At 39.7% G+C, this 271,866-nt stretch overlaps 5 protein-coding genes across 8 annotated transcripts; 2 read left to right on the top strand and 3 right to left on the bottom strand.

Annotated features, from left to right (window-relative positions):
* Positions 1-2,532: 2,532 nt before the first annotated feature.
* Positions 2,533-16,445, bottom strand: PM20D2 (peptidase M20 domain containing 2). The gene is made up of 7 exons (XM_048937824.1): positions 15,919-16,445; positions 15,696-15,844; positions 11,969-12,111; positions 8,982-9,136; positions 7,274-7,409; positions 4,148-4,255; positions 2,533-3,326 (listed from the first exon to the last, which is right to left on the bottom strand). Exons 1-7 carry the CDS (start codon positions 16,342-16,344, stop codon positions 3,124-3,126), a joined length of 1,320 nt encoding a protein of 439 aa, XP_048793781.1. The 5' UTR covers positions 16,345-16,445; the 3' UTR covers positions 2,533-3,123.
* Positions 16,446-35,206: 18,761 nt separating this feature from the next.
* Positions 35,207-37,328, bottom strand: PNRC1 (proline rich nuclear receptor coactivator 1). The gene is made up of 2 exons (XM_048937829.1): positions 36,900-37,328; positions 35,207-36,358 (listed from the first exon to the last, which is right to left on the bottom strand). The coding sequence occupies exons 1-2, from the start codon at positions 37,326-37,328 to the stop codon at positions 35,918-35,920; spliced, it is 870 nt and encodes a 289-aa protein (XP_048793786.1). The 3' UTR covers positions 35,207-35,917.
* Positions 37,329-37,436: 108 nt separating this feature from the next.
* On the top strand, positions 37,437-39,068 carry BORCS6 (BLOC-1 related complex subunit 6). The gene is given in 3 exon segments (XM_048937825.1): positions 37,437-37,767; positions 37,770-37,894; positions 37,896-39,068. Coding segments are annotated over 3 exon segments (1,125 nt in total). The 3' UTR covers positions 38,565-39,068.
* A 10,050-nt stretch (positions 39,069-49,118) lies between these two features.
* On the bottom strand, positions 49,119-57,067 carry LOC125689977 (uncharacterized). 2 transcript variants are annotated; one of them, XR_007375463.1, is made up of 2 exons: positions 56,704-57,067; positions 49,119-52,410 (listed from the first exon to the last, which is right to left on the bottom strand). XR_007375463.1 is itself a non-coding variant. In XM_048937826.1 (2 exons), exon 2 carries the CDS (start codon positions 55,874-55,876, stop codon positions 54,872-54,874), a length of 1,005 nt encoding a protein of 334 aa, XP_048793783.1. In that variant the 5' UTR covers positions 55,877-55,957; positions 56,704-57,067; the 3' UTR covers positions 52,440-54,871. The 2 variants fall into 2 exon arrangements, 1 of the variants encoding a protein (XP_048793783.1); XM_048937826.1 differs by lacking the exon at positions 49,119-52,410 and adding an exon at positions 52,440-55,957.
* Positions 57,068-61,051: 3,984 nt separating this feature from the next.
* Positions 61,052-257,817, top strand: RNGTT (RNA guanylyltransferase and 5'-phosphatase). 3 transcript variants are annotated; one of them, XM_048937806.1, is made up of 17 exons: positions 61,052-61,245; positions 65,157-65,266; positions 72,616-72,719; positions 72,842-72,930; positions 78,102-78,177; positions 81,044-81,293; positions 87,996-88,105; positions 88,720-88,821; positions 111,330-111,465; positions 126,534-126,605; positions 142,865-143,029; positions 165,004-165,072; positions 165,696-165,788; positions 194,840-194,940; positions 223,061-223,127; positions 252,789-252,912; positions 255,054-257,817. In XM_048937806.1, the coding sequence occupies exons 1-17, from the start codon at positions 61,182-61,184 to the stop codon at positions 255,215-255,217; spliced, it is 1,896 nt and encodes a 631-aa protein (XP_048793763.1). In that variant the 5' UTR covers positions 61,052-61,181; the 3' UTR covers positions 255,218-257,817. The 3 variants fall into 3 exon arrangements, with proteins under 3 accessions (XP_048793763.1, XP_048793766.1, XP_048793767.1); XM_048937809.1 differs by lacking the exon at positions 165,696-165,788; XM_048937810.1 differs by lacking the exons at positions 165,004-165,072; positions 165,696-165,788.
* Positions 257,818-271,866: the final 14,049 nt, after the last annotated feature.

Below are 271,866 nucleotides of genomic sequence, written 5' to 3'. Positions count from 1 at the left end.
ACCATCTGACTTTAAAACCCCCCAGCACCAGAGAGCCCCAGGATTTTACAGTCACAGCTCTGTGACTGTGCACAAGCCTTAAATCTCAGAATCAGAGTAGACAGCATTTAGATTCCTCCCCGAGAATGTTTGGATTTAATAGTTCTCACTTTCTTGCCTAGGGTGTTTCTTTACGATACGAATAAGACCATTTTTCAGAGGCAAACCCAAAACCCCCTCTGGGATGGTGCTGTTTTTAGAAGTTGAAGTCTACCACTGGTCTGGGTGGTTCTGGTTAGACAAATTCTGCTTAGGAGAGCGTCCAGTTTAAAAGCTTTGGAGACTGAAGCCTTTAATAGTCTTTAAGGATGTTGCTAAGTTCTGAAAAGGTGAAGGAGCAAAAAGGAAAATTTCAGTCAGAAACAGCTAGAAAAACAAATAGGCATAAAGAAAAACATTCTCTTTTCTAGTAAAAGGATATTCACATAACAATCAAATAACTAGGTTTCAGTTTCCTGTCTCTCATGCCTGGCCAAATCATCCTCGATACAGAACAGAGCTCAACTCCCTGCAATCCCTGCAGGATACAGAGAGAGCTCCGGAATCACCTTAACAGGCTTCAGAAACTGCTTACAATACTTCATCTATATTCATCTATTATTTCTTGAAGCAAAGAATTATATAAAGATTATATCCCTCAGCAAAGGTAATTTTCAAGTGAGTTTTACCTCCATCCCATCTTCTCTCAAACCCAAAGCCTTGGTTTACATAAACACTACTTGGTGTTGAATGTACGTAGCACCACTCTAAGTCATAAAACAACCACATACCAAAACCAATCAGTCATACATAGAGCCCATGCAAAGAGTAACTTCCAGAGCTATTTGTTAGCAAAATCTTTGCAAAAAATCTAGACAGTCACACAGCTACTCGCCTCCAATTAGAAGGATTTGCAATACTTGATTCTTGTAAGAACAGTGCCTCCTCCAAACTAGTTTTATGAGCTTTGAAATATTTTTGCTGAAAACAAAACACACAGATCAGTGTAACAGTAAATTTCTTACCTTAAATCTCAAACTACTTTTGTTCTGAACCTTTACAACAAACGTTTTGAGATAAACCAGGATCAATTTGCCTGAGGAAACTGAGACTTCCAGGATGCAGATGAAGCCAAACTAACTTGACCCAGCAGTGATGACTGCCCCACTTCAAGCTGATGGCTGGACAGGGACTGCCTGAGTTCCTTCTGGAATACCCTGCCAATTCTACAGGTCTAATAAGTTTTAACAGTTGAAGCAGCCTGAAGATGATAAAAACTACTATTAAATATTGTATTTGAAAAGCACTATGCCCTGCAAAAGAACTGCTCACTGGCAGACCAAAATGGAAACGGAGAGTTCAAAACCTCTTGCTCTTGCATAATTATATCAAACTAGGAAAAAAAAGCACAGTTTACAAATGAACTCACACAGCATCCCAATATAAATCAGTAGACAAAAAATTCAGTCACAATTGTGATCGATATAAATTCATCTTTAATCAGTACTTTGAGCAGTTTTATTCTCACTCCAGTGATGATTACAACAGAACTAAGATGTGCTTTTATTACTGAGAAGTATAAATGATCTCGGACATGATGCAATGAACAGCCAGCTAGTTGGACAAGTACTGAGAAGACAATAACTCACATCAGCTTGCACAACAATGCAGTACATTCTTTCCATTGGGATTTTGCCACTCCATCTCAAAAACAGCAATGAAAAACAAGAAATGCAGAGGGAGTAAAAAATTTAACCAATTACTCTGTGTTTTTTTAATTATTTTGGTTTTCTTTTAAAGCAGAAAATTAATTTGGAAATTAATAACAATAAAATTCTGATTAGCCTTCTAGAATTTAAGATTTAAGAGACTCGTGCTGTTAAAAGCAATGTTTCCAAAATTGTTTTAGGTATACAGACTTCCTGATTTCTCAGAAGCTTACTACTATGCTTAAGAAAACGTTAGCTAATAAGCTGCTTTTTGCTCAGCCTATCCATCAGCTCAGTATCTTGCATCTGACAAAAAATTAGTTCCTCTCCTGTGTATTCACATGATAGTTTAAGGAATCAACTGAAAAATCATAGTGGGTCTTCGCACAGATTATCCCTCAAATAAAATCTGTCACAAATGCCTGCAGGAAGTCAAATAAGGATAAAAGAAACCAAATGCTTCACAGAAATGACAACTGACAAGATTTAACAGATCTGATGCTTGGGATACAGGACAAAACAGGTTTGAGAAATCAGCTCCTTCACAAGAAATTGTCAGTGCAAGCTTCTCAAAACTTACAATCAGAGTCGGCACTCAGCAAGTTTAAAGTTACCTTCACTTGATGTTCCACAGTATCACACTTGCATTCTCCTAAAAAACAGTTTCACTGCTTTTGCTGTATACATTCATTAGATCAGGCTAATGCAATGTTTCATAAGCATTTGTTTTGTCTGGAGTAGAACTTTAACAATACAAACTAGTGCTAGACAGAAACACTCAGCTGCTTATTGTTGATTGTTCATGTTTTTGGGTTTTTTTTTTTTGGAGGACTAAATAACACCTCTAAAATTTATCAGAAGGATGGTCAGTACATTTCAGAACAGTCAAACTTAACAGGTCTTGTCTCTACATAAACAGTTCTCTTCCACTGCTAGAAGCTGCTACCATCAAAAACAGGCCTGTTTCCAAATATTCCTTCCCTCCAGTGAAATCATCTCAGGTTTTAAGTTTGCCTTGTTCCAAGACAAGGGAACTGGCCTTGTAGGTCAGAATCAGCCTGTGATCAGAGTGAATAATGCTTATTTCAGAAGTTTCCATGTAAGTGCTGTATGCTCCATAAGGGATACCTCAATAGCAAAAGAGAATCTCTTAAGAGATCTAAATGCTACCATTTACTCAACTTGCACACAACGTATCTGAGGTCTCTCCGAAATTCACCACCATACTGAGTACAGCAAATATTACAGCTACAGGAAAGTGTGCATTTTTAAAAGCAATGTTATTATTTGATTCTCCTCAAGTCAGTGTTTCTTCAGCTACTTGTCTACCCCAGGCCTGACTGACATTCAAAGTGTCCCCATTGAATCAACCCTACTGAGAGAGGTTTAATAAGGTTTAGCGTGAGGCACATGCTCCTATACCAGCACCAGGCTTTCTGTCAGTTTCTGCTTGATTTAGATGTCCCTCTTCTTTCAGCTTCATTTGTCTGAAGTCTTCTCTAACTTGTTCAAGTAGATCTGGATTGAAAATGACATCCAATGCTGTCATAGCCAAAGCTTTTGCTGTGCGCAAAGCATAGAACTGGGCATTCTGTGAGCCTGTGGAAAAAAGGTAAGAAAAATTTCATGTTAGATAACTAATATTAGATTTCATCTACTAGATCATTGTGTAAAACATTTGATAAAGGAAGATCCTAGAGTTTCAAGTACAGAAAGTTTCCCAAAAATCTAACCATGTGAAGCACAACTGATGCCACAAAACAATTTCTGATACGGAAGTGCTTAACTTTCTGCTTCTTACATAAAGAAGATGGAAAGTAGGAAAGCAAATGTTCACACTTCCATTTTTAGAAAAGGCAGAGTTTTACATTGTCACCTCTATTTGCAGAACACTGTGCTTTAGGAATAAAAATTACTACTTTCATCTCTTGACTCATATTTAGAAACTCTTAGAACATGCCACCAGTGCTGGCTAATTCTTCTAACTTCTTAGTAGGCAGTATTCTGAAGAGAAGTCCAGCTTTCACTATAAGGAAAGGGTCATCTTTCCATATATATTTAATTTTAAATACAAAAGTAGAAATGCTAGACATTTTCAGCTTTTCCTTTGTAGCTCTGCAATTAAGTTGTTTCAAGATCCATATTCAGCTCATACCTCATCATGCTTGAAGAAAGCAACTCCATTTCTACACAGCCAGTCACATGCAGTCTCTTTTAGATCCAGTACTTGCACTTCAGTGCATCTACACATTTACTATACAGTAGCTCTGAACACTTCAGAAGCACAAAAAAGCTTTAATCTTGTGCAATTCAACATATTTAGTTCCTTAATTGTACTGTAGCAAAGAGTCAGCAACCACACCATACAGTGCTTCAGGGTTCTAGATGTAAGCTTCTGACCAATTTCCACTTTCACTCACCTGCAGCTTCTGTGTATTGCTCAGTGTGATTCAAGGCATCAGAACCAATATAAAAATAAGGATGAAGCCCAGGGACTACAAAGGTAACATTTCCAAAATCTGTGGAACCTAGAAGTAGCATGAAAATTCTCAGTCAATGTATTGAAGAGTTGAAAATGACGTAGGAAAATCTATGACAGATACCAACTCCATCCCACATTTAAAACAGGATATCCTTTGTCCCAAATACTAACATGTAAGCATTTCCAATGAGTCATTATCTACACAAAAATCTCCCATCAGAGAACCAAGATTTTCTTAACTATCTTCAGATGCTCTGCAGCGTGCTTCTGGTCACTAATTTGTTACTGGACTGCAACAAAAATACATAAATCTGCTCCTATCCCATTTACTGAGATTCTCATCAAGCACCTCCTGAGTAAGCTGTTCATTCAGAAAAGAGGTAAGCTCCAAGCCTCTGAGTTTGGCACAGCCCAGCTATTGCAAATCCTGCTCCAGCACCTATCAGCAGCTCCAACAGTTACCTCTTTTCACCACTATGCAAGTGTTTCACAGCAAGTACAAACTCTGAAGTACAAGCTATTCTTAAACAAAAACAGACTGAGGACAAATACATTTTCTGGCACTTTTTCATCATTCTCAGTTATGGAAACATTAACTGCACAAACACTCCTGAAGAAAACAAGACCCAAACTGAACTCCAAACAGAATGCTACTGCTTTGTAGATATAAAGAATTCTTGATAGCCATCCCTGACTAGCTGGCACCACTGGTTTATGAGCTAGCAACAGCAACCATCTCAAGGACTACATCATCTATTTAAAGACACCATCCCAAAGTGGTAGATCCTTAATAATAAATCATCTAAGAGTTCATAACTACGTCCTGAGAGGTTTTTTGAAATTATTACTAAAGCCAGATAGGCAATCCACTCAGTTCTTCCATATTTGTTAAAGAGATGTTCCTTTCTGTGGCTTCTAAACGCACCAGTTACTGTGAAATTCAGGTAGCAGGGAAAGCATAAAATGACCTTGTTTCAGAGTGGGGGTGGGTAAAGAGGGATGACCAACTAAGGGATTCTCACGAGCTTTTTTCAGGTCAGAGCTGCAAGAGTTTCTTCAGAGGTGACTTTTGAAGGGACTTATCCAACTATTTAAATTCTTTCTAACACATCAGGTAGACTCCATATCATTACACTGTTGGTGAGAATACATCAGCAATGCTTTGAGACTTGGTAGTGAACTGATTGAAGAACACAGATCCTTATGTTGAAACGTAGTTAATAAAAGTGAGTCCACAGAGACTACAGTCTGTGATAAAAGAGGACAGGACTAGTTTGGTATCTTCTATGCCTGCACATAAACTGAATGAGAAAGGCTTCTCCAAAAAAAAAAAAAAAGTGTCATTTTCCATAAAAATTTCAGTTTGAATTTGAAGAGAATTCAACTCTTGGCACAGCACTAAATTGTTTTCATTTGCAGGACTCTGTACTATTCATACATTCTTTAGTAAATCTGGAAAGACAAATCAGGAGTCTAAAAGGTCTGCCTCCTCCAGACTAAACCAAGAGTTCTAGACTTGCCCTAACACACAACCAGCTGAAAAGATTGTGCTGGCTTTTTTCCTGCTTTCAATCAGCAAATGAATCAAATTTCCAGCACATCCCAGTTCATTATCATGTAATTCGCGTGAAACCATGTTCATCTCCAGTCACATCCACTAATATCAGTTCTGAATTATTTTTGCTGAATGTAAGGTATTTAAACCAGGCATTGATAGTTTAAAAGATGAGAGTTTAATGGATAAAAATTCATTTATTAAGTACAAACATGGCAGTCAAATCTTCCCACTGCCAGAAAACTGTTAACTCCTTAGTGATAAGAACCTATCAGTATGTTTAAAGCAACAGCTGCCCCAATAGCTTCCAGTCAAACACCTGAAACTGTAAGCTTGCCAGAGAAGCACAGGAAATATGAAGAACAGCAGTTATGAATGCAATATACATTCGTGCATTACCTTCAACAGAAATGTACTGGAACTCCAGCTCCTCAGAAAAATACCCTGAAGCAAATACTGAAGCCTATTTACGTCATTGAGCAAGTCTGGAAGTCTGTTATTACCACAAAGCATGAATGGAAAAGAAAAATGCAACTGACACCAGGAGGCCTTTTTATTCAGCCCCAAAACTTCAAAAGGAGTATTTTCAAAACATACTGTTTGCTTAACTTCATCTACACCAATCCTGTGCACAGGGTACCAGCAAAATCTATGAACCCTAAAGATACCAGAATAAGTTATCATAAGGGTGGGTGCTTCGGGAGGTCACCAACATCCTGCAATAAAGTGATCCTATCAGCAGGAGGAACAGGTCACGGCACCTCCTCAGTCTAACTCAACTCTTTTACATCTTTCCAATTTGAGTGCAAAAGAGTGGTGCATGCCACAATGCAGTGTGATCTGATATACTAAAGACAGACTTCATGATGCTTAGCTGCCTAGATAGCTGTAAGGACTAATACACGTGTAGAGGTGGCAGTGAGTATGCTCATCTGTTAATGACTTTGCTGCTGCACAGACATGGAGAAGCAACTGAGCTTTCCTTCCCTTTCAACAGAAGAAACTGATACCCTAAAAGAAAACATTGAAAACCATATGAAAAGTAAACACAAGGAGCCTCAATTCATCCCAAATTTGAGCGTTCCTTACTTGAAATATTTTCAGAAATATTACCACAAAGCAATTATTGCTTTCAATATGTGTCGGGAAATTTCTCTGCTTCTATAGCAAACGAGCAGAGGCCAGAGATATGACCCTTTTACACTGTTTCAGTTTTAGAATCATAGAATCATAGAATCACTAAGGTTGGAAAAGACCTTCAAGATCATCCAGTCCAACCGTTCACCTATTCCCAATAGCTCCCACTAAACCATGTCCCTCAACACAACATCCAGCCTTTCCTTGAACATCCCCAGGCTCGGTGACTCCACCACCTCCCTGGGCAGTCCAGGGAGTCCAGTTTTCTAATCTGACCTTCTCTTCTGACCAAACTGTTTTGTTTAACCTACCTCTATCTCATCCTTTTACACACTTAAGACTTGTCATAACAAAAGAAATAGATTGAGTTACCTGACAAACCATTCAAAACGCAGTCTTCTGATATAAATTCTATTCCAAGCTTCTTTCCATTCTCCTTGTAAATCTTCTGCAGACTTTTATTTGGAAGCACATTGTAGTAATCATTTTTACCCCCTTTTATTTCCACCTAGTCAAGAGAAACAAGCTGTTAGACACCTTTCTCCAACCCAAGGCAGTTTAATGTAAACAAAGACTGAAAAAGCACACGTCCATACTTCAGAACCATATCAAAGCAGACAAAAGCACAAAGTCTCTTTCAGAAATATAACATTCAGCCAAACATTAGCTTTATTTTCTGTCAAGCTTCCAAGAGCCAGTCAAATACCGTACGCGTTTCACTGACTACATCTCTAAAAAGAGCAGGAAAATCTTCCTGTAATAGCCTCTAATGATTTTCACTGCAGGTACTATCAACCTATGTCAAAATCAATTTAAGTCTGTTTCACTGTTTTGTTATTTTAAAGCAGTTCCAATAATTACAGCCTCAATAATGTTTACAGAATGAATTCACACAATATATATTTTTTACACTTGTTTTCAAACATTTATATACCAACATCAAGTTCCAAAAGAGATTTCAGCTTTTATTCATAATGAAGCAGACTGCATTAAGCCCTTCTCCAGCTGCAGTGGAGAAGCCAAAACAGGCAAACAGCACCTAAAACGCTCCTCACAATTCACTGCTTCACAATTACATACCTGATACCTCTTTGTTCTGATGAGCTCATTAGCACCATGTAGCAAGAGCAACCAGAACCTCCTATCTTATAAACAGATTCCAAGGCAATCTTTGTTTGAACCAGCCACAAGAGAGGAATGGGAGGCATTCAGGGCGCTCAGTGAGAAAGGAACACCACTGCATATCATGAGCTATCACTTTTTAAATGTCACTGAAGTAGAGGGATGTTCCAAGTGACTGAAAAAATGCTGTCATATTTATCTTGAAGGGTCACGAGAACCTTGGAATTTACTATCCTATCCTCAAGCTCCTGGGAAAACTATGGAGTTAATTCTTCCTAAAACCAAGGTAGAAGAGTTATAAGGTGAGAAAATTTACTGAAGACTGACAGTACATGACCGAGTTCAGCTTTTCATGATGACATTTCGTTCAGTGGACATGGATGACATTCAGCCTCAAAGGGTTATGAACCGTGACACAAAAATCCATATGTTGTTGCATGTTACTTCTAGCATCCCTCTGGAGTCAGCATGGGTGCCATTCCTGTTTTGGTATCCTTATTACCATTACAGACAACAGGAGCACATCCAAGTTTGCCAACTACACCTAATTGGTGTGGAGCAGGCAATAATGTAACAGGTAAGCAAGTGAAAGCTGAAGGCTGAGCTACATACTATGCAGAAGGATGTCAGCATGACAAGAATAGAAACAGGCTGGCAGGGACCTCATGAACTTCAACAAATCCAATGTCCTACATCTAGGAGGGAAGTATCCCATGCAGCAGTGCTGTCTGGAAGCCAAATGGTGAGGAAACACAATATACTGAACAGGATTCAGTATGGCGTCCTTGAGGTAATGGGACCAAATGTAAACTGAGCTCAGTTACTCAGTATCCTGAATAACCAGCAGGATAAGGAAAAAGATTATTTCCCTCTCCAAGATCCTATTTAGTGTGCTGTGTTCAATTCCATGCTCCTCAACTCAAGATCAAAACACAGGGCCATGAAAATATATTCATACTTTGCATCCTGTGGCCAGTGCTGCAGCTTTGAAGCAGTCCTCAACCTTCTCTGTCAGAACAGAAAGATCTTTAATTGAAGGGGCGCGCAAGTAAAACTCCATTTCAGTGTAAGAAGGAATGATATTAGGTTTCACACCACCATTTTTTATAACACCTGTAGAAAGAGGAAAATCAAGTTAAACCATCAGTGTTAAATCCTACTGCTTCATCTTCATCTTTGTCGTGAAACTCTTCACTCAAGAACTAAATACATACAAAACCCAAGCATCAGTTGAGTATGAAATACAAAATGCCAAAAAACAGTGCGTAAGCAAAATTTCTTTATCACATCAGATCAGATTAAGTGGAACGTGTACATGCTTTCCAGCATGATTTCACCTTATTCTTTGGTTAGACATCTGCTACAAGCCTAATGACAAACCAAGCTAGCATTTGTAATTAATCCCCTGGAATCTAGTGCATTATAGTTGCAAAGTAATCTGATTGTCAGTGACAAAGAATATAGCCTGTTATAAAGGCTACCTTCATTTCCAGCTTTTAAAGGTTTCCTCAACTAGGATGTTTCCAGCTTCAACCAGCTTGAAGAGAAAAATGTAATGACCACATCACATTACTGTGCAATGCTGATACGATGTGTGTTCTACATGGGACAGAAAGTTTATTAGATTTCTTATACTAATTCTTCAGAAATCTTACAGTGTATACTATACATACATACAGTTTTATTGGAGTTAAGTTTGAGTTTCAAGAATTCCTTCAAGGAAACACCCAATAGCTACATCCTTTCTGATCATGGCATCAGAGGCATTATCAGAAAAACACAATACTTAGCAATTTCAACAATAAAATACTGTAGTCATCAATACTACGTGACAGCTAGCAGCTTCCAACAGGCTGCCTTTTTTCCAGGCCTCCTGCTCTCAATTTATATATGTGGAATATGATTTGATCTCCACTGAACCTCAGAACCACTTATCTACTTTAAATGGAAATAGTGCACGAAAGGACTGATGTGTGTAACTGAAGCCTGAAAAGGCCGTGCTGTCAGGATGGAAAGGGGCAACAAATCCTTACCTTTGATGCAAAAAGTTTATAAATACTAGGAACTCCAAAGTCAACATTTTTAATCTGGAATACAGTCCAAGCAAAGTGCTGAATCAAGCAACAATCAGCTCTAGCCCACCATAAAGGGAATAGCTCAGATGAGACACAGACATCATAAACAAAGAACCAGAAAATCAGCAAGCAATCATGCAGATTCGCATGACATATCAAAACATGGCTGCTCAAAACAAGTAGCTTAATGAGCAAACAGCTCTCCTTTTCTTCAATGCAGCACTTTGTAAGCATAACTGGATAGAGCCTAAGAGTATGCATTTACTTAAATATGAATATACAATAATAAATGGAGAGCAGATCTTAAAAGCAGTCTGCTCTGCAGACAGAACCCTGCTTCTACATAGAACTTCACTTTAGCACACTGTTTAATATAACTTGTTGAACAGAAAGAAAAATAATCTGCTTTTCAAGTTGCAACATTTACTCATAAGTGGAGAAGGAAGAAAATACCAGACCAACTCAATATAACATGTTCAATTACATAAAACACTGCTCAGAGATTCTTGACTTAAAACAATGGAAAAGTATTTTAGTGCTTGTTAGTGGGTTAAGTCTAAGATTCACAGGATCACTTAGGGCAGTTAGTTAATGCAAGCCTGCAACACAACACATCTAATACACAGATGTAAGCAAAGCATTCCTAGAATAAAATCTCATTCTGGTTGCTTACACCTTCCCAACAGACATTTTAAATTTTATTCAGCTTGACAACCAATGGCAGTAAATTTATCAACACAATTTAAGTATTACTGTAGCTGTGGGAGTGTTACTTCAACAAGGTTTGTTTAGACTTTTTTTTTTTGCTAATGAGGCTTGCAGAAACCAAGAGAAAAATAGAAGAGTTTGTCACCTCCAAGTCCCTTCTTAAACCTGCAACATGAGTTTCATATACCCAAATTCAAATGTCTTTTCTCCTATGGAGAAACAGGTTAGAGAGGCAAGGCTACACCCACTGAAACTCATTCGGTAAGCTCAGCAGCAGAACTGCAAATGTTATCTTCATCTACAGATTAGGGCTTCCAGACTCCATTTAGATCTCCTGGAGAGAAATATGCACAGGTGTTAGAGAGCACAAGCTGCCACGATATATAATGGTCATGAGCTCAGGAATTCTGTAAGAGTCATAGCTCACAAGTTTTCCAAATAAACAACTCTACATTCATAAGTCCTTTAGCAATGGACATGTCCTTAATTTAAGCTTTGAGAAAGCTGTACTGGGTATAGGAGGGAAAATCTGGGTTTACAGCTAACGGGCAGCTCAACTTCTGCAACTTTCTCACCATGCAAAAAGAAATGCAAGATTTTTGAGGTAAATGAAGCTTAACAGTTAGCATATCTTATTGGAAAAGAAAGGTGTATTTCTACTTCAAGGTCTACTACATATTAAATAATAGCATCCAGCACATCTGACTGGACCACTATTCAGAACCACAGACTCCTGCCATCACTTTTCTTAGCACTTCTGAAAATAAATTTAAGTCACTGAAACACTACATGTCAACATGAGGGACTACAAAAATGAAGCAGAAAGTAATACTTCTTTACACAGAAGCATTTGATCTTAAGCCTCTGCAAAAACACACACAAATTTTAAGGAATTCTACTGAAGCACACTTAGCTCCTTTCTGAACTGCAACTTCAGGTGCAAAGACTTGAAATTAAGCTTATTTTCAACAGTTCACTGTGACACAAATGACTGTAAATATTGCATACTATTTAAGTGAAACAGTGACATTCCACAGTATTTGAAGTGACACTACTAATTTAATGCAACAGTGCAGTATCTCAAATTGTAGGATTTTGCAAGTTAGTATTTGAACAGCCTAAAGTCTTACGTGCTGGACATCAGATTTAATGAAGATCTCACCATGAACTCTCCAGGTGGGTTTCATTTGCTGTCTTAAAACAGACAGATTGTTGTATGCAAGAACAGCAGCATCTAATGCATTAACTCCTTCCCAAGGATAAGCAGCAGCATGAGAAGCTTTTCCATAGTATTTCACAGTCACGCTAGGAAATAAAAGGCATTGCTTATTTGCTATTCATTCACTTAAAAAAAAAAAAGCCTCTAAAACAAAAAGTCCCTTTTGTTCACACAATCACATTTAAGCCTTGTGCAGCAGAACACCAAACAACAATTTACCTAACATGACACCATTGCAAAGTTAAACTACCTTTGAGAGAAGGAAGGTGTTGAAAGATTTCTAGAAAGTTGATGATATCAGATATCAAGAGCCAATCAGGCAAAACAGTTCCCATAATGCACAGTCTGCAGATTAAAGGCTTCCTGTAATACTTAAATTCCCCCAGTACCTTTCTATACCATCCTGATTGTTCTGAGATACTTACTAATATTCTTCTCAGAGGATAACTGATTCAACATTAGAAGTTTACTGCCCTAGTTCTTGCCAAACTTTTAAATTTGCACTGTAAGCTATACATAATGGACAGTACATTAGTAAGATCACACAATCCATGTCTAAACAAAAAGTCAAGTTTTAAGTGCAGTAAAAGCACAGCGTAGTATTAAGATGTACATTACACTGCACTAATGCCCTTTCCCTTCACACACCAAAAAATGCTGTGAGAAGAGCTTGCAGTGAGGAGGAAACCCACTGCAAAAGGTGCCCTCCAGGTTCAGTCATAATACCACACCTCAGCATAACAGATAGGATGAAGGCAAGTGTGAAATCTTCTGCTGAGTGCCATTTATTAGCCTTACAAAGAAATTTAGCATCTTCAGTTACATGAAAACTCTCCACACATAAGGCAGATATTAAATGTTGACATCTCCATTTATTACCATTTCTCAAATATGCAAATACCAGCTTTTATCAATACCAGAGGTTTTAACTGAACTGCCTGGAACTCAAATCCCAGACCTTTACATATGATGTTCTATTCTCAGGCTCACAGAGTTTCCCAAAACACACACTTGTCACTCACCCAGCTAGGGAAAGCCTACCACGGCCATCCCTGCCCTACACAAACACCAACTCAGCCACTTGTCCTCAATGACCTCTCAGGCCTGGAACCACGCCACAGCTCTAGGCCAATACTGGCACTCAGACACCAGACAGCAATAAGGGACACAGTGGAGTCCCCTGCTGCAGCACAAAATGACTCCTTCAGTGTGTGCAATCTAAACTAAGCAAGCTTTTGTAATGCCCTTTTTTCTTCCTCTCTCTTCCTCCACAAGGATCACACATTCCACTCTGGAGAGTATGAGTTTAACATCCCAAGCATTAGATTGCAGCCTTCAAATCAGCTCATAAAGATGACGGGACAAATCCCTAACATTCTCCAAGTTAGAGAGAAGACAAAGTAAAAATGAAAGCCATGTTGCAATCATTTTTGTCCACAAGAAACACGAAGCTGCTTATTAAAGAAGTTCTGCACTCCTTCTCTTAGGGCCTCTATTGCAACACAAACATCACATCCAGAATAAAAACAGATTTTGGTGGATGATGCAGTTTCCCAACTTTCTGTTCTACCAACAACAAAAACCCCAGGCTAATCTGGTGAAAAGTAAGTATCACCACATTATGGCATGCATTCACAACACTTATCCCAGGATGTTGATTTTATCTGAGGCAGAGGTCAGCCTGAGTATGCAAATAGATGCACTAATAATTTAGTGATTGTTAATTCTAAAATTCCTTAGAAACAACCAAAAGACCAAATGCAAAGCATGAAAGCAGTCTTTGTAAGTTTGAAATCTCATTATTTCAATCATGACATAAGCTGAGTACTTCCAGCTGTTGGAGGTAGCAAGTTGTTTCCACTTAGTACTTCAATTCCACGTCTCCTCTGCCTTCAAGCTTTAAAGGCTAACTGGGATGTGTACCCTGCAAGAGGGTATCAACTCACAAAGGGGATTCCCAAATCTTATTGTATCAATCTCAAGGGGCCATTACAAAAGATGAAATGGAGAAAGAACTGCCAATAAAGACTACAAACAGTCTTAAACAGCAACTGAAAGTCTAGCTGAGCTAAGCGTCAAAGAAAAAAAAAATATCAAACACTTCAGATTAAACAGTTCAGATTCTTCACATGATGAAGGAATCTAACAGAGGACTAGATACAGAATGAGAACTAGGTCTTCTTGCCAATCTTGTCAATTTGAACCGTAAAGCTAAACAGCACCTGGATAAATTATTCTCCAGGAGAAACACTGCAAAGAAATAAAAAAGGCCAATAAAATCAAGCACACACAGGGATGGGAGGTAACACAGCCAAGATGAAAACAGCACTCAGTACTCAAGTCAGACGGCTGGACAATTGTTACAGAATTTATGAGTGCTGATTTAAATACATGTGGAAAAAAAATGATTGGAAAGAGGTTACTAGAAAAGATCCTGCAGGGCAAGTCCGTAGGATCAAGTACCATTGGTAACTATGGCATAAAAGGTACTTGCTATTAACAAGCTGCTGACAGAATACTGCTAAGACACTAAAACACTGAAAAAGGTTTATAACACTAAAAGACAAATGGCATAATCCTAACAGAGCAGAAAAAGAATTCAACTAAAAAATACTTAAAATCAGACTAAGCATTCCTCTGTAGAAGCGCTTGCTTGAAAATAACTGAAGGTGAAAGCCCCATTGATGCTAGCTGCCTACAAAGGAAAGTATCAGTTCACTGAAAGCCAAATCACTCTAAGATTGCCTATGTGTAGAAGTTCCTGGGAAATGACACTCTGTGGCCCTGGCATTAGCTCAGCAATGCAATTCCATCCGAAGTGTACAGCTCTAGTTACACATCCAGCAAGGAACAAGACAAGAAGTCCCTGCAAGTACAAGTACAGAACAAGTGCAGAAAATGAACATGTGAGCTAATCAAGAGATGACAAGGCAGTATTGCCAAAGAACTGCGCTGCCACCAGAATGGAAAAAGGTGGAATGAGGGCATGACTGCTGTTTGTACATATAGTGATGGTACGCATGAGAGAATGTCAGGAAATAATTTGAATCTGAAGACAAAGCTGATATTAGAGTTAATAGATACAGAATAGCCATAATTAAATTTAGACCAGAAATTACTAAGGACCCAAACAGCACTCAGACTCAGCTGGTTGCCAGCTGTTTCCAGAGGCAAGAGGTAAAAACAAGCACTTTCAAAACTGATTAAAACAAGATGTATTGAGAATTCTTTGATTTGGTGCCCAGAAATGCAAGAAATTACAATTAATGAGATGTCCCCCCCATGTATGTTCTCAAATAGAAAAAAAAGGTGCTTTTTAAATGAAATTTTTTTTTTTTTTTTTTTTTTTTTTTTTTAAGAGAGAGAAGAGCAGTAGATGCACATATAGAAAGAAACACCTAGAGATATTGGAATTAAAAAATGGATTCTGAGGACACACAAGATCAGGGTTCTTTAAGTGCTTTAAGTAGATACGGAAGAGCTCTTCCCCTTGGAAGAGCGGAGTGCCCAACAGCGACCTGCTGACTACCGTCCGCTGACTGCAAATTCCTCCTCTGGAGGGCACCTGCAAGGTCCCGGCCTAACCTCAACGTCCTCCAAGCAGCAGCTCGGGGAGGGGAACGAAGGACAACAGCGAGGCGAGCCCTTCCACGTGAGCCCGTTCACTCACTCGTGCTCAGCCACATCGGGCAGATAAGCCGCGTTTTCCTGCGAGGGGTGAGCCATGAAGACCACGTCCAAGCCGTCAAACGCCCCGGCGTTGATCAGGTCGATCTTGCCTCCTCCCTGCTCCTCGGCGGGGGTGCCCAGCACCGTGACCTGCGGCACAAGAACACACGCTCAGGACCCGAGCGGCCACGGGGCCGGCCCCCCGCCCAGGGGAGAGCTCCCACCTGCACGGCGACGGGCGCGGGCTGCGGCAGGCTCTCCAGGGCGGCCTTGAGACCCAGCGCGGCGGCCGCCCCCACCTCGGCGATGAGGTTGTGGCCGCACGCGTGGCCGATGCCGGGCAGCGCGTCGTACTCGCACAGGAAGGCGACGTGGAGCGGACGGGGACCCCGCGGGGGGTCGGCCGTGCCCCACTCGGCTCGGAAGGCCGTGTCCAGCTTGTAGCGGGGCCGCACGGCCCAGGCGGCGCCCGGCAGCTCCCCGCCAGAGAAAAAACCGGTCATGGCGTCGTGCGCGTGGTGCTCCTGGTAGGCCAGCTCGGGCCGCCGCCAGATGCTGCGGCTCAGCTCGCCCAGCCGCGCCGCGTTCAGCTCCACGCTCTCGCACGCCCGCCGCTTCAGCTCCTCCAACACCGAGTCCTGCGGTCCCATGGCGGGGCGCCCCGAGAGTCACCTGCCGACCGGCGCGCTCACCGACCCTCGCGGTTCCTCAGCCCGCACCTGACAGCCGGCGTGTAAAGCGAGCAGTGCCGCGCCGCCGCCTTTTATCGCCTCCGCCGTGCCGCAGGGCGCGCTGGGCAATGTAGTTCCGAGTCCGGGCATTGCCTGCGCGCGGCGCCCCGCCTAAACTAATGGTGCAACAGTGGTTCTTGGACCCCAACAGCGGCGGTGACTCCACCGCCTCCATGGGCAGCCGGTGCAGCTGCCTCACCGCTCCTTCTGAGAAGAAATTCTTCCTAACGTGCCATCTGAACCTCCTCTGGTACAACTTCAGGACATTTCCCCTCTTCCTAAAGATCTCCACCATTTCTCCGTTTGCAGAAATCCAAAGGATAAATTCAAACAACATTCCGCTTTTGCATCTGACTTGTGCTAGTCAATAGTACGTAATGCAGTTGTATAACAGGAGAGCGTGTGGAGGGATGCTAACACTCAGTTACCACATCTGTCTCTCTACGTTATCATTATTGGAGTGTTTAGATGCAATTTATCTCCGTTTCCATGCAAAAGACTCCTTTATGTTTCCTCCTATGAGTTGGGCACCAGCCCCACCATGGAGTGTTTTGTCCATGGGGGAATGCCTGCACTTTGACACCTGCTATTAGCCATCATCAGCCCAGCAAGTTCTATTTTGATCACTTATGTGTTTGCAGTCTTCAGCCAAGCAGGGAAGGAAACAAAGAGTGTTTTTCTGATGTGGAAATAGGCGAAGGAACTGGAGTGAGATTCCATAGCCTTTGGGCAGTCTGTGCCAGTGCTCAGTGACCACAGCACGGAACTGCTTCCCAACATTCAGGGAGAACCTCCTCTGCTCAGTCTGTGCCCACTGCCTCTGACCCTGGCAATGGGAAACACTGAAAAGAGCCCTCTTTTCACCCGCTCTTTGGGTATTTATGAACACTGCTGACATCCCAGTGTCTCAGCTTCTTCCTTGCCATGTGAATTTCCTACTCCTTTGGGCCAAAGGCAACGTGCAGCTGCACACCTGAACCTACGGCAACAGCCAGCATAGAATGGCCTTGAGTTGGAAAAGAGCTTAAAGACCAACCAGTTTCAACCCTCATTTGCTTTCAGCTATTTTATCAATAAATAGATATTCACTTGCACTCTCCTTGTAAACCCGCTGCAGCCCAGGTATGTGGGTAAAGCATCTGCAAAGCCTGAACACAAAAAGTACGATGATTTTGAGAAGCACTGGCCTTGCTGGCAGTATGCTGTGCAGCCTGCCTGCACCATGCTGTTGCCACAACAACCTGTGACAGCATGTGGCCTTGCTGACACAGAATCACAGAATGGCCAGGGTTGGAAGGGACCTCAAGGATCACGAATCTCCAACCCCCCTGCCACATGCAGGGCCACCAGCCTCCCCATTTAATACTAGACCAGGCTGCCCAGGGCCTCATCCAACCTGGCCTTGAACACCTTCAGGACTGGGCATTCACAACCTCTCTGGGCAGCCTGTTCCAGCACCTCACCATTCTCATAGTAAAGAACTTACTTACTGACTTTTGTAATGAAATCTTGATGATCAGGTGCACAGAGTCTGTTTGTTTTCTTTTCCTGGAGCTGTTTTGCAACATGCCAATTGTTTAAAGTTCTTTATGCATGTATTACTTATGAGGACTTATCAGTAGTTGGAATGGGTTTGAAGTTCCCATCATGGATTAATATTTGATACTAGCTGGGCAGCAGGGACCTTGCCTATCTAACCAATCTGTGACTGACAAGGGTGAAGTCAACAGAAACAAAAATTATGTTTTCCCCCCTGTATTTATTGAATTACTTCATTCAAACTGAACAAAACTCTTCTCGGGCTGCTTATCAACTGTTTATCAACTGTACCCTATCTCCACAATGTTTCCGTCACCTGCAGGAATGTGCTGCCTTGCTGAACACCAGATTTCCCTTTCCCTGGTGCCACCCAAGCCCTGCATGACCCTTGGTCACTCCAAGCAGAGCTCATGCTCCTGTGCCCATGACACAAATATTTGTCACGAGCTATTTTTACTCTTGTAATACAGTCCAGCAAATACTGTGGTCTGTTCTTTCCTCTAAATGCTTCCAGGCAGAACAAATCTCTCCACCCAGAAATATGCACTGGACTTCCAACTGTGTCATCTGTGCATGTAGTCAGTAGCAGAGGGTGCCCGTACACAGCAGAAGAGTGACATAAGTTCTGCTTTCCCAGTGATTTCAAGGGCTGGGAACCGTTTGAAGCAGGCAGCCTGTTGCCAGCATGCTTTAGAAACAACGAGACTGAGAAGTGCCTCTTTTCTCTACAAGAAGGAAGTAGATGAAGCCACCAAGCAGATCATGCCTGAGGGTGCCGTTCCTTTAGAGGCCTTTGCTGGGCTCCATGCCTCCCCATGCCCAGAAGCCTGCTCCTGCTGCTTCTCTTGTCTGGGCCTGGCAACCTTTGCATCTAATTAAGCCAGTGAGAAGCAACTCAGAATATGTCTTCAGCTGAGTACTGTTTCACAAGCACATAATGGCCCTCTGATGCCTGTGGGTCTTCCTAATTCCACCACGATTTTCCCTCTCCTAGTAAAAAATTCATGCCACATGCCATGCTGTGTTTGGCATTTGTTGAACCTTTACTTGAATGAGTGCAAATCACCAAAATAACAGGAAAAAAATATATATCAAAAAGTTACGTAATTTCCTGCTCTTTCTTTGTGTTAAACTGGCTTGAGCAAAGGTCCAAGAAGAGCCGGAGCTGGGAGTGGGGTGGAAAAACAAAGGATGTGTTTTTATTTGTAAGCAATGTATGTATGCTAAGTGAGGCCTCTATTCCTTTTATACAAAACTCTTGCTTTCCTAATGTTGTTCCTGTCATGTCTTTTCCTCAGCATGTATTAATTGTTTGTGTGGAAGAACTTTTGCATATTCACACCAGAGATGTGATACCGATCAAATCAAGCAATGTTTTAGCCCACTCATGAAAGAAAACTTCAGATTACAGTTGTTACGCTATCACAATTGTTACACTATCACTATTTTTTTCCTATTTTTGGAGAAGGCACCATATCTTCAATGTTTCATGCAAATTTGAAAGTTCACTGAATAACAACAGTAGGAAGAAAACATTTCCATTTACTGATTTCACTTTTCATGGGTTGTACCTTGGCTCATGATCATAAGAATGTTACATTGTGGTTGATCTAAATAATAAATCTACAAAAAGCAAAATGTATACCCAAAACATGTTGTAGTTTACTGGATGTACATGCATGCATTTTTAAAAAACAAGGTCAATAATATTACGCTGATATTTCTGTTGTGCTAAGCTAATTATAATGCAATATTAGCTTGCTAAAAATATCATTACTATACAGGTGAAATACAATCCAGACATCGTCACTGTTTGGAAAAAGCAAGAACTGTGTATATATTTATTTTCAAGTAAACAAGAAGAAACTTTGCAGCTGATCAGCCAACTCATATTCCTGGAAGCAAGCTGTAAATAAATGCTTGTATTTTTGTTTTAGAGGGTGGATGAGGTTCTGGACCTTTCCATTGGTCTAAAAGAAGGAACATCTGTTGTGGCCATAAAAAAAACTTGATGATCAAGTTTACCTCATCCCACATTAGCAACATTGGGCATTTAGGTCGAAATCCAGTTCTGACTGAACTCAATGGAAGTGCTGTTATTAAATTCAGGGTGGCCTGGATTTCAAGCCAAAAACCAAAGCTATAAAAACAATAGGACAGTATGTAGTAAAAACGAAAGTATGTTGATTCTGGGAGTAGGATCTATATGCTGACTTACCTAAAATAACATTCCGTTCTTGTTTACAAATAGCTTTCTATTAGTAAGTACTTGTCAAAACATACAATGCTATGAAAGTGGACTGTGTGTTTACAAAGTAAGTGTGATGCAGGAGGGTCTTTGGTCAGATTGAGATATCGTTATCACAATAGAGCAGACCTTTAAAGATCTGAAAGAGATATTTAAAGATGATTTTTTAAGATATTAAGACATTCTGAAAAGAAAGGTCTTAAGTCACTGAAGCACATTGTTAATGAATCTAAAATGCTGCTACATTTTCTGCATTGTTTACGAAGGGAAAACAAATGCAGGATAGGTTGGATTCAGAAAAACAAAGCCCTCTCCCTTTAGAGATCTCATGTCCACCACTTAAGGGGGACCTCACCATAGTGAGGTCAATATTTCATTAGCTAGAGCAGACTGTGTCAGAAAATACAAATCTAATATTTCCCTTAATGGTCGGATTTGGTTACATCATGTACTTGGAACTAAATGTGAAATTCCTCACATAGCACTTTTATTCCTCTAGACTTTTTTATCATATTCCTTTCCCAGTCCCCCATGTGTTAGCTATTTGACTGAACAGTTACAACCTCACCCATTGCCCAAATGCCACAAACCTCTACTCAAAAGAATAACGCAAAAACTGTGCTTTGAGCTTGGATACATTCACTCAGAAGAAAGCAGTGGCTATTTGGGCTGTCAGTGCCCCCAAGCTCTTTGTAACTGCCAGGGATGCCTGCCTCAGCTCTGGTGGCACAGTGAAAGACGCAAATGTCTGGGAGCAGTTTCAAAGTCCAGGAGCTTAACTCCAGCTATTCCTAGGCCCCTTGGCATTGTATACTTTAAACACTGGAAAGCAGCTTAGAATTATCTGCATTTTCAATCTGCTGACTCTGCTGTGTGGGTGGTATCCATTGGGACAGAGGCAGTAATATTGTAAGTGGACACAGTTATTTTCATAACAATCGCTTTCATGCACCATTAACCACAGAGACTGGTGTAAGCTTTGCTGGCTTCGGACTGGTATAACGAAACAATGCTCTTGTATCTAGTGAAGATTTTCATCCGCACTCAGAAAGTTGTGTGACTGCAGAGTGGATTTAACTGTATTCTGTATTTTTGCTGCTTTTCTTTCCCGTCTGGACTGTGATTTTTTAACAAGAAAACATTAGCTAACCTAAGGAACAGTTCAAAAACCACCCAAGTTAAGTATTGCCAGCTAGGGAAGGTATCTGTTTGAAAGACAGGGCTGGGTAAATTCATTTCTTTCTTTGGTTACATAAAGCTTACCAGCTGCTGTGGCACTCCTTGAAGTCTGTACAGTAGAATATAAACAGAATTAAATCCCTAGATTTCCTGATGGTCAATTCTCATAATGCACAGAACATGCTGACTGCTTGTTCTCTATTCCATATTCAACTTTCCTTAGTTCTGTAGCTGCAAGGAAAGTGGTAAGTGGTTTAGAGGCTTGTGGTAGCAATGGTAGTGGGAGGACGGTTGGACTAGGTGATCTTGCAGGTCGTTTCCAACCTTGCAATTCTATGATTCTATAAAATATCAAGGATTTCACCTTGAAGAAAAATGTCTTGAAACCTTCCCACTGCTCCAGTAGAAAATCCTGCTTTAAATATCCCCTTTTATTTCTTACACTGTTAAATTTGCTGATCCATTTTAAGATATATGACGGCATATTTCACATAGGTCAGATGTTACTTTTGTATCATTCTTTGTACCATTTCTATAGCAGCAGCATAGCTATGGTCACAATGCTACCAAAATTTGCAAAGATCTGTGATGAAAATTACCTGATCCCACAGATGTTCCACCAAGATGCTTAACAGCTCCATTGTTGACTTTGTTGCTATTTGATTGCATCTTAGTTGTTTAACTCCTTTCTACCTCTGAAAGGCAGGTTTTGTTCGTTTGAAGTCAGATAAATTCAGAGGTTGATTGAGTAGCATGACCTGTTAACTGGGCTGTAAACACCAACACTCAAGAGGGGAAGGAAAATTGGCCATAAGATACAAATGGCTTAAGACCGCATTGCTGCAAAAACATCTTTAGAGTTTGAGAAACAAGCCATCTTACCCCAACAAAGAGCTTGAGCATCAACCATTACTTGACAGTTTTCCTACCATCAGTTCACTGCCTTTTTCAAAGACCACTTATGTTGTGATAGCACCTGATAAGCAGCTGTGCAGAAAACATGCAGATGTAGAATGGCCAAGGATTGCATGGATTCACGAGGCCAAGTGTTTTCTCTCTTAAATCTTCATGCAGCTAAAAAGAAACTACTAAATGTTACACCAGACTCCACAATATAATTGCTTCTCTCCTCTACCAAATTTTAAAATGATTGGTATTGTTATTAATATTGATAACATCGCAAATGTAAGTGCAAAAATGAGATATAAACTGTGCTAATTTTTTCAAAGCAATGCAAAAAATTCTGATCTTTCTTGATGTTAAACAACCTGTTTACTAACATATCTATGCCTCCAATTACTTAGTGGAGTTAGCCTCATTCTGTTAGAAGTGAAGAGTAACTGCTATTGATTCAAACACAGCTGCAGGCAGGCCCCAGCTCTTTCAGCCCCTTGGAGAAAAAACATTTTGCATCTCTGACAGATCTCCATGTTTAATCCATTCACTCTTCAAAGTACCACAGCTGTTTGTTCCTAGGCAATCTCTTTTTGTGGGTTAAGCAGACGGAAGACGAATAACCCAAACAATTCAATATTCAGTTTTCTATTTTTTAATTCCAATTTAAATGTAGAGTTTTGTATCTCACACTTGTGTGAAAGCTTTATGTGGTTTCATATTAGCATACTGTTTTGCAGTTAACAAAAATACGATATATTTACAATCCTCAAAATTTTTAAATGGATTACCTCTGTTAGGCCCCACAATAGTACTGCTAAGGACTTCGTTGTGGATTTAATGATACTGAGGGGTTATTGAGACAGCGAGAAGGCGGCTTACTGTGTCTAATTGCAAATCCCTCTTATCCCTGAAGCTTTGGTTTCTTTTGCTATTAGAGTTGTGGGGTTTTTGTTTGTTTGTTTTGTTTTATTATTTTTTTTTAACTAAGGTACAACAGATTGCATAAATACAGTTGTATTATTTTCCACAATACCCTGGGAAATTACATTTAAAAGAGTCATTATTTTTGCTCCCATTACTGAGCGGTTTTGTACCAATCATTCACATGCAAACAAAAGAAGTTTTATGTGCGTTTATTTAACAATAATTATTTGCTTTAGTTATTCATTTAAAAATAAATGTTTCCATAATCAGACTTTATCTATGCACAGTGGGAATTAACAAAGCAATAAAGCTCTGGTAATAGCCATTGTAACATACAGCAGTCTTTCAGTCTTTATTTAATTTATGTGGTATCTCAAAGTTAAAAAACACTTATATGATATGTTTGCACTCACTGTGTGTACTCCTGGGCTTACTGCGGCAGGAACGAGGTTTCCAGATATAACACATTCATAGATTTGTTCAATTTTACATTGTTTATCTTCATAAAACAAGCAGGTAAGTAAAAAAAGAAATACACGTTTGCCTGCAGGAGTCTTCAAAGAATCATGCTTTCTAATTTTCTGTGCTGTGAGTTGCTAGGAAGTTTGCTGATCGTGTGTACAGGAATAACTCCTGAGAACACAGTTGGATTTGCTCAGGTCAGTGTAACACACATGCAGAACTCTGTGAGAGCTTTAGTGCCATTTGAAGACATGCAGCTGTAAACATCACAGTGAAATGAAACATGTATGATTTTGTATTTTTTAAATCTGGGAAAACTAAGGCACCCAGTATGTTCAGAGATGTAAAAAAGTATGGAAGATTGTAAGCAATTGTGATCAAGCTGTATGGCTGGACAAGCTAGTCCAATCCACGTTGGTCTCAACTAATGGTTAAAATAATTTTCAGCTGAAGTCATGCATTGCTCAATGACATCAGGCAAATTTTGTTCATATGTTCTAGTTGTTTCTGATCCAATAGAGCAGAATGAACCCTACCCTGTTTATCATTCCCTGGAGTGAACATATTTCTTCAGTTTTTGAACACATCACTGAGACACTGAATTGCAATTTGTCCAGGTACTTCATCATCATATTACTTTTCACAGTTTGTTATTAATATAAAATCTGGTCAGCGAATTTGTACCAGATAGGGATGAGGGACTCTCCTACTGTCCCTAATCCTTTCACAAAATGGGGAACAAAGGTGGCTCAATGTCAGCAGATGGGATACAGGTATCATAGAATCATAGAATCATAGAATCATAGAATCATAGAATCATAGAATCATAGAATCATAGAATCATAGAATCATAGAATGGCCTGGGTAGAAAAGGACCACAATGATCATCTAGTTTCGACCCCCCTGCTATCTGCAGGGTCGCCAACCAGCAGACCAGGCTGCCCAGAGCCACATCCAGCCTGGCCTTGAATGCCTCCAGGGATGGGGCATCCACAACCTCCTTGGGCAACCTGTTCCAGTGCGTCACCACCCTCTGGGTGAAAAACTTCCTCCTAATATCTAACCTAAACCTCCACTGTCTCAGTTTAAAACCATTCCCCCTTGTCCTATCAGCATCTAGTTAGTGGCAAGATGGCCAGGGCTGGTTACAGTAATTAAATTTTCACCATCCCCTGCGTTCTTATGCACAGTGTTTGTGCACTGACAGGTATCTGTGTGCTCTGTGGCATGTTTTTGTATGCTTTATATCCAATGCATGTGACCTCCCCATTCCTTGTTAATGCTGCTTACTCTATCACATGCCAAAGTTGTCCTCTGATAAGGACTTGTGTGTGGTGCCAGTGAGGTACCCTGTATTTTACTGATATGGAGAAGAGCCCTTCTAGAGTCTGCATGGAGATAACAAGCATCTTTTTGGGCCAATGGAAGATGAACTGCACGGGCAGTATTTTCTTAGCAACAACGCCATCATAGCAGCTGTGCAACAGTGAGTCATCTGTGTGATGCAGATATTTACAGGCACAGTATGCAGGCTCCTGTTCATTGCTGGTGAAAATGCAAAGCTAATGCTGGGGACTGTGCTGAAAAATAGCGTTCTGTAGCGGAGAAATTGTTCTATCAAATAGTGCTATTGTACTCTTTGTATCAGTTGCCATGGAAATAAATAGGAGGCATTAGTTTCAGAGCAACCTACGTATGAAATTATAGAATAGGGGATTTTCAGCGGCTCTCAAGTGTCCACAGATGGCACAAAGTGATCTTATTTGGTATAAATAAATAAGAAAAGGGCTGAAGTTGCCCTGGCAGCAAGTGCCTGTACCAGTACTGGAAAGCAGTGGGCGACAGTGGGTGTGGGGAGTGACAACGGGTGTCTGGTGGCTGCCAGCTGCCCTGTGGCTTGGGCATTGCCACAACATGCCAACTGCTCGGCACCCTGCACGGTGGTATTAATCTGGGCCCCCAGCAGCAGGTGCCTCTAACATCAGGGTCTGTAGCAGCATTGCTTTTCAGGTTGGCAGAAAGTACAGGGTTTGAGTGAGTCATAGCCTTCCTTATGACATACAGGTTGTTTGTATATGATGCAGCTGCTAACGTTTCTCAAAATAAATCTGTCACTTAATGGGCATCTAGTCTATGGAATCTACTGCTATAAATTATCACCAAATGTAAAATCCAGCAGGCCTGAGTACTGCAATTTATTTATACTACTTTTTTTTTTTTTTTTTAATGAATACCAGAATTAACAAAATTTATTACAAACACAAGAAATAAAGAGTTTGAGGGAGGTAAGAGAAAGCAGTGGATTTTTTTATACTATTCTCTAGGAGCTTAGAGATTTTTTTGGAAGCAAATGACCTGATGACTATCTCTTCTTTCCCGTGATTAGGTTAGTGGGGTAATGACAAGTACCAGCCTCGATAATCTAGCGTGGAATTTTGAGACACTGTAAAACTTGTTGCCATAATTGAAAGTGTCCCTTTCTGTTGGCTGACAGCTGAGGGTGAGGTTAGACATAGGTGTCTACCTTCTAGGCACTTGAGCGATGGCATGTACTAGCCTGCATATCCTCCAATAGAAATACAGGCTTGCAACACAGGATAGAAAGAACACACGATTTTATAACTAGTTATGGCCATTTTTTTTCTAAGTTCATAAGTTCACTGAAGGAAATCTGTTCTTCTATATTTTTGAAGCACCAGGGACACAGTAATTAATATGTTGTAAGTTCATGTTTTACAAAAACACCATCTGCCAAAAGTGCACAGGATGTTTTCTTTAAGAAATGGAGGCCTCCTGCCTAATTCATTTTGCCTTAATCTTCCAGCTGCCTTTTTGTAAAATATTAGCTGAAGAAAACAAAAAACATTAACTTCATTTTTTGCACACTTTAACTTTTTCTTGCTTGCCTTTTTTTTTTTTTTTTTTTTTTTTTTTTTTTTTTTTTTTTTTTTTTTTTTTTTCCCCCCCCCGGTGTGCTAACAGTCTTCATTTGTGCTAACAGTCTTCATTGGCCTTCTGAATGATGATTAGACAGGGTATCTATACATGAGATTTATGTACTATAGGCTATGTTTTTATGCTTGAAACTGCTGCTGCAGGATGACATCACCTGGGGGTGTACCAGAGGAGAAGTGCCAGTTGGCACTGCAGCGTTATACCCAGGGGAATGCACTGCTACAGGCAATGGCAGCAGAACACAGCCCTCACTGCCCACCTGGAACTATACAGACACTGGAGGTAATGTTTTTTGTTTGTTTGTTTTTCTTAGAACAAAATTTTGTCCAAAAAATCACTGCCCAGTGCCCATTTAACTCCAAAACCACCTGAGGACACCCCTCAGCATATTCTGGCTTACTGTGGCATCACCAAGTTTCTCCCTAGAACCATAGGATATCCCAGGTTGGAAGGGGACCCACACGGATGGCTGAGTCAACTCCCAGCTCCACACAGCAGCACCCAAAACTCAAATCCTATGTCTGAGAGTTCCTTGAACCCTGGCAACTTGGGGTGGTGCCCCCTGCCCTGGGCAGCCTGTTCGAGGACCTGACCATCCTCTGCTGAAGAATGGTTTCCCCAGCCTGACCCTGCCCTGACACTGTTCCATACCATTTCCTCATGTGACCAGAGAGCAGAGCTCAGTGCTGCCCCTCCACTCACAGAATCACAGAATGGCCAGGGTTGGAAGGGACCTCAGGGATCATGAATCTCCAACCCCCCTGCCACATGCAGGGCCACCAACCTCCCCATTTAATACTAAACCAGGCTGCCCAGGGCCCCAACCAATCTGGCCACTCCTAACACGTGGGACTGCAGGTTCCAAATCCTGGGCCTTTCCCCTTCTTACCAGTAGGCTGTTCTCCAAACGGGTGGTGTAAAAGGTCAAAATGAAGCATTACACTGCCTAACCGCAGAGCACAAGTATGGGCTCAGAGCATTGCGGTGGTGGGTCTTTATGCCTGCTGCTGTCAGCTGCTCCCATCGGGGTACCCCAGTGAAATGTCCCCACGAGCCACCAGAGGGAGCTCCGCTGCTCCTCACCAGGTCCCACAACACTCAATGGCCAGGACATGAAGCTTTATGCATAAACACATCTAAAACAGTATGCATATGCTACTAGGACAACTGCTTTCTAGTCCTTCAGTTCTTACTCTGCACTGCTCTTTGCCTTCCTCAGGCTCAGTGCCCATGTAACCATCTCAGTCATGTCAGAAGTAAGCAAAGTCCTTCCTGAGGAAAACCATGACTAAACTGGCATTCGGGTCAAGATGGCAAGACAGGATCAAAATGACTTTTCACTACACATGCCATGTCCCCACAGCATTTGAAAACTAGGACATGTCTGTATTAAAAATTATATTGAAATGCAGCTGCATGGAGGAGTGCAAGTAATCAGTAACTGTGTTAGTATAGATTGGCTCTTTAGCATTACTAGAGAGGGAAGAAATAAAACCAGGCTCTCTCTTCCACACAGAAGTTTCGATTTCATTTCAGCAGTATGACAGCAGGATGTTCTGCCACGTGGTGCTTCTGAGGGCCTTCCTGGCTCTGCAGGATGGGAAAACCCCTTTGTGCAGGAAAGCTGCCTTCTCCAGGCACTCTTAAACACTGAGTTGCCAAACAATTGGGAATGATTAACAGGATTGCACAGCATGGTGATTGATTCAGAACTGACCCTCCCTGCACTCCAGCACTTCCTTAGGGTGGAAATCTCAGTGATTGAGCTGCTTGTTCATTCCTGTGTACCCAGCTGTGTCCCTCCAAAGCTTCGACCTTTGTCCCAAATGACGTGGTAGTCACCAGCTACACCTTTGAAAAACAGTGAAAATAAGAAGTCATGAAGCTAGTAATTTAGCTCTGCACAGTCAAAGATAGTTGATCACTCTTAATTGTGCAGACAGAATGAAGTGTTGCTGTTTACTTTCTGGAAGTTCGTTTTATATAGTAAGAAATCATACAAAAGCTATTGAATTTGATCTCCACTACTATCAGTTTGAAATTCTTCCCTGGACTAAGCTGGGGGAAAAAATCTGCAGGTTCCATATTAAAGCCTTTGGGATATTTATTCTCATTTGTGCAGAGAAAACATTGTTTTAGTACAGCAGTGATGTTGGAAACATTTCTGAAATGAATTCAATGCATATGGATGGATGTGTGGTAAAAAAGCAGCAGAACACATTACAAGAGAACAATTTCCTTCAGTGAGGGAAGAAAGGCTATTGCAGGCGTGAACGAAGGCTGTGGATGGGGCCTACAGTATCTGCGTGGACTGGCTTGTTAGAATGTTTCTAGCCCTCCAGAGTATCAAATGGAGCATGTTACAGTTACTGAGATTGTGCTACATGCTTGCCTGCTCAAGTCGTACCTCTTTGATGGGACAAATCTCAAGAGGATTACCGCATCTTGTAAAGACTTTTCTTTAGAAATACACACTTTGCTGGAGGAAACGTAGCCTGGACATAACAGGCAAATGTGGTGCCCCCTCGATTGTCTGATTTATCAGGCAAATAAGTTATACATATAAACATCTGTTGCAAAGTGAGGGAAACTGAAAACGTTGGAATATGGGAAACAGAAGAAAATACAAGAAACTACCAGAAGACCAAAGAAAACAGTCAGAGAAAGTAATGGGAAGGCTGAAGGTCCGGCATTAGAAACTGGGTGCCTCAATCTTCACCCTGTACTCCTCTGTTAAGATCCTCTCTCTTGGGAAAACGTAGGTCTCCTTCAGTTTCCTGGGACCAGCAGATGTAAAGTCAAGAGATGATGAGGATGTTGTGCATGTAAAGGCAACGGAAGGGCAGCAGCCAACATGCAGAAACTGGTGGCTGTGGGAAGAGAAAAAGAGGATAAGCTGGAAATGAAAATGGAGTGTATGAATTAGATATTGTATCAAAGCATCAAAAATAGGAGTGGAGAAAATAAAAGTAATCTTCCAAGTGCAGATTAATAAAACTGTCATCATGTAACGTAACTCCACCACGCAAACCATAAACACAGCCCATTTTATCTCACCAGCCCTACCAACGGCTACTTGCCAAACATTTCAAAGCAGAGCATTACATTCACTGCATTGTAACATACTACACAGCGGGGAAAGAGACTTGCATATCACACAGCAACGAAGCATCCTAGCAAAGAAAAACCTTGAGTTGACCGTCAGACATGGCTTCTACTTCTGGCTTAGTGAACTGAGGATCTTCAGCAAAATATTCATTTCTTTACAACTGTTTTTCCATCTGTAAAACAGGAAGGCTGCTGTCACCCACATATGTGCTTCAACTGTAAACTCACATGATAGTGCAGCAGTCTAAATATCTGACTCATCTCTTTCTGCTAAAATAACTGGAAAATCAAAACTGCAATATAAACCAAAAAATGTCACATTCTTTCCCTTAAATCATCACAAAAAAAAAAAAAAAAAAAAAAAAAAAAAAAAAAAAAAAAAAGAAAAAGAAAAAAAAGAGAGTAAAGTCTGTATGTGAAGTCTTGCAATGTTCTAGACTTCTTAGTCAAGTGATCCTACACTGAACAGTGGAGTCCTTGTGTCTTGAAACCATGAGCCAAAATACCACAAACACGTGCTGCTTTTCCAGGTAGCATGCCTCCTTTTACAAAGAATATGGCATGAAATGGCTGCCAAAGAACACAGCATCTGAAGTCAACGGCTTCTCTGACCACTTCTAAAATTAATCTAAAAAACCATGGAAACCTGAGAGCAGTACGTTTTATTGCAGAGCATCCTGCGATACTTAAACTGGTTGCTAGCCATTAAGAACACCTCACTTAGATGCAGTTAATAGTCATGAATAAGAGGTACTGATCAGACAGTCATAAGACCTGTCAGCTGATGCTGCCTTCCAAAGAACTGGTAGCAAATTGCATTCCGCTTCAGTCAAATGCCCTAGAACTGCAGTAATATAAGATATCTTTGGAGGTAATCTTTTTTTCTCTATATATCTTTCATTTCCATGCAGTTCAATGCCAACATCTATGTAGCTTCTTTCTTATCTCCTGGTTGACCTTGTTTTTCAGGGTGTTTTTTTTTCACTTCTCATCAGATATTTTTTTTATCACTTCTAGCACGGGGGGAAAAAAAAGTATCAGCATTTTCCTTACTGCTTACATTGAAAGAACGACCAGAGTTTGGATGCAGCCTGTTGATTTGCTATTGCATCAATTCCTAAAATCATCAGTTGGGATTCATAATATGCTAACATGCAATTTCTGAATAATCCGATGCTAGAAATGCAACTTGCATAAGCTTCATGCTATAGGAATGTGAATCACATAGATCAAGCTATCTACTATTTTAGACCATAGCACACCTTTTTCTTTCTCTTGTCAGCAGGCAATAAAGAATACAAGATTCAAGTGATGAGAAAAAGGCAGAAGGCAGCTCGTCTGTCTCTCTATATAAAGTCCTTTTACTGAATATAGCTCTAGGTCCTGTTTCAGAGAATAAAAGATTATGTGATTTATATTTTGATGGCCATTACTATCACTTGTAAATCATGCATGAAAATTTAGGTTTGTAGACTCAGCTGATGAAGGCACAGCACTTTGTTACACAGGAGCAAATGACAGGTTTCATAGAACTAGCATCTCCTCAGTACTTCATGCTTCATGATCTTAAGAATGACAAAATGGCAATGATCTTTACACTACTGTTTGAAATATATACAACCATATACTGAACTACAACCCTGTAAGTACTTAGAATAAGTCCTATAAATACAAGAAAAGCCTGTGAATCCAAAATAGTAACTCTTTCTGGTATAAACTACAGAATTCACATGAGTTCACCCAGCAGTGGCAACATATTCTGTAAGTACATATAACCAGTGTAATTCTCAAATGGAAGAAAAGTGTTTATGAACCACTCAAAATAAAAGACTGTGCCTGTGGCACTTAAGCCTCATATGCGTCGCACGTAGCTAACTTTAAGCAGAAGTGTCCATGCAGCTTTTTTAGTACAGTTACAGCTTAGCAAAATCTAAAGACCTGTTTTCTGGGAGTTAAATAAATGTGATTTTATCATCTCACAGGAAAGTAGATATAGAAGAATGCTGACTTCAGAAATGCTACCTCTGCTAGGATGAATTCATTCTGCACATTAATACCTGAGCAGGACTTTTCTTTTGTTTCAAATTTAGCTGAATTCCTGACCTTCCTGTCCTACCTCCAATCACATTCTTCTGCACTCTAAATGCAAAGCAAAAAGTTAACAGCTTCTACATAGCTGATAACTTCAGTTAAGGTCTTCTAATTATGTCATATATTTCTTCTTAATTGATAGATGTGCCTTTCATTAATATTTTCTATCAAATCAGCAAGCTTATTAAAAATAGAGTACGATTCCTATTCAACAAAGTAGTATCCCTTTTTTTTCCCCCCACAGGAAGTGTTAACATTCATTAACTCCTAGACCTTTTAAGATAAGGATCAGCCACAACATAAAACCTTAGAGATCACAACAGAAAATAATTCCCCTTAAATAGTTAGACATACACAATGAGAATGACATTAAAGAATGCTTTGTGAAACCAAAATTCTAAGAGAACCAGAAGTTGCATGAAAAAACAGAAGGAATGAAGTTGTAAATGAAAGTAAAGGAACTGCTTGTTGGAAGAGTGCCAAGACACTCTGTGCAGAAATAAACCCTAATTCATCTCCAAAATTACAAAGAAAATCAATCTATAATGTAGCCTTTATGTATGACTTCAAAACTGGGTAAAGCAGAAGAAAAAAAACAAACCAGGAAGTGCTGCATGCATCAAATGCTTTGTAAAGCAAAAGCTCTGACTGTAGTTACAAGAACTGCTGCAAAAGGCAGTACGTAGAGAAAACACAGCTGGACTAGAAGACAATTTATGGAAACAGTTGCAGTTTCTTATATAGGCTACCTAAGGATTTAGCAGCCTCTTTGAAGGGGTACTAGTGTAAGGGAGCCAGTCATGGGGGATTTACAGCTCCTGTTGCATTAGGAGATAGAAGCATTTTAGCTGTAGTAGAGCACCAAGTCAGCCATTATTAATGAAGCTGTGTCTGCTGGTTTGAAACTTAGCCATGCATGCAAATCCTGCAACAAATACATCCCATGAAAGCTAATTTTCAGGACCACCACCACATGACAAGTATTCAGCTTGCAGTTGATTCCCCTATGGTTTTGCATGGCATTGCACAAAAGATTTTAGATATAAAAATTTTATCTATTTAAAATGCAGTAAGTTTGGATTCCCTACTCTGTCTGAATTCAGAAGATTTAATAAGTATTTTGTTTAGTTTGCACACAGCAGCCACATGACCGATCACAACACACACACTGGGGCTGACTGCTTTCTTCTTTAAAGGCTACACACTTCAAGAAGACTTCAGGCTACGTTACTACGAAGTCTTACAGAAACCAGTCATATTTTTCTTCATGAAGTCTGAAAACAAATAGCAGCGCGTTCATCTAACACAATGCCTGGCTTTCAGGGAATCAGGGTGAGAAATCCATCAGATCTGAGTGAATGCTGAAATTGAAAATCCCTGTTAAGAATATCATAAAGTGAGAAATAAAGAATATGCAACATGCAGCCCTATGCAATGACTATGACCTGATTTTCCAGGGAATCTTGGGAAGCGTTATATTGCATGTAAACTGAGTTTTATATTTCAGCCCACTGACCAGGATTCAATCCAAAGCCCTGAAGAACCAGATTTCAACATTAAGCATCAGATCGTAACAGGACCATCAGTATCACTGCAGTAGGCAACTCAGGAAGTTACGCACTGTGTAATGAGTAAATGATGAGGTAAAAGAGTAAAGAACAGCACATTATCTTACCCTTGTAATCTTAATGACCCAACAAAGTGTGAAACATTTTCTAGAGTTCAGAAGTCTCATTCAACAGCTCTGAAGAACTTTCTGAGGAGCTGAGAACTAATGTTACTTGCTTTCAAATGAATTCTGTAATCCCCGGATGTGTGACACCAAATCAAGGCAGAAACAGAGGTGAGTTATGGTGGCAAATTCCATGTAGGATCAGAATTATCATTTAGACTAAATATTTTGACGTCAGTTCCAAAGGGCAGGGAGGAAAAGAGACTGACAGTAGCACAGGTAATAAGCAGGGAAAAAAGGTTGCTGTATTTTAATTAACGCCCACCCACATCTTCTGGAACTGGATCTTGTCAAGCTAGTTACCAAGATTCAGTAAGATCACGAGTTCAGCTGTAAAATTAAGTACTAGCAAAAACTATGGGGAGTTCCTAAAGGCATTTTCTTTCACACCTCACGGGCATTAGGCAAAAAGAACAAACAAACAAACCCTTAATGCACCAAAAGTGGTAAACTTTGGACTTAATGCCTGCTAGACACATTTTCAGTGAGATTCTACTGGCATTTCTCTTGGTCTTAATACTGTTTAATGACAATTTAAAACTGGAGATTTTTATTGCCAGAAGACCTGCTAAATTATGGAGCCCATACATTTTCCTCAAGAATGTAACACTATTAATTAATGCAGGTATATTTTAAAAGTTAGTGAAACGGAAATATCTGGTGTATTCCCAAGTTTTTGTGTGAACTTCTGGTTCAGAGCAAGTACTTATGTAACTTAATGGCATTATAATGATTTTTTTTTTTCAAATATATAATGCAAAGATGATCTCCATTACATTTTAAGCAATGGAGTTTGGAACTTGTGGTTAATCAGTATCACCAATTCATACAAGCACTACAAGGTGAGCACACCGTCAGAACTAGCAGCACTTGATACAAACTAGCAGCAACGCTTGATACAAATCTAGCTAAAGTTGGTCCCTGAATCTCTGCTGCGCATGCTAAGAAAAGGAATGCTCTACCTAGGACCAGACTGGATGTTTTCCTCTCACGTAAACTTCCTCATAAACTAATGCCCAAGATTCTTTTTTTTTTTTTCCTCCTTTTTCCAGTGGATGTGAAAATTCAAGAAAGCTTTTTCATCTCATGATTTACTCATCTAATTTAAATACTGAAAGTAGTCATAAATCTTCATGATGTCAACACCCTTGTCGTACTAATCTGCAGCCCAGTTTCTTAAGAATTTTAGATCAGAGGAAAGCAATTTCCAGCACAGCCACCAACAGGAGACAATATCAGTGCAGAACAGGAAGCTCCATTTGCCCTCTTTCAGCCACTGCTGCCTTTCAGTATCAACGAATTCAGTGACTGCTTACCATGGAAATTGTTAAGGAGCATTGCAGCATGAATTCGAATGTAATTCTCCAACCGTCTCAAAATCCCAGTTTTAAAGAAACAAAAGGATAAGGAATCTCAACAAGGATATGGAACCTCTTCTGATGTATTACAGAGGAAACGTTCTATAAGCTACTGGACCTCTTTGTTACTTGGATAACTAAAGGCTGACAAGGACAAAAAAAAATGTATCAGTTACGCACACAAAAAAGCAGCAACACAGCAATTTAAGTTCAAATGCTTGAAGACACACACACACACACACACACACACACACAGAGAGAGAGAGAGAAGAAAAACAGAGACATGACTTAGGGGAGGCCAAATTGTTTTATTTAATTTTTTTTTAGTGACCAATTAAATTTATGGTAGAAAGCTCTGCTCTTTTCCTTTTTGTTCTCTTAAAAGAAATCAGCAGTGCTCAACGCGATGAGTTGGAATTCTACTCAAATTCCAGTTAATTTTGTTACAAACAGATAAACAGGAATTCCAGATACTGTTTCCAAGCAGAAATTCACATTTGTATGAAAATTCCATGTTTGTACTTGATTGGGACACAGAACATAGAACTATTGTCAGCAGTGCATGAATAAACCATTCACATTTGATCTGGAACCTTAACATCAGAAAGCTGTACTCTCCGTTCAGAATTTTCTTTACCTTGTGCAAATCAAGTCAAGTCTTCATGTGTCAAGCGCACACTTAAAACTGTCCATGTTGTATATACAAGACATCTACCAATCAGGCAGTGCAAAATACATCCTTTCATAACAAAACTAAAATGTACCTCTCAAAGTATGAACAAGAATATACACATAATACATGATGTACACTATTTACACAACCATAAAAAATATAATACAAGGAATTTTGTATGCGAGTATAAGACTTGACAGTCTTTCGTTTGTGGGTTTTTTTTTTTAATTTTTTTTTTTTTTTTTAATTTTTTTTTTGTTTGCAACAAGGCATGTGTAAGTTTCCTGGATGGAGTTTGCTTTGCAGCTATTCAGAGAGCTTGGAAACTACACCTGAACTTTGAGGAGAGTTTTCAGATGGACTGCCATCAACTCCCTGTTTTGGTCAGACAGCTCAGCTGTGCCCCCCACCCAGTGGCTGGGGGGCTTTGGGAGAACACTGGGAGATGGCGGGTCACTGAATTTTGCCCCAGCATAGTTTTCTTTTTGGTTCACATCTGTGAGGGTGATGGGTTTCTTGGACTTGGCATTTCTGAAGTTCTCTGTGTTTTTAAGTGGCTTTTTCTCCTGCTTCTGAATGATTTCTGGCGGAACCGAATCTTGCCAAAAGTTCTCAATCTTTTTTGCTGAGGCGATCTTTGTCAGCGGCACATTACATTTACTCTTCTGCCTGTTAATCTTTGGTTGTTCACACAGATGTAAACCGTGAACGGGCTGGCCGTGGGGAGTGGCAGCCTTCTCAGTCTTTCCCATCTTGTTCTTCAAGAACTGAAGAGACAAAGAATTCGCGTCAGCACACGATCCCTCTCTGGATTCCAGAGGCGCCCGTGGCAACGGACGCGACGGCAACGAGCCGTCACCCTCCAGGCTATCCCACGTCTTTACAACTCGTCCGTTACTAAGCGCGCTCCGGGACGCGGAGCCGCCACAGCCCCCGAGGACCCCTCACCGTCCTGGCTCGGCCGCCATGGGGCGCTGCGCCCCCCGCACGTCCCGCCTGCGCGCGCAGGGGCGGCTGGCGCGCAGCCAGCAGGCTAAATCCGGCTGTTGCTGGGTGCAGCGGCGGCCGCCCATTGGTGGAGACCGGCAGCCAATCGCCGACCGCGATTTCACTCGTTTCCCCTCCCCCCCGCCCCCCCCCCCCCCCCCCAACGAACGTAACGGAAACTCTCCTCCCCCCGCCCCTCACACGCACACAAGGCGAGGGGAGGGGGTAAGCCGCCCGCTGCCCTCCCCCCCCCCAATCTGGGGGGGGAACGGAGCTCCGTGAAAGGGAAAAAAGTCATTAAATCTCGGAGCCCCTTCTTACCTCCTTTCTGAGGGGTCTGCTGGGCGCGGGTCTGGAGGGGATGGGTGCGAGGGACTCTTCGGCGGGGGTCGCCGCGAAGCCGGGAGCGGCAGAGACAGTTGAAGCAACGGGATCGCCGAGTTCGGCCGGGCCGTGCGCTCCCAGCGGCGTCCTTCTGCCCAGGCCGGCGCGGTGCTGCTGGAACTGCTGGTAACGGCTCGGCAGGAGCCCTGCGGGGCCCGGCCGGATCTTGCCCTTCCTCCGCCTCACTCTCTTCAGCGCGGGCCGCGCGCTGCCCCCCGGACCTGCCAGGCAGCAGCTGGGCTGGTTCTCACAGTTGTTGTCCCCTCGCCTGAGGTGCTGGAGGAGCGTCGAGGGCAGCCGCCGGGGATCTTCGGTGCCCGCCGAGATTCGAGTCAGGAAGGGCGGCGGCGCCGTGGTGGTGACCATGGTGGGACGTGGGTACCCAGAGCTGTAAAGGGAAGAAGGGGTCGAGCCCCGGCAGGGATGAGCGGCTCGGGTCGCTAGGGACTGTTTACCCGGGCTTTATAGGCTCAGATGGTGGTACGGTCGGATCGGCTGCTAGGAGAACATGGCGGGGGAGTGAGAGGAGCAGCCAGCAGCGCCCTGTGTTGTTACACGGGATGGGCACGCCCCCTTCCGCCCTCCCGCCAATCGCCGTGCGAGAACGGAGAGAGCGGCGTGCCTCTCCGCAGGGCACCACCAATCCCAGCGAACCGGTGGCCGCTCTGGCCCCACCCTGACCAATCGGAAGCGACACAAACACTTGTGGCTCCGCCCGCTTCCGCAGGCCGCCCAATCCGGGCAGACACAAACAACGGGCACGCCCCAGTCTCCGAGTCACGGGCTCGAAATGCGAAGCGAGCGGAGGGACGAGAGCTTCCCCCGTTGAGCACCACCGGCCAATCTCGCGCAGCGCAAGCGGCATCGGCCGCGCCCCCTCGCGCCGCTCAGCCAATCGGAGGAGACGTAAACAGGCGGCGAAGCGCCCCCCTCCGAGGTGGAGGCGCGTACCCGGCCGGGCCTGCCATGGAGGAGCCGGCGTCGCGGCCTGCTGCCGCTGCCGGTCCTCCAGCCGAGGAGGGAGCGAGCCGGGACGACCGCAGCTTGGAGGCCTTGAGCCTGGCCGCCGGCGGTGGAGCGGCGGCAGGACGTTCGCCGCCGGAGGGGCGGCAGCTGCCGGAGGGGCGGCGGGCGACTCTGGCGAGCGCCTTGGAGCTGGAGGGAACGGTGCTGCGCGAGGGGCAGCTCACGCAGTTCGTGGCCAACAACCTGGAGCGGCGGATCCGGCTGAGCGGCGTGCCGCGGGGCGAGCCGGCAGCGGCGGCAGCGGCCGGCGGCAGCTCCATCCCCGCCATCGATCCGGGGGCGCTGCAGGACGTGGTGGCGCTTGCCGGGCAGGTGGCGGCGCAGGTGGACGAGCTGCTGCGCAACGTGCACTGCGGGCTGCAGGCGCTGACGGCACTCAGCGTCGGCTGCATCCAGACCTACCGCGACGGTGTGGAGAGCCTGGGCGAGGCGGCCGACCTCAGCATCCGCGCCATGTACGCCCTGGTGGCGCGTTGCGAGGAGCTGGACCGCGCCATGCAGCCCGTGCCCGCCCTGGCCAAGCGCATCCGCGACATGAAGGGCACGCTGGAGCGCCTCGAGGGGCTGTGCAAGTAGCTCTCGGCGCCAAATGGCGGCCTGCGCGTCGCTCGGCGCCGCGGAGCTGTCCGCGGGCCGGGCCGGGCCGGGCTGGGCGGCCCGAGCTGCGGTCGGAGGGAGAGCGCTGAGCTGAAGCGCGGCATATCGCTCGCGGCGCTTCCCGGCTTAACTCCATTAAAGAATTTGGACTCCTCACGCCTTACGCTTTCTATTTATTGAGGGCTAGGAAAACTGACCGAGCTCCATTAAAAGCGACCGTTGGTGATTCTGCCTGACCAACTTTGAAGTCGTTGTGAATACTTTTTTGATGTTTACAGGCATACGTGCTGCTTTGCGGCTGACTTGGTGCCTGATAGGTGGAACTGTCTCTTACTGCTAGCTTTGTGTCGCAGCACACAACTATAAGTGATGGAAATGGGAGAATTCAAGTATGTAGCCAAACACCAAATCCATGGAGCAGAACTGAGATTCAGCTAAGAAAAGCCAAATTGCAAAGTTCTAAATAAAGGCCTTCAGGTAATACATGCTTTGCGTCTGTTAGTGTCTGCGGTTTTCACAGCATGGAAGTTCAAATGGTATCACTGTGAAATGTCTCTTTAATTGGAATCACAGAATCGTAGGGGCTGGGGGAGACCTCTGGAGGTCATTGCATCAAACCTCCTACTAAAGCAGGTTTCCTACAGCAGATCGCATGAGAAGATGTCCAGGTGGGTCTTGAATATCTGTGGAGTAGAGGACCCCACCACCTCTCTGGGCAGCCTGTTCCTGTGCTCCTTCACCCTCACAGTAAGGAAAGTTTTTCCTCAAGTTCAGATGGAACTTCATATTTTCCAATTTGGGCCCACTGCCCCTTGTCCTGTCTCTGCACACCACTGAAAAATGATGAGAAATACAATTACATCACTGTGTTACACAAGTGTATGATTGACCTAAGTCCTTAAGTAGAATTTGTGCACTCAAAGCTGTTGTTCATGCATTGCTGTGTGCAGAAGTTACTTTGTTGTGCTGCCAGTATTTTCACTGAGGCCTAAGAGAAGTTCTCTGCTGGCTGTGGTTCTGATGCAGGTAGACTTCAGCAGTCCGTTTAGGTTCAGATGTGCTTGGAACAAGATTCAAGATTTCATATAGAAATGATCACTGCATTTTGTAGTTTGTGTAGTGGTGTCGCTGGTGTGAGCAGTGTCCTCCAAAGGTCTTGGGGGAAAGGTATCCAAAAATACCACGAGTCCTGTACCTAAGTTTGTAGTGGTAAGGTTTGTAGTGGGTACAGCTCTCACCCCACTGCAAGCTCATCCAAAACTCTGATGATACACAGTGCTTCTAAATACGCACAATACTAAATTGTAACAAAACAGTGAGCTTTTTTCACTGCCCTGGTTTGCAGTCTGTGACCAACTTTGTGCCTCTCAGTGCGGCCTCCCCCTTGGCGCAGGGAATGTGTTTTGTATGCAGCCTTCCTGCCTGCACAGTGGGAGGATGCTGGAAATGGGCCAGGCCCTGCTCACTCTGTGATGTCAGCTAGGGAGTAGTTGTGGCTCCAGAAAAAGACTTATCAGTTAAAGAGTAGAGGTTAGTTGGGAGAGAAAGGAGAATGTGGGGCCTAGCAGATATCAGAGGTCACATCACACCAGAGGAACAGCAGTAATCTGGATAGTTTTGGGGTGTTATTCTTGGGAAAGTTGGTATTGTTTATCATGAGGTGCAGTCATTTTGTTGTGTTTTTTGTTTGTTTGTTTGTTTTTGTATATCAGGATTTAAGACCAAATTTTGATCTTGTTCTACAAGTATTGATGAGAGGTACCTGACTTGTCTGTATAGTCACATGTACAGCTACATTCTGTTCATTCAAATGTTAAGCTTTTAAAGTAAACACATTTTTGTATACTATTGGTTTTCAATAGCTTTTCGTTTAAAGTCATTTATGTTAAATGCTAATTCTCTGCTGAAGTTGTTATGTCTGTGAAATAAAATAATTACTTTTTATGTTTGAAATTGTTACTGATTAGTTGTTGTTGAAGTGTTTCACATCTTAATTATTCCTTTTCTTATTTGGTAAAATAATTTGAAGCTAATTTAAACTCCGTTCTTGTACCTGCATGGAGACCCATTACTGTGATTGCAGGGCCAGTTTCAGTCTGGGTCCCCAGGCAGTAATTTCTAACATGATGTCATTCATGGGATGAAAAAGAGCTGACTAGTGAATCACAGCCATGAAGGCAGTGGTAATTAGCCTGCATATTTTGCTTCTTTCATGTCAGTGTGAAGGCTTCAACTTGTGCAAGCATCAGACTCAGCTGAGCAAAGTGGTTCTCATTCCCAGGTGCCTGTGTTATCCATGCACCACACATTCACTGTCTCTGTGGCAAGCGTGGCTAAATGAAACCAGCCTGTTCTGTGCCACCACAGTGAGAACCAAGGCATTTGTTCTGAGCCATACGAGTCAGAACTGGGATGTTAATGCAGAGCTGCTGTGGTTTTGCAGCCCTTCTCTCAATCCTGGCTTCCTTTTCTGCAGAACTGTGTCACTTGGCAGCATTCATATCAGTGCTGCTCTGATGCCAGCCCTGCCCTTGAAATCATATTTGGACTGCTCGTGAGCTACGTGCAGCTTGGAAGCCATCAGTGAACCTGATGGTGCTGCAGCTGGAGATTGTTACAGTGCCTTTTTGATCCTAGGCCAGGCTTTTGTGTGCCTCTTCTGTGTTAATCCTGGCACTCTCCAGCTTTTGGATGTTGAGCTTAGCTTTCAGGTTATTAGAGCCTTTTTTCTTAACCTGTCACTAAGCAGATAGAGTCATGTTTGGATTTACCAAGATCTAACACACATTTGCATATATTTTCTTGCTTAATCAAGTCAGCTTTACAGTTGACCTTACGTTCCTTATCAGCTGCCAAATGAACTGCTGTTCTGACAAGATGGACAAGGTCAGAGAAGAAAAACAACAAAATGACGTGCCAAACACTGAGCAAAGCCAGGTACAGAATTGGCTATTCCAGAATTTACTTCCCTGTTCCGATAACTGCCACTGACTCCACTAGAAATCAGGTTAGTTTGTTAATTTCTTTTCATTCAGGACAACTCAGAGTTGACTAAGGAAATCCTTTTTTTTTTTTTTTTTTTTCCTAAGAAAAGTGTGCTTGTTTCTCCTTTATTCAGATCTTTTTGTTCTTTCATTGTGATTCTTGACTGATCCCAAATCCATGCTTTTCAGAGAAGTTTTACCAGATAAAGCCTCACTACATCAGAACCCCCCAACTCCTCTGAAGCAGAAATGAATATCACAGACATTTCACTTTTGAGGCTGATTTCCAATGTTACTTAATTGTACCATGTGTTCAGTAAGTAAATATATGTAAATATTTTGTGTATCTTGCTGCCAACTGTATACTGAAGTACAAAGTACTTTTTCCAGCCCTAAAGTCTTCTGCCTGGATTTTTTTGATTGACAGTTGTGCTTACTCTTATTCCTGACTGAGGTACAAAGCTGGTGAGGGGTGTGGAGCACAGGGCTTATGAGGAGCGGCTGAAGGAGCTGGAATTGTTCAGTCTGCAGAAGAGGAGGCTCAGGGGAGACCTCATTGCTCTCTATAACTTCCTGAAGGGAGGCTGTAGGGAGCTGAGGGTCAGCTTCTTCTCTCATGTAACTGGTGGTGGAACTAGAGGGAATGGCTTCAAGTTGTGCCAGGGGAGATTTAGGCTGGACATCAGGAAATACTACTTTTCTGAAAGAGTGGTCAGGCACTGGAATGGGCTGCCCAGGGAGGTGGTGGAGTCACCGATCCTGGAGGTGTGCAAGGAACGTTTGGATTTTGTGTTGAGGGATATGGTTTAGTGAGAACTATTGGTGATAAGTAGATGGTTGGACTGGGTCATCTTGTAGGTCTTTTCCAACCTTGGTGTTTCTGTGATTCTGTGATTCTGTATGTGGAACTGAAATTGGGAGCAGCATATTAGTTAAATTGAAGAAAATATGTCTCAGTATTAAAGACGCATCTATTTTGAAATGATTTTGGATAGCGTGGCTCTGCTACCAGAAGACAGAAAAAATAATTTGAATGCTTAAAAATTATCAACATTTTTACAGAAGAGTCCTAGATTAGCTATTGTAGCAAACTGTGTTATCTGAAACTGTGAAAACAAGTCTTCAATACAAAGGCTTTTGCAATAGGTATTATCGATCGTAAGGCAAGACTTACTGTCAGACTGCACAGTATGTCATCTTGGTCAACATTGGCATGTTCATCGTGTTCCTGCCACAGCTTACTTTTAATGTTAGGAAATTGCTTTGAGAGACATTCCTACAATCTGTGCAGAGCCAGGTGCTGAACTTGTTGATCTTTGCGGGTCCCTTCTGACTTGGTACGTTCTGTGAGTCTATGAAAAAGAATCAAATTAGAATGATTTCTGTGAAGATTGTCCCTACTTCTGTCCCAACCCTCACCTCTTCCAGGAAGGATATCATCAATTATCCTTTCTGCAATGTATGTAAAAGCACACATGAGAGGGAGTTTCTTTCCATTTCTCCTTTAGAAAGCTAAGACTGTTATTGCATCAGCTACAGGAACTGAAACTCCCTGGGTTTCGCATTGCTGCTCCAGCTTGGTGGCTGATGAAAACTGTCAAGATCATTGCTCTGTGTTGTTCAAAGGTCAAGTAGCAGAAGTGGGCCTGGCTCTGGGCTTCCACCTTGGAAATCCTCCTACCCCCTGCCATGACAGTGATAGAATTATGTCCTTACCTGATAACAGCAAGAATGGTAAAGAATCAACATCTCACACCTTCCTGCAGTTGTTTCTCTCCTACTGTTTACACACACTAGAAGCAATGAAAAGAAAAAACAAAAGCTAACAACAAAAACCAAACACAACCCTCTGACCCAAAGGTTGATAACCGACCTTCTTTCCCTGTCTGTGAGGATATCACTAGGTTGGCAACTTCATAAAGAATCGTAGTTTTGGCTACCAAGGATAATGCATGAGAGCTGGTTCTCTGCAGTTGTGTTAAATCCTGGTGAGAAAAGTGTAAAGAAAATAAAATCCTACATTTTTAGTTTAATATTGATAAGGTTGGGTGTATGACAGTCTGTGCAACACTTTCATAACTGCTATCTGATTTTTGCTAGCAGGGTTCTGCTGTCGTGCACACTGGCTCAGAATGCATCAATGCTAATTAACTGGGAAAGCAGAAAAGCAGTATTGAGACAATCCCAAAATTTTGTTCAACAATTTCTTCTTTAAGTAGAAGAAAAGGCCATGTCTTTTCCTTATTTCCTTATTATCTTGATGGACAATGCTGGAAAAGTTCCCATCATTAAACTTGCTTATAATGCAAACAGCCGTGCCCAGTGAGTTAGGAAATACATTGTTAAGGAAAGCTTCCTTGTCTGGAAATACATATAAGCCCAGGAGAAAAAAAAAAATCCACAAAGTTGTCAGATAATTATTTATAACTTTGCAGTGATCTAATAATAATGTCTGGTTTGTCACAGGGGTTGTTGGACTGTACACTGTAGCAGAAAATAAAAAAGATCCGAAGTTGAAGCCTTACATATTTAATAAATGACTTAGCCTCATACCATTAGTGAAGCTTCTGGCCAGATTCACTGTAATGAGATTTTTCTTGTCTGAATTTGAACCGCTGCCATCAAGGAAATGCTAACTTGAAAATAAGCTCCTTTAAAGTCAAAGTATCATCTGACTTTGTTCCTCTTTCTGTTTTCACCGCCTAGACAATTTGTTTACTTGCTGGATTTTTTTTTTCAGGCTGGGACTTTCCAGTGACGTCTCCTCAGCTGGAAAGAAAGCAGAGTTCTTCACTGCTGAACAAAATTGGGATTTTCCATTTTCCCAGCTTCTTCCCCTATGCAATTTACAGTTGGTGATAGGGATCTAGTTTGGTTTTATTTCCTTCTTCAGAGAAAGGGATTTGCAACTACAAGCCTTTCATCTCTCCTGCTCCAGTGTCATCAGCTTTCGAGAAAGTTTTTTGAAACTTATTATGGTTTCCACTTTCTTTACCATTTTCCACAGCACACCAGTTGTTTATCATTTCCCCTGAAAAATCCTTGCTTTGGGCCTTATTAGTTCTCGGCGTTAATATTTCATCCCATTCATCTTCTGGCTTCAGCTGTGTAGCTTACTACTTTAGTCTTGCTACCATACAACATGGTAACAACCTTCTTTCTTACTCTTCACTTATGTTCTCTTCCAGCTACCCTTGTTGTCTTTCATTCACTTTCTGCCTTAAGTTTACAACATTCATCTGCACATATTGGCATAGGCTAGCTTTTGCTGCCTACCTGATATGCTGCCTTTTGACATCATTTGTTCCTTTGTTCTTGGCAATGTCTCACTAAGTTCCTTCTTACCTTCTTTTGCTGTTACTTCCTTGCTCTGCTTTCTGCAGTGCTCCTTGTATCTAGAATGATATTTGCTCTTGAGAACTGGATTATAGAATACCAAAGGCCGTGTGGCATGGTGAAGTGATGCAATATTTATGAAACACATTCAACTCCTGAAAGCAAACTGTGTTGTTTTTCCTTTTAACCATAGAAAGATTAACTAAATACTAGAGTAAGAGTACTGCTCGATGGAATGCTGGTCTCCCTGTTTTTTTTTTTTGTTTGTTTGTTTGTTTTTTGTTTTTTTTGGCATGTACATATTTAAGGCTCTCACTGATATTAATAAGAACCTCACAAATGGGCAGTGGTAAAAAAGAACGGGCTTGCATATTATGAATACAGGATATGCCAAGTCAGAACCTGACATCTGTTCACCGAGATTCAACTCATACGTGCTTTAGTAAAACAAATAAACTTCTCTAGCACAAAGCTGTTCTTCCCTTAGTGTGGTGATCCATGGTCAGCTGTCAAATGCAATTCATAACCAAAGGACTAATTCTCAGTAAGTGTTAGAATGTCTGTTTTAAAACAAACAAGATGTTGAGCTCTACTGAGCTGAATAGCTCATGTGAAAAGTCATGCTTAGGGTGCAAAAATTCAAGTTTTACTAATGCTCCTTTAGGCCATTCTTCATATGTACAATCTTTTTTGTTAAAATACATATCACCAACAATTACAAAAACCTCAGTCCAATTGAAAGCCAGGGTCTGTCTCTTACACTCTGACCAAACCGTAAGTGAGGTAACTGAATTGGACGTTGTGTAGAATGGGAGCCATGGAACATATTTCCTGTATGTGTTAATATAAACCAGAGAAATTGTGTAACATGTTGATGACTGCTGGGATTTACACAGAGCTGTAGAAACTTCAGGTTGCAGTGTTCATTCATCATCATTCGTGGTTGTGAAATCAAAGGTACTTAGTGTCTGTCCTTGACTATTTATGAGCCATGTTTTGAGATAGAGACTAATGTTCTGTCTCAGAACTAGACCTTGTTAGCAGACAAAACAACCGCTGGGACAAAACTGCACGTTTCACTACAGATGTATGAGCCAATCTGTTACAAATATCTTTCTGCTAGTAATTTGCTTCCCCTTTGTTAGGGAACAAAAGTTTCCTGGTCCGACACAGATGATCAACTTCTTGTTACTGAGTGTATCCTCAGTGGCACGACTTGTTACCTCTGCCTGCTAGGTAGCCTATCTTTAACAAAATGTAAAATGGCAGCTGGCTGCTGCAAACATGAGTAAGTCTTACCAAAAGGCTTATCTGTTTCATCTTTTCACTTAGGACTTTTCCTTATGTTCCTGTTTCGTTTCTGTCTGGTTCTCCTTTCTTCTCAGCCACGGCTGAGCCCTAGGCAGCACTCCTGTTTTAAACTACCTCTAACAAAGTAAATCAATAAATAGACTTTGTGCACACGTTATGTTGGCACAGCTGACGCGGCAGAGGCCTGCAATCTTTTGGAGACCTGTTCCACACTTGACACCGGTGAATTGTCAGCGCAGGAGAGCAGCACTGTGGTGAGTCAGTGCTCATGTGGTGTGCCCCTGGGGCAGAAAAACACCACAGATGCCATGGGGATCTGCAGGGCAGCTCCAGGTTGCTTCATTAGGAGAAACAAGAAGAAGAAGAAGTAGGTCAGTGAGGTGTGGGAGTGCCTGGCTGCTCCTCCGTCTGCCAGCTCAGGCCTGTGGGACTGGCACTACTTCCTCAGCGTCAGGAATTACTGTAGCACTGGAGTGATTAATACCCTTAGAACTGGATACGCATGTATTTATCGTGTGTTTGGATGCCATAGTTCATATAGAAGAGAACACTATTTCATGGTAAAAAGATGTGGGCTTTGTAGCCCACAGCCCCTAAAAAAGAGAAAACAAGTTCAATTCTTGTGGTTTTATCATCCATAGATAACAAAATTAAACAAAAAAGACTGTTATGGTGCCAGTGGGTGTCAGGTGTTAAAGAACATGGCTGGATGGGGAACAACGGCAGATGTGACCTAATTCACTGACTGTGATTATCCCACATTCAACTCTTGGTTTCCTCCATATCAGAATTCTTAGAAGATATAGCAATAAAATTCCTTTGCAGTTATTCTATTAAAGTATGAGTAAAGTTTGTTCCAAGAATTTTTATACATTAGAGTAATGATTTCATTTTTGTACTTCTGTTAGTTCTGCTTCATGCATTAAAAAGACCCAAGATTCCTTAGGATGCTTGGTAGCTCACAAAGCTGAGATAAAGGGAGACCATGTTTTTGTCCAGCCCCGAGATATAACGAAAAGAGGAGCTTGACCCAACGGCACCCAGCAGTGAGGGAGGGAGATCTGCTCACTCTGAGCTCCATCAGCTCCTGGCTTTGTTGACCCTGTGAGCACAGACCACGCTCAGCACAAGAGGGTTAAAGGGATATATGAGCCCGATGTTCACTGCAGAGTTCAGCAAAGTGCCCAGGAAGGGCTTGTAGCGACTCATGTCCTGCTGACCCATGGCCTGCAGAGCTGTGCTGCTCAGCCTGGAGCTACATTACTCCTGAAAAGGAACCTTTAACTAGGAGCATTTAGAACTAATGCTTTAGGTTTGAATGATGTACAGTTTGATACATAAAAACTCCTTTCTGTCCAGCTGGAACTTCAGCTGCCAAGCTGGAAAAGATTACCTAGCAACAGCTGCCCTTTTTGACACTGCTACAAACTGCAGTGTAGGGAAGAATGGAGAATAATTAAAAGGGTTGTGATTCAGAACAAAATGCCTTGTCTTTTCATTCTGACCATTCCCTTTGTGATAAGCAAAATTCACATCTAAGATACAAACAATTCAAACAGGCTTCTCAGTCTAAATTAACATACCCTTATGTACAATCAGGATTATGTCCATATTGTTCATACTCTTTTGAGACCCTCTATCTCTGCGTTATGGTTCACTAATCCATTAATTATGTGTTTCAGTTCTGCTCATGACTCTCCACTGTTGTGTACAAATATTTTCTGACACATTTTTTTTAATTCTCCATGTTAGAGAATACAGATAGGCAGGGTTTGATTCACAATCCACTGAAACTCATAGAAGTCTTCAGAAAGCTTAGAATGTGCTCCACAGTGAGTCTCTGAAAAAAAATCATCATCCAATTATAGCAAAAAATAAAATAGTGAACTCATTTCAGCACATCTAACTCTGTGTGTGGAAGGATATGTGGAGATTTTTCTCCCCAAAAGGGATTTTTGAAGAACAGTTTCTGAACAGCAGAAGTAGATAAGGGAATTCACAAAATGACTTTTCACAGAACAGTTAAGATTTCATAGGAAAAGCCTACACCCTTTCAGTGCGTAAAGACTACTTAGCCAAACTCCAAAACTTCCTACTGCTGGAACACAGTGTGAACCTCAAAGGCCAGGAAACTCATCTCAGGAAAGAGCAGTCATCTTTACACCTCCTTCCCTTTCTCTTTGTAATTTCCTTGAAGTCCATGTGGAGAAAGACAGCTTTATACCCATACCAAGTGAAGGTTTGAGTATGAAGACAGTAGGCTTATTTGTGTTCCTCTTCACATAACTACAGAAGGCAAAATCAGCAGTAGAAAGAAATGGCGTTGACTTTATGTGACTTTGTGACCAGCAATAGACCTTGGTTATCACACTGCCTGAGGAAAAGCCCATTCTGTAATGTCTGCCCCAGGTTGTTACTGTGTGATTTAGCCTAAAGTGGAGTGAATGTGAGAAAGAATACTTCTAGGGAATTCCAGACATGTGCCTAATGAAAACGAATTTCTGTTTCTTTCTTTAAGGATTGCTTGGAAGAGGCAGATTTACAGCCTATATAATTTCATTGTCTAAAATGACACTTGCCAACTTATTCCTAAGGTTTGCAAGATCAGTGATACTGCAGACACACGTGCTAAGACATTCCTCTTGCTCTGTTATTGGTTTTGAGGGAAGCTTTTGCATAAAAGAGTAGGATGTGTTCTTGTAAAGCTTGTTCCACAATGAATACAGGCAGAAAGCAAAACTAACTCACAAGGACAATGTTTGAGCATCTTATTTTCTATATATAATTCCATATACATATATATATATGTAAGTTGTATGCAATTAAAAAAAAAAAAAAGTTTTTTAAAAAAAGCCATTATGGCTCTCAGGCTGATCACTTTGCCTCGTTATGTATTCTTTTCCTTTAACCAGTTCCTTCAGGCATTTTTAGGACTGAAATACCTCAAGACAGAGACTATGGTTTTCGTTTATATTTGTACAGTATACTGTATATTTTGAATCTTACAGACATATCAATAAAAATAAGTCTCTGTATTTTCTCATCTACTGTATTATATAGCTCATACGCGTGTTATTCTTCACAGGCTTTATAAACACCTATAACCATCTTATGTGTGCCTATATCCATAGGCTCAAACTTAAGATGTAGAAAGTCAGAGAGTCTCTGTGGATAATAATCTTTACTTTGTGTGACTGATCACATGAGAAAAATATTTCTACCTGTACAGCAACCCAGAACTCAATCATCACGTACACAGGTTTACAGGCATAAATGCTGAGCCCCTCTGGCTATTTCAGGCAGTAAAGAAGTGATCACACCCAGTAGCAACAGACTCTCTGCTCTGCTTCCCACATGGTCCAAGGCCTCAGTTACACAGTGTGGGGAAGTCTCTGTACTCTCAGGACGTGCTGGAGACACAACAGCACACCAACGTGGTTAAAAGCTGTTAGTCTACTTTATTGTTAAGCACTGTTCTATTTATGCATGTTAACAAAGCATTCTACAAAACACTCTTTAACTGTTCGCACAGGCGCTTATCCAGTCAGAGCCGTGAGATGTCCTTTCTTCTTCTAAAGGTGTCCTTGGTTCTCATGATGCTTATCTTGCTCCACAGCTGCTGCTTTAACAGTTTTTCCAGCTGCTGCTCTGAACACTTTTTCTTGTATTCCCACAATTCCCCCTTTTTTGTTTATTTGCAAAACTACTAGCATACTATAACACAGTAACACTAAAGTAATTAGAACTCAATCAAGGCCTCGATTGACAGTACTCTAAATGTGAGAAAGGAGACAAGGCAAATGTAGCATAATGACAAGAAATACTGTTAACCTACCAAAAAAAACCAAATACACGTTTGGCCTGCAGCCCAACTTTCTGCAACTTGGAAATAAATCCTTGAGGATTTATTAGAGTTCTGTGTTAATCTCTAACTGCTTTGAAAGAGGTCTTCAACTTTAGTATATTCTGATATATTGATTTTGAAAGATCACTAAGATTTATACAACAGACGCTTTTAGAGTGCTCATGATTATGCCTTGGGCTAATAGAGAATTAATAGTCGGACAACTTTTGCATGCCAGATAGAACTGGGGGCATTGTTACTTACTGACCCTCGAGAACCAACAAAAAAAGAGAGAGAAAGTACATGGTGGTGGTGAATGCGATAGGCAGTGCCAGCAGGGCGTCCCCTGCTTCAAGGTGCACTTTTCCTCTCCCACCCATCACAGATTCTTTCTTGCTTTCATTCTTCTTGGGGTCTGAAGAGTGTTTTCCATTTGTATACTGTATCTGCATGGCCAGTGCGCGATACAGAGCCCAAGCGGAACAGTTAGCTGCGAACATAATAAACTATCAAGCTTAGCTCTCTGAGCATTCATCTTTGCCTCAGGTGATGTGTTGTCATATTTTAAAAATTCCTGACAAGTGGGATGAAAGAAGGTTAATCATTCTATAATACAGGGTCATCCCTTTGCCTGGGATTCCTTTCCAGGTTTTATCGTTGCAAATCAAGAAATGCTATTTGATAGGCTGATAGTATCATAACTGAATGTTACTAATACATTAAAATAGCTATTGCCGTAGATTCCAGCACTGGTAACATTAAATCCTGTTTAATTCACATTCAATCTACTTCTAAAATAAAGGAAGTACTCAATCACATTAACAATACAGGAAAATCACCCCCTATATTATACCACTGCAATGCAACAAGCTACAAGTCAATACCAAACAATAAGAAGCACAAGACAGTCATTTCAAGTCTGGTATCAGTCCTTCTCAAGGTCGTTTCACATCCTGGTGCTGTCCCTTTCGTGGGCTGCTTGCTCTCAATGTTCCAAAGAGGAGTAAACATGGCCGAGCTGCATCAACCACTCCTCCACAATTCCCCCTTTTTCCTTTTGCGCAAGCAAGACAGCAGCAGACATTTTGTTGAGCAAGTGTTTTACAATTCTGATAGCTACAATAATAATTATAACACCTAAAACAATCATTAGAAGACCGCGAAAGCCTTCCTTTACCAAACCTTGCAGCCATCTGGTAATACCCCATCCCTCTAGCCATTTGTCCAGCAGACTGACATCTTGCTGTATCTTATGTGCATGTGATGGCCTCGTGAATTGACTCACTATGGTCACTGAAATTGAAGCAGCACCTACCATCAAAATCCTCTCATCCATGTCCCTGCGCTAATAGCAAAAAGTCAATGGCAGCTCTATTTTGCAGCAAGGCATGGCGTAAGCCACTTTGATCTAATAATAATTGCTCTAAAATACCAGTGGTTACGTTCGCTTGTTTTTTCTGCCCAGCATGCTAAGCAAGCTATAGTTTTTTGCGCATTCCCAGCAACAGCCCTCGGTGTAAAGACTGCTAAAGCCACCCATGCAGCCACAGATAATAATTCCACATTGTTGCTGCAATCTGGCAGTAATCCTATGCTACATTTAGAGCGGATGACACGCATTTCCTGGAAAGTGAGAGAAAACATAGTGAGTTTACCAATGTAACATGGACCCCCAAAAGCATTTCCTGGTATACCCTGCCAGGCATGCTCCCCGCATATTAGAAAATACCCAGGGGGTAGCGTTTTTGCTTCTGTGGGCCGATCAAAATTTGTGTGGTGTTCCATCCAAACCCAACTGCTCCTAGTGTGGTTGGTACCGTAGTATTGGACTGATAAACCGGTTGACCATACCCGCACCATGCCTGTACTGAATAGTCTACTTGCTTAGGAGAAACTATCATCCATATTTGGTTTCCTTGTGGTTTTCCAGGGAAAGGGATTCAAAGCGAGTAACTCCTAATAGCCTGTTGCCATACTGAGCGTGTATAATTGCCAAACATGAAACATATTTTCTTGTGTTACCGATCTGTTGAACTCCAAAAAGATTCAACTCCCAGGGTATAGTGGTATTGAGACCCTTAGGAAGCTTGAAAGAACAATCACCTGGAGTGTCTAATACATTGCAACTACCTGTGGAGTAAGCAGAAAAGTCAGAATCGTTTAGAAACTGCATTCCTATTAAACAAGTTTGGAAAGGATCAGTGGCAGAAGCAAGCGCTAAGCAGAAGTTGGTCTGTCCTGTTGATTGAGCCCAGGTGACCCACATGTTTTGCCGTGGGTTGATTTGGTGCAGTTCAGGTAGCGCTTCTGCAGCAAGGGCAAACATGGCGAGCAGGAATAGGGCCGTCATCTGTGGAAAGACAAAAATAACCTCTTCCTGCAAATATAATAGTACTTGGGCCCTTCCAATCTCCAGGATCTCTGTAAGGTACTTTTGCAGACTCAGATAGTACTCTCATACTAGTGCTTGAATGATGCAAGGTTATAGCAGGTACCAGTGAGCCTCCTCATACAGGAAAGAAGTTAAGGGAGAAAAGAGCGCTCATGAGGCAATCTGGCACAGCACCTACATCACCCATTCGGTTTTGTTGCGCTTTTAGCATAGCATGCACGTGTTCTATAACAGCCTGACCTGTAGGAGTATGTGGGATCCCAAACTTATGTTGAATTCTCCACTTTTGCAAAAAAGACTCTACTGACTGTGACTGATAGGCCGGCCCATTACCCATTCTAATTTGTTTTGGAACTCCTAGGATAGCAAAAGATGCAATCCAATGTTTAATGACATGCTTAACAGATTCACCTGCTAAAGGAGAGGCCCATGTAAACCCACAGTAAGTGTCAGTAGTGACATGAACAAACCACAGTCGACCTCTGCAATATGGGTGATATCTGTTTGCCACACTTCCAATGCTCGTAAGCCTTGGGGATTGGTCCCCAGCCCAAGGCCACTGTTATGGTGACTGCACTGTGGACATGTTTGTACTATTAACCTTGCACCATTCAATATTAAACTGTCTATGTAAACCACAGGCATTTTGATGAAACATCTCATAAGAGCTATGAGCAGCATCAAACAGATTAACAGGAGTTACCATAGCCAATTTATCAGCTAAAGCATTATCCTCCCCTAAACCAAGTGTATTTAGGTGGCTGCAAATATGGATGACACAATATGGTTCCTTTCTTTGCCACACGTGTGTTTAAGATGTAAAAACATAGAGATAAGCCACATATTCTTGTTGTCTCTAATGTGGGCATTCTCAGTTCTTTGACATATGCCAGCTGTGTAGAGGGAATCGGTTACAATATTTAGAGGTTCATTTGGCCACACAGTAAAGGCCAACAAAATCACTTTTATTTCCGTAGTTTGTAAGCCATCTTGTGGCTCTGTGGCACAAACTGAAGCTTCCAGCTATTGTCCCACCACATACAGACAGCTATGTGGCTCCGGCATCCAGCATTAGTATACTGTGAGACCATTCACTGGTCGTCTTGAATAGCGAGGTATTTCAACCCAGTCAGTATTTTCCAGGAGCTGCGCTACTCGCTGATCTGGGTGTTCTGTATGCAAACGACCAGGGTACCCTTCTAAAGCCAACTGCAAGGAGAGGGAGTGACAGCGCACCCACACTGCCCACAGCGAGGTGAAGAATAAACTAATATCGTCAGGTTCACGCCCCACTATGCAGAGAACTCTGTCTCTGCCCACATGAATGAGTTCAGCTACTGTATCAATACGAGTCATCAAAGATGACCGAGGCTGAGCAGGGGGAAACAGCCATTCCAGCAAAAAAAAACACAATACCACAGAAGGAGAAGTAGGAGATTATTTAGTAGGCCTGTTTTGAGGAGAAGTGAGTGTTTTTTTCCATTGACAGATGACTGCGAACGCATGCCTCTCCTGGACATACACAAGAGAAATGTTGTGAAGTAAGGATTGATGATGGCTAGCTGCCGATTGAATTTGGGCCGTAATCTGAACTAAAGCCTGCTTAGCCTCAGGTGTGAGCACAATCGCAACATTAGCACGTCTCTCCCTTAACAATTGTAAGAACTGTTCTAGCTGAGCGTTAGAAATGCCAACCGATGGCCGTAGCCATTATGAGTGACCTAAAAGAGTTTGTAAGTCAGTGAGTGTAGAAATGTCAATTTTCAATTCTGCAGTTTGAGGGTATATCATAGCATCTGACAATTTCCAACTCAGATATAACATAGGAAAGATGCGTTGCACTTTCTCCGGTGCCACCGTAAGACCAAATTGAGAGAGATGGGAGATTAATTGCACTTCCCAGCTATTGGAAGGCACCCATTGTTTCCATTTGATCACTGATTTTCCGGAGGTTGTGCAGCAGGTGCCATTTGCCAGATTTCTTTGGAATAACAAAGATTGGTGTATTCCAAGGGCTAGTGGAAGGTCAAATATGACCTGCTCAAAGTTGTTCCTGTACTAACGCTTGTGCAATTTCTAGATGTCCCTTCGACAATGGCCACTGCTCCACCCATATTGCTTCATCCGTTTTCCAGCTGATAGGAATAGGTAGCGGTGCTGCAGTGACCATTAGACTAAATCCTGATTAGTGAGCCTACTTCCAATTTGGGACAGAATATCACGACCAACTAGCATTTGCAAACCATTGGGCAACGCAGCAACATGTAATAGGAGAGAGATTACTCTTTCTTCCTTAAGCTGAAATTGCACTAGGTGCTTAGAGCGTTTTGTAGCAGAAAAATCGCCAACACCACTAATGTTTGTGACAGGGGAGGCCGCCCATTGCACAGGCCAAACAGAAGTAGATACAATAGAGACATCAGTGCCTGAGTCTAATAAAGCTTTTACTGATGTCTCGAGAAGTCAACGTTACTTGTATCATTGGCTGATCCCCTGTTAGACAGGCTAGAGGGCCAGTTGGCCCCAAACCCCCTATCCTAGGACCATCCCTTGCAGGAGTTTGGGCTGGTATGGGAATTAACTGGGCTGTTGACAATGATGACACCATACTTTTTTTAGTGCAATTGTGCCGCATATGACCAGTAAGACCAAAACGATAGCATGTAAACTTCTCATTCCCGCCCCTTCTTGGTGACGGTGTAGCCATAGCCACTTGCACAGCGGTGGCAATTTGCTCAACTTGAGCTACATGTTGCAACACGCTTTTGACTGTGGCTCCCTGTGGAAGCGTAGCTAATATACCCTTAGTATGGTTATTGGCATTATCATGCACCATAACCCAAAATAGCTGCTCTTTAGTTTCTTCAGGCAATTCACTATCCTGAATTGCTACCCACATTCGACCCACATAACCAGTAAATGGTTCTGTAACCCCCTGGCACACAGTGGCAAAAGTCAGTTCCTTTTTCCCAGCAGGAATGGCAAAAATTGCCTCCAATGCCAGTCTAGGCAACAAGTGGTGAAAAGCTGCTGCAAAAGAAAACTGTGTGTCAGAGGAGGCATAAGGACCTATCCCTGTCAGCATTTCTGCTGTAATGCCATACAGTGAATCAGCAGGCTGCCAAGCTATTCCAGCCTCACAGTGTGCTCTCTCAGACCACTCTTGGAGAAACAACAAATTTTCTGATGGTGTTAATAGCAATCTACCCAAATTTTTTATGTTGTTTGGCATATTCACATCAGCAGTAAAAATCCATTGAATAATTTGTTCAGATACCTTGGGCTTTAAGGCTGTACTCCGTAACTGTTTTCCACACTTGTAACCGTTTCCAAGCACGGGATTCTTGTTGCACACCCTGCTGATCATATACCACTGGGCACACGATTCGAGAAGCCGTTTCCCATTTCCCCTCCAATAAAGCATCACGGATTACCCCTGACCACCGTGAGGGAGAAGCTGCCAGGTGAGTCAGTGGAGCAACAGGCGCTATCAGTAGGATGGGACCTGTAGAAGGCACTGGTTGAGAACCTCGGTCAGGCCCTGTATCCCTTTTTTGCTGCATACAGATTTCCAGGCTACGTAATCGCTCTGTTAATATTTTAACCTTGCAATCCAGTTTTTCCAGCCCCTCACCCCCATTGTCACTCTCTGATTCTGCAGGACACTGCTTTTTGCAGTGCCCATCAGGCGTGAAGTCAGGTATAGCCCCTTTTCCTTGCTGCAATACTGCAGATGACTCAGTAGCAGTGCAGTAGCAGTGTCATTTGAGAGATCAGGGGCTGCTGCCTCTACCAATGCTTTTATCTGACTTGCCGAGGAACACACAGGCTGTGTGATACCCTGAACAGGCATGTCAAACTCCAAAGCCAAATTAGTTGCTGTACCGACCAGTGCCTGTATAGCTGCAGCAGTTACCTGTCACTTGGCTTGCACAGCTTTTAAAGTATTAATAATAGACCTCCACAAGGGGCCAAGGGTCTGCAACAACTTTTCTTCCTTTCCACCATTGATGACTGAGTCCTACATGTGGTCCCCGATATCCCGCCATTCGTCAATGCTGAATATCAGCACAACTTTCAACAAATGTCCCTTCTTCTGAGCCCAGTGCACCAGCTCAGTCATGCCTTTAAGAGATGACTGCTCCCTTCTCTTAGAGAATAAACTTAACAGCAGTTTCTCCGCAGCTTCCCATTCCATCGTGGATACAGAGGGCAGGTCATGACCCTGCTTCCAGCTATCGCAACACTTACGTCCGTGCCAGCTTCCAGCTGCGGAAACACTTGTGTTGGTGCCAACTCTCTGTGGCAACTGTCCTGCCGTTGTCCACTTCCCTGAATCGTCCCACGCCATCCCTGTTCGGGCACCAAATGTGGGGAAGTCTCTGTACTCTCAGGACGTGCTGGAGACACAACAGCACACCAACGTGGTTAAAAGCTGTTAGTCTACTTTATTGTTAAGCACTGTTCTATTTATACATGTTAACAAAGCATTCTACAAAACACTCTTTAACTGTTCACACAGGCGCTTATCCAATCAGAGCCGCCAGACGTTCTTTCTTCTTCTAAAGGTGTCCTTGGTTCTCATGCTGCTTATCTTGCTCCACAGCTGCTGCTCTGAACAGCAGTTCAGTTTTTCTTGTATTCCCACACTGCAGTTTCAACTACAGCCTCTGTTCAGGGCAGGATTTTGTGAAGGTACCCATCCTCAGCACAGAAACTAGAAAGCGTAGCATCAGATGTGCTGTTTTACTGTGTGATCTCACCAGATCAGCTCCAAAGATTATGAGTCACGCTTTCCACTTACTTTAATTAGAGTTTGTTTCTCTGTATTGTGTCACACTTCTCCCTACCGCTACTCATCATGGAATTCCAGTTGATTGACTAAAATTCCATGGCTATCCATACTGAAAGCACACCGTTGTGTGATTTCACTTTATGCAACAGATAGCATGTTCTTGAATGTTACATCTGGATACTTTTCAAGGTTTAGGATTTCACTGAAAATTGTTCCTCACATCTGATGCAAGGCCACCAGTGTTGAGGTCAAACTGCAAGAACACTGAGGAGGAGGGTGTCAGCCCACTGGGAATTTGTGTTGTTTTGCTCATGATCCTGCTGCCCAGCTGCTTACCTCCATCGCATCAAGCCCGTTATCAGTTCAGTTGCAGAGGAATTCAGTTGCAGAGGAACAAGAGGAAGGCAAGTTGGTGTGTGCAGTCACACCCGTTGTCCTTCAATAACAGCAGCCAGATACTTTCCTCGCTCTCTAGGTGTGAGGAAGGTTTGCAGACACACAGCTTTCTGATTCCTTTATAGCACGATACCCAGTTCAGGGACTGGGATTTAAAGCAGCTCCATCTGAAACTCACTGCCTGCTTCCTGCCTATACAAAGCTTTATTCCACAACAACTGTAATACCTTAGAGGCTTGTGCTAAAAACACATTTTCCCAGAATGAAACCCTGACAGGAAATTTAAGATTCATGTGAAGACTTGAAAGCAAGTTGCTTTTATTGCATCCATTAATCCGTGGGTTTTATTACTGCTATGAAAAGGAGGGTGTACTAGATATCTGGCTTGTCTTCTGCTGGAACTTGTGTTAGGAACTGTATCATAGTCTTGCATTATGGAACAATTCCAGGAGCTGATTTGGCTGGCTTCATGCTGTTTCCTGTTTACTTTGGATAGGAAAAATAACTGTACTTTAGCTTACATCATGTTAAGTCTGTGAGGCTATGGTGCCCCCTAATGTTTGGAAGATTACAGATCGGTATTTTGTTGATGAACTCTCAAAGCTCTCTGCTGGAAGAACATTGTAAATGACATTTTCTCCAATATATTGGAGAACGTGGAACATAGTTTGAACATCCCTTTTTGTTATTTTATATGCACAAGCATTAAAATAGTTCCTTCAAAGTCTTATTTTCATTGTCAAACATAGAAGAATAATTGATTTATCTAAGAAGTCAGTTTCTTAGTTATTTCCTGACACCAAACAGGTGGACATGGTTTAAAAACTGTTAAGCCATTAGCACTTTCTTTTTGCTTATGGAAAAGCTGGTGAATGCTCAGCATGTTTAAATGTCTGCATGTTTAGGTTCTCTAATTAGCATAAGTGACCATAATGTTAAATATGTTTTCAAGGTACTGGATTATATTATTATTATTATTACTATTATTATTGTTGTTTCTGATGCTGTTAGAATCTAAGCACTATTGGAATAAGGTACAACTACAGTATCAAAGAAGTTGTAGTACTTATTCAGATTTAAACAGCATTCCCTTCCTCTTTCTCCTGCAAAAGCTTCATGCCTCCTGAGCATAGGGTTGTTGACACATCAGTATAGAACCTCATAATCTTTATTAAGGCATAACAGCTGGTTGGTTTCCTTTGCCTTGAACATATGTCACTGCTAGCATACCTAAATGAGCTAGTTAGTTACAATAGTAATAAAAGTCATTATTAGTATACTATATGCAACTAATAAAAGTTAATAAAATGAAAAGTGTGAGGTTTTTCACCAGCAGTAGTTTGAATAAATGTTCAGTCTGCAATGAGGAAAAAAGGTATAAATTGTGTTTTTCTCATTTTTTTTCATGTTCATATGTTGTTTTTTTTCTTTTTTCGAGTCAAAGTAGAACACAAATACAGCTCTCTGCTACCAGAAACATTGCAGATGGACTGAAATCAGAAAAGCCAACAAATCTGTGATAGAAGGAATGAACCTTATCCTGGGAAAATAACTTACTGATTGTCGTGTTTCCTCTGAGAGAAGGATTATAATTGGCAAACAGAAACCAGGGTTCAGGAGTTTGAATGCATGGAAGTAAAAGAGAAGCAGCATACAGGGAAGAGAAGAGGGAATTCTATACCATGGACTATGAAAACATTTGCTGTTGTTTTCTCAAAGCACTGCACAACCACTACACCGTGCACCTGTGTTTTTCTTGTTCAAACAGCAAATGCACACTTCTAAAAGGCATGTGAAGAATACGGGAAGTGGGTGCTCTCTGCTGGTACAACAGGAGAAGTAATCTTAAGCATAAAGCCAAACAGAAAAGTGCTTGTTCGCTAAGATGTAACACAAGAACTGTCATCCTACGCCTGTAAATTCGTTTGGAGTGTCTAACATGGCAAAGCTCAGTGTGAACTACATATGCAGAACATGCAGATAGGTCCATCCATGAGGTGTAAGCTGCCAGCTGTTCCAGACCTGAAAGCAACACAGGCAGAACCACAGCAAATGCAAGAGGAAGCACTTGACATGTGGGCTGTTTCTGGGAGGGGTCAATGCTGTAGACTGGCAGTGCAGAGGAGTGACTGAAGGTACTGTGGCTGTTTAGTCTGGGGAAAAGGAGGGTGAGGGGAGACCTTATTGTTCTTTTCAAATATCTGAAAGGTGCTTACAGTGAGGGTGGTGTTGATCTACTCACAGTGGTGACAGAATGCAGGAAAATGGCCTCAAGTTGCACCAGGGTAAGTTTAAGTTGGATATCAGGAAACACTTCTTTACAGAAAGGCTTATTAAGGCTCCCCAGGGAGGTGGTTGGTTCCCCATCCCTGGATGTGCTTAAAAACTGTTTGGATGTGGTGCTCAGGGACGTGATTTAGCTGAGGGTTGTTAGAGTTAGGGTAGTATGGTTAGGTTGTGGGTGGACTCGATGATCTTGAAGGTCTTTTCCAACCTGAGCAATTCTATGATTCTCCAAAGTGTGAATACTCTTTGCTAGACAATACTGTGCGCTTCAATTTTTTCCATGTAAAATTCCCAATGGAATACACTGAACACTGATAAGAGCAAAAAGGTTTATTCTCTGTTTCCATATTCCTTTTTTTATGTACCATCTCTTAATGTCATGTTTACAGCATGTTCACTTTTAAAACCCGGGTGACGCTTGCTGAACGATTATGGAGACCAAAGGCTGGGTGTGAGCGCAGTGAGGCAGTGTGTGCCGCCTTTCAGCAGTGACAGCAGTGACACAGGGCCATCCCTGCTGGTGCAGTTGTTTACGAACACAGCGTGCAGAATCTTGTTCATTGCTTGCAAAACTGCGGTGACTATGTTGAAAAAGTGTTTTGTAGCTGCGAATTTGGTCTATCGAACAGTATTATTATGCTCTTCGTAGCTGTTGCAATCCCTGTGGAAATAAACGGGAGGCATTACTTTCGGAGCAGCCCACGGACGCCTCTCACACCGCCCGCGCCCCTCTCCGCCTGCAGGCGCCAGCCGGGACCCCCGCTGCCTGCGCCGCGGTTTCACTTTCTGTTCGGCAGCCTCTGGCGCCCCCTGGCGGCCGGCTGCTGCCAGACCCGCGCCCGGAGCGCCGCGTTCTATGGCGCTGCTCCGAGCAGCTGGGGAAAATAACAGACGAGGCGTCCGTAGAACCGCAAGACCACGAGACGGCTTGGGGAGGAGAGCACTTCACACCCCCTCAGTCTCATGGCTGCCGCGGACTGGCCGTCATTAACCGCCTTGGGCCCCATTCGGGCCGGCCCCGCTCGCAGCCCCAGCTCCCTACCGCCCGGCGGACCCGGCATGGCGGCGCCGGCAGCGCGCACCCGGAAGCGGAAGCGGCCGCGGAGCACTGCGGGCCGGCGGCCGAGGCGGAGCTGGGTCTGAATGAAGGCGCCGCGGGCCCGGGGCCGCGGGCGCCTCTGAGCGCCGAGGGGCCGCTCCCGTTTGCCCCTTCCTCCCTCCCTCCCCCTACGCCCTCGCCCCGGGCCCGGCCATGTCTTACAACAAGATCCCGCCGCGCTGGCTCCACTGCCCCAGGAGGGGACAGCCCGTGGCAGGTGAGCGCCCGGCCCGGCCCCGGCGCGGCTTCGTGGCGGCGGCGGCCCCCGCCGTGCCCGGTCCCTTCCGTCCCCCCCGGCCCACCCGCCCTCCGTTCTCCGGCTCCGCCGGGTGCTTTGTCCCGGGACCGCGGCACCGCGTGGGCCGCGAAGAGTCCCGGGCGGAGACCCGGCGTCGGCGGAGAAGGGAGCAGCGGGGCCCGGTGACGCCCGCTCCCTGCCGGGCCTCCCGGAGCACTCAGTGCTGCGCTTCCTCTCCTCGACGAAGTTCGGGGCTGGAACTTCTGCCTCGCGTCACGGCTGGAGGGAACGGGGCGGCTCGGGGCGCCGACGGCCCGTCCCGGGTCCGGCGGGGCCCGCGTGCCTCCCGTCTCCTCCCGGGCAGCGCTCCCGAGCTGGGCGCCGCGCACGGCCGCAGCTCCGCGTGCGACCCGAGGCGCTGCCGGCAGTGCTGGTCCGATTTATGCGCACCCGTGGGGCGCGGGGTGGGTGTCACGGAAACGCTTTCGGGTTGGGAACTCACTGCCACAGTGCTTTGAGATGAATGCCCCCCTAGCATGAAATAGAGCAAACAAGCTGTTTGCTCACGCTTGCTACCTTTATCAGGTAAGCAATCAGAAAACCCTTATTTTTTTTCCACGATACCTTCCAGTTTTCACTCATCCATCTCCCTATCTGTGACAATTTCAAGATACTTGTCTGCATCATGATGTTCGCTGCTCTGTGTGAGCCAGGCAGTAGATAGGTGCCTGCCTTCTCTGTGCCACATTTCTTCCTCATCTCCTTACGCTTCTGTGCCTGCCATTGATTGTGGGGCTGCAGACGTAGACGGTTTCTTACAAACTTATTTAGAGCTTCCTCAGACATCTCAGGAGCCTCAGTTTTCCCAGCAGTATGCGTTTCAGTGCATCGTTTCAGCTACTCATCATGTGGGTTACTGTTTTCCCTCAAAGTTCTTTGTACTTCCGTGAGCTTAACTTAATTAAGCAGTTAATTATCATATTGCTTATCTCCCTTATCTCTTTTCTGATCAGTGCCAAATATTTTGCTTTGTATCTATTAGAAATTTGATAGCGTAGGTTGTCAGCCTTTGGCCACAACAAAAATAGCCCCATGAATTTTTATTCTTTGTTTTTTTTTCTCAGCAAGTTCTTAATCTCTGGAAATCGTTGATTTTTTTTTTTTTTAAGCCAGGGCTGCCAAAAAAAATGAACAGAGTAAGCACGAATGTAGTTCATCAGCTTGTCATCTGCTGAGCACTGAATGCATGGTCTGTGCTTGTTCAGGAACTGCAAGGTGGCTGTTTTGCTCTGTGTGCTCAGACACAAGAAGATAATGCATAAAAAAAAGAAGAAAGTGCTTGGTTCATTTCTTTGGCTGCATTATCACAATGCTTTATTGTGTCAGTTCACTGAATTTTTAGGGATTTTATACATGTGTACAGTTACCAGAAATCATGAGGAACCATCAGTCTTACCTTCTTATTTGTTTTTCTGCATTCAAACCATCTAACTATTTTAGTGAGATGTAATGTTTAGACTTCCCTGTTGTTGCTGCTGTCTCCCAGATGCTTTATATTCCATTTTGGATCAGCTTTTCAAACAAATTTGTATGCTTCTGTGCGTGGCTTCATTCCCTTGTAATAGTGTGTCAGTCATACTGTCACTCAGCAAGGTTTGCATGGTTTCTGTGAGCTAACAGGCATCACGTGTTTGGTTGTGTCCCTCTTATGCTAGTAGCATTTCTAAGTGACCTCAAATACAAGAACCAGGGAAGTCTGGAGCTCCTTGTGAGGTTGAGTTCATTCAGGCCAACAGGACTGTCATTCTTTAAGTTGTAGTGTGCTGCCACTGGTTTTATGCAGTGTTTTCATGTTGTACTGCATTGTGGTAGCAGCTCAGTGACACGTTTAACAAAAAGAGCTTTCTCTGAACGCTTCGAACTGAAGTTACCAGATTGCTTCAGCCTTGCTGCCTTGGCATTTCTGTCTCTGCAAGTACCTACCCTTTATAACTCCCTGAAATCACATCTATTTGTTTTTGCTATAGAGATTCTTAGCAAGATACTGAGGAAAAGGCATGAGAAGTGTTTCAGCAATGTCCTTCAGTCTGCTGTTGGTTCATATTAGTTAATCTTCTTCTAGTCTTGCACATTGCATGCAGAGTTGTCAGATATTATTAAAAACATCTGTTTAAAAAAACCCCAAAAACGAAAACACAAACAACCCTACACTTCTAAAGCCATTGCTTTCATATCCTGATAGGAAAATTTCCCCGACTTGGAATGCACTTACTTGAATTCCCTGCTGTCTTCTAATGCTGGCAGACAACTTGATTGCTGCCATGCAAGTTCTGTTTCTGCACAGTGATGGCAAACTTCAGTTTGTAGAAGTTGGTCATCTAAATGGTTCCAAGGATCAGGGTTTCAGTATGTTCCCAAATAGTATTAAATGGAGCCTGTTAAAATACTCAGCATTTCCACAGAGTGAATGTGTGTGTTTGGATGGCAGTGAGGAGTAGTGAAGTGAATTAGAACAGTTCCAAGCATGCTTGATGTTTTGTTGGATTCACAGCAAAGATTTCTGCATTAAGATCATCAACAGTCAGGATGTGGAGAGTCAGTCTGAACAATATAAGCGATGAGTTCATGTGCAAGGAAGGGTTAACAGTGTGAGAAGCTGAATAGGAATGCTGAAAGTGACAGGAGACGCAACAAACCAACAGAATTAAGGCAGGTAGGTCAAACCATGAGGAAATGAAGCCAACCCTCACACTGTGGCTAAGAGGGATGGAATGGAAAGGCAGAAGGAAGTAGGTTAATGTGAAGAGTGTTTCTGCCAGCCAAGTGAGTTGAAGTGGCTAGGGACTTAATGCCATGTGAGGTGTATTATGCTCACTGTGTGACTGAATGACTTTTCTCAGACAAGTTAACAGTAGGATACTCCTCACGTTGCCAGTTCTTGCACAATTCTGACCAGCAAATCACACAAAGCTTCTCTCAGTTTCCTCTCCACCTTTGCTTTTTTTTCAGTGGCTCTTTCCTAAAAGTTAAATGCTTATTTGAAACTACGCAGGATGTTTTGTTACAATTTGAGGCTACAGAGAACGGTATGAATTTTATTGTTTAAAGAGCTCTCAGCGATCACTTGCATGTTCTTTTAGTGAGATTGGTATGCATTTTTACAATTTGATGAAGATTAATGAACTTCTGTCCCAGAAGCTGATTTCCATCTGAATGCAATGACTCTATCACTGTTTTCATTCCACGTACTTTTGTTTGGGGAAGGGGTCTGTCTGCAGCTCTCTGGAGCTGGCAGGAAGCACCAGGCATCCCAGCAGGTTATTTCAGCTGTTCTGTGATAGGTAGGATGGATGGAAAGATAAAAGCAATACTGAAAAACCTTGGGTTCTTAGTATCTGATAGACTAAGAGCTAATTCCCCTCAAGTTTTTGTCACAGTTCTGTCACAAACACGTCTGAGCTGCATGCAGACCTTGTGCTTTGGAGGGATAACTGCATTCCTCCTCAGGGCCCCAACAGCTCCTCTGGGCCAGGCATGTTGGGTGGCAAATTGACCTTTCAGATTGGCTTTTTGTGTTTTCTACTGTACTGAATGTAAATGTTGTGTGCTGTAGCTCTGCAGCCTGGCCCACGCTAAAAAGTAGCTGAAACATGGGGAGTACTGCTTCTTGATGATCTGGTCTGTTTCCCTCGTGACTTACGTGTGGGGCATTCTGCAAACTCAGAGCTAAGAAGAGTTTCCAGTTACTTGTTGTTGATACTTTACCTGCAGTTACTTTTCTTTGTAGAAGAACCTACAAAACTGGTTGGTGTATTGCTTTGAAATCACTAAGTTGCAAGTGCACGTATACATCAGTATGCATACAATACTGCCAAATTTGTGTTTCATAGGGAAGTTTTTACCTTTGAAGACAATGTTAGGACCAAGATACGATGATCAGGTTGCTGAAGAAAATCGTTTTCACCCAAGCATGTTGTCCAACTATTTGAAGAGTCTCAAGGTAAAGTTAAATTTTCTAATTATTGAAATGTTACTTTTGTTACTAACACTTATTCAAATACTGCTTTTCAGATTTAAGAAAAATGTTGTTGATGGCTTTTTTTGGGGTCCACTGGTACAGAAAAATTTAATATATATGTGTAGCAGAAATGCTAAATCACAGCTTGAATCAGTGATTGAGCACCTGGTGGGAAGGCAGGGCCAACCCAAGGGAGCTCAGGTGCAAGCAATGCACCTGAGTGATCAGAAGGGGGGGAAGGCAGGATCCACCCCTTCCCAGACCTCATTGAGGGGTTGGCAGGGGAGGCAAGGTTATCTCGTTGGAGAGCCCTGCCTACCTGAGGCCTTACAAGGGTAAGCAGCTTCTTTTTCCTTTGTTTCTGTGTCCGTGGCTGCTGCACTGAGCATATCCTCGTTTGCTGCAGCTTTGGCTTTTGCTGCTATTGCTGTGCTTTCAATTGCATTATAGCATTATGCTATGTATATATTTTATTTACATTTTCATTTTTTTTTTCTGTGATTCCTTTGTTTCTAAAGTACTTGATTATTGGCAAGACTTGTTCAGAATTCTCCAGCTTATTCACTGTGTTATCATCAAGAACCTCACGTTTTTGTTAGTACTGTCACAACCTAATAAGTTGCTGTTATCAAAGTTCAGGTCCTTTGAGTTTGTAGTTTTACAGCTGATCCTTGTACAGCTATGCTAAGCTGCATTTTCACTTATAGGGATGAAAGCATTTAAAAATGATAGGCATATTTCACAGAACTCCTGTTCATTGTCTCTGTTTACCCCATTTCAGTCTGTCTCATTCATCCAGGATGTAACTGTGCACTACTGCACGGTTCTGACGAGAGAAGGCCTTTCCAGCCTTCTGTGCTGTGCAGAGGTCTGTGTAGGGTTGGGTGCATTCACAGATGTAGGAGAGGAGATTTTGAACCTCCCAGACAGAGAAAGGCACACAACCTAATTCTTTTAATCTGTTTATTGGACTATTATATAGAAGATGGGCACCGCTTGTTTTGATTGTGTTGTTTGTAAAACTAATGGTAGAATTTCTTTTTTTTTTTTAATTTTTGCTGTTGATCTAAGTTAAACAAGTTCAGAACTAGTCTAACAATATCATAGCTTAAGCACCAGAGGAGTCATGTGGCTAAAATACGAGAACCTCTATTTTGTGGATCTTATTTGAGCTTTGGTATGGTGGTGAGCTACTCGATGCAGCAGTGATAGAACTGTTAGTGGGCAAACGTGAAGCATATGTGCTGAAAGTGGTAGGGTTTACCTCACTTCAGTGCTATAATCTATACAACTACGTTCTACTTGGGCTCCTCTTTTACGTAATGTGGTGTTTTACTGGATGCCTAGATGCCTACCTGTGCGACCTGCTGTAGGGAACCTGCTTTGGCAGGGGGGTTGGACTCGATGATCTCTGGAGGTCCCTTCCAACCCCTACAGTTCTGTGATTCTGTGATACTCCCATCAGCTTTAATGGGCATGCTTAGAAATTTTCTAAAAGTTAGCCTATTCGTGGTTTAAAGTAATATAAAATTGTGCAAGTGTTTTAAAGTTGTTGAGAACCTAAAAGACTTCCTCAGAACTTGAGTTGTTGCTTGCTACTGATTTATCACTTAAAAAAGAAGTTTCATCAGAAACTTCATCAGGATTTTGGTCATGATTAGTTACTTCTGTTAACACATACTTGAAGGTACAGGTTGAGCATTTAAGATAAGATGGAACTTTCCTTAACAAGCTTCCTCTGTGTTTTCCTTTTCTCTTTTAGAGCTGGTTGCTGAAAACCTCAGTGTTAAACATTCTTTTAATAAGGGACAGCAATTCCTTTCTTCTTCTTTTTTTTTCTTTTTTTTTTTTTTTTAAACAAATGCCAGTACTGAAGCAGTAACTTAATGTTCTCATTTAAAAAAAAAAAAAAAAAAAAAAATTGCACAAGCAATTGGTGACACTGTTAATAATTTTTCTTGAATAGGTAAATTAGTAATATTTATGCTTCATAAAAGTTTTATTTCTGCTATGAAAAGCTAGGACTTACAAGAACTATTGTGCAGTTAATAAATTCAAGCCACAGTATTCCTTTTAGGAAAACTGGTTATCAGTTCTTAGCCATGTTGTTGGTTTCACAGATCAATTAATCACTCATTTTTAAACTGCTTTCCTCAAATGAAAAATGCAAGAAAGATGTCTGGGAACCAAAGAGAATTCAATGTATTGTGGTGTGTTTTCACCCTCCTGAGGATGATGATGTTTGATGAGAGACTTCTGGGGTCATATAAAGGGAATCTAGAGGAGCCTATTTATTTGCATAGCAACAAAAGAGTGAATGCATAAGGTGTTTTATGTGTGAGATAGCTGGAATGAGGAACAGTGAGAGGAAGAAGGCTTTTGTAAGCACAGGAAATCATGGGCTCACCAGCCAAAGTATGGCTGAGTGGAGATGGTATGAAGATTGTAGTTTTATTGTATGTAGAGGGGACAATTTCAAACTAGAGATCAGCTTTATTTCATCTCTTCAGTCATCTTTTACAATTGCGAAAAAAAAAAAAAAAAGAAAAAAGAAAAAAACCAGTTTCATTGTGTTGCAATGCAATAAAATTTTAGTGTTGCAACAGTTCCTGTGAGAAAAATATACGTGCCTTAGTGAGAAGTTGCTCAACAATTTAGTCTCTTTCAAAGCCATGTCATTTAATGATGGTGGGGTGTGGAAGACTGAAAAATGAGATTTATGTAAAATGTTGGATGGCAATGTAGTTTTTTTTCTAATGGGTTGCTAGTTTAGTTTGGTAGTTCTTCAAAAATCAGCTTCTGCTAAGAATTTTCCAGGAGCAAACCTATGAGAGCATGGCTGACAGAATGACTGTGGTAGTTTCTGTGATGTCAGTGTTTGGGAGCACAGCAAAGCAGGTGTGATGAGCATACAGGTATCAGAATATTTCCTATGTGTAGGAATTGTGATTGATCAGACCATACGCAGGCGCAGTCCAACCTCAGCTTGGTGACTGAATTGCTTCAGTTTCTGTGGTACCAATATTTCCTTGAGTGGATTTTGGAATATTGTAACTGGATACTTTGATTTCAGGCCGTATGCTCTATATGCCACGCGAACACTTATGTATATGTACATGCCATACATGCTTCATAGCTGTGGCTGAGTTATTCCAGATACCTGTATGATGTACTGCTCCATGAACTGTGTGAGAAACACTCACTTCACAGGATCTTCATTTATGTGTGAATGATTTGTAAGAACTATAAAGCATCAGCTGGACAGAAGTTCTCTAGTTCTGAGTTTCCTCTTAAATACTTTGCTGTATTTCATCCTCCTGTTGAAATTAAATGCAATATCTCCAGATGATTACTGATAATTTAGGTCTGAATTATGTTGTAGTGTTCTCCTCATCCTCTGTATCAATCAGGAGACTGGAATCTATAAATGAATATGTTCAGAAGAGTAATCTCTAAAAGTTAAAGGAAAAATGTGCGAGTATTCTTTGAGCTTAAATGTTTTGATATGAAATTAATTTTTGTGCTTTTCTACATCTCAGTGGTAACTCTTCACTACAGGAGAGGTTTGGGGAAGATTGGAAGCTTCTGGTGCAAGCCTTTGAAGCTGCTGCTATTTGAGAATAGTGGAGTTGGGAGTTGGCTTTGAGTTTTCAGTACTGAAGTGGAATTGTATCCCCTACTTTGAAAGGGGAGAATGTTAATCTGTGCTTTACAAATTAACTGCACTTTTTTAGCTCTCTGTTAACTTGTGATATGAAATGGTGTTACACTTTAACTTCTAGCTTTCATTAAACGGCTCATTTTCCTACCAACTCTTTTTCCTTCTGTTGAGCCTTCTGGATGATGCAGCGTCTTCTTCAGTACTAATTCTCATTTTGGAATATCTTTCTTACCATGCTGCAACTGGATGAAAAATTCTCTGCTTTAAAATCATTTTCATTAAATCTTAATCTTATTTCAAAAATAACTTTTTCTCCTTAGCTGAGGATATCTTGTAAGCACTATACCTAGCTTCATATTTTAAATAAGAGAACAATTAATCCAACTGAGCTGTGCAGAATCCAAGGAGGAAGGTAGTTGTGGGGCCACTTCTGTTGCTTTGTAGTGTAGAGCTCTTCAGGGAACGTACAGCTGGTTCTTGTATCAGTCTTTTTGCCTGCTCTAACCACATTATTGATAGGATGCAGAACATGGAGGAAGGTTATTGTGCTTTTTTTTAATTTTTTTTTATTTTTTTGATCAGGCCATGCTATTAGAAAATTCTGGACAGGACAGAACCCACACAGTACCTTTACTGATGACCTGGATGAGGGCATTGAGTGCACCCTCAGTAAGTTTGCAGATGACACCAACTTGGCTGGAAGTGTTGATCTGCCAGGAGGTAGCGAGGCCATACAGAAGGATTTGGACAGGCTGGATGGCTGGGCTGAAGCCAATGGCATGAGGTTCAACAAGGCCAAATGCTGGGTCCTGCACTTTGGCCGCAACGACCCCAGGTGACACTACAGGCTTCTTGGAGCAGAGTGTCTGGAAGACTGCGTAGAGGAAATGGACCTGGGGGTATTGATTGATGCTTGGCTGAACATGAGCCAACAGCGTGCCCAGGTGGCCAAGAAGGCCAATGGCATCCTGGCTTGCATCAGAAACAGTGCTGCCAGCAGGAACAGGGAAGGGATTGTCCCCCTGTACTCAGCTCTGGTGAGGCCGCACCTCAAGTACTGTGTTCAGTTTTGGGCCCCTCACTGCAAGAAAGACACTGAGGCCCTGGAGCGGGTTCAAAAGAGGGCAACAAAGCTGTGAGGAGTCTGGAGCACAAGTGTTATGGGAAGCAGCTGAGGGAACTGGAATTATTTAGTCTGGAGAAGGGGAGGCTCAGGGGTGACCTTATTGCTCTCTGCACCTTCCTGAAGGGAGGTTGTGGCAAAGTGGAGGCCCGCTTCTTCTTTCTCCTGCGTAACTAGTGACAAGATGAGAGGGAATGGCCTTGAGTTGTGCCAGAGGTGATTCCGGTTGGATATTAGGAAATATTTCTTCTCTAAAAGAGAAAGAGTGGTCAGGCACTGGAACGAGCTGTCCAGGGGGATGGTGGAGACGCCATCTCTGGAGGTGTTCAGGTAATGTTTAGATGTTGCACTGAGGGACATGGTTCGGAGGAAAATATTGGTGGTAGGTGGCTGATTGGGCTGGGTGATCTGGGAGGTCTTTTCTGACCTTGCTGATTCTATGACTCCTTCATCTTTCACCATTTTACCTTTATTTTTCTTAGTTTGCTGTCCAGTACGTGCACCTAAAGATACTGATGTGAGAACATGTTATTCTACTCTGAACAGTTGTTTTTAGTTGGCTTAGGTCAGGGTTAGGGACCTACAGTGTAGCACCAGGGAATTTTGTGTGGCCTCACTTGTGAATTAAGTAATCCTTGAGATGTTTGCTAAATGTTGTTGAAAGTAGAGGGAAAGTAATTTATTGCCTTTTGTGTGCTCCCTGAAAAATTGATCACCAGGTAATATGCTGCTGTCTGTCCATATGTCTAGCAGCTCAGCTGACAGAAAATATTTGAGATTTCAGATGATGTGACATTGTTTTCAGGTGGGTTGCTATCAAAGTGCTTGTATTTTTTTTTTTTTTGCAGTATGCTCACAGTAAACGATTCAGAATAAAATATACAGTGCTGGTAAACCACGAAGGAGAGGAGAAATTTAGAACCAATTAGGATATTGGAGTACTTAGTGCTGCTGACACAACGTTATGACACTTTTTAATATCTGATAAATAAAAATATAAGTGTATCACAAGAACTTTGAATGTCATGCATGACAAGCTCTGTAGATAATTGGAAATTTGCCTTTGGAGTCTACAGATTAATGTATCTGTGCAAAACTACTGTGTCTGAACTGTATTCTAGTTGATGGGAATTTATTTTCTGTGAATTGTCTGGAAGCAGTGTTTTAAGTTGTAATTTTTCCTACTGCAGTTCTAAACTATTGCCAGTCTGACTGCAAGGTAAATAAAAACTGATCAAAATCGTGTTAAGGATATGTGCTGGAGTTTTAAATATATTGAAGATGTGCTGTTCTTTTATGTTTTTGCACATGTAACGTGCTGCAGTGGTAATGTACTTTTAAGTGCACTATTGATGTCTTTTTAAAAAGACAACGGAATGAGGATTTTGTTAAATCTCCTTGTAAACATTCTTTAAATAGGCGTCTGATTTCATGGTGAGGATCCTAAGTGAAAGCATGATGTTCTGCAAATAGGAAGCCAGGAATGCTTTCAGCAAACAGGTGTATCAGTGAGCTGTTTTTTGTGTAGTTATAAGGGAGGTTTATGGTTGGAAGAAGTTTTGCTGAACCAAGGATGAAATTCTACAGAATGAAGAAGGCTAGCATCGAGTCAACGGGTTGCCATGCAACTTTGTTTTCCTGCTCTGTTTTTCTGCAGTTTCCTTTATCTGTGACCTAAAGGAATGCGTTTCCCCAGAGCTTGGAGTGAAGTGTTTTCCACCACTGTTGCAAAATTTTAATGAAATCTGAAGGGTTTCATTTCTCTTGTTAACTTAAATGGGGTGTCAGTAGAATGCATGTTGCTGGTGAGCTGTGTGTAAGGTGTCACCCAGAGGAACTCCTGTTTTCTGTCTTGAATTTTGAAATGGTAACTTCCGTACAGCTCAAAGGACACATTAGGATAATGGATAAAGCAACCTTAATTCAGGTACACCTAACAGCTGTGTGGTAAGAACTGTGCCAGCTCAGTCACCTGCAGCACCTTGCAAGATTTCAAATTGTTTCATGTTTCACCTCTGAATAGAAAACTCCTAGGAAATAAAGGGAATTTTTATTTTAAACTTGAAAACGTGTTCATTTGTTTTGCGCTCTACTAAATAGGGAAACTGAGGTGAAGGTTTTTTTCTTATGAGTGGATACTTACAAGTTTCAGTAGGTAGTTTTTCTTATTGTGCTCTCACTGTGTTATTTTATGTAAAGTTGATGTGACTTTAGGTAATAAAGTTATGTCTTTTAACATGTTTAGATAGTTCTTTAGCAGATATTTTTTTGCTATTAGCAAATTTTTCTTACTTAGAAATGTTGTAAGAAACAAACTGAGGTTTTTGAATTGGTGGCTGAAGCTGATTCAGGCACAAGCTTTCCTGAAGAACAGGTAGTAGAGCGGTAGTAGAATGAAGCTTATATGGATGTTTTCTCAACACAGTATTTGAAAGATTTCAAACTTGCAACAGTGGTTTGCTATCACTTTAAATTTGGTTGTTATTAACAAATTAATATTTATGTACAAATACCTGAACTGAATATATACTTATGTTTATTTTTTAGGTTAAAATGGGTTTGCTGGTAGACTTGACCAACACCAATAGATTCTATGATAGGAACGATATACAGAAAGAGGGGATTAAATATATAAAGCTTCAGTGTAAGGGGTAAGTGGTCTGTATTCTTTTTAGTTGTTTAACTTGAAAGATCACTCTGAAGTAATTGCTGTTTTTTCACTTCGATTTTTTTCTTCTCTTGCCACTGATTCCTATCTTTTTTTTTTAATCAGACATGGTGAGTGCCCTACACCTGAGAATACAGAAACATTTATCCGTGTTTGTGAACATTTCAGTGAAAAGAATCCCACAGAACTCATAGGTATGTCTAATCTATTTTCATTAGTTTTTGCTGTTAATTTATTTTTTTTCCTATATAGTCTGTTATTCTTGACAGTGACAAAAGAATTTCTGCAGAACAGTGTTTATGCATGTATAGATCAATTATTTTTTTAACTCAAGTAGCATTTTGTTTTTATAGAAACCTGTATGTTTCTGTATGCATCAATTTGAATACAGCTGTTTACTTTATGCAGAAGAAATGTACAAGAACTGTCTGCAAGCTGTCTGCATTATATTTTTGAAGCTTCTGCTGATAGAAAAGAAGATCGTGCATTGCCTAAGTGTTGTTTTGACACTCAGTGGTGTGGCTTACTTGCTGTCCTTTTCAATATTTTCAATAGCTGACTGATCAGAGACTCTTCAGCAGATTTCACAAAGCAGCTGATTAATTGGTAGAAACTGGTAGTAGATATTTGGCTAAGTTTTTCTTCAGTGATGTATTGTCTCATAGTAAATATTTGAATGTTCATAAGACTTTTTTCCTCAGAACAACAACAAAAAAAAGATTGGCTTTCAGTTTTAGTTAAGACTGTTTTATTCTGATTTCTGTTAAGCACTTCTATGCTTAACTCTGTCTGCAGACTGTCAGAGATGAGAGATTACTGTGCAGCTGAGTTTCCAGAGGCAGGAGGAATTTTGTCACTTGTTTGATGATAATTCTATGCCTTTGCTGAATAGGAATATCTGTCTGACTTAGTACTTAGAACAGTTGTTTGCATAGGTGCCATTGATAAGAGCTTGGTAAACTAAGCTTGTATGTTCACACAGCTTAGGATTTGTATAGAGTCTTAGAACAGAAGAAGTTGAAAGGGACCTCTGGAAATCATCTAGCTTATCACCCCTCTGCAGAGCAGTCAGCTGAAGCAGGTTGCTTAGGATGGTGCCCACTTTTGACATTCTCCAAGGATAGGAACTCCACAACATCTTCTGGCAACTTTAATCAAGCGTTGGACTTCTACAGTGAAAAGTGCTTTTTCCTGGTGTTTAAACAGCATTTCTTGTATTTCAGTTTGTGCCTATTTCTTCTTGTCACTGGATACCATTGAGAATCTTATTTTGTTAATGCCTGAGAGATACACTTGGGCACGTAATTAACTTTTTCACACAATTTAGTTTTAGATGCTTTCTTTGTTTCACATAGAAATTTCAATTGTATAAAGACTTGTATTTTTTTTTCCTTGAACAAGCAGAAGTATGTGATACAAAAACTGAGAGTAAGTGGGATCAGCCATCAGACAATATTTCAGAAATAGGGATTTCTAAGAAATAGGGGTAGTATTGTGACATGTATTAAGTAGCAAACCCATTTTACTTCTAAAACACCATTTTTAGTGTTGAGCCATTTACTTTCTGACTTGCATGAGTTTTGGAATGTTCTATTATTGGAAGGACCGTGTCTTGACTCTAACTGAATCATAGAATCACCAAGGTTGGAAAAGACCTACAAGATCACCCAGTCCAACCATCCACCTATCACCAATAGTTCTCACTAAACCATATCCCTCAACACAACGTCCAAACGTTCCTTGCACAGCTCCAGGGTCGGGGACTCCACCACCTCCCTGGGCAGTCCATTCCAGTGCCTGACCACTCTTTCAGAAAAGTAGTATTTCCTGACGTCCAGCCTAAATCTCCCCTGGAGCAGCTTGAAGCCATTCCCTCTAGTTCTACCACCAGTTACATGAGAGAAGAGGCCGACCCCCAGCTCCCTACAGCCTCCCTTCAGGTAGTTATGGAGAGCAATGAGGTCTCCCCTGAGCCTCCCCTTCTCCAGACTAAATAATTCCAGTTCCCTCAGCTGCTTCCTGTAACACTTGTGCTCCAGACTCCTCACATCTTTGTTGCCCTTCTCTGGACACGCTCCAGGGCCTCAATGTCTTTCTTGCAGTGAGGGGCCCAAAACTGGACACAGTACTCGAGGTGTGGCCTCACCAGAGCTGAGTACAGGGGGACAATCCCTTCCTTGTTCCTGCTGGCAGCACTGTTTCTGATGCAAGCCAGGATGCCATTGGCTTTCTTGGCCACCTGGGCACACTGCTGACTCATGTTCAGCCAAGCATCAATCAATACCCCCAGGTCCATTTCCTCTACGCAGTCTTCCAGACACTCTGCTCCAAGAAGCCTGTAGCGCCGCCTGGGGTTGTTGTGGCCGAAGTGCAGGACCCGGCATTTGGCCTTGTTGAACCTCATGCCATTGGCTTCTGCCCAGCCATCCAGCCTGTCCAAATCCCTCTGTAGGGCCTCGCTACCCCCAGGCAGATCGACACTTCCAGCCAACTTGGTGTCATCTGCAAACTTACTGAGGGTGCACTCAGTGCCCTCATCCAGGTCATCAGCAAAGATACTGAAGAGGACAGGCCCCATCACAGACCCCTGGGGAACACCGCTAGTGACCGGTCACCAGTTTGGTTTAGTTCCATTCACCAGCACTTTCTGAGCCTGGCCTTCCAGCCAGTTCCTTATCCAGTTAAGAGTGAACCTGTCCAAGCCACAGGCTGCCAGCTTCTGCAGGAGAATGCTGTGGGTGGCAGTGTCAAAGGCCTTGCTGAAGTCTAGGTAAACTACATCAACAGTCTTTTCCTTGTCCACCAGACGGGTCACTAGATCATAGAAGGAGCAGGTTGGTCAAGCAGGACCTGCCTTTCATGAACCCATGCTGGCTAGGACTGATTCCCGCAGTTGTCCTGCACATGCTGTGTGATCTCCTTCAAGACAGTCTGCTCCGTAACCTTCGTTGGCACCAAACTCAGGACTTTAGAACCGTGAAATCACCGAGGTTGGAAAAGATCTCTAAGATCATCCAGTGCAGCTGTACCCCCTATCACCAATATTTCTCTACTGAACCATGGTTCTCAGTGCAACAATGAAAGGTTTTTTGAGCACTTCTGGGGTTGATGACTCAAGCACCTCTCTGGGCAGCCTGTTCCAGTGCCTGACCCCTCTCTCAGAGGAGTATTTCCTAATGTTCAACCTGAATCTCTCCTGGTGCATCTTAAGGCTGTTCCCTCTAGTCCTATTGCTAGTTAAATGGGAGAAGAGACTGTCCCCCCAGCTCAGTATGATCTCCCCTTGGGAAGTTCTAGAGAGCAATAAGCTCACCCCTGAGCCTCCTCTTCCCTGAACTGAACAATCCCAGCTCCCTCAGCCACTATCCTTAAGACTTATGCTCCAAAGCCCTCACAGCTTCACTGCTCTCTCTGGACATGCTCCAGAGCCTCAATGTCTGTCTTGCAGTGAGGGGCCCAAAACTGAACACAGTCCTTGAGGTGCAGCCTCACCAGTGCTGAATACAGAGGGATGATCACTTCCCTTTGGTTCACTTCTGTGAGGCAGAAAAAAAAATAAATCTCTTAAATAACCTGTGGTTTTGGTTTTTGTGTTATAAATGAAACATTGGGATTTTCCATTTTCCTTCCATGAGTTACAGAAAAGTTGTTTGTGGGTCTGAATGCTTTGTTTCCTCTTTTGAAAGAGCTCCAGAGGACTTAGAGTGGAGGATGTTTTTATCAGAAGTGAAAGCAATCTGCAGCAGTGATAGGACTCTGCACCCTCTGCAATCATTCCTTTCCAAGCCATTGGTCTCATTGCTGAAATGCTACTTATCTTTGTTGTGTGTGTAAAATTATTGACTTAACCTTCTTGGTAGAAGTAACAGCTGCAGGGCTTATTGATAGCAATTGTGTGCCTGATACGAAAAAGGCTCAAATGCGGATGATAAGTGAACAAAATTTTCTATTCAACTCGAACACTATAGGATGGAAGCTATATTTTTGCAACTTGAAGGACTGCAGCATGCCTGCCAACTTCAAAGAAACAAAATGCAAAGATTTTGCTTAAGCCAGAAACAAAAGAGAAATGATTACTGGGAACAAATTCTATAAGGAAGCTAAAATTAATTTCATTTGATGCAAGTTATGATTTTTATGGCTATTAATGGTTAGAAAGTGTGAATCCAAGAAATTCCTAGCAGATTTTGCATTGCTTTTTTAAGAAAGGGATGTTGGAGCGAAAGGGGAGTGAGTCATAAAACCAGCTCTGATGCAGTCGAGGTCTGTGTACTTATGTAAAGTTGCTGCTCTTCATAGGTATTTGGTCTTGGATCTCCAGTTTAGAATAAATAAATTGCTGCAGTGTGGATGTAGATTGTAGGAAGAGAAGGTAGATGCTGAAAATTGATCTGGATAAGCATCCAGTGAATTATTGTTGACTTATTTCTCTGCCACAGTTAGGAGACCAAGTGAATTAATAAAACCTTGTTTTGTAGTCACAGCTGAAAAAACATATTATTGACCAATTAATAATTGCACTTGGTTTTCGTGGAAGCTTTAATACTGCGGTGTTTGCTGTTTAAAAAAGATGCAGTGGGAGGAAGAGTCGTCTTGCTTGAATTCCTCATAGCCTTTTAGTAGCACAAATTTCAAGCTTGGTTTGTTTGTCACTAGATGGTGCTGTTGCCTTGACATAGGAGAAAAGAATAGGAAAAAGGAATTTCGATGCCTTTGACTCTCCCTTCCTTTCACTGGAAAATAGAGGAAAAATTTGTGTTTTTCTTAAAATGTAATAAGTATTTCAAAGTTATTGTAGTGGTCTGTAGTTTTCTTCCTCCCCCTCCTCCTCCCCCCCCCCCCCCCCCCCAATTTAATGCCCAGCCTTAGTATGGTAATTATAAATCTGACTTAGAATTTTAGACTGACACTGCATTCAAGTTTGAAACAGGAAAATCTGGGTATGATTTTTATGCCTGATGGTGTGAAATAATGTAGAGCTTGTTGAATCCATTAAAAACACAGCTATCAACTTTGACTGCATTGTCTCCTAGTAAGCATTTGTGCAGTCATTTAAAAAAAAAGAACAAAATCCAAATCAAACAACTTTGGATCTCATCTGCCTTAGCCATATTTGAGTTGGATTAAGTTAGTGGTCTTGATCTGAAGTAAACTGAAGTGTTCTATGTTCTTGATGCTGGTAATTTGCAGGAAGGATATAATAAATTGTTCTTAGGCTTTTGTGCATTAAGTAATCTGTGCTGTTTTGATAGGAAGGGAGGTAACTTGTTATTGATGAGAGTAGAATGATTAGAAAACTCACTTGTGAAACTCAACTATGTATGTTGGAAATACTTTCAAATGATTATGTTCTTGTTTCTTCTAGGTGTCCATTGCACACATGGTTTCAATAGAACTGGATTTCTCATCTGTGCCTTCTTGGTTGAGAAGCTGGACTGGAGGTAACTTTGAAATTTAATTCTTAGGGATTTGTGGACTAAAGAATCTTCACTATGTTTCACTTGTTGTCCTGGCAGCTATCCTCGTGTATTCACTGTTTAAATTGAAACTTCCTACTAATTTTGAGCAAACAACCTATGTTAGCATTATTCATATCATACCTTGGTAGCTAAGCCTTGGTCAGTTAAGCTTTTCAGTTCTGGTAAGTGAAAGTCAGCTGTACCTGCTGTGTGAAGGCTTCTAGAAACGTATGGATTGTGCTGGGTCCCTCCCCAGTGGCATGCCCCATGATTTGAGTGAAAACACAGAGTTCAGGGAAGCCTGAAGTATTATTTCTTCTATTTCACATAGGTTTGGTTGTAGGCTTTTTCAATTTCTTGACTTCCAGGAAGATGCCATTAGCTGGAGAAACAACAGAGGGACAAGTTCCCTTCTGAAGGGGTGGTGGGGAAGGCAAAGCTGTTTCCAACTTGCTGTTTGAAGTCTGCAGCACGTTTCTACAAAAGCACCTGCTTGAGTGATTTTAAACTTTGGTGCCTTCATACACACCAGAGATCTTTGCCAAATATTACTAGTTTAAAAGGAAAAAAAAAAAAAATAGGCTGTACCATGCTGATAAGCTTGATTTTTGCATGTTTGGTAGTGTTCATGAAATGCTGTTTCTGTGATGGCTGGGTCACTTGCAGAGTGTTTTGCTGACCAAAGTCCCTTCAGCATTTTGATGGTATTTCTTGTATGGTCTTTTAAATGAAGAGAAATACACTCCTGTTCTTTTGATATATCTCTGGACATAGAATTTATTTGGTGATTAATGTGTATATGCAAGCAGTTTGCAAAGAAGTAGGTTGTTGTCTTCTGTTGGTAAACTTGGAGTAAAGACACTGGAGTAGTGGAGACAGAATGCCATTAACGGTGGGTGGCTGAGTCTTGGCAGAATCTTAGCTGACTGCAGGAAGATACAAAGATTGTTATAGTGTGATTATAGTTACTCTTACAAAGTAGAAAATTGCTTTCCTTTTCATCTAACAACTTAAAAGCAGCATGCAGTAATCAGATTCGATATTGGTCATTTGTTCTGAGGAGGAAATGCACTTAAATCTATTTGAAACTGCTTTTAGGCAGCTTTTTACTTCTATACCTCTGTGGGAAAGGCCTTAAAACTTAGCAGCCATGTATTTTTGTTTGTTCGCTTTGTTCGAATAGCTGATTGTGTAAATTTGCTCTTCTCTGTCAAATTATTTTAACAGAGTGTCCTGATGTCACTTAATAAAAATGTCCACTGCAAAAGATTTCTGCAAGGTGGAAGTTAGTGCTAAGCATTGTATTAAGATAAAGTCAGTTTGCTGTATCATCCTTTAAAATAAGTCACTGCTGTTTGTGAAGAAATAAGGCTTTCCTGATGGAAAAATCCATCCATATTCATTTCTGAAGTGTATGGTACCAGAGTACTGCTGATGCATTGTGAATTCTGAGATGTATTTTATAGTTAGTTTAAAGAAAGGTCATCTAGAATGAAAGCCCTCCAGCTAGTTACCAGAAACCTTAGTTTCCTTTTCTATAACTTTTTCCCCAAAGTCTACTCTCTTTCTGGAACTTGCAGAGCATGTTTTCCTTCAGCAGATTTCAAGCTCAGAAAGCTAGCCCTGGATCTTTTGACTTTTGTTACCATATGCTCCACAATAGTGTAGAGTTCTTGTGATACAATGGAGGACGAATCTGAACATGTTTCAGGCCCCGCCTCTTTTGGTTGTTTTGGATTTGCAATGGCGTTGATTTTGGAAGGTGCAAAACAATTTAAGAATGTTACCAAAATGAAAATTGTCTTGTATGTGAGAAATTAGAAGTCATAAGAAACAGAATGAGGAAGATAGATATACATATATTTTTTTCTAAATAACTCAGGTTATTAAGCTGTTGTTTCTGAGGTTTGATGACCATCTGGTAGCCTGACTTCTGAAAATGCTTTGTTCTGCGCTCTTGATCAAAGAGAGAACTAAACTTACCTGGTCCTCGGGAAGTGGCTTTCTCTATACCAGGATACTTGTCTCAGAGTTCTCAGGCACTGTCTCATACTGGACAGATGAGGCAAAAAAATGCCTTCTATATTTTTTTCCAATTTTACCTATATGATTTCCTTGTTTCAGTGATAGGCTATTTTCATATTTAAGAAGAAAGTAAAAAATTTGCAGCAAGTAGCATGTGCTTTTATTCCAGCTTAAACATTCGTGCTTGTCTAGAAGCCTAACTAAGGGATTTACCTTTTGTGGTATCTCTCTACTCTTTTACATAGAATCACCAAGGTTGGAAAAGACCATCAAGATGATCCAGTCCAACCATCCACCTACCACCAATATTTCCCACTAAACCACTTCCCTCAGTAAAACATCTAAATGTTTCTTGAACACCTCCAGGGACAGTGACTCCAACTGCCTCCCTGGGCAGCCTATTGCAGCACCTGACCACTCTTTCAGAGAAGAGATTTTTCCCAGTATCCAACCTATATAGCAAGATTTCTAAATTTAGATTTGTGGTCTGTAATTTGGTCTGTAAGTACTTACCTATGTGCCACTCATTCATTTTTCTATAGCAATAATAACAATTATAATAATGAAGGTTTTACCTAAATGACCAGCAGACTGGTCTTCGCTGCAGCTAGAGATAAAACAGACCAAGCTGCAGATTTTGTGTACATGATCAACACAATTGAAGCATGATGCTTTGAATATCATGAATGTTTTTGGAATTGTCACTTTAGGATTTTTTCTGAATTCTTGGTACTTGATAACTTGGTAAGTTTTAAGTATGTTTTAGTCATGCTATGCCTTAACAAATAAAGTTACAGAGTAATTTCCATTTTTTATTTGCCAGTATTGAGGCAGCTGTGGCTACCTTTGCTCAGGCCAGACCACCAGGTATTTACAAAGGTGACTATTTGAAGGAATTATTTCGTCGTTACGGAGATGAAGATGATGCACCATCACCACCTGAGCTACCAGAATGGTGCTTTGAGGATGACGAAGAGGAAGATGATGACAACGGTAAAACAGGAGGCCAAGAATCAGAACCTGGATCATCAAGCACTTCCTTTGGCAAGAGGAGAAAAGAACACCTAAAACTGGTATTTTTGATTAAGAACTTAATATTCTAATTGCTAACTGTACTTGCATAAACTCACGATCATGGGTTACTACACTGTAAGTGCTAGACAATTGCTCTTGCAAGTTGGGAACTAGTAGTATTGTCTCTAACCAGGGGAAACATTTTTTTTGATGTTTCCTATGTGAACACTGAACTTTGAAATTCAAAACCTTAACTATTTCAGTGGTAACAATGACTTAAATTTTTCAAATACTACCTTTTTTTAAGCTTGAGTTGAGATACACAATTTTTTCATACTTATCTGATCTGTTGTTAGAGGTGAAATGTTCTGCGGGTGTATGGGGTTGTAAAACAATTTCTGGTTATTTTTTCGTAGCCATGTGGATCAAAGTTCAGTCTTTTAAATTCAGTGCTCATTTTGGTAAATATAATTAATTTTGAAAACCTGAGAGGATTGAGACTAGGATTAGCAAGAAGCAATGTGATTTTTAGAAAGCCAAGGCAATTCTAGAATCACTTTTTTTTTCCAAAGCTTTTAACTACAGAATGAGAAGAACTTTTCTTTAGGTTGGAGCTGCCAAACTGATTTTTTTTTTTGACTCGTGTTTTGATGCATTAACAACTGAGGTGTGATGGTGAGGCTGAAGGCAGCCATTTTTCCACAGGTATAAAACTAAATTGATATGTTTAGCAGGAATCACCATACTGTTGTCATAGGCTTTTTCTTATCTGCCAGCATAGATTTTTTTTTTTTTGAAAGCTGAAAGCTAAATTATACGAATAAGCATATTAATAACTAAAACTTAATTAAGAGTTAGAGAATTTGTGAAAGACAGAATCATTTAGTTAATATGCATATTCGTATAATTCAGTTTTGCAGCTCTGGAGGAACAGTCTTTGGCATGAAGAGGAGGAACGGGGAGAATTCTTTACCATGATATTTGGCTGGCAGATTGGACTGCATCTTAACTGAGTAGAGATGGATAGAGTCTATTTGTGATTCCTTATAAATGTGCAATCTACAGGGAGAATTATTATCAGGTAAATACCTCTTGCTTAGATTTTCTCTTACAGAATCATAGAATGTTCTGAGTTGGAAGAGACCCACAAGGATGATGAAGTCCAGCTCCTTACTCCACACAGCACCACTCAAAAATCAGAGCATATGACTGAGAATGTTGTCCAGATGTATCTTGAACTCTGACAAGCTCAATGCCACAACCACTGCCCTGGGCAGCCTGTTCCATGCCCACTGCCCTCTGATGCAGAACCTGTCCCTGACCCCCACCTGCCTCTCCCCTGACACAGCTCCATGCTGTTCCTTTAGGTCCTGTTGCTGTCAGCAGAGAGCAGAGCTCAGTGCTGCCCCTCCACTCCCCTCATGAGGAGCTGTAGACTGCCATGAGGCCTCTTCTCTGGGCTGAACAGAGCAGGGGACCTCAGCCTCTCTTCATATGTCTTCTCTACACCCTTTACCATCTTTGTAGCCCTCTTTTGGGCACTCTGATAGTTCTACATTTTTATATTACGGCACACAAACCATGCACAGTGCACAGGGTGAGCACAGCACAGAGCAGAGTAGGACAACCCCTTCCCTTGCCCACTGGCAATGCTGTGCCTGATGCACTCCAGGGTATGGTTTGTCTTCCTGGCTGCCTGGGCACACTGTTGACTCATGTTCAATTTACTGTTGACCAAGACCCCCCAAATCTCTTTTGATGGTGCTGTTCTCCACTCTGTATGTACAGCCAGTTATTTTTATGCTATCTGAAGGGCTAAATGTTCATTGTTACTGTTGATTTCTCACAGCAGATGTTTTCAGGTTTCTAATCTGACTCCTCGAAAGACCAGAGGATATGTAATGTCAAACTAAATGGGACTGTTATGATGGTGATGTTCTGAAATGTTTTCATTTGACCCAGATCTTTGAGGAAATAGAGGGAAAGTTCTGGGGGTAGAGGAGATACCTCCCAGGCATCTTCTAGAACAGTGAGTAGTCCAAAGCAACTGACCAGATAGCTCATGGAGAGATGTAAGCACACTGCCCATTTCACAAATTCTGCCTTGCACTGGAGAAACTTTACTGTTGACGTCAAAAAGTCTTCACAGTCTCCCTTCCACTCCCCCCCAACCCTCCCATGATTTATAAGCTGTTATAACAGTTAGAACATTAGTTTCCTTCACCAACATCTGAATGTAGCTGACAGGTAACAGTGGGTCTGTTAGCTGATACTTACAATCTCACTTTGGGTAAAAAATCTCCCAAGTATTTTGCAGATAGGACAGTGAGTTATACTTCTGAGCCAAAACTTTCAAACTTTTCATGGGTCAAACAGATCTTTTAATCTTTATTAAGAACTACCATCTGTTCTATTCCTGTGTAAGTCGTGCATTTCACAGGAAGTACAGGGTGTAACATGCAGCGCTTCTAAAATGGGTGGTTATGTCTCAACCAGCCTGGAAGGGGTGGTTACTACTAGTGATTTCCTTTGTGATTTTGAGGGGAGCTGTCTTGTGATCATCTGTGAGACTGAGGGAAACCATTAACTTTCCTGGCTGATATAGTTAGCCACAGTAATATTTAAGTATCAAAGTATATTGATTGTAAATGTTAGTGATTTTCTGATCTAGCTTTTTGTTTTTTTTTAGCCAACATGTAATCCCTATACTATACCTGGGAACATACTGTCGATACAGAAAAAATATTATGTTGTCTTTTTTTTTTTTTTTTTTTTCTTTTGCAGTGTTTTCTTATGTAGTTTACCCCTATAGTCTGTTTAGTACTGAATATTCTTGACGTTCTTTATTTTCTGAGGCTTTAGTGCCTGTAAATGAACACAAGCCACTAGCTGAAGCCACCTCAGTGCTTAACAGGAGGGAATTTCGTGTGTCTTAAGGCTAATGTTTCTGCTCACATATCTCAATATAATTGCCTTTTAGAAGATGGACTAATGCTAATTCAGCACATGGTCTGTGCCTCCTTTTTCTCTTATTTTCTATGTGTGTGTATATGCATAGTTTCTTATTCCTTATTAAATGTGGAAGGTATTTTCCCCCCCTCCTCATTTCTAAGGATTGCTTGCTTCCTCTCTTTCAGAAGGTTCTTTTTCTGTTATGTTTCTTCTCTGGAGAGCTTTCTGTGAACATTTTGCACTTGATCAAGTCTCTGAGTAGCTGAAGATGGCCATCACCCAGGCCTGGTGATAGCTGTTGGGACTGGGGAGGTATGGGAGGGCATGGCTCCAATTCTATACCCTCCTCCAGCTGTTCTAAATCTGACCCAAGACATGATGATGCACTGCTACTTTTCCTTCAGCTGATGCAATGGATGTAGGGATGCAGTGGCAAGGATGAAGAATTTCAGGACTACAGATGATATGAAGGGCTGTGCAGAGTGTAGCTGCTAAAAGGACTTAGTTACCTGGGATCTTGAGGTACTGCCTCTGAGCTGACTACTCTTGCATCTCTGTACCATGTTCAGCCCATTTCCATGAGATTGTTGTTAGCTCAACAACAGTGCAGGAAGTAGATGGGTCTGGCTCAGTTCTGACACCTTGTTGCAGGAACTATTCATGTGAAACCCGGAGCACTGAGCTTACCAACTATCAATATGCAGATGGATCACCTGTTTTTCTACTGCAGTGGCGTAGCCACGGAGTATATCTGAGACCTGACTTTATTCTGTAGAAGCATCATCTTGTCTGTCTGCTGCTATGGCTCTCTTTACATTAGCATCCTGGATGGAGTGTCTGGCTACCTGAGTTGATTATATTCTTAGGGTGCAGTAATTGAGTGAAATAGTCTCTGTGTTATCTGTCCAACTGTTGTACAACCTTGTCTTCTCCCTATCATGTCAGCACTTTGCTCCTCACTCCCCCCAGTCCTCTTCTTGTTTCAGAATGACAGCATTACAGTGAGGGGTTACAGTGTACCTATCAGGTGAATGGAGAAGCCAGTGTGGAAAAGCAAAAGCTTGGCTTCTTTGTCCAAATATAAGCTGTACTTTTTTCCTTAATTCTTTCATACTTGCACCTCTCCACCCTGAAATCTTAACTATGTGTTTCTGTGTATGTATATACATATGCACTTGTATGTAATCATGTAAATAAGCACATGCTGCTTATGCAAGAGGACCTGTTGTCAGGTATTTACAGTTAAAAGCTCTTACAGTAAACAAACAGACCAAACAAAGTGACTGGAACTAAATTAGGGTGCATACTTCCTATGTGCTAGATAGCTGATGCATTTTTAATTTTGAATAATTCACTCCAACTCCATGCTTTTCTTACCATGCAGAGAATTTTTGAAACTGTTCAGAATTGTAGTAATGCAGAATCATGCTTGTGATGTCAAGTGTGAAAGCATGTGCAGCTGTTTTTAGTTCATGGCATGACTTGATAGTGCTATGCACTCTGATGTTAGCAGCTCCAAAATCAGTTGTGTAAGTGCATAATTCTCTTACTCAGTCTGCAAGAGACAATTTGAAGTGGTGAGCACCAGCACCGGTTTCTTGTTTATGACTTTATTTTTTGGAAGATATTTGCTTTTGCCTGCTTTTTGCTTTCATCTTAGCAGCCCCTAATGCTGCTGCGCTCTGATGTTATTCAGAGTAGGAGGTCACAATCCTTTATTTCCTGGTGCTGTTAACCCTTTATTGAGAACCCAGACAGCATGGTAGCCAGGCTTATGAAGCTCTGCCTCCCTTACTGAATCACCTGTGTGCTGCTGCACCTACTGGGGCAAGCAGAAATAACATGGGATAAGCGAATCTCTGAAAGTCTGTGGAGCTTAAGATAATTAAGGTTGTGAACTAGCTCATTGCTTCAGGATGTACTGCTCTCAGAATATGGATTTGGTGGCACAGCTGAGCCTATCTTAACTGAAAACTTGGGTTCTGCTTTCCTTTCACTCGTTGTGTTTTTCTGCTTCCGCTGTGCAGGCACCAGCACTGACTCATCCAATGGTGAGCTAATTCAGGATAGCAATTTGGAAGAATATTACTAATTCACGTTGTTATTTTTGCCATCTTAGTTCTTCGACTTGCTCAAGAGTGGAACAGATGAGTGCAATGGTATGTGGAAGGGGAAGAGAGCATAAAGGCTCCTTTCACAAGCAGTATGTAGCTAGATTTGTTAAAGCAAGTTTTAGGCTTTTTAGAGAGCAGGTAGAAAGTACTTCTGTAATCATATGCAGGAGATGCAGTTCAACAGGTGAAGCTTCGTGCTTTGATCTTTTTAGTCCACATTGAGATTTTGTGATGCTGCTAAAAAAAAGTCTGATAGATTTGGAATCTCCATAGAAACATTCAGTTCTGTAGCTTTCTCAACCTGATGGCCTTATTGGATTCTGTTGTGCAGAATTTTATTCTACTCGGCATCAAATCTTTTCTAGAATACAAAGATTATTTGAGTTTTATTTTCCATATTCTTTATTGATACCTGCTTAGGCTTATCTGGGGCATTCAGAACAGCTTTAAGTTTTGGTAACCTGGTTTAGATTGGTAACGAAATCATATAAGTGTACTTTCATACATGTTTTTGTTACAAACCAGCTGTATGTTTTCTCTTTATTTAAGGCGTTTGTTCTAGATCAACCAAGAACCCTCTAAGTTTGGTGCTGCATAAGTACACTTTTTTCCCCTACAGTGTAAGTTTAAGTTTTGAAATGCAATATATACTGCATCACCTAAGTGGAGGTTGAAAACATGGATTTTAACTTCTTGTACTGGAATTACCATTGAGGTCTGAATGCAGTTAATGTAGTCAACTGAAAACATGCATGTCAGAGATTTGGAGGGAGAGAAAAGGGACTTAACTGCTTCATCCATTTAGGTGCTTTTGTATTAAAAAAAAAAACAAAAACAAATTATTCAAAGATGTTTTGGTGACTTCATTAATTCCTGTGCTGCTGAACTTTGTCTCTGCTGCCAGTAAGAAGCTCTTACTTTCCATGAATGGAGGAAAGCACTGAATTTTTGGTAGAAGAATGCAATTTATGTATTTTTTTAAACATTTCCTAGTTTAATTTTGTCACTAGTTTACAGTTTACTTGTTTTGAGGCTGTATTTTTTGACACTTTTTTTATTCCCAGAAATAACTCATTTCAGTTCTTGGGTTCATTATCACAGAATCGCAAGGTTGGAAACGACCTGCAAGATCATCTAGTCCAACCACCCTCCCATTCCTATCAGTACCACAAGCAATGTGGCCTACATATTTGACTTTACTGACAAAGCTGAACTGATCATGGTGTTTGGGGGACAAATAGAGTCATAGTATCGTAGAATTGCTCAGGTTGGAAAAGACCTTCAAGATCATCAAGTCCAACCACAACCTAACCATATGACCCTAACTCTAACAACCCTCTGCTAAATCATGGCCCTGAGCACCACATCCAAACGGTTTTTTAAGCACATCCAGGGCTTGTGACTCAACCACCTTCCTGGGGAGCCTATGCCAGTGCTTAATAAGCCTTTCTGTAAAGAAGTGTCTCCTGATGTCCAACTTAAACTTACCCTGGTGCAACTTGAGGCATTTTCCCTCATCCTGTCTCCAGTGAGAAGAGAAATAGTGCTGGACTGGAAGAAGTCTCTAAACCAGTACTGCTTGTTAAGATCATATGTTGCTATAACAGCCTGAATCTTGTATTGTTGTTCTGATCTGCTTTTATGAAAGCTTATGTACTGATTTTTTTTTTTTTTGTTAATTTTATTTCTATTTAGGGTGCAGTTTTCTTGGAAGGTGTAACAGTGAAATACGTGAACCAGGTGACAACACAACCAAAGTTGGGAGGAATACAGCAAAAGTGTCAGCAATTCTGTGGATGGGAAGGGTATGAGAGTATTTAGAACTCTTTGATTTATACTGTCTAGAAATGTTGCATTTCTAGTTTTGTAGGAGAAAGTAGTCAAAAAGAGTGTCTATTTTTAGATAGACTTAAAGAAAAAAAAACCCTCCAAAACCCCTCAAAACTGAAACAAGTGAGGATTTATACTCTGATTGTACAATATAATACTCATTTTTGGGGGCTGACTTGGTTTCACGTCCAGCATTAAAATGGGTGTTGGTTTCAATGTCTCAGATTCTGAACTTCTCCTTTGTAAAGCTGGAGCTCAAGGGAGTTGCTTGCAGTGGTTCCAAACAGTCTGAAGCTTACAGTTTTTCCAGTGCTTTTTGGTTTTAAATGCAAATGTCTCTTCTTCTAAAATTAACATTCTGAAGTTCTGCATAATTCATTATTTTGTCATGGACAAGTACCCTTATTACTATCAGAAAAACATTTAATTCCTCTTGCAAAATGCCTTGTTGGGAAGGTGTTCTAACTCAAGGTTAACCTTGCAGCAAGTCTAGAACAAGATGCGATTTCAGTCACGTGATGTTAAAAAAATGCATTACCTTGTGTGACTGCTCACTGCAGAACATTAATAAACATATTTCTCTTTTTAGGTCTGGATTCCCCGGAGCACAGCCTGTTTCCATGGACAAGCAAAATATTAAATTTCTGGAACAGAAACCATACAAAGTTAGCTGGAAAGCAGACGGCACACGGTAAGCTCATTTTAAATGAAAAAGAAACACCCTGTAAACTGGGTGGAAGGTTGTATTTTCTCAGGAAAGTGAACTAACATCTGCAATAGACAAAGCACATTCTAACAGCAAAACCGACTCCAAAGTTTTATTCATTTATTTTTTCTTGATCCCCAACATTTGTTGATGTTTGTGGCTGAATTTCATTTTAGCAGCTGCTCTGCAGACTGGCTGTGTGTACTTTTATTCTTCTCTGTGATCCTCGTCTGTCTGTCAGCTAGGATTTGCCAGTAAGGTCTTAGAATAATCTCAGGTAACAGTAAGAGTTTGTTAAGCAAAAGAATTTGTTTATAAAAGCGAAATTAAAATTTATATTTGAGCCTTCAGAAGTAGATTAATGTTAGAAATGTCATGGTTTCTGTTTTTCTTCACACTGTGATTCTTTATTCAGATTTGTGGTTCAATAGTTTTGTCTTCCCTTATCACTTCTCTTGCTTTCATTGTAGGGGGGACGCTTTTTTCCTCCCTTTGGAAACAGGCTACCACTTGATTACATTGATCTTTTGAACCTATTCAGTGTTATGATTGCTAGTTTGAAAAGCATCCTTACGTGCAATTTCTCTTTTTTTGTGTGTTTTTTTTTTTTCATTTGTCTAGGCACTTCCTATGATTTTTAGATGCGGTACAATGCTGCGTCTTGTCTACAATTGCCAATGCAGAATAGTGTGGGTTTCATACAAGCTTTGCTGTATTTTGCCTTATTTTGAGTATCTGAGCTATTGTGTGGTATCTCAGATTGTGCTATAGGTCTGTATTTTGGTAGTCAAGCATTCCCTGTTGTGACTGATTGTTACACACACACACATAGATGAGAGAAATATGTGTCTATAAAATACATACAATGGAATTCCAAGCACCAATTTGTTTGACTTATTTTTCCACAATATATCTTGCAAAATAGAAATATTTTGCCCTTAAGGCAAAAATTTTGAGGCATTGTGTAAAAAAATTAAATTCTGTTGGTAAGAACTTCTGCTGTTATTTCACTTGAAGCAGGATTATTGCCAATGCTTCAGAAATTTAATTTGGCTTCATCTTGTCAAATCTTGAGAACTCCCAGGAAGGGGTTTACGTAGCCTTTGAGTAGTCTGTTCTGGAGCTGCAGTGCCCATCCAGTGGAGGAAGCTTGGTTTTTCTTCTTGATGTTCAAAGGGAACCTCCCAGGTAGCGATTCATAGCTGTGACTTCTCGTGTCGTTTGTCACTACCAAGAGAAATTTGGACGGTGTCTTTAATTGCCATTCATATACTGCTAGGTTGCTGCCTGGTCACCCTTTGGCTTTGTTTCCTCTCATAAAATCATAGGGCATTTTGGGTTGGAAAGGATCTTTAAGACCATCCAGTTCCACTGCCTCTGCTGTGGACAGGGACACTTTCTGCTGGACCAGGCTGCCCAGGGTCCCATCCACCCCAGCCTTGAGCACATCCAGGGATGAGGCATCCACAGTTTCTTTGGGCAGCCTGTGGCAGCGCTTCACCACCATCTGAATAAAGATTTCTTCCTGATACCTGATGTAAATCTCTCCTCTTTTAGTTTAAAGCTGTTACCACTAGTCCCTTTGCTATGCTGCCTGGCAAAGAGTCTCTTTCCCTTCTTTCTTCTTTCTTGTAGACCTCTCTGTGTGCTAGAAGTCTGTGCTGAGGTCTCCTCAGAGCCTTCTCTTCTCCAGGCTAGACAACCCTAACTCCCTCAGCCTTTCTTTACGTGTCAGGTGCTTCAGCCTTCTGATCGTCCTTGTGACCCTTCTCTGAACCTCCCTGTCATCCTTATGCTGAGCACCCAGAGCTGAGCACAGTAGTCTAGGTGGAATTTCACAAGAGCAAGGCAGAGAATCACCTCCCCCACCCTGCTGGTCGCAATTCTTTTGATGCAGCATGCAGTTGGTTTTCTGGGCCACAAGCTCCTGCTGATTGCATATGCTCAGCTTTTAGTCCTCCTCAACCCCCAAGTCCTTTTCTGTAGGGCTGCTCTCAGTCCATTCTCTGCCCAGCCTGTATTTCTGTTTGGGTTTGTCCTGATGCAGGTTCAAGACTTTGCATTATGGCCTTGTTGGACTTCATGAGGTTCATACAGGCTCACCTGAGTGTGTCAAAGTTCCTCTGGATGGCAGTGTCTCTCTCCAGCAAGTCAGCTGCGCCACTCAGCTTGGTATTGTCCATAAATTTGAAGAGGGTGCATTCATCCTGCTGTCTGTGTCACTAACAGCTGCAGTTGCCTTTTTTTTGCAAATTTATTATGGAAGTACTTAGTTTAATTTTTGATATTAACAAAACCTAATGGTCTTGATCGAAATCACTTTACAGCTTTGTGAGAAGTGTGAAGAAATATGCTCTGCCAGTTGTTTGTTCATTGAATGCTGTTGCTAGCACAGGTCGGTTGATGGTTACAAGTGCAGCAAATGCATCCAGCATTAGCATGCTCCAGCATGATGAGAACATCATTTGCGATGCGTTCCCTAGGAAGGTTCTCAAGGTGACCAGATTGGTGAGATTCTGATTTAACATCATCTGCAAGATATCCTTTTGTTCCTTTCTGATGTGTATGAAAAACCTGTGTCACAGAATATTTTCCCTCTACTCCCAGCAGCTAAGAGGAGGTACATAGAGTATTTACTAATCATGTTGAAATAAAACCCCAAGTGTTAGGTGCCCCATTGTCTTTGTGCTCTTGCAAACAGGTATTGTGGTTCTTCATACATGCAAATCTTTCTTAATTTGAATTCTGAAATTCCAAAATGATATTGTATGAAAATAAGAGAGTATTTTTAAATTTGGAACACTTGTGAAATTACAACAGTTTTCTTGAGTGTTGGAATCTTCTTTGGGGATTGATACTGTAACCTTCTGTGTTTCTTCAGTGTTTCTGGTTTCAAAACTGAAGTCAGGAATACCAGATACTAATGAAAATAATCTTAGTCTCTGCCACTGATAGCATTCAGATCACAGTCTTCCACGTCATTGTGAGCACTCTAGGTAGATAGTAATGACATTTCTTGCATTTTATTCAAGTGTGTCTCACTAATAGGAACTTATAGGCTATCTTCTAAAGGTTTTTCTCACTTTCATTGCTTTGTTAGGTTTGTTATCTTCAGTTTTAGAATGGAATGTTCTAGATAATGAAAAGCCTTGAAAATACGTGGAATTCAGTGTCTTATGAGAATTACCAAGATGTTCCACTTGGACTCCATGAGGATTCAGCACAGTTCAGCCAGAACTAAGCTGTCTTCCATACAAAAGGTCTCCCAAATGTTTTTCATCTTTGTTGTTTGTACTTCAGGGTTTTATTAGGTTGGGCAGAGCATGATGTGAAAATACAAAGCTCGCACTCCATATGACATCCAAGCATTAAGAAGTGTGTGAGAACGTCGGCCTTATCACCTCAGGGCTTGAGCACAGTTGGCCAGTATTAATGTGATGCAGGCATTCTGAGAACGCGAGGTTACAGAAACATTGTCTTGGGAGATCCAGGCTTATTCTCAGAGCAGTACTGTGCATTCAAGTGCTGCTGAGCCTGAGCAAATAAACTCAGCCAACAAAACTGACCGTGCGAAGAACTAGATGGGATTCTTTGCATTAATTGTGCTTTTAATCCACATTCCAGTTATACTATCTATGAAGTTGACTGCTAAAACCATGAAAACATTTGTGAAGTATTAACACACACAGGTCAGGTATTGTTATTGGTAGTTCTTGCCTTTTCTGACATCTTGATCCTTAAGCAAGTCTTTGTTTCCAGGATTGATTTACACTAATATTTAAATATGCATTAAAGACATTTCATGGATATGTTTTTGAATAATCTAGGCCTATTGCTTCTAGAAATAGTGATAACAGAAAATGTTACTTTGAAATAATTTCTTTACTGAAATCTATTTTACATTAAAGAAAAAAGAAATAGCTTTGCCTGCAGTATCTCCTGTATGCTTTGCCAGTGAACAATAATCCCTTCAAAGCTGTGGATCATTGACCAGTGCAGATTGATTTAGAACAAGCAGTAAGATGCAGTATTAAAATTAAAATTAGTGCTACTCTGTAGGGTTGTAAGCTATTTTTCACATTTTGTTTGTGTTTTCAATATGAAAAGCTTTTCTTTGTCACACTGTATTCATTTGGAAAATTGAAGTCTTAGGGAATATTCTTATGCAACCATACAGGACATATTCTGCATTTGGAGTAGTTACATATGAAATAGCAGTGCACGTTGAAGACTGCCTTTTGTGAAAGAAATTAGAGTGCATATAGTTCCTTAAGAGGAATTTAAAGTATGTGGGGTATTTTATCCCGTGTTTTTAAAATTCAGAATGAATAAAGAAGAATAGGAAACTGAATAGCTCTGTTGAATTTTCTCAGAACGTATTAACTTACGCTGGTTGTGGAGATGCACAAACTGATAGCTGTACTCAGAGAAGAAAATGGTGTCACGCAGGCCTAGCGTTAATGAAATTCAGCTGAGGGAATGCTGTGAAAGAGATAAAAGACAGAAACCTGAGCTATTATTTGGACATTTAGACAGCGTATAATAATAGCTACTCTAATCAACAATGAAAAATGTCTGGCAATTTTTATATTGGACACGCTTATTATTTTGCTGTTCTCCAATGATCCAGACTCCACATGTAATTGAACACATTTTCATTAATTGTTCTGAATGCTTGTGTTGACAAGCATGACCTTCCTGAATTTACTATTAAGACATTTGTTACTGGAGATGTATTTACAGATACCTGGTTCACTTTATCTGGAAATGAAACCCCTGTTGTTACATCTCTGAACCTATTCTGTCAAATGTATTGTAGATGCAGCAGTCTATGGAATGTTTATTTCAGGGGTGTTTTTTTTTTTTTTTGCTTGCACAGTTTTGTTCTAGTTGTTTTCCTGCCTTTTTGATTAAAGGAGTGCTACTGTTTCATCAGACTGGCTAGGCTTATAAAGAAGTAGATGCTTAACTAATAATTTTATTTTACACTTTCTCACTTGAATATAACTTGCTCATATGGGTCAATGGCAGTATTTTCTCAGCTTAGGCAAACTTATATTTCACCACTGTTAAATATTTGCATTTTATTCCTTCAGTGGTTGTTCTCTCTGGAGGTTTTCATAGTTGAAGCCCTTATTTTTAGGTTGCCTTAACTGACGTAGAGTATTGGTAATTTCATGAGGACATTTACTTTTCTCTAAATACATCTCTTCTTCCTACTGATTTTAACTGGAGCTGAGGGTTCTTGCTTTCTAAGTACTGCTATATTTTTCTAACCATAGTGAAATGAAAAAAAAATTAAAGTATTTCTTAAAAGTTAATTAACACCTGTCAATGACTAAATAATGTGATTTAATTAGCTAAATTGGTTGACAGTGATTCTGTAAAGCATTTTTGGAAAACTACTGGAGTAGCATCTTATACACTTTCATAAACTTCTGGGTTCTGAGTTTCTTTTCTTGGTCAGAACTCCCCTGTTACAACAGATCCTGGAATTCAAAATCTCCTGATTTACCCTTGCTTGCTTCATCCTGCTTCTCAGAGGTTGTGCCTGAACCAGTGGCCTTGCTTGCTCACTGCCTCACTTTGAATCCTTCTGTGAGCATCACAAAGTGCACATCTTGTCCTTGCTCCATGTTACCTTCTGGAGCAAACCAGTGTGCTTGCTCCAAAGGGGAATGCAGTGTGTGAATCACTTCTAAAGTCATATTGCATTATTATTGACAGAATTACTCGAGTTTGCAGTTATCTTGCCTGGTTTGACATGAACTCCATTCTGTATGCTTATTGAAGCAGTTGTTAAACCTCTGGTGTCTTAATTTTTGTGGTAATCTATTCATAAGACACCAAAATCCAAAGGACAAATTTTCCACTGTTGAAGTCCCACCTTCTGGCCTTTTAAGTAGCAAATACACATTGCAGCTTAGCAGTAGCTACAAGGTACACATGGCTTTGTAAACACATCCAGTTTTGTAGGGCTGGGATTGCTGAAATAGTAGATGCTATCTGAATAAGATAATTGTTATAGTGTGTGCAAGGCATGCTGGATGACTCGGTGTTACCAACTTTGTACTGTAAAGTCATTAGCCCAGGTGGTGAGCGGCACACTGTATCCCATGGTACAGGTCTCATTAATAATGTTTGTAGCAGATGTTTGTTCTAATGAGTGGAGCTGGATGTTCAGACAGAAGTAGGGTCCGTGAAGTAATGAGATGCCAGTTCTGGAAAAAAAAAAAAAAAAAAAAAAGACTCTTTCCACTAAGAATAATTAAAAGCTTTAAAATGTCCATAGAATAATTCATATTAATCCAATCAAAGAGGACGTGAGTTTTATAATGGTAAAATGTGACTTGAACAAAATACAAGCCATTAATGGATATGAGTTACTGTCTTACATTTGTGTGAGTACCTTTTTATTTTTCATGTCTGTATGCATGTACTTTTAGGATTGATTTTATTATTTTTTACTAATGCAGTGGCAGTTTAATTATAGTAAATCAGCTATTTAGAAGAAATACAGAACAGATAGTTCTTGCCAAAGGCTGTTATAGTTGAAAAATATCCATATAAACTTGGTGGCTCACAGATACCTAACTGTGAACAACTAGGTACAGCATGTTAAGCCTCTATGAGGATCACTACTAATTGTTTAAAAGGCATTCATAATAAAATATTTAGTAATATCTATGAAGCTAGTAATTTTTACATAATTAGAAAACTGCATGCTTGAAAAAGGCCTGCTGCCTACGTAACTCTCATTTTAATAGTGTCAGTAGAAAATAAACGTAGCGAGGCTGCACTTAAGTGTATGGTAAAATTGGTGCCCAAAGTTTTTAAATTGTTTATTAACCAAATAATAGTAACTTCTGTGCTTTGGATAACTCAGAATAGTGCTTAAGACCTGTAATGGCATCCTAGGTGTCTCCAGTTCAGCTTTATACAAAGTGAAGAATTTTTCTATTTTTGTGAAGTTCAAAGTTATTGCCAGCTATAGTTTTTTCAAAACCACACTTAAGACTGTTACTTGAAGGATGAAGGATACCTACTGGGAGTACTTCTCATGCTTGCTTTTAAAAGGTAATGGATATAGGGGCAAAAAATTTTTCCCCTGAATTTGCCTCAATAATGTCTTGTTTTGCTGTCCTATGATCCTTTGGGTAGTGAGATGAAGCTTATGCTTCAACTGAGAAATATCAGTTTCCTAATGTGAAAAATTGTCCAGAAGTCTTTTGAGTTGAGAGTAACATGTGGAAAGGTGATCATTGCTGAAGGTCAACTTGACAAAAATGAAGAAAACTGAGGAACAGATCTTCTGTTTTAGAAATAACAAGATAAAAGGAGGTAATGCAAAATAATGTGGCAGGGAAGAAAAAAGATCACCTGTTTGTATAAGACTGAAGAAGAGAGAGTTTTCCATGAATGTGTCTGTAGCAATTGGACAGATCAATACGATGGGAAAGGCATTACAACAAAGGTGTGATAACAGAAGGACCAGCAGAATAGAAAGATGCTATAAAGGAAGGGAACAAGATTACTCACCTATATCAGAAGATCCTAGGTTTACAGGGGAAACCACCAAGGAGAAATCTCCAAAAAGAGAACCTTCCCCCATGGCAGTCAGCCTTTAAATGAGGTCTAAGAGGTACAGCCATGCTCCACCCCTTCAGGTCACACTGCTGAGTTGCCTTCACCTGTGCTCCCAGGGCTGATGGTCCTTTCCCCAGGTGCTCAGTCAGTGGTTGTGACTCAACAGTTACCATACAGCATCCAACTGTCATCTCGGAGAGGCAGGAAAATGTTATAGACAAAGATGAGATAACAAAGCTGAATGGGGAAGGACAGGGAAGATTGGGGAGTTATACTAATCCAATTGAAAGGACAAATAATGGAATTGAGAACTCATTATTTAGAATGAGAGACCAACTTATCTTGAAAGCAGATTTAAAGTACGGAAAGATTGTCTACTGAGAGTGAAAATATTAAGATGGGATTGAACTTGAAGGAGGGTCTATTGGGAATGAGAAAGAGGACAGATTAATTTTCAGATTGGTAAAAAATGATGGGCAGGTTCTTGTAGACATGGAGGTTTATGCCAGCAGTGGAAAATAACTGAAGTGGAGCATTACACAAATGTTAGTATATTCTTTCCTGGTGTGGAGGAGGACAGTAAGGTTGACTGCTGAGGTTAGCCAGCTGGCATCAGAAGTAATTCTAACAGGGAGATTTAGGGCCATTCATTGCTGAAAGGCATTTATGAGCGTAGAGGTTTTCTCTAGGTATGGATACCCTATTTCTTGGTGGACTTATTTTCTGGCCCTAGATAGCTAACAAATAAATCAATTAATGTTGTATTTTGGGCGTCTAATTATTTCCTTGTATTTAGTGTTGATAAACATAAGACTGTTGATTATTGTTTGATTAATTACCATTCTTGGAGTCAGGAAGGGACATTTTCTTGTTAATATTGTGATGGGATACAGACCAGAATTTTCGGGGCATTTTTAAACTGCACCTTCCTCTTCTTCCTTTCCTTGGTTATCATAACAACAACAACAAAAATATATGCATATATATACACACACACTTAAAATATTTATCGATTTTGCACAATTGATTGGTAATGCTGTGTATCCATCCATTCCTTTGTTGAGGCACTGAGATTTTGAAGACCAGAAGTGCTCAGGATTTTGGGTTTGGCCACTATTGAGCAGGCTTTTCAGGAATTAATGAATTCATGAAAGGAGTGACAGGTTTTGTGAACAAGTGGGCTTAACTCAAGTGGTTTGATTCAAAGTTAAATAAGCTCTGTTCATAGCGTGTGCTTTTGTGACAGTCAGCAGCAGGCAAAGCCTCAGCTCTTGAATGCTAATTGTATGAATGCTGGCATAGTTCATGTGTGTGTAGGAAAGTTTCTGATCAGACTCTTGTGGTTATTTTTAATAACCACAAGAAAATAGGAGCAGTAAGGGTTTTTCTGTTACTGCTGTGAAGCTGCATCAAAACAGGATGATATTTAAAGAGACGTGTAGTAAAACCTTACTGAAAAGGGAAGAGTGACTGTTGCTGTTCCCTTATTCCTACCTGCGCTGTTTGGTTGCATGCTATGCTTTTAAGATCCTTAGAAGGGAAGTGCAGTTCTTATTTATGCTGATATAGATCCCAGTGTGCCTGCTTTGTAATCACTTTAACTGGCTCTTTAAGAGAGGACAAACCTGCTTATTTTTAAACTAATTATGTAAGTAGAAGGCTCTTCCTTCTACTTTTGGAAGAGCCTTGATTGACGATGGATCTGGGATCCACATAGGATTTCTATTTCTGACTTTATTTTGAAGAAGATATTTAGTTGGAAACAGTATGTATTTTGGCTGGAAAACTGAAGTTGTGAAGTTCATACAAATAGTTGCACTAAAGCATTCTCCTCCCCACCTCCCCCCTTTGAAACAGTATTAAAAGATAAGAATAGCTTTTATAAACTTCAGTACTAATCAGCTGTTGAGCACCTGCAGTTGAGCTCTGAAGTGTGCAGTAGTAATGTAGTGTCAGGCTGCTCCAACAGTACATAAAGGCACATGCATGATTAAGGATTATAGAGTGAGGTGTTTTGTTTTTTTTTTTTAAGGTTGATTTATGACATTATTATATAAAATGTCTTTTTAGTGGTCGCTTAGGAGAACAACTCGTACATGTTTTATAGCACCATAAACAGCATTCCTTTTAATTTTCTGAAAAAACAAATGCTTAACTCATAGTTTTATTTTGTGTATTTAGGTAGGTGGGTGAGAGAAAATGAGACAGGGAAGCAGAAAAGATGTTTTGGATTACAAAGATGGAGAGAGTGTCTTTACTCTCTACAACTTAATAGTTAGTGTGTTTGCACTGGACGCTAACCTTAGGATTACAAGACTGATATCAGCCTGTTTACCAAAGCATTAGAAAGAGTGAAAATTGCATTCCTATTTGAGTTTTTATCTGAGAGTGCAGGAAGCCCCTTTGCGCACTGAGTTAAAGGCACATTACACGTGTAGTGTGTCCTGTAGATCATGATGAAGAAGCACTAGCACAAGATTGCCTTCATCATTTCCATCATCTTCACCAGTTGATGTGTTCTCAAAGGACAAACATTTTCTCACTTTTTACCCATTGTCCATGGAATGAGAGCACACTTACATTTTCCAGAGGTTGATTTTTGTTAGCTGCTCTCAGGTGACACGATAACTCATTAGTTCTGTTTAACTATATTGGTAAGTCTCCCTTTACCGAGGGATGTAGATCAAATGGAGCAGCACAGAGTATCCTAAGGTGTTAGGCTGGTAGCTGGAAATGTTGTGTATAAATATTGTTACTCTTAAGAAGTTTGCTCAAGGCAGTATTATTTTAAATGGCAATAAATGTTACAGACCAGGTCTAGCAATTTCACGGCTCTTGGGCTAGGTTGCAATTGGTGGTTGTTTTTTAAATCTTCATGCTGTATTTGGAGTGGGGTGTGACTGTGTGTGTGTATTTATTTACTTACTGCTAAAGCACACTGATTCCATTTTGCTTCTTATCACTCTCCTGAAGGTCTGTCTTTTAAATCACTGAGTCGGTATAGAGAAATGAATAAATGGGTATGACAGGTCACACTGTCTCCAGTCTGGATCCAAATTGGCATAATGTCCGAAGAATACTTTCTTATTCTTTATTGTGGTCTCATTTATACGTGTCTGAAACAGTCACAACTCTGAAATGATATCACAGAAGGAAGCTGTTGCTTCTTTGTTTCTTTCTTAGGGGTTATAAAGTCCTAGCAGTGTATTACCTTGCCATAGGAAGGTACATTTTGCAAAATACCAGGCTTGATGTTTCACAGATCTGGAGCATTCTGATAGCATACAAGTTTAAATGCTTAAAATTCAGAGCCCTTTGAAAAGTGCTGCTTAGCAATTATTCATATGAAACTATTTGAATATTTGGACAGACTGTCTTCGAAGCAAGCTCTTTTGTTTATTTATAAAGAGTTAATGTATTAAAATGCTTATTAGGTAGCTTGTGCTGCGAATACTAATTTTAGAGTATTCAACTGTAGTCCTAGAATGTTCTAATTAGACCAAGATAAATGGTATGCTTGTGTGTGTACCTAATGTTCAAGCCATGAGCATCAGAGAAAAAATAATAAATAAATCATTAATCATTCTTGTAGACCACTTCTGATAGTGAAACAGTGTGTCCTCTGCTGTTGATTCTCTTGGGAGCAGCATGGGCACATTTCATGAAATGTAATGGATTAAGTTTATTCGGGGAAGAATGATATTGAGGCTATAGAGTGCAACTGTACAAATATCTAGGGCATGTTTTCCTTTCAAACTAGCCCTCTAATCTGTGGACACAAATGACAGTTGTAGCTTCTGAAGCTGCTGCCTGCAAAGTAGACAGAATTGACCCAGCGTGTGTTCTGGCATAAATCATGTCAAAGTCAGGGGAACTTTCTTTTTCAAAGCTGTAAATACTCTTTTCTTTAGTTGTGGAGCTCCATGGGAAACATGGGACTTCTCTTTCTTGGGAAAGGAGGAAAATAATTACTTGTCATCTGACATTAAGGTGGTGGGGTTTTGTTTGTTTGTCATCTAAATATATTTACGTCATTGCTTCTTTGCATTTTTTTTGAGCCTGTTACTTCAGGCACAGATTTCCCCCTAAACAAGGCCTGCTCCAAAAATAATGCCTCCTATTTTGTTATGTTGGTGCATGACATCAGAGGCACATGTTGGTGGGATGGCAGTAGAGGCTGAATCTTCCCTCCAGTTTTCCATTACGTTTTGTTGCTGTGTGACAGATGGCAGCAGAGGGGCTGTCTGACAAAGTGTTGTCTGACATGGAAGTGCAGATGAAGGAAAGGTGTGTCACTGAATTCCTCCTCACAGAAAAAATGGCACCCAGTGATGTTCATTGACACTTGCTGAACGTTTATGCAGACCAAGCAGTGGATGTGAGCACACTGAAGGCTGGGCTGCACGGGCAACATCTTCCTAAAATGTATGGAGGAAGATTGCAATCTAACAAGTTCAAACTAGCTTGAAGCTGAGTATTTGCCATAAGTAATAAAATGGATGTTTAATGTAAGAATTTGCTAGTTCAGTCAAGCTTTTGACATGAGATTTTTCAAATAAATGTACATTTTTAAAAAAGTAGTCAGAGCATTATACTGTACAGTTATTTTCCAATAGTGTTCTTCCATCTAATATAGAAATGTACTTTAATGTACTTTAATGCATACCTGACCACTTACCAGCACTGAAGTTTCAGCAAAGCAAAGAGTATTTACTATTTAAAATAAATCTGCTAGTATACAAATTCTGTTACTGGTTCACATATCTTCAAGCTCATTAACCATCTTTTCTTCTGAACATCATATACTGCATAACAACCTATAAGTATTCTTCAGTATTTATTAGTTGTAGGTAAATTTACTCTTTGCAATAGGTCAAATCGCCATAACAAGATGACTGCAAATTTAACCCATAAGGTTTAGTATCCTTTAAGAAATAGAATGCTGTGGATATATATATATATATATTTTGTTTCTTTAACTTAATTAAAACTCTGGAAGGCTGTCAAGAAAATGCTGTAACTGGATAGTCTTTTTTTTTTTTTTTTCTTTTTCCAACCTTGTTAAATTCTTGGTTTACCAGCCCTGCTGCAGTTTCACAATCTAATAATACTTTAGATAGAAAATATATAGTTTTACATCGTTTTTTAATTTGCCATCTGTTAAATTAACTAAAGGCATTTTTATTCTTAATTTATAAAACGGGAAAAGCTAAAGTTTGAACTCAGTCTTAGCTGTGATACTTAATTAGTAGAAGTGATACCAGCTTCCATGCTTCTGCATTTTTCCATGCTCTATAGTTATCATTACCCTTCCCTGTATTCAAAAATGAACTTCCCTATTAATGCTGGTGCACAATGTTTTCCAGTTGAGAGTATTCCAGTGAATTGTATGATGATGCAACACTTTGTGTTACGCACATCTTAATAGTTGTGTGACCTAAAGGTTTGTTAGCTGTTTGTTTTTTTAATGCAAGTGTGTTTTTGTGCTCTTGCTGACCTTTGAAAAGTAGCTGCTATATTGGCTTTCTCAGTTGGAGTTAATTCAAAAGGTTTTAAGGGGGAGTGTATTGTTGCATCTGCCTCTTCCTGCCTGAGTTTTGGTACCTTCTGGATATTGAAATTTGCATATTTCATGATTGTGGTTTGGGATATAAAGGTTTCTGTTGCAAGTGGTGTAATCTGCAGATTGTCTACTTCCTATTTCATGATTTTCTGGGTCACAGTAGTTACAATGTTCTCTGGACGTTAAGTTGTCAAAGGGAGCAAATGAGAAGGGAGACTTGAATTCAGAGTTGAAAGGGGAGCGGTGACGGGCAAGAATAAGAAAAAGAATGTGGTGCTGAGTGAGGTAACAGTCGAATACTGATGATTTGTAAAGTCTCTGAAGACTGATAGCCTGTACAAGCTCTGGGATTTCTGTTGTCTTACAGTGGTTATTTGTGTGTGTATACAAAGAAGAACATCTTGGAGGGTTCTGCATAAAGGAAGTTTGTAGTCTCGAGTAAGCAGGTAGAAGAATACATTATCAAAATCAGGCATAGAACTGTCATCTTAATACCAGGGGGTCAATAAGACAATTATTTTTTCCCCTATCAAATCAGAGCAGCAAGATGGAGGAGTCTGAGTGATTCAGAACATGAAGCTGGATATTGGGAATCTGAGCATTTAGATAGGCTAGGATAGCTTTCTTGACTAACATGAATATTGGAAACGTCATTTTTTGGGAAAGATGCAAAATAAAGTTTGAGTGATAACATTTTGTTTTCATAACAGCTGAAGGATGGAGAATATTGTGGAATTGTGTTTTTATAATGTCACTATACAATGATTAAGGTAAAATTCTGAGTTGCTGCTGAATCTGCTGAAGACATGTAGTTAGAATTGCCACTGTGAACATACTTCAGTGCAAGTTGGTGTCCAGATCTTCTCTGGTGTAATAAGAGTTTAGGCAATGCAATTATTGAAGTCTATGGAGCTGTTTATTTCACCCCGAAGATGCTTCACAAATAAGCTTGATCCGAAGTTGAATTCCACCTTCTCTTTCCAGGTATTCGTTAGTGGAGAGTGCTGACCATTGACACATCAAGGTGTTTCTGATTGTAAATGAGATGCATTTATTTTACTAATTAGCAACTTAGTAAAGTGGTACTTAAATATTTGAATTTAAAGTGTTGTTTTGTTTTGCTTTTTTTTAATCCTGATTGTCGAAGGTAAATTTGGTTCACTGATGGAGAGGCTTTGCTTTCAATTTAAAGCAGTGTGATTGCAGTGAAGTAACAATAGATCAGTAGTGTGGATTCTCCTTCTAGATGGACAGATTTGGATAAACTAAGGAGTGGAGAAGGAATGAGGAATTCAGTCTCCAGTACTGATAAGGAATGACATTTCTTCAACCATTTTGGTCGCAGTTTGTTTACTGTTTAAAGGGAAAAATAATATATTTGAAAAAGGAAGGAGTAGTGATAAATCTCATGCCTGTGGACTTCTATCAGAATTTTGATTTATTATAAATACTGAATCTAATAAAGATTCTTAGAACTGTAAGACAGATAAAGAAAGGATTGGAAAAAAAAATGGTAATGGGTAGTTTTAGAAGAATGGGTATAGAAAGCGACAAGGGGAACTCCTGAATATTGGATGTTAGGACCAGTTGTATACTGCCATTAAGAATTTTGAAATGGAAACCAAACACTTTCTGACAAACAGATAAGGGAGACATGTTGGTGCACTTGAATGCAGTGTCATGAATATGGAATAGTGGAGCTGAGGCTGTTAATTGGAAGTGAGAGTCAGAATATAGTTATTTTTTTCTGTATGAAATATTGGTTGATGGTAGAATTTAATGTAGAAAAATGGTACAGATATGAAGTGTAAATGTATTTAGATTGGGCTGACTTCCAGTGGGCATGTGTGTGGTTTTCTTTTTTTTTCCCTTCAGAATTTGAATGATACCTGCAAGTATGTAATTTCACAGCTGTTCATGTGTAGCTGCTTCATGCTGTCTGATACTCTGTTTGCTTGTGCAGATGAAAAATGTGAGTATGGCGTGCAAGTTGTATTTGTGACAGTGCTGTTAGTGTGCTGATTAAATAGTTACTGTTTTCCTTTTGTTTATACCATGAAAATAATGCTGTGCGTGTGTCCAGGTTTTCTTATCCTTCAGGAGATAGTTTGAAGCAGTGACCATTGCCAGGAGCAATTAATGTAAGAGAAGAAAGCAAGCTGAGCCTTGCCTGTTTACTGGGACTTGAGGACGTATTGCTCCATCTGCCACAGGCCAACTGCAAACTCATCTCATTTAAACTGCTACTCTGGATCCAGCACTATCTGGATTGAGGCCAGGATGTGGAACCAAAATGCTTCAATGACACAGATAGAGGCTCTCCTACTGTCAGCGGATAAAGGGCAGTGATTAATTTTTATTCCCCTGGCCCTTTCTACAGCGTTTGATGGTCTGGCCAGAAATTGATGCTGTCTTGTCAGAAAAGAGAGGCAGGGGCCTAAGTAAAGTGCTGGAGGGATGAGCCTCGTTCTAGGTGATGAACCTAAAGAGTGGCAGCATGCTTCTGATTTTAAAGTGCTGTCAGTCATACAAGGACTTTAAGAGACTAAAAATGATATCTACAACAAGATTTTGTTTTTGCCTGTGCATCAGCAAACATTTTAGAAATACTAATTGCTTTATCGAATTAAGGCTTGTTTGTGTGGGAAGGCAAAGCTTTCACAAGGCTGAGTTCTATCCTGTGTAATGAACTCCTGTGGGAATGAGGAACTGTCATGCTTTTGCCCTTAGAGTTGATGATGGAATTCCTTACATTTTGCATTCTTTAATGTGACAATGTAGACAGAAGCATATGCAAAAAGAAAAAGAAAAAAGGCAACATCAACAATGCTCTGTCAAAATAATTAGTATGGATTGATAAAGTCCATCTGAGTAAATAATGCAGAACAAAGAAAGCTGCAGTATGAGCTGAATTTTTTAAGCCTCCTTTAAAAATTAGTACTACTCCACTTGCTAGCCGTTGTGTGTTCTGAGAAAATTCATTTTGTGTTGAAACCAAAAACACAGGAGGTCATCTCAAAAGTCTGAGAGAGTCGTGCAGTATTATTTCTAATTCTTCATTGAAGACTTTGACTGGAGAAAGACGTTGACTGTAGGTAAAGCACAGTCTAAGATGATGTCTGTGGCAAAGCTCCTTTGAACTTCTAGGAGACCAGTTTCACAATGAATAAGACACATTGGCAAATGCTGTGCTCAGTGTTGGGAACTGTGTCCAAGAGTATTAGTGTTAATGAAAATATGACTTGGAGAATAAACTAGGGGAGAGGAATGAGGCTGCGTGCTCTGGTCAGTGCAGTGCATTGGATCTGGAGTTGGGGAGATCAGTTTTGCTCGTTCTTGACTGACTGACTGTAGATTGAGGGGAAATGAAGTAATTTGCCTTGTTTTATTTAAATAATAATTTTCTGAAAGGTATTTTAAAATTTAATGATGAGAATTATTTAACATTCGTATAAAGTAGAAACCTGAGGTGTTTTTTTTTTTTAACTGATCATTTTCAATATAGCCCCAGTCAGCAGTGAAATTGTAAAACCCACAAAAACAAAAAAATGAATTTTAATAAAATCATTCTTGAAATGTGTTTTATGCCAGCTGCACTGCCTTCTGCGTGAAGGCAAACCTGAACCTTTGAAACAATTGCCTTTATTTGGATGTGTTAGTTGATGTCTGCAGAGAACTTTCAAGGTGATTCTCTAGTTTTATGTATTGTTACAAAAGGTAAATTACTGACACTTACATTGCTGCTCCACTCCTGCTATTTTATTCACTTGTCTTGTTTTAAATTCAGATTGGGCTGTCTGATACAGACCGTGTCATCTTGTGTACTTGCAGGGGATCTAACACAATGGGGCCTGGCTAATTGGAGCTTTTTGGGTGTTAACACAATAGAGATAATTAGTAATAATGTACAGCTGTAATAGCAAGTAGTGTTCACAGGAAGCAATACAATGCACGACAGTTAAGCTCCTATATGTTGTGTTAGTTCCTACTGAATGCATTTGAGAAATCGGCATTATTCTTTCTTTGCCAATGTGGTGTTGCCCAGAGGCTTGCTCTGTGTTCTAGTGTAAGTGCTTGTGATGCTAATGCCTTAATTAACTTCTTTAAATATGAGCTGTCAGGGCATATCCAGATAGTATTGAGAAATGCACTGATCAGTAGTCTACAAGACTTCCTTAAGAAGGCTTATGGTGTGGTGTGGAGAGAAGTCTGACGTTAAGCATGTAAGCTAAGCTTTTGCACTTAGAAAATAAAGAACAGAAAAAACTCATTCATAAATTCAGTTTAACCGAACCTGTGACATGGTTCTTAACTCCTTTTCTTCTTGCATGCTTCCAGCTGTCAGCTGCTCATAGAACACATCTGAGTTGCCAGTCCCTCCTTAAGCGTGTTTCTTCTATCTAATGTTGGTAATTCATAATTTGACAAGTTTGTCTTTCATTTGTGTCGAGTTATTCACACTCCTCTCAAGTCATGCTTTCTGTAAACACAGTGAAACTGAACTTTGTGCTCTGGGTATTTGAAGTACCCAAGTTCTTGTAAGTCTTAATGGGAGGCCCAAGGAACTATCTAGCTTTGTTTTGGTTATTGTTTGAATAAAATACTGATGTTTACCAGCCAAATTACCTATGGGTATGAAAGCATATGTGGGCCGCATAAATGCTGTAGGCTTAATGTGTTTGCACATGCTGGATGTGTATAATGCATCTTGAAGAGCCTGTCTCCTTAACCTGGTTTTGCTTTAGGATTACTTTGTCCTTAATAATGTCTTGTTTAGGAACCCTCCTGCCATGCCAACCACTGAATCCTTTACAGTTTTTAGGTACTGGGTTAGGCTGCTTGTTTTCATGAAAACTTGCAGTCAGATTGGATGGATTTGAGGCTGAAGAGAGACTTAAATTGATAATTTCACAGCTTGGTTCTAATCTGAAAAATATGATGTCTTGTTGCAAATATGAATTCTAATTTTGGACTTGCATTTGGATAATTGCTGTCAGCATTGCTGCAGGTTGTCTGAATGTGGCAATTTCCTAAAAGCACAGGTATGTTTTATATCTGCCTTTTCTCTTGGCGGCCTTGTTGCTCATTTTCGCATGTGTTGTACATGGGGTGGTGGATGGTCTGTATAATTACTAAGGTCTCTTAGTGAGACATCTAAAGAAGGGGCTGCATTATTGACATTGAGGTAGAATTAAAATCAGGTTTGAAATCATAGTTTTGGGGGGGAAATACACAAGCATGCATGCCCTCTTTGTGTGCTAAGAGTGCTTGAAATTGTTCTCTTAGCTTCAGCTTAAACTGAAGGACACTGATGTTTGTTGTAAGGGATGGGAGCGTGCCTGGGCTTGGGGCAGAGCCACTGCTGTGATTGCACAGAGCAGGCTGTGGGGTCAGGTGCTTGAATTAGGCTGCTCCATACCAGGTGACACCACGTGGAAGGCCATTCAGCTGTGGACAGTTGGCCAACCCCTCCGCTCGGGGGTTGTGAGAGGTCAGTTGGCAGGGGGCCGTGTTGGAGCTGGTTGCTGGTTGACAAGTGATTGCGCTGCAGCTATATGTATTGTTATTATTGCACTGTTGTTTCCATTTTCCTCTTCTGTCTTAGTTTTTATCTCAACCCACAAGTTCTATTTTGTTTCCAGTTCTCTCTCCCATCCCACATGGAGGGTAGTGAGCAAAAGGTTGTGTGGTGCTGAGCTACTGCTGCGTTGAACCACACAGCAGTGTGAGTGTGAATGGTACAGCTTGCCCTCAGAACTACAAGCTGATTTGCTAGCATTGCTAATTTCCTTACTGTTTGAAATAACTGCTGCTTTTTCTGTTTTGAGAAAGTTCTGATAGTCAAAATAAATACATGGTGATAAATATTATATGCTGTACAGAGGAAATGCAAGTTCAATGACTGTTTATGTACTCCTTGTTCTGAAAGAAAGTGAGTGGCTGTGCTTAGCTGTTGTCACTAAGAGAAATTCAGTGGGAGAATATGGATGTTTGATATACGTTTGAAACAAGGTTTCCAAAGGCAGTTGTGGGAAACTGTTTGAAGATATAGTACAACACAGATGTGTAATTTGGAGATGTTCTTTGTCAAGGTGATGGATTAGATAATGCAATCGATTTCTTTTAGTTCCTTAATTTGCTTTCAGTTTACAGTAAGTAAAACACTTCTGTGTAGCATATGCCTGTGTTTCCTTGCTACAACTGCGTATATATTAAGTCTGTAAATGAAATACTTTGTTAAACTGGGAGGGGAATGTCTTCAACCTTCAACAGAATCACTGGGGTTGGAGGGGACCTCTAGAGGTCATGGAGTCCAACCCTCTGCTAAAGCGGCTTCCCTACAGTGAGTGGGTTTTGAATATCTCCGGAGGAGGAGACTCCACGGCTTCTCTGGGCAGCCTGTTCCGGTGTTCCGTCACTCTCAAAGTAAAGAAGTTTTTCCTCATGATCAGATCGAACTTCCTGTATTCCAGTCTGTGCCCAGTGCCCCTGGTCCAGTAGCTGTGCATCGCCAAAAAAGCCTGGCCCCATCCTGCTTACTCCCACACTTTAGATATTTACAAGCTTTGAAATCCCTTCTCGGTCTTCTCCAGGCTGAACAGTCCCAGGTCTCTCAGCCTTTCCTCACTCAGGAGATGCTCTAGGCCCCTCAATCATCTTTGCAGCATTCTACTGGACTCTTTAGAAGTTCCAGCCTTCTTATCTGAGAAGCCCAGAAGTGGTCACAGTACTCCAGATGTATCCTCACCGTGGCAGAGTAGAAGGGGGAGGATCACCTCCCTCGACCTGCTGGCCATGCTCTTTTTTTAATGCACCTCAGGATACTATTTGCCTTCTTGGCCACCAGGGCCACACTGTTGAATCATGGGTCAACCTGTTGTCCACCAGAACGCTTAGGTCTTTCCCTGCAGAGCTCCTTCCTAGGAGGTCAGCTCCTAACCTGTACTGATGCACACAGTTATTCCTCCCCAGGTGCAGGACTTTGCACTTGCTCTTGTTAGTAAACAAACAAACAAACAAAAAAAAGCAACCAGCAACAAAACAAAAAAATCCCTACAAACAAAAACTTTTCAGAACTGATACATGAGTCAGTCAGATGCTTTGCTCATGCAGATGACTTTTGTATATGAAGTATAATAAGCAAGAACGTTATCATTAAGATAGTGGGTCTGCATTGTCATGAGACCAAAATTTTTTGATATGTGATTCCTGGTAATCATTAGTTAGAAATCCCATGTATGCAATCCTTAAGACCTGGATTTTTTCCTGAGGTTTAGAGTATGCAATATAAAAACCTAACAATGAAACACTGGGAAAAGAGGGAGAAAGAAATCATGAGAGGGACAGGAATCTCACTGCAGTGGCTGGGGAATTATCCAGCTACCAATTTTTAAGTAAATTCCAGAGATTTTAAGCAAATGACTTAGAAAAAGTGGTGTTGATCTATCTTCTGATGTTCAAATAAAAGATTTTGAAACCTTCTGTAAGTCTTCTTAATTTGTAAGTATTTTAGGCAGCTGAAAACAAAGATTTTGGATGTTTTGGTTTTGTTTTTCGAAGCTTTTAGAAGCCCTCATATTGCATTGCATTTGTAGTGGTAACACATGTATTGTTTTTTTTTTTAAGTCCTAGATCTTTTGAAGCATTAGAGATTGTTTCTGGTGCTATTTTGTGATTGAGGCAAATTGCAAAGAAAGCAAGGACTTAAAAACAGTGAAGAGTATGTGAGTGTGTAGAAAGTTAAGGTTGCTTGAAATAGGAAGTGTACAATACTTTTTCTTTCTCCTTCGGGTGATTTCCTTAATTTTTGAGAAAAACCCAATGTACTCTTTGTAATTGGTTTCAGTTTTGAGCAAATGTGTGCGATTTGAAGAACTAATTTTGTGTGCAGGTTATTTTATCTCCTAAAGAACTGACGTGAAGTCATCCAGTTCAACGTAGGTTGAATTATTATTATTTCTTTTCATAAAGCACCTCATGTGACTTTCAGCTCTCCTGATGTTGCATTAACTTGATCTACTCCCAGCCTTCCTGAAGACTTCAGTTCTTCTGCTCCTACTTGTCTTCGCTTTTGTGTGATTCGTACACGGCACCTTGAAGTACTCATACAAATTAGTTAATATGATATGTGGTGTGTACTGTGATTGGAATTACAATACTGGAAGAAAGTATTTATTTAAGCTACATGTGTGATGCTATGCCCTTGTAAGCAGCCTGGTTTCTGATTTTGTAAGCTTACTGATTTCTGGAGGTGTGGGATCTGTAAAGGGAGCAGTTGAGCTGCCTGTATAGACCAAATGCCTGCAGGGGTTCTGGGGGCTGGTTTGCTTTTGACAGCAGGGATTCTATGGGCATTGCTTTTAAGAGCAGTGGTGAATTTTAGAAAAGGCTACTGGTAACTCATTATTTCTTCAGAACCAGGACTTCCCAAGGAGAACTGGATGAATTATGGAAAGATCTGTTTTTTCCACCAGTGTATCTATTGTATTTAAGGACTTCTACAAGTATGAAAAGTTCTTTTCTGAGAGACTCCTCAAAATATGCTTTCTCTGTTTCAGAGTATTCTGGTGTGAAGGGTGAAATTCCAATCATTTACTTTTAATTCACTGTTTTTCATTATGTATGGGATGTAAACTCTGTAGGGTTAGAACAGTCATCTTTGGGTTTAGCACAAAGAAGCTCAAATTTTTGATTTGGGCTCTTAGTGCTGCCTTACTGTAAATAATTTATTTATTTATTTATTTTAGAAAAATCAGTTGTTTGCACCTGAACCAAGCTCACAAATTATTTAGTGTTAGTGTTAGGTTAGTGTTGAAGTTTTCTTTACACGTACCGTGGCAGAAGAATGTTTCTTGTCTAAATTTCCTAGTGTTTTAATGGAAAGAGGCTCAGTCTCTTGCTGAGATTCGCAATATTGCAGGGTTGGATAACTTCTGATCGAAGAAGTGTTTCTTGTGAATTAAACTCTGCAGATTTATATCAGGTAAAGTTCTTTCCCACTTAAAGAAATATTGGAGTCAAAGATTTTTTAGCAAAGTCTAAATGAATTAGCCTCATGTATCCCTTTCAGTGTTGAGATCTCCATTCTTTTTATCATTTTGTCTGTACATAGTGATGTTCTTCTAGATATATTCTGATCCTGTAATTTTGAAATATTTCCTTGGTTACAGTTACATCAAACTAAACTGCTTTTTTGAAACAGGAGGCTTCAGTTTTTCAACTATAAAAAGTTCCTTTTAAAATGCTCTTTTATAACACGTCAGGATTACTTTTTTAACACAAGACAAATAAAGTGTTTTGATTTAGAGGATGCATCTTTAACTTCTTAGCATTGCCTTTGCAGGTACATGATGCTGATTGATGGCAAGAATGAAGTATATATGATTGATAGAGACAACTCCATATTTCATGTATCTAATCTGGAATTTCCATTTCGTAAAGATCTTCGCATGCATCTAACAAACACTCTCCTAGATGGGGTAAGAAGCATATTACATAATAATTGTAACAGTGTCAACAACTTATTTTTGTTCAGAAACAAGACCAAGTTTTTTAGGCTTGAATCATGGGATTCAGGAATAATTGATGCAGTCAGTGGCTGAACGTGGGAATCACACTGTTCATAAGTCACTTCTTATCTACAGAAAAGTAATGATAACTGCTCTGGGGGGAGCTGTTTACTTGTCTTCGAAATAAATCAAGGTGTTGAGATGACATTCTCTAAGCATGAGAAAAAGTTTGAAGAGAATGTAGAGAAATAAATGCAGAATCTCATCTCTTAGTATAGCTTTTGTGTTTTGATACAGTAGACATAGTAAATATTACACAGTTGATTTAAGTGCTTGTAAAATTTGATAGAATTTTGATATTTTGGTGTTTGACTTCTGTGACTTGATGTCTTTTGCTTCTGTCATCTTTATTTTCAGCAAATTTGAATTACTAACTGATTTAGAAATGGTTTAGTTCGATTTTTTTGATTGAAACATGTGTAAGTATTCATGCTAATTTAAATTATGTAAATCTTCCTTTGTGAACCAATTGCAAAACAAGCTCTATAACATCTGTATTTGTGGTTTCAAAGCTGGCCTCTAGTAATGTTACTTGCTAAGCTTTTCTGAACAGTAGTCATGAGAAGAGAGAATGCATTTCTTGACCTTTCTATTTTAGCTGAATAACTTCATTAGCTCTCATACTAAAAACCTGTCAGTGTAAATGAATGCATTTCCCTGTCATGTTTTGGAAGCAGTGAAGTTGTTCTACCTTATTATCACTTTTGCTTGGTAAAAACCTACCTGAGATAGATTGAAGTCCTTGGACTGAGGTTAGGCAAGTCATCTATCTCTGGGTGAAATTGTACGTTGTCTTTGCTTTCATTGTCACCAGAAAATTGCGAAGGAGCAGACACCTTGCTGTCATACCTTTGTAGCAATGGTTTTATAGGGAAGTCTTTGGAAAGCATTACTTAAACAGTTCTTCAGAGAGACTGCTTCTCTTTTCTGTGTTTCAAAACAGGGGATTTACTAAGGTTGGCTAATATGCATATGTGGAGCACAGGGAAGCACATTGATATATGTGTGTGAATGTGGCAGCGGCTGTTGGGCGTGGGAGAGGGACTCTCCTGGTTTTTTGACACTTAAAAATAAATTAAATTGGAAGAATTAATGTCACGGAGTTGACTAGATCAATCTATGCCTGTGACAGGGGGAGGCAGTAGGCTCTCCTTTTGTGAAGACTTCTGCTGTATCGCCCCACACAATGATGTCATCAATGTACTGCAGGTGCTCAGGAGCGCTGCCTTGTTCCAATACAGTTTGGATCAGCCCATGGCAAATGGTCGGGCTGTGTTTCCACCCCTGGGGCAAACGGTTCCAGGTATACTGAATGCCCCTCCATGTGAAAGCAAACTGTGGCTTACATTCTTTGGCCAAAGGGATGGAAAAGAAGGCATTAGCAATGTCAATGGTGGCATACCATTTGGCCGCTTTTGACTCCAGTTCATACTGGAGTTCTAACATGTCCGGCACAGCAGCACTCAGTGGGGGTGTGACTTCATTCAGGCCACGGTAGTCCACCGTCAGCCTCCATTCTCCACTGGCTTTACGCACTGGCCATATGGGGCTGTTAAAAGGCGAGTGAGTTTTGCTGATCACTCCCTGATTCTCTAGTTGACGAATTAACTTATGAATGGGGAGCACGATAAAGAGTGGGTTAATTGCTGGTGCCTGCTAAAAAGGGGTTAATGAATTGAAGCTAACAAGAGGAGGGAAAGAAAAAAACACTACCCAGACTAAGCAGTGCTCAAAGTTTACAAATATCCCAGAAAACTGGCAGTACGCGTAGTCTTTCAAGGTCAGGTTTTCCAGCACAGAAACCTGCTCTACTGATAATGCTCCCTAACAAAGCTCTCTAAGAGCAGAGAGAGAGATTCGTTCTAAAAGCTAAAGAGCAGCTATGCCTCCATCCTCCACCAAAAATCTGTCATGGAGTTGACTAGATCAATCTATGCCCATGACAGGGGGGCAGTAGGCCCCTGCCCTCCCCCCTCACCCCAGCCGTACAAAATGGGAAGGTAGGAAGTGTGGGAATCAAGTGTTGTTTCTGCATTAGAATTGTATAATATTATTTTTATTTTATGATCTCCGCTATCATAGTTCCCAGGAACACACTGTATATATGTGTATATATGTACATTTTGTCATACACACTGCAAGAATATCCTGCACGAGAGCAAACCAGAGAACAAGCCATGGCAGCCCGAGGAAGCGCCTGACATTGGGAAGGCCTGACATCATCCCCCAGTGCTCTTTGTTTAACGATGATGACTTTAAAGAAAATCACCATATCAATAGGACAAGGAGAGCACCGAGACATCTTGGAGACAACAGGATGACTGCTGACTGGCACCAGATAACAAGTAAATAACAAATGTAAACCTTCTGATAAGATTGTGAACCTGGAGTACCCAGCCAGTGGGGAAACAGGGGAGGGGGAAGGCAAGGGGGAGAAAACAGGGTATAAAGGCTGTCATGTTGTGTCCATAGGCGCGCTCCTACTTGTGGGACGCCCGCCATTGCAATCGCGAATAAATTCTGCTTTTATCAGAGATACCGTCCTGACAAAAATTACTTGGATTATTTCCAACAATTTGGGGGCTCGTCCGGGATTATTATCGCCTCTTTGAGAGTTTCCCTACTGCCCTGCACAGGATAGGTGCACCCCGCTGATTTCAGCGGTCCTGTCTGGGTGGTGAGGTGACTCCTTGGTACGGCCGATAAAAAACCGAGACTGTTTCATAGAGGACGGACTCTGTAAAAGCCAAGGGGCAGGCAGGCACGGGTGTTGGCCATTGCGACCCGGTAACTTCGTGCACGGACCAAGGTAAGGGGATTTAACTCTTTCCTTGGGGGTCGGTTGAGACTCTTTGAGTGTGTGTGACTGAGACGCGCTGTCAGTGCGAAGCGAGTGCTGAGTCCCGACCTGCGGTTCCGCTGTCCCGCGAGGGGCACGGCCAGGGACGGACGAAGCGGCTGTGTTGGTGAAAGGAAGAGTCTCGGGAGGGAACTGTTGGTGTGCGGTACCCTGTGCGCTTGACGAAGTGCCAGCAGTACACCCCTATTAATCCGAGATAGGAGTCTAGTACTCCTGAGGGATTGGGCCCAAAATCCGAGAATCAGAGTGTGGTAACCTGTGAGCTGGGGAGTTCACAGTAGCATTCTGGAGGGATGGGTAATAGGAGTTCCCGAGAGCAGGGGAAAAAGGTCCCCGGAATGGTGCCTAGAGAGAGCCAGCCCCTTGGGAGAAGTGTTTCAAAATTGGAAAATAATCCCAAAACTAGGAAAAGAACAGGGAAAAGATGTTTAAATACTGTATACAGTAGGGAGCCACTACAGGGAAAATCATTTTTTTTTGACCAAAATAGGAGTCTGACGAAAATTGGGCCTATCAGACTTTGTATTTATATGTCAACAGTAAGACTCCTTTTTCTGAAACAGAATTGGCTTAGGTCGCTTAATGAGTGCAAGGAGTAAAGAAATGTGCCTCGCGAGGAGTCCAAGTTCAAAGGAAATGGGAAAGAGAAGCAGAAAGATCATAAATGGGATCCCTTAGGTAACTTCCCCCCCCTTTTAATTTCTAAAGCAGTGCAATTTTTAAAGCAGCGGTGACCTCTCCAGAGGAGGAGAGTGGGTGCTGCTGATCTGTGCAGGGTCCTGGAGAGAGGATGCGCTCTCAATTACTGAGGGAGTTGGAGTAATGCGAATGGGACCTGGAGAGTTTTCCTTTCTCTAATACTAACCTTACTAATACTTCACTTTGTCCTCTTAAGGCAGTCTTAGGTCAAAGGGAAAAAAGGTGCGGTAATGCCTGCTGTTTTTACTAGAAGAGAAGTTAGGAGTTGCAAGAAAAATTCCTTAACTGAGGATCCTATAAGTGTAGCAGAACAATTAGATCAATTTCTAGGGCCTAATTTGTACTTACGGATGGAAATGATGTTTATCGTTGATATGTTGTTTATTGGAGAAGGAGGTTGGCAGCTATGCAAGTGTGGGAAATGAATACAGAGGGAAGGTTGAGCTCTGGAGGAAGGCAGAGAGAGAGGAAGGATCCTGAGGATAAATTGTCCTGATTATTGTCACTGTCTTTATGATTGTTAAATGTTTATGTCCTGAAGGTGTTATGTTATGTTGTGTACGAGGCTGTTATGGAACAAGGGGTGTCTAAAGTGATATGAGAAGACCCCTTGGGTTGTATTTTGGCTCACTGGAGAAACATTGTTGGTGAGCCAGGGGGAATATTGAATAAGAAACCAGGAACGTAAATGGAGTAATGGGACCAGTTGTATAATTGAGTATCCTAATCATGAGACCAAGTGCTGGGTGTTTGTGGAAGTTGAGGAATTGTGTTGTTTGATTTGTGGATTTTGAAGGCACTGGGAGAAACTGTCTTAATGGTATGTGGAAATTATGTGGAAATACCGCTTTTAATGATATGTGGAAATGCAGTTTTAATGGTATATGAAAATGCAGAAATGCAGTTTTTAATGGGATGTGGAAATTGTGTGGAAATGCAGTTTTAATAGTATGTGGAAACGCAGTTTTAATGGTATATGGAAATGCAGAAATGCAACTTGTAATGGAATGTGGAAATTATGTGGAAATACCGCTTTTAATGATATGTGGAAATGCAGTTTTTAATGGTATATGAAAATGAAGAAATGCAATTTTAATGGTATGTGGAAATTGTGTGGAAATGCAGTTTTAATAGTATGTGGAAACGCAGTTTTAATGGTATATGGAAATGCAGAAATGCAACTTGTAATGGTATGTGGAAATTATGTGGAAATGCAATTTTTAATGGTATGTGGAAATTGTGTGGAAGTGCAATTTTAATAGTATGTAGAAATGCAGTTGTTAACGGTATATGGAAATTATGTGGCAATGCAGTTTTTAATGGTATGCGGAATTGCAATTGTTAATGGTATGTGGAATTGCAGTTGAGGGTACAAATAGTGGAATTGTGGAAAAACAAACAAACAAAAAAAAAAAAAATGGCAAAAAGGTTAAGGAAAACAGTGAGTTTGGGATATTAGAGTTGGGCCGGCACAAGAACACATCCCCGTACACCCCCCCACTGCGGCTTGTAAGAACAACTTGGAGTGGGAGAAAGAACTGGGGGCTGGAGCCTCCCGCTGTGATGTGAAGGGGTGCAGTGCTTGTGAATGGGGATGGGACGGACATTGGAAGTGAGAATAGCCGGCATCTGCAGAGCTGGGGAAACCCGATATCCAGTGTGAGCACTGGAAGCCTGGGGAGAGAAGGGAGTGAAACTGAAATACAATGTTAGTAATGGCTGTGATGATGAGAGTTTGGGAAGTGAAAAGGGCTTGGGAAAAACAAACTGAGGAAGGCAAAGTTGAGCAAGGTTAACAGGGATGTCCTTACCTAGAAGAAGAGGTAAGGGGAGCCTGGAAGGACTCAGGGAGAGTTCCACCCTGCCAGGACTGAAAGCAGCAGGGGAAGCAGGCTGAAGAGGTTTGTTTTCTGGTACCTCTGGGTGCGTCTTACTGTTACCCGTAGATGATTTTTGTAATAGTTGTAGCAGCTACTGGCAAGAGAAGTTTACTTTTTTTTTTGGACCAATTAAATACAGGCTAGGAGAACAAGTAGGAATATATAAATTCTTGTACATGCCAGGTTCTCCAAAACGATTATTTGGGCATGACATGTTAGAATAGTTGAATGTGGAGATTAAATTCAGTAGAGACGATTGGACCTACTTGTCAAGCAAGAGCAATGGACTGAAAATTTTAAGTCTGGCTTTAACACAAACTGGGAAAAGCAATGTTGTACTCCCAGAAGTTACGTAAATCCTACATTGGGTATACACGGGATTGCAGGCATCAGGGATGCCTGGCAGAGCCAAAAATGCAGCCCAATGAAAGTTAAGTTAAAGATGGGAGCCAGCCCAACCAGGGTAAAGCAATGCCCTTTGAGGATACAAGATTGTAGGAGGATAAAAGAAATAAAAATAACTTTTTGGATTTTGGATTACTAATTGGATAGAAATCCAAATACAACACCCAATCTTGCAAATGAAAAATTGGATGGCAAGAGCTATAGTTTGGTACAAGGTTTGAGGGCAATTAATAGAAAAGTTGAATATATACAACACATGGTGTATATCTTTATTAACCAAGTTAAGGGATAAGTAGGTGGGTTTTACCGTTCTGGACTTGAAGTACACCTTTTTCTGCCTGGTTTTGCAAAAGAAAGTCTAAAATTACTTGCCTTTGAATAGAAAAACTCAAATATGGAGAGAAGAAAAAAATAATAATAATTAAAAGTAATAATAATAATAATAATTCAGTTAACCTGCACAGTGTTACCCAGGGTTGTGAGAACAGCCCAATGATTTTTGAGAACTGGTCAACTCGTGAGCCTGAGATTTGGATTCACCATCTCACAGTGGAACTTTACTGCAGTACGTGGATGCTACAGTAACAAAGGACTGTGCAATGGACTGTGAGCTTGCTGAATTTCTTGATTTAAATGGCTATCAAGTTTCTCAACAGAAAGAACAACTGATCAAAGAGAAGGAAGCAACTTGCTGAACACCCAGAACACCAACGCAGAGCTGCCTCCAAGCCAGCAGTGTGCGACTGCATGGAGGCTGTCTGTACAAGTTGGTCAGAGCTACAGGAGGAACCGTTGGACGATGCTGAGGAGTCCTGGACGATGCTGAGGAGTCCTGGATTCATCGACGGAAGCAGTTTTGTGAAGACAAGGAAACCGTAAGGCAGGACATGCAGTAACTGCTACTGACAGGGTAATTGAAGCACAACCATTACCTGTGGGGACTTCCACTCAGAAGGCTGAAATAATTGCCTTGACAAGAACCTTAAATATATGGATGGATGCTAAATATGCTTTTGGGGTGGTACCCACTCGTGGTACCATCTGGAAAGAGCAAGGATTGTTTACACACAAGGAAAACAAATTCAGCATGATGTAAATCTACCAAAGAACATCATGGCTGTTATACATTGTAAAGGACATCAGAAGAGTGACTCTGTACAGGAAACTGGAAATATGATGATGGATCAGGTGGCAAAACAGGCAGCTGAAGGAAAAGAAATTGGTGAACAGCTTTAATTCCAGACGGTACACTTGAAATACCTGAACCTTAGTCAGAACCTATAAGGTACTCTAGAAAGGATAGGAATCTAATGAATGAAGGGAAGAGAGCAAGCTGACAGATGGGTGCATACCCAGATGGACACACTGTTGTGCCCGTTAGTATTTTATAGAATTTGGTTCTAAGGGAACATAATAAAACATGGGGGGGTTCAGACACCAGAAAGTAACTGTACAATCCTAGTACCAGGAACAGGGTACGAGTGGGGCTTGTTGGAAAGGGAACCTTCCAGGACAACAATTGCAAATTGATTTTTTTTTAACTGCCAGGAAAAATGAGGGTTTTGATATATGCTAGTTCTAACCAATACCCTTTCAGGGTGACCAGAAGCATTCCCTTGCAGGACCAATAGTGCCAAGAAAGTAACCAAGGTACTTTTGCAGGAGATTATTCCAAGGTTTGAGTGTCCTGCAACAATACCCTTCAACCAGGGAACTCGTTTTATTGCAGAGATTGTCCAAGAGGTCAGCAAGCATTGGGAATAAATTGGCAATTGCACACAGCACACAGGCAAGTGGTCAGGAGGAAAAGATGAACTATGTAATTAAATCACAGGGTGTAAAACTGGGCCAGGAAGCTGGACTATCCTGACCACAGTTGTTGCCTTTGGCTCTCCTTAGTACCAGAACAAAACCTAGAGCCAAAGATGGGTTAAGTCCTTTCACAATACCGTACAAAAGGCCTTATGTTGTACAAACGGGGATCTCTACCCAAGTAGGGAGCAAAATACTAACTGAGCATGTGATTAGTCTGCAGGAATAGCTCTGAGAAAAGGAGAAACTGGTTCTAGGAACTAGAGCCCAAGGCCTTGATATGGCTCGATAATATGTATGTAACAAATCTCTTTTAAGATTCGCCCCTGGGACCAAGGTGGGTAGGTCTGTTCCAGGCACTGCTAACATCCCACACAACAGTGAAAGCATTGTGAATACATCATACTAGAGATAAGAAGGTCCCTCGAACACAATGAGAACTGAAATCAGCTGGACCCTTAAAACTGTGAATCTAAGGACAGAAATGTGGGCTCTTGTAACTGTTAGAAATGTTAATTTGATGAGTGCAGCATTTAATGTAAATACTTATGTATCTCTTGTGACGAACATTATTACATATCAATATTGTTTGGTATGTGGGCAAGCTAAGGATTTAAACTTTTATCTTCTTGTTGTTCCTGATGATTTTAAGGCAAGAAATCAAACTGTTGCAGGGTTTGAGTCACTGTCCTGGTGGGTGATGATCAACAAGAATGTAGATTGGGTTAACTACATCTGTTATAATCAATGGAGATTTACAAATTATACAAAGAGTGCAATAAAGAGAATTGCAGGACAGTTATATGCCACAAGTAGGGTGGCCTGAGAAAATAGGATCTCCTAAGATATGATAAAGGAATGTATATGTAACACTGGGTACTCGTTGTTGCACCTTTATCCCAATAACACAGCTCTGGATGACATAATAATGAAGGCAGTGCAAGGACTTGGTGCCACCCTTGGCAATGAAGTGGCAGAAAAGAAATCAGGAATAGATACTTCTGTCACTGGATGGTTGGAGTTCTGGTTTGGTAAATGGAAAGGGGTGACTGCATCCACATTTACTTCTTTGATAGTAGCAGCAGGAGCCTTGATGGCCACTGGTTGCTGTGTTACCCCCTTTGTGAGGGGACTAGTAGAGTGAGCACTAATAGATAGTAATATAGATATAATAATTACTATAATAATGTAGATAATAATGATAGAGAGAGCACTGTTGAAGCAAGCACTAAGGGAGCCATTACATTTGGAAAAAATTTTGGTATTAGAGGAGATGGGAGATAAAGAAAGTGAAGATGAGGGCGATGTCTATAAAAGTGAACCTTAAAGAATTGCAGAAATCAACAATGTATAAAAAAGAAAAAGGGGGGAATTGTGGGAATCAAGTGTTGTTTCTGCATTAGAATTGTATAATATTATTTTTATTTTATGATCTCCGCTATCATAGTTCCCAGGAACACACTGTATATATGTGTATATATGTACATTTTGTCATACACACTGCAAGAATATCCTGCACGAGAGCAAACCAGAGAACAAGCCATGGCAGCCCGAGGAAGCGCCTGACATTGGGAAGGCCTGACATCATCCCCCAGTGCTCTTTGTTTAACGATGATGACTTTAAAGAAAATCACCATATCAATAGGACAAGGAGAGCACCGAGACATCTTGGAGACAACAGGATGACTGCTGACTGGCACCAGATAACAAGTAAATAACAAATGTAAACCTTCTGATAAGATTGTGAACCTGGAGTACCCAGCCAGTGGGGAAACAGGGGAGGGGGAAGGCAAGGGGGAGAAAACAGGGTATAAAGGCTGTCATGTTGTGTCCATAGGCGCGCTCCTACTTGTGGGACGCCCGCCATTGCAATCGCGAATAAATTCTGCTTTTATCAGAGATACCGTCCTGACAAAAATTACTTGGATTATTTCCAACAGGAAGGGAGGAAAAAACAGCGGCAACAGTCTATGGAGGAAAACTTATTTTACTATGGTACCGGAATATAAGATAACACAATAGATACAATTTAATTGAAATTGAGAATAATAAATCAAACAAGATAGGAGAGAGAGTTCCCAAGACCGAGTCAAACCTAAGGAGCTTGGAACGGCTAGGAAAGCACCCTCCAGCACCCACTGCCAGGCAGCAAGAGAGCGCCCCCTACCTGGAAGGGCCAGATCCCGTGACTTCTGTAATGTACAGGGATAGGTACCTGGGATTGGAGCATTAACACTTCAATGCCCCGTACACTACATGATGTTTTGATGTGGAATGCTGAAAAGCAAAAAAAAAAAACCAACATAAAACCATGACAATTAACAATCAAGTCACTGATTGTATCACGTAGTAGCACACAGTAAGATGTAACTTTACCTAATTTGTTGTTCTGTAGAAGTATGGTTGTTATAGTACGTTTCAGTATTTCACTGTATGGCATAATAATTTCTTTTTTTCCTTGTGGTTTTTTCATGAAGTAGAAAGCAAAATATAAAAACTTGATTGAGTAATATACCTTGGGATAAAACTGAAATCTTCTGATGGATAATAAATACCTCTATAGCTCAGGTTTCAAAATAAATTTGTTTAATCTGTTTAAAAAGAAAAACAAAAACATTTTGATTGTATTTCATTGCAATTCCTTTCAGGAGATTTGACTTGCCTATTGCTTGAAGCATCAAAACAGCTTAACTTTGTAATTTGCTGTTTCTTTAATGTTCGTGTCAAATGATAATTTCCATAACTGTTCCCTCACTCAGAATATATGCATGATTTCATTTTTTTTCTAATCTACACGAAGGAAAGTTTGGCGCTTTTTTTTTTTTTTTTTTTTTTTTTGCATTAATGTATTTTGCCAATTAGTGCGGAAAAGCTCTTGAAGTTAATTCATTAATTACAGATTGAAGTATTTCACACTACTGCCCTTGAAGTAGCTTTTTTGCTTTCAGAGAATGAAGTTAGAGAAGGAAGGGGCCCAACTGGCCTTACTTTACATTGATCTTAAAAGCACAAGAAAGAAAACAGATGAATTCTGTCAGTTCCATGTGATGAAACAGTTGCATGTGATCAGAATACAAAAGATTAAGTAGTCCCTGCAAGTTTATTTAGAATGGGAATGTATAAAACTTTAATAAGGTAATTGCCATGAATTCAGTGATTTCTTAACATGCTTCAAGGCCTCTGATGTAAGCCTTTCATGTAGTGTTCTTTAAGAATCTCAAATGCATTTAGGGTTTGCTTCAGGCTGAAATTGCTTGCAAACAGTTCTCACCACGATCAATTGCATCTGCATGGTAAGAAGTTTTCAGTAATACTCATCTTCATCTCGAGCTTTTTGGTTGTGTTTGTTCTTCTGGCATGGAAGAAAGTTTTCTGCGAATCTCATTAAAGCTAATTTGAACACTACCTACAGGTGACCAGCATAACATTAAGCATTCCTTTGGAAGCCTCGTGTTTTGCCTATATAGCAGTGTCTGAGGGAATGCATAAATCTTTTTTCGAGTGTTTTGGCTGTTGTTCAAAGAAACTAGTTAGTTATTTTCAGGAAGTTTCTGCTTAGCTTTGGAACAAGTGAGTAGAAAATGCAGAAATATACTGTGTTTGATTTGCTGCTTAATATTTGTGTAAACAAAGACTCTTATTGTAAATATACAGTATCTAAATTTATTTTAAAAAGGTGTTTTTTTTTTTTAAACTAATGGGATAGACTGCAACTAAAACGAATTGTTGGTCATCTGTGTTTGTGAGCAAAATATATCTAGTGTTCAGAACTTCTCACAAAAACATCCTCTAAAATTCAGCTACGTGAGGGCTTCCTTAGTAACTCAGTGCTAAAATAAAACAGATGCACTTCTTATTTTTTTTCCAAGCCTTTAAGACTGTCATGATTTTTAACTTAAATTTTAAAAAAAGCTTGAGTGACATGTTGTCATGTATTATAAACATTCATTCATTTCAGTCCCCAGTTTTGGCATCCTTGGCCAGCTTTGTCTTCAAGCTGGATGGAAGGTTGCAGTCGCTCTGCCCTTTATGCTGCTTTGGTGAACTACCTGACATGGGAGGTCCTAGGTGGAGGCAGCCTTCCTACAGCTTGAATTTAGAATTTGCTGGGTACCTGAATGCAGAGAGACATTCACACTGGCGAAGACATCCCACAGAATTGTGATCAGTGGAGAGAGAGAACCAATTGCACTCTCGTGTCAGTACAGATCTCACATATTTGTAAGCTCTGTCAGAAACGGTACAGCTTACGACTGTTATAGTTTGTGAAGACTGACACTTTGTGCACGTAGCTGGGTGCTGTTTTTTTGGGTTTTTTTAAGCTCTTTGCATTCCTGAAATACAACACTGGCTGGAATTGTTTTGAAAATAAAGGGATAAAGGAAAGACTACAGGTAGGAGGAAAAAGAATGATGAACAGATGTATGATTAGATCAAATTCCATGCTCTGGTTCAACTAGGAGTGCATTCTACAAGTTACTGGGAAAATGAGATTCTGTGAATTGCAATTAAATTCTGGGTTATTTTATATGCAGCAACAATGTAGACCTGTGATTCAAGGTGGGAAAACAAGTCTCTGAGCTGTCAGGCCAGCATCTTTCCTTTTGCTGCTTGTCCAGCTTAAGGCTCGTAGCACAGTTGCTGTTTCTAATATGCTGTAAGCATATGCTCTGCAGCACCAGCAAAGATGAACACCAGCAGTTTGCCGGATTATGTTAAAGAAACCGACAAGTGGACCTTGTTCTGCAAACCTGCAGTTTAAGTCACTATTAAAGTGGTGGGTAATGGACAAGGGATAAAAACCGTATTTCCTAGCAATGGCAATATTAAAACGTGTTATAGCAGCTGTAAGCCTACATGGGATAGATGAAAGGTAATACGTGGCTGCAGGTATTACTTGTGCATACTGCTGTGTTCTGTTATATAGCCATGCAATATCTAGAAATTGTCTTAAATACAGCCTTACAGTATCAGGTTATTAATTAGAATAAGTGAGTTTGAGTTCCTCAAGTAGTACATTTTTCCAACTGTCTACAGTATGAACCTGGCTTTGAGATCTAATTCTGGAGGTATTTTTCAATTCTTCTTATTTCAAGAAAGACTGAGATCAGAATCTTAAATAATGATGTCTTAGATTAATTGAATCATTCTTATGATTGCTTTACACCTGTTGCCTTATGACAGCTGTATTGGCATAGCTAATGGAGCAGTGAATGCCAATGTCATGATGGTGATGAGCAGCACAGGAATGTGTCTTTTCTACTCTGAAGCATATTGTATTACTGTCTGTTTGCCCTGGTAGCTGGGATTTGAGTCAGGATCTGGAAAAGAACAAGAGGCAGGAGGGAAGGAGAAAAGAAAAGAAGAGGAGACAAAAGAGGCTACCTGTACCTGTAATAGGGTTGAAAAGGTTTATATGTGTCTGAAGTAGAGAAAAAGTTTTGATATACAATTTAATTCTGGGTTAAATCTAAGCATTCCAGAGAAAATGTCAAGAATGTACAGGACTTTCTTGTCTGTATCTTACAATAGTCGTAAACAGAATATCAGAGATACAGATTTTGAAAGTTAGGTTTAAAATCTTGTTAGACTGGGAATCGTAGTTTTTTCAAGGTTTGGCATATAAATGCTAGCTTTGCATCAGAGCTGGGTCTCTGGATATTCATGTTGATGAAATGAGTCCTTCAACTTTAAATCTGTGTTCAATGAAATGTGTTTTGGTTTTGCTTGTTGATGCAGTTGAAACTTTGAAACAGTGTGGTAGCATTCCAGTGTTGCATCTCCATTCATAGTCTTACCTAAATACTGGAAGGTGATAGAAGAGCATTTCATTACACCAATTCTACATAGACTTTTGTAAATGTTATTTGACAGTAGCTATGGATAAGTGATTTCTAGACTTAAGAATAAGGTATTGTAGTATTATGAAGGAGTATTTTTGGCTCAGTCTTTTTTTTTTTTTTTTTTCCCTTAATGGAAAGATGTGTATGATGATTCACTCTTAGCTGTGAAAATATGATCTCCATCTCTGTATTCAATTTATAGAAGATGAGATTGCAAAATGTGAAGTAGGAAATTTCTGGTTCCCATTGTTATTTGAAACAATAGGCTTACGTAGCAAATGCCTCCAACTTCGTATTTACTTGAAAGTAAATCTGTATTTAAAACTACTTTCTTATTTTTTAAAAGCCTAATATGATTAATTACTGAGTATAATTCAAGAAGTTTGGCATGTATGCAGACTGAAAATCTTTGAAAATCGTGTTGGGGTTTACTTTGTGAAAGTTACAGATTCTAGGAGATGTTGAAAGATTGTATAACAAAAATGCTAGTGACTCATCAAGAATTAATTTGAGTTGATGTAAAATGCTATTTTGGATTAATTCTTGAGCACATAGTTATGTTTTCATCATGTTACAGTGAACTATTTTTTTACCCTTTCCCATTGTTTCATCTCCTGTGTATGGCCTTGGAGTTGTCATTTGCTATTGGCAGCAAAAAACCCTTTCCTGGTAGAACTATCTTACTAGCTGAGAATTGGGTGGTGGAGAGCAGGATGGAAAAATTTGCATGTGATTAAATATTTTTTTAATTAATTTACCAAATTGATGAACTGGTCTGCTTCATATCACAAATCTGAGCTACAGATATAGGTACCAGCATGTAAGGTGTGTGTGTGTTCATGTTTGTTCATCGTTAACAGATTTTCTCCTTGCTGACATTTTCAAGATAGATTACCAATATATATTGAATTGAAACCAATTTCATGTGATACAGACATTGCATTTCCATTTGAAAGAGTCCTAGTGCTTAATCACAGTGCATTCAAACAAATTGCATTTGTCACTGCTGCTTAGAGCACAGCTAACATGAAAGTGACCAAAGCAAACATAGAAAATGGATAAAAAAGCTTGCTCTTTACTTTTCTGCTGTTGAAGTTCTTGTTGTAGGTGGGATTTCCAGAGGTGGCTAGTTAGGGTTGCTAACAGGTTATTACAGTTCTGACTATGTTTTTTAAGGCCTCGTTCTTGCAAGAAAGGTAATGATTTTAAAAGCTGTGGAGAACCTAACATAGAAATGTTCCAGATAAGAATGTGGAGCATTAGGACAGCTTTCTGCCTTCTTACTGAACGCTTCATGAGACATTTAGGACCATTATATTTTTATAATGCTGACATATTGTAAAAATTTTTGGGGGCAGTAAGAATGTGCCAGTTATTTGATTACATCACACTCCCAAGCTTATTCACTAATTAGAATGTGTTGACTTTTTTTTCTTGTAGTCATGAAGTAAATGTAAATGTCATCTCTTTTCTTTTAAGGAAATGATCGTCGACAAGGTCAATGGACAGGTTGTTCCTCGGTACTTGATATATGACATTATTAAGTTTAATGTAAGTACTTCTGGTTTTATCATTAGTTATTGATTCTCATTTCTAATTTAATCCTATTTGTATAATTAAGAGTTTGAGTATAAACTTCAGCACCGAAAGTATCAGGTTATTTTGTAGCTCAATAAAAAGCACTGCATCAGAGTTAAGATGGAAAGCAGCCTTCTAATAGACATTGATTAATTTCCACATAGTGGTGGTTTGAAATGGTCTAGTAAACGCTGTGGAAAATTTCCCATTTCTAAAGCGCTCCTAAACTTAGAGAGAGTGAAAATGGATAAGGGATGAAGAAGTTGGCCTATGAGAGGCTTATATTTTATGAGAGCATCACAGCGCTCCATGCTAAGCTATTCTAACATCTCTTTCTCATATTTATCTTTGCAATCAGATATGTAGGTTCTGATAGGTGCTCAGTAGACCGACTCTCCTGTTTATACTGGCTGTAGGGCAAATATGTGAGAAATAAATATGCTGTGGAAAAAGAGAAGGCTTTTTTGACAGCTAGAAGCAGTTTCTGTGGTCACAGGAGGGACTTATTAAAAATACAGAGTACATGAAACTTGTTTCTGTTTTTATTTTAGATATTGTAATTGCTTGAAAGTCACCATAGGACTTCTGCTCGTTACCTTTGAAGATTTTCTTTTTTTTATTTTGAATATTTTTCACCTGAAAGAGATGATATACATGAAATATGACGTTAGTTTTATGAAAGGATCTCCTATTGAAGCTTATTTTAAGAGCTAACCTGACCATATGTTTCATATGAAATTTTCTATTATTTCTCCATTATGTGTAAGGAATAGAATATGTTCTTTGAGAAGGATCGATGTAACCAGATATATGTTTACGAATCAGCATTTAAAATAATGCAGTGAATGCAGAATATGTCTGCTCTCTTTGGCTGGAATAGAGTTGTTTTTTGTTTTTTTTTTGTAGTGTCTTAATGTGCTGCACTTTGAATTTGTGACCAAAACAGCACTGATAATCCACCAATGTTTCAGCTGGCCTTGACTGACTGAAGGGATATCCTAGCCAACAATAAGCTTTGTACTCAGTAATAAGAGATGAGAAAAAAAGAGGAGGCTGGGAGGGCATTCATAGTTATGGCATTTATCTTCCCAAGGAACCATTATGTGTGAAGGAGCCTGCTTTCCTGGATGTGGTTGAACATGTGCCTGATGATGGGAAGTAGTGAATGAATGAATGCCTTAATGCTGCTTTGCTTGTGCAAACATCTTTTGGTCTCCCTGTAAACTATCTTTCTCTCAACTCAGAGTTTCATCACTTTTGCTCTTTTGATCCTCTCAGCCCATGAAAAAAAACAGTCTAGTACCTGTTAATGCTTCTGAAAGTACAAAATCCTTTTAGTTTTCCCAACAGGGCAAACAGTATTACTAAAACACAAGACATTTCAGACTACTTAAACTGCTGTTGACTCTTTGAGGCTTGCATAAGATGCTATTCAGCCTGAACGGGTCACCTGGCACGTAGGGGAATTGCAAGTTGAGCCATGTACTGGTCACAGAAAAAGTTGTCGGTATGCTGAGAAGTGTAGTCACTGTGATAGATGTTAGTTTTCTGGATCTTTCCTGTGGTTAGGATTTTTTGGTACATAAAGATTCCTTGCACGCCTCTGAAAAACATCATCTTCTCATTTTTCCTGTTTGCTCACTTGTTCTTCCACCTGTGATTCAATGTTTGTTTTCTTGTTGCAGTTGTCTCTGCTCTTGCTCTGTCCCACCTGTCACTCACTGCTGTTAGTTTCCCTTTAAAAATGAATCGTAAGGTACAAAATGAACAGTCTCCCCTCAGTTTGGGCTATGCATATGCTGTCTTATCAAAATAAGGCTTTCTAAAAGCCCCGGTGAAATGTTTGGAGCAAAGTGTCCAAACTTAATCTGAAGGATCCCACCTGGCAAACAGCAAAAATGATAAGAGGGCTTTCAGAGGATTGTTAAGGTTTGAGGAAAGTCTGCTTCTGAGCAGAGTTGTAAATGCTTAAATGTGTTTTGGTGGTTGTTTTTTTTTTTTTTATTTAAACATTGGGAATAAGAGTGGAGTTTGTTTTTCTGTAACACAGTTTTAATGTCAAGGGCAAATTAAGACAGTGTTATCAGTATGGGTACAAGCAGGGCTTCAGCTGCTAGAATTGATTAGCAGTGATCCTACCACAAAGATTAAAAAGCACAGCAGTTTTTAGGTTAATTTTAGAAGCTTAATTACAAAACTGGGCACCTGAACATGTTTGTTTTGGCAAGAAGTGGTCAACAGAGTTTTATCACCAAGAGAGGTAAAAGCATTGAAAACTTCTAATGGAAGTTTTCTAAAGGAAGGACAAGTGCTTTTCTTTCTTTCTTTTCTTTTTTTTTTGTAAAGTTGTGTAAGTTAGATTGTGTAATTTTCTTAGTAGTTTCAAATCTAATAACTATGCAAAGCAACCAACTCTCATTCCAAAAGCCCTATCCCCAGTAGAGGGCTGCTGGGATTGCTCGAGAATACACAAAAAATGCATCATTCTTTGATCATAAACCTACATTCATGATCTGCTCTAAAAATCAGTACTGTAATAGAAGTACTGTACTCCTTGGCCATTGTGTGTAGTACAGCATTTCCAACACATCCCCTATCTGATCTTCTTCGTGCTTTGCTGTTAGAGATGCTGCACTGTAGTGGAGGAAATGTGAATTCAAACTCTGCTGATGAACACCTTTGTCTGATCAGGCGAACTTCATTTTAAGTCAGGCCTTCAAATTTGGGATACTTTTGGCTGACCTTATTCTCAAATGCTCAACCTATTTTGCACATATACCATCCTAAACTAGGTTAACATTTCAGAGTTTTCTGGCTTTGTCAGAAGATTCTTTCTGAAGTACAAAATTCATAAATTCTGCAGTCGGTCCCAAAGGCTGATGTATACTATTAATGATGCTGAGTATTTGTGTGTTAGGATGACCAGTGCCAACGCAAAAATGCAGAGGTTAGTGCTGAAGTAAGGTGACATATAGTTCTGCAGAATGCACAATACATTAATTAATTTGCATTAATAGCAAAAATTCTATTGAGTTGTGCCTCTCAGAATGGCTATAAATAGTATAGAGGAAGGCTGTTAACGTGTACAGAAAAACCATGGAGTTTGAATTCCAGGTTATGGCAAAATAGTGTCATATAATTGATAATTTCCAAATGTCTCTTACTGTAATATCACTTTGAACACTTCTCAGTATTTTCACCCAGAACTGTTGTTGTGCTTCAAAATTAAACTGTATTTCATTCTTGTATTTATTTTAATTGTGTTCTCTTGTTTTCAGGGGACTAATTATTCTTAAAACTAGTGTTGGCAAATGTAATGTAGCAGCTGAGACAAGGCAACCTGTCTGAGATGGAATTTAGAAAAGTTACCTGCTTGACAGACAAGTATCAGTTTGAGATCTAAGAGCAGCAGTGCTCTGCTAGTTGCTAGATGGGAATAAAAGGAATGTATTTAACTTTATCTGCAATACTGTGATTTGGGAGAAAGTCATGGAATTACAGAGTGCTGTGTCTTAGTACATCACAGAATCTTTCTTCAGACTTAGCATTTCATCTATGCTTGACACAGAGAAGGTGAGGAAATCACTAAAAGCAGGATGATGTGATTATCGGGAGAGAAGGGTAACAGAAACTTAGCGGTGAGCAGGGAGAATATGAAATGAAAGAGAATGGCAAAGGAGAAGAATGAGAAAAAAGACCACCTACCTCTTAAGAATTTTAATCAATTTTTTATCAGTGTGGCTGTTTGTTATTTAGGTTTTCAATTTTACTGGGATAGATCAGAAACAAACTTCAGTGGCCTTATAGAAAGAGGTGAAAGAAACTGAGAAAATAGATTGTGATTGAAATACATACTAAGCATTTGAGTCTAGATATGTAGACAAGAAAAGTCTTAGGAAGAAATTGGGAGAGATGTATATTTGAGTTCTTAGAGAAAGCATAGAAATAATTTCTGTTCAAGTTAATTTTTTTTTAATGAACCCTGATGCTTATCACCTGCAGTTGCTGAAAAAGTCACTTTTCAGAGTTTGTGATAGAATGCTTTGATTTCATTTCATTTTCCTCATTTCTGTGGCATGTACGTGGGCTGCTTTGAAATTAATGCCTCCTATTTTGTGTTGGCCCACGACATCAGAGGCACATGTTGGTGGTGTGGCAGTAGAAGTTGAACCTTCCCCCCAGTATTCTGTTACATTTTGATTTAATGTGAGAAATGGCAGCAGAGGGGCAGTCTGACAAAATGGCGTCTGACACAGAAGTGTGTATGGAGGTAAAGTATGGCATTGAATTCCTCCTCTTAGGAAATGGCACCCACTGGCATTTGTTGACACTTGCTGAATGTTTACGAAGACCAGTTGGTGGATGTGAACACAGTAGGGTGGTGAGTGCTGTTTTGGCAGTGGTGACATTGACGGTGGGTGACCTCTGCTGGTGCGGATTGTTACAAGCATGACATGCAGGCTCTTGTTCATTGCTGACAAAAGTGGGTAATGGTGGTGACTATGTTGAAAAGTAGTGTTTTGTAGCTGAGAATTTGCTCTATGGTATTATTTTACTCTCTGTAGCTGTTGTAGTTTCTGTGGAAATAAATAGGAGGCATTACTTTTGGAGCAACCTTTGTAGTTTCCGTAAGCTTCTGGTAATGCTTGTTTTGTTTCAAAGCATGTCAATGCCAGGAAAAGCAAATGATTATTCAGGAAATTTCAAAAGATTATTTTGTTGTCGTTTTCTTCAGTCTGAAACATAATATTAATTATTATTAATAGAAACAGAAAATGTGACATTGCTGTATTACTGCTTTCATCCCACGTGCTGAGAGCAAGCTCATACAAAGGAAGATGTATGCAAGTGAAACAAACCAACTTCTCAGCCACAATTCTTTGAGGAAGCAGTGATCCCTGCATATTTTTTTTTTCCTGCTTTGCTTGGTTCCAAACCAAATAAAACCCCAGTATATACATAAAATCATCTCTCAAAACCCCCTTTTCTTAGAGGCTACATACCTATATAATAATAAATGAAACAGCATGTGGCTTTCTGGGTACTGAAACTTCATCTTCTCTGTAAGTACTTAAAATGGCCCGCAGCAGAGTTTCGTCCCTGGTTGGCTACAGTGCTACTAGAGTGTTTCTCAGGAATAGTCTAAGATTTAACGTTGTTAAAGGATGTTCTTAGCAGCTGTCTGCAGATACTGTCATCCTCTTTTGGAAAACAAAAATGGACGAGCATGGTGAGCCAGTCAGTGGCTTCAGGATTAGGGATAAGGCTTTGCAGCATTTGTTTTTCAATGCAGGTGTTCCCAGTCTGTCTTCTAGTTAGCAAATGTTGGTGTTGCCTCACTGAATTTCAGAAAGTGCTGCTTTGGAAATGTCAGGTGTTCTGCTGTTAATTTAGGAGCCTACAATAGAGGATGAGAGGAAGTAAGGTGGAGTAAAATATAATAGTATATCATAGAGTCCTGTTACAGGGGATAAAGAAAGATTGAAGAGGCATCAAAATTAATATGTCACTTCTTGTCTGTGGCACCAGTGTGGGAAAGGTGGTGTTACCAAGTCAAGTTGTGTTGGCATGTGAAGAGTTTTTACAACTAGCAATCAATTACCATTTAGGTTGCCTGGAAAAGTATTTTTTTTCCAAGAATCATAATGCACTTTCTTTAAAACGCGTATGTTTATTTGGCTTCTCAAATTCTGAGATATTTTTTTCTCTACATTTATGTCACAGGTTATGTGTGGACTCTGTATAAATGAAATCAGGATTCTTTTTTCATGATCCTCTGAACATAAGAGGCTAATGGAATCATAGAATCATCTGGGTTGGAAGGGACCGTTAAAGGTCATCTAGTCCTACTCCCCTGTAGGTAGGGGGACACCCACAGGGACACCCACAGCTACATCAGCTCAGAGCCCTGTCCAGCCTGACCTTGAATGTCTCCAATGATGGGGCACTCACCACCTCTGTGCATCCTGTTCCAGTGCCTCACTACCCTTATTGTAAAAAAAAAAAAAAAAAAAAAGAAAATTTTCTTATATCCAATCTAATGGGACCTAACAATCCCTGCAGTGTACAGTGCATTGTACTGTACAGTATTCTCTCTTCCTGAATACCTGGTTAGTAAAAACCAAAACAAAAAAACAAGTTCAAATTGGATGGGTAGCTCCAGTGTACTGAAGGATGGTGACAACAGAAAAATTAGCAGTCCCAGACTAAATCCAAATAAATCCACATTTCTGTTCATCAGAACTATTTATAATAGAAAATGTCTTCATTCTCCAGTCATCTTTGAGACAGCTCTTCCTGAGAGACCTTGTTTTGACAGGCTTTTTCTTACATGATACTCAATAGCTACGTTTAGATGTACAAACACTAAACCCAAGCAACTATTTTATTTCCTAACTTAGTTCAGTAATAAAAAGTAACGCTGGCATAATGTAGGGTTCTAATTAATGAATTTTTAGCAAAGATACTGAAAATGAGTAGTACTTCTTCTTTCCAGCCCTGGCCTTTAATTTTTAAAATTCTAGCCAAGTTTTCTTGAGACCAGATTGCAGTGGTAAGAATAGATCAAGTGCTTGAAAAAGAATAATTATTTTAATGTTTAAAAAGGAGATAGAGAATTTGAATACATTTTTGAAAATTTTATGCATTAAATCAAGTCAAGATCAAAACTTTGCTGTCATTATGCATAATAATGTTGTAGCTGTTAGATTAAACGTATCATTGTAAACAGATACTGTGACCATAAATCATTCTTCATTGAACTCATGCATGAATTTTTTTTCTTTTAAATCCTTGTAAAACATTACCATGTCTTGAGTTTTCCATTATAAACCTAATTTTAAACTGATGTAAAGCTCACAGTACAGGCTGTCTGTCCTTTATTAGTCAAGTAACCTTATCTGAAAAATACAAAGTGAAAATTCTGAGAGCGTAATTCAGAGATGCAAGCATTTACTTGCATTATCTTTTCTGTTTACAAAAACACCTGACAGACAATGATTTTCCCACTATTAATTTTAATTCCTTGGTTATATCTGAAATTGTTTAAGTTGAAAATACAGGTTTGAAATACTTACGTTGCTATTGGTACCCTAGAAAGTAGGAAAATGTACTTACTCTTGCCCAGGCCCCTGCAACGGTGGTCTTTACATTATGTTCTAAAAATCTGTGTGTGCATCCTCATTCAATCCCAGCTAAGAGGTTTTGTGGTAAATGGAGAGCAGAGCATCTGCTTGGTCTTACCTCATGTTGCAGTCTGGTGTAATACAAGACAGATGCATTAAGACTGCCTTGTAACTTGCAATGTTCTGGTACCTCTAGAGCTTCTCTCTGATTCCCAGGTCTCCTGCTTGATTTGCAAAGTCGTACGGCTGGTAATGCAACTACTTTCTACTCCTCTGTCTTTTGAAACATAGTTTATTGGATGATGAGACTGTAGTGTATTGAATGATGAGCAGGGACAGCTTGGCCAGATGAAGCCACAAGTTGTTATATGCTTGAGTATTTCTTAGGATGTATGAGTAGGATGATGTTACAGAATGGGGAGAGCAACTAGTGGTGGCTTAGGAGGCCTTGGAAAGTGAAACATCAATCCAATAAGGCAATGCTGGGACAGAAGCTTTTGTGTCTGTGGAGATGGATGAACAGGAATGTATATAACTAGTTGTCTTTTTCATAGTCTTTCCTATCTCAGCCCTGTTCCTTGTTCATCCTTTTCATTATTAAATGTTGATATCTATATCTCAGCAGCAGAAAGTGAAAGTCTTTTTACTTATTTTGTAAATATCTCATAGTTTGCGCTTTTTTTCCTATTCTTCTTTGTGTTTGACAAAGGTAGATGTGCAACTGAGAAGTAGCATTGCTACATGTTTTTACATCCCTCTTTAGAACTTTTTTGCTGTATTACATATGAGAAGTAAATTATTGCTGAAGAGTTCTGACTGGGATATTTTTGGTGTTTTTCTGTTCCTCATTTTGTACTTTTTATCTGATAAGCTGCTTACTATAAGGGAGCATGTGGTTTTTTTTTTTTGTTTTGTTTTTTTTTCTCCATTGTGGTTAGTTTGACAGGTGACTGTTTTACATTCTAGCACTAGTTTTCTACTATTCTAGTATTTTTTCCTTTCCCCTGTGTCTCTGAGTTAGATGCTCCTTTTCCCAACCCTAGGGGCACTACAAATTGCAGGTAAGGTAGTTTGTTTTCTACGATTGCCAGAACAGAGAATGCTCGGCGGAATACTATACAGAAGCAAAGAGACTGTATTAAATTTTGTCATGTCTTGTTTTTTTTCCCGAAGGTACTTGTTTCCATACTTTCCTGTGAAGCATGTCTCATGAGAACCCTTTGAATAGCAGATTACCACTGCTATAATTGTCAGTAGAAGAGGCATGAAGTGTTGCTCCTGCGAGAGATGGGGACAAGTAGTTCTCCAAAAGCAGCTGTAGAAGTTGCTGTGGTATTGAATCCTTTATATTTTTCAGGTGTTTGGGTTGTGTAGGTTTTATTCCTATTTACCCAGATGTGACAGCTCTTGAGCAAGGTGTAATACTTGCTAAGGCAATTACAGCGTGAGACCTGAATGTTAGAGTTGCATTGTAAATGAAAGTGTATCTGAAATACTTCAAACCTTCTTTACAGGGAATAAAATCCACGGACAGGTTTTTTTCTTGTTTGTTTGAAGGTCTCTTTAAAGAGCTTTACTTAGTATTTTTTTTCTGAACTGTTTTGTCTGTCACATTTTCACCTTTAAAAAACCCTCACTTTTTATTTGCAATATTTTTTTTAACTTCTTGTGTTAGAAACTGTAACACTAAATAGATAAATTGTCTGCCTCACCTTGCAGTTTGTAATAGCTATTGCAGTGAGAACTGGCAAGTGGACTTGGACCCAACTTCTGGCTTAAGCAAATATTCACATCTCTCAGGAACCTGAGAATGATTACAACTGAAGTGTAAAGTGCTGAAAAACTTTACAGTTGAGCAAGTCTTCCAATTGCATCATTATTGCTAGTGAAGATTAATTATTTTCTTTCAAAAAAGGAAATGTTTTTCCTTTTGTGCCCATACTGTGTGGAATCAGTGGGATTGTATTCAAACTTCTTATTTCCTTAATTTAGTTAACTTTAATTCCTCCTTCTCTGTACTTTATCTGGTACTCGTACTTGATGTAGAAGATTTGGCTTCTTCCATGCCTCCTGCCTTCCCCTCTTCCTGCTTTTATGTAAAAGAAACTGAAGAGGAGAAAAAGTTGTTAATCAGAAGGGTGTACCAGATCTAAAAGAGATAAGTAAATAATACAAAATAGGGTTTCTGAGGATGAAAGCAAGTTCTCTCAAATGTCTTCTGTTCCATTTTCAGTATGTTTGAATAACCTGTAGGCTGTATTTCATCCTGGTTAGTATATTTCTTTTGTTTAAAACAAATACGAAGAATAGCAGTTAATCAGTATTCCTATTTGTAAGCATAACTATTCATGTAATGGACTAGGTATCTTACAAAGATTGGAATCATAGAATCATAGAATTCTTTGAGTTGGAAGGGACCCTTAATAATCATCTAGTCCAACTCCTCTTCAGTGAACAGGGACACCTACAGCTAGGTCAGGTTGCTCAGAGCCCCATCCAACCTGACCATGAGCGTTTCCAAGGATGAGGCATCTGCCACCTCTCTGGGCAACCTGTTCCAGTGCCTCACTACCTTTGCCATAAAAAAAACTTCTTCCTCATATCCAATCGAAATCTCTCATCTTTTAGTTTGAAACCATTTTCCCTTATTCTATCACAACAGATCTGTTGAAGATTCTGTCCCCTTCCTTCTCATGTACTTAAGTTATCTTTTGAAGTCTTCAGGAGTATAAAATCTATTATAAGCAGATGCTTACATTTTAGTTCAATCATGATTTAGGAAAAGCAGGTGGTTCCCTTTAAACACTTGTGAACCAGTGATAATTGTAGGTTGAATTTTTTTTAATACAAATTAATTTTAGGGGAATTATGCTTACTGTAATGAGTAATCTTATTTTTGAGTGATTTTTGTTATAAAAAATGATTTTTACATTTTTTTCAAGTATGAAACACTCTGAACAATATCTCTAAGATTTAGAAATTTTCCCATGGTTCTGTAACTCATAGGAATGGTGCTTCTTCATAAAGACGTCAGTGTAAAAGCCATCAATAATTAACCCTAAGAAGAGTCATGTGAATTGCTGGTGAAAAGGAAGGGGGAGTGTAAGGAGAGCAGAGGCAAAACCAGAAAAGGATGTCTGTGCCATGTAGTAGCTGTCACAGTTAAGATGCCTACATATTACATGCATCAACAGCACTAGCAAAAGTCATAGGAAAAAAATAGAAGCAGTAAAGCCTTGTGTTCAATATTTTATTTTGCAGATAGCCTACATTCAATGCTAAATAAATTATTCAAAATTTAGATTCCCGAGGGAGGCCAGTGTGAGATCTTTTTGTGTGTAAATATCCCTATGATGATGATGGAGAATCTATTTTATAGCTGTGGGTTATTAGAATTCTGTAATTAAAAATTGGAAGTTCATCAACTCCTTGAAATACTTGAGGGAGGCAGCCAGTCTAGACTAGAACATAATTCCTGCAGATTTTAGTCATTTACATCCCAGTAAAATCTGCTGATTTGAGTTTTGTTTTTGAAGGCTCAGAAGGATTTATAAGGATTATAAAGATGCTGAATGAAACCACTGTACATGCAGTCAAACAATGATTTGGACTGAGTTGTCTGTGTTCCCCAAATAGCTGCTCCTAAGCTTTCAGTGCCTATCTTACAGCTGTGTTCTCAAAAGAGGTGGGTTAGGTGCTTGTCCTTGTTTTGACGGTCCTGCTGTTTTGTTCAAGTTGTGTATGCTGACAATAACAAGTGTGAACTGTTAGGCCTTGACGTTTACTCGTGGAATATGAACTTCCTTCGATTCATTCCAAATGTTTTTCTGAAGAAGGAATACAAATAGTTGAATACATGTCTTAAGTAATCCTTTTAATAGATCTCTTTCCCAAGCCATTTTTGTTCTGTGGTAAATCAAAGCATTTTTTCATTGTCTAAGGTGGCAACATATAAATAGTAATTACGTTTGTGCAGCACATTGCTTGAGTTGTTAAAATTGAAACAGTGCTTCACATACTGTACCTCATTGCCAATATAAATTTTAGAAACCATTTTGAAGCGGCTTTATTCCTTGCCGTTAATGTAGCTGTTCTTAATATTTGGTGGATAAATTTAGAAAAAACACATTTCAAATTCAATTTTCAGACTATAATAGTTGTCTCTCGTTCTGTGTTAGAGAAGAAAAACAGAAACATTGTGATTCTTCAGTACGTTTTAGTTCTCTAATACTTTTTTTTGTCCTGTTTTGAAAAGAAAACTTCAAAAATGAAAAAAAAAAAAAAAAGTTAGATGATTGAATACAGTAATAATCTTATTTGGAGAATGAAACAGCGTGCTCAGATTTGTTTCTATGTATAAGCTATGCGTAGATATCTATCTGTATATAAAAAAAGGCCACATCTATGAAAGCACAATCAGAAGCAATCCATGCCAGACCATTAGTACAAGTATTAAATGCAAGATATTTGTCTGTGAGGTCTTCAGAAAATGGGAGAACTAATAATGGGCTTTAGTTGGAAATGCAGATGTCAGCTGTGAGTGCCTTGAATTGTCAACAGTAATGCTAAACACAGGGTAGGATTTCAGCCCGCTTGTTCTTTATTCTTCTCTCAAAATCATTAAAGCTAAGACAGTTGTGACATGTGTTCTGCTATGGCTCGATAAGTGAAGATGTGTGTGGAACGTGTATGCACGCATGTGCTGAATTATTCATCTCCAAGGTGTTTCTTTGGGGAGGCAAATGGAACAGACTGTGCAGGCAGGTAGGCTTTGAACCATATCTCATAGGCAAAGAGAGTAAATATTCTCAGTTTATCTTGGACCAAGCTGCTTATCAACAGTATTCACGTTATTTTTCCTTCTACTACAGTTGTGTTGCAGAAGCCAGATAAACATCAAATTCTAATAGAAAGTATTTTTGTGGGATTTATCATCTGTGCACCTGTTCTTGTTATCTGTACTCCATCCAGCTAGGTGAAGGACTTTCACCGTGCAGCTCACCAAATTTACGAAGTTTTAGTTGCCACAAGGTCAGCCTTAAAGGCGGAATGGAGACTTGTCTCCTGTCTGCTTCATCAGCTGCTCAGGGATGCTGTGCTTCTTCCTGAGGGAGAGGTTCCCCAGTGGGACATACAGCAGAAGACCTGTTATCCTGTTGGACCCCTCTCAGTGCTACCTTCCATCCTCCTGTCTGTGCTGACCTGGAATCTAAGTAACTCACCAACTCATGGCCATAAAGCCAGCAGGTTGTAACTTCAACATGACAGTCTCTGTGATCCTGATGGGCACAGGAGCTACAGTTTGTCTTCTTCTGATGCATCAGACAGAACCTGACATATGACCAAATTCATTCTCTCAGTATCCATAGAGAGGGATCCTGTTGGAACTGTAATTTTTTTCTTTTAGCTCCTTTCAGCAAATAGATCACCTTTCCCCATCCCCCTAAGACAAGAGATATTAAATGAGCTGCACGCTCCGTTTTTATTCATATATTTTGACATATTGCTCTTGTGGTACACTAGGTTCTTGTGTGATTAATGGGTGTGGATTCAGTTGATAAGTTTGTCTGAAATACTGTAAATTTAAATTGAAAAGTTCAATCTTATGTAGTTTTCAAAGGTCATTAGAGATGTTTTACATTTTGAGATTATGTGGAGGATTGTATTTAAAGTTGAGACAGTCTTTTTATGTGTCACATCTACTGCAAGCCCACTTTACACCATGAGTGACCTTGTAGTGTTATGTGCAAAGTTACAACAGGTGGAAAAAAAAATCTCAGGAGAGAGATTGGGTCAACAGATAACTCTTTCCTGATGCTCTTCTAAATGATATTTTGCTTTGGAATGCATTTTAATCTCTGTGAGGGGGAAGTGTAACTTTCTTGCATAGATGGGAAACACATGCTACTTGTTAATTGTGCTTTACTCTATGCTGGCAAACTTACTTTAGGATGAAAATATGTAGAACAGGAATTGCCATCTCATGCTTCAGTAACTGTGCTGTTAGGCACTGCTGACCCTCATCCTTCTCAAAAAAACCCAACAACCAAATAGAAACTTGCACACTGAAATTCAATCTCAAATGCTCAGAGTAATAAAACATCTATGTATTGCTTAAACTCAGGGTCAGGCGCAGGAACGGGCTGCTCAGGGAAGTGCTCAAGAAACAGTGAGATGTTGTACTGAGGGACATTGTTTAGGGGGAAATATTGGTGATAGATGGAGGGTTGGACTGGATGATCTGAGAGGTCTTTTCTAGCCTTGGGATTCTATGATTCTATGAAAAATTATGAAAGCATTGATGTTTTGTTTTTGGAGAACTTCTAAATGCGTGCCTTATACACTAAACATTCTCATCATCTTTTGTCAGGCTCCAGAAATTATTTATTGTGGTTTGCATTGCTTTCCCACTTACTTGCTTATAGATAGATTTTACCACTTGAAGGTTTTGGATGTGACTGTAATGCATCCATTACATATTAACGTTTCTTGTGATTATGAGAATCGTGAATAACAGTAAAAGCCTTCCTCTCCCAGTCTTCTTTTTATTCAGCATGTCCTTGATTTAAATTCAACATTACGTTAATTTTCTTACCCCTAATATGCTATACTTAGCTGGGAATGAAATATTCCTTAACTTTTTAATTCTTAATTTACTTGACTGATGAAGCAATTGCTTGGTAGCATTACTTGTGTTTTCCCATCTCATGTAATCTTGTGTCAGCCTAGCTCTGACCTTTATGTGATAGACCTTCTACTTAACAAGCTTTGGAATAAAAATACATGATTGACAGAGCTGCAGGAAATAATTAGTTTCAAATAGCTGTGAGAAGTGAAAGGATTATTTAAGGGAAAAGAAAGTGATACAGCTCTTCCGTAGAGCATATGAAATCGTCTTGGTTTTTAATTTAACTATGAAGGGGTTGAAATGAAGTCACTGTGCTAAAACATTTCTGAATGAATCATTGTAAAGAAACTCTTAAGAAACTCATCAAAGCTCAAATATTTGGAGTTAATTAGCTTGTTTGCTCTTTCAGACCTCATGAAACATGGCTGTGTGGGAAAGCTGCCTTAGGGAAGGGAGCGTGTCTGTTAGATTTTGCTAAAACTTAGGGAACAGTTAATAAATAATAATAATGAAATTGAAAAAAAGTGATAATAAGTTATGTAAAATAAATCACATATTTTGCAGGAAAAAGAGGTGCATTCTTCAACTGGTTGTTACAAAGATCAGGGTGGTGGTGTTTCCTTTTGAGTTTGGAAAGGGCTTGATTAAACTCACCTGAATCTAACACGGGTGATCACTTCTTCTCTGACTCGAGAGACTTGCCCAGAACATAATCATTCTCTCTCTTACCTTTGCATACTCCTTCAGGATGTCATAGAATGGCTTGGGTTGGAAGGGACTGCAGAGACCATCCAATTGCTGTGCTGTGGGCAGGGTTGGCCGCTGCTAAATCAGACACTAGATCAGGTTGCCTGGTTGGTTTTTTACATTTACCTGCTTGCTATTCTTTCAGAATATTGTCACGTGTTCTAGTGGAGCTTTCTGTCTTGTAGATTCTCCTTCCCTTTCTCTTCTCATTGTGTTTTATGTGGCTTGGTTTCTGGTTTTCTGCTCATCCGTCTGGTGGCTGTGATCTCCTCCTATGCTCAGGGTGACACACATGCCTCTCTGTGCTCATTGCCTTCAGCTTTTTGAAAAATTCTGGTATTGAAGCTGAAGCTCTTTGGGCTTATTCTCTGCAGACAGTGGAAGAGATGGTTTTCCCAAGTTTTTTGTGTGTGTGAATGAGGTGGCAAAATGAGGGATGATTTCATATAAATAATTTCCTGTGCTGGGTATCCTTTGCACTAATGCTGGCGTATGAATTATATGCCTTAGTTCTTTGAAAGGGACTCATTGCATTGAGACAGACTTTAGAATTTTTGCTCATTTTCACGAAATGAAATCCACAGTGTGTTCTTGTCACCATCTAATGTTCAAAACACATTAAATTCCATTATAAGCAACTATTATTGCAACATTGTAGTTAACAAAATACGCAAGTTGGAGATGTAGTCAATGAAATAGGTAAAGCAGGGGCTGTCAAGGTCACCAGGCATAACAGGATCTGTGTGGGCCCCTTGCATGGTTAACGAATACATGAAAGGGGGGCTGTGGAAGTCATCAGGCTCTGCGGGGGCTCCTTGACTCATGACAAACCATGATGAGACATGGCAAGACAAGACATGCCACACGTCTATTGGGCACAGATAACCGTAGCAGGGGTGATTGGTAGCACTGTGATATAAGAGACAACTATAAGAAGAGTGTGTTGCTTGCAATAAACGCCATTTGCCACTCACCACATTGGTGTCATGAAAAGCGTGTGATTTGGCCGGGGCTGTCTGAGCACTTCACGACGGGACATTAATCAGAGGTTGCCGAAGCAAAGGCAACACAACGTGCATATTTAGAATGGTTGTACCGACTGGTTCACTGCATCAGTGTGCAAAGAGTGATGTGAAATTGCTGCTTTGTATCAGTAGGACTGAACTATCACGTATTCTGTGTGTTTCTGCAGCCAGTATTTATTGGCATATTTTCCAACGGCAGCTATAGTTTTCTCTTTCCTATGACAGAAAAGCTAACATATATGTAATTCCTCTTCTTTCTAAATAACACTGTGGTACATTTAAGGAGGGTTTTGATTAACTATGTGAAATGCACTGTTGTTTTGACTTTAAAAATACTAGGAATAAAACATGCTGAATGGTTTCAGAAGAAAACTGTGTAGAAAAGTGTGGAATTGCTATATAACCAATATAACTAAGGCTATTCAATTATTTAAGATTTTTTAGCTGAATTTGCAAGTGTTTAGTTTAATTCATATATGCTTGAATGCATATTGTGGGTTTTTATCTTTCTGTGAACTTTGATTTCATTAAGTCTCTCACAACCTGAGACAAAGGCTTGGAAACCAAATACATGGCAAAAAATGTGTGGTAGTGATTTGATTTGAATGTTTTTTGTCTGTATGATTCTAAATGTGGTGTAAGGAATACTTACTCTTCCAATAATTTGCTAAGTGTCTGGTTTTAATACTGATTTTGTTAATTTGACAGGGGCAGCCAGTTGGAGACTGTGATTTTAATGTTCGACTTTCATGTATAGAGAAAGAGATTATATTTCCACGGCATGAAAAAATGAAGACTGGTCACATTGACAAAGCACAGGAACCATTCAGTGTTCGAAACAAACCATTTTTTGACATCTACGCTTCAAGAAAGGTAAACTCAATTTTAGGTTTTTATGTTAAGGTGCAGAGGGCAAAAATGGCAGTGTTCAGTGTAGGTTTTCCCTACACTTTTTTCCTTTTATTTTATTTTTTTCTAGTTCTCTGCAAGTTCCTCTACTAACCAAGTGTTGAACTTTTTTTTTTTTTTTTTTTGGTCCTAAAGGGCAATTTTGGTTCTACCTATTGCTTCCCAATTCCTCTTTTCCTATATTTAAAACCTGTGTGGGTAACACCAGTTCTTTTATTTGGTAGTATCAAATGAAGATACAGAATCATCAGTCTGAAATGGCTCCTAGCTTATGGGAAGGCTAGAGAGTTATATTGTTCATACTATCCTCTTTTGTATGTAAGAATATAGCTTTCTTTTCTGCTTCCAGTCCTCGTTTGGGGCTGGTATAGGAATCATGAGTTGTGCTTGAACTCCCACGTGCTCTTCAGCAGTGATTACTGAGCCCATGTTGGTTAGCACCTCCACATCTTGCTTATTAAAATGCTGCCCCACATCTTCCAAAGTAGAGCATGTGACTTGCAAATATATATGTGAATTTCTGTATTTCATTGTATACTCTGTTCTTCAGTAAAGTAGTAGTGTAATATTCTGTAAAACAGTTCTATTCTGTGAATTAACTGAATAATACTTTTGTCTAGAGTAACTCTTTTTTGTCAGTGCTGCTGTTAGAAGGGGTCCCATATCTAACCAACACAGTGAATATCCAATTGTTAGCTTCCATTTGCTTTTGTCATTACCTAGAGCTTTTAGCAGGCAATAAGTCTTCCCCCAGCAGGAGCAGTAGTGGAGTTTTGGCTAGCCAGGAGGTGGCTGAAAACTCAATAGAGTGATGAACATAAGTTGGACTTTCAAGAAGCCTGACACAGTGACAGTCTCGGGGAAGTTTGAATCATAAACAATTCTGTCAGAAGGTTGTATGCATAAAGCACTGTGTTTTGATCACTTCTCTGATGAGTAGTGTTGTTTTTTGTATAATTTATGTAACATAATATTGTCACCATTATTAATTTAATGTAAACTTTTCTAGGAGGTAAAAGGCTGTTTGACTGAGGCATGGAATTTTGAGCTTGCAATTGAAAGGAACTTGTAAGAAAGGAAAACGTGATTAAAAATTGGTTTCTTCTATTAATGGTTTCTTGAACCTGTTTCTTAAACTGGAGTTCGAGATTATTTAAAAATCACAGGGAAAACATGCATGGAAGCATTCCTAGGAAACTCTCTGGGTACAACGCATCTGTAAACAAATCTCTGTCAAGTTATATCTAATCATTATTTGACACATGAAGTTGTTGACTGCTGGCAGCCTATCTGCTAAGAGCCGATTGCTGTCAGGAGGTAAATTTCAAAAATCATCAAAATATACTTTGTACTGTAGCTTTGTGCAGTACAGCTTAGAACCAGCCAGAAGATGACTATTGAAAATGTCACCTCCTTCCCAAAAACTAGGAAAAGAAAATTAGGTTCAACTGCTTTATTTTCCTGTCTAAACGAGGTTTCTGAATCGGCCATGTATTGGATTTTAACAGTTCTGACTACAGCATTTTTTCAGTCAGTTTTGGGGCGATTGTGTTTACTGGCCTTTCTCTTCTTAGGCAAATTTTCCATATTTGTTCTTTAAGATAGTGAAGGCCTTATAGTTGATGCTTTATTGTTGGACAGTACTGATGAGGAAAATAAAATACACGGGACTAGAATTTGCTTCATGGTAGATTTATAATTTCGTTTGACATCAGTGTTTGGACATTATCGCAGTGCTTATTTTTTTCTTGTGTCTGTGTCTTTGACACAAGGTTTGATGAACTTGTGAATTATGGGGTGAAGAAGTTTCCTGGCTATTTTTAAAATATTTTTTAAAATGTTGCTACATACAACAGTTAGCCATAAACAGAGAGAGCAGCAGGGGTAGAGTTACCCAGTGCTGCAGAGTGTCAGTTATTTTTCTAGTATTTTAATTATTTCAAACAGTTATGATTTACCTACTCTATGCATATTATAGATCAAGATGGTAAGAAAATAAGGCAACTAATATCCTGGGTTAAAAAATAAATCTTTTCTTTTGTGTCACTTAATAATCCCCCCTCCTATTAGTCTGTATAAAATTCAGTAACTGCTTTACACACCTAGGGCTATGAGGTGTTTCTTTATTTTCTCTGGTGCTTCCTTTTTTCTCTAGCAGTTCTGATGCTTTTTGAATATACCTTGAAACCTTGAAAGAGATGGTGGTGACTGGGCAGTCGGAGAGCAGGGCATCTGAAAGTGCAAGGCACGGATACCTCGTTAGTTTTTATGACTTAATTGAAACATTCAAAATGTGTTACCTGAACATAGCAGTAAGTCTGTGGTACGAGGTAAAACTGTAAGGACGTTGTAACGTGCGTTTGAGGTTCCTGTGCAGCTCAGTGAGCAAATTATAATCAACTTTAAAGTCATCTTTAAAGACGACGATGGAGCACTGCTTTGCTTTCTGCATTTTGGGTTTGAAATAACCACAGACATTTGTATCTTATTTTTTGTACAATATACTTAATATGTTTTAAACAGTCTCTGCCCTGATTTAAAGTGACTGCTGGATAGTGAAATACATTAACTGTCCTACTGACATAACTGAAAACTGCTAAAAGGCTTTAAATACTATCGTTGTTTTTAGTAAGAAAGAAGTTTTTTGTCATTATCTATGTATTGTTTATATGCCCTGTGAAAACTGTAGGCAATCTGAGGTAGCACTACCAGCATTGGTGTGGGGTTGAAATGTTTAAGGGAAACCTTCACAGATTCAGAATTTATTTCAAATCTGTACCTGTTCAAAATAATTGCATTTATAAAAATATGTTTTCAAAATATTCAGACTAGTATTAGACTAATTACTGCTGCTCTTACTTAGATAAAAAATACAATTTTCATCTCATTTGTTCTGTGAACTTGATGAGTTATCTGACTCCTCTAATGCTCCTTGGGATAGTGATGCAAAGAGATTTTTGTACTCAAGACAGCTTTGCAAAAAGAATTTTTAATTATGGTTAGAGTAGACTATTGTTTAGAATTGTTGCCCTGTCCTGAAAAAGAAGTACTTAAAAATCGTATTGCTTTGCTGGAGACCTTTTTACTATGTTTTTTGCAGTCATCTCTGCAGCTATAGCAACAAGTGTACTCATAGCTTTGAACACCTCATTAGTGAAATGGTCAGAACAGGCTGGGTTTCTTCTGCGTCAGTGACAGATGTTTTGATAGGGTTTACCAACCCTGTGTGCAGCACAGCAAGGGCCTGGAGAGAGCCAGGGAATCCTTCCTGGCTTCTAAGTCTGCTCATGTTTGGTGAATACATCAATTCAGTTCATTGCTCAGTGAATACATCAATCCTTCTCCAGAGATGATGCCAATAAAATGAACGCTAAAGGACAGATGAATAGGACTTACTCAGGTAGATCTTTTTCTTGTACTTAATTTTCCATTTGCTTGTTCTTCTGTAAGAACAGTGGGGTCCTTTCTTTTTTTTAGAAAGGATCTAGCAGAATCCTTTCTTGATCAGAGGTCTTTAAGAGACTTCCGCTTTTGAAATATGTTCCCTGGTCTCAGTTTGAATCAGTCAAAAATAAATGCTGCGTACTTTCTTTTCAGGGGCTCACTCCCTCGGTCCTTTCTGTGAACAGAGTTAGCAGGTAGTGTTCCTAATTGAAAGCTGATGTTGACTGTTCTTAGCAGTACCGTGTATGAATAAATGGGTGTTTGTCTAGGTGTGTTGTAGGAAGAATACTGAATAAGGCCAGGAGTCTCAGCACTGTATTTGGAAGTTCTAGCTGTCTACTCTGCTATGAATTATACCAGTGTGGACTTTTGTCTGCATGGGTTTAGTTATTTTCAGTGAAGAAATCACTTGAAACAGGAGTGAATCTTCTTGTGTTATATAATTTCTCAAATAATGAAATAGTTCTTGAAGTTATGGATTTGGATCTGGTATTAACCAGATTTAAGAGTAATGGCTCATTTTTTCCAGTCTGAAAATCAATTGTCTGCTAAGTGAAAAGCACTTTTAAAGTTGCAATTATAAAGTACTATGGCAATGCTTATCCTTTTGCCTTGCCCTTTGTTGTTAGTACTACGTTTTGGAAGTAAGGGCTAGATCTCTGCGATGTTATCTTGAATGTTATTTTAAGAGGCTTTGACGGACTTTTGATTTTTAATGAGATTGAAGTTGGATAACAGTAAGAAAAGAAAGGGGCAATCACCTAGGGGTATGCTATAGGTTCTCCAAATCTCTGAAAATGTTACATTGCTGAACTTTGATATTGATGGAAGTAGTGGCACTAGATTTGTATGCTTTTATAAACAAAGAATCATTGAATGTTTTATTTTTTTAATGTTAGCTGGGAACAGATACAATCTATGGGCACTTTGGCCTTTCGTTGTACGACGAAACTTCCAGATTCTTTTAATAGGGTATTTATGAGCAATTTTGCCTATTTACTGGTTGTCCTGACACTGGCATCGTTTGTCACTTTGGTTGTCCAGCTTGTGTTCCTGGTGTATATTAGTGTGTGATATATGTCCCATTCCACCAACTCTTCCTCCAGTCATGTAAGGATGACAGCAGTTGGTGGAAGAAACTGAGTTTAAGATTTCCTTGATGTTAAAATATTGAAGAATCAAAAAGATTAATGCTTTTTTTGCTGTATATTCTTAGTCTTTGAGCCTTAGCTTAGCCTTCTGTTTGTACGAATATTTTAGGACTTTCAACAGGGAGTTTATCTTCATTTTTTGAAGAGAGGAAGTACAGTTACATAGGGAAGAAAGAATTAAGTTCTTAGAAATGACGCAAATGTTTGGTTTCCATTGGCTAAGCCAATCTGCAGTTCTTTTCCAAAGCTTTTCTGTGTGGGCAGGCAAAGTCTGGATCATTAGTGGAGCCTCATGTCTAGTGTCTGTGCTTTCTGGTGTGGCTGGAAAAAAAAGTTTCCTTTTCTGTAGTCCGATGGAGAATTGTGCTGTTCGCTCCCGATGGAACAATAGGGCTAAAGGTTAAACAATGATACAGGTCAAATGAACAACCTTTTCCAAATGCTAGCATGCTGTATATCAAGGACTTGTCAGTTCTCAGACAATTATCTGATCTTACAATGACAGCTGGTCCTAGAGGGATTGAAATGAAGGTGAGTAATCTCTGTTAGAAGATTAAATGGTCTTTCTGAAAGTTTTCAGTCAAACCTGTGAACTGACAGATCACTCACTTTGTATCCGTGATTCTTCTTGTTTTGTGCTGTTTTTTGTAGAGAGGGCTTCCTTTTTTTTTTCCTTGAACATTTGGATTTTTATTTATTTTTGTAAGCTGACATCGTTGTAGTTAGAAAAAGACTGTTTAAAAATGCTGTACGAATAAGCGTGTAACCACTGGTGTATGCTTCAGAAAACCAAGAGGTTGTATAACCTTCTTTATGAAGAAGAAAATTAAGTGCATGACTTGTTGATGTTGGTGTGAAATTTTTTACAGGCAACTGAGACAGTTATAAGCTAGCATTTGCGTGCTTAAAATTGATTGGATGCAGTACTGAAAAGGGCAGAATATGTGGGCATATCAGCTCTGCATTCAGACAGGAATAAGTTAACTCAAAACTGACTGTAAATGACCACCAAGTGGCCTGTGGACAAAAAACTGGTGAAGGTCTGCAGACCTGGGATAGAATCTGTAGGGAAACAGTGAGTGGGAATGGAGGTGGCTGAAGTGTATATTGTATCTCTGAATCCTGTATCTGGGTGGAGGGAGAATGTTTCCATCTGGAGCAGTTTTTTATGCCAAAAAGACTTATTTCCTTTGGTTTTGTTTTTGTTTTCTATGCCTTCAGGAGTAGCATATTCAGCTCAACTTTCAGTCCTGTGCTTCCTCATGCAGAGCTAGCAGTCACTCATCGATGTCTGGCCTACACCATAGTCCTTTCTCCATCTGTTCTAGCTTTCTGGCCTGGTTATCATCTCGTCTCCTTTAAATGATCTTCTATACCCTCTCACCTCTATTGCTTTGTTTGCATTTGCTTTTATTTCTTTACTCTGTAATTTCTTCATCACTTTGTCCTTTTACATCTCCTGTAGTGTTGCCTTACTCCACTCATAGTTGTTCTTGTGCTGGTGGTCATTCTCACTGAAATCATCACAGTGCTGTTCTTCCTGTAAATGCAAGTAAGGTCTGACCTGATAAACCTGGTACACAAGTAGTGAGTAAGAAGCTTGAATTATGTACCTGTGTTAGGATACAGAGTCTTCAGTTGGCAGCTGTTCCTGAATCCCAGCATGTTTTTCAAAGTGATCTGTCCTGTGAATTTTGAAGTGAAGGGCAATGAACCAGATGAAATGAAAGCTTAGTAAATTGTAAAATGAAATAAATGATTGTACAATTACTCTTGAGCATGGATGCAGATTGCTAGCACTTCTAATTTAGAGCTTGAACCTCAGTTTTCATGCAGTCAGCTGCAGCACTGGGATGATGTAGGTGCAGCTTGGTAGATGTCATTTCTGGATGTAAGAGCATGTGGTTAAGCAGGAACAATTCAGGCCAGGATTGGTGGGGTGCCCAGCTGCCTCTGAGGGTTTCTCCACTCTCTGCAGTGCAGGGAAGCTGCTGTTTTTTCTTTTTCAGATTGCATGAGCTTGCAGTTTAGGGCTTTATCACCAGTGCTTGAGAATTCGTTGACTCTGCATAGCTGATTTAGAATACCTCTGGTGATATTGAGTAAAGGCATATATTTACTGATCCTTAATTAGATGAAGGAAGTTGGTCAGGCAGACATTGTTTTATGTGATGAACTGTTTGTTTACAGAATCACAGAATAGAATCGTAGAATCATTAAAGTTGGAAAAAGAGCTCTGAGGTCATCTAAACAACCGTACACCTACCACCAATACTGCTCACTAAACCATATTCCTTAGCACCACTTCTACGTGTTTCATTTGGCACAATGAGCAAATAGCTAATTACCCAGCGCTGTCTACCTATGCCACTTTGTGTAGTTTTGGACATCAGTTCATATAGAAGCTTGTGGTTTGTATCTCCCCTAGGAAACCTGCTTAGTCCAGGCAAAACCTTCTGTGAAGGTTGAGGTGAGGGAAAGGCTTCTCTTATAGGTTTGTATACCTCCAGAAGCTTGGCTTCCCTGGTAGATGATTAACTGTGATCTCTTTGCTCAAGGAATGCCACTGTCCAGAGCCAGGCCTTCCAGCCACCAAAAGGTGCTCCAAGATCCAAGAAAAAAAAAAATTATTAATATGTGACTAACTTTTAGCCTCTTTGTTCTGATGGAGTCATTTGAGGAGACCTATTTATGAACAAGAATCTGTGTTCATTTCCTGGAGTTAACAGAAGGATTAGGCTGCTTGCTTTGGATTATTATTATTTGCGATGTTAAAGAGTAAATATAATATTTCAGCACAGAATAATGTGGGTTGGAGAAAAGGTGAAATGAGTTTTTGCCTTTGATTTAAGAAATTATTCACGCATTAGTTATATTTTTGCCAGGAAATGACCTGGTGAAGTTAAAACAAACCATCTTGAATACTTTCGTGAAGGATTATTTTCATAAAAAGTGGTCCATGCTAGTGGTACAAATTAAATTAATATAGCATAATTCAGATGTGAAATGTATAATTATGGCTTTTGAAGCTGATGTGTGGGAAAGAAAACAAAATTTACAGAAAAGTAAACATCTATGGATGAAGCATTATACTTTTTGCACATTGTGAGCTTAGACGTCAGAATAGGACGTGCTCCATTTTTGACATTTTAGCATCAACTTTAAATGGTTTAAAATTTTTATAAATGATTTTTTTTTCTGTATTTTTGGGCAATGGAAAATCATATACCTTTCTAAGTAGAAAAAAATATCTACAGGTATTTAACAGTGACTTCTATTTTCAGTTTTGTGTTTTGTTCTGAAACAGAAAAAAATGCAAACCCGTTTGGACCTAATTGCCAGTTGGTTTCCAGTATGGGCAATTGAATTGGTGCATTTGAAATCTTCTGAATTAGAGGACTCAGCTGTGGTGACTAAGTGGGTCACTCTACACATTAATTGAAGGGCAACTGTTTAATATTGCCCGTTGTACCTCTTCACAGCCTGTCACTTTCCAAACTGCCTCCTGGCAATAGCACTCCACAGGGAAGCCATCAGCCTCCTTGTATTGGAAGGATTTTCAAGGGACATGTGCTTAATTTGGATAAAATGAGTGAAAGCACAAAGAAATTTGTAAGCTAAGGGTGAAATTTAAAACAATTTCATGTGATGTAAGATTGTAAGACAACCCTGCTAGCTCTTTCATTTCTTGTGATATGCCCAGTTTCAAGGAAAAAAAATCTTGTATGAAATTTATCTTTTTTTTTTTTTTTTAAATATTAAGAACTATTAAGCATCTAAATCATAGTGTTTTATTCTTAAGGCCATAACATGGCAAGTCTTAATTCAACTTCATAGCAGACTAAGCGCTTATGTGCCATTGCATAGCAGAAAGATCAGTTGTTTTTAAATATCCAAAATACAGTAGTAGCAATATTTTGTGTTAAAATCACTGCGCTGAGGCCTGGTGGAGTATAGTATCTGGGTTTCAATCAGGCATTAATAGTAGTAATTGTACACAGACTTTGTATTCTTGAGTATCCGTTTTATATCTAATTGAATTATTGTGTGTACACACTTGCATAATTGGCATAGTTCGTGAGTCTTAGTGGAAGTGCCTAATAAAACATGATCCTTAATTATCTGATTTAATTAAAACATGCCTATCTAAGTCCTTGACAACCAGAGACCAGATTATGCTATAGCAGTTTATGCAGGGGCTAGATGACAAATAAATGCTATCAGATTTATAACGTTAGAAAATCATTTAGAGAATCAATGTACTTTGCTGTATTTGTAAGGTCTCCTATTCAGCTCAATGTCTGCTGCTTTTGACATCAGAAGAACTTTGGTTGGTGTTATGTTTGATCAAAACCAGAGAGGAGCTTCCTAGCATTAGTGGGTAGAATCTTGTTCTGTGCAGGATATAGGATTACAAAGACTTTATAGTGTCTCTGCCATCCATTCCTTAACGTATTTATAAACAGATCTAAGAATTTGCTGATGGCACCTTCTAACTCCAATGGGATTCTAGTTTCAGGCAGGTATACGTACAATTCCTGGCAGTTATCACTCATGATTGGAGGGGAAAAGGATGTGGACAAAGTCCCAACCCCTAAAAGAAGAAACATGGTACATTGCAAGTCGGAATAGAAAACTGAAAGAGCACAGTAAGTTAAACAGTTACGCTGTGCTCTGTTTCTTCATCAGGTAAAATAAACATGAAAGCTTATTGCTGTTTAGCCATAGTATTCCTTCTTAGCCTTGAAAAATCCATGTTTATCCCATTTTGAGGCTACCGCAAAAGTCAATTAAACTTTCTTGTAGCAGCCTATTTCTCTTATTTGAAAGAAGCATTTGAAAACATCTTAGGTAATTGATGTCAATTTCTCAATTGTGCTTCTGAGAAGAGATTGACAGCGAGAAATGCCTAATGCTTATTTTGAATTCAGTAATGCAGATGTGCTGTCAAATCAAGCATTAACACGCATAGCACTCTTGTTATTCTTGGGTATTGTTTTGAATATATTAGGTGCATGACCTTTGGATTTGCTCAAGCAGAAGCAGCAAACTGCTGATAGCTCAGTGGGACTCTTCTTGTGGTGTTCTCTCTACCTCTTTGCAGAATGTCCGTGTTCAAATAGTAAGGAACAAAGCATACAGCCACCATTAGTAGCATCCTTGCAGATGACATTTAATAAATTAGTTGTAAAACCAAAACCGGATTAAAAAATAGATAAAACCATCAAACTTGGTTCCCTTCCCCCACTGCAGTTTGTTTTACTGTTGTTCACTGCAGCGTTTTTTTCCCATGCGGATGGATGATGAACTCAACATAATGTGGTGGTTTCACCTTTTCACTGTCAGAGGTTGCATCCCATCGCAGACTGCAGTAACATTTAGCTAATTTTCTATCTGGAAGTGGCTTTTGCTTACATCTTTTAGTGAGCTATTAGACAAGATTAAGAAGCAGGTTTCCAGTGATATGTATGATTTCTCTTAAGTCCTCTGTGAAAGAAGCAGATAACACTCTTTTGTGAAACTAGCAGCTGTTCTAACAGGGCTGGGAATGTACTAAGCATCCAGTGGAGGGGAGGAGGGGGAGGTGGTGCTTGTTTTTGCTGGGAGTTGCCTCAGTGATGGACATACAGCAGGTTGCAGACAGGGTCTCTGACTTTCAGTCTCTGACTTTCTTCTTTGTAGGTGCTGCTCTTTCCCTGTCACATGAATATCAATGGTAATGTTTGTTTCCTTCCTACTCTTGAATGAATAGGTAGGTTCTGGTAGAGACTTTCCTGCCAGAACTGCTCTTCTAAAAGAAAATCAACGAAGAGACATGTCACTAGTTAGAATGCAAATGCACAGGCATTGTTACTTTGGGTTCCTTTAAGTTATAAGCTATGAAATTACATGTGCAAATGATGAAGTAAAAAGTTGTATAGTAGCTATGTTTTTTTTTAAATTACAATGTTATTTTTTATCTGTGGCCTACTACCACCAAATTGTCAGAGCACTTAGCTTATATGTGAAGACATCAAGGAATCTTTGCAATCTTTGCTCTAGCCAGAAAACAGAGCAAAAACTGACTTGAAGTACAGATCATGCTGATGGCAGCCTGAATCTTGTCTTTTCAGCTTCATCTACTTTGAGTACAAGAGAGCCATCAGAGGAGAACATATTTGTAATACATCTGAAATGGCTGTTGTAGCTGTGCGGTAAATAAATGTTTCTGTCAGTTCTCCTGCTAAAATTCTAACTAGATTAGAGAAGAGTACGCAGGTGCAAGAGCAAACCCAGATGGAATGAGGTCATTCTCCTTTCTCACTGTGCATGCACCTGCCCACTGCCTCTTCACGTTACTTCAGCCTTGCTGCTCCTGTCATTAGTAGTGGAGAGCTTGTGAAAGTTTCATGGAGTGACCAGGTGAGATTTATAACAGATCAGCTCCTGCCATGCTGCAGGAGTGTGAATGTTCTGTACACAAGGAAAATGACTGCTGATAAAGCTCCCTACCCATAAAGTGCTGGGAAACCCAGAAAGTGAGCCTATTGCAGATTTTTTCTTGCAGTTATTAATAACCACAACATAGGTAACTGTAAGTATTTTCTTGTGGAACATCAATTTGTTTCATTGTCTCCTAGCATGTTGTCACTACATGAGCTGTTAGTTAGGGGCATATGTACTTGAATTACACTTTCATTGATGCATAAGAAGGAGAAACGATCCTATAAATCTGGTATCTCTATTAAGTCTGAGAAGAAAGAGAGTGGGAAGAAATAATACTGTAAGATAGTTTCGTTTATTGTCTCCATCTGCGTTTGACTAAGTTTTCAGTGGTTGGTTCAAAGGAAGACATCAAAGAGTCAGTGTATGGCTAACCAGACCCAGTTCATCCAGCTGCATGCAGCTTGTGTTTCCCCATAGCCCTGCTGGAACTGAGCAGGGTTGAGTGCCTTACAGCAGATGAGGCATATGCAAGTTCTCATCCTTTTAGTCATGTCTTCTCTTTTTATGTATACTCACATGCTGTGCCCAGTGAATCCATTAGTTCCAGTGAGGTTAGCAGCTGATTACAACAAGTGGTATGAGATAGATCATCTATGCCCTTCTCTTGCCTTAAAGCAGCCTATATGAAAAGGAATCAGATGTAACTGAAGCAGAAGAATCTTCATTTGGAGGTGCCTTGAGGTCTCCTTCCTTCAGTTTCCAGGACAGTGCAGCTCTCACCCATCTTTGGCAGTTCACCCATTTGGGTTTTTCATTACATCAGGCTAACTGGGCAGCTAACTGTTGTACCTGTCTTACGACAACCTGTGCTATCCTGTTGCCTTTCCAAATTGCTAGAAGTGGAGGGGTGAAAGGCCAGTCCTGATTGCTGGTTGGTAGAGAGCCCAGCTGACTTTAAAATAGCTACTTGGTCAAAGCCAGCTGCAGTGATATGTATCACTTGTTGCAATGCAAAGGGTGCATCTGAGCAGGATGCAGAGGAGTTCTTTATAGCACATTTTTGGTAAAAACAAACAAACAAAAAAACCACCCTAAGAAGTACAACATACACAAACACTAAAAAACACAAACAAAAATCCCATCCCAATACCTTAAAGCTTGAGAGGTACAAAAATAAAAGCAATTGCTGGATGTTACCTCCTTGATGACTGCATTCAGTGTTTAATACAGCCTCTTGTAAGTGAACAGAGTGTGCAGTAGGCAGAAGTGCTACCCATACCTTAGATCACTATGTTCTCTGTAACCTCTCCATGCATGTTGGAAAACCCTGAGTCTAGGGGGCTATTGGATCTTTGGGTACTGGGTCATTGAAGCAAGCAGGAGCTGCAGATCAGTCTGTATAGATGCCAGCATATCACTCCAGGAGCTGGTTAATCCTTCAGAGGACAGGCCTGTCAGTCTTTGGTTCCTAGCAAAATTGTAGAAAAGGTTATTCTACGAGTTATTCAACAACACCTGAAAGACTATGCAATCATTGGTCACAGCTAGCACAGGTTCACAAGGTGAGTATTTAACAAACTTGATGTCTTTTTATGACAGTTATCTACTTAGTTGACCAAGGGAATGAAGCCAGTTGGTATTATCTCTTTGGAGTTCATCAAAGCTTTCAGTACTGTTTCTCACAGTATCCTTCTGGATGGTACATTCAGTGTATATAGGGTTTGAATTTTGGGTGGTCCTGTGTGGAGCCAGGAGTTGGACTCAGTGATCCTTGTGGGTCCCTTCCAACTTGCAATATTCTATGATTCTCCGAATATCATGACTGATGATTTAAAGGATAGCATACTGTGTTCCATACAAGAATGCACCCTGAGGGTGACAAATAGACTGTTGAGAGGAAGGTGCGCATGCTCTCACAACAGAATTTTTTCCACTTGCAACAGAATTGTTGCTACTGGAGATTGATCACATTGTGACATTCCTTTGGTCAAGCTTTAAAATGATCAAAGCATACTTTACAAACTAACTCTCTGGGTGATTGATGTCTTATCTTTACCAGGTGCTTTTGTGTTGGATTCTTGTCTACTGCACTACAAATTATTAGCATAGCTCCCTTATGGAATGATTAAAATGTCTTCAATGACCAGTTGTATCCACCGTGCTTTTGTTTGGACTCTTGGCTATTCCTCTATGTAACAGATGGCATTCGCTTAAACTGACAAGCTGTGGGATAGCGGAGCATTACTAATAAAACCTATCACATGTTAAACTTGACCTGACATTAATCAAGTTTTGAATGCTACAAATGATTCATGGATAATAATTAGTCTCTTGATCATATTAGTGAACATCAGTCTCACATTGCTCCTATTATCTGCTTTCATTCTTATAGGGAACAAATCAATTTCAGTAATTAGGTGTTTTTAATGTCTTTTGAGCCAAAATGTTCTGTATGATTAACTTGGCAAAGAAGTTATTATTAGTTTTTTAGTCTTGCGCAGGATTGGATTCAGAGCTACCAGTAAATTAGCAAACTGAAAGGCTCCCCAAAAACATAGTGTTTTATAAAAAGTATTTGTTAATTAATGTATTTATTGATCTTACAAAATGAGAAAGCTCCCATGTTTCTTTTCAATCATCTGGTATAATTTTCATCCTGACATGTTTGAACTATTGCCGTAGATTACAGTTCAAAATAGTTTGGCTTTTTTGAATGGATGAGCCTTTAGAGTTTACTTTTATTCTTCCTGTTCAGTACAGAGTTATTGGCTACTATAAATGGCTTTAAACACTTACACTTTTATATAGAATATATACATATATATACATATGCATACACGCATATATATATATATATATATATATGCAGCTTTTCTCCATTTAGAACTTGAATTAATATCTTGAGGGAATGCTGCTTGAGAACTAGAATTTGAGCTTTAAGCATAATTTTTTTTAAAAAGGATTTCCATGTAATTTGTGTAATATGCTGATTTTATGGCCAAGGAGCATGAAATTTCTTTGTAAGTAATGAGCAACTGAAATGTTCGTTCTTGAGGTCCTTTTGCAGTTAGGGCAAAGTAGATCGTTTTACTGGTTTAATAGAAATGAAGCAGTTATTCTACAATATTCTTTGTTTTTTGAAGTGCATATAAAATTTCTTTAGGTAATTGTTTTTTAAATTATTTTTGTTTGTTTTTAGAATATTAGTGTAAGAATGAACTGTGGTGGTGGGTGTTTTTGTTTTTTTTTTGACTACTCTTAATGAACATTCTGCATTTTCTTTCTTGCATTCCCGTTTCTGATTTCCCAGAAAATCAAAATTCAAAATTTCTAAGATAAGCAAATGCAATGAGTAATTGAGAAATTGGACTTTACCCTTCTATAAAATTACTTGTCAATTAATACATCACTGCACAGTTAATAGAATACTGTTCTTACCTTAAGTAGCATATCGTATTTTGATTAAGTAATGAGAATTATGCAGGATGAACCAGGTCATGTTAAGGTGATTGAAAACCCACCACTGAACATTTTCATATGCAATTTGGAGAAAAGCATGAAATCATACACGAGGTACTACTGGTGTTTGCATCAGTAGACTGTGTTTGGGACTTTCCCAGTTGCTTAGGAGGAACCTCTTAGAGTCAAGCAAGCCAGGTGCAGTGTGCCATCAGCTGGTGCCATGCTTCCTCTGGCAAGTGCTGACACATTCTGAAATGTGTCATTCTGAGGCTTCCAATAGGAAAATGGGGTGTGTATTTCTTTTCTTGCTAACATGGCTCTTATGGAATATTCTGCATAGTGTAGCTGAATGGGTTTAAGTTGATTGGGGGGAAAAATGTTAAGTGTGTTTAGAGGAGAAGGTATTTGAAGAGGTGCATCTGCCTCCTTGTGAAGTGTTTGGAAAGTGATGTTGGTTTCTTTGCACAAAAGATCACCTGAGCAGTGACTTGGTCACTCTCTTAAGCATCTGCGGAGGAACAAGGAAGGAAAGTTGAAGCAAGAAAAAAATTGCTGAGGAATTTTTTTAATTGTAGTAGTCAGTAGGAGCAACTTCAGTTCTCCATCTCTGCATGCTGTAACTTGAGACAGTTTTCCAAAAGGTTACTTGGGAGTGGAGCGTATCACTTGAAAAGTAAAGTTAACATGCATGAGAGGAAAGGGTTTCTCCTCCTCCTCCTCCTCCTAGCTGTCTGAAAGTTGATCTAAACTGATGATCTAGGCTATGTCTTCTTTGGGACAGGGAGGGAAGAAAGCAGTGCCAAAGGTACATCTTTGATCCTTCTTCCCCTGTCTCCTTTCTGTTAATTAATTTGCAGTGGGTTTCTTTGGGGTCAGCTGTTTCACTTGAAGTCCTAAAATGAAGTGGAGGGGAATGGTATGGCCAAATAAAGGAAATACATAGCCTGAGGTTTTTATTTGTTTGTTTCAGAAAACATGCACTCCCTTTAACTCCCAAAGCCATACATATCTCTGAGTCATTGAAGACGGATTGGAAAGCTTTGTCACGTATGTGTAGAAATTTCAGTGCCAGCAGATGTTGACTTCATCAAAGAACCAAAAGCAAAGCTTCTCTTAATGCTTCATTTTGAGTTCTAAATCTCTTAAAATGGGAAGTGGACAACTTTTTGAAATTATTTTTTAGTATGTGTAAGATTTGAAATTGAGTTAATATATATTAAATAACATACTAAGCTACCCCATCCCATTGTATAGGTACTTGCTATTATTGGGTACTTTTTCACTTTGGGACTGAAGCTGCCTGTTTAATTCTTGATACTGCCTCTAATTTTATTTTTAATAAAAAAGAAATTACTGCTGCAGAATGGGGAACTAGAAAGATTCAGGATAGAAAAGAAGAAAGTGTAGCTAAAGCTCACCTTAATGTATAGTGACAATTCTGCTAATCTGTTATGAAGCTGCAGTTGGTAATATTTTAAAGCATTGCAGCGTAGCCTTGGTATCATCTTAAAGCTTACACCTCACCACCAAGCATATTTTGTTATTATTCAGGAGGCTTCCTTTTCAAAATATAATGTTAGAAAGCTGCAGTTTATAATGTAAATAATTTAAATCATGGCTCCATTATTATTCTGTTATATTTATTAGTTTTGGGAGTGTCATCGTTGGGATGAATCTGAGCAACTGCTTTTTAAATTTTCATTTAAACTGAATTTGTTGTGTAACGTGTTCTGTAGAATTTCTGATGTTCTGTTGTACAATCCAGAAATTCAGGATTTCTGGAATGTGTGGTAGGTTATTCCTGATTCAGTTTTCTTTTGCCCCAGACAAGGAAGATTCAGATTTCCGTCCAATTTTTTTTTTAAGCTGAATTGTTTTGTGAAGCAAGTTTTCAGTATTTTTATTTTGGTTTACTTTTCAGTTAAATCCAGGAATGCTAACCAATGGGAATGTTAGTTTTTGTTTTACAAATCTTTAACTGAATTTGAGATTCAGAGATTCTTTCTTCAGCTGTAATGTAATAGACATAAAATCTGTTCATCTTGTGAGTTAGCAAAATGTATATACTTAGCAAAATGCAATATGCATTACATTAATTCACATATATTTATCTGTTTTATTGAATATTGTTAAATGAATACATTTGGAAACATTCCTCTTTGGATGTAGAACGTTCTGGGATGACTTATATTCATCAAATATCAACGTTTAAGTAATTAATTATTATTTTGAACTTGGAAAATTGAAGCCTCATTAAAGAGTATTCTAGGATTATACTTTTGAGGTCTACTCAGAAAATTGCCATTTAAAATGGAGTTGATAAATCAGAAAAATACAGAAACTGGCAAACAAATGTAATGTGTCAGTGTAAAATAAACCAGAAGTAATATCCGCATTTATAAGCAGAGTGGTCCATCTCTTCTAGAGAACAGACAAGATAATTATTTCCTTTCAGATAAGGTGCTAGTAACAATGGGATATTTTCTGAAGTCTGTATAATATGTTTGAAAAAAATCTGCAGCGTCTTTACAGAGATTTACTATTTATGAACCCATGTCTGTAAAACCTGTCAGTTCTCGGGATGTGCCAATTATTTTGTAGTCTCTTGCTGAAGGCTGTAATCATCAGATGAAGAGCTCGTCCTTTGAGTTGGGCTGAACCTTGCCTCAGTTAAGATGTTGCTGTGGGAAGCAAGGCATGACAGGATGCTCGTGCTTGAAGGCACTTTAAATTCTAGTTAACTGACAATTCAATTGGTGGTTTATTTGTGTCTAAGTCTTTGGAATAAGTTATATTCCCTTTCCTAGCTTTCCCAATGGAGTGAGCAGGTAGATGGCCAACAACTTGAAGGTGGCTGTGAAAAACTGCATCAGGGCAGCTGCGTGCTGAACTGCAGTAGCTTGACTGAAAACTAAATGAACCAAAGAGCAACTCTAAAATGGAAAAAAAAAACCATTCAAATTAGCATGTATTCTGTCTTGTATTATAAAATCCAAAGTGATTATTTTCTGCATCAAGTATTTCACTAGGTGAATAAGCTGTATCAGTTTTGAGTCAGAAACATGGACAAAATTGTTAATATTTCCATTTTGTGACGTAGTATATCCACAATAATTGTGTGCAAGGACCTGAGGCAAATTGCATTGTAGGAAGTCGATACGACTTAGCAGAAATTTTAATATCATAAAATCACAGAATGTCTTAGGTTGGAGAAGACCATAAAGTCCCCCAGTTCCAGCCCCCTGCCATGGGCAGAGCTGCCCCCCACCAGCTCAGGCTGCCCAGGGACCTTCCAAGCTGACTTTGAGCACCTACAGGGATGGGGCACCCACAGTTTTCTGAGCAGCTGTGCCAGCACCTCAGTGCTCTCTGAGTAAAACATTTCTTCCTAACATCTAGCCTAAATCTCTCCTTTTCTAGTTTAAAGCCGTTTCCCTTTGTGCTGTCATTACCAGACCATGTAAAAGTCATCCCCCCTTCTGCTTGTAAGCTCTCTTTATGTGCTGGAAGGCTGCAGTGAGGTCTCCCCAGAGTCGTCTTTTCTCCAAAGGAAACAAGCCCAACTCCCTCAACCTTTCTTCGTAAGAGAGGTGCTCCAGTCCTTTGATCATCTTCATGGCCCTCCTCTGTACCCATTCCAACAGTGTCGCACCCTTCCTGTACTGGGGGCCTCAGGCCTGGATACAGTACTGTGATTTGGAATCTGCATAACTCTCAATATGTTGAGTTGTCATGAGATTTTTTTGTAGGGGAAAGCGAAGGCACATTACTAATTGAACATATAAATAAAATTACATCTGGAAATTCCTAAGAATTGCATGGCTTGTCTCAGAATTACACCAATATTAATTAAAAAAATGCCAGGATTATGTGGAATTTATTCACACAGTTTTGTTTTTTTTTTTCTTCCTCTTCCTGCCGGGGGAGCCAAGTGATTTCTTTATTGTTATTTGCAGAGAGATCTCTAAAGCATGATTTTTCAGTTATCCACCCAATAAATTCTACTGACCGGCTCAGTGATTTAGCAAAATCAGCATCACCCGTTGTTAGCAATGCTTTTAATGACATATGGCTGCCTCTGACCTTAAAGAGCAAAGAGAAATCCTTTTACTCTTCATAAAGCTCCAGTCATTTCATGGGATTCTACCATTCTCTTTATTATATGGCTGTCATTAGATATAGCAATTATTTTTAACTAGATTCAGCTTTAAATAATACTTAAATAAAACTGTAAGATGAATAAATGGCTCATTACCAGGTTCACTGTAAGCTGCAAGTAGTGAAGAAAGAGTTTCACAGGTGGAAATGTGTATCACGAGACCACGAAGAATAGCATGCCAGAGGAATTGGCTTGCATGCATCATTTACCCATCTTTTATAAAATGCCACTGAGATGCATTGCGTTTTATCTGATCCCTGGCAGTAATCCCAGTCAGGCAGGTGTGCCATTTATCATGGTGCCGATTAAAGGCTGTTCTGTTCAACTTTAATTAGGAATTCTAATATGTGCGGAAAATTGTACATCATTTTGTGTAAGATAAACTGAGATAACTGCATTTAAAGTTCATAAATATGAAAGCCTTACACCAATTATATTTCTGGTGTCAGAAATATTTGCCTATGTGTCACGTGTTCCTTCTCTGCTCGTTATCCTGTCAGTTTAAACTTTCTGCAGTATTCAGTAGATTTGTGTCCTGCTTTTCATAGATGACCTCTGAAAAGTTTAATTCTGAGAAACAGTGTATAGGAAAAAGCTGAGATAAAATTTCTGTTCCCTTCTTCCCAATTCTTTTTAATAAAAATTTGCTTCTAGAATCCTGTAATAGAAAATACCTGTAATTGACGTAATGAGAATGGACTCAGAATAGCCAGGAGCACGAAGGGCTTTAATTATCTATTCTGGTTTTAAAATTCTTTTGTCTTTGATGCCTAATTGGCATTTCAGAAAAGATGTATTATTAAGATTACTGAGGAACTCTGAAATGAAGAGAATGAGTTCAGTTCCTGCAACAGGATGTCAAGTTGATAAAAAGCAATCGCTTGAGTTTCCTAATTCTGTTGGAGTGGTGAATAAAAAGGAATACTGGAGTGTAATTTTGAAATGTTAAATACAGATTTTTTTTTTAATTTCTTTTTTTTTTTTTTAGAATTGCACTTTTCACCTCTTTTATGAACTTGTAGTAGTGCTTTAATGTAATTCTCTAGAACTTCAGGTAGACCAGAGTGGAGAGAGCTACAGAGAAAACAGTTAATTATAGTAATTCTATACCTTAGATTGCTGCAAACTCCAAATGAGAAAGTGTTTCTATGTTCTAAAGTTGTATTTTGGGAAAGACTAAATGATACGGTTTCATGTAAGCTCCAATACCAAAGTAAACGTGTCCTAAAATTATAGTTCCTTTAAGAAATTATAAGCAAAAACAGAGGTGAAGGGGTTTGCTTTGCTGCTTTGGTTAATGTCTTTTAATGAGCTGAGTCATAGAATTGCTCAGGTTGGAAAAGACCTTAAAGATCATCAAGTCCAACCACAACCTGACCACACTACCCTAACTCTAACAACCCTCCACTAAATCAAGTCCCTGAGCACCACATCCAGACACTTTTTAAACACATCCAGGGCTGGTGACTCAACCACCTCTCTGGGAGCCTATTTCAGTGCTTAACAACTTTCTCTGTAGAGAAGTGTTTCCTGATATCCAACCTAAACTTACCCTGGTGCAACTTGAGGCCATTTCCCCTCATCCTGTCACTGGTGAGAAGAGACCAACCCCACTCTCGCTGTAAATGCCTTTCAGATATTGGAAGAGAGCAATAGCAATAAGGTCTCCCCTCAGTCTCCTTTTGCCCAGACTAAACAGCCCTAGCTCCTTCAGTGTCTCCTCGTAAGGCATATTCTCCAAGCCCTTCACAAGCCTTGGAAATGCACCTAATAAAATACAGCAATAGCTAATTTTAAATCTGTACCTTATTTTCAGTGATCTTCTTTCTAAATTACTTGGAGTGAGGATTTTTTGATGCTCGAATTTAATGAAATCTTTACCATATGTTTTTTTAAAATGTCAAGTGTATTCCTATTACAGACTTCCCATGGGCCGGTAAATTTTGGAACAGCACTGTATCACTCAGTAACATTGAAAGTTATCTCCAGAAGACTTAAAATTGTGGTTTTTAAAATGTCCCGGGAGTATTTATTGAAATATTTTCCAATGTATTGTGCTGAAGCAAAGATTAACAATGAATTTATGAAAGATCTGAGTAACATTGGATAATTTATTCAATGTGAGCCCCAGTTGTAAATTTCAAATGATAATGGATCAAGGTGTGCTACAGCTAGATTCCAAATATCTGTTCTGTACGTTGACAACCACTGTTTCATGGGCAGACTTCTTACTCAGAGTGAATATTTTTAAGTTCTTTATCACATGGAAGTACTCTCATCAAGTGTGATATTCAGTTATGCTGTATCTACAAGTTCCATAGTGAAGGCTGTACTTGTTTATGCAGTCACAGGTACAAGCATGCCAGTAACTGTGTGGATAAGGAAAAAAGTGAACACTTTTCATAACAAACAGATCACTTATTCTGTATAAATAGCTTCAGTTTTAGATGAAGTAACATGTTTTACTATTACTTTAACGACTATATGTATATTTTTTTAAATATTAAGCTTTTGATTTGTTAAGTGTTTAACTGCACTGCATTGACTTTTGCAACCCACAGTAAGATACAAATGCTGTTCCTTGACTCCTTTAATATTTTTGCCCTTTATTGAGGGCAGAGGTTGTTACTTAATTTAAATAATTCATTCAGTGGCTCTTTGACTGTACGAAGGCAATGGTACAAAGCTAACAATCAAGGCCAGAATGCTGTTTTTATAACTGCTTGTGATTGTCAGATGTCTGTATTTGCTATGTTTCATGACAGTGTGGTAACTTACATGTCAGAGTTTATCGATTGTTACTAAAAGCACTTGGAACTCAGACAAATTCTTCATCTGTACAGTAAAACATAAAGTAGTAACTACATTTTGGTAGTTGTTATTTTTGCTATTATCTACAGATTGTAGCACTCGCTAGTTACTTACTTTTGCTTAAGCAGGTCATAATTTAGCATGGAAGTATATGATCCGTTTTCTTTACTGTTAACTAGCTAGTTTCATTAGTTTGCATATGGAGATGTTTTTTTCCTATGGTAAATGCATCTCAAGGGATGCAGTCACATCCATACGGAATTCGGAATCTTTCAGAACGTAAAATGGAACATGGGAGATTCACGTTGATTCAGATGGTTGTTTTGCAGTAGTGTTGTTGTGTTGCTTTGTTATGCTACAGTTGAGCAGTCTGCAAAACAAGAATTTTTGAAAATGCCCCTAAATAATCTACTTTCGTGTGGAATACTGTAAAATGTTTCTTTCTGGAAAATTGGAAAAAAAAAAAAATCTGTTCTGTTTTGTAGCTCCTGGAAGGAAGCTTTGCTAGAGAAGTTAGCCATGAAGTGGATGGATTGATATTTCAGCCTACAGGAGTAAGTAGTGCAATAAGTGATTTTTTTTCCCCTTCACCCCAAAGGAAATTCTTACCCTCCCTCTCCTTTCATCCTCCCATCTACTGCTTAATCTTTAATTTGGTTAGGACAACTTTTCAAAGTTGGTTCTGATTTTTCCAGTTCCTCAGACAGCTTAAGTTCACCTAATTGCAATTCAAGTTATAGTATGTGTGACTGTTAATTCATAGATTAATTCATGGCAGTAATTTTCAGAAATCAGCTCACATTTTTTGTGCATTTCTAATATGATATGATATAAATGAAGATTTTTTTTCTGACTGCATGACCTGTTGGTTTGAGCTCTTGCATTATTTTTCTTAAGGATGTTTCACACATTAAAATTTTAGTAAAAGGTTTAGGCAGTATAATGATGTGTAACTGTAGTGGGGGATGTCATCAAAAGTACTGCAGATATCCAGAAACAACAGTTATAAATAGTTAGTTCTCAAGCAGGAAAATGGCTTTAAAGGAATTCAGTAGCAGGACCTCTTCCAACCTGTTCCTGCTACTGCTGATTTGAGTACAGCATCACACTGCAATGTGTACTTTATGTTGCTTTAGACTGTGACTGTAACATCATCCACACTGACATCTTTTCTTAGCTTGCAAAAGGAATAGATTTTGACTACTGGCGGTTTGACAGAGAACTCTACCCTTCATGTTACTCACAGAAAATACTTGTATTCGGTTTTCAGGTAAAACTTTTTTTTTGACAAACTTCACATATTGCTGATCTCATCAAGCAGTGCTAATGACGTGCTCATCTGGAAATAAGATTAAACTCTTTATTGCAAGTTCTACATCAACTAACCACAAAATAAATGATAACTAGACCACAAACTTACTTTCTTTTTATATGTAGCTATTTCAAATTCAAAGCAAAGCTAGTAGGAAAAAAAAATTCATACTTGCATAGGAAATCCTGATAATGTCTCAGAATACTGTCAAAACCTCAAGCAATTGTGAAGGCTTCTCAGAGCCAGTTTTCTGAGTATTAGAGGTTAAACTATGGAGATCTACAGTAGTTAATTTTGAAATGATATTTTCTACTTGAAATGAAATTACTGAAGAATGTGTGTTTTTTATCCTTGCTGCTGCAGTAAAGTAATATCTGATACGTTTTGTGTTTCTAGAACTTGTTTTCTGATTTAGCATACTGAGAAATTTATAACCCAATAAAACAACAGTTTGCTTGCATAAATGCTTGTAAAAGTTTTTCATCTTTAAAATATGGGTTATATTTGCTTAGCCCAATATAATGTTCAAATTTCAGCATTATTTCAGGTTTTATGAAACATAAGTTCATTGCATTTGTTATTAAAGTGGTTTTCCTAGATTAAGCAATGTGCAGTGTTCTCGTGGTTTCTGTAGCTGAGAAAATGCAAATAACATAGTCAGTGTAAAAGAAATTATTGTACACTTGTTGGTAGTTAATCAGCTAAAACTGATTAATTTGAAAGGTTTAAGCTGATATAGATAGCTGATACTGCTTTTTTATTTTTAATGGGAACTGGGATTATTTAGTCTGGAGATGAGAAGGATCAGGGAAGACCTTACTGCGCTCTGCAACTGCCTGAAGGGAGATGTGGTGAGATGGCTGTTGGCCTCTTTTCCCATATGACTAGCAATAGAACTAGAGGGAATGGCCTCAACATTCAGGTTATAAATTAGGAAAAACTTGTCTGAAAGAGTGGTCAGTGCTGGAATGGGCTGCACAGGGAGGTGGTGGAGTCACCATGCCTGGAGTTGTTCAGGAAGCATGTAGATGTTCTACTGAGGGACGCAGTTCAGTGGGAAATACTGGTGGTAGGTGGAAGGTTGGACTGGATGATCTTGGAGGTCTTTTCCTGCCTTGGTGATTCTGTGATTCTATGTGGTAGGAAATACAATAGGTAGTAACACAAGGGCAACAATATAATAATGCATAAATGATCCCTTGATAATAATAATTTAATATATATATATTTTGTATTATAGTTGCAGTTGTGTGAAGAGAAAGACACCTATTTTTGAGTGAGGTAGAGGCCTGAATTTTTGTTATGGCGAGGCTTACGGAACTTGATAAAAAAAACAGTTTGTCTCAATTGAAGAGACCATGGCATATCCACAGGAAGACAGGGAAGTTTAGGGAACATCATCTGAGAGCTCCTGAAGTCTCACATGCGTTTTGAAGAAGAATAATGCAAAAGTCAATGTGAATTACAAGATCACAAAAGAAGGATAAAGAAGCAGCAGAGAATGGTAGGTGGCCATTTACAGACAGGAAAAATTGAGGGGAAAAACAATAAAACACTTTCCATACCTTTAGTAGTTTAATTAGAGTACAGAAATTAACTCATTATATAATATAAAGAGTGTGGATCTTATTTGTTGTCTGCTTGAACGTCTTTTCGATGTTCAGTCAGAGAAGCTTCTCTTCATCTCTGGTCTTAGATGCTTGTTTCCAGATCAGAAAATATGGATATATTCCTCACTAGCATAGGCAACACTGGCATTAGGAGTAGAAACAGATGGAGAAAAATACTTTGTTACTTTTTGGTTTAATTATGTCTTATGATAAAAATCAGAATACCTGAAGTGATTTCTGAATAGGAGTGATTTCAGCAGCCTCTAATTGCTCTGGGTTTGAAGAGATTTTTCATCAAAGTACTTGAGAATTGGTTTGGTTTTGAGAAGCCATCATGCTTTGATGAAAAGAGATTTGCGAAAATGTTTTACTACCCAATTTATGGTTTTAGTTAGGTATAATGTAGTTTGTTATCTTTTGTTGTCTTTCTTTGTAAACTCGTTATGAATAGTGAGTTTCTTGTACTGAAGCAGAAATTTGTGTTGTGTCTGGTGATGGTAGAAACAGCATTAAGGAGAAAAGAGGTCATTTTCTGTCTGTGCAGTTTAGTTTGTTTTGCATGATCATACTATAGTGCATTATTTTTCCTACTTAATTCACCGCTTGAGTTGTTATTCATCTTGTATATTACCCAGGGTATGAGAAGGGCTTTTGTTTCACGATGACAATTAAAAGACAGTGACAGAAGCCTCCCATCTTCTTCACAGCTTTCACAGATCATGAGAAGAGTATGTTTAGTGCAAGTGATGGAGATTTTCTTTCTGGTTTATCACTTAAGAATGCTTTGTAGGTGATCTGATGCAATGTGTGCATCACAGTAAACCCCACACGCCCGTCATACCAACCATTCTCTAACAACTCCATAATGAAAGACAAATATAAGACAATGTTTTCTTACTATTGTTTCTCTTCTTCCCTTTGTATTCTTCCTTTCCTCTGTTTCCTTTCCATGCATCTTTATCCAGTAGCCTGTTTCCCACATTTCTTTTGGTTTCCCTTTCATGTCCTTGCTTCATAACACTCCTTTTCCTCGCATCATTTTCTATCCATTTAAGATGCTCCTGATACAACTCCTGTACAGTTAAGTCAGCTCCATTCCATTTGATCAGCTTTCTGATCCCTCTACATGTAACAGGTTGGCAGAGCAGGGACCGAAGCTAAGTGCTAATTAGGAGGAGTGAAACAGGCCAGCAGGAAACTTCATGGACAGGTATGTTGCCCAATGATTGTGCCCCGGACAATGAGCAGATTAGTTTGCAAGCAAAAACCAAACAACTTAGAGAACAATTAGTAAGTTGTGAATAAGATTGGAAGCTTTCAACCATTGTTTCTGAAAGATTGTTTCAAAACACATGTTTTAGAAAGCTTGTGGTTTGCTAACCTGTGTGGTTTTATTGAAAATATCAAAAATTGCCTCTTATCTTTTGATGGCAGAATCAGCTCTGACCTTTACCCACTCATCAGTGAAATTACTTCTGTAATCTGCCTTATAAATCATGCTTTCAGCCAGCAACTATCTAATTTTTCTGCTAGTAATCTCTTAATAACTGATCTTTTGCTGGCTAGAACTATTACTTTACCTTGTCTGGGAAGAGGATGTAGGAATTATTTTATTACTTCAGCAGCCTAAAAGAAGGCTAGGTGGCCGTCAGTTAGGAAGCCCTAAAGAAGCTGACTGATTGTGGGTAGTTTGTATCAGAACTTACTGTCTTTTTCACCTTTTTGCCTCCTGAGCTCACTGATTGTTCTGGCTCAGGCTGATTTCTCTTTTGTACTTCTCTGTGTTCTTATTTTGGATGAGGGGTGAAGTCCGGTTGTGTGAGTTCAGGATGACTTCAGTGAAGGAAGAATGACAGCTACTGAACTAAAAAAGATAAAGATTACTTTTAAAGAATGGCTGAATTATTTAAATCATAACTCTCAATATTGAATACTAACAGAAAGCTTAGCCTTGAGAATGAAAGGAGAATAATGAACAGATTTTTATTACTGGCTAACACTGAGTGAGTTTTCATTACATCTTCCTTCCTTTTCCTTGGTAGACTTCATGGTGGTCTAAAGTGCTTGGTTGCCTGTTAATTGTCCTGTTATGACTGTACAGTAGCTGTTATTCTTTTCTGTCCTTATAAAAGTTTACCCAGACATCTCTGAAGCTAACATTAAATGAGCTATCAGCGAGACGCCACCAAATGAAATCTCTCTTAAAGGCCATGTTTTGTTTCATTAAGCAATGCCAGTTTTTTCATAAAAAATAAAAAAAATAAAAAAATCCTGTATAATTGGTAAGCGTGTCCTTCCACAGTACATGTTTTGTTGGATCCTCTGCAAAGTTTTAAATGTATACCAAGTCAGTTGTTGACCTATGTTTGAAGATTGAACATCATGTCTACAAGTGACAGGGCATCAGTTATTAAGTATTCCTACTGCAATACAAGTAATGGCTTCAGATAGACCCGCATGTCGTCTTGGTGTATCAGTGCTGGTGTGTAAAGTTTTAGGAACAATCATAACATATGTTTTTTGCACTTTTTGTGCTGCTGCCGGTTTTCCTTTCACAGAGAGTCTGCTGTCAATCTCCTGAAATACCACTGAGCTTTACAACTCCTTTCTGCCTATGAGTAGTTGTTATACTCAATTTCCATGGCAATGTTCATAGCAGTTTGTCTCTTAAATTGCTAGTCATATTGCAAATATACCATCCTATCATATGCTTTATGAATGTACTAAAATGTATTGGCAATACACTATTTCTTTTGAGTTTATTTTTTCTGTGACTATACAAGAAATATTTTTATACCAATTCAGTTCTGCTTTGCTTTCTTGAGGTGATTCGTTTTATACCTTTCTTGAAAATCGAAAAACCAGAAAATTAGAAAAACTAGAAAATTAAGGAAAAGTAGCAGTGGAAATGTTAATGAGTAACATCTAATTAAATTAATTAAGCCTCACTTAATTGAATTGTTAGAATCCTAGATAAAAGTGCTGTGATTTCCAAACACAGTAAACTTCAGTGATTTCCTGAGGTAATTCATTCCTCAAGAAATTTGATGATTTCTTACGAACACAAACTCATAACATCCACATTTGTCAGAACACAACCAGAGAGGAGCAGACACTGAGTCATTTTTAGTTCTGAATAGAGTAAGAAAATGCCATAGTGAGGTTTTCTGTGCTTAAATCTCTTCTGTTGGTTTGCTGGTACGTTTAGAGAAGCAGTTGTATGTGCTGTTTGCCAAAATTGTTTAACCTGACTTCCTTTTTTTTTTTTTTTAAAATGGTTGAGTAGATGTCAGTGACTTAAGTCTGATTACCTAAGGGAAGTGTTAATTCTAATTGATATGTTATCTCATTTGTTTGCTTAAGACCTATGGCACCTGATACTCTCTGATTTCCCAGGTGATTAATCTAATTTTCAGTAGCTATCTAAACAGGTTCTTGAACTTCTGTTGTGCAGTTTAACTGCTGTGCCTGACAACAGCATTAGGCAGCAAAGATCTATTTCTTATACTTTATTATGTGCATTGGTCAGCCTTAGGATTGCCAAAATATCATAATATAATGACGTCTGTATGTACCATTTGAGAGATTGTCTCAAATACTCTCTTTTTAGATGCTGCTAGATGTAAGATAAGATATATGTTGTTGGGATAAGCAGAATCATTAATCGCCAAGGCTTTCAAATTTGATTTTTTGCATAGCTTCTTTGTCTCGAGGTCCTTCCGAGGACCTTGTGGAGAGCACTTCCTTCACACTCCCCACTGTGTCAGGTTGCACATTTTGTGGCTACAAGAAATAAACATCATGTGTATGTATTATAAACAAGAAGCTCAGGTGAGAATACCAAAGCAATTATTCACCCTTAACAAAACATACCTGCTTTTAATAAGCTTGTATCACACAAATTATCATGGATCAGCTTTGAAAAACAAAACTCAATTTTATCACCAGAAAGAGAAGTCTAGGAAATAGGGGTTGGACTCGATGATCTCTGGAGGTCCCTTCCAACCCCTACAATTCTGTGATTCTGTGAAATAATCTGCTTTGAATCAGTGAGAATTCTATGTTAAATCATCTTAGAAGTCAGTTCAACTCTTGATCCTTGACATAGGCAGCCATGAATGATCGGCTGTCTCCATGGCAGTGCTCCTACTCATCCTGTATCTTACAGAATCTTATCACTGCTGAGAAGTTGACAGAGTAGTAGGGACTTGCAAACTGGAATGCACAGTGGAAAGTATTTCAGCAACAGTCTGTTTTCTTCATATCCTTGAATTGCTATCAACAAATAGAATACCTCACATACAATTCATCTAACCTCTTTTACTCCAACTGAAAAGACTTTAGGAAAGTATCTGGAAAAAAGACCTCGTTGCAGTTGTTTTCTCCCATAACTTTCTTCTGTGCATGCTAGAACAAGACAGCCAACAGGTTTTATTCATTTCGATGAAGATCCTTAATGAAATGTTCTTATTTTTTCTTTGTTGGGGCATAGCAGTGTAGTAAAAACAGTGATTTGTATGAAGCTAAGGCAGAATATTTAGGTAGGTCCTAAATCCTGCTGTTTTCTGAGTGGGCAGTATCCTAATATATCAGGACGATTCTCTATAAACCTGAGATTTGAACAAGCAGGCTTGTTTTCAGAGAAATGTTGACATGTACGTTCTGGTATCTGGATGGTCAAAGTGCTGTTAATGTTAGACACAGTCTTTAAAAATTAGAATGATATATTTTGCATTGCTCTCACTCGTAATTTGAAATGTTTACTCTTCTGTTCATATACACAGTAAATTTGAAAATGGAGGATCAATATCCAAAATAAGTGAATTTTTGCAGTTATTGAAATACATCTTTTAGTTTGTAACATGTATTATCAGATAAATCTTGAAATGTAGCTGTGTGTATTTGATAACATATTTAGATTGCATACTGTGCAGTACATGCTATGCTCCTCATATCTCACAGAAAGCTGTGCAAGGCTGAGATGTCTGCTAAATTATATTCCATTAAGGAGGTACAACAGAACAGTGTTGTGATAATTTGATCTCATTTTGGCTTCTAGTATTTTTAATTTCCTTAGTAATTCCATTTGTCAGCTGTTTTAGTCTTCAACACTTCCAAAAAAATAAAAAGGCCCATAAAAGTGGAGCGTTTGAAGAGTACAAGTCTTGAGCTGAGCATGAAAGCTGTCAGTTGTTTTTCAAGAAAATTCCATTCAGTCTTCCACTGAATAATTTAGATTTGATTGTATCATGCAGGTTATGTGCTTCTGAGTATAGAGCTGAACGGCACTGCTGGGCTTCATGCCAGAACTGTAGAAGTCAGGTATACAAAGCCAATGAACACTACCACCATATTTATTCCAGATAAACATAGTCTTATTTTCTCTTAATGCTGGTAGTTATGTTTCTGAAATGAAATTATCTTCTTCATGTGGAAGCTTTCCACCAAGACAGTGTGCAGCAGGGATCTGTCTGCTGGTTCATTCTGAAAGGGTAAAAGTAAAAATCTTAGCTGGTAGCATCCTGGACTTCCGAAATGAGGATGTTCTGTGTACTTTGAATTGCCTATTAAAAGAAGCAATTAGTACACTTGCAAGCTGCTATTTGAAAGTTTTGACAAGTTTGAGCTGACAAAGTTAGTTTGTTTCCAAACAGTGATCACTGGAAATCCCAAGAAGATCCAACCACTGAAACAAAACGTATTTTATGCAAAACGGGATTCTCTGGAGAGAACTATCAACTTGTGAAAGCAATTAAAATATGCATCTTAGGGATTTGTCAGACTGTAAATTGATGTTGCCATTATTAAGTGAAAACATGGCTTCTTCTGCTAGCAATGAAGAAATAAAACAACAGGAGAATAAAAGATAATGCAAAGTAGTTTTGGAAATATTCCGTTGTTAATGGTAAATTGAGCACAGGATTCAGCAGGCGTAGGATGAACTCAGAATAGGTGAGAAAGATTTACTGTGTACAGGGTTCTTTGTACAGAATCAACAGTATCTCAGGGTTGTTCCTTTTGTGTCCTGATATATAAAATGTAAGGCTCACAGTTTCTATCTAAATATGTTTTAAATGATGTGTCTGCATTTTGTGATAAGCAAAGTAAACAAAGTTTACTTGGAGAGAAGTGGCAGATGTCAATTTTTGCTAGTTTTTAGGCAGTATGTTCCTATGCGGTAGTCTTAGCAGCGGAATTAGCTGCAAACTAGTATTTTTTTATGTCATTTTTAATATGACAGATGCAGTTACATTTTTTTCATATTTTCAGAAACTTAACTACTGCAGTCTTGATGCTTTCCTTACTGTTAGAGATTTTGATTTAAGCTTCACATTTCATTGAAATATTTGAACCTGAAAAGATATATGACTCCGCTTCTCATAACTTGTATACATGGATCAGAACAACCAGGTAGACAATTTTTGTGAATATTTGTTCAAAACTTAGGCAAGATGCACTGCATTTTTTATGCTTTAAATGTTTATGTGAGACCTAGTATTTTACTTGCAAAAGTACCATGGGGAATATATTTCTTTTTTCCCATGCTTCTACAGATGATCCATTTCAGTTTCTTGAATGTATGGGCATGTAATGTCATCTGACTTTTATCTAGTAACACTCAGAAGCGAAACTTTTAGTGTTGGTCAGATTGGAAAATGCTTGGCAAGCATTGGCACAGGATGAATTTGGGTAGTAGGTTTTGTCAGTCTCGAGCTGCTTACAGATGCTTCATGAATTGGACCTAATTTGTCAAATAAATTATTCATTGGAAATAATTTGTGTGGATCAGCTTTCTGTGCACGAAGCTGGTCCATCTCTGTGGAGAGCAGCTGCAGTGGACCTAAGAGTCTTCAGCAAGTTTTGAGAGTTGCTTAAGTTGGTTGGTAAAAATTGGCACTTCTATATAAAGGCAGGTAGCATGGATTACTTAGCTGCAAAGATGAATTGTGCCCTAATATACCATGGCTCCTTCTGTGCAATTCGTGCAAGATATTTGCATATCTGACAACTGTAGTGTGAGTCAGATGGTATAATGGGAAACAGCTATAATATAATTGTTCTTTACTGAGACTTGCCTTATCGCAGTCAATCACTTTGCCCTTGTATTCTGCTTTGGTTTTAACATTAAATGCTTCTGATCTAATACTGTTTTTATTAATACTTTACAGCTACTGGATATATGGAATGTTGCAGAAATCCACTAAAATGAAAACTGGTACTAAGCTAATACTACAGCTTGGAGCATGCTAGAAATGAGGGTGGTTAGCTGCCATACCAGGGATGATGTTACCATGGAGAAAGCTTCTGTTTCCATGACATTTGCTTGCATATTTTGCTAGGCCTTCAAAAGAAATATGGTTTTGTCCTCTGTCATGTTTGGTAGATTATTCAATTGTTTACAAAGATCTTCAGTGTCTCTCTGCAAACATACTCATGAACTAAATGAACTGACTTCTTAGGAAGATTGATGGTGACTGGACTGATCAGAAAAAAAAAAAAAAGAGGAAAAAAGTTATTAAAACTTTTAGTGTCCAGCAGGCAAGTTGCTTGTTTGTTTGTTTTTAATATTTTTGACAACTATAAATATTTAAATATTCCAGCTCAGCTCTAAACTGGATTAAAGCACTCTGCTTACACACATTTTGATTAATTTAAAAGAAAATCCACAGCTAGTAAAGAACTAAAGAGGCATATTACTTATTTTAGGTAATGGCTTTATATTATGAGATCTACCATGTACTGGAGTTCTGAAGAGCAGTAAAATTTTAAATCAAGTTGTGATGTAGTTTACTATTTAAGAATCAGTTATTGGCTGAGGAGTGAATTGTAAAAGCCTTTTTTTTTTTTTTCCTTAGGGTGAAGAAAAGGTGATTTTAGGTGTGAAATGTTTGGTAGCTATACATAAGGGAGATGGTTTCCTTACTGCTTTTCCTCAGAACAGTAATTATGGCAGTATCACTAATCTGCCAGCACCTTTTCTGTTTCTCTTCTATTGAAAATTTCTGACTGCAGTCACATGTGTAGTTACAATTACAAGATCGCACAGACTTAAATACAGGTGGGTATAATCCATAGTTGCTTGAATATAGGGAGCTGGGCAGTGCTATTGGTTGGTGAATGCTGCTGCATATCCTACACTCTTTTGCACAAAGGATGCAGAGAGTTGAACACTGTTCGGTCAATTCCATATTCTTTGGCCATCACTAAGACAAAATCACTTGTCCTCTGTTCCTAATGAACAGTTGACTCTTTTTCCCTTTGTATACCACTCTTTAAATCAGTTTCTAGCATCCCAGAAGTCTTTTTACTTTTAATTTTTTTTTTTTCCCCAGTTACAAGTAAGAGTCTAAAACTTGAATCCTTTGTGATACCTTCTTGGGGCAGATTATTCTGTCATATGACTGTTTGCAACACTTATGTATTATGTGTTGGAGTGTCAACACCTGAACCGATATCCCTCTGAATCTCGGTTCTTTTCAGACCTTTTCCGTGTTTCACATTTTTGAAGCACAAATCCACAAGCAGCCAAGGGCTAAATAATCTAATCAGTGTAAACATCTAGGAATTGTCTGTCTACAGTGTTGGTTGTCTGGACCACAGTGTTGGTCCAGCTCTGTTAGGATTTTGGTAAATAGGCATTGGTACTTCACGTAATATCCTCCCTCAGCTTTTATCACAGTCATTGTAATAGGTTTGTTGTTTTGTTTTTTAAAGCCAAGAGGTCTTTGGTTTCCACTTGAGCGTAACTTCTGGATCTCCCATGCCAAAACCATTACCTCTGGCTCCACATCAGCTAACTATAAGGTTCAAGTGCTTTGTCCAGACTTTACGTTTATTTTACATCAAGAAAAGTTTTCTGAATTCTTCAGGTCTATAAAAGTCATGCACTCCTTCTGTTGAGGAGGAATATACTTGTGTATACTACAGAAATGACTTTTATGAGACAGCTTATAAAATGAGCAGGTACTGTTCCCAGTGTCAACAGAGAGGTATGGCTCAATGTGAGTATGTGAGTATGTTATCCTTTGTTGAATTCCTGCTGAATTGGTGACAGGTAGATTTGTTCACTTTGCTGCCATGGCTGTGCCTTTCCTCTCTCACTATTCTAAGAATATTTTTGAAGGATTCCATTGAAGTTATTTCACAAATGTGATGCTTTCTCACAGAAATCCAGCTTACAGGCTCAGATTTCATACAAGCACACTCGTTGTTATCCCTTTGCATTTTGCTAGCACTTGCGTTGGAAAGATATTGGTGACAGGTACTCCTTAATGTTAAATTTGATTGATCTTGAAGGTGACAGAGTTCCAGACGTTGTTGCTTCCCACTAGAATCAACAATGATGTTTTCTACGTTGTTCTCAGCTGTAATAGAGCTAGTCAGCTTTATGTTCTAGAGGAAGGACTCAGTCTTTTTAAGACAGTTGCAAAAAGGATATATGGGAATATAAGTAAGCTGAAAAACCTCTTAGAAATCTATCAGATAAGAAGACAGCTGTTTGTAAAGCTGTTCCAGTTTGTCTGCTTCTGCTAGAGTTGCTCAGTGACCACTCACTGAACATTTCAGTGTTCACTTGATGGATATAGGTAAATTCACCCTATGAAGAACAGTTCACTTGCTTTACAAACACAATTCTGTCTTTTAAATGCATTATACTTCTGCTTATAAAATAGCTGTGCTGAATCTCTCTTTCTGTTCCCCATCATTACTTGTAGCAACGTTAAAACTGCTAAACTTGTTACCATTGTGGTTTGCCAATCATTGTCATCTACCTCTTTCTCTAATTCTCTGCAACTTCAGCTGTTTGCCTGCTAAGAGCATAGCTACATTAACAGTTTGACATGTGGTATAATTAAGGGAGAGGAAACAGGATAGGGGAAAAAGTGGCTGACGCTGGGAGCCATCTGAAACTGTTCTGCCAGTGACAGAATGGAAGATGCCTGCCAGCGGCAGAGAAGCTGGGCAAGGTTCTTTGCAGTTGCTCAGTCCCATTCTTTGAAGCCGAACTTGTGTTAGTGTCCAACCAACATTTGTGTGGTCATACTCAATAGTGAAGGGCTGAAAAGTCTTATGTGGCCAAATCTGTTGTTTTGTAGTGTTTTCAAACTGGTTATGAGACAAGATGAACAACCAATGTCAGAACCACTACTTTTAATGTGAGAATACCCCTCTCTGTGGACAGCAACTAATCAAGTTCTCTGAGTGGCTTCTTTTAATACAGCCTAAACTTCTTTTCCATCATTGCAGTGCTCAGAAAACAGCTCTGCCATACAAATTCTTGGCAGTTTCCTAGAGCCGCTGACTTCCTTGTTCCTAAGTCAGAACTGCAAGGATTAATTTCTCACCAAGAGTGGGCAGGCCTCTTCCATTTTCTCCTATAGTGTGCTCTTCCCCCCCCCGTAGGAGGAATTTTCCTTTCTCATTATCCAAATTGCTCTCCTCAAAATGCAATTTTTAATTGCATTAGTTTTGTAGCAGACCGCTTAAAAGAGAATATATGTGCTGGTGTATTTTAGGGTACCTTTTTTTTTTTCTGGTTTTTTTTTTTTTTTTTTCTGTTTTTCAACTCCAAGCATTTCAGCCAGCTTGCTACTAGGAAAGCCAAAGAATTGTGGAGTACATGCTGTGTTCCACTGGTTAGATTTTACTCTTTTGATCTTGAGAAAATTGTATAAATATTTCCTTGTGAAACCAAGGATATAAAATACACTTCTTTCTATTTTAATCTAGATACATAATGATGAATTCTGTATAATTAAAACTCATCATTTTATAGTTTATGTATTAGAATATATAGTTTAGAAGGCAAATTTCTGTTGTTTCTTTTATAACACTGCAAGATTCAGTATTCTAAGCAAGACTCATGCATATTTAATTCAAGGAGATTTGTAGCCTTGTAAAATGTAATAAGCTAACTCTTAATGACAATTTTGTGTAATGTACATTTGGCAACATGTAGAAAAAATGCTGCTGGCAATTCTGTGTATCATCTTTCATGCATGTCTGTTCTGCTCTGGGGACTTTTTCGCTTCGGAATTGAAGAAGAGAAATTAGACTGTGTCTGAGATCAGCATGCTGCAATTTCTTAGTTTGTACTTGTACGTCTCTCCTTATGTTCAGATTAGCTTACTGTCTGCCTCTTGATGTAAGGCTGCTTCTTTTCTGAGATTGACGTTCCTGACAAAGTAGCTTGAAATATATGTTTGCATCTTCTGTTTAGCGTTGGTAATTTTCATTCATCTTCATGAGCTCTGTAAGGTGATTTCCTAAAACATTCCCAGTATTCTAATGCTCACTGTAGCTTGGGAAAAATGTTATCAAAACTGATGTTCTGATTAGGCCTTAAATTCTCAGGTTGTAGCTGCTGCAAATGTGGTCTCTAATACTGATAAATTATCCAACTTACAAATCAGGTTATCATAGTGAGCCATCCAAGAGTACTGGGTTTTATTTCTTGGAGATTCTTCTGTTATAACAAGGTTGCTTTTGTTGGAAGATGTCAAGCAGTGAATGCTTCCTGCTGATTGAGTCTGGTGTTAGTGAGATTTCCAGGAACCTTTATTCACAACCTGGCAATCCATAAAGAAATCAATTCCTACGTCCTCTGAGAAATGGACTTCTCTCTGTCTACTGTAAATTCAAGTGGATGCATTGAATGTTGAGTTGGGGCAAAGGTAATGAAACTGAATGGACAGAAGGGAGATTGGGACCATCAGCCTTTAAGAAATGAGAGGAGTTTTAGGCTGATGCATCACAAAATCCAACCGTGTGAAAATAAAACCAGTAAAGTTTATGAAACTATTGATGTAATGAAGAAAGCACCCTTTGCAATTTATAGGATGAAAATTAATGTATTTTCCTATATCATTGGTTTCATTCAAGTTTTTTTCACAGGAATATTGTAGTATGAAGAATAGGAAGGAAGATCATGATCCTGAGACTCTTTCATAGGTTATTTCACTGGGAAAAGGAGAATAATTACTTCTTCTAGACTAGAAAGAAAAGGGGAAAAAAAAATTGAATGGGGCTAGGAGTTCTTCTGTTACCTTGGCTTTCCCAACAGTTTTCTTCACTTATCCCTTCATCTTTATAATCATAGAATCATAAAATGGCCCGGGTTGAAAAGGACCTCAAAGATCATCTAATTTTAACCCCCCTGACGTGGGTAGAGTTGCCAACTGCTAGACCAGGCTGCCCAGAGCCATATCCTCCAGACTTCCCTTGAATGCCTCCAGGGATTTAGTTTCTCTATCTGTGAATTAAGAGATAATGTTTCAAACAGACCTCAGTAGATGAAGATGGATAGAGTCATGTTAAACAGAAAATGGAAAGAGAAATATTAATATAATATTTAACATTTGAAGAATTATAAACAAGTGCAATATTTTTTATGAGATTTTTGTTTGTACACCGAAAATGTATCAGCTCAGCCTTGCTGTGATTCCTAGGAATGTAGCTGACAAAAGGGTTTTCTGTTTTGTTTCACAGTCCAAGCTGTGGCATGTCAGTTGAAACAATGCATTTTTATTAAGTGTTAATAGCTAATTAAGCCTGAAAGAATAGCAAAAAAATGAGCAATATTAGTGATGTCAAGTGCTCTTATTTAAAAAGCAGTTGTGTCTTATAAATATGTATTAATATGTATGTATTACATTGGCTTTTCATGCTCAGTTACTCTTCTTAAACATAGAGAGCAAGGCATGATTTAGTTTTTGTGAAGGAAGTGCCTGAATACTACCTGTGTCAGTGAGGGTGGGCAAATGGAAGGGAGTCTTGTCCTCTGAAGTTCAGCAAGTAAAGATGTAGGGAGCTTTGTATACTCACCTTTCTATGCTGGGAGAAGCACAGGGTTTGGACGCTTAATAGAGAGCTGCTGCACTAAGCACCTAGAACTCCACGGTCTCTATTGCGCCTAGGTTAGACCAAATTTTACTTCTTATCATCTGCTTAAAAAAAATACCTGAAGGTGAAATTAATTATAATCTTAGTACCAAGTAAATTTATAAGAAGTGTCTTATTCCTTAAGGAGAAAAAGCGGATAGAAAGGAAGAAATTTCAGTCCAGATTTCATAAAATCTTTGACGGAAGGGTGAAACTTTAGCCCATCTCTTACCAGTTCTGGACAGTAGTTTCAAATTATTTAGATTCTTATTTCTGGGTTGTGTTTATAGAATCATTGCATCACCCAGGTTGGGAATCTACTCCAACCAACCAACCAACCATCCACCACGAGTATATCCCTCTAAACCATGTCCCTCAGTACAATATATAAACGTTTCTTGAACACATCCACGGATGGTGACTTCACCTCCTCCCTGGGCAACCCCTTCCAGCACCTGACTACTCTTTTGAGGAAGAAATTTTTCATAATTTCCAACCTGCATCTCCCCTGGCTCAGCTTGAGGCCATTCCCTCTAGTCCCATCAGTGGTTACATGGGAGAAGAGGCTGATCCCTACCTTGTCACAACCTTTCAGTTACCTAGAAGGAAGAAATATTAAAAATGTAAGGCTGTGTTAAAAATTATGTGGATTTTATTTTTTTTTTTTTTTTTTGTTACATTAATTTCAGTGTAAGTCTATTAGTGATTTGTACAGCTTAGTTTGAAAAAAACAAAATCATCAGGAGAAGTAAATGTAGTAGTATGCTGTAGTCACGCTGGCACACTGGTAACATTACACCGTGGCTACAACTTGATGTCACCTCAGTTCAAGTGATGCAAAGTGAAATCAGCAGAATGAGGTAAAGAAAGCAGCAGAAAACAAAGTGAAGCATCGGTTGTTTGCATTATTGCCTTAATTTTTCCAGGAGGCTTGTACAGCCCGTACTTAAAGAGTCAGTGAGTTGTAGGTGGTGAAGGTTAAGAAGATTATATAAAAAATAATTAGTAGCAATCTAAAAACTACTTTGAGCAGCAGATATGGAAAATGATGATTTCCTTTGACCGAGAGAAGTATATTGTCAGTGCATTTCTGTTATCGCAATGGCAGGAGAATGTAACTTTCTACAGTTACTTTAATTTCCCTGTGTTCAAAATACTGAACTTAGGATTGATGGCAGACACCATTTGGTCTGCTGTGGGTCACAAATATTAGCCAACGATTTGAAGCTGTTTATTTGTTCAGTTTTGCTTCAGGCAAAATGTTGATGTTTCTAGCTTGAGTTCATAATATTAAGTGGAAGGATGACTACAAATGGGAGTGTATGAGAATAGGTTTCTGCTGTTTGCAGTGTTGTGCTGGGAAAAAAAAGCCACGAGCAGTGAGTAATTTTGTAGCTGCTGTATTCTGATGACTGTAAACATGTATTTTTGGCTGTTAACTGAACTTAATTTATCAAATATTAAAAGGATTAATATGTAAATGAAGTTAGTTATGAAGAAAATTTGATCACATTTTTCTCTTTGCTTAATGGAATATTAAGAAAAGCCATTAGTATAGTTATGAAACAAGATGTTTAATGGAGCTTGAGGTAAATTAAAGTGCAAGAGTAGGGGACATCTAGCGCAATAATGACCAAAATGTCCAATATAAATATTGCATTAACTTGATATTGAGAGTCACCAATGGAAAAAGTAATTGAAAAATAACTGCTAAAATATTAACGGTATAATTTCTGCATACAGGTTAACTTTCTAAACCTTATTTGCATTCAAGTGCTAAAATCCTTAGTGCGAAACATAATCTAACACTATTTAAATGAATTTAAATGCATAGTAGCATCATATTTTCCTTTTCAGTACACTCTGACAGTCAGGCTTAGTATTTTAGTCATTTTGATTATAGCGTTTTTCTTTATACTTCATGTAGTTTCAGTTCACATTTTCACAGGAGACAAAAAATTTTTCACAGTAGAACTTGCTACTTCTGACTAACCAGTGTTCATGGATTAAGAAGCATCATTCCTTGTTAGCATTTCAACTTTCTAATGGAAAAATTTCAGGAATACACCTAATCTAGTGTGTTATTTTATTTTATGCTATTTTCTTATTTATCTTACTTTTTAAAGTGGAGGAGTGGAAGAGTATACACAGATCTTCTTGAGTACATGGAGTTAAAGCAGTGTTATGACTTCATTGTCAAGTAATGAGTCATTTAGAACTTTGTTATCATCGGTTGGCTCTGTCATCCTTTTGGCTTAGTTGTGGATGTTAAATGATTTGAACTTAGCCAAGGAAGCTGTTTTTTCATCTTTTTTATGAGCTTCAAAAGTTATGGTCTACAAATTTGCTTTCTATTATGTCACAACAGTTATTGTAAAATGTTTGGAATTCATTAAGAACCTTATATTAAAGCTGATCAAATATTTATGAAGCATCAGCATGTCTCTGTATTCTGTCCAATTTACTGAACCAGGTAAAAAGCTGAAGTTTAGAGAGGATGTGTGTTGACTTTTAGGGTGGCTCGAATCAGTAATTTAAAACACTGAGCATTAAAAGAAGCATTTTTGATTTTCTGTGATTTGTAGCTAAGAGGGTTTTGGTTTTTGGGTTGATATTTTCTTTCGCTGTTCTTGTTTTTGAAAGAGCAATTTACTTTTGTTATCATCTTCAGATAGAGCCTCACGGCCATCTGTCTGTGCTTAAACGCAGGCTGTGGTGGGTGATGGGTTTGATGCAGGGTTATTGAAGTGTTTGCATGAAGCTGGAAAGGGTTTGGGTCGTTTTTCATAGTGGCATAAATTTTGTATCCATTTTGTGTGTCCCTGTATTTTCCTTTCAATGTTTAAATTTTTCTATGTTGTCTTGACCATGAAAATGCCTTTCACAAAGTGACAGGTGTTCAGAAAGTACCAGTGTTTACCCAACAGTTTTTGCCCCACCTGATCACTCTTAAGAGTACTCAGAAATGTCATCTTAGAGTCTTTCCTTTATAACTACAGGGACAAGTGAGTCATATTTATAGAGAGAGAAAAAGCGCTCAAAAAAACCTCTCCAAAACAACAACAACAACAACAACAACGGAAGCCTGCCTGCTCTAAAATTTCAAGAGATAGACAGATATGATGTCAAGCGTCTTCACGAAAGACCTTATTCTTTGTCTTCCAGACTGTCAACAAGCAAGGTAGCTGTGCCTGTTGTATGAGGGATAACCCTTGCAGGTGATTCACTGATCACCAGTTGATCACCACCTAACACCATGAACGCTATAGCATACAATGTAGTTTGCCTTCACCTTCAAGGATATGAGTTAGGAATGAGTTTCGTATTCTGGAAGCGGTGTCCTTGTAAAGTCTGTTTGCTTTAGACATTATTAAGAGAAGCAGGACTTTCTCCACCACATGGTGATCAGCCTGCTATTTATATTTCTTTCATCCAGTTCTGAATGTCCTGCACAGTATGAAGTGGGAAAAAGCATTGACACATTTACCTGTCAGTAACCAAGACACTTCTGGTGCCCTTTTGTCTATTTTCTTACCAGATGAAATAGGATATATGGGGAAGAGTGGAGCATCACAGTGATAGACTATGAGGAATATGAAGATACAAGTTATTTGTGTGGGCGCCTTGAAAAACAGAAGGAGTTGGAACTGCAATAGGAGGCTAGAAGGGACAGAATACAAATACTTTTGGAGGCTGAGTCACAGATTAGCTGCCAGTGGAATAACTTCTTTCCTCATGTAGATTTTAGTGTATTTCTTTGAGGGTTTTTTTTTTTTCTTCTGTTTTAGTGGAAGGTTGACAAAAAAGATGTGTTAAAATGAATGATGTGGACGTATTTTGGATTTATTTTTAAACTTCTGTATATGTATATGGTTTTGTGCATGTTTGTGTATGTGCACATTTTTGTGTGTATGTGTGTAGCCATGTTATAATTTCTAACTTCTTCAGTAATCTTGTCCAGGTTCCCAAAAGGTCAGTAGTATAGGCTAACCTGGGTCATTTAATCTTGAGACAGTGCTTCAATACAGCTAGTTGTGGTCTGTATCTAAGAGCAACTGTACTAACTAACGACACAGCTGAGGTTATCACTCTGACAACTTGTATTTTAATGCAGTGCAAATGAATACAAAATACTTAAATGTCTTCATTGTTGTGTCGTTTTTTTGTTGTTGTTGTTGTTTTTTTAAATATTTCTATATTCTTAAGCAGTGAAAATAACATTGGAACATAGTAGGTTCAGTTCTGTTGCCTACTCTTCAAAGGCTGACAAAATTATGCAATGAAAATGCATGCATACATTAACCAAATTGAAAATTACCTATGCAGTGACAGTCAGGCTTAATCATTTTGTCTTCACAAAGGGAAGTAATTAAATGGAGAGCTTGTCTTCAGCCTAAGCTAAGACATTACAGGATTCAGAGGCATTTGCTGTAGAAATAAGCACGTGTTTTTAACCTCAACTGTAATAAATGATCATGGTGATCTCCCTAAGTACATGTTGTTTCTTCATTGCTTAGTACGTGTCAGGAAGATGTGATGTAATTTAAATAGGAATTATAAGCATGATTTTCAAATTCCTCTGTCCTGTATGCAACAGAGAAGACTCAATGATCCCACTGATACTTTTGTCTTAAAAGTCTACGAATACGCAATTGAATTAATGGCTGTCTTTCATCTTGTGGTTTCTTGATTCATTGAAGTGACTTATTCACACATTCTGCCAATATTAGCAACTTCTCTTTCTTCAGCTCATCTCTCGATCAGATCTGGCCTGAAACCATTGATTACAATTGATCCCTTTGGTTCTTTAAAATGATGCGGGGTCTTCAGTGCAAGAAAATAAATACACATTTTTTGTAATTGTTCAGTCTTTATATTTACACAGCTATATGCAAACTATTGGATTGGGTAGGGCAGTGGCTACCATGTGAATATTAAAAAGTGTGAGAATAAAGTAGAGCTCTTCAGAAAAAACATTTTTGAGTGAGTTTGAGGAGCAGATTTGTTGGTGATATTGGTTTGCAATAGTTAACTTTTTCCATTCAAGTGAAAGCCTTCACATCATGTTGAATACCAAACTGTTTGCAAACTGTTTAGTTAAAACATAGAAAAATATTGGTGACAGAAATTGATAGATTTCACAACATAACAAATGCCTTGCTGTTTGTGAACTTGGAAGTATTCTAGTATATTTTTAAAATACATTTAGTGTCTTTATCCTGGTAAGAATGACTAAATATCGGAATAACATTTTTTTAATCATGGAAGTTTCTTCTTGGTGTTAAAATATGAACTAGCAGGGTAACTTTTTTGAAATTTTAATTATCAGGTACATAAAGATTTATATTTCATATTTGAGAGCCATTGCTTATAATGTATTTTCAGTGTGGTTAAGCTGATGTCATGTGCAGCGTGGCAAATGACATTTGATGGTTTAAAATAACTTAAATAGATGCCTTGGTTAACCCCACTCCCTTCTATCCTGTTGTCCCTTACTTCACAATGGTACCCTTACTTCTCGGAGGCAGGCATGGATTTTCAAACAAATCTTCCCTGATCTTGTTGTACCCTCTGGATTTCTTGCAGGGCTGGTTCTGAACGGTATACAGTAGGGAACTGCAGATGACAAGTGTCAGCACTGTGCTGTTTGGGAAAATGAAAAGAGCTGGGTTATTTGCTTGCTTCCTGTCATTTGGAGGTGGAAAGCTGAAAAAGCCTATGCTAGATGCTCCTGCTGCACTTAAGGAGAATGACATTTAATAAGGATTTGAGAGATAGAGCTGACTTCTTAGACTGCTAGATAGTGAGGTACTCTTGTGAAAGAAATCTTTTCTGGATAAGACAAGAACAGAATCAGAATCACACAGAATCTCCAAGGTTGGAAAAGACCCACAAGATGACCCAGTCCAACCATCTACTTATCACCAATAGTTCTCACTAAACCATATCCCTCAACACAACATCCTAATGTTCCTTGCACACCTCCAGGGTCGGAGACTCCACCACCTCCCTGGGCAGCCCATTCCAGTGCCTGACCACTCTTTCAGAAAAGTAGTATTTCCTAACGTACAGCCTAAATCTCCCCTGGAGCAGCTTGAAGCCATTCCCTCTAGTTCTACCACCAGTTACATGAGAGAAGAGGCCGACCCCCAGCTCCCTACAACCTCCCTTCAGGTAGTTATGGAGAGCAATGAGGTCTCCCCTGAGCCTCCTCTTCTCCACACTGAACAATCCCAGCTCCTTCAGCCGCTCCTCATAAGCCCTGTGCTCCAGACCCCTCACCAGCTTTGTTGCCCTTCTTTGAACCCGCTCCAAGGCGTCAGTGTCTTTCTTGCAGTGAGGGTCCCAAAACTGGACGCAGTACTTGAGGTGCGGCCTCATCAGAGCTGAGTACAGGGGGACAATCCCTTCCCTGTTCCTGCTGGCAGCACTGTTTCTGATGCAAGCCAAGATGCCATTGGCCTTCTTGGCCACCTGGGCACACTGCTGGCTCATGTTCAGCCAAGCATCAATCAATACCCCCAGGTCCATTTCCTCTACGCAGTCTTCCAGACACTCTGCTGCAAGAAGCCTGTAGTGTTGCCTGGGGTTGTTGTAGCCAAAGTGCAGGACCCGGCATTTGGCCTTGTTGAACCTCATCCCATTGGCTTCTGCCCAGCCATCCAGCCTGTCCAGATCCCTCTGTATGGCCTCGCTACCCCCAGGCAGATCGACACTTCCAGCCAACTTGGTGTCATCTGCAAACTTACTGAGGGTGCACTCAATGCCCTCATCCTGGTCATCAGCAAAGATACTGAAGAGGACAGGCCCCATCACAGACCCCTGGGGAACACTGCTTTTGACCGGTCGCCAGTTGGATTTAGCTCCACTCACCACCACTCTCTGGACCAGGCTTTCCAGCCAGTTCCTCATCCAGCCAAGAGTGTACCTGTCCAACCTTTCACTTGGTCATGCCATCACCTCTTCCTTTTTTGTTGCTAGGAGAACTGATCCTTTTTTTTTTTGTCTAGACTTCTGGCTGAAGTTATTCTGTCTCTGAGGTGTATGTCTTCGTGGTGAGTCACCAACACCTCACAGCCCAGACTGCCTGCCCATAATGCAGTCCCAGAGATTAACTCCACTCTTCCTCCTCCAGAATACTGAGTAGGAAGGTCTATACTATGTGGTAGCTGAAAGCAGCTGCCTCAAGAGAAACTTCATCCGTGCTCTGGGCAGTTAACATCTCCATTCCCCGGGCTTTCATCTTTCTGCCGGACCATCCGTTGAATATAAATGCTGGGACAATGCACAGCTTTAGGCAAAACCTAAAATTGAGTGGGAAGAATATCTGCAGCTAATGAGAAATGTGTCAGCAAAAGTAATTTGGATAACTGAACTGTATTCTCTGAGGGTCAGCCTTTCTCATAACTTGCAGGGAGGGGAAAAAAAGAGTTACCTCCTCCATGTACACATATGGAGGAAGGACAAATAGGACTAATTATTCTTGGGACAGGGAAGGGGCTTGGGGTTCAACGTGACGAAGAAGCCACCAGTTTGTGTTTATGTGCATAACTGGATGCTAACAAAAACTTATTCCTTATGACTTGTGTTGACCTACCTGAGAATATGAGATTTGGAAGCTTTTTGATTCTGCTGGTTATCCTGATGCCAGATAAGCTTGTCTCTCATAGCGCAGACTGACAAGTCCTAACTGGCCAAGTTCAGTTTGTAGGAGATGGAGGTGGGTGACATTAGAAGGGGAGGTTGTGAAACGGTGAAAAGAAAGGGACTGGTGTTCTTCTGGGAGAAACCTAGATTTTGCAGAGATCTTAATTGTAAAAATAGTAAGAAAAATATTATGAAGGTGGAAGTAAAGTTGGGTGAATGCTAAGAGAGTAGCAGAGTTGCAAAAATTTGAGGATTTGTGGTTGATAGCCAGCTGGAGGGCTCAGTCACTGTGACTTTGAAAGGACTGCAGGACGCCTTCTGGTCCAATCCTGTAAAGCTATTTTAGTTAGTTTCTGATTTATTAATCTATATTTTTGGATGTGGAATTCTAATTTTTGTGGTTAGACTAGATGGAAAAGATAGACTGAACTGAGAGCTTTGTATCTGAAATGATACGTGACCTGATAAGTTTTAAAACTAGTCGTGTACATGCGTATTTGGGGGGTGTTGTGGAGGATATCTTGCTATGAATGCTATATTTAAAATGCTAGGGAGTAGTTCGATCTCAGACAGATTGCTTCACATTTTGTTTTGGAAATGGAATACAGAAAAACTTAAGGCAGTACAGGTCTGCAGTATGCAATGATTCATCTAAGGTGAAGTTTTCACATACTTAACAAGCAGAATTCTTGTTTGGCTCTGGCTCATATTTGAAGAAGTTGATTTAGCATTTAACATTCAAATTCAGGAACTTACTACTGCTATATTATGTGTATGAACTCAGCCACTGCAAAAATAAATTCTGGGAAGGGCATTCATTTTGGCCTTTGGATGAATTCTCATTTTAAGCTGGATTTTTGTGAATTTCTGCTTCTCTTGATCTGGTAGTAGAAGTCTGGAGACTGTATAAGCTGTTCTTGAAATCTGATTGCTCATCTGTGTAAATGTTACAGAAAAATACTTGTAAATTACTTGTTATTACCTTTATCAGGTATTCAACATTAGCAATTCTACTAAGGAGTAAGAAACATTATTTGTCAGTTGTTGATACCAAGTGTAATGGTCTAAAGATACTCTTTTTCCAGGAAAGGTCTCTTTGGCTAATTCGAACAATGTCAGAGATTGGTCTTGGATATGTTTGAATAATAGAACAAAAAGTTTAGCTGAGTCTTGTTTTATGTTGTGCTGATTCAAGAGGGAAAGGCAAGAAATGTAACTCTATCTTAAATAACAAATCCCCCTCAATTCCCCTTTAGGCATGGCAGCCAATTAATTTTTTAATTAAACTTGAGTTGAAATTGTGGATATGGAAGTGCAATTACAGGTGTGCAGATATATCCTGTCAAAACATTGTTTTTCATTAGTGATCATGGAAAAATTTATCTTGTCTATTCTGAAGGAGGTTTTGTATTTCAGTTTTAGGGTTCGTGTAGGCCCAAATTTCAAACCTATTCTGGTCCCTCTAATTTCATTCCTTGCTTCTTCTGTGTCAACTGCACCACTCAACCTAGTGCAAGCGCATCCATCCTGGGACCCAGCATAGCCTGCAGTTTGGCCTACCTCCTGGCAACAGCTCTTCCTTGCCCAGTGACCATGTGCACACCCATTGCTCACAACAACCGAAAATTGGTGTGTGATCAGCACTGTCTGGGTCATGGGGAGGATGCAGTGCAGTGCTAACTCAGGTTATGGCATATATATGCCTTTCAATGCTCACAGACCTGTGAATAGTGAAAAATGTGCAGCTGTATTTTCTGTTTTGATACAGGAATTTGAGAAGAAGCTTCAAGATGCACAAAAATCATCAGTTTATGTTTGCAACTCCATTTTCAGTTGACATAAATGTATTACTTGCAGATTTTCGAATGTAATGTATAGAGTTGCAATCAGATATTCAGCTCAAAATTTTGATCACGTCTCTTTCCTTGACTTCTATAAGACCTCTCTTGACAGAGAAAAATGTCCCTCACTTCACAGTCAAGCCTTGATCATGTCATCACTTTTGGCACTACGCACATTTATGAATAACTGTTGTCAAGGATGAAGTACAGGAAGAGTAAAACTTCATAAAAAATCTCTGGTGAGCACCTTAAGAACTCACAGAATTACAGCCACTGCCATTGAACCAGACTGATGCATTAATTTCACAAAAACAAGATCAAATATCCTACCAGTATTTATTTTACAAGGGCTGCTCCAAAAGTAGTGCCTGCTATTTTATTGTATTGGCTTACAACATCAGAGGCAGATGTTGGTGGTATGGCAGTAGAGACTGAACTTTTCCACCAAGATCCTGTTACGTTTTGTTGCCTTGCAACAGATCGCAACAGAAGAGCAATCTGACCAAATGGTGTCTGACATGGAAGTGTGTATGAAGCAAAGGTGTGTCATTTAACTCCTCTATTCAAAAAAGAAAAATTGCACCCATTGTCATTTATTGACGCTTGCCAAACATTTCTGGAGACCTAACAGTGAATGTGTGAACACCATAGTGCACATCAGCAGTGGTGACAGCAGCAGTGAATCACCTGTGCTGGTGCAGGTTTTGATGAACATGGTATGCAGGCCCTTGTTCGTCTCTGGTGATAATGCATAGCTACGCTGACAACTATGTTGAGTGCTTTGTTTCTGGAAATTTGCTCTATCAAGCAAAGTTACTGTGCTCATTACATCTGTTGTAGTTTCCGTGGAAATAAATAGGAGGTATTGCTTTAAAAGCAGTCATGTATATGTGGCCCAAGGCGATTCCTCTTCATTCAGTGTGATCAAGGTGAGGCAAAAGGTTGGACGCTCATGGCTTAGCGTCATAGAATCATAGAATTGCTCAGGTTGGAAAAGACATTAAAGGTCATCAAGTCCAACCACAACCTAACCAAACTACCCTAACTCTAACAAGCCTCTGTTAAATCATGTTTAACAGAGCACCACATCCAGACAGTTTTTAAACGCATCCAGGGATGTGTTGTAAGCCACCTCCCTAGAGAGCCCATTGCAGTGCTTAACAACCCTTTCTGTAAAGAAGTTTTTCTGATATCCAGCCTAAACTTACCCTGGTACAACTTGAAGCCATTTCCCTGTATTCTGTCACCAGTGAGAAGAGACCGGCTCCGCTCTCACTGCAATCTGAAGAGGGCAATAAGGTCTCCTCTCAGCCTCTTCTTCCCTGGATTAAACAGCCCCAGTTCCTTCAGTCTCTCCTCATAGGCCATATTCTCCAAGACCTTCACAAGCCTTGTTGCCCTTCTTTGGACCTGCCTTGGCACCTCAATGTCCTTTCTGTACTGAGGTGCCCAAAACTGAACGCGGTACTCGAGGTGGGGCCTCACCAGTGCTGAGTACAGGGGCAGGATGACTTCCCTAGTCCTGCTCACCACACCATTCCTGATAAAAGCCAGGATGCCATTGGCCTTGGCCACCTGGGCACACTGCTGGCTCATAGCAAATCAGCAAACTTGCTGAGGGTGCGCTTGATCTCACTGTCATTGATAAAGATGTTAAAGAGCACTAACCCCTAGAGGACACCACCATGCATAGCTGGCCTCTACCCGATCAAAGATTCTCTGACCACAGTTTTCAAATGTTACTTCAGGATTTCAGTTGCCAGGAGTCTGAGAGGACAGTTTATGTTCTTTTGTATTAAGGAGAATTCATATCCTAAGTAAGTCAAACTTTTTCAAGATTTACATTCCGGGCAGAAACAAATCCTCCTGTTTATGACTAAAAGAAAATGTTTAGTAATCTTGAATGCAAGGCAGTTCAAATTGATCTTTTGGATGAAATATGGGAAGTTTTTCAATTGAGCCTGGTAGTCCTGAAGACTGTTAGCTTCTCTTAAAAGCAGTGATATGTAAAGAGATGGTTTGGACTGATACATTAAATCAGCTGGGATTGTTTTCTAGAGTCAATTAGACTGGATCTAGTCTTAACAGCTCATAAGGTCTCAAAAATATGACCTGTAGCTTAAATAGAAATTGATTACTTGAGTATATATTAGTAAATCCATCACGGCAAATGCTCCAGTAATCTTGCCCTGGAAGATTATTGCAAGTCGATAACCTAGAAGCTATGCCACTCAGAGGCTTAATAAAAGGTTTTAGTGTTTAGATGTGATTGACAGATGACACTTTTATGGAGTGATTGAAGACCTCAGTCGTGTTTAAAAAGTCAGGTGAACAACCACCGAGAGAAATCTTCTGCACCGCAAAACCAACACCTGTTCCAACAACTTCAGCCGCTCAGCTGTACTCTGTGTTCCTTGGTGCTTGCTCTACAATTTGCTTCATAAATTAAATTTTTGCCCTGTGGAGAAATTTCTCATAAATGGAAATGTTCCTCGCAGTTTTTATTCAAACTAAGTAATGAATACCTAGTAGTCTTTTGCCAAATCAGAAGACAAGTGAGAACAACAATAATTTCTTTGCAAGCTTTGTATGCAGTATTGTTATTCCCAGAACGTACCTTAAAATTCAATTCCGTATTCTTGTAATATCAGGTATGAGAAAATTGCAGAAAAAATTGACTGACAAAGAGATTTCAGTGCCATTCACCTCCATCGTAATTTTCATTTTCGGTGCATGCAACCAGTTGAATATATTCTAAAATAGTCGTCTTTTCCCTAAAATGGAATGTAAGCTATTTAAAATACATTTGAATATACAATCTGTGTATAAAAATGATCATCTGAAATGATTAAGTGGTTTCTTGAGATTATTATTATTTTTTGTTGCCTTATCCATTTAATATCAGTAAGTACACATGGCATGAAAATCTTAAAAAAAAAATCTTAAAAAAAATTAAATCTTCATGCCTCCATTGTGTAAGACTTTTAATTTGCAAATTTAAATGAAAACAAATTAAAGAGCTAAATACATTTCATTACTGGCGTGTGGAGAACAGACAGAGAAATGAGGGAGAGCTGATTGAGGCCAGCAGGATGAAGAAAACTAAAAGGTTACTGAAATATTTATTTATTTATTTATTTAGGTTCTCAAAGTATACCTTTTTAAAATCCATATTTTTGGTAAATGTGTGCAGTCAACCAACTCTTCTCAAATAGCTACTGCTGTTACAGGCTAGAAATCATATAAAGGGGAACAAAGTGGGAAGAGAAGTTTAAAAACAGACATAACTTTAGTATAGCACTCTATCTTACTGTTTTTCTGATTCAAGTGAAACAAGGATGTTTGATTTGGTTTGGCAAGAGTTTTAGACTTGAGGGATGACTGGGGAAAGTTGCTTTCCAGTAGACAACTTTCAAATAGAAGATGGCTGGAAGGAATAAAAGAAAAGACATTGAAGGAGAACAGGCATAGATAAAAGGTGTTGGAAACCTCTTCTGCATGTTTTCCTAATGTCCAAGATAAATGATTTAAATTCTATTCAGATTTTGAGGGGGTGGTTTTGGAGATATTCACTTCAGAGCTACAAAAGATTAGAATAGTAAGTTAGGTAGACAACTCCAGTACCAGCATCTGAAAGCTGTCTCTGGTATCCTGAATAGCAACACAAACAGAAAGCCTGAAGCCATCAGTCTCAGATAGTCTGGGGCTGTGGTCAAGAAATTGGTAAATGGAGTTTAGACAGCCATGTTCAGTTTTGAAAAGGAGCTTTCAGTCGGTTATTTTTGTCATGTTTCTGCTATGCATGACTAACACTGTTTGGAGCTGATTTTGGTTTCAGCTTGGGGAAGTAAAGCTTGCCTTGCTATTGTCTGGCAAACATCACACAGCCATTTTATGAAGAAGTAATGAGAAAGATACAATGCATTTATTTTGGAAATGATAAGTGTCCATTCTTTTATCAGAAAAAAAAATTATTCGTCTGCTTTTTGTCACTTTTGGTCTAGAACTGTTACATTTATCATCAGTAAATTGAATATTTTGTCAATATTTAACAAGATCTGGGTGTAGTGAGTGAATGGTGGTCACTGTGATACCTACCAAAAGATACCTATCATTCTTGGTTTTGTAGGTTTGTTTTTATGAGGTAAACTTAAAATGGTCTTTCTCATTGAGAATTGCAAAGAATCTAAAACTAAAATTTCTCATCTTGCACATATCCAGTTTTTTTCTTTTTCCCTGTCCATGCTAATTCTGATTTACTCCAGTGCCATGAGTGATATCCAAGTAAGGAAAAGTTTAGCTGCCTTGACTGTCACTATTAGTTGAGGATGAACAGCATGGCAGCTTAATTAACTGAAGTAGATGATAAAAGAGACCGTGCTAAAGCAAAGGTCTTAATTTAAGAGAAAATTGCTCTTTTATGATAAATATGGCAACTTCTGGTTCAGCTCTCTTAAGCAACAGATGCTCCCTTAATTTATGTTTCAGCATGTCACGATGCTTTTTCAATCTCTACATAACTTAAATTCTTTTGATACCAAAGTACGTGTTTCTGATGGGCCTTTCTGAGAGCTGTCAGTATGATGACTGCTGACTTTTTCACATTGCATCAGCCAACAGTATGGGTAACAAAAGTACCGTTCATAAAATTGTTCAAAATGCTGAGGTTATCTTAAATGTGTATTTTATGCATGTCCAATCAGTGTTATCATTTATTAAAACTGCACTGTCTTATTTTCTTTTTTGAAATGTTCCATTAGTCAGAGAGAGACAATGAAATATGCTAATTTTTATTTCCATTCTGAGTTTTGTATTATATGCAGCGGCTTGGCTGCTAAACAGTTTTAAAAGGGAGCAGCAAATAAAGTAGGGAAGCACAACTACCTCTGTGGTAACGAAATTCATTGCTTCAATCACTAAGTGTTGTAATTCATTAGAGACATCTAATATAGTCTGAAATGCTGAGTTTTTCTTTTAAAACCAGTGAAAACCAATAAGCATAATTAAGCCACTTTTTAATTTGCTTCAGAAATACAAGCCTGGTCGATGTGACGATATTCTGAAATGGAAGCCACCCAGCCTGAACTCTGTTGATTTTCGTCTGAAGATAACGAGGATTGGTGGAGAAGGGTATGTAATCTCTCCCCTTTTTAAATGTGTAACGCACAAGTGAATGTCCCTTAGCAGTTTAATCTCCCCTCTGATATTTCTTGACATTTTCTGGCTCAGCCTCTGTGTATGCTGTAGAATTTGTTCTGAAAGTGTTAGAAGCTGTTGTAATCAATGCAGTACTGAGAACAACAGCAGATGCTTATAATGTAAAACTACTTATTCTTATATTGTTTCATAAAATTAAAAACACGAAAAACAGTAGCTAAACTTGTCTTTGGTTTTGGCATTGCCCTTTGGGATGTAAAAAACAGACAGGCTATGCTAGCTAAAATTCTTATATAAAGTAACTATTTTCTATTGTTTTTAAGCAAGATGGTGCCGACATCAGCTTTCTTCCATTTTAGAATTCTGCATAGTCAAGAAATGACACTTGTTTTTTTAAGGAAAAGCCTGAACTTCACATTTTTGATAAGTTTTCTTTGGTATTGTCTATAAACCCATCAGGTTTTTTTGAAAATGGTAAGCTCCAGAAGCAAGAGACACGTAAATCTTTACAGCAATTCTAAATACTTTTTGCTTAATTCAGTCACTGCACATATTAAACAGGGAGGGAAGGGTGAAGATTGAGTCACTGCATTAAAGCTTGCCTTGGAAATAAATTTTGTTTGGGGCTGAGATCATCAATTTTTTTTGTTTTAAAGTTGCTTGTTTTAACATCTGGGTCTCACTACAACTGACAGTTTGAGAGCTGATGTTAAGCTTTTATTTTTATTGTGTGTGTCCTAGGTAACCCAGTAGGGTTAAACAGTTAATACGCAGACTGCTCACTTAGTCCAGAATGCTAGTAATGGTTCATCTAACTTTAGCTAATTGTATTAGTGAACATATTTGATGAATGTATGATAATCTTGAGGATATCAGGTTTGCTCAACCAAATACACTTGGCTACTGACTTCTGAGTATTTCACAAAGTCAGAAACATCTGTTCATATTTTTGTGGTTGAAAGTGGTATATTAAGTCCTCAGAAGCAACACAGCTGCTTTAGAAAGCATACAGGAATATTTTATGTTTGATTTCAGATTCAGACGTATGTTTCACATTTGTTTGGCTGTTATTTCAACACCAAAAAGTATAACAGGAAATTTTTCTACTGAAAAAATTACCTGGTGTCTGCCAGGAATGCTGCTTTTATTATAGGATTCTTTTGATTTCAGCTGAAGCTTACAAATTCATAGTAGGAGCCTGTAACTCAGAAGCAAAATAAAACTATTATTTGCTTGATTAGTTAACACCAATGTCAAATAGAAAAATCTCAGTGGTATTGCATTACATTCAAAGAAAAAGATGATAATTTCATCAGAAAATGAATGTAATAAAAATTAGCCAGCAAAACTGTTGCTAAAAAGTTGGACACTTAGCAGTAAATTATTGAAGAAGGAGTATTCCATTGTTAAATTGGAAACATTTCCTATACATTTTCCATACTTCAGCTATGTGAAAATGTGTGTATTGCTTATCAGGATGGATATAAGCACCTGGATTAGCCTCTGAATGCTGCAATACTTAAGTAAGCTTGTGTTTATGTTCCTCTCACATGCTTAAGAAAAAAAAAATTCCTAGAAACTTGGCATTAGAGAAATAAAGTATAATTATTCCAAACCCAATGAAGTGTAATTATTCCAAATACATTTTACTCTAGCTCATATGAGAGTTGACTGCTGTTTGTAGCACAAGTCCAGGTACATTCAACTAACAAAAAGAAAATTTAATGAAGTACTGGGTGAAAAATAACATTTTGCCATTACTGGAAGAGAGATGTTCATGTTAAGTAATGACCAATGAAACTGTAGCTTCTATTCAGTTAAACATAAACAATAAAATATGGTGAATAAAATATTGCAGGTTTAATTGCTTTACCTGTTAATTTGGTTGTCTGATTACTGCTTGGTAAAATACGAACTTTTTAATGGAAGCATCCAAACTGTACCACGTTCAAAGTTGTTTTAAAAGAAACTGACTTAGTTTTAGACTTTAAAAAGGCAATTCCAGAGTTCTGGTCAGTGCCATATTAAACTCACTTTAAAGAAGGCCTGTTAGGTTTGATTTCTGAAAAAAAAACCCCAACAACCTAACAATTCTATTTTGATGAACAGAATGCTTGCTGCTGGCAATTCTAATATGGCAGTGTTAGGCATCCTGCCTCTCCCTGAGATTAAAAGCCAGGATTCATACTGGTTTCAGTGCTGTAGGTAGAATAGTTTTCCTTCAACAATCCACAAAGAAATTTGGCACGTTTGGCAGCAGAGTTGTGCAAATGTGTTTAAAGTACTATTATAAAAGCGTGCGTGTGATTTCAATAGTTAAGCAGTAATATTTATGGGAAAGGATTGTATGACTTTGTATTGATCTTTTAGTGACTGCGGAGCTGAACTCAGAGTATTGATCTCAAATACGTGACAGCTTGAAATTGTGAGGATGGGGATTGCCTGTAATTCTCAAGTCCTCTGTTCTGATTTACAGCCTTATCTTTAAACCTAAAATGCAGGCATCTAAATTTGTGCTGCTGTTGTGTGTGGTCTTTTAGGTTGAACTTGTGTTACTAAACTCCAGCCACACTGCCCATGTATTTATAGTTCCATGTTCAATTAAATAGTGAAGGAAAAAAACATATGGGGTCATTATTTATTCAAAAGCATGAGACTAGAGCACAGTCAGCTGTTAGGCCTGTCTTTAGCATGGCATGTGTAATTGAGATCCTGATCAATTGTAAACAATCTTGTGCATTTTTCCTATGAATGAGGGAGTTCTCCAGGGAATTTGCCTGATTTTAGCCAGTGTGATTATTTTTCCATCTACCTAAAATTCCCCTGTGCTTTCAGTTGTGCATTTCCATCCATAGATGTCTGTAATAGTAATGCCAACTGCAAAATAGCTGCCATGTTTCACTCCAGATGTAGTTCCGTTCCGGATGGATGACTCATTTGTTTTTGTATAGGGCTCAGTTATTTCAGTATTGATATTGGGCAGTTTTGCCTTTGAATTAAAAAGAAAGGTCAGGCTTATGGCCTGTGAAGTACTTTTAGAATAAGCTGTACTATTAAGATGAAGATTCCATAACAAAGAACGAAAATAAAGAAAAAATACTATTGCATCCCAAGGAAAGACAGGTAATCTCAGTGACCTAATCTTGGCACTCCTGTTCAGCACATATTTTTGAAAGAAATTGTGTCTTTGCACCTTAGCGAGTTGCATCTTATCAGCTGAGCCACAGTAATTGTCCCCTGTGTATTCTCACAGAGCAGCCCATCCAAGCATCACTGTGATGGTTTACAATAACTCTTCTTCTGTTGCGTTTGCAAGGGTTTTAGTTTATGGTTTCGATCTCTTTTGATCATATCAAAATAGTTATTTTTATTGAAAACAAGCAACAAAACAACCCAACAACCTAATAAATTAGCTAAGTGAAGGAGTAAGGTATTCTTTTTCTGTGGTGAAACACAACAGTTGAACTGTAAAGCCCTCACATTTCATGTGCTTTAAAGTGCTAGGCCCACTTGCCAGTGCTTCTGTATCACTTCAGATTTACTAAGGTAATTGTCTCTCATCAGCAGTGTGAAGTGAAGCCCTTTCATCATGTAACAGTACCTTGCGTTTTTCTGAAATTATGATGATACTCATGGAAAATAAAATTACGGGGACATAAGCTCACCAACTGTTTACAGATGGTCTCTGAGTTAAATGGCCTTGTCAGAAGGAAATATATATAACTGCTGTGTACAACGTCTCAGTTATAGACAAGATCGTTTTTTGAAAGGTAGAGACTCTTTTTTTTCCCCCCAAAATGTCTGACTTTAAAAAAGATAAAACCCCCAAGCTGATTCTGAACCTTCTTTAAATGTCACAAATATCATCTGAAAATGTCTACACGGTGCCAGTTTTGTGGTAGTAGCTTACAAGGATGTCTGTGCTCCCTTTTCCAGACTTTTAATTAGCCTGTGCAATTCTTTCAAATTTTATCTGAATCAGATATGCTAAAATCAAGTGAAAAGCCAAGTTTTGTCTCTATTGGTTTTGAGTAAATATCTTACTGGGTCAATGGATTACATGATTTTGTATCACAGAATAATCAAAGTTCTGTCTAGAACCTTGAGGTATGAGAAGGAGTCAGGAATTTTACCCATCTTCTAAGAGAGAAATACTGATAAAGTCTTACTTCTTTTAATGTGTGTGTATATATACATACATATATATATATATATATATATATATATATATATAAAATCTGAAAGAGTCATCAACTCTGTTAGTAATCATTTTTTTTTATTGTAACCAAGAGAAAGTGTACCACATTGGGAATAGGTGTAGGGGGAAGGGTAGGGAACATGTTTTAGGCAAAGGTTTTTTTTGCTTGGAAATTGTTGAGTAATGAAAAATGCAAAATGAAATACAATGTATTTGAGGACAGCAGAGGCCTCAGTGGCTATACTGGCAATTACAGATCAACAACCAAATACAGATATCATAGCTACCGGCAAGTGAATGTTTTCGTTTTGTTAGATGTCATGTTGTCCTTTCTGTTCTGTAAATTAGAGCATCTGGAAAACAAAAAGCTGGTTCAAAATAACCATGCTGCCTTGATTTGCTGTCATATAGATATGTTGTCGGTCACAAGATGACTTACCTTACGAGCCAGTCTTCCTCACAGTTCTGCTTTCAAAAAACAAATCCTAACTGAAAAATGGTGAGAGTTAACTAAACAGCCAGGATATGCTGAGGTGACAGTATGGTTTGTTTGACCCGTGTTTTGTGCTTCCTCCTCTCTTTCTGTTCCTCCTTTTATTTGGTCAATAAATGGCCAGTTAGAGCTGTGAGCTCTTTTCAGTCTTACTGGATTGCAGAACGCTGGTTGCCAAAGAACGCAAACTTGTTCTTACACATGCCATCCATTACAGAAGGGGAGCTTTACAACTAGTACCTTAGTGATGAAAATAATAATCCCATATTGCTCTAGCCTCTGGAGATCCATCTAGATTAGGGCTGCATTTACGTACAGTGGAGTTATGAGGCAGAATGCAGATGATGTCCCACAGCAATTACGGAACAAATAAGGACAAGATGTTGCAAATAGATGCAAAGATGCACAACATTGGGATGACAGCAGGAGGAGTGCAGGTTGGAATATATTAACTACATTTATAGTCATACTGTTGTTAAAGCAAGTGCGTGTTTTGAAGTTGCTTGCTTTTTATGGAATTTAAAAGTTGCAAATGAAAGTAAATGAGTAATTTGCTAAGCTGTTATCTTCAGGCATTCAAGTACAGGTCTTACTAGATCCAGACAAATTTAGGGGTAGGATTGTGCAAGGAGGTTGAAAGAGAATATTATATGTGGAAAGAAGAGTCTGGCTGTATGGGAAGTGGAAGCACAGGTAATACTGTGGTAGAAATATGCATGTGCAATTTTCACCTTTGGCATTGCAATGGAAGATACAAAAGCATGTAGATTTTGCTGTATAGTAAACCCAAAGTATCTAGATATATATTTATGCTGTACCACTCAGATGAGGGTGTTTAAAATATTTTCTCGATGAGGTTTTTAAAGTAGTTTTCAAAGTAAGTATTTGAATCTAACTTCTATTTATACCCTGGTATACTGAACATAATGTCATACCTTCCAAAACTAATACACAGAATGCTCTTGGAATTTCAAATATTGGATTTCAAAAATGAACTCAGCCTCATCTTTTTATATGTTGAAGTGGCAGCCTTGGGCAATCTCCATCTGTCAGATAAATATTCTACTTTAGCTACTAATTTCTTCAGATTTTTAAAGCTTTGCCTCATATAATCCAAAGATTACTTATATGCTTGCTAAATGGAATGTAAATGTAGCTCTGTGCGTTTTGTAGACCCTTTTTCTTTTTCTTGTTTTTTTTCTTAATGTAGACTTTGCTGTGGTTTGTGTCAGCTGTCATAATGATTAACCATTCTGTTTGATCCATTCCTATCTGAAAATGAGATCAAGAAAAGCTCCCAAGTTTCATATTCCTCTAAAATTTGCTTATCATGTGTCTTGGATACTCTGTCTTATTTTACCTTTGGATTTGTATTTTATTCTAAAATTTATATTCAGCCTTGTAGCTTATACTTCTTACCACTTGTGTATCAGAAAGAACTAGCCAGAAAAGAACTGATGCCATCCCTCATTAAACAAATCTAAGATGGTAGAAAATGGAAAAATAATCTCAGACTTCAGGTTAGCAGGTTTTGGGTTTTTCAGGAAGCAAATAGGTAATACCCAATGGCAGCTTCCCCTGAAGCACAGAGTGGTGCCTGAGAGCTGGTTTACCTTCAAGGACAGCTTCTTCAAAATGCATAAGAATACACTTCCCCAGCATTGGATAAGACAAGTGGGTTTAACAAACAGCTGGAAGGGCAACTGTCCTTATTTACCTGAACTTCTTGTGCAAGGTCGTTGAGATGCTCCTGCACCATATCCTTATCTCTGAATTGGAGAGAGATGGATTTGAAAACTGGACTGTTCAGTGGATAAGAGTTGGTTGGATGGTTCCTGCCAAAGGGTTGTGGTCAATGGATCTATGTCCAGGTAGAGACCAGTCATGAGTGGTGACCCCAGGGGTTCATCTTGGTACAAGTACTCTTTATCAGTGACATAGACAGTGGGATCCAGTGTACCCTCAGCAAGTTTGCTGATGACACCAAGCTGAATGGTGCACTTGATCCAGTAGAATGAAAGGGTGCCACCCAGAGGGACCCAGACAGGCTTGTAAAGTTGGTCCCTGTTATCCTAATGAGATTCAAGGAGGCCAAGTGCAGAGTGTTGCCATTGGGTCAGGGCAATCCCAGATATGTGTTAATTCTCACTCTTGCAGAGAAGAACTGGAGATTCTAGTGGATACAGAGCTGGACATGAGCCAGCAGAGTGCTATTGCACATGAGCCAGCAGAGTGCTATTGCAGCCTGGAAGGCCAACAGTATATTTGACTGCATCAAGAGGGGTGTCCAGCAGGTGAGGGAGGTTATTATCCCCCTCTGCACTGCCCTTGTGAGGCTGCAGTCTGGACTACTGCATCCAAGCCTGGAGTCTCCATTTCTGGAAAGATGCAGAATTGTTGGAGTTGGTCCAGAGGAGCATCATGAGGTGAGACCTCATTGCAGCTTTCTAGTACTTAAGGGAGTTTATAAGCAGGAGGGAGACTGACTTTTTGCATGATATGGTAGTGACAGGACAGTGGGTAATGGCTTTAAACATAAAGATGGGAGGTTTAAGTTCATATTAGGAGAGTAGTGAGACAGTGGCACAGGTTGCCCAGAGGTGCTGTGGATGCCCCAACTCTGGAGGCATTCAAGGCCGGTTTGGATGGTTCCTCATGCAGCCTCATCCAGGTGGTTTGCCATATTTTTAAATAATGCATAATTTAAAGACTATATAATTTAAATAAAGAAAGTGTTCATCTTCCTTTTGCTAAAGTTATGAGCAATAGATACACATCTTCAATGTAATGAAGTTCATCTGTGAACTTATTTTTCTTTTGTACCAGTATAATTTAACTTTTTAAGTATGGGAGTCAAAGGATAATATTATTGAACATGCTGCTCAATACAAAGTGTTATGAGCTTCTTTGACTTGTATTTTTGCATGTAGTCACTGTGATCTTCAGGCAAGGAGTATTTGTTACAGTCTGTGAGCGTGTTGCAGATGATAACTTAATGCAGAATGTTTTTCCCTGCGTGAACTGCCTGAGGTATTAATTAATGTTCAATTAGGTTTTGTTTTATTTGTTTCTTTGCTTCAGTTTGTTGTTTAATTGGAGATTTTTATTGTTATTTTTACTTTACAGATTGGTACATTTAAAAACATGTTTGAAAAAGATCATTAGTGTACAATTGTTACAGATCTCTAATGTAAGAATACAAATTGTTTTCCATGGTATTTGAACTGAAGAACCTTTTGTTTAAGGAGAGAAAGTTCAGTCAGCTTACTTCCTTGCACGCTGTGTTTTATTTCAAAGAAGAATAAAACAAAGTTTTAGAGAAAAAAAAAGTTATCACAGCAAGAGTTGGTCGAACAAGCTGGACAGCAAAAGATATTGTATGTGTTTTTGTACTCTTCATCAGTCTCACTCTGAACAATTTATCATGTAATTCCCTGATAATACCAAACTCACAAATCATAAAGGAACCAATTTCAGTGCTAAATAATGAATGTATTAAAGATAAAAAATAATACATGATAGTCATAAGAGTACAATGCAGTTTGCTTTGATACCATCAAAAAATGTTTTGGAATTGGGTTAGAAAATAGAGGTCCAGCTTTTTGTGTCTGACTGCATTCACAAGTATTTTGGAATCTGCAGAGCATGTCAACAAAATAAATGATACAGGTTGTTTGCATTTCTACCACGTCAGTGTTACAGATACTGTATGCATGCAGTGGTAGTGTTCTAGAACACTAGCCGATTATCAGCAGTTCCATTTTCTCTGATAGCTAGGAGAAACTCTTGGTACATCCACTTATCTTAAAGCCTTAGAGACATTAGAAAAGAAGCCTATATCATTATTTTTAGAAGAATGATGCAGTGTTCTCTTGTTTTATAGCTATTCAAGCTGGGATGATTTGATTAAAAAAAAGTAATTGCCTATTATGATTTTTTTAAAATTAATGTTTGAAGGGACATTTGCATTCTGAGGAAGTGCATTGTATTTTTAATATCTGTTACTGTAATGACTTAGGATCTGCCACGGGTTTGGTAATTCACATACCATCTTTTTGGCAAGCACCCAGCTTTTTTTTTCTCTTCCTGAGAAAAGATGCTTATCCTGTACAAACGCATTAAAGTCATTGAGACTATAGGTACATGTATCTGTCTGTAGGAGACCAATTTGCATAATCAAGGCACGATGATTCAATGGCAATGCAGAATCCATTTTGTTATTTATATAAGCAGTATGGAAAAGAACAGTGACTGCTGGATATCAAGCTTAGGCTCATTGTGCACTTTGACAGGGAGTAAATACCTAGTGCTTTGCAAAAGCCATTAATAGCTTTCAGTAGATATTTGGTTCCATCTGGCAACATATGTAAGCATGTTCCTACAGGAGGATCCTATAAAGGCCAAAATTCCATATTTTCATAATTTTTTGCTTGCTCGCTTTTTACCGAACAGTCTTTTGACAGCAATTGTGAAGTACAAGCATGGCTTTGTACTGAATTCTATTTTGAAAACTACCTCAGTGTTTTTATCTTAAGCACGTGGAAGGAAGCTGTGTTCCTTCATAGGACCCACTTCGTTTTTAGCATCACTGTATATGTGAGAAATAAGCCTTTATTTTCATTTTGAAACCCAAATTTCCAATACTGTATGTTGCTTCGGTTTCACTTGAAAAGAATCCTGTTATTTTATTTGTAAATATACGTGCCTCAGTGTGAATTGTGTGTATGTACACACACAACAGGTGACAGCTGCTTCTTTGTATTGTAAATACAACAACAACAATGAAAACACTTCCCTTGGCTTTTATGAGTCAAAACAAAATTCTCTTTCCCATATGTAACCATGCAGGAGGAAATGCTGTCCTTGTAGCTTTTGTCGATTTTAAAAGTAATCCATTTTATTACATCACACTTGGCTCTTTTCATATATTTCTATACTGGACATTCTGGACTTCTTTTGGTTATTTTGCCATTTTATGCACTATAATTTTCAGTGCCATGTTTTCCTCATTTAAGGCCAGATTGCCAACCTATTCTGCACCTGTACTGTAGCAACCAGTGTTCCACTGCTGGCTTATGAATGGTAGCAAAGTTGTGTGTTGCTGCACAGGGAAACTGGTGGTGGTGTGTTGCTCTGCTTTGTGTAAGCTGGATAAATTCAATTCTCTAACCATAAAATTTAGATTCATGAAGATAGAAAAGCTTGTGAAGTAAAGGAGATTGTAAAGACAATCCTAATGTCTAACGCAAGGATTAAAAGTACACTTATTGGTATGCTGGTCATTTTGTCCATTGCTGTCAGACCTCTTGCTGTTGGTGAGATAGGAGAATAAGAAGCTTTGGACATTGTTTTAATGAGGCAGCTATTACATACTTCCCAGAAGGACTGCAGATATTTGTATCAGTTTTTAAAGTGGGGAAAAATGACATCCAAAGTGCAGAGAGCTCTCCCAGGGAGCATAGCATGTTAGCAAGGAATGACAGAAAAATTCTCAGTCCTCAGCTGTACCCAGCAGATGGCATTTTTTCCCCTTATAAGTACTAAATATTTTCAGAGCTATGATCTTTGGATATTTTCATACTTAAAGCCTTTTCTTCACAAAGAATTACAAGATTGCACTGTGGGCAAATATTAGAAATGAAATATCATGTGTATACCTCTACTTACAGGATAGAGAAAATCGGAATGAGAAAAGTGCAGTAGCGTAGTGAACTTGATTGTGTTTTTATCCCCTCAAGTTTGCATATCAAACCACCATCTGACCAACGTTTATAAAAGCACTTTGCTCCTTTGGTGAGTGTTAAAGCATCAATTCTCACATGTTCAGTTTTCTAATCTTTTTATTAAGCAGTGCAAAGTTCTGCCAAAAGGTGGGTATTCAAAGGTAGGAGATCAGTGGATGTGGGGGGCAGAGCAGAACAAGCTAACTCAGAAATGAAGTGGATGTCACCCAGTAAAGGCTCTGAACTGTTCTCTCCCCTCCAGGAGGAAACAATCATTATGGGCATGATTAACCCTTCTCAACTAATAGAAGAACCCTTCTCAATTAATAATTCTTCTGACTTACTAATTTATGATGCTAACGATCTTTATGCAGAAATTGCTATTGTTCTTTCTAAACTCATTTAAGAGAAGCAGAGAACTCAGTCTTCACTGCCCAAGGTCTTTGTACTTACAGTTCTGCACAACAGTCACTTTGATAAAAGTATCCACAATTTATTTGAATGTTAAGAGAAGTGTTTTGGAATATGATTTGAGTATCAGAGACATGCAAATACTTTCATCCAGCTGAGACAGATAAAAAATAACTGGAAATATTATAACAGCAGAGGTATTAAGCTTCTGTTATTTAAATTATGTCTTTAAAACTGAATGATTAAAACTACATTTTCTTCTGTTTCTCAGCCTTATGATAGGAAGTGATGAATGTTTTTTTCAGACTCTGATAATTTCTGTTTTTTTACCTTAGTATCTATTTTACATTAAACAGAGAGTCTTTCATGTATGATACACCACTTGTTTCCTTTTGTAATACTCAGAGATACGCACACTCCAAATGTCTGAAGGTAATATCCTGCCTTTTTTGGAGATAAAATTAAGGTTTAAGGTTCTTTGATGTTTTTTTTTTTCTCTCTGATGAATTTTTGGTTTGATGGAGCCTGTGTAGTCAAGAGGCATGCCTGCATCCACTCTGTGACATGATGAGCGTCCAGTGCTTTACTCCAGTAAAAAAAAAACCTTTCACTTGAATAAAATTAAATGGTTACAGGCTATGCTAGGCTTCAGACGCATGGGAAAAAACTGCTTAAACTCCTTGACAAAGTAGGTTTTTACTTGACAAGCCTGAGGAACAGGAATGAGCCCTAACTAGTACAGAAAAAATCCTTCTTTTAAGGATCTACACAGCCTTGTCTATTCTGTTGCTTTTCATTAGGTAGACTGAGAATCATTCATTTCCCGAAGGATTTTATATAGCATTTGGTCAAATGTTTGATTTTGTTGCTGAAAGCTGTGTTATGAAACTGATGTTTCTTTTAAGTGAAAGCTGATACAGAAAGATTTTTAAACAATAAAAATCCACAACATGAGATGCGACGGAGGTAGACTTTGCAGAGTCCCTTTTCTGTTGCAGTCTTTTATGAAAGGAATATCTTTAGCACAACCTAGTTATGTATTTCAGTTTAATGCAAAAAATATACCTCTGTGATTGCTCTACCTAAATTATTCCTTTGATTCCTGAAGACTTGAAGTGATATAAATTTATTACAAGATGTAAAAGCACAGAAAGGATTTTTCTAACAAAGCCCTGTGACAGAAGTGCGAGAATATTATGGCCACTTAAAGTTAGTTCTTCTGCTGTAATAGCTCCAAGGCCACAGATATGTTTTTAACTTAAAATGGCTATATTGTGCTCTAGAACAGGAAGAGAAGTTGTTTTTTTAACAAAAAAAAAACAAGTTGAATTGCCAAGGGGCCTACAAAGACAGATGTAGAAAAGTTATGGAATGTTATTAGTGGTGAGATTGGATGAGCTGAGGAAGGAGATGGAGTGGGGGAAACCTTCCAGGTTTTAATTCTAGAGAGCTTCTCTCTTTGCCTTCATTTGAAATAATCTGTTTACCAGTAGCTACAGCAGCTTTCTACTCATATTTGCTGTACTTAATGAAACATAACTCTGAGGTTGTGTAGAAACCTACCAGCATTTTGTGTAAGGGGATACCACTGACAAACTTACACCAAAGTGAGTTTTATTTAAACTGCTAAGTGGAGAAAGGATGACCTATAGAGAAGAATAACTGTTATTTCAAACAGAATGAAAAGTGCATCTAGCCTGACTCTCCTTATCTGGGTGGGACTTTGAGCAACCTGCTCTAGAGGTCCCTGCCTATAGCAGGGGGTTGGAACTAAATAATCTTCAAGCTTCCTTCCAACCCAAACCATTATATGATTCTATGATTGATTGGGACAGTTGCAGGACAGCTGTTTGTACTGTGTGTGTATGCAAGCTTGGAAAAGTTGGATAAGGGAAAATTTTGTAACTTATTCAAGCTCTTGAGTGGGAGATTGCACTTTTTCCTCACTCAGAAATCTTTAGCTTGGGCGTCTTCAGAATAACTCACCAGTTCCCTAGCTCATCCAAAAAGCTCTCTTCTTGCATTCTGGTCCTGAGGAAAATGCTTTCTTTTCCTTTCTTTTCATTTTCAAATATCAAATTGCTTTCTGTCGTCGTCCTGAGCGATTCATGCTTGAAAGAAGCAACAGTTTGTTGTCCAGTAATAAAAAGGTAGTCTTGAAAGTGGGTCCAAAGAATGGAATGATCTATTTAATTCTCAAGCAATAAAAGGATTTCTTGATTTTTCAGTTTTCAAACTGATTTTTTGTCTGGTAGATGTTCTTTTATTGGTTCAAGAAGAGAAATGTGTGCTCACGCAGTTAATTCTTTTTCTTCACAATTTATGTCAATCACAGATAAGTCTTCTTCCCATGCAGCTGCTGGATGTGAAAAATCAAAGCAATAGTCTGAGAGTGAAATGTAATATATTAAACAAAAAAATGTAGAATGGTAGGAATTATCAAAGTAATGCCATTGTCATTAGCCTCTACCTTTAAAATGTAGCAGAGAAGTCCAGCATTCAAAGGAAACGGACCCCAGGGGCTGTGTGCTGGAACACAGACTTGTGGCTGGGTAAGTGGAGTAATTCCTACACTCCTAAATTGCATTTCTCTTAGGAAACTGGGTTGTAGAAGAAGATAAGAGACACTTTGTTGTTGGCTTTCTTAGCTGTTAGAAAACTTGACAGCAGGGACGTGTTAATAGGTAGGTTTCATGTACTCTGTTAAAGGAGTATGTGCTCTACAAGCTTCTCCTTTTTGTCTTTTTATAGGATACTGTTCCTATATAGACTCAGTTTTGTGTTACTGTTAAAGTTTTATTCATTCACCTTTCTTCCTCTTGTGTGCAAGTCTTCAGGGTTTTCTTCATGGTACAGATGATTACATTCTATTTGTTCTTAGTTCCTACACCAAAGTGATTAAAATCCTGGTTAAAGTGCACAGGATATTAATGAAACAACCAAAATTACATTTGCATATACTGATAGATTTCTCTCTCTAATAATCTGGTAGATTTCTCTCTCTAATAATCTGAAGATGTAGGTAAGATGTGGAAAAAGCCAGTATTTTTTATTATGCTTATATGATATATTTAAAAAGAAGAACAAATTTTGCATCAAAACCTTTCTCCTGACTTGAAAATATGTGCTTCAGTCCTTTTTCTTTCCAGTGATACCAGTCCTAGATGCTTTGTCTTACCCTAAATCAGACCTGAATTTAAGATCATGGTGTTTATAATAAACAGTGTGAATTGCTTTTTTCTGCTATAACAGACATTAATTGCAGTTAACTGTATTACCTGAAAAGGCTTACTATCCATGCGGGTAGCCTATATTACTGCCTTGAGTATCATCTACTTGGAAAGTCAAAATATGCTGAACAATGTTGCACTGATTTCCTTGCAGACTTTTTTTAGCAAGGATAAAATATAGTCCAAAATGACATGTAAAATTGCTTGCAGTAAAAATGATTTCTTGGAGGCAAAAGGGAAAAAAAGAAAAAGAAAAAAGAACACAAAAACCTCCTGTACTGTACATTTATTAATTAATACCTTAATGATTTATGTTACATACATCCTTTCAGCACTAGATGACAAAAGAGATAGGTCATCCTGATACCAGTTAAATCAGTAGTTATCAGATCTCATCAGACTGGAAGTAACCAATTTTTTGTCCTATGCAGTTAGCTTTTAATCACAACTGCTCTTTCACTTGTGCCCTACATAATAAAAATTCATGATTAAGGACAGTAAGTGAAAAGACACTCTCGTTCTGTAATAATAATAAAGCTGTTTTTATGAAGGATTCAATTATTTTTTTTCTTGCCTTTTATAAGAGGGATACGTTTCTGCAGGGTGCTTGTCACCCAGGCCCCAGCTTCTTTGACACTGTGGAGAGCTTATCACAAATCAAGTTAATTGTTCTAATTCTAAAAAATTGGCATTGAAAAAGAGGAACTAGGACTACTGACTGCACACCAAATGCTTAGGAAATGGTTATGTTGGACCAAAAAATCTGTGGAAGCGTGTGCCTGTTACATGCTTGCTTTCTTTTGCTTTGACTGTATCTTCTTTCTTTCTTCATCTTTGTTTGCTGCAGATAACCTTTAGTAATGTTTGTGCTTGTTTTTTGATTTCCACCTTACCTGAAAGGCGGGGTTTTTTACTGATTTGAGTTGGTTGGTTGTGACTTCATTTAGGAATATAAAATTACAATGCATGTAGTGGGAGGAGGATTTTGGAGATGACCCAGTAAGGCTGTTTGTCTCCACTTCTTATGCGGCGCTCACTTACAGGTAAGATTGAGCTGCAAGGAAAAGGCTGTGCTGCTTTCTGCTCCTCTCCCTTGGCCTAAGCAAGCAGGTGGACCTGTCTAGGTCAGATTTCTGAGGGTGGCGGAGGGAAGCTCTGATGTGATGCAGCCCCAGGTGCTGGGGCACTGGGGTGACATTGGGCTGTTAGTAGCTGGGCTGCCCCGGTCTATAATTCTGTGGAGGGCTGAGGAGAGACTGGAACAGCGTTCTCAGCTTGGGAGCTGTTGCAGTGAGGCAAATGCTGTTTGTGGAGCAGAGGTGCCACGGAAGGGTTCTTGTTCCTATTCTGATGGCTGGTAGCCTTTCTGTTTCTCAGCACAGCCCAAGATGCCCTCTTACCAATGCATTACCCAGTGTGTTCCCAGTTTTTGTCTGGGGGCTCCATGGAGAGGATGCTACCCTATAAATTTGGGAACCTTAGGAGAAGGGGTGCTAAAGTTTGGAGAAAGGGGAATTAAAGCACAAAATATCCTGGAGGGAGATAGGCATCTTAAAAGGCAAAACAAAACCAAGGGGCAGAGAGTTAGGAGAGCAGCATGCTGACTGTTAAAAGTCAGAAGTAAAGGAAGAAAAGCAAAGAGGAGAGGGAGGAGAGGAAGAGACTTGACACTTCAGAGCACCCTGATAGCAGAGCAGAGGTTTCCCTTGTTGAGAAAGCAGCCTTACAGGTAAGAATAGCAGTATTTGAGCAGGAGAAAACTCTGACCGTTTTGTCACCGCAAGGGAAACACTTCAGCTGTGTTTCTTCATACTGGGGAATGCAGAATGAAGTATTCTTATTACCTGAAGAATTTCTGTAAAAGACAAGGAGTTCATAAAAAACTCATACAGTGAGTATGCCGTGGAACTTGATTTATAATGAATGGAGCAGCTCAGTCTTATACCGTCCATGCGGTTTCAGAAATGAGAGGGAAGCAGCCAGCAGAGTTCATGACAGCCTTCCCGCCTCACTTTGGGTGGTAGGTTTGTTTGTAACAGATGGGGTTTTCTCCACACTGCTGGTGGCACTTGCGCCTGGCTGGATGGGAGCTGTATGTGTGTCACACCTATTCCAAACATGGAGTTCTTTGTCCTTTGCGTGCTACACTTTGTATCTGCGATCTGTATGGTCTCACATGGGCTGGTACCTAAATGGTACTGCAATTCAATCATTTTGTGGTTGTGCATGATTAATTAATAAAGTATTCTGAATAAGTCATTAAAGTGGTATGGGGAAACGGGAAGAAAAAGAAATTGGTTAAAGTGGTCTGGCAATACATGTTCTTATGGCTAAGACTGCTGTTTTGTGATGCCTTTACCATAGCATCTTCAATTGGGAGGTTGGAATTCTCATAATAGTTATATCTGTGATCCAGGTAGCCAAGTGAATTTTATATTTACCAATTTTTTTTTTAAGTTTTTTTTTTTTATAAGAAAATGATCTTCCAGATATTTTTTGTTACGCATGTACATGTTCTGTTCTTGCTACTTTTTCACACCAAGGCATCATCAGTGAGCTGCCTTCTAATGATGTGTTTTGTGATGAAGTATTTATTAGGTTTGAATTCTCCCTTATTTGACATAATTCAGTTACCCCTTTTCCGTTATGAGAAAGAAAGTGCAGATCACCTGATCCATCTTTGTTTTGCCTTGTATTAGGAAAAAGATACTGCTGCCAACTAATTTATTTAGGATACCCTCTGCTTTGGTTCAGAATGGTTTACAATTCATGTTCTGAAGAGAACATGGATTGAAAGAGAACATTGTCCTTGAGAGCAGCTCGGCAGAGAAGGACCTGGGGGTCCTGATGGACGAGAGACTGAACATGAGCCAGCAGTGCGCTCTGGCAGCTCGAAAGGCAAATGGGATCCTGGGCTCCATCAGGAGAGGGGTGGTCAGCAGGGACAGGGAGGTGATTGTCCGTCTCTACTCGGCTCTTGTGAGGCCCCATCTGGAGTACTGTGTCCAGGTGTGGAGCCCTCAGTACAAGAAAGACATTGAGATTTTGGAAAGGGTCCAGAGGAGGGCGACTAAGATGATCAGGGGGCTGGAGCACCTCCCCTATGAGGACAGGCTGAGGGAGTTGGGCTTGTTCAGCCTGGAGAAGAGAAGGCTGCGGGGTGACCTCATTGCAGCCTATCAATACCTGAAGGGAACCTACACCCAGGAGGGGAGTAAACTCTTCAAAAGGGCTGACAACAGCAGGACTAGGGGAAATGGTTTTAAGTTGAAGGAGGGAAGATTTAGGTTGGATGTTAGGGGGAAGTTCTTTACTAGGAGAGTGGTTAGGCCCTGGAACGGGCTGCCCAGGGAGGTTGTGGATGCCCCGTCCTTGGACGTGTTTAAGGCCAGGTTGGACGGGGTCCTGGGCAACCTGATCTGAATGTGTATGTTTGGTGGCCCTGCTAGGCAGGGGGGTTGGAACTACATGATCCTTGGGGTCCCTTCCAACCCGGGTGATTCTGTGATTCTGTGATTCTGAAAAACTTTTGCATCAGTAATCCCTCAGTGTTTTGATGTACAGTAAGAGTCACCTCCGTGGGGTATAGAAGTGCCTTTTCCTTATTTTGGAAGAGTTCTCTCTAAATGTGGCTGATGTGCAGAAAGACCTGGTTGTCCCCCTCAGAACCGTTAGCTGCCAGTGCCTGGGACTGCCACGAGGTTGTGCCACACCTGGATTGGAAAAATCAGGAAACTTCTGTAGCAATTGTCCTGACAGGTGAAGGGCAGAGTGGAAGAGCTTATGCCTGGATGAGATCGGCCCATTATAGCTTTCCTGCCAAAATACGGCCTTTCAGCAGTAACATCTTGTGTTAAAATGGCTGCATATTTGCATTTCCAGCTCTGCTGCGTTGATTTAGTGTAAGTTTGTTCTGTGGCTTTTTGTTTTTGTTTTTCAGTGACAAACAGAAAGGCCAAGGATAAAGGAATATCAAAACCTTGCATAGAAAAAAGTTCATTGGGCCTCAGAATGTTGGAGAGAGAGAGAAAGAGAGAGAGAGAGAGAGAGAGAAGAGAATTCTAGTTGCCAGGTTTATATACGTTATGATACATTCCTTAATTAATCCTAAGGAATTGATTTAATTCTGTAATTCGTATGTGCAGGAGCACATATTTTTCACTGCAGAGGAGAGTAATATTAAGATTATGTGGGTGATTGTAAATACGGCATCAGCTTCCTCTCAAAGTGATGAACTCTGCAATTTAGCTAAAGTTACCTGCCTTTGCTCCGTGACTTGCTTCATCAGCAGACTTTCTCTGTTCATGACTTTTTCACATTTCTAATAAATGTATTAAACAGTCCGTTACGCAAATTGAATAGTTACTTGGCCTTTGCTGAGATGAAAACTGACCATTTATTCTGCCTCTCCAGTCTCTTAATCAAGGTTTGATCCGTAATAATAAGTAGCCTTTTTCCATATAAGAGTACTTACTGCCTAGTTTTATTTTTTATTTTTAATAGTAAATTACTGTGAGAGACTGTAACAGAAGCCTTTTGGCTGTCTGAATCGATTATGCCAGTGTGGTGCCTCTCCTGTCCCCCACTCCTTTTTAAGCACTCTTTCATTAAGATGATCAAAAGAGAAGCAGATGCAGCCACAGTGTGAGGGCAGGGGATGTGCAACCTTATCGGTAGTGCAGTCACACATGGCCAAGGTGGGCATGCTGAACAAAGCTGAGCTAAAGGGCACGACTCCAAGAAGGCTGCAGAAATTAGCCCATTTAGATGCTAGATTGATGTTGGTTTCTTTGCTTGTTTGTTACTAGTGATTCAGGCCCTTCATATCAAGAAAATGTCGGAAAGCTTGGATAAATTGCATCTGGGTTTGGTGGTTTATTTCACCTTGATTATTGAATCATCCTCAAAGCATTTTTTTTAGTACCTCTATTTCTGCAGGCATTTTGGTAACTTAAAAGCTGTAGCATCCCTGACTTGGTGGTGTTTTTGTTTGTTTTTCAGTGGGAAAAACACATCAGCAGCTTTTCAGCAGTGTCTCTTTCTTCCTTAGTTGCTCCTCCTGTTTTCACATGATCAAGTGAATTTCATATTTTTTACAGGATTTGTACTTGGATATGCTTGAGATTTTATCACCTTTATCTCCATTATTTCTTCTAGTTTTTATTAGAAGTCTATTATTCTTAAGTAGCTCCTGAGACACTTGAGATGTCTTTATTTTGACTTTGGAATATCTAATTAGGCATCTTATATATTGAAATTTCCTATTGCAGAATTTAGCACTGCCGTGCCAGTTTTTAACCAAACTGTGTTGAATCAGGTAGTGTTGTGATCTCTGTTGAAAGATGGCCAGGATGAAAGAGTGCTATGGAATAGACTAGAAAGTATGTTTGCACTGCTCCAGCGTGATCCACTGCTGATGCGTGTCTGCTCCTGTGCAAGATGTGGATCAGTGTGGGCAGAGCCGCTACACTGCACAGGAAGTCTTTCAGCGAGTTGGGAATGGTTCCTAACTCTGTCCTACATTTCAGTGAGATGAGAGGCATAATATTCAGAAGGAAAAATTGAGGTTTACCATCAGAAATAGATTCTATTAGTGAAATCCCTCAGACTATGTAATAACCTCCCAAAGGAAAAGGCAAGCAGCCTCATTTTTCAGATAATTTATGGCCAGCGTGGCCAAATTGCTCATTATACTACAGGGAATAATGGTGGAGGAATGGGCATGATTATTTAATGGGTACTTTTTGTTTCTATTTACTTGTCTTTTCTACTTTTTATGGATAAGTTATCAAAATGCTTTTTTATGTGATTTGCTCACAAGGCAAAGCTTGGACAAGCATTAAAATATAACCAACAGTAGGCTTAAGTGCAGCAAGCAAAAAGAAGGGTTTTTGGAAATGTCAGATGTTACGATTTTATTCTCCCCATGTCTAGCAAAGCATTCAAATACAATCTCACCCCCAAATAAAATAAAACTTAAAAAAAAAAATCAAGAAAGAGTAATGCTTATTAAAGTCTCCTAAATCAATGTAAACCTTGATATTGTTCAGTTTATTCTTTTTGATCATGATAACAGGATAACTTACAGACCATTACCTCAAATATGAGGTCACTGTTCTACCGTTTCAGGCCCTGTAAATGTCATTTTTATTGGGTTTGGTACATAGCAGTGGTGAGGTTGTTCATGGCAGTATGCCTTTCAGGGTTCAGTCACTTCCTAGATTACTGCCATCAATAGCCAATGACAGACAGTGATTTACTGTAGGTATTGATGTAATTCCTTGAAGCCTTTCAAGTGATAAGCATAGGAGTTCTTCCTATGAAGGGCTATAAACATGTAACATTGATATTTTTTGCCTAAGTTGCATTTAGTTCAGAAAGCAGCATGGGTGTTAATACAACTAATAGCCTACACTGTTGGAATACCATAGTGGGAAAGCTGAGGGTGTTGAATTCATTTCCGAGTTGAGCTACCCTCTGCATTTTTTTCCCTATGAATATTGCTTTGGTATTATGTTAATTGCTGTCACCATTAGCTTGTCTTGGGATATTCTGCAAGTTTTGAAATTGTGCAGTGAAAAGATTGTGCTTCAATTTCCTTGGGGGTTTTCTTGCAGAGATGCATTTAACATTGTAAAATGATTTACAATCTCCGTATTTTATTTTTTTTTTAACACATGCATCCCTTCCCCACCTTTTTCTTCTCTGAGTCCAAGCACAATTATTTTGCACCTTTACTATGTAAGTAGCTGTGTTTAGTGTCTTCTCTAGTTGCCTCATTGGTGGTTGTTTTTTTTTGGTATGCACTCTGATTTGAGGGAAAATGTCCTAAATTGAATATACAATCTATTTGTCTGCTATTTCCCAGGAGGATTACATTGAAATGGCTTATACTTGTCCGTCAAAATTTTCCTCTTTGTGCATAAGTGATGAGTAAAAGAAAATTGTGTCAGAATATTTCCATTACCTAAAAAAGGGATTTCATAAATGCACTGTAGAGTGCTGGCAAAAGCTCTTCTGTCTTGTATGTGAAGCCCCTGCTTTTCCATTGTCAGTACTCTGCATGTGAGATACATTACTGCTTAAATGAACTCTCAGTATGTGTACTTCATACTCTCAATGGCACTTTCTACTTTTCGATGCACATTGTTTGCTAACCATATATGCATCTCAGTTGAAATTCACAAGCTTGTGCATGCACTGATACTGGCCTTTTTAGATTTTTATTGGATCCCTTTATATGCACTTCCATATTTTAAAAAATCTAGTGTTATACTTTCCTATGCTATTGTTATGCTAGTCTATGAAATAAAATACTAAAATAATTATTTTCTAAGTTGAATGAAGTTAATTCTATGCAGTATCAACCACAGAATCGTGGATGCTTTTCTGATTATTTTTTCTTGCAATTCCTTCAGTGTATTACTCCAAGAATTGAAAAGCAACAGGGAATGTTTGTCCTAAGGAAGAAGCAAACTATACTCGCAGTACTGCCATAATAGAATACAAATTACAGTTTAATAAACTGTTTAAAAAACGGCTTCTCTTTCCATGGTTAAAGTACTGCATCACAGTGTAGTATTTTCCCTCACAGTTCAAGTGAACGCAGGATAAATACGGAATATTTATTAATAAGACATTAGCAGGACTGTGTGAATATGGCATCCTTTCTGCTGTGCCATTATGCTTTATTTATGCTTTTTTCACAGTATGCAGTAATGATGTTCTTTCTTTGTATAAAAGAATACCAAAATTTGTAAACTTACGTAAAAGTTACCTTTATCTTCAAAGATATATGTCAAAGTCATTCAAATAATGTTTGAAAATACATTTATTGAACTTGTAGTGATGTTCCTTCTGTTCTCAGGGCATTTTTAATTTTAACTTACAACAGTTATTCCTGCCTGAAATGTGAAAATGCATCAAGAAAGATTTTTGTATGTAGTTAAAAGCATACACAGAGCATTGCAGTGGATTTTTTTTTTTTCTCATGATGGAGAAGGCCTACTTTAAAATGAAATGTGAAGTCTTTTGGATAATAACTAATATTAACCTTCCATTATATAGTTATTTTAAATGTGGAGTTTCAGCATGAGAAAGCAGCCACGGTGATTTTCCTAAAATTGTATTTGACTGTCCAATTTATATTTTAAGCAGGTTTATTTTTTCCCCATTCCAGCCTTAATCATTCACTAATGCATATGCAAAGAGGATCCTAGCAATAAAGTTATGGATGTGCACAAGGGTCAGCAGCACTGCTGTCAGGATTGGTTTTTCATTTGGTTTTGCTTCACACCTAATGCACACTTGAAACACATCTTGTCTGGACTGAAATCTTTTTACCAGTGAACTCTGTGAAGACTGTAAATGTCTTTTGGCAGCATGTGCAGGATGAAGTTGTTAGGTCAGACCGTCAGGCACATTTAGCCACTTGGTACTGCTTCTGGCTGCAAAATGGAATTAGTGCGTGCATCTTAACCCTGTTGTCTCATCAGTGGAGTCAATATTCCTGTTAATCATATCTGCTAGGGTGAAGTCTCTTCCTTGCAGATCCCAGAAGTGTTTGAGGTATCGGTCTGCCATTCTCACCAACCAGAAAATGCCCTCTCTGGCCTGAAGAGACTTCTTTCCAGGAGCAGATCAGATCACACCTATAGATGCTGCCCCTGGTCCCTCGATGACAGCAGTGAATTCCAGCTACACCAGCACTGGAAGTGCAAACAAATATGTGTAGCATGTAGCTGAGTTTCAGAAGTTTCTGCAGTCTTGGATACTCTCAAATAGTTGTCTGATTGTACAGTATAAGAAAGCCATGTTAGATCCAACAGAGCTTTGCTGGTACGCTGTAGCACTTAACAAGCTTAACAAGAGAGAGAAAAGAATAGAATGCGTAAGACCATTGCTCATCTGAAGTCAGGCTTTTTGGTGATTGCAAGAGCTAGTAAAAAGAGCAAGCAACAGTCAAGAGCAAAACCAGAGAAACTGAATCTAGTGACTTATGTGAAATAATGAACTATTCATCAACCACGATGTCCATGAAGCTGAATTTGAGAATCGCCAAACAGAGATGCTACAAGATACCATTTGATAAATTGCTCTAAGTTCTTGGATTTTGATGAGAATTATTTTTGCAATATAAGGAAGAAGTTGCATTTTTTCTTTCAGAGGGATAGTGAATAACTGAAGCGTGGCTGGAGGCGGCTCTGCATGCTTCCTGCTGCCTGTTTCACGCAGCTTTTCATCTTGGAAAAAACAAATGTCTCAAGCCTGCTCATTTTTCACTGTTTTCCCGCAGCACTCCCCACCCTTCTGATGCCATTTCCCTTACATCTCCTCAGCCCCTCTACTGCACATGTTGCGTTTTTCACGCCCTGCTTCTCACTCCCACACTGTCTGACCTGTGCACTGCTGGCTGGGACCACACATCTCAGCACTGCGTTCCTGCATGATAACACAATGATCTTGCAACAGAGCAAGCACAGGAGCTGCTGCCTCGCACAGGAGCAAGTTACCGCGTTCAGCTCGCCTGCCGTAACTCGCTGCTGTGAGAGGCAGCGGCTCCTGGTTCCCCTTGCTCCCCTACCTCTGTGCGTGCTCCTGTGCGAAAGCCTTCCACACTGCGTAGTCCAGAGGGAATCTCACTGGTGGTTCATGTATGAACAGGTCAGATGTATTCAGATCGACGTGTTGTGTGGCCCCGTTAGGTGGTCAGAGCAGCCTTGCAGTACGACAGGCGGCCCTGAGGGTTCTCCTCCTGCTCAAGCCATGTCCTCAAGGCCACGCTGCCAACAGGATGCGGGGACTATTTCATGCCAACATTCTGCCTTTGTACAGCACTACTTGGTGGCTGAAGCATTTGTACGGCAGTGAGATGTGCCTGAGTCTTTGCTGAGAATATCTTGAAGCAGCCACTTCATCCTATCTGACAGTTATTGGTGAGTTATCAGAATAGACATGCAGAGAAGTGAATGCAGTCAGGTTTCATTGAAATGAGCTATCCTGATTGAGTTCCTTGCTAAGGGCCCAAGGTTTGCCATGGCCAAAGGCAGTGGGAGGTGTGAAGGGGATGAGGGCATGGGACTGTCCCAGCTCCCAGAACAAGGTCAGTTGTTCCCAGGAGGGTGAGCTCTGTGGTCACTCAGTCCCTGTGCTCTCATAGCCATAACCCACCTAGCTTTCTCCTCTCTTCCAGTACTTTCCAGTCCAGAGGGCTGCCTTGTCGTGTTCTTGTATCTCTCATTATTAGTCGTTTGCCAGATTCCCTGCTGCCTTACTTTTCCTTATTCCAAGTTTTCTCTCCTCCTTAATCTTGTCCCATATTTATTTGCATTTTACTCCCCTTCTAGTGCCACCTCTTTTTTGTATTTCTGTGCTTGACTCCTGCAGTCACCATCCGTTGCAGACTGGCTCCTGCAGCTGAGATTTTGAAAGTGGCTACTCTTTTGATCATAGAAAAGGCCAAATCTAGGATGTTGAATGTAGAAAAGAAGGCATTTGGCAGTGTTTTCTTGGTACATGGATGGTCTTTATGACTTTGATATTACATCGCCAAAAATCAGAAATGATTGGTCCTAATAAATTTTGTTACAATGTTTTTATGAAACATAATGCTACAGCCTTGATAGGCATGTCTAGGGAGATGGTTGCTCAATTCGGTGTATGGGAAAGAGCATGGGGGTTGTATGATTTTATGCATGGACAGCTTGTCCTAAAGAACTACTGCTCCTTAGAGTGTTGTTTCCTACCTTTATTCTGTTTTTTTTATTACTTATGGGAAAGAAAAAAAAAGAGAAATCATATTGATAATGAATTGAATGAAATATGCTACAAATAAAATATGTTGCAATCTATAAACAAATACGATTAGTTTAGACAACTTTGAATATCGCTACGTATTTTAAACTGTAAGTACTTATATGTGAAATGCCTGTAGGCATTTGCATTTTTTATGATTGTTTCTCATAATTTTAAGGTAATTATTTGAATATGAAATTCAAACATGACAATCGCACTGTGAAACCATCACCACTATTTCATAGGTTGGTGTTGATTTCAGTCAGTGCTGTCAGCTGCTGGCAAGGCTTGAGTACTGCCAGTGGGGTGTGGAGAACAGAGCTGTGCAAATGTGGAAGGTTAGGTAAGACACAGGCTATTTCAATTTTAAGAAGACGTTGTCATGAGAAAACATGCAAGTGCTTATTACTAACCCTGACCACTGTTGGAAGTCTTCAAAGGTAAATGTTGCCTAACTTACCAGGGTCATTAGTTGAGAGCATTAAGAGAGAATATCCATATCAATTTACACATGTTGAAGTTTCATGGTATAATGTTAATTTTAAGTGATTTAGAAGTATTTTCAGTGTGATGGGAGAGATGAGGGCACACGCTCCCCTGCCTCACTGATCTCCTCGCTGGCACAGGGTTTCTTTAATTCCTCCACTGGAGGCAGCTGAGGTGTAGAGAGCACTCCTGCACTCCTGCCGTAGTTTGGCTTGTCCAGAGCTTCAGCAGCGACTCTTGTTGCAGCCCACCTGCCTCTGCAGGCTGCTGTGTGAGTTCAGTCCCTGAAATAAGGAAATTGTGCTGGCCAGAATGACTCTGAAGTAAAAGAGTTTTTACTAGTCATGAAATTGAGATTTATTTTTTGATTGCTCAAGCTGTTTGGGGGGGGAGGAGGAGCCCAGAATATTTCAGGATGTGAAATTATGACCATATTGGGATGCTCATTTCAACTGTGAGAGCTTTGAATGTACAATATGGGTAGCAAATTAAGTAGCATGGACAGCAGTGCTGTCTTCAGGAAAGACCAGTCTTAAGGTTCCTTCAATGTTCATTACTTACAAATAAAGCTATCCTCAAGACTCAGCTTTGTAATGATCCTTTCTGATAAAGCAAGGATCTTGAAGACTGGCCAAGTGAGAATAATTAACTGTCTATCTTTTCTTTTCTTTCTTTTTTTTTTTAGGTCCCTTATTAGAAATGCAGCTGGCAATTTTTTTTTTTTAGTTCTTTTTTAATTCTTTTGCTTGACAAAAATTATATGCAGTTCTTTTTAAGGTGCTTTAAGCTGCCTCTCTCTAACATGGTTACATACTGTGAATTCTTTTCATGGATTCTCTTTTAACCTTTTCTACTAATTACTTCCCGTATGTTTCTTTTAATTTAGAAAAGCCTTAAATATTTTCTGAATTTGCTTTATACTCCTAGGAGGTTTGATCAATACACAGACTTTTTCAACTCCAGAGACCTGTGTTCCAAATGAATTTAATTTATTGTGGGTAAAAGTGAATTTGACATTTTCATCCTGACTTTGTTTCAATACTGCAGATCAGTAAAGCTCTGCCAGCCTGAGCCAGGCGTGCTGATGAACAAAGTGAGAAAACTGCTTACCTGTTTGTACTGTGACTGGTTTTGCTCTGTTCCTTTCTCCTCTTTCATTTCTTTGAGTATTTCTATCAAGAGCTGGGACATTTCTGTATACATAATCTAATTACAAGAGAATTTTGATGATGATACGTAACTTGGCACCACTTCTTACTTATGGTTGTGAATACTTGAATGTTTTGACTTTGCCATTTTGCTGAGTTCCAATAATTCTCACTGTTAGTGAGCCAGTTTAAGGTCATGTACATTGCCATCAGAACTGAAGAGAATTACAAAATCATACTACGAGGCATTTGTTGTGTATTGAAGGTCAAAACAATTTCTTGCTGCTATCAAAGTTTCTGTTTTCTTTTGTTTCTAAAAATAGAGCTGGAAATGGTGAGAAATTGGTTGGAAAAGACAACCAGAGTATATATAGAAAATGCATGTATTTCACTGTGAATTAAAGGTGTGTGTGTATATATATGCATCATATGTATACTTAAAACATAAATTTTCTAAGAAAGAGATGCGTTCGAAGTCACGCTTTACCAACACAATGCACACACCCTTATTTAATTACTGACAATCTCTAGGTAGGGGGAGGGAGAGAATTTAGACTCTGTGAAGTCTTATTAAAGGGAACAGAATATAAAATCAAAGAAAACAAAAAAAAAATGTTTAATAGCAAGCACTGTATGAAAACTTGGGACTACTGACGAATACGATGGGCTCTGAATGTCCCTTTTAATCAAACTAAAAATTGTTTCAGTGTTCTGCAGTCAAAGAATTTTCCCTACAGGTGTGTCTACATCAGCATAATGCTTCTGGAGCCTCTTACCTGAAGGGAATGAGTTTTTTGCCTTTGTTTAGCAAGGGGGATGTTTAGCGATTGCCCAGCCTGCCCAGCACACTCCCTCATACAACTTTAGCTGACTGCCTTCCTACAGCAGTGGTCTTTTTTCCCCGTTCTTTAAAGTTGCTTCCTTTGGGTATTTGGAGCTGGTGTAGTAACAGCTCTGACTTGCCCAATATCTGCAGAAATCAGGCTAACTTGTTCAGTAGCACCAACATTTCTTTGAGTCAACTTATCCTACCATTCCTCCGAATCTTGCTAGTGCCCGTAATGACCATAAAGAGCTGAAGTGAATAATCAGCACAAACTAGGTCTGACATTTTCTATTTAGGAAGCCATTACACAATATAACAGAGATTCTCTATTATTTCTCTTCTTGTATTGGTGCTTTCGTATCACTGTGAATGCTTTTATTTGTCCTGATCTGGTTGACTCTTAAGCCTGCTGCTCTGGGTGCGTGTTTATTAGTCTGATTCTATTGTTGTATCTGAGGTGTCTAATAAATAGAAATGGGGACACATGCCGTTTTTTGTCTTACTGAGTGACATTCATCACAAAGGGGTCTATTAAATTATTCTGATCAAGGGTTTTTTGGACAAGAAAAAGCAAGCTACCAATCAGTGCACATGGTACAATGCACGGCACATCTTTCGTTTCTGTACTGGTTCACATAGGACTGTGTAATCGTGTTTGCAAAGGTAGCTCTTGCCATTGCAACAAGCCTGGGCTCTTTGCTATAGTTCAGTAACAACTGTTGGAGATGCGAAAAGGTTATGGATGTAAAGTGATATCTCAAAATATTTTTTCCTTTTCTTTTAGGCTTCTCACCCAGAATGTTGGTCTTCTTTACGTTGGAAACTTTGACAGACCTTTTGCACAGATTAAGGTAGGACTAACAAGTAGGGCAGAGAGGCTTTTTAAGCTAGTTCACTTCTGTGTACTTTATTCTGTATGCTTCAAGTCTCGATTTAGAGAACTTTAAGTGTATCAATACAATTCCAGCAAAACTAATTGGAAATAGTGCATTTTTTGTAGTTATTCACAATATTCTGGGTTTGTTTCTAGTTACACTTGCATACTTTTCAAAGAAGTTTACTTTTTCCTGTAGTCTTTTGATTAATTTTAATTCTGGTTTAATTATCAGAACCAAAATGTTCTGTTTTTTAGGTTACCTTATCAGTGACATTTCAAAACAAAACCATTTTTAGAACTCTGTAATTCTTCAGGTAAACCTTGACAAGGGAAATACTGAAGTAAAAAGCACAGATTGTTTTCCCAGAGTTACTGAATTTGTTATAAAAAGATCATAAATTGCTGGAAAATCATTTGTCTTTTGTATCAGTTTCTTTTATTTTAGTTGAACTATAGTAGTTTAACATTCCTAATTATCAGTTGCTAATTAGTTATCGTCATATCACCTGCAAACAGAAATGTCTTACAAAAATAATGGATTGATTTTTGGTGAGTGTCATTGGGATTTTACTTAGGACAAAGAGAGCTAGACATAAGAACGTCATTCTTTACAATGGGATGTGGAAATGCAGTGTTTGTTTTGGAATGCTGAAATGTTCTGAATAATACTTGTAATTATTATATATCCTGGACTCTTGGCAACACTGATCCTCAGGGTGTTCATTTTCTTCTTTCTCTTGATTTTAAAAGCCTTGCTCTTGTTTTACGTCAAAATGAAACTTAATTTCTAAAACTCAAATGTGTTGCTGTGCCATCCCTAATTGCATTACTAAAGAACAGTACTCCCAACTGTACCTAGCAAATACTTGCTTTTTCTACCTAAAACCTTTGTACTGTTTTCACATGGCTTCAAAAGAACAGATACTTGGCTTTTCATCTTCCCATTACCAACATATATATATATATTATTCAGCTTGGTTAATAATCAAACTATTTGAGATGTTTCTGGCACAACACCTTGCATTACAAGAAATTTCATCTCAAAAAAGCTTGTATATTTTTGGTGATAACAATTCATAATCGTGCCTCCTGAAATGCTTTGTGTAAGTAAATAAAATATACAGACATATAAAGAATCATAGAATTATAGAATCACAAGGTTGGAAAGGACCTACAAGATCATCTAGTCCAACCATCCTCCCATTACCATTGCTACCACAGGCACTAAACCATATATATGGAATACAGAATGATACCCTGGAATTCTGAACTTACATCGTCTGCAAGACTAACTATAATCTCCTTATTGTCTTTAGGATTGAGGATGATCCGTTTTAGTAAATTACACCTCTATAAACAATACCTCTGGGTAACATGGCAATTGCCCACCCAGTGAAGATCACTCCTCCATTGAGATGTCATTTTTGTCATCAGTGTGGAGGGCTGCCATTAGGTTCCATCTCTTTTTTGTGGTGTTGGTACCACTGATAAGATCCTTTATTTCTATATTTAAGGAGTGTGAAGGGGCCTAAGGGGCCTAATGATTATTTTGTTTTTACTGAGCATTAGAGCTGGCCCTACACAGTGCTGTCTTTCAGGAGATAGTTCCCTCAGCTTCCTTTCCCAGGGATAATCAGGGAGCTTAACCTTGCCTTGAATGACTGATGGTAGGTGTTCTCCAAGATTTGGCTGCATTTCATTTCTGGTTACTATGCACATCTGATTGCTAGCCTGAGGAGAGGAGTCAGAGCCTGCACTGCCAGACAGCAATGGAAAATTTTCATCCTGAAAAATGAGTGATGTCGTGCACAGGACAGGATCAAACTGTAGGACTGAGTGCAAAAACAGAACAAATGCAAAGTATGCATTCAATTTCCTGCGCTTTGCATTCACAGGCTTCTCTGCTGCAAGTTGAGGCTGCATGTTTGTGCAGGTTCTTTGGACCTTCCTTTCTGAACATTCCTTAGTGATTATCCACTAAGTTTCCAACATACAAAGCCTTACTGTCACCATGAGTCATGGTATTATTTTATTTCTTTTAAACCCATTGCCTAATAATTTGATTTTTTTTTTCACCCTTACATCAGGAGATAGTGAGCAGTCATTCTCTATTCACAACTTTGATCCACTTTCATATAATACCAATCTTGCATATGCCAAGCTACAAAGAGTTAATCTATTTAATTGCTCCATGTATCCAAGCCATTCAGTATCTCCAATGAACATTCTTTACACTTGTTATATCCTTCTGCATTTTTACTCTTGCCTCCTATGATGGTAGGGATTGGTTCAGTGTTCAAGATGTAAGTGCAGTAATGTTTTCCTTAATATTTGCTGTTCATAGTGTATATGTGGTACAGTGCTTGATAAATATCTGATGTAAATTTAATTTGAATACGCTAATATTAGACCTTCTAGTTTATATTGCTGCTGTGTTCTCATTTTAAATGTTAAATTTGGCACAGAATAGGCAGTCTGGATATTCGAAATAACTTTCAGTTACCACCTGGGGAAAACAAACCTTATTATCCGCTAAATGAGTGTAGATTATATATAGGCATATTTAAATGAGCTAACTCCACATGGCTGTACTCTCTCAAAAATAATGCTTATTTCTGGAGCTATAGGTGTATATATGGGCATATATTTGCACACCACTGCTTTGTTTCTTTTGTAGAGATAAAGATAATCTTGAAATAGCAAGCTCATTTGTCTCAGAGTAATCTCTTCCATGGTTCTCAATTAGGAAATGATGCACAGTTAACAAGAACAATAAACTTTTTAAATTGAGACTCCTATCTGATTCCTTGGAGATTCTAGAAAATGTCAGCTGCCTGACAGCAAAGGAATTGATGCAACTTCTTAGAGATCTTCAGCACCAGTAGTGGGGAGTAATGATTCACATTAAGAACTGGTACTGCTAAAGGAAATTTATGTATTCTGAAGGTATACCATGGTCTTCTGGAACTGTTGGTACAGGTTTCTTTTGTTGTTCCTCCAGCAGTCTTTCATACACTGCTGCTAATGATCTCATCAGTTAAGAGAACTGTGAACCAAACTTTGTCATGGAACATATATAAGGCAGAATCTTGGTAACCTTTTTAGTTTAGACGTGATAAATTGGTCTCTCTTGTTACATAATTGACCCACTTGCAAAGATCCCAACAGTTGAGGTCTTCTTTTAAGATATAGCATTACTTGCCAAACATGCGCATTAAGGAATGCCCCAAACCACTACATTCCTCTGTCAGTGAAGATTTATTACTCAAAGTGAGCCATTATTTTACAGCGTTACTTCTAATGCATTTTTAGTGTGCTTTCAGTAGGATGAATAGGAATGTTATCAGGTCTTTGAAATATTCATAATAAACATATAAGCTGCCACGTTCGTCCTCATAAACTCCTGTTTCAATTCACGTACATTTAAAAAACTGCAGAGAAAAGCTCCTTTTCAAAGTGTACATTTGCAATAGCAAACAAGTTTTGATTTTCCCGAACCATACAGGATGATAATTGTGCAATGTCTTTGATGATGAAGACTGTGGATGGCAAGTCTGAGAAAAGATTCTGCAATACTGCTGTCTCTTCTCAAGATTATTATTCTGTGTCTTTCTTCCTCATATGCAGTAATTCATTAATATTTATATATATTAATATTTATCATGTTTCTGAGACATAGATGAACTGGTAAGATTAACTGAAATTACCTATCTTCCTCCTCCTGTCTTGCTTTCAGTGATGTCAGTGGTAGCGCTTGATAGATTTGATCTCTGTGCTTCATTATACAAAAGGAATGAGAAGCATTTGCTCCTGAAGTTTTTGAACTCTGTATCTGGTAGTGGTTAGATTAGAAGGAATGGAAAAAAAAGTGTTTTCCTGGCTAGAGGGATCTGCGTTGAATTTTTCTTCTCCAGTAGTTTAATATTCTGTGCCTGTTCATAGATGTTAAAGGTTTTGCGTGTTGCCACTTTGAACAGAATTCAGGATGCAGAATCTTTGAGTTACTGCAGGAAGTTTGTGATCACTCTTGTTGTGGACTAACAGTGAGTTTCGGTATGCTCAGTAGCTCATAAAAATGATGGCTATTCCGGTTAGCAGGTGATGAATTAGTGATTTGAAAGTCAAATACGCTTTAGCAATGAAGTCTCACTTTATTTCCACAGGACTGGTCTTTAACGACGTGTTGAAGGAATTTATTTCATGTAGGGTAGTTCTTAGAATTGTTTTTTGTTTCTAAATTAAAGTATTTTAATTTACTGCTTAAATATAGCATTGGTTCAAACGTGTTATAGAACAGTTTCACAATACATTTGCTTACTTTTTTTAATCTTACACCATTTAAGTAGCTGTCTTGGTATTTGCTGTTGTATGTGTCTGCATTTGTGATTTCCACCTTTCTTTGGATCTTAATTGGTTATGTTTATTAAATATCTCTTAGAAAAACAGATTTTGTGAAGGTTTCTGTAGGTGCGACTGTCTTGTTCAGTAAAATAAAGTCTTGACATTAGTTGGAATTGGCTGGCAGACTTTGTTAAATCTATTTTCGTTAGTGATTGTTGGTATTCTTTTGGTAAGAATGAAGTTAAGCAAGAAAATATATCATGCAAATGTTGTGTTTAATCGAAGTTACTAATTTCATAGCATTCATAACAGCAAAGTGTTTTAAACCTGTTTCCAGAATGAGAAGTCTTCATTGCATACATGATCTGTTGCTTTTGAAATAGAGATTTGTCAAAACAAAAGCTTAGTTATGCTCTAACCTGTAATTATAAATTCCATGATATTGTTTCATCAGTTTATTAGGATTGAAAGTTTTTGCAGATCAGTTCCTAGCTTCTAGGATGAGGGGAAGCTGTTCAGTACATTGTGTTCTCCATTATTAATCAGTAATGAAGCTTCTGACAGCCTTTACTGTAGCGCTAATGACTAGTTTCATGTTGTGTTCTTAACACATTTAATTACCATTTAAATAAAGATTAATTACTGCCCTTTTATTTTTAGTATTTTAAGAGTAGTTATTAAAAAGTTGCATAATAAATACTACTTTGTTCAAAATAGAATTGTTCTATTTAATAGAATATATTTAATGATTACAAGAGTACTTTGGAAATAGTGTTCTTACTATTTTGTGTCTATGCTCTAAGTACAGTGGAAAATTCCTGAAAGTTTAAAGTTTGCTTATGAGGAATTTGCTGCTGTGGTTAAAACAGTCTTTCTGTCGAGCAAAAATCGAGCTCTGTACTCTGATCTGCAGCTCTGTAGCCATTACCTGTGATTTTATTAAACCTGAGAACAGTATTGCTGATTGCTGAGGTTGCTAAACTTACCGCCCACACTGCAGGACTGCACTTTGATTCTAAGCTATTATTTGCCCAACTGTGTTATTTTCCCTCAGCAAATACGCTTTTAACTTAGAACATGAGAAAGCAGAGCAGAGTGCTACCAGGCAGAGGCCCAGCAGTGGGTAATTGCCCCAGATTAATTTCACTGATCAAATCTAAACCAGTAGACCCTCCAGGTACAAATCTACCCACTTTTACTTTAGAAATGCAGTCAGCTTATCAGAGAATTTATTGCAATGTTTTCAAGAGCTAAAACTCTTGAAAGTTGGCCAGTTGGCCCTTGTAAAGACATAGGGGATGAAATCATGTCTAAGAAGTAGGCTGGACCACAGACTTGTGATTCCTTCAGCAAGATAAACCTCTGCAGGTGATTACTGAAGGGAAGGACCACAATTTACGAAAGCAGTGTTTTTGAAAAAGAGAGTGCAAAAACATGAATTGGTGAAAGAGATGCTTTTTGTAGAGCACTACTTAAGTTAGAAGAAGCTGGTAGCTTATTCTCTGAAGCTGGCGTATCTTTCTTCCTGGATGATAATGACACCTACTACCAGTTGGTGATCCCAAAGGTGCTCTCTCATCTGATCAGAAAGTACAGTCATGAAGCTCGTTGTATGAATACAGCTCTTCAGAGTCTTCACAGTTTAAGAGCAGGGTTGGTCCAACTTTCTCCATCCACTCAATTGCTATTCTGACTTCTGTCCCAGCAGCAGTGCACTGTGTATGGTCTTTCTACACGCAAAACATTTCTTTCTCTGCCTGCTGACAGCCAGAAGCAACATACTGGTGCTCCAGTTACACAAAGCTCTACTTGTTGAACTTTCCTAAATATTAACAGAGATTCTTTCGTGAGTACAGCTAGTGAAGACATAAACTGAGTGTTGCTTCTGCTGCTGATCTCCTCTTTGTATTTCTTGTCCTGTTGGCTAATTTTATGTGAAAAGAAATGCAACTGAGTAAAACGTAGGGATATCACGCCTTCAGCATGAAGCAAATAGTGGCTTACTTGGTAATGTCTTTGCAGTTCTTTCGATGACATTATCCAGAAAATGGGTTGTCAATACAGTTTAACCATTATTCTCAGCGATTAGGGGGTTCCTGGGGCATGGTGGTCTGTTGGGTTGGCAGTGTAGTGCTGGTGGAGCTGCTCCAGGACCAGTCTTGAGAAGATGCTTAGTTAATGTTCATAGTTTTATTGATGATTTTACTGTGATTAAGGATTTATGCACTTTCAATGACAGTTTGAAGGAATAGTGCAGGAAAAGGATGAAAGAGAATCAGCACAGGAAGGACTGACTGAGCTTTGGCTGTAGGTTATAAAATAGGACAGAACATAACAAAAGCTTAAATGTGCAGGCACAGAAACAAGCACATCTGCCATCTTTTGAAGCTTCCTTATTTAAAAGTGATGTATCTCAGAAAAAAAACAACAGTTGTTTTTAAGAGAAATGGACTGGGTGCAACCATGAAAAAGGCAGAGACAGCCAGCCATAGAACCTCAGGAGAGATACATTCCTGAGGAAAAGGAAGCGTGAGTTTTACCAGTCAGTGGATGGTTCTGGTTGATTACACTGAAGACAAATTATTTCAATCTCTAAGTGACAGTTACTGGATTGAGCAAAGGCATGTAAAATAAAGCAAAATAGTGGTAAATTCTTTGCTTACCTTATCAAGATACAATGTAAATGAAAGATTGTTTCATCTCCAGATATGCTGGCAGAATTATCATGGGCAATGAGGGGATTACTGATGGGAGAAAATGATTTTTTAAACTATAGCGAAGTAATAGTAAAAGATAAACAGGGTTTTGCCTGACAGAAGTTATTTTATTCTGAAAACTGAGGAATAGTTTTGAGAACTACAGGATTTGGTTTCAGCTTCCAGTAGGAACAGGCAGTGTTAAGGAGTGTAACAATTATATGATTCGATGGCTCTGAAAGAGGAAGATAAAACTGATAATCTGAGTTGCTACGTTTCATTAAACATAGTCACTCTGAATTAAAACACACAAAGCTATAAGACTGTGCTATATTCTACTTGAGTTCAAACTATGTCTTTAGGATAGGCTTAAATATTAATAAATATAATAAATATTAATACATATTTATTACTGTTAATAGTATCCAAACAGAACTGGTGGCTCTTATATTTTATGGGGTTTTGTAGGACGCTACAACAGTTTTTTTTTCACATCCTCTTGATGGAAAGGAAACTCACTCTAGACATCACTGGAGATGGCATTGTTGCAAGTTGAGAAGCCAAGTAAGGAATTCTTTCTTCTTTATTTTGTTTCTTTCTCAGGAACAACCTATATTTGTGTGTTACGCAGAAGTCTATAAATGGGAACACAAACACTTAAAAAGTAGGACTGATCATTAGGAAATCTGAAGTGAATTTCTCGGAGTGAGAATTTAAGCTTTGTTCCTCATGTTTATTGGTACAAGATGATGATGTGCAGTCTCCTCATGGGATTTCCTAAATTGTTGAGATCATGCCTTCTTGTGCCTGAACCTGTTCTCCTTTTCCACTCAATCCTCTCCTCTGCACAGATTTTTAAAAAGGGCTGTGTCAAAGTCAACATCTTAGTTTTTATCTGCAAGGTACTCTCATAGAATCGTAGAATCACCAACGTTGGAAAAGACCTCCCATCCCAAGATCATGCAGTCCAACTGTCCTCCTGTCACCAGTATTTCCCACTAAACCATGTCCCTCAGTACAACATCTGAACAGAACACCTCCAGGACAGTGACTCCACCACTTCCTGGACAGCCCTTTCCAGTGTCTGACCATTCTTTGGGAGTTTTTTCTGACATCCAACCTGACCCTCCCTTGGTGCAACTTGAGGCCATTCCCTCTAGTCCTATTGCTAGTTATGTAGGAGAAGAGGCCGAGTCCCACCTCACCACAACTTTCCTTTAGGTAGTTGCAGAGAGCGATAACATCTCCCCTGAATCTCCTCTTCTCCAGTCAAAAAATCCCTGTTCCCTCAGCCACTCCTCATAAGACTGTTGTGGGATACGGTGTGGGCTATACGAAAAGTTATCTGGCACAGGATTTTGGGCTGTGTTTTCTGTCCTTAGAAATGCAAGTTAATTCTCTGCAGCAATAGAGTTTCCAGAAGGGCAGGCTGGCATTTGAAGTGATCCCCACAGAACCTGGAGTGATAATGCATCTCACTGTCTTCTTTTCTAGTTCAAGGTGCATTTGTTTGACCTGGTCTCTTAAGCAATAATGTGAATATATTTGTCAACAAAATTCTGGACTAGTATCAGCAGCAAGAAAAACTCCTAGAAAGTAGCAAACTGCCCTAAGTGCTCAGCTGGTAGCCTGTGAAGATGAGGGAGGTGCTGGAGAAGAGAGTTCACTGAACTAATTGAAAGTTAGAAAATGTTGTAAGGTGGTAAGAAATCATCCTCTACTGATTCCTAATTTCTGTGTTTGTTAAAGGTTGCAAATTTAGCTGCTTTTTGAAAATGGGCTCCTTTTGAACTATTGCTTCGAAAATTAATTAGGAAACAAAAAGTATCTGTACTTTCTTTCACTTCACTACATCTTGACGTTCTTTGCTGGCAGCTTTACTCCAAGTTAATTGCTAGTGCTTAGGCATAAGGTGTCGTGACTGTGTGTTCTTCTAGTCCCTGTGTAGAGTCCTAAGTCCCACCTGGGAATGGTAGACACTAATAATGTAAATTAATGTATTTTGTGTGTGTGTTTACGGTGTGCACAAATGCCAGCATACAGTGGGTACATTTGCTCTCTCTAGATGCATTGCAAAATAGTGAAAAATATTAACTAACAGTAGGCTTAGGAACTGGTGATGTAAACAGAGGAAGAATACCAACTAGGAAATGTGCATGAGCATTGTGAAAATGAAGCGGTGATTTTGTATGCTGCCACAGTTGCTGTCCATAAGAACAAAATGTTAACGAGCTATAATTTTACAAATTCATTGTGTTCTCCTGGATCAGATAGTCCCTGTTTTGCTTTTTCTCATGATTATGCCCATGAATTCAGTTAACAAATTTGTTCTTTCTGAAGTCTGGAGTGTTCCAAAGAAGTTCACAGAATTAAGAAGATTACCTCTGCAGTTTTCTGTTGTTACTGCCAGTAAGATAGAATAATTGATGCTTTGTTTTGGACTGTCAAGTTGTTGTTTTTTTGGACATCTTTTGTTACATCAGCTTGTAGTCGTTTTTTTAGAAAATCTATCCAAGTTTTTTCTTGCTAAGCATAGGATAAATTAAGCCTTCTGGAAAGGTTAAAATAAGAAGTCATTGATTGTAGATTATATATTTTTAAGCTTTCTATTTACTTCTATATTAACTGTTTAAGAAAAAAAAAGTGCTTTTAATGAGTATTGTAAAAATTGAACATACTGCAAATTTTAAAGCCCTCTATTTCTTATGATTTCTTTCCTAGTGATAGAAAATTAGTATGATAATGCCTCGTTTCTCTAAGAGCATAGAAAAACAAGTGCTGACAAAGGAAGCTCATGAAATTTAAGAGAAGCAAGATGCTGGTTTTGCTATTGGACAGAGATCTCCCTGGCCTTTCCATGCAACGGCTCTGCAGGAAAGGGCCCTAGGGTCCTGGTGGCAAACAAAGTTAAAGGCCAACCATAGCCTGGGTTGTGTTAGCTACAGCCTAGCTGTCACATCAAGCATTTTTAAGATCACAACTGAACGCTGCTCTGGTGTCGTCAGTGCAAGAGGCAGGGGTTGTGAGGAAGGGTCAGTCATCGGCTGTATTTGGAAAGGTTAAAGAAGGTGGGTCTGATTGGTCTGAACAAGAGAAGACAGTGGGGTGGTTGAATTGCTGTCTTCTGTCACTTCAAGTGAGGTTTCAGAAAAAAATCAGATGAACAGACATCTCAGATCTGCACAGTGAAGCAGAAGAGGAAAAATCCCAGTCGGATGTGTGGGAAACAGTGTCAGGGTGAGGTTGTTTGGGTGCAGCAGTAGCAGGTTGCCTAGAGAGATTGTGAGGTGGAGATTTTCAGAATTTAACTGGAAAAGGCCTTGAGCAGCCTGGCTCATCCTTGAATTGACCCTTGCCTCGAGCAGGAGTTTGGACTAGATGGGTTGGTGGAAGTCCTATCTAACCTGAACTTATCTGGTTTCTGCCGTTGTACAGTAAAGGCAGTCAGCACTCTGAAATACAGCTGGTTCTCAAAGATATATAAAACTGCATCATATATTGTGTTCATCAGGAAATTGTACAGTTGGATGCTTCAGAGCCTCCGCTGTTGCTGATTGAATACAGCTTAATTTCAGTCAGTAATATTAACATTCAGTGTACCAGTTAGTTCTTCCTCCCTATCTTTTCCCATGGCTGCAACCTTACTGCATTATGCAACACTTTCAATACTCCACTCTCAGTATATTTTATTTATTTACTTATTTCCTGTTTAATGTTTACTTTGGTAAATGACTGATTTCCTCATAACACCAAAAATATGGGAAAACATCTTTCTTTCCATTAAGGCCTTCCAAAGATGTGAGTCCTCTTTCAGAAAACACTTTTTGCCACTAAAATATTTATTTAGAAGAATGGTTTGTTGTTGTTGTTTTTTCCTTTTAAGTCATTTTGCAGTAGGTTTCAGGTAATGGGACAGTATGGATTTTTTTTTAATGGAATGTATGGTATATATTGAGAATAAATATGCCATTGTTGGCTTGAACTAAGCATCTGTGAGTAACAAACTGAGAAACACTAGTGTTCTCAGGGATGTCTATAAAATGTAAGATGTTATAGATTATTCTGAGTCATTTATTCAAGTTTAAAGAGAGCGAAGAAGAAAATCAACAAAACTGACTACGTGAATTGCAAAGGTTCAGAGTAACAGGTTAGAAGAGGCTAAACATTAGGAAAGCTAACTTCCAGCTCTTCAGAGTTAGTCAGCAAAACACCCTGGGAAACTGTCCTCGTGGATAAGGGCAGAGCAGATCTGGCAAAGCTTTAAGGAAGCTTTCCTTTGCACGCAAGAACTCTCCATCCCCAGGTGTAGCAAGTCAGGAAATGAAGGCAAGAGACCAGCATGGCCAAACCAGGAACAAACTGGTCAAACTGAAGAGCAAGAGGAAAATGCACAGGCAGTGGAAACAAAGACAGGTAGTGTGGGAAGAGTATAAGGAAGCTGCTAGGCTGTGTAGGGATGGGATCAAGAAAGCCAAGGCCCAGTACTAACTTGGCATGGGATGACATGAAGAACAAGAATGACTTCCACAGGTACCTCGAACACAAAAGGAAAGTTCAGGAGGGCATGGCTCCCCTAATAAGTGATACGGGCAAGCTGGAGACAACAGACAAGGAAAAGGCTGAGGTACTTAACAGCATTTTTGCCTCGGTCTTCTCTGATAGCTGCTCACCACACAGTCCTCAAATGTATGATTTGGTGGGACAGGACTGGGGAAACAACATCCCTTTTACTGTAAGTGAAGATCAGGCTTGTGACCTCCAGAGGAACCTGAACATTCACAAGTCTATGGGTCCCAATGCAACACATCCCAGAGAATTAGGTGACGTAGTTGCCAAGCCACTCTCAATGATATTTGAAAAGTTGTCGCAATCAGATGAAGTTGCTGTTGACTGGAAAAAAGGCAGCATCACACCCATTTTTAAGGAGAGTAAAAAAGAATGACCTTGGGAACTACCGACCTGTCAGTCTGTGCCAGGAAAGATCATGGAACAGATCCTCCTGGAAGCTGTGCTAAGGCACGCTGGAAGACATGGAGATGATACTGGAGAATCAGCATGACTTCATCACTGATTTTGGTTGAAGTACTTCTGTCATTGTATGTGTGAAATTAACCAACCAGCTATTCTTTAGCACATTAAGGATGGTCTGTTCGAACTTTCTGGTTTTGTTTCAATTGATAAATAATGAGATTTGAAAGCAGAAGTAGCTAATATGTGTCATCACACCTTAGTTTTCATGATTTTCTGTTTTTTCAGTTTTTTTTTTTTTTTTTTTTTTTCTTCCCAGCATTCCTTCACACTAAATTCATTTACTTTCTTACTTCTCTGGATTATTTTATGTTTTACAGTACTCAACTGACCATGTACAGGATGCTGTTCAGAGAAGTACAGTCATACAGAAAATCAGATTTTCAAAGTGCAGATTGTGCTTACAGCAGCTTTCCTTTCCCCAGTGGTATGGAAATAAACAATGATAATGTAAACATTGGGACATGCGGCTTGTCATTATTAGGATTACATGTGCTAATGTGCAAATAGCTCCATATTGAAGAGACTGTGAAACAGAAGGGTTAAGCTCTGTCTCTGAACCTCAAAGTTATTGCTCACTACCGACTAAAAACTGCGGGGAAAGATTCTCGGAATGAGAGGTTCCTTTTAGCAGTGAGCACAGAAGCACAGACCTTGCAGATATTTCTCATCTGCATTGCATTGTTTCTCTCCCCTTACACCTCTTCCCTCTCCCCCCCCCACCCTGTACTTATGGTGGAACAACAGAACAAGTCAGTCAGTGTAAAGCTGCCAAATTTATCGTGTTGTGGTGCAAGTCATATTTTGTTGTAGCCCACATCATCTTGCTCATGTTTTTCTTTTGCAGGCTTGTATGTCTGAGAATATTCTGGCTCCAATACAAGTGATTTGAGGCTGGCAGTGTTTTTTGTTTTGCTTTCTTATGTTCCACAAAAATCGTCTTGCAGGAGAGGGATGATTTGTCCATGATGCTTTTAAAATCTTGAATGCGTTGCTGCAGCTGTTACGGTGTTATAATTTGTGAAGCCTGTTTTGTATGTGCCTCTCCATACAAAGAGTATAGACTTTCCTGTGAATAACTGAGTATACTTTGCTAACACCTCTTTATGGGACCAGGTCCTGTGCTTGAGTTGAAGCAGAGACTGTTTTTCTTTTGATGCAGACAAGCTTATGCTTGGTTTCCATCAGTGCATTTGCTTTTTCTTTTGACTACAGTACAATACTTAAACAGTATAACAAATGTGCTCAGGCTTCCCAGAGTTTTAGGCAATTTAGGACAATTGTTGTATATACTGTCTTCTCAGAGAAAGCACTGCCCTAAATCTGTGGATCTTTATTATTTCCTTCAAAAACTCTTTTCATGTCATATTTGTCATTGATTAAGCTGTTCTCATTTTGGAAATCTGTTTTTTGTCTTCTTTTTTCTGCGTGAAACCAGAGGCTTTTGTAGGTACTGCAGGCAAATGAAATAAAGGGAGTAGAACAGATAATAATCAAGAGTACATACAAAAAATGATTTCTATATAAAATCATAAAAACCATACCGTATTAAAATTAGTTCAAATTGAATGAAATGATAAAGGTAAAGGTATTTGTGCAAACTCTTTTAGGTCATCTTGAAGCATTTCTTAGTAGTTCATTGGTTAAAGGTGTCATAAGAACAGCCAAGATAAAGCTAAAGGGGATAGAGAAAGCAAATTGCTTTTAACAATTTATAGGCTGAGTAGATCTAAATTTGTGAAGATTTTTAGAGGTGAGTGATTTTGAGTCTAAACTGAACAAATGAAGTTGAACTTGATAAATGAGCTAGAACTTGTAGTACTTTTGCAAAATGCAGAAGATAATCTCTTTAAAATAAATTACTTATGAATAAATCAAGATGTTGAAGTTGCAAAGGGTGAGAGATGATATAGCAGGGTAATTCTTTGACTAGGAAATTGTCTTGGAGACCTTTCTTTATAATATATAGAAGGCACATAGTGAGCATCACGAATGAGAAATATTTTAAATGTCAGATACTGATAAGATTGGAGGAAAGCAGTTGGCAAAAATCCTTGTATTGAGAGGTGCTGTGCTGTTTTAGGGCTAGTAAAAGGCAAATGCAGATTAAATTTAGATAAATGAAAAAGAATAGGCCTGCAAACAATAACACAGAAGGTAGAAGAAATATCAAATGAGATAATTATGCAGGATATCAGTTTACAAAGGAAAAAGGGTTGTGGGTAATATCCTGTCTGATTATAATACCCATAAAGGAGGGTAATTTCAGCCATCATATGCCCCACAGGCTCTCTGTGTAGATTGTGGAAGACAGCTCATTCCACAGGGGCAATCTGAGAACCTCTGAGAGTGGAGCCTGGCAGGTGCCTCACTGGGTCTTTGAATTGCTTTAAGAGTGCCAGTGGATTGCATACAGAAACAGTGTCCTAAATTTTGAGTAACTGAGATAATGGTGCAGGTACCTGTCTGGCTTGTCTCTGTGGTTATTTCCAGTTATGAGACCAAAGGCTTGAGTAAGAACAAATTCTTAACGTACAGCTGTTTTAACTACAAGCGAGCATTTCCAGTATAGCATTTCCCCCAGACAAGCTTAAATGTCAATTCCACTACTGCTAATAGATTTCTAAATATCAATCTTTTTTTCTCCAACCGTTTTACGTCCTCAAATATAATCCTTAAAACCAAGTATATCCTGCAAGCTTAGGCTCTGTTAGACTTCTGATTAGAAAGTCAGAGTTTCTTATACAAGGTTAGTGAATTAAGAGGAAGATGGGATGAAACTAGATTGTGCCAATGAAAGGCTGGCACGTCTGTAAGAAGATGGGATTCCATACAAATACAAATAAAAGGGTGTTTATCTCCTGCAGAGTGAACTGGTAGCTACCACATTTACAATCTAAAGAATGCCTGGAAAGTGGTATTCCTCAGGAAAGAAAAACTGTACATAGACAGCAAATCAGGTACAAGCGTTTCTTTTTTGCATTCGTAGAATTACAGAATGGTTGAAGCTGGAAGTGACCTTAAAGTTAATCTAGTTCCAGCCCCATGCCATGGGCAGGGTGCCTTTCACCAGCTGAAGCTGCCCAGGGCTCTGTCCAGCCTGGCTTTGAGCACCTCCAGGGACGGGGCACACAGCTCTCTGGGCAGCTGTGCCAGCGCCTTAATGCCCTTATAGTGTAGAACGCCTTCCTGGTGTCTAATCTAAGTCTTTCTTCTTAGTTTAAAACCATCAGCCCTAGTTCTGTCATTACACATTCTGGCAGTAATTCAGTCCTCTCTGTGCATAATGTACAGTGAAATGCTTTATTAATTTTTTTCATCAAATTAATTGATACGTGTGCCATTGCAAGGCTCGCACGTGTGATTGCATGGTGGTATTCCAAAGCGATTAAAATATTTCTAAAGTTTCACATCTGAGAGAGAAATCTGTACTAAAAATCAGTTCAATAGTAGAGATGCCATATCTTATTATATAGTAGTCAACAGAAACATTGTTTATTTACTTTTTGATTGACAACAGTGAAACTACTGCAGTTCCATCTTTCTACCGTAAGTGGGAATAAATGTGAAGAACAACAGAGCTCTGCGGTGCTATTATGTTTCAGCAAATTGAAGTTTTCAAAATGCCACTTCTGCTTCTCTCCAAAGGAGAAAAAAACAAACTGTTGATTGTGGAGAAAATGGCACGTTATATCTTTGGGAAAAATAATGTAGAAGTGTTTGACAAGGAAAGATCAAAGATGTGGCAGTACTGTTAGAGCCATTGTGTGGATGCTCTGTTTTTACTGCCAAGGATTCATAGATGTTTTCATTTACGGGTGAGGAAACTGGAAATATGCAATATTGCTTTGTATTTTTTTATTTTACAACTTCCCTGAGTTACTGTTTAATTGGCGCATTGAAAAATTTCTGCCAGTGACTTTACAACTGAATCCTATAATGAAATGTCACTTCTTTTCAGAAGAATTTTACTTTCTCTTGATTAGTTGAAATATTAAATTTGCTTCTGTAAGTGAATCTATTGATTTTTAGCTTAATGTGTTGTAATAAAAAATACTCAAGTATGTTCTCAGTTGATAGATTCATGAGATGGCTGTGCTGGTTTCTGTGCAGGCCCTGGTGATGGATTTTTATTTGTTCCTCATGCATGAAGCAGGGAAGCCAGCAGTGGCACAGAAGGGAAATAAATACCTTGGTTCTGCTGGGGGCAGTTCTTGCTGTTAAGATCTCCGCAGGTGTTTTTTATTGGGCCATCCAAGTCCCCGTGGGAGGGCAGGAGCCTGTAACAAAGTGGCACTTTGGGCCCAGGTCTGCAAGCACCATGGGGTGGTTACATCTATGGTGGCATGCTCTGCCTTGGGTGCTGCTACTGCCTACGTGTTAATGCTGCATTGCACAAGGAATAAGGTGCCCAATTAGTGTCATACGTTAACCTGTCCGATCGTAATTTAATGGTAATACAGGCAAATGCAGCTCAGCTTCTGCTTCGTTTCATTAGTGGGTCATGGTTAGCCATGCTTGGTTGCTGACTGTTGTAGCAGCGCATTACCTAAGGTGATACCATTTCTTTCATACAAACAAAAGAAACCCGTGTGGGATGTGGAGGAAAGGTTAGCCTGTAGCAGAAGCAGTGTACAGGAATATGTAAAAGCAAAGCCAGAAACAAGAACGTTTTGTTTCTTTTACACAGTAATCAAGATCCTACTTGCTGTATTTTTCTACATCGTTACATTCTCTTTCCACTGGTTACACTTGGTTGTCATTAATGCATAGAAAGAGGTTTCAACGTAGCTGAACTTTGACAGAGGAAAACAAAGGCTATCTCTGAATTATTTAAAAGGACATTTATAGATCAGCGAGTCAGAGGTTTTGGACTCAGATCACTGAAGTTAACACTAAAGCAAAGAGACTCTGAGTAAAAGCTTAATTAGTAGCTTGTTAATGTTTCATGCAGTGCTTTGAGGAAAAAGTCTGTAATTTGTCGTTACTGTTGGTAGTTATAGCAGGAAACTACAAAACAAGGCTTTCACTTTCATTCTGGGGTTTCCCCAGTCCTCCCTGGTCTGACACATCAACTCCTTTTTATTTTGGGCTTTTCAACTGCAGAGTTATGGATGTAAAGCTCTTTTATCTGAACAAAACTAATCAGGTTAGATGAATGTAGAAAAACACACTTTGAGATGATCAGGCAAAAGGTTACGTAGTTGCAGTGCTGTAACTTGTTTTTTTGTTTATTTGTTTGTTTGTTTCTTTCTTTCTCTCTTACCTCTTTCCAGCACTGCCTGTTCTCATGGAGAACACATAGGAATTTATTTTTTTATGAGTTTTTTCTTGACTGGACTATGAAATGATTGGTTGTGACACTGGCCATCTCTAAAATAGGTTTATGATGTTACTTGTAATGCTGTTACATCATATGAGAAGCAAATCAAATTTTTTAAGCTGTATTTTTTACAGAACTAAATCAGTTTCAGTCTTGGGTCTGAGGTGGAGGAGAATGGCCACTCAAACAAAATTTCAGCTCAGATTCTAATTTCTCTGACTTCTGGAGGGTTTAAGACTCAGCCCACGCAGAAGTCCTTGCAGACCAGAGCTTTCTGAGCAGATTTTTTATTTGGAAAGCTCATCTGGTTGGAAAACCCAGGCAACTTTTCTTGGATTTGCATGCCTTAGCAAGCTCCCGCAGGTGAACTGGATGAAATTAAAGTTGGTGAGCAAAGCCATGACAAGCATGCTCATTAGAGTGGATTTTTCCAAATTCCCTGTCTTTCAGAGTTTCGGGAGAATCAACTTTCAAATGTGAATTTTGTCAGCATTTGCCACTCAAAATCGTAATCTTGCTTAGTTGACCTTAAAACTCAAAAAACAGCAACAAAAACCACACCCTAATTTGTCTAGCAATGCTGCTACCCAAACAGAAAATTCAGAGTTTTCTCTTTTACCACATCTGATAAAATCCTCTGAAGCCAATTGAGACTCTCCAAGGCCGTGAATATTGTGTGTCCCTGTGCCCTTCTCCATCTCATGATGACTGCAGCCTGTCACCCTCCCCACATCCATCATTGTGGTGTCCTGGGAAATCTGGCTTCTGAAATCTGCAGATTCATTAATAAGAAGTGCAGAAGAGTGGTTTGCAATGAACGGTAAAGCAGGAAAAAACCCTCTGTTGCCTCATTTACCAAGAAATTTGTGCCATTGATAGATTAGCCCTTGCTTACCTTTCTTTTAGAGCACTGACCTCATCAGCTGGCAGGCACTATCAAAACCATTTGCTGTGTCTCAGCCACCATTAACTTCCCTAACTAGCCCCTTCCATTCTGTAATCCCACGATGATCAAGAGGACCTTCCTGCTTAGATTTGAGATAATAAGCCAGATTATACTGAACATCTTTAATTGCTTTTGAAGAAGAAGGGAAAAGCTTTCCATGATTTCAGCCTCAAAGCCAGTTAGGCTTTGAAGTTTAAGGTAGACTATTCTAGAAAGGGAGGGAGTTCAAACCACCTCAGCACTATAAAGGCAGTCAAGAAGTGTGTTGGGGCAGCAGAGGACTCAGGCTACAGCATCTGCTTTGATCAAAGCTAATTTTTGAAAGTCTGCATTAAGTCTGCAGCCATTCATCTGTTTATGTTGTGATGCAGTAATGAACAAAGCTAAAAGCTTATTTTCCTTCTAATTGAAATCTCAGATGAAAAACACAGTGAAAAATCCCTTTCACGGCTTTTTTTCTCCCACCAAATCTTTGCTTTATTATTTGGATTTTATAGTACTGCTAATAGATATTTCTATTGTTACTGTTTGACTCTTTTTTGCTTTTTGGTTTTTATTATCGCAGTGTTTCATTAAGGCATTTATCAGCTCCCTCACTTAAGTGGTTCTAGCAGTCATCTGGAATTTGCCCTGTGTCATTAGCTACAAAAATGAAAGTTGAGTTGGCAAACTCCATGCTCGGTGATTGGGGTAAGCCTACCCCCACACATTGGCACGATTTAAAAAAATGGCTTTAGCTTGACTGTTTTTGTCATCCTATAATTGAAAATACAAAGTTCATGCTTTCTTTCAGACACATACAGAAACTGAGAACTTTCTTCTCAGAAAGTATATAATGAAGTGTACTTCATCTGTAAGAGACTGGTCTCAAGATCTGGCACTCTTGCAGATGCTCTGTATTACATGAACAGCATTAAAGCTCCAATGAGCAAGACTGAGCTGTACTCTTTGGCTTGACCCTCTGGTTCTTAGGAGACTTGGTTGATGACAAGCTGTTCAGACTAGTGAAGTGGATGGGGATTGTCTGAATTTTTGCAAGACTCTTAAGCCTCCGTATGTTCCAGTGCCATATCTGTGAACTATTAGAAACATGGAATAAAAAGATTGACTAGTTTTTGTAAATATTTGCTGGGCAAAACTACAGCACATTAAATATAGGAGATTAAAAGTAAGTTTACTTAGCTCTGGTCTTAGTTCATGGACACATTCCCCATTCTTTCTTTACCCTCTCAATATTTTCAACTATTAATGAGATTTCTAGATGTTGAAAATATTTATAAATTTATAATCTTGCACCCTTCCCCCCACCTTTCTAATAATGCTTTCAAGATTCTATCTTTAATAATTTACATATCACTTAGATGTCAGTATCTGATAATGTCAGTATGCCCAATTCAGTGTTGTATGTTTCTGCACGTGACTACTGTAGTGAGAATATAAATTAAAGTTTCAGTTGTATCTTTTTTTATCTTATTATTCACTAATGTTCTGAAGCAAAGAAATTTGAAACATGAGGAAAGCAGATCTGCTAGCAAACCAGTTTGGGCTTTGTTAGGCTGTGGATAGACACATGAATATATTACATATGATTATCATAAAATTATGGCCTGGAAATTGAACAGTCATGCTGCTGCATTTTAGACAGTACATTTATAATAAGCCGTAATAAAGTAAACTCTTGGAATGGATGTAAGAATAGACATTTTTTGACAGTCACAAATGTATGCTCAATTGGTGCTTTTGAGGCTCAATTTAACAAAGCAAACAGATTTCCTTGCAGTGTTAACACAATTATTCTCAGTGGTGAATTTCGGTTTATGGAGGGGAAAAAAAATCTTTAAGCATATGAAACTGGATGTTTGGGAGCTAAATGGAAGAAAAGCATGTGGTTCACAATGGCTGTCTTTTGAAAGCTCCATGTTATTACAAGTGGATTTGAAAGACTCACTTGCAATTACTTGCTACCTTGGATTCTAGTTTCAATTTCTTTTGGTTTATTCTGATATCATTTGGCATTTTTTCAGAAAAAGCAGAAGAGATACCATTTCTAAGAATGTTTCAGAACCCAGATAAGCAATGACTAGAATTAGGTCTAGGGCCAGATCCTGATAATGCCAGCATGAGTTCATTGAGACTTATGAAACTGCTCAGAGGTACATAACTTATAAAGGTAAGTTTGTAGAGCCTGGGTGCAAATGAATAGCAAAAGATGCTATCTGACTCAGAAAAGTAGTTTTTCTGCCGATGGCACAGGCTGATTGGAAGCTTCTGATAGCACAACTGTGGGGCTTCTCTGTGCAATCCCATCCACAGGGGGTACAGCAGCAAGCCATGGAGCAACTTATAGAGGGAGATGCGCAGATAGAACGAGATAAAAATCAGCTCCTGCAGTACTTAACAGCTTGGATACCGAGAAAAGATGAAAAACAGTCATACAAGGAAGTATGCTGTAGAATCTAGGTATGATAAACACAAACATTTGCTAAGAGAGCTGCGATTAGAATCTGACATGCAAAAGAGAAAAATGTCAGAATAAACTTCTTCAGACTGACACTGTCACCTCAGTTCTCTGTCTTATTCTGAAGTACAGAAATAATGTTCCAAAGACTGTACAACAATGAAAGCATAGCTTTGCCTCTGGAAGATGTTTTATGGGTTTTTTAATAATAAATTATTAAAGCAATCTCAGCTGCCCTTATGTTGCAGGATTTCTTGGTAGCATGACTGTAAGTACCTGAGGGATAATTACAATAAGGTTTAGAGAACCAAATGGGGGGTAAATGCTTTCCCTGGTGTGTGACTGCAAACCATCTCTCAGTTTCCCCATTTGCAAGCTGAGAATAGTAAGCATTATGAAATTAATAATTTATGAATGAGGTAAGTGTTGTTTTCAAAGTATATTCTTTATGATCGGTGCGTAAGTCGTGTCTGGATCTTCGTTTCTTAACATGCAGAGCTCTTTGCTTGGAGCTGTCTCCTTTTTGCAAAATCAGTTTGTGTGTGTAAAACACAATCAAGGCTAAGGCTGGGGTTCACAAATTAGCTCACATCAAGCAGGAATACAGTCCTCAAAATATTCCAGGCTGTGGGTGAAGTATTTCCTTCTGGAATCATTGCTGCATGACAATTTCAGCTTTTCAGTCGACTCGCACATAAACGTGCTGGTTTAGCCAACTGTGTCTTCTCCTCTTACCATCCTTGTGGGGATAGCTTTTTTCAGAAACATCGAGAGGATTCCTCATCTTTCAATGTTTTTTGTTTTTTGTTTTTGTTCTTGTTTTTTTTTTTTGTTTTTGTTTTTGTTTTTCTGTGAACATGCTCAACAATTCTGTGATTTGCTGGGGTATTTTCTACCTATTTGTGTGCAATTGCCTGTTTTTCTTAGATACTTAGGCAAATGTCCCATAGTTTCAGTATTGATGATGAGTTGATGGTTTATTATTATTATTCCTGGTACACAATATCCAAGCTGGCTGTCTCTGGCCTCCATGAAGTTCTTCCAAGTGCTTGTGGTGGAGCGTTCTTTTTACCTCTTTCTCCAAATTCATGAGCTGTAGAGCAGGTGAGGTTCTGTTTGCAGAAAGTGTGCATCCTCTGTGAGTATGTTCACATTGAGGTTTTCCTTGAGAGCTGCATTACTGCTTTCACAGTGCCTGGGTGTTCACCGCAGTTCCCCAGTCCCCTAGAGGTTTTCCTCTTCCATCAGTGCAGGCTTCCACTTGCTGCTTTAATAACTTCCATAATTATGGACTCATCACAGATATGCCAAGTTCATGAGTCTTTAGAACAGAATTCTTCTCAGTTTCTACAGAAGACATACAGAGACACCTATTTTTCTTTAATGCAGAAACCTCTGCTGATGAGGGTGCTGGAGCAAGGGCTATTGGCTATTTATCTGGGAAGCTACTATTTATTACTTTATTTCATTTAACTCTTCAGCACCTGCGGACACTCGGATCACTGCTTCCCATTCATGGCAATAATTAAAAGAAAATAGATTTCTGAAAGCTTTAAAGTTCCCTCAGGACTTAGGTGGAGGAAGGTCAGCAGCTCTGTGAGATTCCTGAGTTATAATGCCTGAAGCTGCAGATAGTTTATAGGTTTGGTTTGCTATGGCTGACCAGGTTTTCCCATTGAGTTAAATGGAAAGTATAGAAAAAGGTCCACATCTTGAAGTATGTTGAGAAGCAAAACGTTTGTACAAATGTACTCCCACATCATGGTCTTAGCAGCTACAAGGAGGGTCTGCTTTGTTGTAGTATCCGTATTTCTCTGAGAGTCCCAAACAAAGCTCATTGATGTCTTACAGATAATTCAGATGGTGTTAGAGGGTCAGGTGTGCAGGAGACCTTCCAGGATACATTAAGAAATCTATTACCAGCTGGCACAGAAATCATTAAGCTTGTAATATCTCTGATAAGAGGAAGTTTTCTTATTCCTGATGTTTCCATCAATCAGTTGCCAGGAAAACCCGGGCTCCAACCCATTATATGTGGCAGATAATGGCATCTGTGTTTGAAATTACATGTTTTCCCAAATAATCTCTTATATGTAAAGAGAAAGGAGTAAATCATAAACTGCGTACCAGACATTGGAAGCCAATAAGAAATAAATTCTACAACTCAGCAAAGCCACGCTCCTGTGATTTTTGAATGAATTTTCTCTTTGGTGTATTTCTTGATTTTCCAGCACTTGATGTTGGCGGTGTGATTTAATGTGGTGTGAACAAAAACATTAAATTTTTTATATTTCTTAATGTTTCTTTCCAGGAATGAGATCTCAAAACTGGAGCGTTTCCATTCCCTATGTACACAAGAAACAGTCTAGTTATGCTTTGAAGACTTCTTTAATATTGAATAAATATATCACCTGCATTGTGTTTACCCAAGCTGATAACTATTTGTTGGGTAGCACATTACTTAAATATACTGATAGTGTGTCCTTTTAATTTAGCAAAAGAATTGAGTTACCAGTGCTGTTGTTCTACTTTTGACGCATCTATGGTTTTGATAAAATAATCTCTTGAATCATATTAAGAAATGGATATTAAATTATGTTATGAAGTCTGGCATGAACAAAAATGAGGCAGTTTACTTAACTGATGAATTTCTGCCAGTTGACAGTGCTAATATTGTTGTGTACATTAATGTTATGAACAGGCACTTTGTTACCATCTCTTGTAGTTTTATAATTCTTAGAGAATGCTTAATTTAACTGTGGAGAACGTGAGAAACTTCACATGAAGGGGGAAAAAAGTTCTTTAGAAGCATCTGAACACGCTGTCCAAGCATTAGGAAGTAGCTCCGAAGGAGCAACTTCCAGTCTTCAGCTTTCAAAAATGCCTCATTTTGGGTTTGGCTTTTAGTTACATGGTCAGAAGCTCTTCATTTTGTTACTGTTGCTTCTCTCTCTCTTTCTCATTCTGTCTCGTCCTGTTTCTTCAAGACGTCAAGAGCTCTCTTCATTTCATGGAGTGCCCATGTAATTGTTCCTTTCCTTCACTGAGTGTTGTCATTGCTTCTTCCTCGCCTTCAGATGATGCCCCCACTGCTATGGAATCACAGGAACCATGATCTAGTTAATTCTGTTGTTTTAGGTCATTCCACATTGCTTGACAAGTTTAGAAACAATGTCTGCAATACTACACCAGGCAGTTAAGCTCTTGAGAATAAAGCAGAAGGCAGGATTTCAGACATGCTATTCTGCTATCAAGGTTTTATTTCCTAAACTATAATCTCTGGCTGGATGTATCCCAATACCTTGAGGACAGTGAAGCCTGTGAATCTCATGTTCTTGGACAGTTAGAAAAATGTGGTATAGCATTTGCAGAATGGCTTCATAGAGAAGGGTGGGCTCCAATTGTCCTGCAGCAGAAGGCCGGGATGGGAAGCAACCCAGGAGCTTCTCCCTTGTGTACATGAAGCCAACCATCTTTTTTAGGACGTGCTTCTTTGGCTTGTTTGTTGGCCTCAGCTCTGAGAATGGATCCTAATAGAGAAAAGTTAGTTATCAGGAAGGAAGAATTACTCTCCGGACCTTATTTGGCAACTCTGAACTTCTTTTGAAACAGACAGATGGTATATTTGGGCATAATTGAAAAGGATTGCCTCCATTGCACATGTAGCTCTTCAGAAAAAAAAAAGAAAAAGAAAGAAAAAGATTCAATAGAATACATGTAGGATCTATCTTGCTTGTATGTTCTAATTCCTTATTTAATTTTCTGTTGAGAAATAAAGTTCTTTTTAATTTCTTAGTATTTCAATTGCTTTTTCTCACTTATTCTCTCATGAAAGTTAACATTTTCTGTGTGTACTGTTATGATCTTTTCTTCTGGGATCTCTCAAACAGGCTGATAATTTTGCATGTGGAATAAGCAATAGGAATAGGTGCATCAAAGAACAATTTTCTTTCTATAAATGTTTGGTAATAGAGGGGAAAGTGCAACAAAAAGGCATTTAGAAAGAGAAAAGATTGGAAATAGAATATGTTCACATTTTGCTTACAAACATCACTATCTTTTAAGTGGACAATTTACTGAGATGAAATCATTTCAATTGCTTCATAAAAAACATATATAGAAACAAGTCTTCTTTCAGTCAAGTTTCCATTTATCTAGAAACTGATTTTTTTTTCTTTCAAAAGAACTCGAATATGAGGAAAGTATAAGAATTTGTAAAGATTATCCATTGTTAATACAGTTTTTGTAATATTAACTGTCTCAGACTCTCATTGATAACCCTTATGTAATGTAGCAGCTTGCCCAGGAAGTTTATGCTCCTTAGGAAGTAAGGATGATGAAACTGAGCATAGAATGATAGAATTGCTCAGGTTGGAAAAGACCTTCAAGATCATCAAGTCTAACCACAACCCTCCGCTAAATCATGTCCCTGACACCACATCCAAATGGTTTCTGAACACATCCAAGCATGGTGACTCAACCACCTCCCTGGTCAGCCTACTCTTTTCTGTAAAGAAGTTTTTCCTGATATACTAAACTTACCTTGGTGCAACTTGAGGCCATTTCCCCTCATTCTGTCACCAGTGAGAGGAGACCAACCCCACTCTCGCTGTAAGCACTTTCCAGATTTTGGAAGAGCAATAAGGTCTCCCCTCAGCCTCCATTCTCCCAAACTAAACAGCCCTTAAACAGTTCCTTCAGTCTCTCCTGACAGGGCATATTCTCCAAGCCTTGTTGCCCTTCTTTGCACCTGCATGTCCCTTCTGTACTGAGGTGCCCAAAACTGAACACTGTACTTGAGGTGGGGCCTCACCAGTGCTGAGTACAGGAACAGGATGACTTCCCTAGTCCTGCTCACCACACCATTCCTGATACAAGCCAAGATGCCATTGACCTTCTTAGCCACCTGGGCACACTGCTGGCTCATAATCAGCCGACTGTCCATCAGTACATCAAGGTCCCTTTCCACCAGGCAGCTTTCCAGCCATTCCTCCCCTGTAGGGTTGCCTGGGGTTGTTGTGACCAAAAGGCAGGACTGGATGCTTGGCCCTATTGGAGCTCATACAGTTACCCTTGACCCATCAATCCAGTCTGTCCAGGTCCCTCTGTAGTGCCTTTCCCCCCTCAGGCAGATCAACACTCCCACCCAACTTGGTGTCCTCTGCAAACTTGAGTGCACTCGATCCCCTCATCAAGATCATTAATAAAGATGTTAAATAGAAGCAGATGTATGAGTGCAGTTTTAAAAGAAAATGCACGTGTGTTAATTAAAAGAAAGACTGGCTCAGCAGGTTAAATTATGGCTCAATCTGATCAACAAGTGCAGTGTGGAAATGCACAGGAAAACCTCGGCTATTGGTAACATCATAACAAATGCTGCCATTTTTACAGGACTAGAGTTTGATGTATTCACTAGAAATGATTTTTTCCTCTTTTTCAGCTGGATATATTGTTTTTTTCACATCTTGCCCTAAGTTAATATAAAATGTGGCTGCATATAAAAATGATGCTGTGATTCATCTCAAAATGGTTTGGTTAGCCTGCTCAGTGAGGTGATTTAGTATGTTAGACATTTCACTTTTTTAATATATTTTGATTTTTTTTCTGAAAATAAGGAATGGAGGGAGAGTAGGGGAAAAAAAACAAAATTTTTCATACTTGAACAGCACAAATGATGGTGGCAGCGGGAAACCTTTCTTGGCAGGGAGTGGCAGATAGCTGAAGGATGGTCTATGCTGTATCTAGGCTAACTTGCGGAGCTGTTGATAAAGAGGAGTTGCAGCTCTTGCTCACTTTTTCCTATCACAGCTGAAAATCTAGCAGTGGGGTAGTGAATCACCATCTAAGAAGAAGCTAATCTGTATTTCTAGCAAGTAATTAATGTTGGGTAAGCAGGCTGGTTCCAGATAACCAGATTAAATGCAAGCAGGAACAGCAAGTATTCTGCTCCTCTGGGGAGAAAGGCAATCCGTGTGTAAGCTGGTGACTGTCCGTTCCATGACACATTTTGGCCCAGACCAGAAATACTGTCCTGATGCACCCTACCTTCGTCAGCCTCGTTATCCTACACTGGTCTTCTGGGGTTCTGATTCTGACTGGATGTCTGAAAACAGGTGATGGAAATAAGTATTCTAGGGAGATTCCACAGAGTCCTTATGGTTTCTGTCTTGAAATTTCCATCCTGAAATCACTGGATGCTTATTTAAGTGCATTTTATTGACAATATGGCAGAAGCATGGGTGTGGTATCAAGAACGTCACTGCTGATGAGGATGAGAATTTTGACTAAGAACTGCCATCCTTCCTGAGATGCTTCTCCCGTTTCTGTGAAGCTGGAGGAAGTGCCTTCCAGGAAGAGAAATGATAGTGCATTATTTAGTTGCTCCTACAGGCTGTATTACTTAAGGGGAAGAAGAGCTGAGCCTACGCAAAGGAAGAACTGAGAAGACACCATTCTGAGCAGCTCAGAGTGAATTCCCAAAGAGAAGGAAATTCAAGGCAGTTCCATTTTAAAGCTAAAATGCCAGAAAGTAGCATCCAGGTGATAGTAGATGTAGAGTGTGAATTTTAGACACAAGGATCGTTGTGCGCTTGTTTAGTCCAGCGCATAAAAAGTAATATGTAGAAGTCTACTAAGATACAACAACAGTTGAATTCAGTAGAAAAGTATTTTTAATGCTGGAAAATGTGCTATGCTCAGAGCACTTGCAGTCTTGATCAAATGTCTGGAATTTGCTGAAACTTATATGTACTTCTAGACTGATGCTTAAAATACAGGGATCAGTATGTGCTGTATTTTTTTCTTTGTAAAATAATGACTACAGCTTGCAATTGTTAAAGACTATGATCACCATATTCAAGTCACTGCTTTGGCAGGTGTTCACATTTTGTAGAAAGATCTGTCTCCTAGATTGCTAATGAGTGGCCAAGCAAATATCTAGATAGTTAATAATACTGCTTAATTACTACAGTCAAATAGAGCTGCCATCTAATTTATTGCTATTCGAAGCATCCAAACACTAGAAGAACGATAAACCATGAGAAAGCCATAGAGATTGTTATTTAGTTGAAGTCATAGCCTGCAGTTTTGTGTATTTTTCTCCCCGGCAGGTGATCCTTCTAACATTTTCCTGCTTTGGCAGAAAATCAGTTGCATGGCCATTCCCCACACTGTCCCCATTGCCACGGGGCAGCTATTTTCAAAGTAATATACCTTCCCAAGTTACAGTGCAGCCAAGTGTATATATAGAGTGTGCTAGAAAAGAATGATGTATTTTCCTGAATATGGAACAGGAGTATGTCCAGTGAGCATGTGTCAGTCAAATGTCTGGACTGCACATGGCTTTTCAGCACGGGTGTGAGGAACTAAGGTGCTGTGCAGAGAGTGCTATAAAGACTGGCAACCTGAGACACTGGGTAACTTTATCCAGGTGATCATCAGCAAATTTCACTTAAGAAATAAATGGTTTTAGAAGAAAGCTCTTTACAAGCGATGGAATGAAGAAACGAATAATGCATGATTTGCAAACCTAGCTCTGCAAGTCCTATAATGTAAAAGGCCTCAGCTGTAAGCATGTTTAACAAAATTGTCTTACAGTGTGATTTTTACTTGACAAGTAAAATCCCAGAGCTTTCTGTACAGGACTGCTGAACAGAAACAGAGTAAATGCCAAGCAAAATGTTATGGTTCTGCTTATCAAATTCAGGACAAGACCTGTACTGTGCAGTGTAGGAGGACTCAGTCCATGCAAAGGACCTTTCATTAATTAATTGCCTTTATCTGAAAATTAATGGAAAACAAGTTAATGGGCTGTTCCACTGTATGTGCTATTAAGCTGCCTGCAGACAGTCACAGTCTTTTTCAAACCTGCATCCTCGACAGTAGTAAATCCCCATGTCACAGAGGTGAGGAATTATGCTAATGAATTGAAATAACCACTGCACTTAAGTGAAGATGCAGAATCCGAAGTGTTGTGTTACTCTGTAGAGCTTTCAATTGGTAAACTCCAGCAAACTAAGTGCAGCTAGCAGTTGAATACAGCTCTATACTTACGAAGAGGCTCTTTGGAACAAAGTGAAATATATGGGTAAAGTTGTTAAAGCATTAGATAAGGTTCTCTGGTTACCATGGTTACTTGAAATTTTTTGCATTGTGTCATAGATTAGAATGCATAGGATGAAGTAGTCAAAACAAATAGGAAGGCCAGAGCATGTAAACTACATTTCCAGATCACACAGCATTGCCAAATAGAAAGACAAAGAGCTCAGAGTGTTGATTACTGACAATTCTAAGAATCAATACAACGAGGCCTGAAAAATAGTCAGAGCCTATGTGATTTGAAGTCATGCATTATTTTGGGGTTAAGATTTTAATTTTTAAATACAAATGAAGATAAAAGAAAATCCCTTGGTAAAGTTAAGAGTAGAATGATTTTCCACAAGCTTTTCCTCATCTTGAAATCTGACATTTGGCTTTGAAATGTTGAACGCAGAAGGCTGACGAAACATGGATAATACATTTTGTGCACTTCAGCTGGCAGTAGTGCTTACAATGGAAGCAGTTTATTCCCATAGAAACCTATTTACATTTGGGCCAGAACTGACTTTTTTTTGCCTCTGTTAGAGCTGCTGATGTTTTAGTGTAATATAATTGCTGTATATTGGCAGCAGATTTGAAGAGCGTTTTTAAATATTGAGTAGCCAAGTCTATTCGTAACAGAGGTGGAGTCTACAGTTTTTCTGTGTAAGGTGGAGGCATGTTACTAAAAAATGAAGGGCAGAAGTGAAATACATGTTTATCCCCAACTGTTGTTTTATTGTGTTTTGTTTTTTGTTTTTAAACAGGTGACAAAAGATCTGAAACAGTATGACAACAAAATCATAGAATGCAAGTTTGAGAACAACAGCTGGGTCTTCATGAGGCAGAGAATAGACAAAAGCTTTCCAAATGCCTACAGCACTGCCATGGGTGAGTGGAATAATACACTTCAAATCATTCTCAGGCTCAAATTTTGATTTCTTAATTCTGTTCTAGTTTAAGGAGGAAAGGTGTCCTGGACTTTCCTTTTCTGTTTGAGGTACCCATAGAAGCCTTACTTGTTCTTCTTGTCATCCCATGCCAAGTTTAGTTCAAGCTGGGCCTTGGCTTTCTCGACCCCATCCCTACACAGCCTAGCAGCTTCCTTATACTCTTCCCACACTACCTGTCTCTGTTTCCACTGCCTGTGCATTTTCCTCTTGCTCTTCAGTTTGACCAGTTTGTTCCTGGTTTGGCCATGCTGGTCTCTTGCTTTCATTTCCTGACTTGCTACACCTGGGGATGGAGAGCTCTTGCATGCAAAGGAAAGCTTCCTTAAAGATTTGCCAGATCTGCTCTGCCCTTATCCACGAGGACAGTTTCCCAGGGTGTTTTGCTGACTAACTCCCTGAAGAGGTGGAAGTTAGCTTTCCTAAAATGTAGCATCCTAATTTTAGTCTTTGCCTGTCTCATATCCTTCTAGAGCATGAACTCTGCCATAGCATGGTCACTACAGTACAGGCAGCCTCCAATCCTGATGTAACCAATCTGTTCACTTGCATTGGCAAGCAACAGGTCCAGTATTGAATCCCCCCCGGTGGGTCCTTCAATTACTTGACTAAGGAAGTTATCCTTAATGAATTCCAGGAGCCTCTTGGATTGCCTACACCTTGCTGTGATACTTTCCCAGCAGATGTCTGGGTGGTTGAAGTCCCCCAGCAGAACAAGTGCCTGCATTTGCAATGCCCCCTGCAGCTGGAGGTAGAAGGCCTCATTGATGGGCTTTTACTTGACTGGTGGCCTTTACTAGACACCAATCACGAGGCTTCCTTTGCTACCTTGATCTCTAACCAGCACCCATAAGCTTCCAATTAGCTTATGTGTGTTCTTTAAGGACAGCTCTTCACATTCTATTCCTTTCCTGATGTAGATAGCAACTCTCACTCCTCTCCTTCCTCGCCTGTCCCTTCTGAACAGCTTGTAGCCATCGGTAGCCACACTCCAATCATGGAAATCATCCCACCATCACAATGTTTTTTGACAGCTGAGGTCTCATACTGTGAAACTTCTGAAATACCTTTTCACCAGAAATAAGCATAATAAAAAATATTTCCAGGATGACGTCTTACTAATTGTAAATGCCGTGAATGATTCTGAAATTCTGCAGGAAAAAATCATTCAGAGTCAGGAAATTATATACTAATTGTTATTTGTAAAAAAAAAAAAGCTATGTTAGAAGTAAATTTCAGGGAGTCTTAATGTTGTTTAGTAATGAGAAAGCCAACAGATTCTTTTTTTCCATGCAGTTGCATACATACTGTCTTGTCCTTATATGCCATACATTATCTTCTCAATGTTATGTCTATTTCCAAGAGAATTACAGTATTTGCTTAATTTCTTGCTTTTTTCTTCTACTTGCTTTTTTTGGGCTACTTCCTCAGTCTCTAGTGAGGACTAATCAGAGGAATATAAAGTTGCATACAAAAAGTATTGAAAATACTCACAGAATCATCTGGGTTGAAAAAGACCTTCCAACATCACCAATTCAATATTAAGCCAATCTTGTTCTAAAATGTTAAAATTTGGTTGGTGTTTTAAGGCCAGGTCTCACGAGGCGTTTGTTGCTGCTGCTTCACTTGTTGCTTGCCTCACTGGGATATCTGCCCATAGAATCAGAGATTATCCTAACTTAGAAGGATCCATAAGGATCACTGAGTCCAATTCCTGGCTCCATACAACACCACCCAAAAACCAGATAGTACGTCTGAGAGCCTTGTCCAGACACTTGTTGAACTCCAGCAGCTTGGGGCCGTGGCCATTTCCTGGCCATTGTGTAGTTGCTGCATGCAGCAGTATGCACATGTACACAGACACACACACATGCCTGTTTTTGTTTAAAAAGAGATGGATGCCCATCTGGGGCACAGCCTGACTCCTGACAGGGCAGGCTTGTGCAAGCCGGTGTTTACGTGGCTGACTACTCAAGCCAAATTATGTTGTTTATTGTGAACAGAGGGGTTCAAAATGTTGAAATGCAATGAATACTGTTACAAATCAGTTTAGTAAATTCACAACGTGTTCTTTGTTCCCAGCTGTATGCAATAGCATCCAGAACCCGGTCACAAAGGAGATACTATTTGAGTTCATCGACAGGTGTATGGCAGCTTCTCAGGGACAGACGCGGAAGCACCACCTCGACCCCGACACGGAACTGATGCCACCCCCACCACCCAAAAGGCCCCGCACCATCACATAGGCCTCGGGCACAGTGGGTGGCATTTACACTGCTGCAGAAGGTGAAGTGCAAGTGTGAGGGCTGGGAAAAGAAACGCCTGAATTGCTGTAAATATCTAGGTGTGGTTTCTTTGGTTTTGTTTTTCCAAATTCCACATCATGAATGGACATTGTTTCGTAACTGAGAAGTTCAACCTTACCTTCTGATATTTGAAGATGAAATTTCCAAAGGTATAGACAAGAACAGTACAGTGGAATCAAGGGAAAGCTGTCTTGTTTATATACGGATGTCTTTTCACCTTTAATTTATAATGTCAGCAACCTGGAACTGCAAAAATACTGGAATGCTGTACTTTTTAGAAGCTGTGTTTAAAAAAAGAAAAAGTGTTGCTTTTTTCTTAATGATTATCGTTATTCAACTGGTTGCGGTTTGTCACCCGTAGTATAATTTATCAGAGTTTCCCTGCATTTCTGAGACTTGTGTTTAACAGCAAACAGCAATGTTGTTTCTGCGCTGTGTTGGCTGACAACTAAGCCTTCTTAGGCTAAAATCCACTAATTTTAAAATTAGCTGGGTTTTTGTTGTTGAAATATTAAAGAGGTGAATCCCTCTTGTAAATAGCATCCTTTTGAAAAGAAGTGTTTTGAGTGTTTTGTTGGTTCTTTTGTTTTTCTTTTTGTTTTTTTTTTTTTGCTGTTTGAACCTAACACACCAAATGTATAGTGGGCTGATTTTAGCTTTGCCTTCAAGTTCCTCTGTAGATAAGGAAATCATTAAATCTTTAGTATTAAGGTCTCTGTTCCAAGACTGTTTCTAGTACAGGGCTTAGTTCTCCACAGTGGTACCACTGTAAATGTTACTAAAAGTACACTTTGCTGTGACATGCAAGAGTAATAACCAGTGCTAATAATGATGTCTCAGATCCAGGAGCACTATGGCAAAAGAAACGCCAGGCAGCTCCTTCAAGAAGGAGAAGGCAGTTCCATGGGAGAGAGCCCTGCCTTAGGGCAAGTGTCCAGGCTGGGATGGTCGCAGGGCAAAGATGAACCCTGCATGGTGTGGATGGGGTTGGCTGTCCTGTGACACTGTGTGAAGCTGCTGGCTGACTTCCCTTCATACGGCATGAAGGAGCCGATTATTGGTACCTGGTGGCTTTCCTGTCTGCTATCCATAACACTGACTGTGAGAAGCTGCGTTCTGGTTGTCTCATGGAGGAGCTGGTCTGAGCTGAAACCAAACGATTGCAGATTTTAAAGTTTACTGTGAATTTAACAAACAGGGATCTGATCGGTTGTTGCTGTAGTTCACTGAGTGTCAGGACAAGTCATCCATTCATCCAGCAGCCTGATCTGTAAAGACCATTGCTGTGTTACAGCTAAAATACATTCAATCAGTTTTAATCTTTGGAAGCAAAATTAACTCCTGCAGTTTATTTTTTTTCCATAGGGAAACTTTAGGACTATGCTTTGTGGTGGCTTCTCTCACTGCTTCAATCCGTTGTGTAAATGCACATGGCATCGCTCAGATGGCATTCCCAGCATCTCTTTCTGGGATATCCTACATGTGTCTCAGAAAACTGAAGGAGATACATAAGCATCTTTTTTTACTGTGGTAAAACTTGAGGGGAAAAAATGTGTTCATCAAGGCTCTGTACATAGTTTCTGCATATTGTCTATAGAAAAGATATAATATCACCTATGCAAGGTTGCAAAATTATCTCCTAAGAAGAGCCTTATGAAGTTGATGTGAAAACCTATGCATCCTCTGCACATCTTGCATTGAAACACACAGTTAAATATTTCTTCACGTAGTAAAAAGATTTCCCTCTCCATTAAACTCATCATTAAGATTGTCATAACAAACTTTTTGTCACCAATCCTCATGGTTCTATGGCAGTTCTAACTTACAAGATGATTGCAGCCTTTTAAATGAGTTATTGCATTTCGTTCTTTTAAGGTTTGTCCAAGCTGCCTCCTTCTTTCTCCTTCCCAGCATTGACTTGTATTTCGACAAGACCTAGCTTCTGGTTTTCCTTTTACGTTAGAGCTGCAGGAATCGAGCTGCAGCTCTCCTCCGTGTGCATTCCGCCAAGCTCGTGAATGTGCTGTGGCCCTTGTGTTTGGACTGTGTCTTTTTTTGCACTCCTCTTGAAATGGATATTTTGAAAAAGCAGTGATGAGGAAGTTCAGAGCTCCACATTCATATTCAGTTGTAGAACTATCCTTGCGCTACGACCTGTAGCATTTTAGAGAGGTCAATTTGCTTTGCTTTTTCGGAAGAGGAATCTACTGAGCAAGGGTTGAACGAAGAACCTGATGAAAACAAATGGAATTTCATTTGGACCAGCTGGGTTTCATGCTACGAGAAGTGCAAACTTCCTTTGTCTGCTACTAGAAATTCAAGACTGAAACAAAGAAGAGTCTGTTCCAGGAAAACAATAATAATTTTTTAAAAAAACATAACTTGTCTATTCTTTGGTGTACAGCATGTTTCCATCCACTGTTTCGTCATTTGTTAAATATATAATTAAAATTTGGTTTCAGTGGAGTTTCCAAAAAATGTAAGTACATTCCTCTACAAACTGTATTAAGTATTTTAATAAAGTCAGTGGTTTAAAATACTTCTGCTAAGGGTGTGTTCACTTTTGATACTACCAGAATACTGTGGTGTTATTACTCATCAGTCCTCCAAGAACAGTTCTTCATGTTTTTCAGAGCTCAGTGGCCCTATTCTTAGGTAGGAGCCTCTCAACCAAGTGGTGGCCACAGTCTGTTATACCATTTTTAAGTTCAATTTGCTCTTCCTGGTGCTGGAACCACAAGAAAAACAGAAGATGCATGAAGTACATACTTTATGACAAGCTAACATTATGTAGCTTCACCAAGTCAGTGTTAAGAATGCAACTGGATGAGAAGTTGTGCAAGAGGCAGCAGGATCAGTCTTCCCTGATTGTTTGTCACCAACCTGGCCTTGAAGCTTGTAGCTCACCTGCTTGGACAGCAGACCTGCGTTGTAAGAGAGCTGGTTTCTCATTCAGCATTCTTCTTTCAGGAACTAAAAATGCCATCTTGGTGTTTGAACTTGCCTTTTAATTAAGGTTCTGCCTCCAATACTGATATGCCGCTCTTCTAACGGATGTCTTATTTGTACACTTCCTGTGGTACCTCCCAACCATTTCTGGTTCTTCGGTGTTGGAGTGTGAATCCCAAACTACATCTGACATTTGAACACACCTGAAGAATACTGTAACTGTTTCAGTCCCTGTTCAGTGCTCCTCTCTGTTAGCATTAAGGAGATAGGTTGCCATGCCTGGCCAGCACGTCACACTGTGTGGTTTGTGTTCACTTGTTCATACGAGCAGTCCTTCAGCATCCCCACTCATCAGTGCAGCAACTCATCAGTTTTCTGCCTATGAGGTGTGACTTGTATTTGCATAATGTGTAATGCATAATTGTATCTCATGACCCAGGAGTATTTACAGATGCTTTGGCACAGCACGTTCATCTCCTAGGATTCATCTGCAGGCAGCGGAGAGAGAATGAGAGCAGAAGTTCAATTTGTGCCTCCTGCAATGTCTGGTGTCTCTGCAGAGCCTCCCCCATCAATACTTTTTTGAATCGATATACTCTGTATCCTTTTCACGTTACTCCCCTGTGCTAGTAGGATTTTCTGAGCACAAAATTAAAAATTTTATTGAGAGTAAATTTTGAGGCATCAAAATTACTGCAGTGTTCAATCACATTTATAATCTCATTCAAAGCATTGCACTATTTGGTCAAGAACTACTTATTTTCCATAGATGCTATTGTGTTCCTTGGGACGTCTTTAGTCAAATCCTTAATCCCAGAAATTCTGTTAACTTGCATGAGACTGTTTGGCTGAAATGCCTGAAATGGGCAGATTGCTTCCTCCCCTCTGTGCAGTGGCACAAGGTCTGCCTTGTGAGCCTTGTTTGGAGGCTCCTCGCAGTGCACGAATCACAAACCTAGTGGAGTTTAGATTACTCGTATTGTTTCCAGTGTCAGATGTCTATGGTCTGCTCGTAGAGGTTGCCCTTCAAGCACACGATCCTCAGTGCTGTGCCCACTGCCTGCTTTTCAAGTTGGCCTGTTGCCATTTGTGAGGCCGTGAGACCACATCCACATTCCACAAGGGCGTTGCTGCGCTTGGCCCCTGTGTGCTCCTCCTCACACCATGCCAGCCTTGCAGATTAAACGTTTGACGGATAGCACAGTGCCTCCAGTCCTGCTTGCACAAGGAAATCAGAGCCACATCTACCAGTTGGGACAGTGTCTATAATAGGAGTAAGGACTCTTCCCTCCTTCTGTCCCTCATGACCCTGGCCTCCCTGTTTCATGTACAAAGGTAGGTCATACACCACGCACTGACTTCTGGATTGATGAGTTAATGTGAGCAGTGGGAACAGAGGCTGGCATTCTTTCTGCTTTCCCTGGTGAGATCCCACTGGCCATCTCAAAAAGCTGAATGCAGCGGAGGCTGGAGGTTGCTTGAGACATTTACTACACTATTTTCTCCTAGTGAGGCTCATGTTAATCTGGTTTATTTCAATTCGTAGGCAGCAGCTGGAGAGTACTTGAGCATGCTGTAATGAACACGAGTGAGAAAATTCCGATGGCGCTGATGCATCCATGGGTACAGAGGGGTGCTCAAGATGCTCAGTGGACTCTTGGAGGAGAATAATCTCATGTTCCGCTGTGGCAAAAAATAAAATGTAAGTGCAAACCATTTGCACTTCATTTGGAAAACACTGGAGTAAAAGTAACAAAAAAAGAAATCAAATAGCAATCAAGTTGACTCCCATGATAGGAATTTATTTAATGAGAAATACTGTTCATGCCCCTTTCTCCCTCCCCTCTCTCTACCCTCAGTATCTTTGTGTCTGTTTGACTAGCGGAACGCACACAATTTGGGTTCAGGAGCATTCAACTATCATGCTTGGAGAAAATTAAACTTTGATTAATTCTTATGCTCAGAATTTTCTGTAATGCTGAGGAGGCGATAAGGTTATCATATTAAATGGGTCTGTATAAATGCTGTGTGTAACACTGAAGGAACAGAATTTTGTTATTATCAAGGCATACTTCAAAGAGTTTCTCAACTAATTTGATTATCACAAGAGGGGAAATTTTAATCCAAATAAAAAAAAATCCTTTAAAAAAATGTAGCATCATTCAATAGGAAAAAACTCAGAGAAGAAGAACACAGACTTCTATGGGCAGTCATGCATGGCTACAAGTGAGATGTGATGGAAGAGAGGCCCAGAAGGCAACCGGAGCTGTGACATCTTGTATGCTGCCAAGGAAGGGAAGAGGTGAGATGAATAATCCTTGCAGGTCTGTTCCAAGTTGTCTATCTGTGGTCCTGTGACCATGAGGTGGCTCTCAGAATGGAGAATGCTCATTGGAAGACCAGGGCACAGCAGGCCTCAGTGACATTAAGAGGTGACTTCTTACATTGAGACAATGGGGTCAAGGAGGAAGGCCCTTCCTCACCAGGAGGCTCAGAGCAGCTGCCTCAAGGTGGCTGATAGCGAAGAGGGAGAACCAACAGGTCCTAACAGCAGAGCAGAGGGTAAACAGTTTCTCTCTCACAGTTTCCTGGTGGTAACTCTTATCCTCAGCTCTGGAAGCTCTGGGACATGCTTACACACCCAGCAATGAGTTCTGTGGGAGTCAGAGAGCAATGAGCTGCAGCGGGTCACGTCCCTGCATCTTATTGTAGGGCCATGGGGGCACCTCTGAGCCCTTTGGGCAAGTCAGTGATGTGCAAACAACCCGTGCATACGGCAGACAGGACTCCAAACTGGGCATCTTTTGAGGTCAGTGCTTACCACTTGCCTCACACCTCGTACCCTGCCAAGAGAAATACACAGGCTTTGCCAGTGCGCACATGGGTGATGAGAGCAGCATGTCTGCTGAGAGCCCAGGTAGTGAGGGACACAGGGATGGTGTGAATGGCATGAGAGGCAAGGGGAAGTAGAGATGTGCCTCCCTCCAGTGCACACCTTGATGCCTAATGAAGTAAAATAAGAATAGAAAAATAATCTTAATTTGAATTCCCCATCAGCTTGTTTGGCAGCTGGAGCTGTTAGTTGGGTATTTTAGTACTTACAACCTTCTCCTCTGGTTCAGTTTGCTGACAATATTATGCAAGATCTTTCTAAGGAAGAATTCTGATTTGACAACATGGTGGCCTGAGACCCATAAAATAAGTGCCAGGAAAGCACTACAGAGAAAAAAAAAAATTCCCATTTCTCTATCAGGAAGTGGAAAACTCGCATTTCTAAAAGGATTTATGGTCTTTAGAGCAGCGGGCTCCTGGCATAATTTACTTACACCTGCCATGACAGTTTGTTCCTTAAAAAGAAAAGATTTATTATGTTACTGTTGAGCGTTAAATCAATGATAATTCTGCTGCCAGGTAATACTGACCTGTAAGTGAGTGACCCATACAAAAATAACTTGTGGCAGCCAGATGCTGGAGTTTGAAGCTGTTGTGTTTGGAATTGCACTTTTCACCATTTCTGCTTCCACAAAGCTGTGTGTTTTGTCCCTGGAACTATGAGCAGCTGGTGCCACTTTAGTTGGTGGCTGCCCATTTGCCTTCTCTTATAAACGTCGTGCAGAAAAACACACACCCTCCTGAGATTCCAGCATCATAGTGATAATTGATCCAGAAGTGCCTACAGGGAAGGCTGATGTTTCATCTTCCTTTCCTCGAGTGTTTGGAGTAAATCTTTTGACATCTGAAGGGAAGTTATTCTCCAGCCCATCTCTCTCCAGCACTAGTAGCAAAATGGGAAGTGCCCTGAAGCCTCCCTTCCTGCGGCTGGCCTTGTACCACTGCCTGTACAGATCCTCCCCTGCATTCCCCACACCATTGTCCCCAGTGTGGAATACAGAGAAGGGCTGCAGAGCCTTCCATGCCATGGTGTGGCTGCACACAAGCTCTTCATGTCCCTTCTGAGAGGTTTCCAGTTTCACATTACTAGAGAAGGTACTAAACTCAAGGTGGAGGCTGGATATGGCCCTACCCATGCCAGCTGAGCGCTGTGCCTTTCTGACCAGTGGCAATAGGCCACCAACCAGTCCATCATAATATGCATGCACATGGGTCTGAAGGAAAGGGTTAACTGTTAACTACAGCTTTGTAGGTGTGAGCCACAAACCCTCTGCTACAGCGCAGTGCACAGCACTAAAGCTCTATGTATCTGTGTGTAATAACCACTGTCCTTTTTGCACCTGCCTGTGCCACTGAGGCTTCTTGATGCCTTACAGAAAATTACAAACACATTAATACTTGGCCGTGCTGGCCTGGAACTGCTAAGGAACAGGGAGTAATGATGAGACACAAAGAAATGGAATGAGAACAGAAGCCTGCAACATCCTCATTTCATTCAATGACAAAAGAGTTTGGCATGTATACCCATGCCTTTGCTGAGGACTGTGCAGTGGATATCAAAAGCCTGAAACATTCACTAATGATAGCTGCAAAGAGGGGAAAAGAACAACTCTTACTAATGTAAAATGCAAGACTGGCTGTGCTATGTAGCAGCTCCTGTTAAATTGACTGGCAAAATATTTTCTGAGTTCATGGAGATTTGAGAAAATTACCCGTTCCCTAAAGCCAGTTGTGAGCACAGAATGTTTCTGCTTTCACACACAGCTTTGAGAGGCAGAACGGAACAATTCCTGCCCAGGCAGCTGGGTGATGGAAACTGACAGAGCAGTGCCTGTGCGCAGAGAGTTTAAATGATGCACAAGGGACTGGTTAGCGTGTGATATGCAAATGTAAATCTATCCTCGAGGCATTGCAACTACAAAATGTCTCGCAATAATGCTCGTTTATCGAAAAGTCATTTCTTACTATGGATTCCTCCCTCCCAGAGCAGCAGGGCTTCCTGCCCCGAGTGAGCTCGTCCTTCACCCCCTCTCCAGTGCATTACATCTGGCTTTAGCCAAGGGACTTGACAGCCAGAAGGATCATCCCCTCCTATGGTGCTCCTTGGCTGTGCCTTCTCAGTCTGGTGAACAGAGACAAGTAGATCAGCATGATGGCCGTCCTGCAGCAAGGCCTGTCTGCCTTTTGATAAGCTCAGATTCTCACCATCACATTGAGCACAGCTGCTTTCTGGAGAGGTTCAAAGCCACCTGGGCTTTGTCTGCCTTTACAGAAAGTAATTGGCTATAGGATGGTCCACACCCCCAAGGATGTGAACTGATGATGTCTTCAGGACAGTTATAGCAATGGGTGTGTTCACAGCCAGCTCATCCTACCTGAAAGTACCAGCCAGTGTGCGATTGCAGGATGTTTGTTGTGCCTGCTGCTGGTCGCAGTGGAAACATGGGATCACTGGACTGGTGTGTCTATAGCTCTGCTCCCAGGAACACATCCTGCTGAGGGCAAAGCTCACCACGAAGTGGGCTCTACAGATAAAGTCATATATTAGAAGCATCATTTTCCAGTTTCCCTTACTTGAAAAGAACTGGAACTTAATCTTCACGTTGCCTAATATCTGGTCATGGAATGGTTTTTCCTGCAAAAATCCACGTCCTTTGTGAGAACTACTTGCTAACTGCTTGTTAGCCAGGCAGTCTGCAGGGTGAGTGATGGTTAGTGGATGCAGGCAGGGAATGGCAATGCAGTGTTAAGCTTACACACAAGCATCGGCTTTTCTTTGGTGGCAACAGTCAACTACCTTTGCATAGGTAGAATCCATAGGTAGAAACCTTTCCTGTGCTTTAAATAAGCCATATTTTTTCAGGTTCAGTAGGTGCTCCTTCAAAATGGCTAGTGATATTCCATGTAAATTACCTGAGTGCAGATGCTAGAAGTGTTAAGACTCTTGTTTTCAAGTTCCTGGACAGGTCCTAGGTGGCAATGGAAATCAATTCACATCCAAAGCACTCCTGTTGTGTATTATAGGAGCTGATATCAGGCCCTTGCTACCTGCCTGCAAGCACTTAATGGAAAGAACTGTTCTGACATTCAGGCAGTGGATGGGTGCCATGACCCCAGCAAGGGTGGCTTACAGCACAGGGCTGCACATGTTCCACTGGGCTATGGGATGTCGTGTAGGCTGTTTTGAATCAGTGTGCCGGTACGGCTCAGAAAGAATGGGGACTGGCTGAAATGCAGCCGGTCTGTAGTGGTGTTTTCTACCTGCTTTTGGGGTGAAATTGTAACGAGTTACATGAAACAAGCATCTCCGAAGCAGCACCCAGTGAGCACAAGCGTTCACATCCTGCAACAAACGCAGTGAGGCCCTTCTGCTGCTCTGTGAGATATGAGGTTTGCGCTCCTGGTCGTGGTGATGGTCGCCTGTGTGCAGGTTGTAACAAGCCCCCTGAAGCCTTTTGTGGACTCCGAGATATTTGCACAGAATCACATGATAGGAGAGTCTGGAAGAGACCTCCAGAGACTGTCTCGCCCAACCCCTTCTGAGGAGTGCATTTGTCACTTTTTAATTGCGTATTAAAAATGAAAAAATGGCAGAAGAGGCATATTAAGGAGTTCTGTTCCTCATTAAAATGGGACAGCTAATGTACAGCGTGCTCAGTGACAGCCATTAACTAATCAACAAATCATCATCCAGGAGACCACAATTAGCTCGTATCAGAAGGGAGTGGCGGTCGTGCTGGGGCAGGGCTGAAGCTCGCAGTGCAGCGTGGGCTGTCTGTAGGTGCACACATCTCAGCTGAGAGATGGGCTCTGTGTGAACTCGTTGTGAATGCACAGCAGCTCAGAGTGATCCTTTTGAAAACTTTAATTGGTGCCACCAATGCATTCATCAGCAATAAGGCCAGAAAGAAAATTACATGCTTCTGGAGTGCCTCTCATCGTAGGGCCACAAAGCCACTCACGGCCACGGGCAGGGGGTTGTGCTCCTGTGAGGCAGTGAAGTTCTTGTCCTGTTTTTCAGGTGGAGATGCAAAGCCAGAGAAGCTGTTGTAAGTAGTGCTCCCGAGGCTACCAGGATGGCAAAATCTACAGCTCCTCTCTGCACAGCTCTGCTCCTGTGACACAGTACAAGATCCCTCTCTGTGACAAACCAGAACCTTTCCCTGCATTTTCACAAGGTCACAAAGGCAGAAGGACATAAAAATGCAGAGCCTGACATATTTTGAAAGTGGTCTTACTAAAAATGTCTCCATTCTCAGCCTTATATTTAAAGTGCTTTGTCAAATAGGAATCCAGGCTCATTTCTTCAAATCTGGGATGCCCGGTTCATTTACATGTCTGCTGGTCCCTAAATAGGAGCTCCAGCATCCTGGTGGCTCATTAGGCTGCTGTGTCTGTTCTGTGTGGTACTGAGGAAACTTAGTTGCTCCAGACATCGTGGACGATCCAAAACAGTGAAGTGATGGCAAGACCTTCTCTTGCCATATTTTGGACCAGGGTTTTGATGACCTGAGGTAAGGCTAATACAAGAAAAAATATGAAGACCCCAAGTGAGTCCAGAGCAGGGCAATGAAGCTGTGAAGGGTCTGGAGCACAAGTCTTATGGGGAGCAGCTGAGGTTGTTCAGTCTGGAGAAGAGGACACTCAGGGGAAACCTTATTGCCCTCTACAGTGACCCGAAAGGAGGTTGTGGCAAGATATGTGTTGGCTCTTCTCTGAGGTGACAGTGATAGATTAGAGGTGATGGCCTCAATTTGCACCAGGGGAGGTTCAGGTCGGTATTAGGAAAAATGTCTTTGAAAGAGTGGTGAGGTGCTGGCACAGGCTGACCAGGGAAGTGGTGGAGTCACCGTCCCTGGAGGTGTTCAAGAAAAGGGTAAATGTTAACACTGGGTGATGACACAATTTAGTGATATGGTGGTGATGGTAGGACTAGATTATCTTAGTCTTTTTTTCAATCTTAATGATTCTACGATCCTGAGCCTGTCAGCAGCAAGGTGGCTATCAAGATTCCTGTTAAAAGGAAGATCATTCAGGAAAGATCCGGGTGTGATACACTACAGGGCCATCCCAGACATGAAGAAGAACTGGTCTCACTTTGCTTCATCATCCTTTTCTCTGAACGAACAGGATTTCAGCTCCATGATGTCCACAGGGTAGGACAGCTAGCATTTCTGCTGGTGTACCTGTCTCAGCACATATATCTGTTTGCAAATGCTGCTGGGCAGACAGGGCAATGTAAAAGGTGGTATCCAGTAAGTATTCATGCTGTAACTAGGAGAGCTGCAGAGCGACTTATCTGAATAAATGTTTGCCAATACTGCTGTTAATTCCCTGCACTTGCTGAAAATGAAAGGGAATACTGGCCCAGGCGAAATGTGATTGAATTCAACTGCTTTGATGTTTCTTAAACAAATCTTTGGGTAATTTCTCAGCCAGATCTGCGCATACTGTATAATTTAATATTTTTGATAACTTCATGGAGTTGTGAATTTCTGTGATATTTGGGTTATAAATTTCACTGGCATGATTTTGTCACTTTTTAAAAACAGAGCAAAATTAACCCCCCTTTCTGCATACTTCAGGCACCTTGTTCTACCCCCATTTTGCAAGTGAATCCTATTAATATTCCATTCTCTGAATTAATTGGGCAGCCAATCATTCAAATAGCATTCCCATCTCCTTCTAAAAACTAATAACAGGAGAAAAGATTCCTTCTCTCAAGAGAATGAAGTCGGTACTGGGCTCTTGCTGAGGGAAGGAAGTTGATCTCTGGGTGTGGAGGAATTTGCTTGGCACTCTAAGACAGTAAACAGAACTGGTAATAAGTCACAGCTGCGAAGTGGATCAAATTGTGTAATATCAGAAGAAGCTATCAGAAGCTGATAGGAGTAGGTCCTAAACTGAGTAAAGGCCTGAACAAACGGCTTCCTCCCTCCCTGTTCTCTTGCACGAGGATGTAGGAAGAGGCAGTTTTGATGTCCCCAAGCCCTCTTGCAAAGCCTCAGCTTTGCTGCATTTCTCACTGTTCTTTTTTGTTTGTACTAGAGGTTAAACCAGAATGCTTGGTTGCCTCTCTGTAGCAGTCTCAATTTCAAAGCTAGATGGAAATAGACATCAGAAGGTTTTACTGTACATGAGGTGTATCTTAATCATCTTAACAGCTGATTTTTCTTTCAAAGTGATCTCTAACAAGAGGAGACTTTATTGCTCTAGACATGAGCGTTCATTATAGATGGCCAACAAATGGCAGGGCCCACAGTTCCCTGTGTAAGCTGTCCTGCTAAACTCTAGTAAGACATCTAGCACCTCCTCTGCTGTGATACAACTGCCACTGGATCAGGAAGATGTGAATAGCAACGTGCTGAGAGGCCAGCTATTGTGCCTTAGAGAGTGAGCTGCATGGATTTTTCAGAAATAAGGGAGAGAATAGAGTTTGATATATTAATTTTTTCCCCTGAACTGTGTAATATCCTACTCTGTAGCTTCCTGTGATAAGAGAAGCCTTGGATGGACCCAAAATCATTTCCTGACTTCGTGTGGTCTCTAATTAAATGATTCACTTAAACTCATCGGCCTCAACCGATTTGCCTTTTCCATAAATTGTAAGTCCGCTCCCTTTAGCCCCATTTGGTAGGACTCATCCAACCAGAATCTCCAGAAAACTCATATTTATCAGAGTTTGTATAAGCTTAAAAGTTTTACAGTTTTTCACGTTGACCAAGGCTTGTACTACGCTGTTAAAGCCACCTTTCCTGTCTTTCAGGAGGATTCAGTTTTTGGAAGTGATGTTCTTGGCAACTAGACAGCAGGCCTTTGGAAAAGTCATTAGCACAGCCTGCCCTTCCTGAGCAAGTATCCCCTTGCAAACCATCTGCTCAATTCAGGAAAGCTTTGTTCCTCTCATAGGTCATGTGAGGATTTTGGAGGGAGGTGTAAGATCCAAAGCATTGCGACACAGCACTTGGTACACGGCTACAAGTCAGGCCAGGCCTGCTAGCAAAGAAGCAGGAGCAGGAACCTTTCTGAACTGGAGTCCAATGGAGAGCTGATGCAGGATGGAAATAAAGCCCACTGCCCAAGCAGACTTTACAGAAGAATTGACAGTCTGGAAACATCAGATGCTCGGAGGAAAAGAACCTTGCAGCAGGCAAATACACTCACTTTTAAAAGCAGAGAAAAGAGTTTCCAGTATTTTAAAAACATGAATGTTGGATTTGAGGCTGGGAGTAAAAATAATTGTTGCATTTCCAAATAAAGGATCCATTGAGTGGCGTGGCTCAGAGGAATGATGCTGAACATGCTGCAGGTAGTGTTGATGTTCATGAGCACTGAGGTCTCAGCCCTGATGGGGCTTATTTATCCTCCTGCACAGAATGGTAGGATTCCTCTCATCAGCTGGGTGCTTTCTTTTTGACCTTGTCCCTCTTCAACTCCTGAAACATTTATTGTTTTCCTTCTCCTTGTAAATATATGCTGGACTACAATCTAGATCTTATCTGAACTCTTCAGAGAGTAAACAAAGTATTCCTACACCTGTATAATTGTCCGTTTTTTGATCAGTGGTGAACTTGCTCCCACCTTGCCTGATATTGGAGGTTAGCATGTGCTGCTGGTTAGTAATTCCAGGCATTGCAGGAAGAAACACTCAGCTGTAGACATATGCCTCAGTTTGAAATTAAAGCTCAATTTAGTTTAATTGTCCTTGATTTTATCAAGCATACAAAATGACTGCTTCCATATGCAAAGAAATAAATACAGAAATGTCTCCCTCCTTATGGTAGCAATTTAATATGGTTTTCTGGTCTGCCAAATGATCTCTCGCTTGTTCTGAACCTGGTTAAATCTCTTTAACAAAGTCTCTTTCGGTAGGGTAAGGAGCCAACATAATTAGTGCAAAGGCATGTGATAGTTTTCCAACATTTGATGAACATGGCTTGGAGTGATGACAGTTTTTGTATGGATTTGATATTATTTTAATGGTCACAGAAGAGAGAGAACTGGAGACCTGTGCAGCTCAGATAGGGTTAATGGATCTGGCCCAGCCCAGCAATTAGTCCTTGTCTTGGAGTGAAGGTGGCATCCTCCACCTTCTCTAAAACCGTGTGGCCACTTTAGGCTGTTCTAGGAACATAGCCTGGATTTCTCAGTATTATTCTGTTCACTGTTCAGTTCTGCTGCTGTTATTGTTGCAGAATGGAAAAGTGAGAGGTCTGAGAAAGGAAGAAGCTGGATGAAGTAATTGCAAGCACTGTTTGGTGAGCTGTGTTTTTTTTGTGTGTGACTTTTAAAAATATTTTATTTATTTCTGCTCTTGTATCTAGGATTCCCTATCACAGACCAGGCCCCACAGAGAGAAATCATGCTGCAAAAAGCTCTCAGTGCTCTGACAATGGAGGTAGGCTGGGTAAAAAACACTGATGCCATTAAAGCAACAATACCTGCCTCTTTGGAAGTCGTTCTCATTTTCTATCACAGTGTCAAGGGAAATGGGTGGATTCACTCTGATTTGTAGCAGCGGAGAGAGAAATTGCACGTTCTGCCTTAGGACTGTAACTTCTGAGCAGACAACAGGGTGTTCCAGGAGTTTTGTATGGTCTGGATGGATGTGCCTCCCTATTGGAGAGCAGGGGCCTTCCAGACCCCTGAGGGTGCTCTGAAGAGTTCTGTCACATCACTGGGTCTGCGTGTCCTAATTTATGCTTTCTAAATCCTCTCTGCACTGAATTTCTTCCTTTTGATGCATCAGTGTCTAAGGTAATTTATCTGAATACAGCTCCAAGGCTACTGGAAGCTTTTCAGCTTGCTTAGGTCTTTTATTCTCTTTGTCTACTGGTACAGTCTCACCCTCAGCATTGTGATGTCTGACCAAGATGACTAGTCAGACCTCAAGTATTTTTCCATGCCAAGGAAAAGCAGATAGTGTCTTCCATCCATTTGTGGGCTATATGCTGAGCCTGTTACAGACAGGAGTGCGTGAGGAGTGTGTTGTATGCCCCAGCACAGCTCTGGACACCGTACTTCTCCCATGCCCCCCAGCCCTGCGGAGGGAGCAGTAATTTAAGGTCTGTGATGGCAGTGGACTGCCATCTGGGAGCCCCCCTTCTCCGGAGCCTCCTGGTCAGCTGGCCAGATAGGTGCCATTACGTAATGTCAGAAGTGGCCAAGAGGACAGATGGCAGCTACTGCCCACAGAAGGTCTCATCTGACCCACATTGCTGCTCCTCTGGGGCTTTGGGAACAGGGCCATGGGCTGAGCGCTTCTCCTGCAGGGCAGTAATGGCAGCGGCTGGTGCTGAGCCCTTCCTCTCCTCGTCAGGAAAACGGGATCAATTGATCTCCTTCACAGACCTCTGAAAGTATTTTATTAGCTGTCTCCAGAGAAACTTCCTCTCCCAAATAGTTTCAGGCAGGATGTGTTTTCACTCAGTAAAGATCTGACGATCGTGTCCTCCATTGTTGGAAATCGTCCTAGTTGCTTTGAAGCCTGAGGAGCTGTGACAGCCTCTGCCAGGAGAGGATGTGCCTCCTTAGCTTCTTCTTAATGTTAGGAAAGTGGTAAAATTACCTTGCCAGAAACTGACCATTCTTTGCTTCTTTTCTGCTAAGAGAAGGGAATACTTCAATACAGGATTAAAAAAAAGTTTGGAGTACAAGAATTACCTCTTTTACCTTCCTTGTTTTTTATAGCTTTGACATAAGACATATGATTCAGTTTGGATTAAAACAGAAATAAGCTTGTTTTTCTCCTACACATTTCTTTAAAAGCCTGCACATTCTGCTTTTGATATTTTCCTACCAGATGACTCCTGGAGGGAATATGGCTGCCTGCAACTTGTAAAGAGTGTCGCTGCTGTTATCAGAAGCTTCAGAACGAATCCAAATCCATTTTATGTGTGCATATGTGCGTGTGCACACATACAAGTATGCATTTTTATATAAAATGCGAACTGGAATGTTAATATACTTGCATATCTGTAAAAAGTAACTTATTCCCAATTCCTTGTTTCTACTGGCATTTTGTGCACTATTCTCAGCTTTGAAACTTCTGGAAAGCCTTCCAAGTGAGGAGGTGCTCGAGGTTTTTTCCAATCGGGAGGTGGGTAACTGGGAAACTGAGGGAAGGGTCACCAATCTTACACCACAGCTTTCCTTAAAGATGCGTTTATCTGGATTTGTGTATACACCAAATATGCCCTCTGGTACACGTGGTGGTGCATGACATGCTTCGGATAAATGTAATTTTCAAAACTGATTCTCCAGTCCATGGCAAGAGCAGCCATGCTTAATGCAGGGACAGCTTGGTCTGCAGAGACTCACCTGGGCCCATTCACCATCATTCCCTTCCACACAGATGGGAAGGGGGTCAGAGGCAGCCACCGGGGCACTGGTGACCCCCACATCGCCATGAATCTTTACATCATACGATCCTCCTCGCTATCCTTGTTCACAAGGCTTTGACTGGTGCCTTGCATTACCCCAGTGGCCTGAAAAGTGTTTTTTTTTTCCTATTGATCACACCCTGAGGCCTTCTGGCAGACTGGAAGCTGCTGCTGCTCTCATAATTCAATTCCTCTTATGCCTAGAAGAGGCAAGCCAGGGCTGGCAGTGAGTGCTCCCTCCCTCAGGCCTGGACACACAGTGGGGCCGGATGCTGCCGCCATTGCAATGATGGAGCTCTTTGGCCTTTCGCAATCAGTTGTTAGGATTCTTCAGGCAAGGAAAGAAAAATACCAAGCCATGTTCCT

This window comes from Lagopus muta, chromosome 2 (genome assembly GCF_023343835.1).
Source record: "Lagopus muta isolate bLagMut1 chromosome 2, bLagMut1 primary, whole genome shotgun sequence".
Lineage (NCBI taxonomy): Eukaryota > Metazoa > Chordata > Aves > Galliformes > Phasianidae > Lagopus > Lagopus muta.
Note: the sequence above shows the minus strand (reverse complement) of the source record. Positions and strands in the feature narration are given on the sequence as shown.

Excerpts from the sequence above, each read along its gene's own strand:
- PM20D2 (XM_048937824.1), bottom strand. The coding sequence starts at position 16,344 with ATGGGACCGCAGGACTCGGTGTTGGAGGAGCTGAAGCGGCGGGCGTGC. Across the intron at positions 15,845-15,918 it reads CCGCGCCCGTCGCCGTGCAG|GTCACGGTGCTGGGCACCCC; the intron begins GTGGGAGCTCTC and ends CTTGTGCCGCAG. Across the intron at positions 4,256-7,273 it reads CGTTTTGAATGGTTTGTCAG|GTTCCACAGATTTTGGAAAT; the intron begins GTAACTCAATCT and ends TGCTACTTCTAG.
- LOC125689977 (XM_048937826.1), bottom strand. The coding sequence starts at position 55,876 with ATGCTTTATTGGAGGGGAAATGGGAAACGGCTTCTCGAATCGTGTGCC.
- PNRC1 (XM_048937829.1), bottom strand. The coding sequence starts at position 37,328 with ATGGTCACCACCACGGCGCCGCCGCCCTTCCTGACTCGAATCTCGGCG. Across the intron at positions 36,359-36,899 it reads GCAGACCCCTCAGAAAGGAG|TTCTTGAAGAACAAGATGGG; the intron begins GTAAGAAGGGGC and ends TTGTCTCTTCAG.
- RNGTT (XM_048937806.1), top strand. The coding sequence starts at position 61,182 with ATGTCTTACAACAAGATCCCGCCGCGCTGGCTCCACTGCCCCAGGAGG. Across the intron at positions 61,246-65,156 it reads GAGGGGACAGCCCGTGGCAG|GGAAGTTTTTACCTTTGAAG; the intron begins GTGAGCGCCCGG and ends TGTGTTTCATAG. Across the intron at positions 88,106-88,719 it reads CAATTCTGTGGATGGGAAGG|GTCTGGATTCCCCGGAGCAC; the intron begins GTATGAGAGTAT and ends TTCTCTTTTTAG.